Source organism: Drosophila santomea, chromosome 2R (genome assembly GCF_016746245.2).
Source record: "Drosophila santomea strain STO CAGO 1482 chromosome 2R, Prin_Dsan_1.1, whole genome shotgun sequence".
Lineage (NCBI taxonomy): Eukaryota > Metazoa > Arthropoda > Insecta > Diptera > Drosophilidae > Drosophila > Drosophila santomea.
Window position 1 is genome coordinate 1132089 of NC_053017.2, and position 288358 is coordinate 1420446.

General features: G+C 40.7%; 2 protein-coding genes, 1 long non-coding RNA gene and 1 pseudogene across 4 annotated transcripts; 3 read left to right on the forward strand and 1 right to left on the reverse strand.

The window, feature by feature from the left end:
- Nucleotides 1-49171: 49171 nt before the first annotated feature.
- LOC120444438 (scavenger receptor class B member 1) lies at nucleotides 49172-242827 on the forward strand. Of its 2 annotated transcripts, none has more exons than XM_039624096.2 (10): nucleotides 49172-49666; nucleotides 82375-82466; nucleotides 82654-82814; nucleotides 82870-83014; nucleotides 116024-116452; nucleotides 116511-116628; nucleotides 176705-176871; nucleotides 238818-238943; nucleotides 238997-239556; nucleotides 242487-242827. In XM_039624096.2, the coding sequence occupies exons 1-9, from the start codon at nucleotides 49399-49401 to the stop codon at nucleotides 239546-239548; spliced, it is 2058 nt and encodes a 685-aa protein (XP_039480030.1). In that variant the 5' UTR covers nucleotides 49172-49398; the 3' UTR covers nucleotides 239549-239556; nucleotides 242487-242827. The 2 variants fall into 2 exon arrangements, with proteins under 2 accessions (XP_039480030.1, XP_039480031.1); XM_039624097.2 differs by lacking the exon at nucleotides 49172-49666 and adding an exon at nucleotides 62815-62983.
- LOC120444439 lies at nucleotides 58331-59013 on the reverse strand. The gene is made up of 2 exons (XR_005615667.1): nucleotides 58589-59013; nucleotides 58331-58497 (listed from the first exon to the last, which is right to left on the reverse strand). It is a non-coding gene; the product is annotated as an uncharacterized LOC120444439 (long non-coding RNA).
- Nucleotides 242828-246988: 4161 nt separating the features above from the next.
- On the forward strand, nucleotides 246989-248324 carry LOC120446854. The gene is made up of 2 exons (XM_039628046.2): nucleotides 246989-247969; nucleotides 248202-248324. The coding sequence occupies exons 1-2, from the start codon at nucleotides 247562-247564 to the stop codon at nucleotides 248217-248219; spliced, it is 426 nt and encodes a 141-aa protein (XP_039483980.1). The 5' UTR covers nucleotides 246989-247561; the 3' UTR covers nucleotides 248220-248324.
- Nucleotides 248325-264874: 16550 nt separating this feature from the next.
- Nucleotides 264875-270740, forward strand: LOC122756418 (annotated as a pseudogene).
- The last annotated feature ends 17618 nt before the right edge of the window (nucleotides 270741-288358 follow it).

Sequence of the window (288358 nt, forward strand, 5' to 3'; positions counted from 1 at the left end):
ATCAGTATATAATATACCAAAAATATTCCCAAAACATAAATTTTCACCAGGGGATTTCGTAAGAATAAGTAAATACAAGGGAGTATTTATAAAGGGATATGAACCTAATTGGACTACAAAAGTTTTTAAAGTTTTAAAAGTTAAGTCAACAAGGCCTGTAACGTATGAAATAGAAGATTATATGAATAACCCTATTCAAGGTTCGTTTTATGAAGAGGAACTTTAGAAAGTAAAAGATAAAAATGCGTTTCTAATAGAGAAAATAATTAAAAGAAAAAAGAACCAGGTGCTTGTAAAGTGGAGCGGTTTCGACTCCAGCCACAACTCATGGATATATGTAAATGATATGCTTAAGTAATGAAACACAATAAAATAATTTCAAATTCAATTTGGTTTTTGTTTATTTAGATTTCTGTATTGTTTTGTAATTTACAAGGGTATACAATAATTGTTTACTATTGAGTATTAGTAAAGTTACTGCTAATTATATTATCTATATTATAATGAACGTGGGCTAAAGTGTTACAATTATCTGGTGAAATATATCTCTTATCATCCTTATAGTTAAGACTAATTTTATTTACAATTTCGGTATAAAGAATGTGAGACCTACTACGAATTACTCTCTGTGAGCCATAAAATGTCTTTTTATACTTAATACATTCAATATAATCTACATGATTCAGCCTCTTAATAACAGATTTGTTTACACCTTTAATTTTTTTATGCATTCGGGGTCATTTCCTTCTCCATCAACTAAACAAGAGTATGCCTTAGCCTTAAGTCCTGCAAAAGAGGTCATAACCTTACCGGCATGTTCATCTTTCATTTTTCCTGGTTCTTTATTATTAGCCTGTATTATATTAAATTGGTTTTCTTGCTTATAGTTAGAAGTATCAAAGCGTTATGGGTGGGTTGTCTTTTATAGTTTGATAAAAATCTTCTTCTGAAGATAGTATAAATGAATCTGTATCCATATATATTATTTTCGTAGATGGACTTTTAATTAAAAGGAAGTTATAATAAAATTCATACATTAGCCATTTTGAGAGTTCTAAAACTGTTACTCCTATATATATGGAGCAAATAGGGAAAAACAAACTTAATTGGATATCTTACCAATAGCAGAAATTTAAATATAAAAATGAATTATGTAAATGATTTCTTTATTACATTGCTCAGTAATGACTCATTGAATGTATTTCTTGATAATGTAAAGTGTCCATTTACAAACATTGTGAATATCCCCGAAGACATGAATGATGACTGGGAAGTAGTATGTATCTGAATAATTATATTAGCAAAACAGCTGCAAAAGAAACAAATTTATCTGAAGAAGCAGAGTTTGTAAGTTTAGTAAATGCTGAAACATTTAGACAAAAAACGTCGCTGTCGAATCGAAAATATCTGAATAGGGATTGATTTTTATTTAACTGACATAATTAAACCCAGGTCTGTTGGTAGTATGAGACCCCGATGTCTTTGTGTAATGCATTATAACGGAAAAGAAAAAAATATTCAGTTTAAAAATATTGAATATTATCCTTTGGATATATGGTCTCCAAATGAAATCTCAATATTAATTACTGATTACCTTTCGAGACTTCCGCAGTGCCGATTTTTGTTACTCTTCACTTTAGAAAAAGGAGAAGGTCAAACCTATAAATAACACATACCCAAATAATGCTTACTTAGAATACTAATAGTCATCATGGTGAAATCTTATCAGGATTATTATGTTAATCAGTGTGGAGCAGGTTTGTCCAATATAGGAACCCTATATGTAACCCCGCGAATTATTCAACAAGGGCGAGGAATCGGAAACTTTTTTAGTGGACTTTTTAATTTCGGGTTTAAATGCTATAAAAAATCAAGCTGCAGAGACTGGAAAAGCTGTAATTAATGAATTTGGTAGAAAGCCATTAAGAAATATTATTCAAGAACAGAGTAAAATTGCTTTACAAAACCTATCAAATAAAGCAATAAATAAAATGACACGGTTTCAAAATGGCAGTGGAAAAAGAAATAAAAAGCGAGGTGGTAGAAAAAAACGAAATCATTTAACATCTAAACGACAACGTAAACATACCCAACCGTCACATAAAAGAAAAAAATCATCAAGGAAATTAAATATTACGGATATTTTTTCTAACACAAAATGAGTAACCATATAGAATGTATGAAAGGCGAATTAGATTTGTTTGCAGCACACCCCACGCAAAGTGCAATTCTACGAACCGAAGAGGTTTCTTATAATCCAATTGCATCCTTGGATGGTGCCTCCTCAATCGAATTTGTTTGTTTGGGAAATGGTGAAACATATCGAGATCTATCAAGTGTTTATTTACGACTTGTGGTGCAATTGAAAAGAAAATGATAACAGCGTCATTGAAGGAAATGCTGTCGGTGTAGTAAACAATATCTTTCATTCAATATTTAGAAGTTCATCAGTATATTTAAATAACATATTAGTTTCGCAGAGTGATAATAATTATCATTATAGAGCATATCTGCAAACAATTTTAAACTATGGAAGTGACGCCTCGGAAAGCCACTTGGCCTCGCAAGGTTATTTTCCAAATTTCGGACGATTAACATCAGAAAAATACGTTTATCCGAGCTCTAATGAAACTCTGAAAAATATATGTCAAAATAGTAATAAGGTGGAACTATTTGGAAAAATTCATGGTGATAATTTAATCAAACGAAACTTCTTGTCAATAATGTTGACTTAAGAATTTTAATAATTGAATTTTAATATTGAAAAAACTGCATTTTATTTAATGGAAAAGGATAGCGAATCAAATTTAAAGATATTAGAAGCACAACTGTGAACCCAAGCATTTTATTGGCTCATCATCATGTTTTACAAACAAAAAATGCTCTTTACCCATTCAGTAAAGTAGAAGTAAAATCGTTTACAATTTACCCAGGAAACAATACGCTATCAATAGACAATGCTGTAATTGGACAATTACCAAATTTTCTAGCTTTGTATGATTAAAAACTGTTCATACTCAGGCAACAGAGGACTAGATCCATTTAATTTTGAACATTTTAAAATGCAACGCTTTAATCTAATGGTGAATGGAGTTCAAGTTCCTTCGCAAGCTCTGGAATTTGACTACTCGAACTCTGAAAACGTTCAAAGCTCAAGAGGCTATAATATGCTATTCAGATCAAGCGGAATAAAACATTATGATCGGGGTCTTCAAATTACCAAGGAAATGTTTGATACGAACAGTTTTATATTAGCCTTTGATTTAACTGCTGATCAGTCAAATACCACCAATTGTTCAAATTTGATGTCGCAAGGCACAATAAGAATCGAAGGAAGATTTTCAGAACCTTTTAGTGAAGCCGTTACTTTTCTGGTATATTGTGAATACGATTCCATGATTGATATTGATAAGCATAGAAATATTCGAACCCTTTTTTAAAATGAATACTTTACAAATTCACAATTTGCTTACAAAACATATATACACAAAATCAAATTTTAAAGGAGTTTTCCCTTCAGACCAGCTTCCAAAAACTATTTCAAAGTATCCGGATTTAATTATTGCAAACACCGACACTTCAGATCAACCAGGAACTCATTGGATTGCATTCTATTTCGAAAGTCGCAAATCAGCAGAATTTTTTGATTCCTATGGACAATTTCCCCAAAACAAGGAATTCGTGACATTTTTAAAATCTATCGCAAATAAATATTGCTATAACAAGCAACAACTAAAAGGATATTTTTCTAATACGTATGGTCATTATTGCATAATGTATGGTCTTTTTAAATGTAAAAAGAAAACGCTAAAATATTTATTAACAAATTTTAAGAGAAATGACTTTTCATATAACGATAAATTAATACTTAAAATGTTTAAGTCTAATTTTAAAAAATAAAATGCAAGATATTTTAGAAAATCAATGTAGTTTATTTATTAAGTCGTTTGTTTAGCTTATAATATTTTAAAATAAGTCCTCGTCTCTTAAAATTGGAAGCCTATGACACTGGCACGTATCGGGTCCTTCCGAAGCGTCATCATCACTCCAGGGACAAAGCTTGTAGTGGAATCCATATTTAGAATGGATCAGTTCTTTATCCTCTAAGTCCTCCAGAGTGCTCTTCAAATATATAAGCTGCGTTACGTGCTCCTCAAATAACATGTCTTCGAACTGCATCAAGAAGAGCTTAATTTGTTTGGAGTGAATTTTCGTTAAGGTTCTTTCAAGGTTTTTTAAAGACTGATGTTGATTTAGAAAACTCAAACCTTTATATTGGACAATTTCATTTACTTATTTATTTACTGATAAAAATTCAATTCGTGCAGAACTATATCTATTTACATCCTTCCCCTTATATACCATATGGGTAATACCATTCTCATTTAATTTCCTAAAAGGTGTCTTAGTACAGAATTTGTTTACATAACTCTTAGGTAGAAAAATCCAAACATCTTTTTTGTCCTTGTCTGCTAAATAAAGAGCTACCTTAGTTCCCTAAGGTGTCTTTTTCAGCTTACAACCAGTGATCTTATACTCAAATCCAATACATAGATCTTCAGTTTTTGTATAACCAATCACAGGCTTCCATTCATTCAGAGTCTCTAGGAAATCCTAGAAATTCAATAAAATTTGAACAGGATTTATTAATGTCCTATATGCATACCATTTCTGACCAACGTGAGATTTGATTCGTTATGCTCTTGTAACTATTCGTATTATACTAATGCATTTACTTACAATTACGAGTCTTTTATACTGTTCAGCACTACATATATATATATATATATATTACAAGAACAAAATACTACGTGAAAGAGATACCAATATATCTGTTATGCTCTTTATATAAACTCAGTTAAGCCTATGTAGAATATTTTTATATACTTGAGTATATCTATCTCATTTTGTATAAATATTGTGAGGAGTTAAAACTCCGCACAAATGCGAATAGTGATCGCGTAAGGAGGGCCTGCCGTTGCCAGTTACGCAACAAGGCAAAGCGTAGTAACGGCAGTGCGAAGCCCGGAGAAAGAGAGTTTGGAGACTCCGGACTTGTTGAAAAGAGAGTTTGGAGAGTCAGCAGGCTCAGAGGCAAATAACGGGACAAATAACGAACTTTGGACCGGGCCAACGGTAAAATCATGGACTTTGGATCCGTAGACTGGAGACCAAAGGGATAAACCATTAGAGGAGGCCTATATAAACAGGCCGAGCGCTGGAAGCGGGAGAAACAGTCAAGGAAAGCAAGTGTAGGAGTCAACAACGTTAGAACGAAGTCAGCAGAGGAGCTACGACCGTGATAGTCACCAAGGAGCAAGATCGCTACGTCAAGACGTTCGGGACGAGAAGGTCTCCGAACTGAGACGCAGGTAGCTGAGGTCCAAACGACGAAGCACGAGTAGCCAGGAGGCAAACAACAGGAGAGGCCACACCTAAGCGGGCACCCGAGGAAGCGGCAGGGATTGTGGTGTAGACCCGGTGGACTGTGTAGGAGATCGCGTGCTTGAACCAGGCGATAGCCTGGTGTGTCCGTGCAATCCAAGCAGGCGTGGTACCGGCGCCACCAGTCCGAACCAGACGTGGGGTTGACGCGTTGCTGTGTCACAGTACGACAACAATTCTCAGCCCATGCGACGAGCGCGAAGGTCCGCGCCACCCAGGACGACGAAAGAGGTAAGACAGTGGAACAAGGCCGCCGAGCAGGACATCCAGGTCCGACCGCACTGGCAGAAGAGAAAAGGTAGGGTGGAACGTTCGTCTTTCACTGGGCGTCTTGCTACAGGGACTGCGACGTATCCGGGCAATAGCGCGGTGCGTCGGAAGGAACTGAACAAGCGTCTGGCGGGACCGGCCAGGACAGAGCAAGGGACAAGAGGTTGTGGCTAGCGAGGCGTATGCCTTTGAGAGCCCACCAATTGTTCACCCTAGTCGTGGAACGGTGACGCTTCCCTAAGCCCTCGACCTTCCTTCTCGCGCGTCAGCGGCAATACCAGGCGAAGGTCCGACGCTACGACGAGAGAGCAGAGGCGTCCGGACAATTGAAGTACATTGTAAACTGAGCTCAAATAAAGACCCGAGAACGAAACTGCGAGTGTTATTACTGGTAACCGGGTGATCACGTTATTCTATAAATTTGGTGGGACGAACGCACAAACTCTACTGAGCTAGCCGCACGTATTCCGTAGCGAGCAGACAAACAAAAAATCAGTTCGTTACATCTGGCGCCCAAATAACGTGATTATCCCGGCAGTAAACACAAATAAAGCAGTATGGGTAGAAGTTGGATCTACCGTCTCAAAAAGGAAGATTTCGCATATGTCGCACAGAGGTTGCGCATATCGCTGTCCGGAAGGACAGAGGACATGCGGAAAGCCCTAGCGGAGTACTACGCAGAGACAGAGAACGACTCAAAGCTCGCAGCAGTCTGGACAGAATTGGAGGCGGCATATCCGGACAGACCAGGTCCAAGCATAAAGCTTACGGACCCCAAGGGTGAAGACTTAATCGCAAGTCTGAACATAGAGGAGATGTTTCGAGAAGGGCAACGGAGAGAGACAAGCAGGGAAAGGAGGAAAATTCCAGAAAGACCCAGGCCCAGCCCGCCAGACTACGCGAAAGTAGCAAAGCAAGTAAGAGAGTGGTCTTTTCGCTTCGACGGAGAAGAAAAACCCCTCGAATTTCTGGAGCAGGTGGAATGGTCCGCAAACACATACGGTTTGGACCTGAACATGATTCCCCGAGCCATGCCGGAATTAATGCAGGGAAAGGCTCTGAAGTGGTACATAGCCAACAACAAGCACTGGAGGTCTTGGGCCGAGTTCATAGACAGTTTCCAGACGTATTTCCTGCCCAGGGGATATTTCACGAAGCTCGCGGACAAGGCGAGACAAAGAAAGCAAGGGTTCAGGGAGGCATTCAAGGACTACATGGTCGAGATGCAGACCCTGATAAGACCCCTTGGGTATGGGAAGAAAGAAACGCTGGAGCTCATCAAGAAGAACTGCACGCCAGACCTCCGAATAGCGTTGAGATCCTACCACGTGGACGACCTAGAGGCTCTCATGATCCTGGCAGATGAATACGAGGAACTGCACAGGGAACGGGAGGCATTTGCGGAAGAACACAAATACAGCCGCAACAAAGCCCCGGCAGCAACACACGTCACGTGCAGAAGGTGTGAGGACTCAGGAGATTTAGGCACGCATACCCGGGAACAGTGGGCGCAATATACCCCGGTCCAGGCCAGGCGACAAAACACGACCCTATGGAGGCCGCCAGTCACCACACAGAGACACACTGGAACAACGTCAGGGGGCAACCCGGGTCGGAACCCAACCGCAGGTGCGGCGGACACGACCATTGGGCAAGAGGCTGCCGAAAACAGAGGCTGCTGTTCTGCTGAATGTGCGGGAAAATAGGAGTCCGAAGCACAGAATGCTGCCAGAGAGCGGGAAATGGCCAGCGATCCCAGCCTCAGAGAGACGAGCCGGGGTCGCAAGATGCCGCCTCTCCAAACTAACCGGAAAACTAATCGAGGAGGAGCAGCAGTTGTCGGCAGCGGAAACGATCGGAGGGGACACGTACAAGGCCACGATCGACACCGGGGCAACAGCAAGCTTCATAAGTGAAGAGCTGGCGGACAAGCTGGCTGCCCATGGAGCGATTACAAGGATACGACGGCAGGTTAGGTTGGCAGATGGAAGGTGTGGCGAAATCAACGCAAAGCTCGAAATAGGAGTGGAGTTCGGCAACAGGCGACTCGTCATGAGCCTGCTAATATTACCAGGGATAGTGGATGCGTTGGTGCTGGGGTGGAATTTCCTCACGCAAGTCTGGGCCGAGATCAAGTGCGCCGGTCATGAAATCCGAATACCGGCCAGAGGCAGACACAACGGGTGGCTCGAGGAGAAGTTGTCGGTCGCATTAGGACCACGTGAACAAATTCCTGGAAACAGAGCTCGCGAAGTTTCAAGCCATGACCGGAACATCGAGTATAGCCGAGCACACGATAACCATGAAGGACGATAAACCAATTAAGCAGATCCAAAGATTCAAGGGGAGATCAACGCGAAGGTGGACGAACTGCTGGAGATGGGGATGATAGAGCATTCAAGGAGCCCGTACAGCTCACCCATAGTCATGGTGAAAAAGAAAACGGGAAAATGGAGACTATGCGTGGACTTCAGGCAGATAAACGCGAAATCCATAAAGGATGCCTACCCGATGCCACGGATAAACTACATCCTCGATCAACTAAGGGAGGCGCGATTTATAAGCAGCCTGGACCTAAAGGATGGGTATTGGCAAATACCACTGGAAGAATCAAGCCGGGGCTTCACGGCCTTCACGGTCCCAGGAAAAGGGCTATTGCAATGGAAGGTGATGCCATTTGGGTTACACTCCGCGTCGGCCACATTTCAACGGGCCCTGGATCAGGTGATTGGACCGGAAATGTCGCCGCATGCATTTGCGTATCAAGACGACATCATCGTGATTGGCCGCACCCTAGAGGAACACAAGAGAAACCTCAGAGAGGTATTCAGTCGCTTGAAGAAAGCGAACCTGAAAATAAACCCGGAAAAATGCCAGTTCTTCAAACAAGAACTTCTGTACCTAGGGCACCGCGTCACAAGCCAAGGGATAGGCACGGACCCAGAGAAGGTAGCAGCGATAGCCCAGCTAGAACCACCGTCCGAGAACTGAGGCAATACCTTGGAGTCGCATCGTGGTACCGACGTTTCGTGCCTGACTTCGCGCTCATTGTAAGGCCACTCAACGACCTCCTCCACAAGGGTACCAAGTGGACATGGTCACAGGACCACCAGCAAGCCTTCGAGGAGGTAAAAGCCAGATTGGTTACCGACCCAGTGTTGGCGTGCCCCGACTTCGGGAGAACGTTCATCCTGCAAACGGACGCCAGTGACTACGGGATTGGGGCAATCCTCACGCAGGACACAGAAGATGGCGAAAGGGTCATTTCATACTCCAGCCGGACCCTAAACGGAGCCGGGAAGAACTACTCGACAACGGAGAAGGAGTGCTTGGCAATTGTGTGGGCTATTCGGAAGCTAAGGCCGTACATTGAGGGATACCACTTTAAGGTGGTGACGGATCATATGGCGCTGAAGTGGCTGAACAGCATAGAAAGCCCTTCGGGAAGAATTGCCAGATGGGCGTTGGAGCTGCAGCAGTATGACTTCGAGGTAGCATACAGGAAAGGCCGGTTGAACGTGGTAGCAGACGCATTGTCGAGGCAGCCACTGCCAGAGTCGGTCTCAGCCGAACCCGATATGCTGAGAAGAACGCAGGACAAGGGGGCCGAATCAGAGTGCAGCTGGATCAAGGAAATGCGAGAAAAACTAAAAGCACAGCCTCAAAAGTTCCCAGACTACGTGTGGGAGGGTAGCACCCTTTACAGGCAGATTCCGCATAGAGCAGGGAACGAAGATGTAGTGACCTGGAAGCTATGTGTTCCGCGGCAGCTGAGAGAAACGGTCTTGCGTGAAAACCACGACTCCCCAGCAGCCGGTCATGTAGGCAGTCGGAAGACGATTGCACGGCTTGCAGCCCGGTACTACTGGCCAGGAATGCAGAGATACGCAAGGGCCTACGTTCGGAAGTGCGAGGACTGCGCCAGGTTCAAACCGAATCAGCGGCAGGCGGCGGGAAAGATGTTGACACAGATCCCGGAGGAACCCTGGGCGACAGTGTGCGCCGATTTCGTCGGACCACTACCGAGGTCGAAACACGGAAACAGTATGTTGTTGGTAATGATCGACAGGTTTTCGAAGTGGACGGAGTTGGTGCCTTTGCGAACAGCCACGGCGGAAACGTTGCAGAAAGCGTTCAGGGAACGCATAGTCTCATTTGGAGTACCGAAGGTGGTGATCACGGACAACGGCGTGCAGTTCACGAGCCGGGCTTTTAAGAAGTTCCTCAACGACATGGGGATAAAGCAGCAGTTTACGGCACCGTATACCCCACAGGAGAATCCGACAGAGAGAGCAAACCGCACTGTGAAGATAATGATAGCGCAGTTTGCCGGACAGGACCAGAGGAATTGGGATGAAAGGTGGCCCGAAATCATGCTGGCTGTGAATTCCAGTGTTTCAGATTCCACAGGCTAATCACCGGCATTTTTGACACAGGGCCGCGAGCCAAGACTACCGAACACACTCTATGACAGAGAAACGCTAGGTACGGGAAGGCAACCAGAGTCACCGAAAGGAAACGCTGATAAGATGAGAAAGGTCTTCGAGATTGTGCGCAGGAACCTAGAGAGGGTGTCCCAGGACCAAGCAAGGCATTACAACCTACGGAGAAGACAGTGGAAGCCAAGCGTTGGTGAAGTGGTGTGGGCCAAGGAGCACCATTTGTCTAAAGCGGCTGAAGGGTTTGCGGCCAAACTAGCTCCGAGGTTCGATGGACCGTATCAAATTGTGGATTTCATATTGCCAGTGATATGTAAGATTCGCCACCGGACGAACAGAAAGGAACGCACGGTACATGTCAGCGACCTAAAACAGCAGAATCAGGAGGAGAATGGGGACAAGAACGTGGAGTCGGATCCGTCAGAAGGAAGCAGGGAAGGCATGCAGGAGAAGGTGACAACACCTGAGAACGGACGGGCCTCGGCAGCCGTTCTAGCGTCAGGCCGAGGCGAGAGTCAACGGATGCAGACGGCGAGTCCGACAACCATTACGTCGTCAGGCCAAGGCGAGAGTCAACGGCTGCGGACCGCAAGCAGACCAGAGTATTGCCCACACAACCACCACCAGGGAAGAGTAGGGTCAGGAAAAAAAAAAGAAGAAAACAGGAGCGGCAGCCTGAAGATGACAGTACCTGAGAGCGGACGAGGCTCGACAACCGTTCTAGCGTCAGGCCAGGGCGAGAGTCAACGGGTGAAGACTGCGAGGCCAACAACCGTTCTAGCGTCAGGCCAAGGCGAGAGTCAACGAAGGCAGGCCACGAGCGAACCAGAGCACCAATGAACATTCCCGACGAAAGCGGGACAGAGGGGAAGAATGGAATAGAAGGATGGGCCTAGCTGGGTCAACAGCCCACCACCGGAAAGGGGGACCCGATCCGACTCTGAAGAAAAAAAACCCACGAAGGAAGAAACAGACTACAGGTCCAGGACTGAAAGACAAAGAGGCTATGCAACCGGACAATAAGCTCGCAATAAGCCGAAGAAAGAGGAGAGACGGTACGAGAGTCAAGGAAACAGTACCGTAAGAACGAGCGTCTGGAGTCGGAGACCGACAAAGTCAGACTAAAGGCCGGGCCCGAAGCACCAATACCAGAGAGCAGATAGAAGGTGGGAAGAGATCGACGCCGACGTAGGCCGCCGTGGGACATAACGGTAAAGGTCTAAAAGGGAGCGGCGAAACCGAGGTGTAATGGAGAGTCGAGCGAAAGGCTCAAGTCACAAGAAGTTCGACAATTAAGATGAGCGCAACTGCCGAAATGCACCACACGAGGAGGCTGGCCACTATGGGTCAGAGGGTCGAAGGACCCGTCGAGGGGCAAGGGCGGTCGGGGGGTAGGCGTATGCCTAACCCTCGGCCCAACCGAGCTCCGAGGCGTGGTGCCGAGGACGATCGGGGAGAGGACCCGGAGCCAGTAGTCACGTCGGACGAAAGCGAGCTGGAGTGGGAGGAGGACTTGAAGAAAGAGATGAGGACCTGGCGGCTGAAGAGGGCCAGGAGCGGAGCCGATAACCGGATCCTTCCGGGGACCGCGCCTGTGTTCGAGGAGGCGAGGCAGAACCCTAGAGGAAGCGGGGGACGTCAGCAGCTATGGCAAACGCCATCGTGAAAATGCGGAGACTGGAGGCCGACCGAGTGGTGGCCAGGGGAGCCCCGCATCCGGAACGGATGGCAGCGAGGGAGGAGTACGAGGCAGCAGCGGGCAGCCATGGCGGCCATGCACGAAGTCCTGCAGAGGGCGAGGACCAAGGAGGAGGAGGAGAGAAGGTGGCTCCAGGAGCTCGAAAGGGCAGAGGAGGAGGAGTGCGCGGCATGGGAGCTGGTCGCCTGGCACGAGGAGGGAGAAGCCGGTGGCAAAGGGGGAGAGGTACCCGCCACTCCGCGGTACATACACTCGGAGGAAGTGATGAAGGAAGAGACCCCGGAGCCGTCCCCACCCCCGTTACCCATAGCGTCGGCGAGGATCCCACCTACGCCCCGGCCACGGCACTGGCCACCCAGCCCCCCACCCAACCCGGTTCCGACCGCCCGTCCACCCACGGCTCCACCAACCCACCCGGAACCCCAGGACCCCGTGGAAAACAAGGACCCTCCGACCCCGCACGCCAGGATGTCGCACCAAGGGCGGGAGTACACCGAAGGAGGCAGACGATGGCGGCAACAGGTCGTCACGTGGACATGGCCGGTTGGCCCCTAAGTGCCCAAAGAAGAAGAGGCGCCGGTCCATGGCGGTTGGGCTCCGCCAACTCCGGATACTGCGGCCGAGCTGGAGAAGGGGCCATGGGTGTGGCCATCACCCAAGGACACTCCAAGGCCGGACTCCAGCGTCAGTCATCCGCTCCAGCGGTGGGTGTCCTCGCATCCCGGCCGTCCTGGGTGCGGGCGCCGTCTACATCAGAGGTCCAGCGATGGGCTCCGATTCCGGAGGCGGAATGGCCCGCGGAAATCGTGGATGAGCCGGTGATCCGGGACGCCAAGCGCCGAGGTAGCCGCCGGTGCGTGGTCCTGCACCGCGGAAACGAAAGGTTCCGAGTAAGGGTAGCGGCGACTGGGATCCGATTGTTTGGGTTGGTAAACGATGTCCAGGTAGCTGATCCCGCCCGGAGTTAAAAATAATAAAAAAAAAATAATAAGAAACGCAAACACAAAAACACGTAGCACATTATTTAAAAGGACGGATCACACGAACGCGCACAAAACATTGGATATATTCAGGTATATGTAGATTCAGATTCCGAAGAGAGTCCTAAGCTGCCAAGAGAAAGTGGAATGAAGGAAGGGAAAAGGGAAATTTCAAAGAGGAAAACTTACCTAAAATTCCTTCTGTTGTCACACTACGGAAATACCAGGGTCACAAAGTGGCAACGCCGCCCCAACGGGAGTTATCGGGATCTATCGGTAACAATCGATCAACGGCGAATGGTGTGACCAGATGACGAGAAGACGAAAATGTGGAAGGCGGGAAGAAGAGCGTAGAACGAAGAAGCATCACGGAAGTACGAATGAGCGGCAAAGTTTGAAATTAAGAACGAGGAATATACTCAAAGGAGATCGGCGCTGTGGAACTCGAGACGGAGCTGTGAGCGTTGACGGAATCCCAAAAGTGTTCCGCGGTAACCGCAGGGCTGGATTTTAAATTTTCCCGAAGAAAGGGGGAGATGTGAGGAGTTAAAACTCCGCACAAATGCGAATAGTGATCGCGTAAGGAGGGCCTGCCGTTGCCAGTTACGCAACAAGGCAAAGCGTAGTAACGGCAGTGCGAAGCCCGGAGAAAGAGAGTTTGGAGACTCTAGAGGAAGAGAGTTTGAAGACTCTAGAGGAAGAGAGTTTGGAAACTCGGGAAGTGGAGAGAGAGAGGATGGAGACTCCGGACTTGCTGAAAAGAGAGTTTGGAGAGTCAGCAGGCTCAGAGGCAAATAACGGGACAAATCGAACTTTGGACCGGGCCAACGGTAAAATCATGGACTTTGGATCCGTAGACTGGAGACCAAAGGGATAAACCATTAGAGGAGGCCTATATAAGGAGGCAAACAACAGGAGAGGCCACACCTAAGCGGGCACCCGAGGAAGCGGCAGGGATTGTGGTGTAGACCCGGTGGACTGTGTAGGAGATCGCGTGCTTGAACCAGGCGATAGCCTGGTGTGTCCGTGCAATCCAAGCAGGCGTGGTACCGGCGCCACCAGTCCGAACCAGACGTGGGGTTGACGCGTTGCTGTTTCACAGGCGTTTGCCTTGGGGATCACAGCCGTGAGCTTCCGTGAGTCTGCGTACGACAACAATTCTCAGCCCACGCGACGAGCGCCCAACAGCGAAGGTCCGCGCCACCCAGGACGACGAAAGCGGTAAGACAGTGGAACCAGGCCGCCGAGCAGGACATCCAGGTCCGACCGCACTGGCAGAAGAGAAAAGGTAGGGTGGAACGTTCGTCTTTCACTGGGCGTCTTGCTACAGGGACTGCGACGTATCCGGGCAATAGCGCGGTGCGTCGGAAGGAACTGAACAAGCGTCTGGCGGGACCGGCGGGGACAGAGCAAGGGACAAGAGGTTGTGGCTAGCGAGGCGTATGCCTTTGAGAGCCCACCAATTGTTCACCCTAGTCTGGGAACGGTGACGCTTCCCTAAGCCCTCGACCTTCCTTCTCGCGCGTCAGCGGCAATACCAGGCGAAGGTCCGACGCTACGACGAGAGAGCAGAGGCGTCCGGACAATTGAAGTACATTGTAAACTGAGCTCAAATAAAGACCCGAGAACGAAACTGCGAGTGTTATTACTGGTAACCGGGTGATCACGTTATTCCATAAATTTGGTGGGACGAACGCACAAACTCTACTGAGCTAGCCGCACGTATTCCGTAGCGAGCAGACAAACAAAAAATCAGTTCGTTACAATATATAACTTCATATGAAATAAAAAGTTACTACAAACCTTATATAAGACAGCACTTTTCTCGAAAACTCAGATTCAATTTTTACTCTCAGAATGACAAAGTTGTATTGTGAGTTGTGTTCGGAAACAAAATCGTTTGCTTCACGCAGCGGTTTAAAAAAACACACCTTAAAAGTGCATAACTTCAGCTATCAAAATTCTAAATCTTCCTATTATTGTTGCTTTTTCTGTCCCAGTGAACGAAAATTCTGGTTGCGATATAATTACAATGCTCATCTCTTGCTGATGCACGATGCAGAATTAAAGAGTATGCGTAAATCAATGGAAAGTTATCAAATAAAGATAAAACAAGTTTGAAAATTGAATTTTGTAAAATAGTTTTATTTAATAAATTTCTGTATAATATAGACAAATTAAAAACCTAGATCAAATAAAATGTCTAGTAATGAATGGTCATCTTCGTCCTTCATTATTCGTAAATAAATGTTGGGTTGACTTGGCTCGATGAATTGATCAAAGATATGATCATCATCAGGAAACTCATAGATTATAGGATCTGTGTGCAGTATATCCATATCGAATTGCTGTGCACATTGCATTTCTTGGTCGTCTCCATTGCCTCGTATAAGATCATTTAAAACGTCCTGCGTTGTCGCTCCAAAAGGAAAATCGCTCCACTCAAGAGACGCAAATTCACTTCCAATTTTTGTAGTGGGGGTAGATGACATAGAAGGGTCAAATACTCCTCTTAAGAAGCGATCTATCGAATCCTCTGTGTCGATAGCCTCCACATAATCTTCCTTCGAGCCTTCAATTATTTCGACATCAGAGTCTTGAGTTAATGGAACATTTATTCCATTTACTGAGTCGACAAACTCTACAGTAAGGTCCATTGGTATGCAGTGCTGAGGTATTATAAGAACTGATCCTGAGCAATTTAAGGGTTAGAGAGTTTGACATCTACAGGGGTGTCTACTCTTAGAATCCACCTGATTGGTTCTCGATTTAAGGAGCCTTCACAGACTGCAGACTGCACAGACTGCAATGGGGAAGTCAGAAAAGGAGGGCGAGCTATGGGTTTGGATGCAGGTAAATAGCCGCTTGACTTTCTCGATAATAGGTTCAAAGAGTCATAAATATTTGATTTTATGGGGTCTCCTAGCATAATGAAAATGGAGACAGATCACAGATAATCTGAAATACATATCTCTGTAGGGAATTATTTTGGATGACCGCAGTCAAAGATCATAAAATTATTGGTGACTACTTGTCATTGTTACTTTATAAGTAACATTTTGCAATGCATACATTTAATACGTGGGTAGCCTTAAGCTGAAAGTCGCTATGACTTCAGATTGTTTAGGTTTTCTTCTCAACGGCTCCATAGCTTTTAGCTGAAAGTAGCTGGAATATACAGGAACGACGGTTTTTTAACGGTTTTATGATTATATGATTTTTTTATATATACATATACACGACCCTATAACCAGTTTGTTTGATATTTCTAAATATTTCTCAACTAATAATCCAACCACCAGTTACCTTCCCAGAAAATTGAGGACACAGTAAGGTGCATAGCCTTGAACAGAAATCTCACCCCCACCCTTGCGATCATCCTTATGACTGCTTGTGCGCGCAGGTACACCCCCTTCCAAGATTGCTTGTGCGCGAAGAAGTGCAATTGTAATTTTGAGAGTTTTTATGAAAAGTCGTATTTTGAATTTCAGAATCGTGAAAAGCATACCATTGGAAAGGGCTTGAAAAATCCTTTCCAATGACACCCAATTTGCAAAAGTTTTTTTTTTAGAGAGGGATCCCCATAGCATATACCGAATCGGCGGTTTTGGCCTGTTTTCGGGTAGTAGTGGGAATATACGGGAGCGAGCGTCTTCACAGCAGTCTCCCCGCTTGGCACTGAGGAACACAAATGTAAAGTTATCTCTCAAACCTATTTAAAATTATAAGCAACTGTTCTAGACATAAATATCTACTCGACGAAGTACACTCAACCCCAAAAGTGATCTCTCTAGCTCATTTTTCGTATACACCGTTTAGACACAATCCTTCTACCAGGATTTTCCTGAAACCTAATAAGGGTTCTAACAAGAATGTTCCAATAAGAATTGCATTTATCCAACTAAATGCGTCTTGACTAATCACAGGTTAGTGTCTCCGCTAAGTACCGCCGCTCCCGAACCGCCGCTCACGTATATTTTCACTACTACCCGAAAACAGGCCAAAACCGCCGATTCGGTATATGCAATGGGGATCCCTCTCTAAAAAAAACTTTTGCAAATTGGAATGGATTTTTCAAGCCCTTTCCAATGGTATGCTCTTCACGATTCTGAAATTAAAAATACGACTTTTCATAAAAACTCTCAAAATTACAATTGCACTTCTTCGCGCACAAGCAATCTTGGAAGGGGGTGTACCTGCGCGCACAAGCAGTCATAAGGATGATCGCAAGGGTGGGGGTGAGATTTCTGTTCAAGGCTATGCACCTTACTGTGTCCTCAATTTTCTGGGAAGGTAACTGGTGGTTGGATTATTAGTTGAGAAATATTTAGAAATATCAAACAAAATGGTTATAGGGTCGTGTATACGTATATATAAAAAAATCATATAATCATAAAACCGTTAAAAAACAGTCGTTCCCGTATATTCCAGCTACTGCACTCCATATGGAGTTGTTAGTGATCTAAGTACATTGCAGCCTTTCAACTATTCATCGCCCGCCGATCGAAGCCTCCTGAACTTTTCTCAAACAACGGAACCACAAAAGCTATCCCGAATTCTCGCCCCCTGTGTCCAAATGGAGATAATTCTTTGGATTTACTGCCGCCTGTTTTTTCTAGACAGGATCTCCGTACACTGCATTGCCTGAACCCTGTCGTCTGGATATGCATATCAATTGGAGAGGTGGAATCAGCTGCAAGCCATGGTCCACGGATTTTGTAAACAGTGGCATATGGAATACCTGACATCTCTTCATGAGCGCACAAAATGTCATTTGGAAACCGACAATTTGAAGATCGACACACTGGTAGTACTCAAGGTACCTAATCTACCACCCTCTAAATGGATCCTTGGACGGACCACCGAAGTGCACGCAGGATTAGACGGGTAGTAACGGAAAAGACTGCCCACGGCTCATATAAACGTCCGAATGCTTATTCGGTCGCCAATGCCCAAATAACACGCCATCTTTTGTAGTGTTCAGTTCTTATGTGCAAGCTTGCCATTCTTACCTGCTTATATTTAAAATTCGTTAGCAGTGCAATAAATTCTGCATTGTAAGTATATGTGTCTATACTACAATATGTATGCTTGTAAACTACAGTGCACTTCATCTCCCTCCTTGATTATAGTCCTTGTTAACGGTAGCAATACGCAAACGGATTTAAGAATTCAAATGTTTTAACCCATCTTTATGTACTATTTGTCTTTTTTATTCCCGTAACTCGTAAAGTAAAAGGGTATGGTAGATTCGTTGAAAACTATGGAAGCGTTTTCGACCATATAAAGTATATATATTTCTTGTTCAGGATCAATAGCCGAGTCTATCTGGCCATGTCCGTTTGTCCGTCCGTCTGTCTGTCCGTCTATCTGTCCGTCCGTCTGTGCGTCTGTCTGTCCGTCTGTCTGTCCGTCTGTCTGTCCGTCTGTCAACGTTCATACGGACAGACGGATATGACCGGATCGACTCGGCTGTTGATCCTGATCAAGAATATATATACCATATGTACGTCGGAAAAGCTTCCCTCTGCCTGTTACATACTTTCAACGAATCTAGTATACCATTTTACTCTACGAGTAACGGGTATTAAAATGTTTTAATATTATTTCACATTTTTGTTAGTTACACCCCTTCAAAAACTGTCAGTGTTGAAATTTCTACTTCGCACTTCCACTAGCTGAGTAAAATCAAGTCACGCAGTATATATATTAATAGTGGGGAAAAATGACGCCTGCATAGTGGTTGGACTTGTAAGGAACCGCGGCCATAAATAGTTTTCGTTGAGATATCGTTATGAAATTTTTCACAAAAATCTGAAAAAAATATTTAAACGTGTAGTAAACAAACATTTGTGAAAGTGTAACTCATCACTCTCTCCCCCTCCGATAAATATAAACAAATAAAAAATCTCTAGTTCCTTTAATTATATAAAAGAAAAAATGTATTTTTAATAATAAAAGTAAAATTGCAACGAATTTTAATTTGTATGCAAAAACTTAACAAATATCATCTTACAAATCAAATTGCGATGAATAATATTTAGATTTATATCTTTTTGGTAGTTTTCATTGACCTTTTATAAAGGGGTCGGAAAGCAAAAGAAGTGTATTCATCAAATCGGTATTCGTCAATATGAGACCCCATAGCATATACCGAATCGGCGGTTTTGGCCTGTTTTCGGGTAGTAGTGGGAATATACGGGAGCGAGCGTCTTCACAGCAGTCTCCCCGCTTGGCACTGAGGAACACAAATGTAAAGTTATCTCTCAAACCTATTTAAAATTATAAGCAACTCTTCTAGACATAAATATCTACTCGACGAAGTACACTCAACCCCAAAAGTGATCTCTCTAGCTCATTTTTCGTATACACCGTTTAGACACAATCCTTCTACCAGGATTTTCCTGAAACCTAATAAGGGATCTAACAAGAATGTTCCAATAAGAATTGCATTTATCCAACTAAATGCGTCTTGACTAATCACAGGTTAGTGTCTCCGCTAAGTACCGCCGCTCCCGAACCGCCGCTCACGTATATTTTCACTACTACCCGAAAACAGTCCAAAACCGCCGATTTGGTATATGCAATGGGGATCCCTCTCTAAAAAAAAACTTTTGCAAATTGGGTGTCATTGGAATGGATTTTTCAAGCCCTTTCCAATGGTATGCTTTTCACGATTCTGAAATTAAAAATACGACTTTTCATAAAAACTCTCAAAATTACAATTGCACTTCTTCGCGCACAAGCAATCTTTGAAGGGGGTGCGCACAAGCAATCTTGGAAGGGGGTGTACCTGCGCGAGTTACCACATCTACATCTACTTCCCCACCCCCTAAACCTCCACGCCAGAACCATTAGTTCGTTGGCCCACATCTGACCACATCAGCAGTCCACGCCACTACTTCCCCACCCCCCTAAACCTCCACGCTGAGCCGCTAGTTCGTTGTCCCCTCATGTTGCAACAGTGTAGGCGGAAACAGCTCAGCAAAACGGAGGCATTCCCCAAATCCGCTGGGTCAGCAGATTCGCGACAACACAGAGCCATACATAATACTTGATTCTCCTTTGTAATAAGTTAGTCTTAAGCTACACTCGATGAGAGTGAGATCTAAATAAAATCACAACCTTAAAGGGAAATACCTTTTTAATTAAAATCGGGAAGAAACAATAGAGGGAAAAGAAACACAAAGGACCACAGAAGGAAGACACTGGAAGGCTTCACTCGTTAATTGGCGCAGTCGGAAACTGGACCTGATGCAGCTCCTTTTCATCACAATTGTACTTAAGTGAGTAGAGTGAGAGAATAAAAAATAATAAAATGCCAATACACAAAATGAATTGCCACAACACACAAAATACACAACAAATAAATAAGCGAGTTAAAAAGATGCAATCATATTTAATGAAAATTACATAACTAAAGAAATTTTTTTTATAAAAGAAGAAATTAAATATCTAATCATGTAAAAGTTCAAATAGAACAATTATAGTGATTAAACAAAAATATAAAAATCTTGGTAAAATGATTTAGACAAATCAGAAAATATTAAAAATATATTTATGTTGTGAATCAAAATATACAAGTGAGTGATTGAGGCTCGTATGTTGGAGCGTAGTTAGTGGACCGCGTCAAACTTGTGTGAAAGTTGGCCTCAGCGGTTGGGTTGATGTTTGAACAGATCGCTGACAGTTTAATTCAAATTCGAAGGCAACTCAACAGCGACGATACACTGGCGTGTCTAGCGGTTGGGTTGATGTTCGAACAAGTTGCGCTAGTTGTCAATACATGTCGAGACAGCTCAACGGCGACGATACACTGGCGTGTCTAGCGGTTGGGTTGAAACTCGAACAAGTTGCGCTAGTTGTCGATTGCACTTCGAAGACAGTTCAGCAGTGACGATACACTGGCGTGTCTAGTTGTTGGACTGATGTTCGAAGAGGTTGCACTAGTTGTTCATAAGAAACAATTGGTTCGACGGCATTCGTGACGTGGTTGACCCTCAATTATTAGACTGATTCAATCGACATTGGTATTCAGGGCGAATATCCAATGCGGCAACAAAACGATCCATCAAACCTGTATGAGATAAAAACACCTACGGCCTGGTTTAGGCAAACAATCCAACAAATTAAGACAAAAATAATAATACAAGAATATATTTTTCTTCTCTCTCTCTCAATAAATATTGATATAAATATGAAATTATAAACACATACTAATGCATCTGTAATTACAGATTCAACACGAATCCATCGTTCATCATCTGCAAACAAAAATATTCAACACACAATTAATTAAGTATACATAAAAACACACAATTAATTAAGTTCAGGTACACAGATATACACTATTAATTAAATACATACACTTAATTTTTTTTTTTTTTTTACACAATTACACAGAATTAAGAATTAAAGGATTTCTCTAAAAGAGTAAATGTCTAAACTTGCTAAAGTAAAGAAGCTTATTCCGGCGACTAGAAGTAGAACTCGTTTGAGTGCGAGCTTATCAGACGTTAGGGAAGACCAGGTTGCCCTACCACCCAGAATTAGACCTTCTTCGAGTAGTGCACCAAGCACAATGACTAGTTCGTCAGAGACAAGTAACTTTTCTTCCCCACCCCCTCCAATTTCCCCTCAGGACATTTGCCTATCCCTAAAAATTCCGGATGGCATTCGCGACCTTACTCCCTATGATGGAGATCCAACTACCCTAAACGAATTTATAAATAATATCGAGGAAATTCTTCTTCTCATTAGAGGCACGGATAAAACTCCGTATGGTCAGTTCTTGTTAAGAGCAATAAAAAACAAGATAGAAGGTAAAGCAAAGGCGTTATTAATATCATTAGGCATAGGCTTAAACTGGGATGACATCAAAGAAGCATTAATAGGGAAATTCGCTGACAAAAGAAGCGAAGAAACTCTAAACTTTGAACTTCACGGACTTGTTCACAAGAGATTGCCACTGCAGGAATTTTACGAACGAATTTTAGACATCCAAGCAACTTACGGTAGAACCATGGAAAACATGGGAATAGAAACAGCAGCACTAAATCTTAAAAAGGAATCTTTTGAAAAAACATGCTTGTATACGTTTATACACGGCATTAAAGGCCCATTGGGGTCTACTGTCAGAGCATTTAGACCTAGGAGTCTCCAAGAAGCCTATGATGTGGCAATTAAGGAAAGGGATATTTTTATGAGAGAAAATTGGTCTAGACAAACACAGAGTTCGAGATCAAACAATTACAATTATAATGGGAGAGATTATCGTAGAAATGACGAACATCGGGTTGAGAAATATAATAAGAAATCGGAGTTCGACCGAAACATCAGATCTAGGGATCAAAGAGGAAGTTATTCAAAGCCCAGAGACAACGACAGAAATTTTAACAAAATGAGGGCTATTATGCCAAAAGAAGAGGACAGAAAACGCTATGACAGAGACAATAATTACTCACGAAATCACGGAAATCCGGGACAGCAAAGACAGACCCTTAACAATATTGAGACAGCAGGTGTACAGGAATTACATAATATTGATGATGAAAATTTTCAATTAAAAGCCTCGTCGGACAGACGGGATACTTAGAAAAATTTAAAGTTGGAGGTTCCTTATTGTACATTTTAATTAACTTCGGTCCAACCAGTCCACTAAAATTTCTAGTGGACACAGGTGCCACTTCTTCCTTCATTAATCCAGAACTTATTGAGGAACATAACCAACAAACCCTAAATACACCAATCTTAATCACAACAGCACTAGGCTCTCATAAAGTAAACAAGATAGCCAAAATAAAATTATTTACTAAACACAACTGTAACGATACCTTTCCGTTACTTCTCTTCAAATTTCATAATTATTTTGACGGTCTTATAGGCATGAACACGTTGAATAAAATTTTAGGAGTAATAGATATACCAAGTAAAATCTTATCAACACCCAAATTCAATTTTGAATTACTGCAGCAAGTAAAACAAAAAGCTGAATTATTTAACATAGAAGAAGCATCCAAGATATTGGTAATGCTGCCCGTCACAATTAAGGAGGGTACATTTTTATTTGAAGACCAAAAGGTTTCAGGGAATTTGTTTATTACCGGAGGCCTGTACACGGCCCACAACTATTACAGTTGTATGGAGGTGGTAAACTATTCCAAGAAGCAAGAAAAATTATACCTAGAAACACCAATAGAGGTAAATCACTTTAACACGGACGAATTCTATATAGTAAATGATATTAAAGACTATGGTACGATAAACTCCGAAAAGGAAAAAGAAAAGTTCAGTACCCTAAGATTAGAACATTTAAATTCAGAAGAAACAACGGCGTTCAAAAAATTATGCAAACAATTTCCTAATATATTCTACAAAGAAGGAGACAAATTAACATTCACTAATAGAGTCAAACATAGCATTAAAACCACTGACGAAATACCAGTACACAAAAGACCTTTCAGATACAGTCCTGCAGAAAAAACAGAAATAACCGACCAAATTAACAAACTCCTAGAGCAGGACATAATTAGGCACAGCCATTCACCTTGGAGTGCTCCAGTTTTTCTGGTCCCAAAGAAATTGGACGCTTCAAATAAGAAGAAATGGAGACTGGTTGTAGATTTCAGACAATTAAATGACAAGACGATCAAAGATAGATACCCAATGCCCAACATCAATGAAATTCTAGACAAACTAGGGAGAGCTCAGTATTTTTCGGCCCTAGATCTAGCAAGTGGTTACCACCAAATTGAAGTGGAGCCTAAAGATAGATCGAAAACAGCCTTTTCCTCAGTAGGTGGTCATTTCGAATTTATCCGAATGCCATTCGGCTTATCCAATGCACCCGCAACCTTCCAAAGGGTGATGGATAATGTCTTGGCAGAATTCAATGGCAAATTTTGTTTGATTTATCTCGACGATATAATAGTATTCTCGACGTCCTTAGAAGAACATATCAACCACCTAAGCTCGATCTTCAAAAAACTCACTCTGGCAAATTTAAAACTTCAACCAGATAAATCGGAATTCCTCAAGAAGGAATTAGAATATCTTGGCCATATAGTGACCGAAAAAGGCGTTAAGCCGAACCCAAAGAAAATTGAAACTATTAAAGCCTTCCCTATGCCTAAAACCAGAAAAGAAATTAAGTCATTCCTGGGGTTGCTGGGTTACTATAGAAGATTTATCAGAGATTTTGCCAAAATCACTAAACCCCTAACTCAGCAACTTAAAGGAAAGTCAGACGTGACCATCGACGATAACTATATTAAAACATTTGAATTTTGTAAAACACTCTTATGTAATGACCCCATACTACAGTATCCCGACTTCACTAAACCGTTTATTTTAACAACAGATGCTAGTAATGTAGCAATAGGAGCAGTGTTGTCCCAAGGAACTGTAGGAAATGATAGACCTATAGCATATGCAAGTAGGACACTATCGGAGTCCGAAACGCATTATGCCACCATAAAAAAGAATTACTGGCAATAGTGTGGGCAGTGAAATATTTTCGACCATACTTATTTGGAAACAAATTTCTACTGGTCACTGATCACAAGCCTTTAGTTTGGTTAAAAAACCTAAAAGAGCCTAATTCCATGTTAGTGAGATGGAAACTCCAACTCTTAGAATATGACTGTGAAGTCATTTATAAAAAAGGTTCTCAAAACGTGGTGGCAGATGCATTAAGCAGAATTGTTGTCGAACTCAACACTAATGAAGCCAGACCAATAACCTCAGATACAGAAATTTTAACCTCTAACAGACCAATAAATGAAATTGCAATTCAGATCATATTAAAGATTGCAGATTGTGCAAACGACTTATTGGAAACACCTTTTAAAAATAAACTCAGACGAATTATTTCCAGACCTCTGTTCGACGATCAGACAATGATAGACGTATTAAAAACGGCACTAAGATCAAATAAGACGCATGCAATTTATACCACTGATACAATTTTCGAATCAGTGCAAAAAATTTATGCAGCATTTTTCGCTCCAAGTAAATCATATAAAATTATAAGGTGTACAACATATTTAGATGAACTCCGAACACCAGAAGAACAGGTCGAATACATATCTGACTACCATATCAAGAACAACCATAGGGGCATTGACGAAACCGTTAGTCATATTAAACGACAGATTTATTTCCCCTGTTTAAAAGAGAGGGTTTCCCAACTGATAAACAAATGCGACATTTGTCAAACCCTCAAATATGATAGACAACCTCAGAAACCAATATTTCAGCTAACAGAAACACCTAATAAACCACTAGACATTGTACACATAGATCTATACTCAATTAACAATAAAACCATTTTAACAATAATAGACAAATTTTCAAAATTTGCAGAAGGTTACACTATTCCATCTCGAGATTCCATTAACATCACTAAACATATGATGTTCTTCTTCAAGACCCATGGTATTCCCAAAACAATAGTTTGCGATCAAGGCCCCGAATTTGCAGGAATTATTTTCAAAGAATTGTGTAATCAATACAATATAACTTTACATGTAACATCTTTTCAACAATCAAGTAGTAATGCCCCAGTTGAAAGATTACATTCATCGTTGACGGAAATTTATAGGATAATTTTCGAAAAGAAAAAGGCATTAAAACTCAACCTAGACCATGATTGTATCCTAACAGAAACATTTATAACGTACAACAACGCCATACACTCGTCTACAAAATTGACTCCATATGAAGTTTTTACAGGACGAACCCATATTTTCGAACAAAATTATAAGGCAGTCAGTCAACAAGACTACATGAGGGAACTGGAAAGTTATAAGAACAACTTATATGTAGAAGTAAAGGAAGAATTTGAAAGACAAAAACTCAACAAAATTCTAAAACTAAATGAGGACAGAGTATTACCAATAGCGGTACAGGAAGGAGATACTGTTTTTAGAAAGGAAAATAGGAGAAATAAGCTAACACCCAGATTTACCCAACACAAAGTAGCTGATGATAACGGGGTAACCTTTACAACGAACAAAAGACAGAAAATACATAAATCAAAAATTAAAAAAAGAATCAGACAAAATAGTAGATAAATATATAATAATATCATTTCAGGTTATACATGATAGCAGCTCAACTGCTCCATGTTCAACATGTTAAGGAAAATACCCCCCTAGCAGAGATCAAACTGGGAGAAGCAAGGACCATTAAAACATATAGTTCAGTGGCCCATGTAATAGAACTAACGGAGTTAAAAAATAATTTGAATAAATTAGAATCAAGTCTACAAAATTTACAAGATGAAGACTCTAATGATTCAATAACACCCATACAAAGAAAGATAGACCAAGCAAGAGAAAAGATCTATTCCTTGACCCCAAACCGAAGAGAAAAGAGAGGCTTAATAGACGGTCTAGGTAATGTTATAAAGAAAGTAACTGGGAACATGGACGCAGAGGACGCAGCTAAAATCGAGACAAAATTTAAGCAAGTATTTGAAAATGAAGAAAACATTAACAAGAACCTCGGGCAACAAATTTCTTATAACAACGACATAATCGTAAATTTTAATAATATGTCTGATCATTTTTATAAAGAACAGGAGAAAATTGAGAAGTACATTAATAACTTTAAAAATGGCATTTCTAAGGAATTAATAGTAGAAGATAAGAGAATTAGAATTTTACAAATATTGAATATAATAAATAATAATATAGATATTCTCCAAAACCACATACATGATATAGCTGAAAGTATACTATTGGCTAAATTCAAAATAATTCCCAATTTTATTTTACCTATACAAGAATTGAAAGATATTGCACAGATTTTTAAACTTCAAAATTTTTCTATTAATTCAGAAGAGCATATTTACAGACTACTCAACATAGAGATAGAATCCGAAAAAACAAAATAATATTTCATATAAAGATTCCAATATTTGATAAGTACACTTACACACTTTCTCACCTAATTAAGTTACCAATCAATGGCACAAATTTTCTCACTCTACCCAAATATATATTGTACGATGATAAATTTAATTATATGTTAAGTTTTCAAGAAAAATGTTCAAAAATACATGGCACTTACATCTGCGACCCCGGAACTGCGGAAAATAACATGGACAACAAAGAGTGCGTGAAACAAATACTACAAGGAATGAACCCTATTTGCGAGGCCAAAAATATCAACACAGACGAGGCAGTAGTAGAACCGGAACAACAGTGGATTGTCATTATCAGCAAGAATCAACTAAGGGCTGAACCAAGTTGTGCTGAACCGTTCACTATTGAGGGAACGACGATTATCAATCACATAAACTGTTCCATATTTATAGACGGTACCAAATACGACGACAGCGAATTGTTCTACGAAGAAAGGATTAAATTATCACTACCAGTAACGAAGAACATATCTATAAATGCAACATCGGAGGATTTAAGCCTAAGCAAAATAGTACTGCATCTTCAAGAGAATAAAGCTAAAATATTCCAAGTCAAGGAATCTACGATTAACCTTCGATTCCTAACCTACGCATCAAGTATCATCCTGGTCATCTTTATACTGTATGCTTTAGCAGTAAAGAAGAACACTACTTACCTGCCCAACCCTGTTACCTCAGTCAACTACGTTCCGTCTATTCCTTCGTTATGGCCGTCACTTTATTCAAGGGGGGGAGGAGTTACCACATCTACATCTACTTCCCCACCCCCTAAACCTCCACGCCAGAACCATTAGTTCGTTGGCCCACATCTGACCACATCAGCAGTCCACGCCACTACTTCCCCACCCCCCTAAACCTCCACGCTGAGCCGCTAGTTCGTTGTCCCCTCATGTTGCAACAGTGTAGGCGGAAACAGCTCAGCAAAACGGAGGCATTCCCCAAATCCGCTGGGTCAGCAGATTCGCGACAACACAGAGCCATACATAATACTTGATTCTCCTTTGTAATAAGTTAGTCTTAAGCTACACTCGATGAGAGTGAGATCTAAATAAAATCACAACCTTAAAGGGAAATACCTTTTTAATTAAAATCGGGAAGAAACAATAGAGGGAAAAGAAACACAAAGGACCACAGAAGGAAGACACTGGAAGGCTTCACTCGTTAATTCGCGCACAAGCAGTCATAAGGATGATCGCAAGGGTGGGGGTGAGATTTCTGTTCAAGGCTATGCACCTTACTGTGTCCTCAATTTTCTGGGAAGGTAACTGGTGGTTGGATTATTAGTTGAGAAATATTTAGAAATATCAAACAAAATGGTTATAGGGTCGTGTATACGTATATATAAAAAAATCATATAATCATAAAACCGTTAAAAAACAGTCGTTCCCGTATATTCCAGCTACTGCACTCCATATGGAGTTGTTAGTGATCTAAGTACATTGCAGCCTTTCAACTATTCATCGCCCGCCGATCGAAGCCTCCTGAACTTTTCTCAAACAACGGAACCACAAAAGCTATCCCGAATTCTCGCCCCCTGTGTCCAAATGGAGATAATTCTTTGGATTTACTGCCGCCTGTTTTTTCTAGACAGGATCTCCGTACACTGCATTGCCTGAACCCTGTCGTCTGGATATGCATATCAATTGGAGAGGTGGAATCAGCTGCAAGCCATGGTCCACGGATTTTGTAAACAGTGGCATATGGAATACCTGACATCTCTTCATGAGCGCACAAAATGTCATTTGGAAACCGACAATTTGAAGATCGACACACTGGTAGTACTCAAGGTACCTAATCTACCACCCTCTAAATGGATCCTTGGACGGACCACCGAAGTGCACGCAGGATTAGACGGGTAGTAACGGAAAAGACTGCCCACGGCTCATATAAACGTCCGAATGCTTATTCGGTCGCCAATGCCCAAATAACACGCCATCTTTTGTAGTGTTCAGTTCTTATGTGCAAGCTTGCCATTCTTACCTGCTTATATTTAAAATTCGTTAGCAGTGCAATAAATTCTGCATTGTAAGTATATGTGTCTATACTACAATATGTATGCTTGTAAACTACAGTGCACTTCATCTCCCTCCTTGATTATAGTCCTTGTTAACGGTAGCAATACGCAAACGGATTTAAGAATTCAAATGTTTTAACCCATCTTTATGTACTATTTGTCTTTTTTATTCCCGTAACTCGTAAAGTAAAAGGGTATGGTAGATTCGTTGAAAACTATGGAAGCGTTTTCGACCATATAAAGTATATATATTTCTTGTTCAGGATCAATAGCCGAGTCTATCTGGCCATGTCCGTTTGTCCGTCCGTCTGTCTGTCCGTCTATCTGTCCGTCCGTCTGTGCGTCTGTCTGTCCGTCTGTCTGTCCGTCTGTCTGTCCGTCTGTCAACGTTCATACGGACAGACGGATATGACCGGATCGACTCGGCTGTTGATCCTGATCAAGAATATATATACCATATGTACGTCGGAAAAGCTTCCCTCTGCCTGTTACATACTTTCAACGAATCTAGTATACCATTTTACTCTACGAGTAACGGGTATTAAAATGTTTTAATATTATTTCACATTTTTGTTAGTTACACCCCTTCAAAAACTGTCAGTGTTGAAATTTCTACTTCGCACTTCCACTAGCTGAGTAAAATCAAGTCACGCAGTATATATATTAATAGTGGGGAAAAATGACGCCTGCATAGTGGTTGGACTTGTAAGGAACCGCGGCCATAAATAGTTTTCGTTGAGATATCGTTATGAAATTTTTCACAAAAATCTGAAAAAAATATTTAAACGTGTAGTAAACAAACATTTGTGAAAGTGTAACTCATCACTCTCTCCCCCTCCGATAAATATAAACAAATAAAAAATCTCTAGTTCCTTTAATTATATAAAAGAAAAAATGTATTTTTAATAATAAAAGTAAAATTGCAACGAATTTTAATTTGTATGCAAAAACTTAACAAATATCATCTTACAAATCAAATTGCGATGAATAATATTTAGATTTATATCTTTTTGGTAGTTTTCATTGACCTTTTATAAAGGGGTCGGAAAGCAAAAGAAGTGTATTCATCAAATCGGTATTCGTCAATATGAGACCCCATAGCATATACCGAATCGGCGGTTTTGGCCTGTTTTCGGGTAGTAGTGGGAATATACGGGAGCGAGCGTCTTCACAGCAGTCTCCCCGCTTGGCACTGAGGAACACAAATGTAAAGTTATCTCTCAAACCTATTTAAAATTATAAGCAACTCTTCTAGACATAAATATCTACTCGACGAAGTACACTCAACCCCAAAAGTGATCTCTCTAGCTCATTTTTCGTATACACCGTTTAGACACAATCCTTCTACCAGGATTTTCCTGAAACCTAATAAGGGATCTAACAAGAATGTTCCAATAAGAATTGCATTTATCCAACTAAATGCGTCTTGACTAATCACAGGTTAGTGTCTCCGCTAAGTACCGCCGCTCCCGAACCGCCGCTCACGTATATTTTCACTACTACCCGAAAACAGTCCAAAACCGCCGATTTGGTATATGCAATGGGGATCCCTCTCTAAAAAAAAACTTTTGCAAATTGGGTGTCATTGGAATGGATTTTTCAAGCCCTTTCCAATGGTATGCTTTTCACGATTCTGAAATTAAAAATACGACTTTTCATAAAAACTCTCAAAATTACAATTGCACTTCTTCGCGCACAAGCAATCTTTGAAGGGGGTGCGCACAAGCAATCTTGGAAGGGGGTGTACCTGCGCGAGTTACCACATCTACATCTACTTCCCCACCCCCTAAACCTCCACGCCAGAACCATTAGTTCGTTGGCCCACATCTGACCACATCAGCAGTCCACGCCACTACTTCCCCACCCCCCTAAACCTCCACGCTGAGCCGCTAGTTCGTTGTCCCCTCATGTTGCAACAGTGTAGGCGGAAACAGCTCAGCAAAACGGAGGCATTCCCCAAATCCGCTGGGTCAGCAGATTCGCGACAACACAGAGCCATACATAATACTTGATTCTCCTTTGTAATAAGTTAGTCTTAAGCTACACTCGATGAGAGTGAGATCTAAATAAAATCACAACCTTAAAGGGAAATACCTTTTTAATTAAAATCGGGAAGAAACAATAGAGGGAAAAGAAACACAAAGGACCACAGAAGGAAGACACTGGAAGGCTTCACTCGTTAATTCGCGCACAAGCAGTCATAAGGATGATCGCAAGGGTGGGGGTGAGATTTCTGTTCAAGGCTATGCACCTTACTGTGTCCTCAATTTTCTGGGAAGGTAACTGGTGGTTGGATTATTAGTTGAGAAATATTTAGAAATATCAAACAAAATGGTTATAGGGTCGTGTATACGTATATATAAAAAAATCATATAATCATAAAACCGTTAAAAAACAGTCGTTCCCGTATATTCCAGCTACTGCACTCCATATGGAGTTGTTAGTGATCTAAGTACATTGCAGCCTTTCAACTATTCATCGCCCGCCGATCGAAGCCTCCTGAACTTTTCTCAAACAACGGAACCACAAAAGCTATCCCGAATTCTCGCCCCCTGTGTCCAAATGGAGATAATTCTTTGGATTTACTGCCGCCTGTTTTTTCTAGACAGGATCTCCGTACACTGCATTGCCTGAACCCTGTCGTCTGGATATGCATATCAATTGGAGAGGTGGAATCAGCTGCAAGCCATGGTCCACGGATTTTGTAAACAGTGGCATATGGAATACCTGACATCTCTTCATGAGCGCACAAAATGTCATTTGGAAACCGACAATTTGAAGATCGACACACTGGTAGTACTCAAGGTACCTAATCTACCACCCTCTAAATGGATCCTTGGACGGACCACCGAAGTGCACGCAGGATTAGACGGGTAGTAACGGAAAAGACTGCCCACGGCTCATATAAACGTTTTAACCCATCTTTATGTACTATTTGTTTTTTTATTCCCGTAACTCGTAAAGTAAAAGGGTATGGTAGATTCGTTGAAAACTATGGAAGCGTTTCCGACCATATAAAGTATATATATTTCTTGTTCAGGATCAATAGCCGAGTCTATCTGGCCATGTCCGTTTGTCCGTCCGTCTGTCTGTCCGTCTATCTGTCCGTCCGTCTGTGCGTCTGTCTGTCCGTCTGTCTGTCCGTCTGTCAACGTTCATACGGACAGACGGATATGACCGGATCGACTCGGCTGTTGATCCTGATCAAGAATATATATACCATATGTACGTCGGGAAAGCTTCCCTCTGCCTGTTACATACTTTCAACGAATCTAGTATACCATTTTACTCTACGAGTAACGGGTATTAAAATGTTTTAATATTATTTCACATTTTTGTTAGTTACACCCCTTCAAAAACTGTCAGTGTTGAAATTTCTACTTCGCACTTCCACTAGCTGAGTAAAATCAAGTCACGCAGTATATATATTAATAGTGGGGAAAAATGACGCCTGCATAGTGGTTGGACTTGTAAGGAACCGCGGCCATAAATAGTTTTCGTTGAGATATCGTTATGAAATTTTTCACAAAAATCTGAAAAAAATATTTAAACGTGTAGTAAACGAACATTTGTGAAAGTGTAACTCATCACTCTCTCCCCCTCCGATAAATATAAACAAATAAAAAATCTCTAGTTCCTTTAATTAAATAAAAGAAAAAATGTATTTTTAATAATAAAAGTAAAATTGCAACGAATTTTAATTTGTATGCAAAAACTTAACAAATATCATCTTACAAATCAAATTGCGATGAATAATATTTAGATTTATATCTTTTTGGTAGTTTTCATTGACCTTTTATAAAGGGGTCGGAAAGCAAAAGAAGTGTATTCATCAAATCGGTATTCGTCAATATGAGAGAAATTTTCGAGTGTGTTGAAGCCGTCACTTCTTTATTTCCTTTTTTTCTTCAATCGGCAACAACGCATGATCTATTACCTTCGCACCGTGAATTAAAGATGATACCATGAATATTTTGTTACTAGCTGTTTAGCAGTATTCAACGCAGAGCTTTCAAAATGTTGTACATTAATAGAATATCCTTATGATAAGCTTGCAAAATCGTAAAACATTTTATAGAGGGCGTATTGCTTAACGCGTTGCACACTTTACTATATACCATAGTAAGTTCCAAGGTATGGTTGATGAATAACTTTTTATTGGGAATTTTAAATTTATTTTGTAGTGGCAACTAAAGAGCTGCAAAATAAATTTTTTTTTTTGGCCAAGTAGCATTCTACAGACCATAGAAGCTTTGAGCGATCTTTGGGGCATGGAGTAACGTAAACGTATTTCAGTCTAAAAGCCAGCAACATTTTAGGCCGAGGTTTTAATGCATTGGCATAAAATTCGTAAGCTGAATTTTTTTACCAAATGTTTGCCAGAACAGAATTTATGGCAAATATGCTAGATAGCTCATAGCGGCGGGGGAAGATCTGGAAAAACTCGTGTTCTAATTAGGACATTTTTGCTGCTGCTGAGCTTGAACCTAAGTCGCTCTATCCGTTTCGGTACTAAATTTCTTTTTTGATCGAGATCTGGTGGAGTGCAAAAGCATTTGAGATGCTTCCCGCAGTCAAATTGTTAAATAAGTGCTAAGTTCACGCTGACGAGATACTAAGTGGTGTTCGGAAAAGGTTTAGCCAGTGCGTAACCCTTTTGTTGCCCAGGTCACGGAAACAATTATCAGCGAAGGTGGCAAGCCGACCGTCTGGCGTCTACCAGTACCCAAGAGTGAGAGGTTAGACCTGAGTGATCTCCGACATTTTTATCGGAACCAATTATTCAGCGGGTAAATATTATTTTTTTGAAAGAACGTTTTGGTTATTGTTGCTTACTGTGGAAAATTTTAAAATACACAGATTTAACCTAGAAAACAGAAATCGAATTTCAGCCGATAAGCACCCATTGAGCGGGGCATGACGGGCTAAGAAACGCACAGAAGAATGGCCACCAGCGCGACTGCGCAACCTTCTTCAAGGGCCGGCTATGCAGATGCGGAGAATTTTCATAGGAGTTTGACAGTGATCGGCGGTTTAAATTGTTTGACCCTGACATGACCTTAGAGCCCTTTCGAAGTTAACCTATATTCGGTAGTGAACTTAACTAGTCCCGATTCGTCGCCATAGGCAACGTCCGTAGTCCGACACCTGTGAATGCGCGATTAAAATTGTGAATTAAATCAAATTTCGATCCTTAGAAGCTGATGTGCCTCAATTCTGTTTCTCCGAACGGCATTAATCTTCATGGCGTTACATAACTCTTACGCAAGCCTTCTTTGATTTTTATCCCCGTTACTCGTAGAGTAAAAAGGTATACTAAATTCGTTGAAAAGTATGTAGAAGAAGTTTAACATGAATTGAATATCACAAGAAATTAAATTAATAAACTAAAAACTTAATATGATATATATATATATATATAACCATAAGTCCCTAAGACTTAAGCATATGCCTACACACTAATCCACATACAACATGTACACCCAAACACACCCACACACCCTACACAACTCTGGATGTACCCAACAGATACCAGATACCTGATAAGTTACCCACTGGTAGACTAAACATCCGTTGTCTTATTTAAACAATCTATGCTTAAGCCCTCGCATCATCGTTGCGTTCCAACGTTCAAAGCTCGGACTTGCAATTCCGAAAAACAGAAGTATTAGATTTCAATAAACAAAATTATAAGAATCTAACAGCACTTGTATCCAAGAGCGAATGCACTTGAATCCAAGAGAAATGCAAAGACTATTAAAGTCAGCAACTCCAAAGCTTTCTCTCTTCATTTGATCAGAACCCTAAAGTCTAAAGTCCATATTAGAAAAGTTCGAAACCGAGGCTTGAACGTCAATCAAATCAGAGTAATTATCAGAGTTCAGTTTGAGACCTAATTATAATCGGTCGGTGTTCTTCTCAACTAAAAATATTGTAATCATTCAGTAAAATAAATTTATATTTTTTTTACATATGAGTATTGCGATTATTTAATTGGCGCAGTCGGTAGGATCTGTTAATTAAAGAGTCCTTTTAGTACGGTACTGATCAATTGAAGGATACGCTATACAACTAGCTATCCAGGATCGGCGAATTAAAACAGTGATTCTAAAATTATTTTGAGATCCGCAAAAAAATCTACGTGAAAGTAGTATTTAAGAAAAAATCCCGTGTGGTCAGTAACATCTGCAAAACAATTTAAAATCCCGTGCGGTCGGAAACAGAATTAATAAAAATTTTTAATTCCGTAACTTAAAACAAAAAATTAAAATAAACACCGTGTATCCAGAAACTACAAATACACCATGGCAGTTCCGCAACTTTCGGAAACCCACCTAAATCAATTATTAAATCAAATTAAAGAACTGAACTACTACGATGGCACACCTGGCAAGCTGTCTGTGTTTGTTAACCAGGTCGAGCAGCTACTCAACTTATACCCTACCCAAGATGCCAGACAAGCACACGATATCTACGGAGCAGTAAAACGGTTACTAGTGGATGCAGCATTGGAGGTCGTGACCCAAGAAAGAGTAAACACATGGCTGGATACAAAGACGGCCCTGGCGATGGCATTCAAGGATCACAGGCCCTACATAACACTTATAAGACAACTGGAGGATACATCATACCCCGGAAGCATCTGTAAGTTCATCGAGAAGCTCGAATCACAATATTGGATTATGTTTGACAAGTTAGAATTAGAAAGCGACCCTGTAGATAAATCAAATTACACTGAAATGTTAAAAAGAACGGTTAAATCTGTAATAGATCGAAAATTGACGGATAGAATTTATATGTCATTGGCACGCAAAGATATTGATACTATTTATAAATTAAAACAAGCTTCAATGGAGCTAGGCCTCTATGACGCCAGTCCAGAAAATCAGCGTTCTAATAGATCAGAAGGGAATAGACGCAGGAACAGGGGAAATCATTGTCAAAGCAATAATCAAAGATATAACAATAATAGAAATTACAATCACAGCAATTATTATCCTGGAAGGAATCAGAATAACAATACGCAACCTCAAAATTCGAATCAACCTACAATAAATCAAAATCAGTATTCCACTCGTCCCATACCGGTTTATCAAAGGGGAAATTATTACACGTTTAGAAGGGAGTTAACACAAGGCCAACAAAACAATCCTCTTAACAATTCCGGTAAAAAGACAACGCGAGAGTCAAAGTAGCCAAAGCAGAATGGATGTAAATTTTTATCAAACTGCCTCGGACACTCAAGTGACACAGGAGGACGTACCAGTCCCCATGTACGAATAGGTTATCATAACAAACAATGATCATCATAACAAGGGAATGATCGACACAGGTTCATCCATTAATATCATAAGGGAACATTTTGAAAATTTAGAATAAAAAGAAGAAGATCTAACAGTGTATACCATTAAAGGGGCAATAAAATTAAAGAAAAGCATAATAATGAAACCCACTTCAGTATGTCCGTCTGTTCAGAAATTCTATGTCCACAAATTTTCCGACAATTATGATTTCCTGTTAGGTCGAAAGTATCTACAGGATACGAAAGCTAAGATACGAAAGATAAGATAACGAGACGGTAACTCTAGGTTCAAGAACCTTTAAGTTTGTGTATGGAGAAAAGAAGGGCGAGACCGTATCTAAATGCCTCGACCCACAGCAAAAGGATGATTCTTCTCCAGTGGAGGAAATCAATCCAAATATGCAAAAGGTTAAGACCGCACCTAAGTGCCTTAAACCAAAGCATCAACAACAGAAGAAGGAGACCGCATTACCAAAATGCCTCACTTCAAAATTTCTTAGTAACTCAGTGGACAATGATGTAACACATCTCGATCCCATGTCCGTTGACAACGATATAGGTAACTTCGCGATCAACAATGAGTTACGCGAATGTAACGAGTACAGACTCGAACATCTAAATGTAGAGGAAATTGAATGTTTAAAGAAAGTTCTATACGAATATAGAGACATTCAGTACAAGGAAGGCGAAAATTTGACCTTCACCAGTACTATTAACCATGTCATCCAGACTCAGCATGACGATCCAGTTTACCGTAAACCCTATATGTACCCCCAAAGTGTTGACCAAGAAGTCAACAAACAAATCAAAGAAATGATAAAACAAGGAATCGTTCGCAAATCGAAGTCCCCTTATTGTTCTCCTTGGTGGTCCCCAAGAAGGCAGACGCCTCTGGGAAACAAAAATTTAGGTTGGTAGTTGATTACAGGAATCTAAACGAGATAACTGTTAATGACAAATTCCCCATTCCTCGAATGGATGAGGTATTGGATAAATTGGGTAGATGCCAATATTTTACCACCGTTGATCTCGCTAAGGGTTTTCACCAAATCCAGATGGACGAAAATTCTATTGCAAAAACAGCTTTTTCAACTAAGCATGGGCATTACGAATATACACGTATGCCTTTTGGCCTATAGAATGCTCCAGCTACTTTTCAGAGATGTATGAATAATCTTTTGGAAGATTTGATCTACAAAGATTGTTTAGTCTATTTGGACGATATTATTATTTACTCCACTTCATTGGAGGAACATATTTTATCTCTAAAGAAAGTCTTTGAGAAACTGAGAGACGCCAACTTGAAGTTGCAGCTAGACAAATGTGAATTCATGAAAAAAGAAACTGAATTCCTGGGACATATTGTCACAACAAATGGCATTAAACCAAACCCAAACAAAACTAATGCAATCACAAATTTTCCGTTACCTAAGACACCTAAACAGATAAAATCATTTTTGGGATTATGTGGGTTCTATCGCAAGTTCATTCCTAACTTTGCCAAGATGGTTAAACCCATGACCCTCAAACCAAAGAAAGGTGCTGTAATAGATATTAAATGTAAAGACTACATCGAATCATTTGAAAGACTAAAGGTTTTGATAACTTCAGATCCGATATTAATCTACCCCGATTTTTCGAAGCCTTTTTCTCTAACAACTGACGCGAGTAATGTAGATATTGGTGCAGTGCTCTCACAGAACCATAAGCCCGTTTGTTATGCCAGCAGAACGCTGAACGAACACGAAATCAACTATGCTATCATTGAAAAAGAATTGTTAGCTATAGTTTGGGCGACAAAATATTTCAGGTCATACTTATTCGGCAGGCCATTTGAAATAATGAGTGATCACAAGACATTGGTATGGCTGAATAATATCAAAGAGCCGAACATGAAATTACAAAGGTGGAAAATCAAACTTAATGAATTCGATTATAAAATAAAATATCTTCCAGGCAAAGAAAACTATGTCGCGGCTGCTGTTTCCCGCACAAAGATAGAAGAAGTCATGGTTGGCGAAGTCGCAAACAGCGTAGACGCATAGTGCTAATGAAGATAATTTAAATTATATATCCATAACGGAGAGACCAATCAATTTCTTCTCTAGGCAAATAGAGATAGAAAAAGGCGACAGTGACACAACAAGTGTAAGCCACTACTTTCAAAAACTAAAGATTAAAATAATCTATAAAGAAATGACACTTGAGCTCGCCAAAACCATCATTAAGGAATATGTGTGCACCAAGAAAAGCGCAATTTACTTCCCTTAAGATGAGGATTTTCTGATCTTCCAGAGGGCATTTACCGAAATCACAATTTCACAAAACTATTGAGATGTACCACGAAGCTAATTGATATACTAAGTTATGCGGAATTTAAAGATTTAATCCTAAAAAGACATAAGGAAGTTTTACATCCAGGTATAGAAAAAAGCATTAATTGGTTTAAAGAAAAATACTATTACCCAGATAGTCAAAAGCTAATTAAAAATATTATTAATGAATGTGAAATCTGTAATCTGTCAAAAACAGAACATCGATACACAAAATTTGAATTTGACATTTGAAACAACACCAGAAATATTTAACACAAGGGAAAAATACGTGATAGATTTTTATCTCACGGGTAACCAGATCTTCTTATCTTGTATTGATATTTATTCAGAATTTGCCTCACTAGTTGAAGTAAAAAGTAGAGACTGGCTAGAAGCGAAAAGAGCCATTACTAAAATATTCGATGATATGGGAAAACCACAAGAAATTAAAGCAGACAAACATTCAGCTTTTATGTGCATAGCTTTGCAAAATTGGTTAAGATCCAAAGGCGTACAAACAACAAAATATTAATATCAGGAAACAACATCATTAAAATTAAAAACTGTACCATGCAAATAGATGAATTCCTAATTTCTAATAATGTAGCAGATTTTACACAAACGATTTATATCACCAACAACGTTACACGTTTAGAACCAATAAATCACTTAGAAACAAAAGAAATGATAAGATTGCATGTAAAACACTACAACTTTTTCCAAATTATATGCATTACATCATGATAATTAGTTTGACTCTGTATTTAGCATATAAGTTTAAAACAAGAGAGAACGCTATAGTCGAGTTCCCCGACTATCTGATACCCGTTACTCAGCTAGTGTAAGTGCGAAGGACAGTTTTTGGCGGTTTGTGGGCGTTAGAGTGGGCGTGGCCAAAAGTTTTTTGGGAAATAGATAGAAATTTACAAGACTAATACAAAAATGAAAAAATATCAAAACATTTTTCAAAAGTGTGGGCGTGGCAGCTTTGGGCTGTTTGTGGGCGTTAGAGTGGGCGTGGCAAAAAGTTTTTTTGCAAATCGATAGAAATTTACAAGACCAATACAAAAATGAAAAAATATCTAAACATTTTTCAAAAGTGTGGGCGTGGCAGTTTTTGGCGGTTTGTGGGCGTTAGATTGGGCGTGGCAATGTGAATCGACAAACTTGCGCTGCGTCTATGTCCCTGGAGTCTGTATACTTAATCTCAATTTTCTAGCTTTTGTAGTTCCTGAGATCTCGACGTTCATACGGACAGACGGACAGACAGACGGACGGACAGACGGACATGGCCAGATCGACTCGGCTACTGATCCTGATCAAGAATATATATACTTTATATGGTTGGAAACGCTTCCTTCTGCCTGTTACATACTTTTCAACGAATCTAGTATACCCTTTTACTCTACGAGTAACGGGTATAAATATACCTAAGAAAATTATTGTCAAATACTGTAAACAAAAAGAAGAACATCCGCACCTTGAAACTAATGTCAAGGAAAATATTCAACCAGAAAACAATGTTATGATATATCCAAATTTAACGACCTGAGGACAGACCAAATTCAATGATTGGGGGAGTGACATATCCATAAGTCCCTAAGACTTAAGCACATGCCTACACACTAATCCACATACAACATGTACACCCAAACACACCCACACACCCTACACAACTCTGGATGTACCCAACAGATACCAGATACCTGATAAGTCACCCACTGGTAGACTAAACATCCGTTGTCTTATTTAAACAATCTATGCTTAAGCCCTCGCATCATCGTTGCGTTCCAACGTTCAAAGCTCGGACTCGCAATTCCGAAAAACAGAAGTATTAGATTTCAATAAACAAAATTATAAGAATCTAACAGCACTTGTATCCAAGAGCGAATGCACTTGAATCCAAGAGAAATGCAAAGACTATTAAAGTCAGCAACTCCAAAGCTTTCTCTCTTCATTTGATCAGAACCCTAAAGTCTAAAGTCCATATTAGAAAAGCTCGAAACCGAGGCTTGAACGTCAATCAAATCAGAGTAATTATCAGAGTTCAGTTTGAGACCTAATTATAATCGGTCGGTGTTCTTCTCAACTAAAAATATTGTAATCATTCAGTAAAATAAATTTATATTTTTTTTACATATGAGTATTGCGATTATTTAATTATATATAAGTATTAATATGTTAGTATGATGGTATATATATAATCTATTTCCCTATCTATCTCAAGACCAATGAATTTAAACCTAATGTTAGCCTTAATCAGTACATTTACATGACTCCGCGGTCGTAAAGATCAAAAGGGATCACCAGAGCCATGCTCTTGCGGCGGGTGATCGTAGGTAGGGTGGGCATTATGCGAGCACAACAATATCTGTGTCCTCGCAGAAAAAAAATAGTTTTCTATCCTTTCTCCAAGCTTCCGCTTTTCCTTCTTACTTTTCTCCTTCAGTGAATTTTGTTTATCATATCTTCCGGTTTAGATCCAGCTTCTAATTTTGTCGCAGCACGCTCAATTTCTTGACTTGTTTATAATAATGATTATTCCGTGTACGAGGTCTGGGTAAGCAAGACCACCACCCCCAACGCCGGAAACATACAGCGTGCCCCAGCAGCTCAGATCCTTAGTAAATATATGTATTCCTGCCCAGATTTACAAGGTAGCATTTTTTTTTTTGATATATTTTGTTTCAGAAGAGATGACACGGTGTCTAATAAAGATGTGTAAAACAGAAAAAGCAATAAAGCGGTCATCTTCTTTCCCGCTTTATAACACTAAGTCACTGAACTAGACTCAATTCTAAAGTCAACTACACGGAAAATATAGGCATTGCTTCCGAGTCGTGCCATATCCCGGAAGTTTTTTTTTTACTTATACTTTGCTTTTATTTATTGAATCTTCTTGTATAAGAACTAACAATAAGTTTAAAAATCTTATCTACAAAAGTTCTGAACAGTTTTATTATTTTTCCCACTGTTCTATGATAAGACGGCCCTAAAAATGTCTTCGATGGGTTGGTAGGTCTTTTCGCCGGAGACGGGAACGGACGGTGAGCTGGGTTAAACCTCTCGCTAGGTGGTTGGGGTGCGAGTAAAGCTTGCTATGGTATTTTTCCTTCAGTTCCGTAATAGCATTGATAACTAATGGGATATTTAAGTCACTTTGGATGTTTTCATTCCGAACGTACCACGGTGCCCCAGTGATGGTTCTCAGAATCTTTGATTGTGCTCGCTGTATGATGTCAATATTGCTGTTGCTGACATTGCCCCATAACTGTGAGCCATAGGTCCAGATAGGTTTCAGTACAGAATTGTAGAATTGTGATCTAGGCTGAGCGGAGAACCAGAGTTGATAAGCCAGTGTAAGATGTTAGCTTTAAGTTTAAGTTGAGTTTTTTTGGCTTCAATGTGCCTGTGCCATGTAAGTGTTCTGTCAAGGTGGACCTCATCTGCTTTCGGGAGTGGTATGTTGTTCAACAAGAGTGGTGCGCAATCTTGTCTATTTAGCGTAAATGTCACGTACTTGCATTTTTGCTCGTTTACAGTTATTCGCCAGTCAGAGAGCCACTTCTCAATGTCGATGAGGTGCAATGCCAGCTGAGCTGTAGCTTGGATTGGGGACCTTGAACTGCTAAGGATAGCTGTATCGCCTGTAAGATGAAGGGACTGTGTGTTCCTTACTAGGCTTTGGAATCATTAGATAATCGATCTCTTCCATTGTTGTGGAAAGTATCCATGTTTGGTATTAAAGAGCTGGTTTATGTAGCGAACTGCAGAGTGTGGCAGCTCGATGATTATTTCCGGTGTTATAAAGTCGCAGCCGGGTGATTTTTTCGGGCTGAGATTGTCTTTGATTATTTTAATGACTTCTTTTGGACGAAACACAATTGGGGTGAGTTGCTGGTGGCAGTTTACGGGTGAGGATGGTAGCGCGAATGTGCTAGTATCCTGGTTTGACGTGAATACATTTTGTAGGTGTGCGGCAGATGTGGTGGCTCTGTCTGCATCACTACGGGCCCAGCCGCCTGCGGAATTCCTTATAGGCAAAACGGTTTCAGTCGTTGGACGGAGAGTTGAGTTGGCTCTCCACAGTGACTTATGTTTTGTACCTGTTGGTGTGAGTTGCTCTATATATCGGCACTGATCGTCTTCCTCCTGTTGTTTTAGGGCGATGGCCAGTTTCCTTGTGCCTACTTTTAGCTTTTGTTTTGCTGTTGGGGATCTGGTAGATTGCCATTCTCTGCGTAGGCGTCGTTTTACGTGGACGAGTTGCTCGATTTGTACGTTGGTCTTATTCGAGTTAATTGTAATGTTTGTGGTTTTTTGGTGTTGCCGTAAGAGCTGCTACAGTAAGTATGGATTGCAATGTACTCGCGCATCTCCGACATTTTTATCGGAACCAATTATTCAGCGGGTAAATATTTTTTTTTCTGAAAGAACCTTTCGGTTATTGGTTGCTTACTGTGAAAAATTTTAAAATACACAGATTTAACCTAGCAAATAGTAATCGAATTCCAGCCGAGGAGCACCCCCTGAGCGGGGCATGATGGGCTAAGAAACGCACAGAAGAATGGATAAATAACTTCTAGTGCAGTTAAATCGGCCACCAGCGCGACTGCGCAACCTTCTTCAGTGGCCGGCTATGCAGATGCGGAGAATTTTCATAGGAGTTTGACAGTGATCGGCGGTTTAAATTGTTTGACCCTGACATGACCTTAGAGCCCTTTCGAAGTTAACCTATATTCGGTAGTGAACTTAACTAGTCCCGATTCGTCGCCATAGGCAACGTCCGTAGTCCGTAGTTAAATCAAATTTCGATCCTTACAAGCTGATGTGCCTCAATTCTGTTTCTCCGAACGGCATTAAACTTCATGGCGTTACATAACTCTTACGCAAGCCTTCTATGATTTTTATATGTGAACTTTTGCTGAAACTTAAAGCCAAGAATAATGAGAAAAACTGCCCTTGAAATTAGAATTATACTTTCCAACTATTTAAGAAATTCCAAATTAAGTTTAAGTAAATTTTAAAATTTGCTCTTGCTCAATGTGATGAATAGGGTAAAACAACATGTCTCTTTATCGCTTTTGTTTAGCCCAAGAACCGCAAGTAATTTTCAGCCACCTTCGAGGGAGGTCGATCTTTCTACGACGGACATAATGTGTAAGTGTTGATAATAAAACTATTTTTCATTTGTCTTTGGAATAAACAAACGAAAGCCTAAAGAAATTAAATTAATTCTACCCTATACTAAAAGTTAAACCTGAATTAAATATCGCAAGGAATTAAATTAATAATTTATCGCTACCCAAAATTAAACTTAATTTATCGGAATTTTTGAATTAGAACGACATGAAGTCAAGAAACAAAACCAAGCAAGAATAGATTAAACAAAAACAAGAGAAAACGCTATAGTCGAGTTCCCCGACTATCTGAAATCCGTTACTCAGCTAGTGGAAGTGCGAAGGAGTCTTCAACACTGACAGTTTTTGGCGGTTTGTTGTCGTAAGAGTGGGCGTGGCAAAAGTTTTTTGGCAAATCGATAGAAATTTACAAGACCAATACAAAAATGAAAAAATATTAAAAGATTTTTCAAAAGTGTGGGCGTGGCAGTTTTGGGCGGTTTGTGGGCGTTAGAGTGGGCGTGGCAAAAAGTTTATTGGTAAATCGATAGAAAATTACAAGAAAAATACAAAAATGAAAAAATATCAAAACATTTTTCAAAAGTGTGGGCATGGCAGTTTTGGGCGGTTTGTGGGCGTTAGAGTGGGCGTGGCAACATGAATCGACAAGGTGCGTCGATGTCTCTGGAGTCTGTATGCTTAATCTCTTTCTAGCTTTTGTAGTTCCTGAGATCTCGACGTTCATACGGACGGACAGACGGACATGGCCAGATCGACTCGGCTATTGATCCTGATCAAGAATATATATACTTTATATGGTCGGAAACGCTTCCTTCTGCCTGTTACATACTTTTCAACGAATCTAGTATACCCTTTTACTCTACGAGTAATGGGTATAAAAACGATAAAAGATTAAAGCAAACTAAAGTAAACCTCTCCAATTAAACATATTAATTTCTAATTCTATAATTATTATTAAGATGATATACAGCCGTGGACGTATAAATAGCACACATCAGAACAGTAACTTTAGATCGATTATTTCAGAAGTATTTGGCTTTCGAATTAAAAAATTTTGATGTGAATCGATTATTGCTCTCTTCTACATGACGTACAACCCAAAAATTTACCGTTATAATTTTTTTCTTCTGCTTTATGCTTAATTTTCGTTCGCGAGCGACTATTTAGCGTGGTCACAGAAATAGCACACTTTAAAGAACTTACAGCAAATTCCGTGTAAAAAGTGGTTTTCCTAAGTTTTTTTTCATTATTTAAAAAATTTCGTCAACAAATTATTGTAATTTAATACAAAAGTTAAAAAAATGGGTAGAGGAAAGCATTGTTCAGTTGAAGAAAGGAGGATGATATTCAAACTAACTGAATCTGGCAATACACCTGCTGAAATTGCCGAAATATACGTCCACAGCTGTACATATAATCTGTTTCCCGATCTATCTCAAGACCAATGAATTTAAACGTAATGTTTATTATATTAAACTATTAAATATTAACTTTATTGTGTATTAAACTTTATTGTCTAAGGAAATCATTAAATCTTAAATCCCTGTGTTTTTACCGACTCGAATAATGACACCACGGTCGAGTGTTCGTAGGTAGGGTAGGCATTATGCGAGCACAACAACAGCTGTGTATCCGCAAACAAAAAAAAAATAGTTTTCTCTGACCGTCTGTCCTTTCTACAAACCTCCGCTTTTCCATTCAACTTTTCTCCTTCAGTGAATTTTGTTTATCATATCTTCCGGTTTAGTTATAGCTTCCAATTTTGTTGCAGCACGCTCAATTTATAATCAATTTATAATAATGTGTAGTCCGTGTCCGTGGTCTGGGTAAGCAAGACAACCACCCCCAACGTCGACGAGCTAGGGCCGGAACATACAGCGTGCCCAGCAGCTCAGATCCTCCCAAAGCAATCGAACTTATACGTTACACACGAAAATTTGGCATTAGATTCCCTATTTGCTTTTTGAAGAATAGTTGATCATCAACGGATAGTGAGGCAGTTTCCTTCTTAAATTGAATCCGGACTGGCCCACAATAGCGAGTACAAGACGGTCTCGCATTTTTCGATATTATTATTGGAGTTACTTTCAGTTATAAGTTGAAGTGGGACGTACGACGTTGATAAAATACATCTATCGTCGTCATTACAGTTGGAAAACTTTTGTTTGTATTACGCGATTGCAGGTACAAGAAGCGTCTTTAGGAAACGATAAAGAAAGAATGGGGAAAAAAATAATAAGCAAAATTGTCAAAAATCATAAATGGCAAACATAAATGATGATTACAAATAAAACATCAAAAAGAAAGTATAAACCATCAAAAATTCACTAAAAATTATATATCAATTTAATGAATTTCACAATTAAAATTTATTGAAGTAAATACCTAAAACTTTAAAATTCATATTAAATAAATAAAATTCGACCTCTTTATCGCACGTTTGATCACTTTGAAATTCACATTTTTTGTGACAAAGTGCAATCTCTACACACTCTATTGTTAGAATATCCCGCTAGAGTTAAAACAAATCGGTTATAAATATTTGAATATTTTGTCTTCGGTCTGTCTTTATAAATCTTAGTTTGCATCTTATTTATTTATTTTATTAAATATTGTTTAATTATACCCGTTACTCGTAGAGTAAAATGGTATACTAGATTCGTTGAAAAGTATGTAACAGGCAGAAGGAAGCGTTTCTTGATCAGGACCAATAGCCGAGTCGATTTGGCCATGTCCGTCTGTCCGTCTGTCTGTCCGTCCGTATGAACGCTGTGATCTCAGAAACTAAAAAAGCTAGAAAGTTGAGATTAAGCATACAGACTCCAGAGACATAGACGCAGCGCAAGTTTGTCGATTCATGTTGCCACTCTAACGCCCACAAACCGCCCAAAACTGCCATGCCCACACTTTTGAAAAATGTTTTGATATTTTTTCATTTTTGTATTTTTCTTGTAATTTTCTATCGATTTACCAAAAAACGTTTTGCCACGCTCACTCTAACGCCCACAAACCTCCAAAAGCTGCCACGCCCACACTTTTGAAAAATGTTTTTAAATTTTTTATTTTTTGTATAGGTCTTGTAAATTTTTATCGATTTTCCAAAAAAACTTTTTGCCACGCCCACTCTAACGCCCACAAACCGCTAAAAACTGTCAATGTTGAAGACTCTCCTTCGCACTTCCACTAGCTGAGTAACGGGTATCAGATAGTCGGGGAACTCGACTATAGCGTTCTCTCTTGTTTTTTCATTAAAAATAAACAATTACAAGCTACATAAAACGTTTGCCTGCGGTAAATTCGCTGTATATTTATTAGAACTGGTTTTCTCCTTTAAAATAGTTGTGTGTATCGATAAAAACATCTGTCAAAACGAAATAACTCGATCTGATGGATGCATTCTTAGATTTCGAAATAAAACACGTGGTATTGTGACGAGACAATGATACACTGATACAAGCAAGTTTGTTATCTTAAAATTCCACGCCCACAACTATTTTTAAAACCTACAATTTTGTAGTTTTTTGTTGTCTAAATGTAATTATACCGTTACTTATAAGAATACTATAATCGTATAAAATAACATACGAAGCGCGTCCGACGTTAATAAGTATATATTTATGTAAATATGTATTATTGCACAGGATCACTAGCCGAGTCAATATGACTGTGTCCGCCCGTATTACACGCCTACGATGTGTAACTTTGTGTAAGTACGTTGCCGACGCTTACTGAGTACACAAAACTGTTACGCCCACACTTTAAAAATGTTTTGCATTTTTGTCATTTGTTTGCTAATTTAAATCTATATACCAAAAATATTTTGTGCACTCCCATTTCATAGAGTAAAAGAGTATATATAAAAGAGTATATAGTATTAGTTAAAAGTATTTACATAATTGCAATATCCATCGTTTTCAACCTTTTTTTTTATGACATATGTATTGTATGTTCTAAGTCGGGTTTAAAAGCCAAGCCATGTGCCATTGCATTTGTTATACCCGTTACTCGTAGGGTAAAAGGGTATACTAGATTCGTTGAAAAGTATGTAACAGGCAGAAGGAAGCGTTTCCGACCATATAAAGTATATATATTCTTGATCAGGATCAAAAGCCGAGTCGGTATGGCCATGTCCGTCCGTCTGTCCGTATGAACGTCGAGATCTTAGGAACTACAAAAGCTAGAAAGTTGAGATTAGGCGTACAGACTCCAGAGACATAGACGCAGCGCAAGTTTGTTAATTCATGTTGCCACGCCCACAAACCGACCAAAACTGAAATGCCCACAATTTTGAAAAATGTTTTGATGTTTATTCCTTTTTGTTTATTAGACTTATAAATTTCTATCGATCTGCCTAAAAACTTTTTGCGACGCCCACAAACCACCAAAAACTGTCAGTGTGGAAGACTCTCCTTCAAACTTCCATTAGCTGAGTAACGGGTATCTAATAGTCGGGAAACTCGACTATAGCGTTCTCTCTTGTTTTACTTTGTTTTAATATCGGGAACTGTGTACATATAACAAAAAGGGAACTGAAAATGTGCTTGCCGACTATGATATCGTACGCAACGCAATTTAATTTCAAAATTTGACTGTGCCCACCCTAACTCTTTTATCTGTGACGCATACTTAACGATTTCTATACCCGTTACTCGTAGAGTAAAAGGGTATGCTAGATTTGCTAAAAAGTATGTAACAGGCAGAAAAAAGCATTTCTGACCATATAAAGTATATATAGTCTTGATCAGGAATAGCCAAGTCGTTCTGGCCATGTCCGTCCGTCTGTAGAAACTATAAAAGCTAGAAATTTGGGATAAAGCATGCAGATTTCAAAAACATAGACGCGGCGCAAGCTTGTTGCCACGCCCAATCTAGCCACGCCCACACTTTTGAAAACTGGTTTGATATTTTTTCAGTTGTGTAATTTGTTGTGTAAATTTGTTTGCCACGCCCACTCTAACGCCCACAAACCGCCCAGAACGCTACGCCCACACCTTTGCAACATTTTTTAATTTTTTTATTTAGTTCTTGTTATTTTCTATATGTATCAATACGCCAGAAAAATGTTATTATTTTTCTTTTGCACTTCCATTCTATTGCATTCTTTCTTGCTTTTAACTAAAAATAGTTGCATTTGTTAATACCTATTGATATACAAAAATGTTTTAGTAGATTAAGTATTATAATACTAACACTTGATGACATTATCATGTTAATAACACGCCTGATGTTATGAAATGTAATTATATTTGCAAACAAGCAAAGTAATTTTTTAACTGATACCAAAAGGTGGCAAATTTATTTTTACACAACCGGACAAAGAGTAATTTGGGGTATTTATAATTTGATAAATAAAATTACAGAACAATATTTATGTAAATTATAAGTCAAAACCCAGCTGATATCGTATTTTGCCATCGCCATGCCAAGCAGCGAACTTCCAACAGAGTCTTAAACTGGTTTTGCTTTAAGATAACTATTGATTGTTGGCTTTTTCTAGATCAGAAGACCGGCAGAAAACAATGCAACAGCTGAGCCGTCGATCCGCGCGACCCTAGACTGTAAGTACGGGCACTCTCTGATCCTCTCCTTTTGACGCTCTTTTTGATTGTGCTCATTTGATGATAATACTAAACATTTAATGTCGCCCGTGCTTTCATTCATAAGCGGGCAATGCTTGTGAACGGGTGACAACGCGATACGGGATAGAGATACTTTGATAAAAGAATGTATAAGAAGCTCCAGCAGCAAAGGCATATAAAAGTTTATTAAGTGCCGTGGCGGAAGAGCAAATCTAAAGTGTAAAGTGGACCATTATTTTAAACAACATTCTATATATGATTTAAAAAAAGGAAACCAACTGCAAATATGAAGGAGTTTAGCAAAATGTTTGCGCGCCGATATAGTTCAATTTCAAGAGAGCTAGATAACAGCATTCAGGGGCAGTCAGCGGTGGCCCCTGAATCTGGGTTGAGCACTGACGCAGATCCTGTGGTGTCTTGTTCCGCTCAGGTAGCCCTGCAACGCATCCAGCGCCGCAAAAGTCTCAAGGCAAATCGTTCAATGAATCCGATAGACATATTAAGCAGCTTTTTTAACGAGCCAATCCAAGGCAAACGGAATCGAGTTCCTACCCGTAAGTTTTACTGAAAAAATTAGACCCATGCTTTCTCGATGAAATATACACATTTTCGTTATATCGTTCGCATTTGGGACGAACAAAAACCTGATAAAGAGGCACTCTATGCTTGTTTTTGTCTTGATTGTTAAATATCAAAAACAATGTCGACTATGGCATAGTTCGGATTTCAGATTTCCCTGACTATCTTGTCAAACCACAAAATATGGTGAACAAATTATATTAATTACTTTTGAAATCCGTTCGACCCTGAACTTGACTATAATAAAACTCAAATAACCAGAAACTGAAACATTTTAAAACTTTCCTTATATGAGTCGTGAGACAAGTGGATTGTTTAACTGACTTACTGTTGCATAGTATGCTGAAGAGGGCGACAATGATCAAAGGTGACCTTAAATTGCAATGACGAGACAACCTTGCTTATATATACAACACAAAAAATCGTTTGGTAAAATTTTAGGGGATACCCTAACTATTTTTTAAAAAGCGTATTATTATTTCATTATAAATAAATGCAATCTCAAAATTTTAATAATTCTTCGCTAAGATGTTTTAGAATAGAAATGATAATTTATTAAGATTCGATAAAATATTGGGCGTCGGGCTTAAAGAAACGTCATTTCATTTTACTTTTGTATGCTGAAATTGTTTTTATTTAGAGTTATACACATTTTATATTGTCATTTTGAGAACCATTAAAATAAAAATCAACCAAAAGTTTTAAAAACTAGGTTTAAATGATATTCTATATCGCCTGGTATCTGTAATTATGTAGCATTTGGAAGTGAAAACGATTTTTAGTTAAGTAAAAAAAACGAAAAACGAATAATCTATATCAATCTTAAACACTTTGGCACGGGGTATAAGCCAAAGCTTCACTATACAATAGTTTTGATATTATTATTTGTCCATACATTCCCAAATTTACTTAGGCATCCTATTTAATAGAAGTGGATCGAATAAGAAAATACTTTCTTCTTTTCCGTGATATTATGATTCCAGATTTTTTGTTAGTAATAGTTGACACAATCGGTTTTTTTTTCCTATTACTTGCAAATTTAGTTGAAAAGCAACTTGACACAAACATTTGGCATCTGCTGAAGCAATGCATAAGTTTGCTAAATACTATCTTATCATACATGAGGCTCCTATATATTGGTTTTGGGTGTAATAATATGTTACATTAAATATACCCGTTACTCGTAGAGAATAAGGGTATACGAGATTCGTTAATAAGTATGTATTAGGCAGAAGGAACCGGTTTCGACCATGTGAAGTATATATATTCTTGATCAGGATAGCCTAATCGATCTGGGCATGTCCGTATGAACGTCGAGATTTCAGGAACTATAAATGCTGTTAATGCTATTAATGCATGCTGTAAAATTTCTCCTTCGCATTTCCACTAGCTTTCTAGCGGGTATCAAATTGTCGGGGAACTTGACTATAGCGGTTTTATATGATTATATATGGTTTTAATTCTGAAAATGGTTCCAAATAGAACTAGATACAAAATTTGCAAAAATACTCTGCAGCTTAATTTAATATTCTCGACGCTATTTGAACAAACAGTTATTTAAAGAAACACAGATGGAATAGATCTGATAGTCTTATATTACATACAAATTAGATACTAGACAAAAACGCTATAGTCGAGTTCCCCGACTATCTGATACCCGTTACTCAGATAGAAATTTACAAAAATAATACAAAAATTAAAAAATATCAAAACATTTTTCAAAAGTGTGGGCGTTGCAGGTTTGGGGAGGTTTGTAGGCGTTGGAGTGGGCGTGGCAAGGTAAATAGATAAACTTGCGCTGCGTCTAAGTCTGCATGCTGAATATCAAGGCTTTTGTAGTTCCTGAGATCTCGACGTTCATACGGACAGACAGACCGACGGACAGACGGACGGACGAAAAGACGGACATGGGCAGATCGACTCGGCTATTGATCCTAATCAAGAATAAATATACTTTATGTGGTCGGACACGCTTCTTTCTGCCTGTTACATACTTTTTAACGAATCTAGTATACCCTTTTGCTTTACGAATAAAGGGTATAAAAATAATACAAAACAATGTTTGAAATCAATATAATAATAAAAACAAGAGAGAACGCTATAGTCGAGTTCCTCGACTATCTGATACCCGTTACTCAGCTATTGGAAGTGCGAAGGAGAGTCTTCCACACTGACTGTTTTTGGCGGTTTGGGGACGTTAGAGTGGGCGTGGCAAAAAGTTTTTTAACAAATCGATAGAAATTTACAAGACTAATACAAAAATGAAAAAACATTTTTCAAAAGTGTGGGCGTGGCAGCCTTGGGCGGTTTGTGGGCGTTAGAGTGGGCGTGGCAGCATGAATGGACAAACTTGCGCTGCGTCTATGTCCCTGGAGTCCGTATGCTTAATCTCAACTTTCTAGCTTTTGAAGTTCCTGAGATCTCGACGTTCATACGGACAGACAGACGGACAGACGGACGGACAGACGGAAATGGCCAAATCGACTCGGCTATTGATCCTGATCAAGAATATATATATTAGCTATTTATTGTTCAAATTTAATCATAAGCATAGGATAATTAAATTGCAGATAAAGTTGTACGATATGCGCAATATTTAAACGGCATCTGATCAAACATATTTCAAAATGAAATCTCATATTTTAAGCGATACCCGCCATCGTTACAGACTGAGTTAGACAAGTCTGTATGGCAGGCAAGAATAAGAGTGTTTACTTTTTTTTTTAATCGATGTATAGTTTATAGTGCTTATAAAAATACTTAATAAGTAGAGTAAAATACGGTCGCAGTAAAAATGTTTGATACTATTGATGCATAACACGAAAGAAGTAGTTTGTAAGTTCGTTTATAAACCGAACCTGATTAAAACAGTTCCGGTTTTGATTTATATTGCGAATGAAATATATATTATATATTATTGAAGTGTTTGTATGAATGCATAATATGATATGACTTCGGTGTCATTTCATATCGTGGTTTGTAATTGATAACGCCAAACTAAAAAAAACTTGTTTTTGCAGTATGTCTAAAACCTTTGCATATTATCAATGATGTTATAAGTCGATCTGTGTCCGTCTGTCTGTCCGTAAGTATGAGTGCTGTGATCTCGGTAACTAAAAAAGCTTGAAAGTGGAGATTCAGCATGCAGATTTTAGGACATATGTAAAAGCAGCGCAAGTTTGCTTTCAGTTTGACGTTCCATAATGTTCCAGGGAACATTTGCTACCACATGAAGTGTGTATACGAGCCCCAACCACTATTAATTCGAACAGTATGTGTTTTTGGCAGTGTGCAATGTTCAACACACTATATTTTCAATACTATTACAGATAACTTATGCCAATGTATTTTGTCTAAAAGAGAATTTTGTTCTTTTTACACACATTTCTTAGGGATTGGAACCTTAACAATTTTAGCCAGTTCTCTTTTGTCACGGGGTGTTATTGCTGAAGTTCGGCCTCTATTCGCGATATTATTTTCAATACTCCCAGTTTTCTTGAATAATTGGATCACCCCATGCACCGACGATTTTGATAAATTTAATTGTTTGCTCATTTCACTATTTGTCTTCCCAGATTTGAAATAATCTCTAATCAAAACTCTGATTTCGGTGCAAATAGGCTTACCACGTACCATCGTTGCTAAACTTTTACTGATCTGCAGTAATTCTAAATATTTTGCATTGTGTTATTATTCGCAGAAATAATTTTTTTTGCTTTGTTCTTCTTTTAAGATAACGATAAGCTTGCGCAGCGTTCGAATTAATAGTGGTCATTTTTCTCTTATCTACTAAGTCTACCGTTTGAATGAATTAGTCATGTTGTTATTGTTGTTGGAAGTATAAGAAATTTTTTTTTGTCATCGTAAAGAGAACAAAATTCTCTTTTAGACAAAAAACATTGGCATAAGTTATCTGTAATAGTATTGAAAATATAGTGTGTTGAACATTGCACACTGCCAAAAACACAAACTGTTCGAATTAATAGTGGTTGGGGCTCGTATTCTTGATCCCTATCAACAGCTGTGCATCCGATTCTACACAAGCTTGTCTCTCAGTTTTCCAAAAAGTCTTTTATTGTAGGTAGTATAAAGTCGATCCCAAATCGCTTTAATTTGGTACCAGCTTTTTGACAAATTAATATTTGGTTTAAGCTTATCTGGCCTAGGAAATCGTTAGGTTATATTATTCGGTATGCACAATTTGTTCTTTTAAATGTATGTATGTTTCTGCAAGTCCAACCTAGCGTTCTTTCCTTTTTTAATGTCAGCAATATCTTAAAAATAATTTTTTTTTTTGCAGACAAAACATCCTATTAAAACTCCTAAAACATATTGGTCTAGACACATTTTTAGTGGTCTGTCGGGTTTTATGTGTCATTCTATATGTATATTTAGGAAAACCCGCTATTACAACACACCAGCTCGCCCTTTTGTTTTGATTGGTGTATATCTCGTTATGATCAGACAGTCACAGAAGATTTTCATGTTCTCCTGTATATATAGTGTTGATCTTCGCACACTTTTCTTGTGCGCTTCATTATCAGTTACAGATACAACCGGCCAATACTTTGAATGTGGTACCCCTTTAAAATATGTTATATTAAAAACATAATGGAGTCATTCAGACTATTTTTGTGTTTCGGTAAATTCGATAGAATTTTACAGGACAAGAATATAATAAAAGAAAATAAAATTATAAAAAATAAAATCAGTGCGACGGAGATATATGTATATATGCAATTAGAAAAGCGGATGTTATGAAGATCACATAAAATTCGATCGATTTTATCGTAACTGATTAGGCATAGACAATTTTTATTTTAAAGAAATTGGCAACACAATTGTGTAGGCACATTGATAAAAATTGGCAGGACAGCCGACAAATTTGTAAACAGACTGAGTGTGAAATATCTGCCTGATTTGTGGACGTTAGCGTGACGATGACGTCTCTAGAATCTGCATGATAGGTTATAACTTGTTTGCTTTTTAAGAATCCGTTTGATGTTTATACGCACAGCCGGAGGGGCATGTCCTAACCAAAATTCTTTTAGAGCATAGATACAATTTGTGATAAAAAAAATTAAATATAAAATACTAAACCATTTTTAAAAGTGGACAGGACTAATATTAAAATGCCAATATTTCCAAGTTTATTAATGTATAGGCACTGGCATCTATGGCCTTCAGCTCGCAAAATTTAGAACTATCTTACACATGGGTTTGTTTTTCTTATTTATTTAATATATTAATTTAATTTTTCAAGGAATTTAAGGATAATTTCGATGTTTTGTTTGTTAAAAGATTAAGATCATTTTGTGGCATGTCAAGGATAAGTGCATAGCATGTGGAATACGTCTATTGCTGAGGGGGAAAAGTGTTTAAAGTGCGTACTGGTTATTTTGGTGTGCGCTGGTCGAATGCGGATTATAATAAATTCCCGTCTTCTGTAAAACTCGAGCAGTTTAAATGGGGAGTCGGTGCTTGGTGTAGTTTCTTTACTCGTAGAGTAAAAGGGTATACTAGATTCGTTGAAAAGTATGTAACAGGCAGAAGGAAGCGTTTCCGACCATATAAAGTATATATATTCTTGATCAGGATCAATAGCCGAGTCGATCTGGCCATGTCCTTTTGCCACGCCCACCCTAACGCCCACGAATTGCCGAAAACTGTCAGTGTTTAAGACTCTCCTTCGCACTTCCACCAGCTGAGTAACGGGTATCAGATAGTCGGGGAACTCGACTATAGCGTTCTCTCTTGTTTTAAATTTGGTTATGTGAGAGTTCTATTTATATCTTTTATTAATTATAGCACCCAGTATCTGGAGGAGGCTGCAAAATAAGCATACGTCTACATTCGTTGAGTTAATACTTTAAACTGAATTTGTATATCTTTGTCCAAGCTTATATACATAGCTTACATGAAATTCAAATATTCTAAATCTAGACTAACGTAGTAGTTATATGCTCCGCAGCGTGGGAAATGATATTAAGTGCGGGAATTTTCCACTCCACAGCTTTCCTTATCGTCAAGAATATGCTATAAGATCGCATCTTCATTTAAAGCATGAATATTTGTTTATTTTTAAATATATATATATATATTTTTTTTTTTTACGCGCGAGTCCCATTTCTACACCTCCCGCCCAGCCTACCGAGGGGCGCTGCCGTGTATCGTACGGCTCGAATCGCGGGAAGATAGACGCGATACAGAAGACAGTAAAGGACGAGGAAATATATATATACTAGGAAGATCTAAGAATTTGTTAAAAACGTTAATATTAAACGCTTTAAGAATATACTAGATTCGTTGAAAAGAATGTAACAGGCAGAAGGAAGCGTTTCCGACCATATAAAGTATATATATTCTTGATCAGGATCAAAAGCCGAGTCGGTATGGCCATGTCCGTCTGTCCGTCCGTCTGTCTGTCCGTCTGTCTGTCCGTCCGTATGAACGCTGAGATCTCAGGAACTACAAAAGCTAGAAAGTTTAGATTAAGCATACAAACCCAAGAGACATAGAAGCAGCGCAAGTTTGTCGATTCACATTGCCACGCCCAATCTAACGCCCACAAACCGCCAAAAACTGCCACGCCCACACCTTTGAAAAATGTTTAGATATTTTTTCATTTTTGTATTAGTCTTGTAAATTTCTATCGATATGCCAAAAAACTTTTTGCCACGCCCACTCTAACGCCCACAAACCGCCCAAGCTGCCACGCCCACATTTTGGAAAAATGTTTTGATATTTTTTCATTTTTGTATTGGTCTTGTAAATTTCTATCGATTTGCCAACAAACTTTTTGCCACGCCCACTCTAACGCCCACAAACCGCCAAAAACTGTCAGTGTTGAAGAGCCTCTCTCGCACTTTCACTAGCTGAGTAACGGGTATCAGATAGTCGGGGAACTCGACTATAGCGTGCTCTCTTGTTTTTTTTAAATCAAAATAACTTCGTTTGCCCACCCTTTAGAATTTTGAAAAAACTTTTAGTTTAGAAAATATAAGCACTCATACTAAATATTTTCAAACAAAATTTAAAAATGCTTTAAAATTTTTTTTTTTTTTTGTTTGCCCACCCTAAAAAAAATATTTTCGTTTGCCCACCTCTTAAAACTAATTATTTAAAAAAAAAATTCAAATAAATCTTACAATTTAGGCAAAAAACTCTCTCTTTCTCTTTCTTACTACCAAAAAACGATCAAAGACCGGAGTTGTCTTTGCATAGAACCAACACATGCATATAAATAAACAAGAGAGAACGCTATAGTCGAGTTCGCCGCCTATCTGATACCCGTTACTCAGCTAGTGGAAGGGAGGAGAGTCTTAAACACAGTTTTTGGCGGTTTGTAGGCGTTATAGTGGGCGTGGCAGAACGTTTTTTGGCAAATAGATAGAAATTTACAAGACCAATATAAAAATGAAAAAATATCAAAACATTTTTCAAAAGTGTGGGCGTAGCAGCTTTGGGCGGTTTGAGGGCGTTAGAGTTGGCGTGGCAAAAAGTTTTTTGGTAAATCGATAGAAATTACAAGACTAATACAAAAATGAAAAAATATCAAAACATTTTTCAAAAGTGTGGGCGTGGTAGTTTTGGGCGGTTTGTGGGCGTTAGAGTGGGCGTGGCAACATGAATCGACAAACTTGCGCTGCTTCTATGTCTCTGGAGTCTGTATGCTTAATCTCAACTTTCTAGCTTTTGTAGTTCCTGAGATCTCGACGTTCATACGGACGGACAGACGGACAGACGGACGGACAGACGGACGGACAGACGGACATGGCCAGATCGACTCGGCTATTGATCTTGATCAAGAATATATATACTTTATATGGTCGGAAACGCTTCCTTCTGCCTGTTACATACTTTTCAACGAATCTAGTATACCCTTTTACTCTACGAGTAACGGGTATAAAAATTCGATTTTTGCGGACCAGCTTTTTTGAGCTACGAAGTCGGGACTATCAACTTCACCACGAATTAGGTTGAAAATAAAGACTTTTTTAAGCATCGTTCTCTGGTTAGATAAGGAGGGTAAGTTAATTAACATAAGTCTACTAGAACAAGGAGGTAATCTAAGGTTTGCATCGCAATTAAGGCGCCGTAAGGCAAAAAGTAAGAAGTTCTTTTGAACCGATTCAATTCGGTCCGAGTAAACTTCGTATTGTGGACTTAAAACCAGTGATCCATACTCGAGGATCGGACGGACTAGAGATATGAATCGGTCATGTGAGGATCATCAAATTTCTTTGACCACCGTTCTATAAAACCAAGCACACCCCTGGCCTTATTGACAATAGACGAAATATGGTCTGAAAATTTATGTTTATGGTCCAGATAAACACCAAGATCATCAACATGTGTTATTCTGTCCAAAAAGCACACACTTAGAGTGTAAGTCGCTTGTATTGAGTTGGCACGACAAACAGTCATAACTTTACACTTAGAGCCATTTAAGTTTAATACCTTATCACGGCACCAGGTTTAAAAACTAACTAGATCGGATTGTAAGTCCAAATGACTCGGAGAATACAAGGCAGAGAATTTTTAAAGAGGACTCATTGCGTCCTGCCATTCAGATAACTTAGAACCCAATTTAGGAGATCAAAACTAATAAATCAAGTTTTTTTAATAAAAGTGAATGATTAACAGAGTCGAATGCTTTACTAAAATCCGTATAAATGACATATGTTTGAAGATTATTTTTGAAGTCCTATACTAAGAAAGAGGTAAGCTCCAGAAGGTTAGTAGTTGTTGATCTGCGTTTCATGAACCCATGCTGACATGGTGATATAATTGACCTACAAAGGTGCTGCAAATGAGAAGTGATAACGTTTAAAAAAGGTTAGGCATAGCAGAGAATTTGGAGATTCCTCTGTAATTGCTTGCATCCGACTTGCTACCTTTTTTTTTTTTGAGAGAGATAGCACAAAGGACTCCTTCCATATATGGGGAACTGTGAAGATTCAAGAGATAAGTTAAACACTTTCATTAGAAGCTTGCACAAGGCTTTCGCACAGAGGCTAAGCACACAAGCCAGGAATTCCGTCGGGACCTGGCGAATAGACAGGCTTAACTCGCTGAAGATCATAAAGCAGTGAGCTTTCGTTTAGAGTGGGACAGAATATTAAATTCGACTTTGATACCGCGTGAGAGTAAGGCTGTTCGGAATGAAGTAACAATATGCAGACAAATATTTGACAATACAATTGCTGTCGCGGTTCAATCGTTTTACGTACATTATAGATATATATATGTAATCTTAAATTTCCGTGTTCATGTGTGATCATGTATAATCTGCATTGTTAATTTCAATTTTCTAGCATTTCCGTGATACAATATGGTATGTCAATGAATAATTCATTGTTCATGATGTAAAATTGCTTTTATCCTTTCCCATTACAGTTTGTTGTAAACACAGAACCGCTGACAATACGAAATAACTCGGGTCGGGTCAACGTGTGGACGCTAATTATGCTTTTTCTTCGATGTCGATAGAATACCATCAATAATTGGCAGCAACAATTCCTATAGGACCAGTAAATCTTGCCATTGAGCTTAATTCATAGTTTATACTGCTTCAAATATGGACCGGGAATACGACAACTGAAACTACCCAAGCAATTGATCGTGAAGCGCTCGGACCTCCAGAACCAATCAATTTATAAGGCCTAGAAAGTCAATGTCAAATATGTCACTTTAAAAATATTAAAAAGGGTTTAGCTGCAGAAACTTAACACCGTGACAGAAATTAGTTTTGGGCTTTTTACTAACTGGTGCGCAGGTAGCTCAAAATGTACATTTGGTATACCCGTTAATCGTAGTTTCGTTGAAAAGTAGTTAAAAGGAAGGAAGAAGAATTTTCGAAGCAACAGAATAGACAGATCCTCCGAGTCAATTTGACTATACACTAGGGAACCATGAGATCTAGAGAACTATTAAAGCTTAAAAGTGATTAAGCATGCAGGCGAATGTGACGCGCTCGCAACTCATGTATGTCCATATTAAAAAATTGCCATGCCCAAAAGCCACCAAAGACTGTTATGCCCACATGTTTAATTAATGTTTTGATTTCTAACGATATGCCAAAAACATTGTGTGGTCACTTCTTCTCACAAACCGCATAAAACTGTCACGCCCACACATTTGGACACTTTTGGATTTAACCCTCATTCTCCCACTTAACGTGCCTCCGAACTCGGTTAAAGAGCTTGGGTTATATTCTTAGAACATCCAGTGTACTTTATTTTGGAGATTATGAGCTAGTGACAATATTAGTATTGTCAGCGTATATTGGGAAGCTTTATGGTAAAACTTTCTAAGCCAATTTTTCAACTTTTCCGATTAGTGCATATTGATTGATCGATCGAGATAAGATCAAATGCATGTCATATGTCCAGGGAATGGGCCCTGCTATATTCGAAAGTTGGGTAATTTCACATGTCAGGTTTAACTAAAATCAGCTTAATATACTCGTAGTTTTATAGTTTTCAACTATACTGACAGACAGACGGACGGACAAACGGGCGGACGGGTAGATGTCTAATGATTCTGACTTAAAACATACAATATACTGGGGTATTCCACCTGCTATATTCATACTTTACCAGTAACGATTATAAAAACGGATGTGTATCGAATAAGAACACTTTATTATTAAAAACAACAAAATGTATATTCTTGAATATTTTGTTATTTTCCGACTGTTCTCGAGGCAGCGATATCAACATTAAATGGAAACTGTAATTAAATATTTTTAAAATACCCGTGTATACCGAATGAGAACGCTTTTTGATTAAAAACATCAAAGGTACATTTATTGTTCAATTATCTCTATTGTAGCTATATGATGCAGTGGCGGGTCCGACCTGGTCCGACTTATATATATATGTACGTGTATTACCTGCAATTGAAAGACGGTTGTTAGGAGAGTTTCATGCAGCTACATTAATTAATGGAGACTAGTTTACTTAGAAACGGACGGACATACAGATGAACATGTTTATATCGACTAGGTTTTTTATACTGATCCAAAATTTATAACTTTATATGGTCGAAAAACGCTACTATGACTGTGTTGTGTGCTGCTGACTGAAATCATTTTAATCTTTAATGAGTATAGTTAAAGCATTTTTCAAAAGTATGAGACTGGTAGTATTTGTCGAGCTCTCATTGAAGAATTTTATCACCAAATGTTTTTATGTCTATCCCTCAAAACAAAATTTTAAATTATTAAATTATCCCAATAAGTCCCTTCTGAACTATCTAAAAGGTTTCAAAAAGACATAGAAACTGTCAAAGAAAACATAGAACACACTTTAAATTCTGAAACATCAAAAACTTTAATAATATCATAAGATCCCACATTCCACAATGAGCCGTGTCCTTTCTAACTGCGCATGCCTTGCAAAATATTGTGGTAGCCACCACAACAAGCTGTTCTAACAGCAACCAGTTCGGTTTCAAAAGGTAAAAATCTGTCCCAGATAGTTTACTATACGAACATGAACGGTGTACCACAAGATTATATATTTAGTCCAAACAATGCCCTGGCATTTCTCAGAAAAAAAAGGTCCGTGGGAATTAAACTTCCTTTACGTGTTCAGACCATTGCATATAACTAAAATAAATAGTTAAATAAAAACTGTTCAGAAAAATAAAAAAAAATTTTGTAGTGGAAAAATAATATTTGGCATACCAATAGGAATAGTAAAGACAAATAGGAAAATGAAACAGTTTCAACATATTTTTCAAGACGTGGCGTGGCAGTTTAAGACGTTTTGTAGGCGTTAGAGTGGGCGTGGCAAACAAATTTTTTGCATACCGATAGAAATTTCAAGACTAATACTAAAAATGAAAAATTATCAAAACATTTTTCAAGAGTGTGGCCGTAGCAGTTTTGGGCGTGGCAACATGAATTGATAAACTTGCGCTGCGTCTATGTAGTTTAATAGTTCCTGAGATCTCGACGTTCATATTTAATTGTTAGTTTTTGCTCATTAAATGTTCTTATTCGTAAACCAATTTATTATACCAGTTACTCGTAGAAGAGAAACAATTCAACTATGATTTATTTTCAATGCAGACTCCAGTGACATAGACGCAGCGCAAGTTCATCAATTCATGTTGCCACGCCCAAAACTGGTACGTCCATACTTTTAAAAATGTCTTGACAATTTTTCATTTTAGCAAATCGAGAAAATTTTACCAGACTAACAAAAATGTGAAAAAATATCAAAACTTTTTTCAAAAGTGTGGGCGTGGCAGTTTTGGGCGGTTTGTGGGCGTGGCAAGGTAAATTGACACACTTGCGCTGCATCTATGTCTCTGGAGTTCGTATGATAAATCGTAACTTTCTAACTTCGTTGAAAAGTATGTAACAGGCAGAAGGCAGATAAGGCAGATAAGGCCATGCCCGTCTGTCTGTCCGTCCGTATGAACGTTGAGATTTCAAGAACTACAAAAGCTAGAAAGTTGAGACTAAGTATACAGACTCCAGAGACATTTGTTGATTCAGGTTTCCACGCCCACTCTAACGCCCACAAACCGCCCAAAACTGCCACGCCCACACTTTTGAAAAATGTTTTAATATTTTTTCATTTTTGTATTGGTGTTGTAAATTTCTATCGACTTGCCAAAAAACTTTTTGCCACGCCCACTCTAACGTCCACAAACCATCCAAAGCTGCCACTCCCACACTTTTGAAAAATGTTTTGATATTTTTTCATTTTTGTATTAGTCTTGTAAATATCTATCAATTTGCCAAAAAACTTTTTGCCACGCTCACGAACCTGCAAAAACTGTCAGTGTTGAAGACTCTCCTTCGCACTGCCACTAGCTGAGTAACGGGTATCAGATAGTCGGGGAACTCGACTGTAGCGTTCTCCCTTGTTTTTGACTGTTGCTGTGATAGCTTTAGGCTATAGTCTTTCGCTTTAATTACACTAAAAGCAAAAATTTATATTTTAAAAAATTGGTGCATTCCGAATTGGAACACAAAAAGAATGACTGACTATTGATTAATTGATTTTCTTTCCGATTATTCTAATGGCGTGGTCCGACTTGGCAATTCTGAAAATAAAAAAGACTTTTGGGGAAGTTTTTTGTAAGTAGTTATATACATTAAGATACTAGTTTGCATAGAACGGACGTATCGATTCGAACAGTTTATCGATTCGAAAAAGGATCACGAATCGTCTTCATAATTGGTCTTCGGATGGCGTAGCGTGTGGTGAGGACATCTGCCACTCGGATCTTTGCCTGTATACATGTTGGATCCGCTTAAGGCTCAATGGGTGGTAAGTTATGTTCCTTGTTAACCACCATGTCCACCATTTAATTTGCGTAAGAAAGTAATAAAGTGCCATTTTTTCCTTTTACATAACAGATAATTTTCATTCCAGGGCAAGCAAAAGTGTTGATGTAGAGGAGCGGCCAACGGTTAATTGTGGAAATAAAGAGGAAAGGCCCGCCAAATAAGAATTGCTGGGGGGTTTGAACTTTGAGGTCAGCAGGGCCCTAGGACATTGATGAAATTTACCGGCAAAAGGCTTGTGGAAGTACGACGTAAATCTTTTGAGGCTGATGTCAGAGTATACGCGTTGTGGACAACCCCGTCGTGTGAAAGAGTTAGATAAAGCTGCCAGACTTGGGTTCTAGGCAGATTACATCCGCATACAAAAGTACGCTCTTTTTTTTCAAATAGGTGATTAACATACAAAATGTAGATCTTGTCTCCCATCAGTTGAGTGTGCAGGTTTCTATTATAATAGGTTATTTTATTACTGATGCAAAAATAAAAAAAAAAATTGACAATTTTAAAGTTCTAAGACTTTGATTCTATATTATTTTTCGTTGATTGCCGCTATGAAAAATCTGTTATTTGGTATTGCCGTAATATGATAATATATACATATATAGCACACTTTATAGCAATGGCCGATTATTTGTACGTATATACTAAAATAAGTTTCACACATTCTTTTACATTAGAATATTTCCCATTACGGTATTCAATTTGCGATATGTTAATATATTCGATGACATTTTACGATCAAGCTAAAGCTCGGCTTTTGGGACAGTGAGGACTGATGACTGACTAACGGCCACGACCGGAATACGACGACCTTACGCTGGCTACCTGGTGGCTGAACGTAGGTTGCCTCTCCCTCGAATCAAGTTCTTTTCCAGGACATGGGCCCTATTATGACGACGTAACAAAATAATACAATTTATACAAACTCTAAAAGTGTGATCTGGGGGGTTATGGGTGTCTTGTGGGTGTAGGCGTGTTGCGTTAAAATAGGCGTGGCTATATTTGTTTTGCATTTCGATAGATATTTACAAGACTAACAAATAAAATTAAAAACGAGTAACGGGTATAACAAGAGAGACCATCAGATACCCGTTACTCAGGTAGTGAAAGTGCAAAAGAGAAAATTTAAAATTTTTCTGGCATATTGATATACGAAAACATCGCGTCTAGCATGATTCGGTCATTTGAATGATGTGATGCAACAAACCTTTTTTATAATCTCATACGATTTCGCTAGATCTTTCTGCATTTCGTCACTATTTAATTCGCTCAGAAACAGCGCTGCTGTTCAATACCGCCTTGTCCCGACTCGCCCTGAAGTATTTACAGTCGTATACACAGTAAACTTTCTACCAGTTAAATAATGGCGAAAGTGCTTGATGGCAATAAACTCCGCCAATCCAATAAGCTGTCTGATCTGTTTGATTGAAGCTGGTCTCGGAAGTTAATATAATGTTTGGATTATACGGTGGTTGGACTGCAGTTCATCCACCTTTAAGACAAACCCCAAGTATTCTATCTCTGTGCGCAGAAGTCGGTTTTACATTGGACGAAACTTAACAGCGATAAACGCTCAGCACCTTCTCTAATCTCTTGTAAGCTTACTATTCCCCATGGCACTCTGAAAAACAGATGACGCTTTCTTTAATCCAACTGACATTGCTAGAAATTCACAAATGCTGTTCTCTCTCATAAAAACCGCTGGCCATGTTTAAGATGGAAAAATATTTTCCGCTTCGTAATCGATCCATCTGGGCTGATACTTCTTCTACTAGCTACCTACTACATATGTCTTGTTACCTTTGTTTCTAACATTTGATGAATTTTATCCCTTATCGCCTTTGAACAGTTTTATTGTTTTCTAGCAAAGGGATTTCCACAAATTTTTAAAACTGTGGGGGGGGAGCTTTGGGCGATTTGTGGTTATTAGAGTGGGAAAGGCAAACAGTTTTTTTTGGCCAATCGAAAAGTAATACCAAATTGAAGAATATCAAAACATTTTCAAAAGTGAGAGAGTGCAGTCTTTTTTTAACGCCTGGAAGCCGCTGTCTCACCTTCCACCCAACCGACCGAGTGGCGCAGCCGTAGAGCTTTTTCTAAGCTACTCCGGTCTTCTCCATCCATCGGAGTCAATACCCCCTTAACTGTGCCCGTAACTGGAGTAAGTTTTTTTTTCTGCGACCTAGTGCGGCCGCTGAACTGGTCATCAGATTTTCTTTTATTGTCGAATTGCATTTTCTTTGTCGCGTTCCGTCTGTCTCCTTCCCGTGCTTTTTAATTTGGTTGTGAATCTTCAAAGTTTGATGATCTTAAAAAAACGGTGTACGTAACGCTCTGAATACAACTCATAGTTATATTTACAAAGATTTAGTATTAGGGGTACGTAATTTGTAGTGAATCTGCATGGAACATAGAGGTTCAGATTATTAACGAAGTCGGGACTTTTAACTTCAATACGAAAAACATTACAAATATAGACTGTTCCAAGCATCGTTCTACAGTTAGCTCGGCAAGGCAATATTTTGAATTGTTTTAATAATTTACTCCATATTGCGGAATCCAAACAGGTGATCTATACTTAAGAATCGGACGGAATAGCCAATTAAATAAGGTTTAAGTTAAAATATTTTAAAGGTCGTCAAATTTCTTTGACCTTCCTTTAAAACCAAGCCCACCCTAGGCTTTATTGACAAAGGATGAAATATGATTTCAAAAATTTATGTATAAGGTCCAGAAAAAAGGTCATATCCTTACACTTGGAGCCATTTAAGTTTAGTATGTTATCACGGCACCATATTTTTTTGCTCTCCTAATCGGGTTGTAAGTCGGAATGGCAAAAAATATTCTTATACTGCAGGCATAATTTAACATCGTACACGTGAATATAAGTACACGTGAATACTTTATTGTTAAGGGCAAGTCATAATAAATAATGTATAAAGGAAAGGACGATGGAGACTCCCTTGTTGGACGCCAGATGTGACTCCGAGAATACCAGAAAGATAATATTTAAAGACGACCGTCGTTCACATAACCCAAAATCCAATTTAGAGTTTAACAGTGAAACCCAATAAATTAAGTTTATTAGGCAAAATTTAATAATTAACAGAGTCAAATGTGTAGATGAGTGTAGATGACATCTGTTTGAAAATTTTTTTGGAAGCCTTGTATTAGGACGGAAGTTAGTGGTTGTTGATTTGCGTTTAATAAAACCGTACTCATGAGGTGCTATGATTGACCTAAAAAGGTTAAAAAGCTTAGTGATAGCCAACCATTTAGTGATTTATCTGTAGTTGCTTGCATCCAAATTGTCCCTTTTTTTGATGGGATCACAAAAGACTCCTACCATATATGGGGGAACTGTAAAGATTCCAGATATTAGGCATGCAGTTTCAGTAGAGGCTTTCACAAGGCTTCCCCCAGAACGTAGGCACACAGTCAGGAATTCAGTCGATTCTGGCAAATAGAGAGGCTTAACACGCAAGATCGAAAAGTAGTGTGCTTTTGTTTTAAGTGGGAAAAAATATAAAATTTGACTTGGATACCGCGTAAGGCTGTTTGGAATGAGATTATGTAGAATATGTTGTTTGAAGAAAATTGGGAAATATATCGGTTATTGCCTTATCCGAAGTTACCGTAGTGTTTTCAAATTAAGAGAGGAAGAGTAAAAACTTGTTTTGCACTTAGCGTTAACGAAATTAAAAAACTGTTTCGGAACTCGCGAGAACTCGAACTTACAACAGTTTAAATAGTTTTTGTAACACTGAGCATTAGGCACGGTAAAATTTTACCGAGCACATAATTCTTCAGCAAGGATAGACTGAGAACCGGTATTTATACCCGTTACTCGTAGAGTAAAAAGGTATACTAGATTCGTTGAAAAGTATGTAACAGGCAGAAGGAAGCGTTTCCGACCATATAAAGTATATATGTATATTCTTGATCAGGATCAATAGCCTAGTCGATCTGGCCAAGTCCGTCTGTCCGTCCGTTCGTCAGTCCGCCTCTTCGTCTTTCCGTCCGTATGAACGTCGAGATCTCAGGAACTACAAAAGCTAGAAAGTTGGCAAAATCAATCGACAAACTTGCGCTGCGTGTATTTCTCTGGAGTCTGTATGCTTGTAACAAACTAATTTTTTTGGTCTGCTCGCTACAGAATCTACTGAGCTAGCCGCACGTATTCCGTAGCGAGCAGACCAATAAACGTGATCACCCTGTTACCAGTGATGACACTTGCAGTTTTTGTTTCTTGGGTATTTATTCGTACTCAGCTTTACAATGCGATATGATTATCCGGACGTCTCTGCTCTCGCGTCGTAGTGCTGGATGGTCTGTCCAGCGGCCTTGTTCTGCTGTCTCGCAGCTCTCGTAGTCCTGAGTGGCTCGGACCGTCGTTGGGCGCTCGTCACTTGGGCTGAGAATTGTCGTCGTATGCAAGACTGACGGCAGCTAACGTTTGCGATCCCCAAGGCAAACGCCTTGGGGAACAGCAACGCCAACCCTACGTCTGCTCGGACTGGTGGCGCGGTACCACGCCTGCTCGTATCGCACGGACACACCAGGCTATCGCCGGGTTCAAGTACGTGGTCTCCGACACAGTCGACAAGGTCTACACCACAAACTCTCTCGAAATACTCTTTTTTTCAGGCTCAGAGTTTCCAAACTCTCTTTTCTCATGTTCAGAGCCTCCAAACTCTTTCTCCAGTTTCACAGTCTCCAAAATCTCTTTTCCCATGTTCAGAGTCTCCAAACTCTCTTTCTCCTCGGTTTCGCACTGCCGTTACTGCGCGTTGACTTGTTGCATAACTGGCAACGGCAGGCCCTCCTAATGCGATCACCATCTGCATTTGTGCGGAGTTTTAACTCCTCAAATGCTTAATCTCAACTTTTTAGTTTTTGTAGTTTATGAGATCTCGACGTTCATACGGACAGACGGACATGGCCAGATCGACTCGACTATTGATCCTGATCAAGAATATATATACTTTATATGGTCGGAAACGCTTCCTTCTGCCTGTTACATACTTTTCAACAACTCTAGTATACCCTTTTACTCTACGAGTAACGGGTATAAAAATATTAAAACATTTTCCAGAAGTGTCGGCAGTTTTGTGTGGTTTGTGGGCCTGGCAATATCAGGAAACCACATTGCGTCTATGGAATCTGAATGCTTAGTATTTAGTTTTTTGCACGGACAGGAAACGTTTAGACGGACAGAAGACGAACATGGTCAGATCGAATGGGGTATTAATGCTGCTTGAGAATATATAAATATACTGTATATGGGGTCGGAATAGATTTCTTCTACCTGTAACCTTCTACAAGTAATGGGTATAAAAATATATAAAAAATAACTATTCGTTTTCGGAAACAGTTTTTACATATATTTAAGATAGTAAGTAATTTTAAATATAAAACAAGAGAGAACGCTAAAGTCGAGTTCCCCGACTATCTGATACCCGTTACTCAGCTAGTGGAAGGGAGAAGGAGAGTCTTAAACCCAGTTTTTGGCGGTTTGTAGGCGTTATAGTGGGCGTGGCAGAAAGTTTTTTGGCAAATAGATAGAAATTTACAAGACCAATATAAAAATGAAAAAATATCAAAACATTTTTCAAAAGTGTGGGCGTAGCAGCTTTGGGCGGTTTGAGGGCGTTAGAGTTGGCGTGGCAAAAAGTTTTTTGGTAAATCGATAGAAATTACAAGACTAATACAAAAATGAAAAAATATCAAAACATTTTTCAAAAGTGTGGGCGTGGTAGTTTTGGGCGGTTTGTGGGCGTTAGAGTGGGCGTGGCAACATGAATCGACAAACTTGCGCTGCTTCTATGTCTCTGGAGTCTGTATGCTTAATCTCAACTTTCTAGCTTTTGTAGTTCCTGAGATCTCGACGTTCATACGGACGGACAGACGGACAGACGGACGGACAGACGGACGGACAGACGGACATGGCCAGATCGACTCGGCTATTGATCCTGATCAAGAATATATATACTTTATATGGTCGGAAACGCTTCCTTCTGCCTGTTACATACTTTTCAACGAATCTAGTATACCCTTTTACTCTACGAGTAACGGGTATAACTACAAATAAAACCTACTAATAGAATCATAAAATTCTCCCGTTACTCGTAGAGTAAAAAGGTATACTAGATTCGTTGAAAAGTATGTAACAGGCAGAAGGAATCGGTTTTGACCATTTATAAATTTATATATACATTCTTGAGCGAGTCCGTCCGTCCGTCTGTCTGTCTGACTGTCTGTCTGTCTAACTGTCTGTCTGTCCTTATGAACGTCGAGATCTTAAAAACTATAAAAGCTAGTAAGTTGAGATTAAAGTTGCAGACTGCAGAGACATTTCTTGACCCATGCTACGCCCACTCTAACGCCCACAACTGCCACGTCCACACTTTTTAAAAATGTTTTGATTTTTTTCACATTTTTGTTAGTCATGTAAATTTGTCCCGATTTGCTAAAAACTTTTTACCACGCCCACTTTTACGCCCACAATTCGCCAAAAACTGCCACTGTTGAAGTCTCCATTATTTTCGAAATAAAATTGAACTATTTGCAAGCGTTGTTCAGGCGTAATTCTATTCATGATAAATTGACAAACCAAACTGAGAATAAATCACTTGACAGCTGTTAAATCTATCACCATCTTGAACCGTAATGCCAACTTAAAATTCTATACCTCAAAACAAAAAACTCTTTACTAGTGAATACGATACATTGGTATATATGTAAATGTACAAATCATATATATTTAAAAGAATAACCTTTAGACTTACGTCAAATGGGGGTATGAAAGGAAAGGTGCTTTAAAATATTGGATAAAATACATTTTACAATACAATTGATTGTGGATTACAAAATTCGTTTTTCACCTTTAAAAAAACAAGCCGGAAGTGTAAAAAAAATTTTTCAATGCACCATGGTTGCATATTGTTTAAGTCCGCTTGCAAGAGAATGTGGGACTTTGTTAATGGCTAAAAGAAAATCCAAGAATATATTGGAAAAGTTCTGAATTTAAATCAAAAATCTCAGAGAATGATCAATAAGACTATCTACTTGCTCACCTATAAGATTTGAGTCAGGTTATGACATCCAGGAAATGGAAGTTAGGTTGAAGTTACCCAAAACAATTTAAAATCGGGTAGAGGAGAGAAAAGAAGTAATTAGATTACCATGATCTTTAAAGCAGTTAATCTAAAATACAAAGGACTTTGGCTCATAGAGGCCTTCATATAATTATACCCGTTACTCGTAGAGTAAAAGGGTATACTAGATTCGTTGAAAAGTATGTAACAGGCAGAAGGAAGCGTTTCCGACCATATAAAGTATATATATTCTTGATCAGGATCAATAGTCGAGTCGATCTGGCCATGTCCGTCTGTCCGTCCGTCTGTCTGTCTGTCCGTCCGTATGAACGCTGAGATCTCAGGAACTACAAAAGCTAGAAAGTTTAGATTATGCATACAGACTCCAAAGACATAGACGCAGCGCAAGTTTGTCGATTCATGTTGCCACGCCCACTCTAACGCCAACAAACCGCCCGAAGCTGCCACGCCCACACTTTTGAAAAATGTTTAGATATTTTTTCATTTTTGTATTAGTCTTGTAAATTTCTATCGATTTGCCAAAAAACTTTTTGCCACGACCACTCTTACGCCCACAAACCGCCAAAAACTGTCAGTGTTGAAGACTCTCCTTCGCACTTCTACTAGCTGAGAAACGGGTATCAGACAGTCGGGGAACTCGACTATAGCGTTCTCTCTTGTTTTTTCAGAATTTGAAGTAATTAAAAAAAAATATGCTAGTGCCTATGGCGAAACTGTGCCGTTGTATGGAAGCAAGATCTGATGGTTGGCCTTATATGGAACGTCTTCTAATCTTCCTTCGACTCAAGAGAGAACGCTGTAGTCGAGTTCCCCGACTTTCTAATACCCGTTACTCAGCTAGTGGAAGTGCAAAGGAGAGCCTTCAACACTGACAGTTTTAGGCGGTTTGTGGGCGTAAGAGTGGTCGTGGCAAAAAGTTTTTTGGCAAATCGATAGAAATTTACAAGACTAATACGAAAATGAAAAAATATCAAAACATTTTTCAAAAGTGTGGGCGTGGCAGTTTTTGGCGGTTTGTGGGCGTTAGATTGGGCGTGGCAATGTGAATCGACAAACTTGCGCTGCGTCTATGTCTCTGTTGTCTGTATGCCCAATCTAAACTTTCTAGCTTTTGTAGTTCCTGAGATCTCAGCGTTCATACGGACGGACAGACGGACATGGCCAAATCGACTCGGCTATTGATCCTGATCAAGAATATATATACTTTATATGATCGGAAACGCTTCCTTCTGCCTGTTACATACTTTTCAACGAATCTAGTATACCCTTTTACTTTACGAGTAACGGGTATAATGATGCGCGAAGGTTTGCCGAATATGATTTACCACATAAAAATGCAGAGATCCTGGAACACGCTCTAAACCAATTAGAATTCATATCTGCTCTTAACAGCTTAATAGAAAACACACCGGGCTACGACAAAATAAATAACACAATAATAAAGCCCACCTCAAATAATTTCAAAACAAGACTTATCAGCCTCTTCGATAGTATCTTGAGATCTCAAATTCCCCACACTTATAAGATTATCACCATGATCCCAATCCACAAACACGGTCATCTCTTGATTTATGCCGACCCATTCACTTAACCCCTGTATTTTAAATAATAAGATATTGGGTAAAGGACTATGGTGGTTTGTCGCAACAACTCAACTCAACGACCCGCACAACATTATATGATCTACACAACGGCATTCCACAAGAATCACCGTCACCAGTAGTCTTGATCCTGATAGCATTCAACGGAGTAGCGGACATAATTAGAAATCATAAAATGGTCAAATTTACAGAATACACAGACGATCTTAACATAATAATTGACATAAAAAAGGCAAACAAATAACGTCGAACTTAGACTTTTGGTTTGCAGAGATTAGTAACTGGGGCTGCAGATCTGGGACTACTTTATTCTTAAGGAAGTGTAACCAATTGCACATTGGTAGTTTCTACGAAATAAAAAATATAAGAGAAACAAAGCTGCTAGGTCTTTCCATAAATTCCTGACACAATTGGAACTCACATAGAGTCTGAAGTACTCGCTGTCTAAATCATTAAATGTCAGTAAATGTTTGTGAAACTATAAGTATAATTCTCATTCATACACTTTAGTCCAAATTGTAAAAAGTCTTTGCATATCTAAATTATATCTATCTAAATTAGGATATGCTCTACCAATATACGGCCCATAAAAACATATGAAAACTGGGCACTAAGATCCACTAGGATTTATACGTGAAGGAAAATATTTTACCATTGGAAGAACGAATTCAATTGGCAAAAGCCAAAGTTTAGCACACATTAACACAATCTTACGACACCGCACTTGGTCCCATAATAAAACAAGAAGAACGCTATTGTCGAATTCCCCGACTATTTGATACCCGTTACTCAGCTAGTAGAAGTGGGAAGGAGAGTCTTTAACACTGACAGTTTTTGGCTGTTTTTGGGCGTTAGAGTGGGCGTGGCAAAAAGTTTTTTGGCAAATCGATAGAAATTTACAAGACTAATACAAAAATGAAAAAATATCTAAACATTTTTCAAAAGTGTGGGCGTGGCAGCTTCGGGCGGTTTGTGGGCGTTAGAGTGGGCGTGGCAAAAAGTTTTTTGGTAAATCGATAGAAATTTACAAGACCAATACAAAAATGAAAAAATATCAAAACATTTTTCAAAAAAGTGGGCGTGGCAGTTTTGGGCGGTTTGTGGGCGTGGCAACATGAATCGACAAACTTGCGCTGCGTCTATGTCTCTGGAGTCTGTATGCCTAATCTAAACTTTCTAACTTCTGTACAGACGGGCATGGCCAGATCGACTCGACTATTGATCCTGATCAAGAATATATATACTTTATATGGTCGGAAACGCTTCCTTCTGCCTGTTACATACTTTTCACCGAATCTAGTATACCCTTTTACTCTACGAGTAACGGGTATAACAATGAAAATCAACTCAAAATTAAAAAAATCAGGCTTTAAAGAAAGAATCAAACTCTGCGCTAGCTTAGGCTTGACAATAAGCCCCATTAAACAACTACGTATGAGCCGCAATGGAATCTAAAGCCCGAAGAGAAACCCATCTAACCAAATACCAAAAGTCAACAACGCCAAGTGAAATCATCCTAAAAGAATTTCAGGAATTTAAACACAGTCTCAAAAATAATAAAATTCTAGAATATGCCGTAACGAATGAACATTCTGTGCTTAAATTAGGAAACCTTCCAGAGTAATGTCTACACAGCCGAAGCGACAGCCATACTTAATGCCATTGAAATAGGACTAAACCCAGAAGGAAAATTAACTCGCTGTCTGCAATCAATTAAAAATATAGACAGCACGGATCACATAATGTCAAAAATCGGAGAATAATTAACAACAATAGCCGGAAATAAAAATTCTACACAAATACAAATGAGCTTCTCGAATTTACCGCGAATCCAAGAAACTCTAACGAACTGTTTTTCTACGTTACGAATTGCAATGTTCGTCCCAATAAATTTATGATTTGTGTGATTGCCCTACCGAAGAGAAGACAAAGTTTCCGATTAGAATAGCTTTGTTCAATAACGCTGGACTCCTACGGTCCTCGCCTTCGGATGCACGGCGTCCCTTCTTCTTCCCACGTCGTTCCCGACAGAGTACCCGTGCCTGCTCGAATGGGGATTACAATGTTTTGGGGGCAAGGTGTATCGTCCGCGAGTCAACCCAACGCTCTTTCCCGAACCATCTGTGCCGACCAATAACTCCACCGTCCCTTCTGAGCACGCCAGGACCTTGTGAGCGCTTGTCCTTCACTTGCTGCTTTCCTCCTGGGTGTTCTTGCTCACTGTTCACCTATCGTTCACTTATCCCGGGTGTAGCCTTCCGCGTACTCTCACTTACTGCCGGGTATAGCCCTCCGCGAATTCTTACTAAATGTCAGGTATAGCTCTCCCCGTACTCTCATTGACTGCCGGGTATAGCTCCTCGCGTGTTCTCACTGACTGCCTACGTATCGGCGAGGGAGCGTTTATCACTTTGGGTTGAATATTTTGGGCGTTCCTCTTGCTTTGTGACTGTAGCCACGCCATCTGAATCTGCTCCGACTGAACTCTGCGTTTGCATGGATGTCCTACGCGTGTTTTACAGACTGACCGAGATGCGCTTGCGCCGTCCCTTTATAGGCCGCGTGGATTCCGTTATTTCCCGATATGTCCCGTTGGTTTACGGTGCGTCCTCTTTGTGCTCCTTCAAAGTCCACACCGTTACCTCTGTGCCTTTGGCTAGCTCGATTCCAAGGTCCATCGCGGACTCTCTGCTTTGCAAATCATTTTTTTCTACAGAAATGTACGAGCAAACATTCTCGTTAAATATTTCGTGACTGCAATCAATTGCATTAATATTGAAATTTTCATATACTTGCACAAATCATTTATTATCTGATTCTTATACTCCGTTCCCATGTCCGTAATGATTGTTTTCATCGGACCGTACTTAAGTACACATTATTCAAAAATAGCTTAGCAACTGATTTTGTACTCTTGTATGGTATACTTAGTTAAATACAAATACTTAGTTAAATCGCAATTTAAATGATAGTCAAAGCAAATTCATTTCCATCTTCTGATCTAGGAAGTGGACCTATGGTATCTATCAAAACTATGTCAAATGCAGTTGCTGATGTTTTCTGAGTTGAGTGGCCTTCTTTTTTTTTAATTCCTTCTTATTCCTTAGGGCTTCTACGAGAGCCGTCCATCTAACTCTGTTTTGTGCTGTCTGTTTAGCATTTTCCCATGTGATGTTTATTTGGGCAAGTTCTTATTGAGCGGTTCTTCTCCATGTTGCTCTTGGCCTTCCTACCCTCCTACTTCCTTGGGGGTTCCAGTCCAGTGCCATCCTTACTATGCTACTAGGGTTTCTCCTGAGAGCGTGCCCTATCCACATCCATTTCTTCTTCCTTATTTGGGTGTATATCGGGGGTTCGCGCCACAGCTTCGTGTTGGCTATTCTGTTTGGCCAGAATATCCCACATATGATTCTCAGGCATTTGTTGCTGAAAACCTGCAGTTTCTGCGTTACTTTCTTCGTTGCGAGCCATGTCTCACACACGCATTGTAGACCCGGAGCTTTGTTCGCCGGCTTATTAATCTGTTTTTCCAAATGCGGTATAGTCTCCCAAAAGCTGAGCGGGATTTGCCAAGGCGACTCGAGACATCATCATCCACTCCACCATTGTTGGATATTATGGTGCCAAGGTATGGGAAACTGTTGACGAACTCGATTGGGTTCCCATGTATGATGATGTTTCCTTGGGTGGAGTGGTTGAATCTCATAGCTTGTGTTTTTGCTACGTTTATCTCGAGTCCGACGCTGCTGGCTATCCTGACGAGGTCATCACTTTTCCTCTGTATATCGCCGAGTCTATGAGAGATAAGACAGATGTCGTCTGCATAGTCCAAGTCCTCAAGGTGTCTGGTGAGGCTCCACGTAATTCCGCGCTTGGACGGGCATACTTCGCTCATTAACTCGTCAACCACGATGTTGAAGAGTAAAGGTGATAGAGGGCATCCTTACCGAATTCCGATGTTCGTCTGGAAAGGTTACTTGTTTTTCCGTTGTGCAGTACCGCCAAGTTGGCATCGTCATACATCGATGTGATGATAGCGATGAGGTTCGCAGGTACTTTCCTTGCAAGTGTCGCCATATTGCTGCCCTTTCAACTGAGTCGAACGCCTTCTTGAAGTCGATGAACAGGAGGTAAAGCGGGGCTCTCCATTCCAAAGCTTGCTCGGTAATTATGCGTAGTGTGTTTGCCTGATCTACGCAACTCCTGTGTGGTCTGAAGCCTGCCTGTTCGTCTCGGATTGTGGGCTCGATTTTTTCCTGGAGGCGTTCGTTCAGCAGCGTAGCTAGGATTTTATAGCTAGTGTTGAGCAGTGTTATCCCTCTCCAGTTGTTGCAGTCGCTAAGGTCGCCTTTCCTGGGGAGCTTCACGATGATTCCGCTTTTCCAGCAGTAAGGTACAGTCTCGCCTTCCCATATGCGTGCGAAATGTGGATGCAGCGTATCAGCCATCAGCTGAGTGTCAACTTGAAGCAGTTCGGGTGGTATGTTGTCCTCGCCGGCTGCCCTGTTGCGCTTTAGCTTCTTTATTGCATTCACAATCTGTCTTACATGCGGGGGTGTAGAGGGTATCCTGGTATTTCCACTTGGTGGCGCAATGCTTCTATAGTCCGTAGCCACGTTTGGTGATGTGGTGTGGCTAATTCCCATAAAGTATTGGCGCCATCTCCGGATTTCTGCATCATCATTGGATAAGAAGTTGCCTTCTAGGTCTCTGACTGGCTGGTTCCGTCTGTGGTGGGTTCCGGCAATCCGTGCATTTTCTCGGCGTGGACCACTGCTGACATAAGCACGGACCCATGTATGAAGAAATGGCGCGCAAGTTGGGCGAGATGAACGAGGTAGATAGATCTGGTCCCCATGCTGGCCAGCATACTCGGCGTCCCGATACCGTACTCGAACCTGGGCCTACTCATATTTAATATTGTACCCGATTTGCAAGAACCGCATTTGAACAACTTCCAGACCCTTCTGCTCCATTCTTGCCAGAATGCCCAGAACATTTATCGCTACTTCTTCCAGAAAGCATTGGAGAACAAGCGCTCATTTATCGTGGAACAAATGGACCATCTAGAGACTGAATTCATACTCCACTCCCATCGCGTGCAAACAGTTTACAACGAGGTTACTTACAAATCCCTTATACGTGACTTGAATACCAATCTGCGAGACATCCTTGGCACCTGTCGAGAGATCTGGGTCAGGTTGGATCCCACTCAGATGTCGCATGGACTGCTTTTTACCTTCCTGCCGTTGTTCTTTATCTTCTTGGTGGTAAACAACTCTCGGCCTGCTGATTTAGCTATCGATTTATGGAAATGTTCGAAATGGAGGACAACCCCAATGCCCTTTCCAATCCGCCGAAGATACTTTTATTCGACTTTAACGCACAAAACACATTGGAAACACATATTTAGAAATATAACTTTTTTAGATTGTACTTTCTTTTTTACAGGATCACGGGAATCGTATTAATACCATAAGCAGTAGTTAACGCTAGAATGATGGACTATTCTAAGTTCCAATTTATCTCTTTAACGGGCGGAGTTGCTTTGTTGTGGAAACACACGAACTACCTTTGCCATTCAAGCAGACCGACAGAGTTCTTAATTATGATAGGCGAAACATCAAGGTTGTCCGATTTTTTCCACAATTTCACATGCGAAGTTACTAGATACTAACCACATTAGAAATATTTTGTCCATTTTTGTATTTGTATTAAAGATGCACGAACGAATAATGGTACGGTAATGTCGAGATCATTAAAGCAAAAAGAAAAAAGAAAACGCTAAGCCAAAAGTGCAAGCGCGAGAGTACACAAGATAAAAGAGACAGAGAAAGGTGAGCTAAGATGCTCTCGCAGCTTCTCTGCATATTTACGTATACCATCATGACTGAGGCGTGCACTCAGGTGTGCTAGATCAATATTGGGTCTCTAAAGTTGCCACGATTACAACACACACATTTAAGATTTCCTGGGGATTGCGAGACCCACCAATAATATTTAAACATACATTTCTGTATGTTCCTTAATAATTCCTTTAAGTTAGAAAATTTATATATTATTATTTACAATTATATAAAGACTTAATGAATAATTATAATATAATTAAACAGCAACAGTTTACCCTTTTTTTTCTTTGCTTTTGTATGATCTAAAAACCTTGTAGGCTCACTTTCACTACAGTATCTGTGACATGAACCATCGTTGCGATACGATCCGTAGATCGTTCCAATACGATCCAATGGTCGTTCCGATACGATCCAAATATAGCATTGTATGGATCATGCGACAGGACTTCCGATGACGATAACGGACTACCTCTGAAAACAGCTTTAAAGTTAGAGTCGAGAGTCCAAATCAGAAAACATTTTATTGCCGACCATTTCTTCTATTATAGAATCTTACAGGGTATGTGTCTTCAAATATGTCTTCAAATATGTGTGCCCACAATAATATATCTACGAAAGTTGGTTCACACACTACCGTTATGTTGTTTACAAAAATATAGATTGTAGCATAGAGTAAGGACATAAACATAGCAAACTTTGTTGCAATGTTATCGAATCCAAAATATAAGCAGGAAAAAATGGCAAGGTTCTCTCTATTTTTAACATGTTAAGGATGGTACAAACGCACGTTGGGGAATTCGACCTCCTTTGTTGGCAAAAATGTGTTTTAAAAAATGGTGAACATTTTGCTGGTAACGGATTAGGGGGAACGACTTTCAGAAGCTGGAGGAAAATTTATTTTTTGCCGTCGCTTTGTAGTCTTTCCAATCTTATATTTATTAGAGTGATGCAAGAGGTAAATAAAATTTGTTTGCTAAATGAAAATTTAACAAGTTTTTCAGTCACAATGGTGGAAACATTCTTAGTCTGAAACCAGCAAACCAAACATTTTCTTACTCGGGAAGGTTTTTTGTATCGATGAACAAATATGTTTTCGAAATTCGAAAATTAAATCTGTCAAAAAAGGTCCGAAAAGCAAAATTCGGGATTTATAAAAAAAAAGTATTGTAATTGCTGTCAAAAAGGGTCTAAAAATGTTTTGTTTTCAAATTCTTTAGTCAATATAAAACCAATGACTATTCTTTTAAATGAATCCTATATGAAGAAAATGGGTTCAGTAGTTTTTTTATTACTGCGTTCAGAATTTTTTATATTAGAATTCTATTTTCACAGGAAATACTGGTTCGCATGTAACTTCTCGAATGCATCTCTTCCACAATTTCGATCAGATAGACTCGCCTAGTGGTCCCTATCAAGAATGTTTATACGTTATAGGGTCGGAAATGCTTCTATCTAAGTAATATTTAATTTTGAATGAATCTAAAATTAATTAATTAAGTCCAATTCGGATTTAGTTTTGTTTCGCTCTGATATTTATGATTCGTGACCATAAGGTCGACAAAAAGGAAAGTACAGTAAAACAGTTGATACGTCGGGGTATTCGTGCCTGTGTCCTGGGTAAGGACTCGGGCCGAGGGAGGGGCATCCGATGTTCAGGCACCATGATGCCGGCGTAACCTCGTCGATTTTGGGTCGTGGGATCTTGGTAAGCCCCTCACCTCTCCAACATAACGAAAATAAATATTAGTAGTGCCTGAAAAGTTCGTACCGTTCGTCAGTCAGAAGTCCTCAATGCGCCACAAGCTGTAACATGACCGTAAAACGATCGGGCAATGTTTCGGCCACGCTCCCTCCCCTTCATGCGTCCGCATGCCTGATGGATCGTCGCGGGCCGCGCAATACGATCCCTTTTTGTCAAGGTTGTCCGTCAAGCGTTATGTCATCGTTTTTGACCTACTCCACTTCTCGCGTCAGCACCCCTTCTGGAAATGTTTACCTACTCATTTTGTTGTAGTTACAATAATAGCATAATTTTATTGAGTAATAGATTGTTGGCTAGTGACATGTAATACAAAAAAGAATTTAAAAAATGATAGCATACAAAAATTATGATAAGTTCTTGTTTTTGCATAACAAAAACAAGGAGGTTACTCGTTGCTGAAAAGTAATTTTTATTTAAAACAATATCGAACACAAAATATTTAACTTCTATTAATGAAATAAATTGCCTGGAAGAGGCTAACAATAAAATATTTTTCTTTAAACCTGACACTAATGGTGTAGAAATAAAATGGGCACGAGAATATATGTATTAGAGGGCTGCATAACACCATTCTCTTTGTTTGCATTTAGAGTACTCATTCGTTTTAGTATGTATTCAGAATACATACCATTCAGTTGTCGCGATCTCTTTGCGTTCACTTCGTATGCGTTCGGAGTTTTGGGCACCCGAGCGAAATGAAGTCAATGAATGCGCGCGAAAACTACATGAAGACAATGAATTTTCAATAGAAATTCAGAGTACTCTGAATACTTTATGTTGTCATTGTGTAAAATGAGTTCGGACAGCGCGGAGGTAAGTCTAAGTTTTCTGTGTTTGTGTATTATTATGTGCGTGTGCGTCTTATTTAATAATATTGTAGCATTTGTCTAATACGAATATATAAATTGTGTTGTCAAATATAAATATTTAAAAAAGAATAGTAAAAACAAAATAATAAAATCGTTTATATAGCTAACGTCAGGCGACGCATCGTTTATCTGCCATTTCGCTTAACTCGGAAAATATTAATAAAATTATGTTTTTACACAATCACATTGAAAATTAAAGAAAAAATATATATGTATATATTTATAAGATAAGAATATAATGTATTATCAGTAAAGTAATAATAAACAATAATATTAAAACACGAATTTATTGAAACTCACACACACACACACATACGCAGACAAGACATTCGAATCACCCATTCACTTTACTCGGTCTTCACTTCATTCGTTTCAGAATGTGCCGTTTGAATTGAATGAATTGAAGTAGGCGCGCGTTGCCGACTTCACTTCGTTCATTTGCAAACGCGCCGAATTCACTTCGTTCGTTTCAACACGAATGTCTCATTTGCCGGTTTGAATGGTGTTATGCAGCCCTCTAATATGTATATATATATGGATATAGAGAAAACTCGGGAACAGGGTTCCGTCAAACTTACCCCACTTTAATCCGGAGCGATGAGATCTCGACGCGTTGGATCCTGGGTGTTGAAATATATATATATAGTGATGGAGTTATACATACATATACCTTCGTGCACCAATTAATTGTAACCGTACAATAATAAGATATACACCAACATAAAATAAAATAAATTCACTACGTGGAGTATGAATATATATAAATGTATGAAGGAGTTGGGGTTCTTTTCTTTTGTGGCACGCTTTGGCTGCTATCAGGCTCTCTGTTACTTGGAGTGAGCACTTCTTAGGAAAGTCTACGCTGTTGCTTGTTTTCGCTGATGTTCACACTAACGGCCATGCACCGGTTAACTTGTTCTTTTATTTAATTGTTTTGCCGTTAGTATTTTCAATTAAGCACTTTGTATGAAACCGGGTGCAATCCTGTCCAGGTTATGGTGATGGTCCCTCCTCCGCTGTACGGATCTCTTGTACATTTTTACGATCTTTAACAGACCAAGGAAGATCAGTATAGCAGCGATGAATTCCAGGGTATGTTGTACTCCTTCTATTTCCTGTTTGTGGTCGACAACCTCCACGGTGTTTGCTGTGTTGTCGGAGGCTTTTGACTCCTTGCCTCCCATCCTGAGAGTTTCGTGGAACTATGGTCTTCCTTTAAAGTGTGTTCCTTGTTAGTCCTGTTATTTTTTTAAAGGATGATAGCGCCCTTACTCCTTGACATTTTTCTTCTCGACTGGAGTTATCCTTGAGCCTTCCCGGCGATAGACTGACGGATAATTGAACGGGTATTTGACGTACGGATAATTACCTGGGTATTGACTACGGGTGTTTTCCCAGGTACTGACTGGCTACGGGTGTTTACCCGGGTACTGACTGAGTTTTTTATCTCTGGGCCACGGTCTTCTTATACCGGCATAGAGCTTTTTCTGATCTATTGGTCTTTTATGCCAAGTGTTCCCACCTAGGAATCATATTTCTAACTTTCCCCTATTTTGGAAGTCAATACCCCTTCGGTGAAGTGTGCCCGGAACTGGTGTTGATTTCCTTTTCTTTCTGCAATCTTATTGCGGCCGCTGGCCGGTTTATCGGAGACTCGTTTAATGTCGACTTGCATTTTCTTTGTCGCGACCTAACTGAGTCAACGCGGTGATGGTACCCTTTTCCCTGCTTTTAGATTCTGGTTTTGAATCTTCAAAGTCTTAAGATCTCACGAAAAGGGTGTACGCAACACAGTAACCATATATTCAACCATAACCATATGGTGATTCTATTACAGTTACGGTTAGAGGATTCATGCGATTGTATTTGGAAGTGATTATCTTTTACAGAACAAATGTTGTGTCAAAATATTAAATAATATACCTTCATTCAAAGAATTTTATAGGAATTTGTGACATCTCGCAACTAACTCGATTATCAATTTAGACTATCGGAATAGTCTTACTTACTCGTTACTTTGAACAAATAGTCCGCGATTTTGCGTCAGTTAAAAAAAAAGTTAGAATGCAATTGCTGATAATGTCAATCAACTCATTTTATGATTCACATTAACTTTTTATCAATAAGCTTAACCAAGCTTTACAATCATTTTAATTATGTATTTTTGAATTACAGGCTTATTTATACTTTTAGCTATCGGATTTTTAGCTATTATAACAGGCACGCTGATTAAAGTTTTGGAACCATACGATTTGATATTTAAATGGGTAAGAACCATAGATTTTTGAAGCTTTTTAAAATGTGTACGCATGAATAAAATGCTTTTTCACATTAGAAATTATAAAATGTTCCGAAACGAGAATTTTAGCTCGGCAAATGTAAATTATTATTCACAACTTTGGTAGCATACTCCTCCGCAATAAAAACTCATTTACTTTAACGTTATTCTTGCAGAAGTTAATAATGACGGAGGGAGGTGAGATCTTTAATCTGTGGGCCCAGCCTCCAGTCGATCTGTACATTAAGATATATTTATTCAACATAACCAATGCTAAGGCGTTTTTAGCAGGTCGCGAGCAGCTTAAAGTCGAACAAGTTGGTCCATATGTATACAAGTAAGTTAGCCGTAAAGTAAATAACAAAATACAAATGGTTATTTGTGGCATTTAGGGAGATTATGACCCATGAGAATGTAACGTTCAATGTAAACCACACCATGTCCAGCACTCCCAGTCATCCCTTGGTCTGGCAGGAGGAAATGTCAGGGAATCGTCGTGAGGACGATGAGGTTGTAATGCTCAATATTGCCATGCTGGTGAGTATTCTTTGTATAAGTAATATTACAATTAATAACCTTGTGTAAAAAATTAAAGAATTAATTATTAATTAATTAATTTTAACATTATTATTAATTAATTAATAAATTATTTAAAAAAAATGTTAAACCTTTTTAAATGTATATACCGTTTTTATAAAAAAAAATTATATTACAAATTAATTTTAACATGACCTTTAATTTTGACATATCTGTTTTTCGGCAATAAAAAGGTATGGCTGTTATCGGACACCTTCAGTCTAACAAAGAAAATTGAACATTTGACAAACCCATAAATTATCTCTAGATCCAAGCTAGATGGATTAACCAAGCAGGATCTCCTGTTTGACCAACAGCGAATAACATTTATAAAATTTTAAAAATTACAATCTTGAAGTCGGACAGATTGGTAAACAGTCGGACATGGAAAGATTGACTCGTTTAAAGATCCTAATCGAAAATAAATAATATTATTGTGGGACCGCCGTTTAGAATAATCCAAAGCTAATGGAAAACAAATTATGTTTATGGTAAATATCAAAAGCTAGTTACAAATTTCAAGGTTGGGTTTTTTGAGCGTATTCTTGAGCGTAAACCAAATATACTTATAACTTTTTAATAAATAAAGCAAAAAAGCACCAAGTACTCAACATACCCAACATACCCTACATACCGAACATATTTTTTCGTACATATACATACATATCAGAATTCGCAAGTAATTGAAGTCATATATGAATCAGATATTGTGTGTTTTGCTTATCCCCAAAAATCCCTCTTTCGACACTCTTGCATTAAACAATACAGGGACAAAACAATAAACTTACCATATCGTTGTTGAAATTTATTTATTTTCGAAATCTGTTGCACGTTTACTAGATCTGGGCTTTTTAGCTAGTTTTGAAAGTGTGTCCAATGTGTCCAGGTATAACTAATTTAACCTGCAGATCTATAGAATCCTACTTTTATGATGATAATCATAAAAAGGAAAAATACACAAAACGAATACAAAGGCAAAATAACTTTATATCTCTGACATTAATTGTTTAAATTTCTTCTCTTCCCACAATATGACGAATGCTAAAGCTGTTTGCTATGATACAATTAAATTGTTATACCCGTTATTCTAAAGTAAGAGGGTATACTAGATTCGTTGAAAAGTATGTAACAGGCAAAAGGAAGCGTTTCCGACCATATAAAGTATATATATTCTTGATCAGGATCAATAGCCGAGTCGATATGGCCATGTCTGTCTGTCCGTCCGTATGAACGTCGAGATCTCAGGAACTACAAAAGCTAGAAAGAGATTAAGCATACAGACTCCAGAGACATAGACGCAGTGCAAGTTTGTCGATTCATGTTGCCACGCCCACTCTAACGCCCACAAACCGCCAAAAACTGCCACGCCCACACTTTTGAAAAATGTTTTGATATTTTTTCATTTTTGTATTGGTCTTGTAAATTTCTATCGATTTGTCAAAAAACTTTTTGCCACGCCCACTCTAACACCCACAAACCGCCCAAAGCTGCTACGCCCACACTTTTGAAAAATGTTTTGATATTTTTTCATTTTCGTATTGGTCTTGCAAATTTCTATCGATTTGCCAAAAAACTTTCTGCCACGCCCACGATAACGCCTACAAACCGCCAAAAACTGTGTTTAAGACTCTCCTACCTTCCACTAGCTGAGTAACGGGTATCAGATAGTCGGGGAACTCGACTATAGCGTTCTCTCTTGTTTTTTTTAGTGTTGTTGTGTATGGAGGGTATAATTTATATGCCACCCTTAAGGTTATAATTAAAAAGAACTCACGAATGGGTTTTATTAATATATGCTCTATTTAATTGGGCTCCGGTTTAATTGGAGATGCAGACATAAACCTAAGGCATAATCTTACAAAACTAGTTTATCGACGCTACAGCTATAGCGAGGGAAGAAAGAAAAACGAAAGGAGAAGATCGCTGCAGGTGCAGTTTAAATTAATTGTTTAAATTTCTTCTCTTCCCACATTATGACGAATGCTAAAAATGTTTGTTATGAGACAATTAAATTTTTATACCAGTTATTCTAGAGTAAAAGGGTATACTAGATTCGTTGAAAAGTATGTAACAGGCAAAAGGAAGCGTTTCCGACCATATAAAGTATATATATTCTTGATCAGGATCAATAGCCGAGTCGATATGGCCATGTCTGTCTGTCCGTCTGACGTTGAGATTAATCATACAGACTCCAAATATGATTCCAAATGGTTCATGTTGCCACGCCCCCTCTAACGCTCACAAACCGCACAAAATATTCATTCATTTTTGTATTGGTCTTGTAAATTTCTATCGATTTGCCAAAAAACTTTTTGCCACGCCCACTTTAACGTCCACAAACCGCCAAAAACTGTCAGTGTTGAAGACTACTACGCACATCCACTAGCTGAGTAACGGGTATCACATAGTCGGGAAACTCGACTATAGCGTTTTCTCTTACATCTATTTACACGTAATGTGCGCGATACGCGTACGCCCCGCATACTGTGGTCGCCTCCACCAGTTTTGCCCTGGATTGTAACGCTGCTTCTTCGCCGTCTCCTGGAATCGGTCCATCCTGAGTTCTGTAACGAGATGGTTTGTGTCTATGTTTGTGTGGGTTTTTTGATAGCTGTTTAGTGTTTGACTGTGTTTAGCGTGTAGTGTTGGCTTAGTATTTTGTATTGTGGGTAGTACCGATATATTATTAGGGTTTAGTGTAAGGTTATGTTCTCGGTTTCGATTATGATCGGTTGAGTATGTTGTGTATTTGACCCTTGGTGAGGTTTTTTGTCCCCAACGTACTAGCGTTTCGTTTTCTTCGTGTTTGTCCGTAATGATTACCGGTAATGTGAATTTCACTACGTTCCACTGGCCGTCGTACTTTGGTTCCAGCTTCTCATAGAACTTTTCTGCTGCTTTTGACAAATGGTGTTTCTTGCACCATATCAGTTCCTGATCTCCTCTCTCCTTTCCTCAGATCAAAGTGTCTTTTTGCTCCTTCGTCACATTTTCCATTTGCACCGTCGCCTTCTTTCGGATTCCCTGCAACCGTTTCCATCTGGCCTCTACCGTTTCTTCTTTCAGCGTCGAGCCAAAAGTTACCTTATCGAATATCTTGCTTGGTATCTCGCCCGAATATCAACGGTGCCGCGCTAAACCTTGTGGATTCGGATGTGCTCCTGGTTTATGCTAGCATCAGTTCGCGTACGAGCTCATTCCATTTCGTTTGTTCTTTCCACTAAATTTTGCAATCATCGTTTTTTAAGATTCTGTTGATAAGGAACAAGGAACGGATTACTGTTGATTGATGGCCCATCCAATTTGTACGTTTAAACCATCAATTTTGTAAATAAATACTGAAATACGGCACGCTGAAGTCTGCATGATAAAAAAATAAATAAAATATATTTAGAATGAAAGTAGTAATTTATGTTAGCTTTACATTTGTCATAAGTGATAAGTAATAAGTTATCATGGACGACTAGCTCAATAAGTTCACTAGTATGCCCCAAGAAAACAAATGGCAAGCCCATGAAGTAGAGGTTGCTAAAGATGTAGCTTTACCTTTACAGTTCCCCCATATATGCGGCTATCCCTAAGCTTTTTAAAAATATTATTACTCGTCAATTGCAGCACCTTTCTTAGTCAATCATATCACCTCGTGAGTACGGTTTTATAAAACGCGGATCAGTAACCTTTAACTTCCTTCGTAATACAAGTCTTCAAAATAATCTTCAAACCGATGTCATCTACACTAACTTGAGTAAAGCATTTGACTCTGTTAATTATTAGTTTTGGTTAGGAATCTTGATTTATTAGGTTTCACTGTTGATCTTCTAAATTAGATTATAAGATATGTGAAGTGCAGGACGCAACGGGTCGTCTTGAAATATTATCTGTCTGGTATTCTCGGACTCACATCCGGCGTCCAACAAGGGAGTCTCCTTCGTCCGTTCCTTTATACATTATTTGTTATGGCAAAACAACAACAACAAAATGGCGGAAATATGACCGATTCAGTCACGGTGACAAATTCTGCGGGCGTCAGTATACGGTTAAACTTTTCAACTTAAACAAATGAGATGTTATAATGAGAAAGCTTTATTGAAGTGCGTAGTAGAGGGATTTTGATGATTTCAAAAAATTAGACTCATATAACCATGAGTTCCTGATAAGTGCGATTTTTACACGTCTTTTTTTTGATATAATAATACTTAAAAAACTATAAAATATGTTTTTTTTTTAATAAAATTCGGCCATACCGTTGAGAGAACAGTATTTGTGACCCCCATGGGTCAATATGAATTTCTAGCAATGTCGTTAGGATTAAAGAACGCGTCATCTGTTTTTCAGTATGCCATACTCCAAACCTTGGGGAATTTAGGTAATACCTATCCAGTGGTCTACATAGATGATGTTTTAATTTTTTTTAATTCTAGAGAAGATGCTCAGCGTTTATTGTTGCTAGGGTTTTCGTCCAATGTAAAAAATTTTTGATTTCTGCGAAGAGGGATAGAATACTTGGGTTTTGTCCTAGAGAAGGATGAACTGCAGTCCAACCACCGTATAATCCAAGCATTATCTTAACTTCCGAAACCAGCTTCAATCAACGGCTTCAAAACTGACGGACACACGGACATGGCCAAATCGACTCGGCTATTGATCCTGATCAAAAATTTAAATACTTTATATAGGGAAACGCTTCCTTACATTCTTTTCAACGAATCTAGTATACCCTTTTACTCCCAATAAACGAAGCGGCTTGACGAATAGTCAGAACTATAGAGCTTAAAACTCTTTTAATAAAATGGATCGGATGTAAACAATAAAAGCCGAAAGCAAAAGCTTAAAATGTTACTAAAGTGATGGTCTATGTAACGAACCACGATAAGCTGATGGTCTTCCCTGCTTATATACCCGCACGCATTTTAGTCCGGCTCTATTTCTATTTCCGCCTCTATTTCAGCAAATGGCTACTCAGAAATATCTGTACAAATTAAAAGTGTATAAAAGTAGTAATAGTTCTAAATTAAACTGCAATAATATTTGCATGTTTAAATTCTATATCTAGCTTTCTTAACCATATTTATTCTTATAATAATTGAATAGTCTAGTACGATTTCATTTCTTTTTATTTACTGTGTAGGATACGCAATAATATTTGGTAATTCAAAAAAAGACTTTTCAGTTTCATTGCATATATATTCACACAGAGCATTTTATAGTTAGTAATATTGTATTTTTAACTTCATTATGGTTTACGGACTTATGGTTTTTAATTCAAAACAACAAAAAGTGCATATATGTAAATTTCGATAACACGTTTGTTTGGTTATACATTGAACTGCCAGACAGGTAATAAATTGGTTATTCTTGGCTCACCTGGTAAAATCCACTGATGAAAGCGCTTCTAAGGTCGGTGGTGTTGATGACGGGTTGCCGAAAAATAATCGGACTCTTCACCTTATTGGCTTATCTTCTTTCTCGTATGCGAAATAATTTGGCTACAAATTTTAATGTTCACTGATTGTTACACTTCTTGCAGTTGGTTGACTCTGTTCTATTCATTCATGACTCATTTATATATCTACGTTACGCCTATATTTCTTATGTTTTCTACTTAGTTTAGATAACAATTCATGTTTACAGCTCTTAGCGATATTATTTTACTATACTAGCTTTACACCTGTGGCAACATCTTTTAGGCGGCAGACTTCTTCGAGTTCAACGTGTGGGTATGGGTTAGATAATTGAGCTGAACACTTTCTTCTGATAGTTAAATCACATTGCGTAAAAACTTGCAAAGCTTTAGCTCAACGGAATGGGATCTAATCGGAGTCATATCACGGGTTTAGAAAATCTCTTAGCGATAATGGTATATTAAACGAATGCGCTAAAACTTACCAAAACTAATGTCGGGCGCCTGACGATCGGTGACATGTATATTCCGATTAGAGTTGGGGAGTACTATGCCATCTTCCGCCTTGCGCTGGCCCTCGTTTGAAGCGCGGAGTCTAAAGATCTCCTACGGATGGCACTGAGATTTTTACACGTTCTTACCTTGTAATTAATTGACACCAGCAATGCCATGCGGCTGCTCTCGTCGAGCTCGGGTTATAGAAGGAAATAACCTCTTTTTAGACCGCTGTTTATCCATGCGGTATCTCTCTAAAGATGGACTACGGATCGTTTTATAGCGTTAACGCAAATGCAGGCCTGCCTAGAGTCAGTACCGGATACCGCTTCTACATGCCGCTAGGTGACGCTGTCTGCCCCCGCGAATGTATAGCCGTTAACTTGTGGATATTACGATGCTCCCTTAGCAGCTTCTGAAACAGCTCTGCCTTAAACTGGGATCCATTATCCGACACTATAGTTTCAGGAACTCCGCATTAATGAAATTACTCTTTTTTTTAGATATTTTACTATAACAGACGACTCAATTTTTTTAACAGCCTTTATAAAAACAAACTTTGAGCACTAGCACTATAAATATTTAGATGTTACCACTGCGCGATCGAGGTTATGGGCTAAGAAAGTCCATATATAATATATACGTTGAAAGAACCTTTGCGACTCTAGCGCTAGTCCCAAAGGAGGTCTTAAAGGGCTACTTGGTGCTTTGGTGGACTTACAAATATCGCAACTGCCTATATATGATTTAACATCACCAACCAAACCAGGCCAGTAATTGTACCGTCGAATCCGTTTCAGTGTCTTGTGCAAATTAATAAAATTGGGGTGCCGCTGGTGAAGATCCAACGCTGCAGACACTGTCACGATGAGCTTTTGTCCTCACAATAGTGGGGAATGTGATCCAATCAATCAATTGTAGATTTACGAGGCTTCTGGCCTAGGGACTCAGAAGCGGAAACAAATAATAGATATAACGGCGGATGGCCGGAGTTGTTATATTGTGAACATGTGTTCTTTATTTTTTGAATATCTAAAACGAACTGAACTTAAATGCTAACAAAAAATGAGCTTCGCAGCGGCCTCTGCCAACATGCAGAGCTAGCCAGCTGCGCTCGAGCTTCCGGCCAGACGCTGTGTCAGCAATTTGGCCAGAGCTGGTCATCGGACGATCGGTCTCTCCCACCGCCCGGTAAACTTAGTTAACTACTCCACCCTCAGAATTAAGGCTTCCCTTGGCCAACCCTATTTGGGCTATCATCTTCTTTAACTGGGCCGCTGATTTTCTGACCCTTGTGGCTCCCTGGTAAGTTAGGCCGATGCAGATAAAAGCGCAGCAAATTGCTCCCACAATAAGCGCTATCTTACTTACTCGGGAATCGTCAACTTGAATCCTTGAACTTTTTGATCTGTTCCACGTTACGTTCACTCAAGCGGTGAAGGTATGGAAGGGTCAAGATTACATGCTTCTTCTTGATGTTCTAGATGATGAATGTTATAAGGTGCGTGTCTTCAAGGTAGATGGTCGTTCCGTTGTCCACACGCACGAGTGCTGGTCTGTCGTTAATGACGATCATCCCCTCGTCGAGGTAAGTGATTGGATGTAGGTCGCTCTGCTGTGTATCGCAATGCGCCATGACTCCGCCGTGGAGTTCTTGAGCGCACGAAAAAACGCCCTTAACCAAGGGTGGTGCGTCCGTGCAATCTACGTTAGTGAGATTAACATAGATGCAAATTTGAAAATCAATTTATTTTACTTAGAGATGACCGGAAGCTAAGCAAAGCGATATGCCGGCCTGTTTTAATAGGTTTAGTCCAACGATTAATTAAACAGATTAATAATAACGGGTGTTTTTTTTAGAGGTATAGAACTTTAAGTTGGCATTACTGTTCAAGATGGCGACCGATTTAACAGCTGTCAAGTGATTTATTCTCAGTTTGGTTTGGCAATTCGTCATGAATAGACTCACGCCTGAACAACGCTTGCAAATAGTGCAATTTTATTTCGAAAATAATGGTTCTGTGCGGAATACGTATCGCGCACTACGTCCATTTTATCGTCGACAAAATCGTCCATCAGAGCAGTTAATTCGATTAACCATGGACCGTTTTCGCACCGCGTTTACTCTTATTGATAACTCGCATCCCCAGAGACGCCGTACGGTGCGTACAGAAGAAGCTATTGCTGCTGTAGAGCGTAGCATTGAGGAAGACCCGAATGAGTCCATCCGCCATCGAGCACAGGAATTGGATCTGTGTCCATCCACTTTATGGAAGATTTTGCGGAAGGATCTTGGTTTGCGTGCTTACAAAATCCAACTCGTGCAAGAATTGAAACCAAACGATCATCAAGCAAGGCGTAGATTCGTCGAATGGGCCCAAAACGAGATTGCTGTTGTTCCCGATTTTCATAAGCGAATTTTGTTTAGCGATGAAGCGCACTTCTGGTTGAATGGCTACGTCAACAAACAAAACTGCCGCATTTGGAGTGAAGCTAATCCTCAAGTGTATGTCGAAACACCGTTACATCCAGAAAAACTGACTGTTTGGTGCGCTGTATGGGCTGGTGGAATCATTGGTCCGTACTTCTTCAAAAACGATGATGGCCAGAACGTTACAGTCAATGGTGATCGGTATAGAGCCATGATTACTAACTTTTTCATTCCTGAATTGAACGACCATAATGTCCAGGAGCTGTGGTTCCAACAAGACGGCGCAACGTGTCACACAGCTCGTGCCACAATCGATTTATTGAAAGACACGTTTGGTGACCGCCTAATTTCACGTTTTGGACCTGTGAATTGGCCTCCAAGATCTTGTGATTTAACACCGCTAGACTACTTTTTGTGGAGCTATGTAAAGTCATTGGTCTATGCGGATAAGCCACAAACGCTAAACCATTTGGAAGACAACATTCGCCGTGTTATTGCCGATATACGGCCAAATATGTTGGAAAAAGTCATTGCAAATTGGACGTCCAGATTGGACTACATCCGAGCCAGCCGTGGCGGTCATATGCCAGAAATCATATTTAAAATGTAATGCCACAAGATTATCTTTCATGTCAATAAAATTCATGTCAATCGAATAATCCATCGTTGTTTTATTGCAATTTAAAGTTCTATACCTCTAAAAAAAACACCCGTTATAAACCACGGAGTCAATCAGATTTTTATACCCGTTACTCGTAGAGTAAAAGGGTATACTAGATTCGTTGAAAAGTATGTATCAGGCAGAAGGAAGCGTCTCCGACCATATAAAGTATATATATTCTTGATCAGGACCAATAGCCGTCCGTCTGTCCGTCTGTCTGTCCGTCTGTCTGTCCGTCCGTATGAACGCTGTGATCTCAGGAACTACAAAAGCCACGCCCACTCTAACGCCCACAAACCGCCAAAAACTGCCACGCCCACACTTTTGAAAAATGTTTTGATATTTTTTCATTTTCGTATTGGTCTTGTAAATTTCTATCGATTTGCCAAAAAACTTTCTGCCACGCCCACTATAACACCTACAAACCGCCAAAAACTGTGTTTAAGACTCTCCTCCCTTCCAGTAGCTGAGTAACGGGTATCAGATAGTCGGGGAACTCGACTATAGCGTTCTCTCTTGTTTAAATTTGTATTCTTTCATCACATCAGCTGTGATATTTAATTAAAATTTTTATTTTAATAATTTTTTATTATATATATAAACCACACAATTAGAATTTTTATAGCGCGTCGGCTGGGATAATAATAAAACGAGCTTGTTAGTATAGGTTATAAAACATATCTACTATTTAATGCATTATTATAGAAATGCAGAATTTATTCTTGCAGTGTAGGATTCTTTTTATTAAAACCACAAAAATATTTGAATATTTCAGTAAGTGCAGAATCTGAAGAGTTAGTTTGAATATAGTTGCTCACTTACATATTTTTTTGTCGTGAATTCTGTTTTATTTGTGTGCCAATTATTTAAGTCGGGGTGTCGCTGGTGAAGGTCCATCGCTGCGTAGATGTAGATAAGTTTCGAAAAATCGGGACTCCTAAGGACTGGCGCTGAACATAGTTTGCGTTTCAGCTCCAAAAATGCCTGATTTGCTTCTTCACTCATTGTAAACTTTCGTCTTGTCTTTAGCAAGACGGTTAAGGGAGCAGATATTGTCGCAAAATTCTCAATAAATGTGCGATACCAGCTTGCCAATTCCAAAAAGCTTCTCAAACTTTTTAGAGTTTTGGTTAGCGGAAACTTCTTAATTGCCGACACTTTATCTGGGTTTGTGCGTATCACGACCTCATTGATTACGTGGGATAAGTACTTAACTTCTTGCATGCAGAAATTATTTTTTTGGACTTTTATTATCAGTCCCGCTAATCGGATGCAATCAGAGACCGTCTTAAGAACTTTGATATGGGAATCAAAGCTCTCAGACACTAACAGTAGATCTAACAGTAGATCATCAAGGTAAATGAACACTTCATTTCGTAGAGACGCTGGAATTATCCATAAGACGCGACATAGTGTGTCCGGCGTTACACAAGCCGAACGGTATTACCTTGAAACGGTAAAGACAACGCCCTGGGATAGTAAACGCGGTTTTATCTATGAATTCTGGGTCTTATCTATGAATTCAGGGATCTGCCAAAATACGTCCTTTAGATCCAAGCTACTTATGAAGACCGTTTTTGGCAACCGGCTAAGGATACCGTCAATCTGCGAAAGTGGATATGCGACTTTGACAGTAACTGCATTCACTTTTCGGCTGTCGAGGCAGAGCCTCACTTTTCCAGGTTTTTTAACCAGGACAACTGGCGAAGAACACGCGCTGTCTGACTTCTCTATGACCCCGAGCTGCAGCATGCGATCAACTTCACCATATATCAGCCTTTCAACGGCTGGTGACACTGGAAAGTGGCGCTGCTTTGTAGGCTTTGCGTCACCTACATCGATTGGTTGTCTTTCCCAGCCCAGAGAGTGCAATCTACAGGAATTGATCCACAATTTCCATTTCTGTTCTTCAGATTGGTAAAGCTCTGAAATTCCAATCTCTGGAGGCCATAAGTCGAACAGTTTCCAGATATCAACGCCTAGGTACAGGTTCTGATTTAGGTTAGGTTAGGTTAGGTCGGTCCGACGCACTTAGACCATTAGAGGTCTATTGTGATACCGTGTATGTTTTTCCCTTTTGCCCGTCGAGGTTCGTGTGAAGTTACAGTTTCCCCAGCCAGAGGCGCTAGTGAATTTTTGTATCCGATGTGGATCGGTGTCAGACAGGTCGGACGTGTCTATCAGGAATCTGCTTCCTAATTCAGCAAGTCTTTTCGCTTGCAGTTCTGGGCAGTGGCATAGTAGATGCTCTACCCTTTCTTCCACTTCTTCGTCCCTACAGCTACGGCAGAAATCGTTATACGGGGCATTTAGTCTTCTGGCATGGGTGCCTATCAACCAATGCCCTGTGATGACTCTCATAGAGTGCTGAGGTTTGCTCTGGTCAACCTTAAAAGCTTTGGCGTTCTTTTTATGCTTATTTTTGGCCATATTTGGCGTGTTAGGCGACAGTGTGTGGTATTTTTCCATATTGTCTATTTGTTTACAAGTGGCTAAAGGAATACTCATGCCCTCCATCTCTTGTATGAGTGGCGCGGTAGTGCCTTCTCGAGTTTGTTCATCTGCGATGGAGTTACCTTCTATGTCCCTGTGTCCGGGTAGCCATATAAGGCTGATTTCGAATTGTTCTGTCATCTCGTGTAAAGATGAGCGGAAATTCGATACTGTTTTTGAGTGGCTTGAGATTGAGCCAATCGATTTGATAGATGCTTGGCTATCACTGAAAATGTTTACGTGTGAGCTTTCCGGTTTTAGTGCCTCCCTTATTCAGCTTGGAGAACGCTGCAATGATCGGGGAGTCTGAACGAGTTGCGTAGGCCCAGCTGTTCGGAGTAAACTCCTCCTCCTACTCTGTTCTCTAGTTTTGACCCGTCCGTATAGAAGCATATAGCATTCTGGGGGTCAGGTGTTCGTGAGTTCCACTCGTCCCTCTCTGGGATGATTGTGTTGAACGGTGCTTATATGTACTTCGTTGGACTGCAGTAGTCTGTCCTGGAGGGGACTATTTAAATGTGTTTTAGGAGACATGAGTTACCCGCTTCTTGTGTGTTCCACTGTTTGGTATCTTTAAGCCTAATTGCCGCTACTGTAGCCTGTTCCATGCCATATAGGGCTACCTTTGGGGTGGTGCGTAAAGCACTCTAAACGCAGCTCTTTTGCAGCATTTTTGCTAGCATTTTTATGCTGGATTTCTTTTTCAGAGCCGGCCACCATACCACGACCCCGTACAGTAGTATTGGTCTGACGATGGCCGTATATATACAGTTTACTATATAGGGTGTCATGCCCCATTTGAGCCCTATTGCTTTCTTGCACGTGAAGAGTGCTATTGAAACTTTTTTGTATCTGTCTGTGAGATTTCAGTTCCAGTTTAGTTTCCTGTCAAGTATTACGCCCAGGTACCGTGCGCTGCTACTGAAGGAAAGTCTTTGATTGTTGAGGATAGGTGGGACTAAGTCTAGTATATTATACTTCCTAGTGAAGAGAACCAGATCGGTCTTTGAGTAGTTAATTCCTAATCCGTTATTTTTAGTCCAGCTGGACAAAACACTGAGTTTTTCGCTCATGAGATCGCATAGCGTTTGGGGGAATTTGCCTGTGAAGATAATAGCAACGTCATCCGCATAGGCTATTATCCTGCAGCCCTCCCCCTGCTATGTTCCATAGAAGAGGACGCCTCCTTGCGGAGTGCCTCTGCTGACGTGTCTAGTGAGGGTTGACGCGCCTAGTGAAGACATAACCTTCCTGCAGGTGAGCAGTTGGCTTATGAGTCCCACCAAATGGCGGTCCACCCCAAGGTCTGTCAGGTTGAGAGTTAATCTCAGATGCAGGCCGATGATTCTTTCAAGGTTCTTTAGTAGGAAGGCTTAAAGCTGTGTATGGCCCAATGGAGGACCTTTGGGTCTATGCACAGTTCGATACTTGCCAGTGTGGCGTTTGTTTGTTGGGGGGTGAGAGCGTTTTGGCTGTTTCCTGGGAAGTGAGTGTCTAGAAGTATCTCCAGAGATTCCTCACTCGTGCTGGTCCAGGAGCCATCTGCTCTTTTAAGGTAGCCTGGGGTTGTGGCCGACTTGGATAGTATTTTTCTAAGTCTGGCTGCTTCAGTTGTGTTTTTAATTTCTGAGCAGAAGGAATGCCACGAGGATAGCTTTCCTTTCCTGATGGCTTTTTTGTATTTTGCAAGGGCTCTCTTGTAGGCGGTCCACAGGGCCTCCTCATTTCCTTCCTTGGCCCTGTTAAGAAGGGTTCTGCAGTCTATTCGGAGGGGGGACAGTTCTGCTGACCACCAGGGAGGTTTCTTTTTCTTTTGGGCTTGCTGTTGGGGCAGGCCTTTTTTGGTGCATAGTTGCAGGTTTCTGTGAAGATTGAAACTAGTTCGTTTTGACTAGAGATTGTTTGGGGGTATGGAGGGGGATCCGTTGGGATTTTTTCCCGTAAAATATTTTTGTATTTTTGCCAGTCTGTTTTCCTTGGGTTTGTGAAAACTGCTGGTTTTGAGGGATTGATTGTAAGGGTCGTTTCTATATACCTGTCGTCCGAGCAGCGGAAGCTGCCTTACTGTGGTGGAGGTTTATCTGCAGAAGCCTCACGGACATCTGCTGTGGGCCTCTCCACCACGGTTGTATCGGCTCCCTCATCGTCCAATGTGTCCAGGTCTGTCAATTGACCCATGTTCGCAAGGCTGGGGAGGATTGAGGCATCGGTCGAGTAGCCGTCCTCGGTTTCCGATGCCTCGATCTCGGAGGCGATCTCCTCGATCACTCCTCCACTGCCTGGCTGATCCTCCTTGGCGGAGTCCGATTTGTAGACCTTTATGGTCACTGAGCTAAACCCGAAGTTTAGCTCCCCGTAAGCGGCCTCAATGGGAGCTATGGACTACTTGTTTAGGATGAGGATGGCCTGGTTTGTTGGCCCCTCCATTTCGTCGACCTTCACCACTTGCCAGTCCGAGGTGGGAAGGTGCGGGTTGCAACGCTGCAGCATGGTGAGGATCTGGTCCGGCGCCTTGATGGATGCCGGGATCCAGATCCTTGCAAGAGGTCGGGAAGGTACGTCGGACCAGCTCAGCGCAACAAGTCCGGCGCACTCATACACCTCCCCCAACTCTTTTACTAAGGCTTTGTATAGCTCCGCAGAGCGGATTACCTTGGCGATTACCTTGACGCCGCCTTGGAACCATCCCACGTCTTTGCAGACTGGAGGGGGGCCAGGTTCCTTGGCCAGAATCTCAAAGCATTTTATGGCTAGGGCTGCCTCTACCCACTTCCACTTATTACGTGGAATTCTGCCACTCGGGTCGTTTTTGTCGACCACGCCCAGGAGAATGCGGTTTTTCGCGATCTCCGCAAAGGATCGCCCTGGCTGCACGCGTTGCCGCTTTGCGGCATGTCCCATGGCGACAGCTTTGGGCGGCTTGCACTCAGTCGCCTCAGATTTGAGGCGGTGTTCACCCGAACCTTATCCTGCGGTGTTGGCCAGGCAGGTGGGCTCACTCGTCAACTTCGATGCCTTGAAGTTTGTACGGCCAGACTCAATCGTCACTGCCGTTTGGGTAGGCTTTTTGGGAGATCCTGACTCCTTTTTATTTTTTTTTTGTTGACTTCATGTGATTCCCACGAGTTGCGGAGAAAAGGAGGGTTCTCCCGGGCGAAGATCTGCGACGCCCGGGTAAGGCTTCTTAGAACAGGGGGTCGCCAGCTAGCCTGAGCTCTCCGTTTGAGACTGAGCTATTTTGTGACCCGGGCCCTCAGTCAGGCTGACTCTAGGCACGGGTGGAATGACACCTTAGTCCGGCCCGGGACGCCCGACTACCATTTGTCAGCATCCTCTGGCAGGGACATAACCTTGCCAGGGGACATGTTTCCAGCCGCCCTCTCGTGGAGAAAATAGTCACACTACCGGGTCTTCTAGCAAGCTTGAAACTACACGTTATTCCCATTGTCCATCACCCGACTGACGGCCTACTCCACAAGTAACGGGTATAAAAACCAACATGTCTTCATAAAATCCATCAACAAATTTCGAAGCAATTACACAAGAAGACCATTTCAACCTATCTTTTACAAGCATTATATGTCACAAAATAAAACCCGTTCACGAAAACTCAGTATACAAAAGACCCCATTCATATCTCTTCGCTTATGAAGCAAAAGTTAACAAGGAATTTGAAGAAATGCTACATGAAAACGACTCCCCCAATCGCAGTACATTATGGATTGTTCACAAAAAGATGGATGCCTCTGGCAATCAAAAATTCATATTAATGAAATAACCATAAACAATAAATTCTTGATCCTGAATTTGGAATTCAAAAGGGATCCTACGTCCATATATATATAAAACTGTTTTTTCGACCAAACTCGGTCACTACGAATACTCGCACGCCATTTGGTTTGGTTTGCCCCAGCCACTTTCCAACGTTGAATGAAAGTTTCCTAAAAGGCTTCATTAACAAACATTGCCTTCTATATTTAAATGATTTAATGGTCTTCTTAACATCTCTAACTGAATATTTGGACTCACTGAAGATATGACTTTCCTAATAGCAAAAGACTTTTTAATAAAATACTTTCTAAACCACACTAGCGTAATTAACATAGATAATGGCAATGAATTTCCCCAAAAATAAAACTATTACCGTAAATATTATAAAAAGTATAATTAAACTAAAGGATATAACTATTTCGCTGAATTCAAGAAATTCATTATTACTCAACACATAAAGTTAGTGCAGCGAAAAAATGATACGACGGTTTATAGAAGCTCAATATTTTCCCGACTATAAAAAATTAATTCAAAAATGTCATTATTGTGAATTGTAAAGACTGCAATCTTCCAAAAACAAAACATAGGCCAACGAAGCTTTTTTTTTAAATAAGCCCAACAAAAAAATAGCTCAAGAGAATTTTAATTATTTAATTAATTTACTTTTCTGCTAATGAACAATATTTGTCCTGTACTTACGCTTATTCAAAATGTGTACCATTATAAAAACAAACAGTAGAGATTGGCTAGAAGCTAAAATAGCCCTAACTAGAATATTTTTTGACATGAGAAACCCACAGAAAATCGAAGGAGACAAACCCTTAGAGTGTATGAGCCACTTTTTAAAAAAATTATATCAAATTGATATCACCACGAGAAAAACACGAAAAGCAGATGTGGAACGCCTTTACAAAACGATGTTACGTCGGTATATTCGTGCCTGTGTCATGGGAAAGGAATCAGGCCGAGGGAGGGGCATCCGATGTTCAGGCACCAAGATGCCGGCGTAAGCTCGACGATTTTGGGTCGTGGACCCCTCACCTCTCCATCATAACGAGAATAAATATTAGTAGTGCCTGAAAAAGTTCGTACCGTTCGTCAGTCAACAGTCCTCACTGCCCCACAAGCTATAGCTTGATCGTAAAACGATCGGGCAATGTTTTGGCCACGTTCCCTCCCCTTCATGCGTCCGCATGCCTGATGGATCGTCGCGGGCCGCGCAATACGGTCCCCTTTTGTCAAGGTTGTCCGTCAAATGTTATGTCATCGTTTTTGACCTACTCCACTTCTCGCGTCAGCACCCCTTCTGGAAATGTTTACCTACTCATTTTGTTGTAGTTACAATAATAGCATAATTTTATTGAGTAATAGATTGTTGGCTATTGCCATGTAATACAAACAAGAATTAAAAAGCTAGCATACAAAATTTATGAAAAGTTGGCTATAACTGTTGTTAGCGAGGAGTATCAAATTCATCTACAAGCAAAGGTGCGCACGTCAACAAAAATTGTTGGCTATTCACGACTACAAACGTCGCTCTGAGGGCTCTTGTTTTTGCATAACAAAAAACAAGGCGGATACTCGTCGCTGAAAAGTAATTTTTATTTATTTAAAGCAATATTGAACACAAAATATTTAACTTCTATTAATGAAATAAATTGCCTGGAAGAGGCCAACAATAAGATATTTTTCTTTACACCTGACACAAATACTTAGATTTACTAATGGTGTAGAAATAAAATGAGGTCGAGAAAATATGTATATATATATGGATATAGAGAAAACTCGGGAACAGGGTTCCGTCAAACTTACCCCACTTTAATCCGGAGCGTCGAGATCTCATGTGATGATATATATATAGTGATAGAGTTATACATACATATACCTTCGTGCACCAATTAATTGTAACCGAACAATAATAAGATATACACAAACACAAAAAAAAAAAAATACACTAAGTGGAGTATACATATATATGAAAGTATGAATGAGTTCGGGTTCTTTTCTTTTGTAGCACGCTTTGGCTGCTATTCGGCTCTCAGGTTACTTGGAGCGAGCACTTGATGTTGTTTGTTTTTGCTGATATTCACATTAACGGCCATGCACCGGTTCACTTGTTCTTTTAATTGTTTTCCCGTTAGTATTTCTTATTAAGCACTTTGGACACCGGATGCAATCCTGTCCAGGACATGGTGATGGTCCCTCCTCCGCTGTACGGATCTCTTGTACATTTTTACGATCTTTAACAGAGCCAGGAAGATCAGTATAGCAGCGATGAATTCCAGGGTATGTTGGACTCCTTCTATTTCCTATTTGTGGTCGACAACCTCCACGGTGTTTATCACATTTGCTGTGTTGTCGGAGGCTTTAGACTCCTTGCCGCCCATCCTGAGAGTTTTGTGGAACTATGATCTTCCTTCAAAGGGTGGTCCTTGTTAGTCCTGTTATTTCTTTTAAAGGATGCTAGTGTCCTTGCTCCTTGACGTTTTTCTTCGAGACAGGAGTTATCCCTGAGTCTTCCCCTCGATGGGGACGATCCACACGTATAGCAAATTATATTGTGCAAAGAGTTTCCGCACCCAGGCGCTGTTCTGTTGGACTCGCGGTGTAAGTTGTGCATGTCGGCGACATAATCGCTGAAGGACTCGTTATACCCTTGTTTTCTCTCCATTAATTCTTTGTTTTTCATTTCCCTGGTGAGCGAATAGTAATCAAAATCGTAATTCTCGGCTCGATCCTCCATGAGTTGCCAATACCACTTGCTGGCTGCGCCGATCAGCAGACTATGAAATTCTCTGAACACTTGCTGTCGGCTTATTCCATATAGTTCTTGTAGTCTTTCCACACGGAATAAAAATTTTTCAACGGTCATACCGCGGCTTGTTCCGTCAAATTTCAAGTTCCATTTATTTAGCCAAACACTCTTTTGTGCTGGCGCTTGACACGTGAGACTATGATATAACCCGATCGTCTTACTCTCCCGGTGGCGGGTTGAAACAACACTTTCTTTTTTGCCCCCCTCATTTACGTATTTGGATTGTTCTATTTTATCCTTTTTTTTGTGTTCTGCTTGGTATGCAGCTAAATATATTACAAGATCTACCGTGAAAGTTTCTGACTACAACTGTTAAAATCAGATAGGTAAGCTGGGGTGCTGTTACGCCATTAATAAGTCTCTCCTCAGTCAAAAACCTTCCGGTATTTAAGCCCCAAAAATAAAACAAATAACTACCCGGAGATGTTGGTCGTTGCCCTGACATGATTACACCCGGCCAACATGCTTAGGGAACTTTTACTAGGTTTCGTACGTGAACTGGCCCGCCTTTTCCTGGGGAGCTTTTTCTATGGTTCTGTACGAGAACTGGCCCATTTTTTTCCTGGTGAACTTTTACGATGGTTCCATATGTGAACTGGATAAACTGAATACCCCCTCCCGCCAGTCGTCTGAAAATCAGGCTGTTTGACCGATATTTGCGGACTCCACAATCTGCTGCTATTTGACCGTTACGTTCGGACTCCACAACAGTTTTCCTATTTCCCTGGCCACGTACCTCACAAACGACCTGGCTACTTGGCCTAGTACGCCGGCAGCGTGAAACAAAGAAACTAAAATCGTCCCCGCCCATAATTAGTCATGGAAAGCCGCAAAGAGTCGAGCCCCTCAAACGAACTGGCTCCGTAGCCTAGTACGTGGGCAGCGTCGATTTTACGTTTTTCGGTCAGTTCCCCCACCCCCTCTGTACTTGATCGTCAAATAAACGATACACCCGCACCGCACCGCTAAATGCGTTAACATTATATCTGCGCTCCTATCTTCTTTGGACTCAGACTTCTCGAACGACCTGTCTACTTGGCCTAATACGTTGGAAGCGTGAGCCACCCTCAAATTATATTTACGTGATTTACAGAAAAAATAGTCGATCGGCACTTAGTTGTTTGATATTATAACAAGGAAATCTCCCACATTTCTGAATTAAGTAATTTTTTTTTCTTTTTCAAACCGAAAAAGACAAAACAAAGGACTTATGATTTTAAAAGAATAATAAACGAAAGTCATCTTAAAGTCATACCTGTATTCTTAACCATTTACACGTGATTTCGGTTGCAGAAGTTGGGGACTTTAATTATGCTAAATAGTAAAAAAGTTAGTAAGCGCTCACTGATTCTACTTAAGTCCTATAAGTCCTATTCTATACATAGTCAAATTAATTAGGTCATTAAATGATGGAATTTATGCCTACTTTTCGTTGAGACCAATGACACTATTCCTTAACAAATATGACAAATCCTTTCGTTGGGCGCCAATTCTGTTACGTCGGTGTATTCGTCCCTGTGTCCTGTGAAAGGACTCAGGCCGAGGGAGGGGCACCCGATGTTCAGGCACCAGGTTGCCGGCGTAAGCTCGTCGATTTTGGGTCGTGGGATCTTGGTAAGCCCTTCACCTCCCCAACATAACGAGAATAAATATTAGTAGTGCCTGAAAAAGTTCGTACCGTTCGTCAGTCAACAGTCCTCACTGCCCCACAAGCTGCAGCTTGATCGTAAAACGATCGGGCAATGTTTCGGCCACGTTCCCTCCCTTTCATGCTTCCGCATGCCTGATGGATCGTCGCGGGCCGCGCAATACGATCCCCTTTTGTCAAGGTTGTCCGTCAAACGTTATGTCATCGTTTTTTGACCTACTCCACTTCGCGCGTCAGCACCCATTCTGGAAATGTTTACCTACTCATTTTGTTGTTGTTACAATAATAGCATAATTTTATTGAGTAATAGATTGTTGGCTATTGCCATGTAATACAAACAAGAATTAAAAAGCTAGCATACAAAATTTATGAAAAGTTGGCTATAACTGTTGTTAGCGAGGAGTATCAAATTCATCTACAAGCAAAGGTGCGCACGTCAACAAAAATTGTTGGCTATTCACGACTACAAACGTCGCTCTGAGGGCTCTTGTTTTTGCATAACAAAAAACAAGGCGGATACTCGTCGCTGAAAAGTAATTTTTATTAATTTAAAACAATATGGAACACAAAATATTTAACTCCTATTAATGAAATAAATTGCCTGGAAGAGGCTGACAATAAGATATTTTTCTTTAAACCTGACACAAATATATTTATATGTAGTAATGGTGCAAAAATAAAATGAGCACGGGAATATATGTATATATATGAATAAAACACAAGAGAGAACGCTATAGTCGAGTTCCCCGACTATATGATACCCGTTACTCAGCTAGTAAAAGTGCGAAGGAGAGTCTTCAACACTGACAGTTTTCGGCGGTTTGTGGGCGTTAGAGTGGGCGTGGCAAAAAGTTTTTTTGCAAATCGATAGAAATTTACAAGACTAATACAAAAACGAAAAAATATCAAAACATTTTTCAAAAGTGTGGGCGTGGCAGATTTGGGCGGTTTGTGGGCGTTAGAGTGGGCGTGGCAGCATGAATCGACAAACTTGCGCTGCGTCTATGTCTTTGGAGTCTGTATGCTTAATCTCAACTTTCTAGCTTTTGTAGTTCCCGAGATCACAGCGTTCATACGGACGGACAGACAGACGGACAGACGGACAAACGGACGGACAGAAGGACATGGCCAGATCGACTCGGCTATTGATCCTGAATATATATACTTTATATGGTCGGAAACGCTTCCTTCTGCCTGTTACATACTTTTCAACGAATCTAGTATACCCTTTTACCCTACGAGTAACGGGTATAAAAATTTCACAAAATGGCAGCGATTGGAAAAAAAATGGCACTTTTTGATCCTGTTTTCCAATTTAAAAAAGTCTATACATTATTGAAATTTTTTGTGTCATGCCATAGCCAGATGTTTTGTGAATAAGTGACGCTTTACAGATTTAGGATATCTTCTATAGTTTCGAAGAAATCTTGACGTCCGTTTTGAATAACACTACTTTTGGGATATCGCGTTTAAAGATAAATAATACGCTTTCTGAACGATGTAAATAGGCATTGTGCGAGACTTAAATCAGAGGATCAAGCATCGTTTCGGACCGAAATTAACACGTGCTGATGCTCTCAGTCGAGTCTAGTCAGTCGTGCTAGTTTTAAGCAGCAAAAGAATCTCATCGGGAAATCTTACTTCGTTCACAATGTAAATATACAGAGTATACGACTCGGAAACGTACAGGCCTGAAGGTTTCACAAGGTCATGCTTGCAAATGTCACCTATAAAAGCAAATTTAATTGTATAAATACGTGGAAATCATCAGCTTAACAATAAGCAAAGAAAACACGAAGATAAAGCCCTTCATGCTCTTAGCCAGATTTGAATTACGGACTGGCTGTTACGAATTTTAGGTCTTGAAGCAGTAAAAATTATGTATGAAACTCAGTGGCAAGTTTAACTGACCCTATAAGATTGTTGCTTCCAAGATTTAATGATGTTCTATTGACATCGAAGAAAACGCATAATTAGCGTTAACACGTTGACCCGTGTTATTTCGTATTGTCAGCGGTTCTGTGTTTACAAGCAACTGTAATGGGAAAGGATGAAAGCATTCATTTGATCGTCGACGTGTGAAGACGTGTCTTTATCGAGCTCAACACAAATCGGTTGTTTTGAGTGAAGTGAACGACTAATAATATAAACTAAATAAATAATCCGAAAGCGAATGAGCCGCTCTATGCGATGCAAGATCGCTAAAATAAATATAGTGATTCTTTATCTTAAATAATAGAACTATGAGTCAGAACGACACTGGCGCTCAGAGTCAGCGAGAGCAAGACGAACGCCGGCTCTCAATTCAACGCGACAACGCGTACTTCTCATACGTCTCCCCGACAACTGCAACCGCAGACATCGAGCGGTCAATAACCCATAGCCCAAGGAACCTTCTTCTACCAACAAATCAAGAAAGAGCACGCTCTTGCTCTCCCGTTCTTTTAGCTCCGACAGAAGCCCCGCCACCCCCAACAAGAACAGCTGGAGCAATACCAACAGCCCGCTCTATCTCGTCGTCGGCTGCACCCGCTCACGCTCTTACTGAGTCTGCGAAAGCAAAACCGCAAGCAACAAACGGTACTGCTACACTACCAGCAAAACGAAACGAAAACGTAAACAAAAAAGCTGGGTCGACCTGGCAGACTGGAATGGACCGCTACATTACAATAAAGCGAAAGCTTAGCCCGGAAAATTCAGATTCAGAAAACAAGCCGAAAAATACATGCGACAATCTTACCCTGATCAACAATGTAGCCCCTGCAAATACCAACAGATTCGCTATGCTGGCAGATACTGCTGAGCATGCACCGCTGGGACCCGTTGAAACCGAGCCGAAGAAAGCAAAGCCTCCTCCAATATACATCCGCGAGAAGAGCACAAGCGGTCTGGTAAATACTTTGATCGAGCTTATTGAAAAAGATAGCTTTTATATAATTCCCCTTGTAAGAGGTACTATCGAAGAAATCAAACTTCAAATGAAAACGGAGGACAACTACAGAAAAGACACAAAATACCTTACCGCACAAAAAACAGGCTTTTACACCTACCAGCTTAGAAGCAGCAAGGGTCTAAAAGTAGTACTGAAGGGCATTGAGTCTGATGTTACGCCCGAAGAGATAACTGAGACTTAAAGGAAAAGGTGATTTGCGCCAAAAGCGTGTTCAACATCAAAAACAGGAATAGGCAGCCGCAACCACTCTTCAAGATACAGCTTGTACCAGAAAACCATAATCTTAAAAAAAACGAGGTTCACCCAATTTACAAACTCAACCTCCTTCTGCACCGTAGGATCACGGTAGAAGGGTACAAACTGCCAAGAATACGGCCACACGAGATCGTATTGCACACTTCTCCCGGTGTGCGTAGTCTGTGGAGATCTCCACGACTCCACACACTGTCAAACTAATAAAGAAAATGCAAGCGAGAAAAAGTGCAATAACTGTGGGGGCAATCACACAGCAAACTACAGAGGCTGTCCAATCTACAATCTACAAAAGCCGTCTTCACAAAAGAATGAACACGGCGCGGGCACACTAAGATACAGATACGCTGACACCATCAGAAACAAACCCAGAAGTATTTTTTTCGAAAGCAACAAGCTCCGCTCCATGGCCTATTCCCACCACTAACAAGATACCAATAATAACAAGATAACAATTAAAACCGCCTCCAACCCAAAACACACAACAAAACAAGAGAGAACGCTATAGTCGAGTTCCCCGACTATCTGATACCCGTTACTCAGCTAGTGGAAGTGCAAAGGAGAGTCTTTAACACTGACAGTTTTTGGCGGTTTGTGGGCGTAAGAGTGGGCGTGGCAAAAAGTTTTTGGCAAATAAATTTACAAGACTAATACAAAAATGAAAAAATATCAAAACATTTTTCAAAAGTGTGGGCGTAGCAGCTTTGGGCGGTTTGAGGGCGTTAGAGTGGGCGTGGCAAAAAGTTTTTTGGCAAATCGATAGAAATTTACAAGACCAATACAAAAATGAAAAAATATCAAAACATTTTTCAAAAGTGTGGGCGTGGCAGATTTGGGCGGTTTGTGGGCGTTAGAGTGGGCGTGGCAAAAAGTTTTTTTGCAAATCGATAGAAATTTACAAGACTAATACAAAAACGAAAAAATATCAAAACATTTTTCAAAAGTGTGGGCGTGGCAGATTTGGGCGGTTTGTGGGCGTTAGAGTGGGCGTGGCAGCATGATTCGACAAACTTGCGCTGCGTCTATGTCCCTGGAGTCTGTATGCTTAATCTCAACTTTCTAGCTTTTGTAGTTCCTGAGATCTCGACGTTCATACGGACAGACAGACGGACAGACGGACAGACGGACAGACGGACGGACAGACGGACATGGCCAAATCGACTCGGCTATTGATCCTGATCAAGAATATATATACTTTATATGGTCGGAAACGCTTCCTTCTGCCTGTTACATACTTTTCAACGAATCTAGTATACCCTTTTACTCTACGAGTAACGGGTATAACTATAGCACAACTGAACAGCAAGAAACAAAAACTGAAGCCATGATGGAAGCCTTACAACAGAGCATGATGTTTATGATATTCATGAGGACCACCATTCAAGACATGATGCGTAACCAAAACCTTTTGATACAAATGCTTGTAGCCCAACAATCAAAATAAACAATGGCTACCTTACGCATAGCTACTTGGAACGCCAATGGCGTTTCACAGCACAAACTTGAGCTAGTTCAATTCCTACATGAGAAGCATATCGACGAAATGCTTCTTTCGGAAACTCATCTCACAATCAAGTACAATTTTCAAATGAGAGACTACCACTTCTATGGTACAAATCACCCCGACGGAAAAGCACACGGTGGGACCGCCATACTCATAAGGAACCGTATGAAGCACCACTTTTACAAAGAGTATGCTGAAAATCATCTTCAGGTCACATCCATCAACATACAGCTAGAGGACAACACTCACCTCACACTAGCGGACGTATACTGCCCTCCCCGTTTCACAGTATTGAAAGATCCATTCCTGGATTTCTTCCAAGCACTAGGGCCACACTTCATTGCATCAGGCGAATACAATGCTAAACATTCTCACTGGGGATCGCGAATCGTGAATCCAAAAGGAAAACAGCTTTATAACACTATAATAAATGCCACTAATAAACTTAACCATGTTTCTCCTGGGAGTCCTACATACTGGCCATCAGACCTCAATAAGCTGCCTGACCTAACCGACTTCGCAGTTACGAAAAATAATTCCCGCAGTTTGGTTAAAGCTGAATGTCTGCCATATGTCTGCCATACTCGCATGTACTAATTCATCTCCGCCGGTACGCAGGAAACTTGAAACCACCATACAGATTGACCCAAACCTCAATACTGAATCTAATATAGAGAGTTGCGCGAGTACATTTCAATCCATCCTTACTGCAGCGGCTCTTACTGCAACACCAAAAACCACAAACATTACAATCAACTAGAATAAGACCGACGTAGAAATCGAGCAACTCGTCCACTCGTCCAACAGGAGGAAGACGACCACTGACTGAAACCGTTTTGCCGATAAGGAATTCCGCAGGCGGCTGGGCCCGCAGTGATGCAGACAGAGCCACCAAATTTGCCTCACACCTACAAAATGTATTCACGCCAAACAGGCTACTAATACATTTCCGCTACCGTCCTCACCCGTAAACTGCTACCAGCAACACACCTCAATTGTGTTTCGTCCAAAAGAAGTAATTAAAATAATCAAAGACAATCTCAGCCCGAAAAAATCCCCCGGCTGCGGAAATGATCATCGAGCTGCCACAGTCTGCAGTTTGCTACATAACCCAGCTCTTTAGTGCCATCACCAAACATGGTTACTTTCCACAAAGATGGAAGAAATCGATTATTATAATGATTCCAAAGCCTGGTAAGGACCACACAGTCCCTTCATCTTACAGACCAATAGGTCTACTCTCATGTATTTCGAAAAAATGCCTGCTGATCCGACTTAATCTACATCTGAGAACCCACAAAATAATCCCAGCCGATCGGCCTAATGTTTAAAGTTAAAACAGCCCAACCCGAAAGCATACACAAACTGCTAAAGTCTTACTTCTATGACAGAAACTTTCCAGTACGGTGCAACACTGCCACTTCCACTGATCTTGGGCCTACCTTATACCTCATCTATACGACCGACAACCCTACAAATAGTCGCTTAACGGTCTCCACATTTGCCGACGATACAGCTTTCCTTAGCCGTTCAAAGTCCCCAATCCAAGCTACAGCTCATCTGGCATTGCACCTCATCGACATTGAGAAGTGGCTTTCTGACTGGCGAATAAAAATAAACGAGCAAAAATGTAAGCACGTGACGTTTACGCTAAATAGACAAGATTGCCCACCACTCTTGTTGAACAACATACCACTCCCGAAAGCAGATGAGGTAGCGTACCTAGAAGTCCACCTTGACAGAAGACTTGCATGGCGCAGGCGCATTGAAGCCAATACAAACTCCACTTAAACTCAAAGCCAACAGCTTACACTGGCTCATCAACTCTGGTTCTCCGCTCAGCCTAGATCACAAGGTCTAACTCTACAATTCTGTACTGGAACCTATCTGGACCTATGGCTCACAGTTATGGGGCAATGCAAGCAACAGCAATATTGACATCAAACAGCGAGCACAATCAAATATTCTGAGAACCATCACTGGGGCACCGTGGTACGTTCGGAACGAAAACATCCAAAGTGACTTAAATATCCCACCAGTCTTGCAGCGTTTGCAAGATAGGTAACCCAGCCCCACCTAAAGAATTCCAAAGCTGGCCCAAGGCTACATCAGCGTGGGAAAGAATACACATCGATTTTGCCGGTCCAATATTTGACTCAATGGGGATAATATGCGTTGATTCTTATTCCCAGTTCCCGTTTATAACACAGATGTCATCGACTACAACTGCAAATACAATATCTGCACTTACAGCCATATTTGCGATCGAGGGTTACACAAAAACGTTAGTTAGCGATAACGGACCGCAACATACCGCAGAATTATTTAAGGATTTTTGCCTTTTGTACGGAATTAATCACCTAACAACAGCCCCATTCCACCCAGCATCTAATGGACTTGCAGAGCGTTTTGTTCAAACTTTTAAAACCTCAGTTACTAAAAACATAAGAGATGGGTATCCAGTTAAAACAGCCGTTACAAAATACCTAAGCTCATATCGTTTTACGCCTAACCCAGAAGGTAAAACACCAGCAGAACTCCTACACGGTCGCCCAGTTCGTACCATCTTAAGTCAACTTTTTGAGAAACAAACTGAAAAGCAGCAGAATAAACCCTCCAAGTATTCTCCAAATCAAAAAGTATTCGCAAAGAATTATGCAAGGGGAGAAAAGTGGATAAAAGCTGTCATCGATAGGCCCATCGGCCATATGTTATTTATTCTTCAAACATCCACAAGTTTCATCAAGCGCCACATTAAGCAGATCAAACCGAGATCCGACTAAGATGAAATTGAAGACAGCTCCGGAGAACACAAAAGTATGATTTGGTGGATGTCCGAAAATCCAAATCCGCAAAACATAGTCGCAAACTCCAGACATGAAGAAGAACCGTCGGTTATTTCATCACAACCTCTTCAGTCCATACCAGTCTCCGACGAAGTACCAGCAGCATCACAGCAAGAAGTCCTTCAAAAGCCACAGCCACGCCGATCGGGTATCCCCATCCGAAGCAGTACCTGACCTCGCCAAGAAGTCAACAGATTCCAGCCAACAGATTTCAGAAAGCGTAAAACTACTAACAATATGAAATTTTAGGGGAGAGATGTGATATGTATTGTATTGATATGTATTCCTACACGAATTCCCCGAACATAGCCAAATAAAGTCACTCGCATAATTACTCTCAACCCGATCGTGTCGTAGTATTAATTGGAAACACAACACAACACATCGAAGACATTTTTAGGGCCGTCTTATCATAGAACAGTTGGAAAAACAATACAACTGTTCAGAACTTTTAAACTTATTGTTAGTTCACATACAAGAAGATTTAATAAATAAAAGCAATGTATAAGAAAAAAAATTTTACAACATGAACAATGAGTTAATCAATGACGTACCATGTTGTATCACAGAAATGCAAAAAAATTTTAATTAACAATGCAGATTATAAAGACACCAATTGTTCACACAAGAACACGGAGATAAAAGATTATATAGGGTGTTTTTTTTAGAGGTATAGGACTTTAAATTGCAATAAAACAACGATGGATTATTCGATTGACATGAATTTTATTGACATGAAAGATAATCTTGTGGCATTACATTTTAAATATGATTTCTGGCATATGACCGCCACGGCTGGCTCGGATGTAGTCCAATCTGGACGTCCAATTTGCAATGACTTTTTCCAACATTTGGCCGTATATCGGCAATAACACGGCGAATGTTGTCTTCCAAATGGTTTAGCGTTTGTGGCTTATCCGCATAGACCAATGACTTTACATAGCCCCACAAAAAGTAGTCTAGCGGTGTTAAATCACAAGATCTTGGAGGCTTATGAAAAATCGGGAACAACAGCAATCTCGTTTTGGGCCCATTCGACGAATCTACGCCTTGCTTGATGATCGTTTGGTTTCAATTCTTGCACGAGTTGGATTTTGTAAGCACGCATGACGAATTGCCAAACCAAACTGAGAATAAATCACTTGACAGCTGTTAAATCGGTCGCCATCTTGAACAGTAATGCCAACTTAAAGTTCTATACCTCTAAAAAAAACACCCTATATATACATATATGTATATTGTACGTAAAACAATTGAACTGCTGCAGCAATTGTATTGTCAAACATTTGTCTGCCTATATTTAAAAATAAACAACGCTTGGGCGATCTATATCTGGGAACTCCTGCGTGGGTTTATGCTTTAAATAAAGATGTGGTCGTATGATATATATTAAACAAGAGAGAACGCTATAGTCGAGTTCCCCGACTATCTGATACTCGTTACTCAGCTAGGGTAAGTGCGAAGGACAGTTTTTGGCGGTTTGTGGGCGTTAAAAGTTTTTTGGCAAAAGTGTGGGCGTGGCAGCTTTGGGCGGTTTGTGGGCGTTAGAGTGGGCGTTAGAGTAATAGCTAAAGGCTGCTTTATTGTAAGGCATGCTTGTGGCCATTCATCAGCAAGTAAAAAAAAAGGGCTGGCAAATGCAATAAATGAAATTATTTTTGAAATAAGGAAGTTGGAAACAAAGCCAATTTTAAGTGAAAGGGAATTTTTAAAATTAAAGGGCTCCAAAAATATTTCATTGCTAATCATAGAGATCGTTAAATTGTTAAAGATCGGCATTGTCAATCATGAATATTTTAACACCAAGCTGTAATAATGTAACAACGATGACGTTGACACAAATAAAAATGAAATATGAGAAAACCAAAGGTCGTTCCGTAGAGCACCCAGTCCCCAAATCAAACCCTGAGAAAATGGGTAATCAAGGGACAAAGGGTATGCCGCAAAAACAAGAGACAACGCTTCAAGAGTAGAGCAGGCATTCCGTAGTAATGTTGGCCAAGTATTTCTAGAAGAGACGTCGAAACAGATAGATAATAGTCCATGTTTAGACGAACACGAATTTTTAAAGACATACAATTTTGGGCTCCGTTCATATTTGTGTAATGTAAAGAACTGATTTCTTAGTTTCTGCTCTCTACGGATTGCAACGGCTAGCTCAACAAGTTTGTTTGTTTTATGATTTGTGTGATTGCCCGACCAAAGAGAAGACAGGGTTTCAGATTTAAACCACCTTTATTCAGTGACGCTTGACAAAGAGAGTCCTGTGATCCTCGCCTTCAGATGCGCGTCGTCGCCCCTTCGTCGTCCTTCTTCGCTGGACCCGCGTCGCTTCCGATGGCGGATCCGTACCGGCTCGACTGGGGCTTAGGATGTTATGGGGACAGGGAGTACGTCCGTGAGATAAGCTAGCGCTTCTCCCCAAACCACCTTTGCCGACCAAAGACTCCACCGTCCCTTTCTGACCACGCAGGTCCTTCGCTTTTAGAGGTCCTCCTTGGATGCCCGACACTCACTTTTCGTTCATATACCGTTCCGGGTATCTTTCCGCGTACTTTGACTGCTTCACTATTTCGCTGTCGACCTCTACGAACTTTTCCTGATTGACAGTCCTATTCTCCGCGCACTTTTCCTGATTGACTGTCCCGAGCTGCGCCTGCGCCGCTATTTCCCTTTTTGAGCACGGCTCTCTCGGGTACAGGGTCCAACTCATGTCCCGTTAGTTCACGGTCCAAGGCCCATTGTTGTGGGGAGTTTTTAGACTCCTCACAGTAAATGAACCGAAAGTCATAAATTTATATTTTATATTTTGTAATCTAATAGGCGACATGGGTGCAGTCCCGAAAACATGTAATCTAAGTGCACACCACATGAGTCCGACACTTGAGATCATTGCCCGCCTCCTTAACTAGTCCCTTAGTGAGAGACCACAGATAAGGTCCTCGCCGCTCAAGATATGCAGATGCGCCGGAGCGTGGGACCTCGATAAGGCGGGTACTATTTACTAAGGCCTCTACGTAGGCCATTTACTGTAAGATGCGATTGTGCCTATATAAAATTAGTTTCATACTCAACAAATGAAGGTTTTTTATTTCGATCATTCATTTTGGTCTATTGCTCCTTTGATCAACTCAGCAGTTACACGTTTACAAAATTACACTTTGTAACGACCTGTTTTTTTTGGTCTGCTCGCTCCGGAATTTATAGAATAACGTGATCGTTACAAGTAATAACACTGGCAGTTTCGTTCTTGGATCTTTATTCGTGCTTGGACTTACAAAGAAATCTGATTATCCGGCCTTTGTGCTTGATGGATTGTCCACCGGCCTCGTTCCGCTGTCTCGCCGCTCCTGTCGTCCTGAGTGGCGCGTACCTTCGTTGTTGGGCGCTCGTCGCTTGCGCTAAGAGTTGTTGTCTTACGCAGACTCACGGCAGCTAACGGCTGTAATCCCCAAGGCAAACGCCTGTGGAACAGCAACACGTCAACTCCACGTCTGGTTCGGACTGGTGGCGCCGGTATCACGCCCGTTTGGATCGCACGGACACACCTAGCCGATCGCCTGGTTCAAGTTCGCGGTCTCCTACAGAGTTCTCCGGGTCTACACCACAATCCCTGCCGCTTATCCTGTGCCCTTCTTGGTTTGGCTTCGCCTGTTGGGCGCTTCTGGGCTACTCGTGCTTCGTCGTACTGGACCTCAGCTACCTGCGTCTTAATTCAGAGACCTTCTCGTCCCGAACGTCTTGACGTAGCGATCACGCTCCTTGTTGACTACCCCGTGGTGTAGCTCCTCTGCTGACTTCGTTCTAACGTTGTTGACTTGTGCACTGTTTATATAGGCCTCCCCTTGGTCTCCAGTCTCCGGGTCCAATGTCCACGATTTTACCGTTGGCCCGGTCCAAAGTTCGACATGTCCCGTTATTTGCCTTTGAACCTGCTGACTCTCCAAACTCTCTTTTCAATAAGTCCGGTGTCTCCACCCTTTCTCTCTCCATATCCCAAGTCTTCAAAATCTCTTCCTCCATATCCCGAGTCTCCAAACTCTCTTCCTCCAGAGTCTCCGAACTCTCTTTCTCCAGCCCAGAGTCTCCAAACTTTCTTTCTCCGGGCTTTGCACTGCCGTTACTACGCTTTGCCTTGTTGCGTAACTGGCAACGGTAGGCCCTCCTCATGCGATCACCATCCGAATTTGTGCGGAGTTTCAACTCCTCACAACTTGCAGCTAAAGGAAACGAAAATAATTGACTTTTGTTTCCCACTATCAAAGGTAAGGGACAGAGTATAAAATAAGAAGCCAAAGGATAGAAAAAGAGTCCTAATTGTTCAAAGCCAAATTGACCAACTACACAATAGCCTGGTTAAAATAAATTGTGTGACCGAGAAATCGACATATAAATTTAAATGAAATAAATGTGGGCGTTTTTTCTCGAGGTCAAAAAATCGAGAAAGGTGTCGTGAAAAATAAATTAAAACTCCAGCACGTGAAAAAAGAAAATAGCTCCATCTAGTGACTATATATCAAAACAAGAGAGAACGCTATAGTCGAATTCCCCGACTATCTGATACCCGTTACACAGCTACTGGAAGTGCGAAGGAGAGTGACAGTTTTTGGCGGTTTGTGGGCGTTATAGTGGGCGTGGCAAAAAGTTTTTGGCAAATCGAAAGAAATTTACAAGACATACAAAAATTAAAAAATTTCAAAACGTTTTTTCAAAAATGTGGGCGTGTTAGCTTTTGGCGGTTTGTGGGCGTTAGAGTGGGCATGGCAAAAGATTTTGGCAAATCAATAGAAATTTACAAGACTAATACAAAAATGAAAAAATATCAAAACATTTTTCAAAAGTTAGAGTGGGCGTGGCATTATAATTCAACAAACTTGCGCTGCGTCTATATATTCGGAGTCTGTACGCTTAATCTCAACTTTCTAGCTTTTATAGTTCCTGAGATCTCGACGTTCATACGGACGGACAGACGGACATGGCCAGGTCGACTCGGCTATTTATCCTGATCAAGTGATCCATTATGGAAGAAAAACCTTTGGCGACCATAAGTGATAGTTGTAATCATTCCTGACATCAAATCCTGCTAACATACTATCCAGCATGTTGGGCATCACCAGCTATTGATTCATTCCACGTGTGCCAGCTAATTCAATCTGAGTGCTTCATAACTTCTTTAGCTCCAAGATCTATCTGCCCGCTATTGTAGGATGATACCATGAACATCTTCCGGCTTTCGCCGGCAACACCCGAAAGTCAGATCATCACCACAATTTCCGAACACAAAAATTTTGGAGAGGATTAGTGTTTTCCAATGACTTTCCTTCCAGAACTTCGGCAAACAGGCCGAAGCATGATCAGTATGCTCGTTTCTCTTTTTCCGTGCCAAATCGATACTGGACTTCCTGTATTCCTGCTAATGTTCGAGATAATCTAATGGTTTGAAACTTAATCTACTGCTATCGGGTATCAAACTATTTTAAGCGATACTTTTTTTATCGAGCACACGCTGCCTGTTAAATGCTTAATATATATAATTTAAATTTTAAAAAAGTTTTTTAAAGTTTTTAGACCAATGGGGTATAAGTTGCCTTGTTGAAAGATATTTTAATTCATGCCGGATTAATTATAACATTATTTAAAGTGTTTCATTAATTATAGTCAGAGACTATTATTTATATATGATTGTCTTTGTCTTTTTAGGCAATATCACACCTTACTGCCAACCAGCCGTTCTTAGTTAGAATGGCTCTAAAGACTCTGCTAATGAGTACAAAGTCGGAGCCCATAGTTCGAACCACAGCCAAAGAATTCATGTTCGGCTATCCCTCGGCCTTGGCCACTCTCGGCAACACCTTTCTTCCAAATTGGATTTCCTTTGAGAAGGTTGGGCTTATCGATCGCATGTACGACTTTTCAACGGATTTTGAGACATTCTACACAGGTGTGCCCAATCCAGCGCTGTCGGGATTATATGCATCGTATCGGGGCGAGACAATGCTTCCTCAGTGGGACGGTGACCATTGCAGCAACATAGAGTACGCATCTGATGGTACAAAGTTCAAAAGCTTCATTCAGTCAAACGAGACCGTAAAGTTTTTCCGAAAAAGTATGTGTAGACCGATAAATTTGGTAAGTGTTTAAAAAAAAGTGGGGGCTTAGACTTAAACTAAATTATTTTGTCTTTTAGTACCGGGTGGGCAAAGAGAAAACCTATGGCAGCCTTAAAGGATATAATTATGTATTTGAGGATAATGCCTTTGATAATGGGGCAACTAATGAGGCAAACAAATGTTTTTGTAGAAAAGGTAAGTATATAAGGAGCTCTTCATAATACTAACACTTAAGTTCTTTAACAACGTTTGGTGTTAGGACCAAGTGGTCAGGTATTCGCAGATTATGAAGCATATTGTACATTGCCACACAATATTATGTGCCATGCATATATTTCTTACTGATTCAAACTAAGATATTAAGAACATTAAAATATTATGTGAACGTCGAGATCTCGGAAACTATAGAAGCCAGTAAATTGCGATAGTGGATTCTATATTAAATAGTTCACATTTTTATGATTTTTGAAAAATGATTTAATTTTTGTAATGATATTATTTGTCTTGCCAATTTGTATTACTAATTTTTTTAACCAACTTTTAATCTGAACAAGAATAATTAGTACTGCGAAACACCTACCGATCGTTTTATGATCAAGTGACAGATAAGCTTTTGTGTGGAATATGCCGACTAAAACCGAGGAACTTTACGATTCCTTTCCACTTTTGAGATGTGATTAATTTTATTCTTATTAAAAAAGGAATTTTTAGGTATACATACATATCAGTCGTTGTCATTATTTTTGTCTGTTACCTTAGTAAGTTAGCATTTACATAAATAATTTCAATTTGAATTTCTTTTGTTTTTGCTGCTACGCTATACGACAGATGTGTGCCACAAGCGTGCGTACTCATTTGTAGTGGTTATGAAATTTATAGTCGGTGAGATATTAAAGACTAGATGGAATAACTAGGGATAATAAGTTACTATAAGCCAACCACGAGTTCACTAGCTCGAGGAGTCATTAAAATAGAAAAATTACCCGGGAAAATAAGCATTAATAACTAGAACTACCGATCAGCTGCTCAGCGGAAAGACTGACCAGAAAAAGCACGATAATTAAAGACCAAACAAGCACCAGCTTATTGTTTACAGCACAGACATAATCAAATCATAGGGAGCTTCAGGTGAAGTATTCTGCACTTTAGTTTTTCCGCAAGGAAGGTTCAATGTTGTACCAACAACCAGTGCCACGTCGGGGCTTTTAAACACCGCAAGCACTATTAAGAGAAAAATATCTGTAATTATCATGCAAGGCACCCTTGGCGAAAACAACAGTCCCGAAAACCCAGGAAAAGGATCTGCCCCACTACTACCTACGAGACTCCTAATCATCTGATCCTCCGAATTCAAATAGGCAGGATATACTGCAGGTACGCTGCCAGACTAGATTAATGGAATCTTAAAAACTTTCAAGGGAATGTCGGTTACGGCATACTAGAGCCCTTGTCCTGAAAATGGACTTTAGCCGAGGCAGATGCACCCGATGTTCAGGTACTAGCTTGCCAGCATAAGCTTACCGTATTTTGGTCGTAAAATCTTGGTAATCCTGTCCCTTCCAACATTATGGTAACGGTTACATAACGGTAACATATAAAAACTTGGCTGAAGACGAAAAAATACATACTACTTTCTGTTTCAGCCGTCAATGTTTTCATAAATCTTTTGTGTCTTACAAGTGTTAAGTTATCTTCTTCGCCGTTGAAAAGGCGCTCTCGGGCTAATGCATATTCCCGCTCTAGTGCCTTGACCTTAAAGGCATTTACGGGAATGACGAGGTCCCAGTCCGCCTGGTTTCCCCCGTCTTGTCTTTGGTTAAACTCAACGCTAATAAATTGGGCGTTATTAACGTCCATGTTTCGTGTTACCACTTTAATTATACTACCAATACTCTTTGTTCTTCTTCGGAGTATTAATGCATACATTTTTATTTTCAATTGGTCTAGCTTTGTTCTTAAGCCATCTATAAATTCTTGTGAAAGTAACTTGTTTAAGGTTGTTAGGTGCTGTCTCGAAATGTTTCTGTATTTTCCCAACGTTTTGCATGACCCAGATAAATTTTTGCAATCTTGTCGTGCTCCTCCAGTTGTTTGATTTTGATAAATTGCGCAGTTGCACAGAAAAAGTAAATATAACTGTTAATTTTACTCTAGTGATTCTTTTGATTCATGTGTGAAATAAATGTTAGGCCTTTGTATTGATTAGCAATATTTTTGAGAATTGGGCCGTTACTTTATTCCTTCTATTATTTTTCCTAAAAACTGTTGTGACTACTACGAGGGTTTTGGGTGGGACTCTATTTTCGATACTTTTTGCTATTCTGTCTTTCATCTTATTTTTTTTTTTCATTGAGTCTATCAAGTTACGAAATTTTGCGGAGTACTAAGCCGTTGACGCGTTCTTAAAGCGATGGCTAGAAAACTATGACAATGTGAAAATGTTGTCTATCACTCCTTGGAAGATGCCTGGAGTGTTAGTAAAGGCGAAAGAAATTCGCACGAACTCGAAATGTTCCTTTAATGCCGAGGCTATTTTGCTAGAATCTTTGGGGTTCATTTCTACTTCTAATCGCTTGCTTTCCTTTCTAGAACGTCTATAATATTCGGCATGGTTAACAGGTTTTTCGTTTAGTTTTCTGTAGTCTATGACCAATCTCAATTTCTTATAATTTAAAGCGTATGGCTTCTTTGATACGAGGAAAATTGGTGCACCTCAAGAGGAGTGGAATGCCTTTGTCTTTGTATTTCCTGTCTTTCTACAGGGCTGTACCGGAACGGCTCTGAATGTACTGGAACTTTGTCTTTGGCTTGTATTCTATGTTTCACAAACGTAGCGAAGGTCAGATAAACCCACTCTTGGTAAAAGAGTTGTGGTAGTTCGTTACAAAGGTCATTTAATGGTGTAAGCTCTTCATCATTTAAATGGTCTGTTCGTAGTTGGTTTAAAATATCGGTCTTGCCTCCTGATATGTTGTCCCTGTCCTGTGTGTGAATTCCGATGTCAAAAAACTGAGTCCCCTGTCTTTATTCTGCGCTTAAGACTACTGCATTTAATTTATAAAAAACGTCTATTCCGATCAACCCATCAAAGCATGGGACGAATCTGAACAGAATTAGTTGATAATGTGTGTTTTCTAAAAAATCTTTAAGTATGGGTACTGTGGTCTTTTGATAAACTTTATGTACGTTAAGTGCGGCTTGAATTAAAATTGGGTCCGTATGGTTAAATAAATCTGAGCTGAGAAACCTGTCTCTCGTCTTTAAAAATAAATTTTTCTTGGTTTAAATAAGAATTGGCTTGAGTTTTTTTTTTAAAAAAGGGTCGTTCTAATTTGGGAGTTGAAAATAATAAAAAGATTATGAAGTTCTTAGAAAACAGATTCCTCGTCTCGCTTGTCGGAGAAATATAATTAATGCGCAACCAATTTTGTCCCAATTATCGCCTTTGCATTACTCATTGAAGCATTTGTACATACGTTGTCTTATCTGTTGGCCAGCTGGGACAAGTGGGGGAAAGTTCGATGCTTTATTCATTGATGAAGTTGAGTCTTGTCACTGTCTGGAATTCTTGTTCAGTTACTTCTCTAATGTCGGTTAAGCTCTTGCTGGCTCTGATCGTACTCCTAGTGCTTAGAATAATTTTGTTCACTTTCCTAATAGTAGACATCAAACAATTGTGAATTTCTGAATACGAGGTGTTCGGTTAATTTGGTCTTGTGGTTTTATAAAGTATTGAAATTGTTGCATTCTGACGGTGATCGATAGCCGCGGGCGAAAGAAATATCGTCTGGAATGAGCACCTAAGGCGAGGTTGGCAGTCCCAAGAGAAGAAGGGGAAAGTGGGATGGATGTAGAGCGCCCCCTACCGTCCACACCCCAAGAAAGGGGAAGTGTGGATGGTATGTGGAGAGAGGAGAACACCGACGAAGTGCATCCACACACACTAAGACGGGAAATGATCACTGGCATTGGCCTTGAAGTCGGTTCTCGACCTATGTGAAGGGAAAGGAGAAAACAAAAGAATAGGAAAGGGAACCGGCAGAGCTGAGCCCATAAATAGGGCGAGGTGACCGCCATGTGGGCCAGAGAAAATTTGGGAATCAGACGACCCGCTGCCGCGAACTAAATCTAACGGCCGTGTTTTAAAATCGGTGGCGCACATAAACGTGTGAGTGCGGTCGGTCTACCGGAGGTGAAAGCTCCGAGGAAACGTTAGTGAGGTTTTTTTTTATTGTTGTTATAGGGAAATTAAGATAATTTAACCCGATCCGGAGATCGACGGGAGCAGGACAGAAGCAGAACAGGAAGACCCGGCAGCCGGAAGTGGAAAATAAATGTGAGTCCGTTCCGAGAGGGCATAGACATAATGTTTATATATCTGGGTTGCAGAGGGTATACATGCATTTTCTTGACCCCGAGATATCCACAGTTTGGACCCGGGGAGACCTTTTCTGGAACCCGTGGTGGATTCCAACCTCAAATCCCGCCGAGAACCAAGCCAAACCGCCCGGGAGAAGCTCGGCCAGAAAAAAATTAAAATAATTATTTATTTATAATTATTTATTTATTTATTTAATCCGCCTTATTTATTCGCATTTATTTATTTATTTCTATTTATTTATTAATCGTTATTTATTTATTTATTTAACTTATTTATGTGCCCGTGTTAAAATTATGTAATATATTCGTCTGTGTGTAATTATTTATTTATTTATTTTAGTGGCGTTTAACATGCCATAAACAAACACACGAATATTTGTTTGAAAGACGATAAAACCTAAAGCACGTAAACACGGAGTAAAACCTAAAACACGTAAAACGATGATCAAAAAATTATAAATATGATATAAATAACCAGTAACTTATGTACAATTAAATCGCGCCGAGTCCAAGCAAAATTAAATCTAAATCTTGGAATACGACCTCCGAGAAGACCAGGCCGATCCTGTGTAGGAGTATGGACCTTTCGTAAATAACCACCTGACCCGTCTCAGCCCCTGATCCTCCTTGGAGCTCCATGTAGGCAGGAATTCTGAAGTGAAATGAGGGTTTATTAATTTTATTAATTTATATATATTTATATGTCAATACCCGTGCAGTAGTTTCGCGTCTTTGTTGTCCTCTCCAGCTCTTTCGTCGTCTTTTTTTTTGTATCGTCTTTGCTTTGGCCCAGGGCGATGGAAGCCTAAAATTTTGGAAAAATGGAAAATGTTATTTAGTATAATTCTATATTTAAATAAGTAAAGATTATAACGATGAATTGCTAGTGTATTAATTAGGGGGGGGGAAGACGAACGGATGAGCCGATAACCTGGAGGAAGCCGATGAGGGAGATCCTCAAATGGGAAATAGACGGATCCTTGGTAGGGAGGGTGCGTCAGGGTCCTTTCCATCGAAGACCCAAATCTGCGTCGTGTCGTCCTTCACTTGTAGTTTCTGTTGATGTTTCTTTGTTGTTTTTGTGGATTCCATGCCGAGTGGAATTTATGGTGCGACCTGTGGGCACAGGGGAAGAATCCGCCCTGTTGATGACTGGCTAGCCGGCCTTGCCCCATCGAAATCAGCAGGCCGTAACATTAATGGCGCCCAATTTTAAACCAGGAATGGGGTGGCGAAGGTCCTCTAAAATGGACATTCGAGCCCATACGCGGAAAAGTAGATACAAATAAAAATCCAGTGGGGGAATGGAATCCACGTGGTGCCGGCAGACCAGGTTGGAACGCGTGCGATGGCTTATGTCGGCTATCCAAAAAGCCGATCATAATTGCTCGACGCGGAAAGACCTGGGATGTTGGAAAAAAATAAACCACAAAGTAATTGTTCATATTTGTAGTAATTTTGTCGTTGTACTCACCTAAAGTGTAGAGATCCTCCAAGCGAAGGGTATGTCGCTAGCGGCGGATACCGCCAGCTAGTTTTGCGACCCGTTCGGTGCCTGGTGGCGAACGGAGGACTCGCAATGGGATGGGTTGCGGCGCGAATGTGCGCGGGGGAATGGCTGGTCTCCGGGTGGCCCATGGGAACACAGGGTTCACCATGCGATGCACCCGGGACGGCCAAAGAACTGGCAAGCGCATCCGCGGCGCAACTGGACATGAAGCAGAGTAGATATGTGAGCGCCCTCGATGCCCTATCTTCCAGGAAGAAGATAGAGGATCCGATGGAGCTCGCCATGGCATAAAACTCGATCGCAGAGGTAGATGAAAGACGCAGGAAAGCTCCGGTTAGGCATCACTCCTTTTTTTTCCCCCTTTGTTGTCCAATTGAGTTTCCGTTTTTTGGCTTTGTTGTTTTCGTCTAGAAAAGGAAAAGAAAGCGTGTTTAGTGTAAGGAACAGAAATTAGCAGGTAGAGTAGGTTCATGGTTAGGAGATATAACTTGCGGTCCGGAGCTGATAAGATGACAACTAGAACTCCCCCGCCGGAAGGGCAGCAACTCAGAGCGGAAGATGGCACGGCAGGCGGCGCAGCCGGTGCAGCCGGCTATAGCTGGGAAATCTCTCCCCCACGGGGAATCCCGAGCGATATCGCGTCGACGGTAAACGCTGCGGTGGCTCAGGCGTACGACACGCACAGGGCGGCGATGTCCGACAACGTCAGTCGGACGTTGCAACAGGAGATTCGCCAAGGCTTCCTCGAGATGATGGCGATGATCAACGAGGTGGTCCAGCCGCTGAAGCAAACGGCAGCAGCCGTGCAGTCGATGCAGCAGCAGGCGATGCAAGGCGACCCCTGTGGTGGTCACGAGCATGCAGGAGCACGAGGATGCCAGGAGGCGACGGGCGCATATCCCAAGACCCGGCCAGAGGGACAGAATCCTTGGAGGGCTCCACCCAAACCTCCAAGAGCAAGCGAAGTACTCGCGGAGAGGAATGTCGGCGCCGGTGGATATCCGGGAGAGCAGCAGCGTTTCCAGACGGAGTGTGAGGCTCGAAGGGGTAGCTCGGAGGGTCTCCGAGGTCCTGAAAGGAGAAGAGATTCGGTTAGAGGCGTCAGGATCGAGAAGTGGGAGATTTTCTTCGACGGCGACCAAAATAAGCTCGCCGTGGAAGACTTTGTGTTCCGCGTGGAATACCTGCAGCGGCAGTCTCGGTGTTCCTGGGACCAGGTGCTGGGTAGCTTCTACCAGCTGATGCGAGGCCAGGCTGCCGAGTGGTACTGGCAATATGTCAAAGAGAGCCCTCCGCAGACATGGGAGGACCTCAAGGAGAACCTGGTGGCGAGGTTCCGGGGCATCGGAGGCGAGTTCGAGCGCAGACGAGCACTCCAAGATCGACGGCAACAGCCAGGCGAGTCCGTCGAGGATTATTTCCGAGCGATGCGGCGGCTGGGAAACAGACTGCTGGCACCGATACCGGAGGTGAAAATGATCCGCATAGTTAAAAAGGGACTTACCGCCGAGGTCGCCCGGTTTGTTTATGCCCTGAGAGTGTACAGCGTGGACCAGCTGCGAGAGGAGTGCCTCGAAGTGGAGGAGGCCTTCATGAGGCGGGAGCGGGACAGCCGAGCCTCATACCGCGCGCCGGCCAAGTTTCCGTCGAGCGGACGACAGGTGGAGGAAGTGGCGATGGAGTCATCCGACGGCGAAGCGGGAGAGCCGGAGCCGTACATCGAGGAAGTTTCCAGGCAGCGAATTAGTTGCTGGAACTGCGGGCAGCCGGACCACGGACACCGTGACTGCGCATCGTCGGAGCGGAAGATCTTCTGCTACCGCTGCGGGAAGCCCGAGGTGATCACACCGAACTGCCCGGTATGTGCGGGAATCGGGAGGACGAGCGCCGGAAAGGTGGGAGACCCGCGCTCGAAGTACAGGTCCAACCGACAGTAAACCTTCCACCGAAGCCACCAACAATTAAACCTATAGTAGAGAGTAATAAAATCGTCATTAAGAATAGCAATAAGCTGAGATACTTACCAGCGGAGGAACGGATGCAGAAGTACCTTGAGGTTCGGAACCGAATATTTGCCAACCACCAGATAGACGGGATGCGGAGCGTCAGCCGGAGGCTTTTAAAGACCAGATCACGATTCCGGCAGAGGCATCAGACGCGACGTGCCGTGGTTGAAGCCGTTCGTCGGGGCATGGGAGGTGATCCCAGGGTGTTTGCCGAGGTCCGGATACATGGCAAGCCCATTTCCGGTTTGCTGGACACAGGCGCGTCCATTAATGTCCTGGGAAAAGGCAGCCGTGAAATGCTGGAGGAGCTCGGGGTCCGCATGGACAAGTACACGTCGATCGTGAGGAAGCGGTAAAGAAAGAGTTCCTAGCGTTCGAGGACGTCGGTCTGGGTAAGACATCGGTGGAGACACATCGGATCCAGCTCGTGGAAGGCGCTGAGCCGTTTAAGGATCGGCATTATCCACAATCGCCAGCGATGCAGGAGATTGTGTGGGCCGAAGACGACAAAATGCTGGAGCTGGGCGTGATCGAGGTCAGCGAGAGTCCGTGGAGTAACCGCACGACAGTGGTGCGAAGGCCGGACAAAAATAGGTTCTGCTTAGACGCACGGAAACTGAACAACCTCACCGTGAAGGATGCTTATCCGCTGCCGTGCATCGAGGGAATCCTGTCCAGAATCGAGCAGACCTACTATATTTCAAGCGTCGACTTGAAATTCGCATTCTGGCAGGTGGAGTTGGATCCTGAAAGCCGTCCATATACAGCGTTTACGGTTGCGGGGAGGCCCTTGTACCAGTTCGCCATGATGCCGTTTGGCCTGTGCAATGCGGCGCAGCGGCTATGTCGACTGATGGACAAGGTGATTCCAGCGCGGTTGAGATCGAACGTCTTTGTGTACCTGTACCAGACTTCGAGACCCATCTAGAGTATCTCCGGTTGGTAGCGGAATGCCTGAAAAAAGCGAATTTGACGATAGGTTTAAAAAAATCAAAATTTTGCTACAGGGCGTTGAAATACCTCGGGTTCATAATCGGTGGAGGGACACTTCGGATGGATGGGGACAGGATCGTCGCAATCCAAAAGATTCCGGAGCCGAAATCGGTGAAGGAGTTACGAAGCTTCCTGGGAACAGCGGGATGGTACCGCCGGTTCATCAAGGACTTCGCGACCATGGCGGCCCCGCTCACCGACGCACTGAAAAAAGGAAAGAACACCCGATTAGTGCTGAACGACGAGGCCAAGGACGCGATACAGGCTCTAAAGACGGCACTTACCTCGGCTCCTGTCTTGGTTCACGCCGATTTTAGAAGGCCGTTCGTTGTCCAGTGCGACGCGTCGCACCATGGAGTTGGAGCAGTCCTGTTCCAATACGATGAGGAAAAGAACGAACGTCCGATTGCCTTCTTCTCCGCAAAGCTAAACAAACATCAGATAAATTATTCTGTGACGGAGAAGGAGTGCTTGGCTGCCGTACTTGCCATCGAAAAGTTCCGGCCCTACGTGGAACTGATGCAGTTCACGGTCATCACCGACCACGCCAGTCTGAAGTGGCTGATGACCATGAAAGACCTTAGTGGGCGCCTGGCACGATGGTCACTCAGGTTGCAGAGCTTCGACTTCCAGATAGCGCACCGGAAGAGATCCGAAAACGTTGTGGCCGACACGCTGTCCAGATGCGTAGAGGAGCTGATGCCGACGATGCTCTCGGGTTCGCCACGACGGAGTTCGAATCTGAGGAGTACAAAGAGATTCGGGATGAGATTCTGGAGAATCAGGATCGATTGCCGGATGTCCGAGTGGAAGGGAACCTCGTCTTCAAACGCAGCGGATTCGACAGATTGGAGGAGGAAGTCGAAGGAGGGTCTTGGAAGCTGTGGATCACAGCCTCGCTCACAGCTGGCCTGATCGCGACGGCCCACGACGAACCGACGTCAGGACACGGAGGCGTAAGGAAGACGCTGCCGCGACTCCAGCGGCAATATTACTGGCCGAAGATGACGACTCAAGTCCGAGACTTTGTGGGGCAATGCATCCAATGCAAGGAGTCGAAGGCTCCAAATTACCGCACACAGGTCGGGATAGGGCAGGAAGTGGTGACTGAGAGGCCATTCCAGAAACTCTGCATAGATTTCCTAGGCAAATATCCAAGATCCAAGCGAGGAAAGGCCTGGATATTTGTAGTAGCAGACCACTTCTCCAAATTCACATTCCTGAAGGCCATGAACGAAGCCACAACGTCCAACGTCATCGAGTTCCTGGTGAAGGAGGTGTTTTTCAAGTTTGGAGTGCCGGAGGTAATCCACTCCGACAATGGGAAGCAGTTCACTGCCAAAGCTTTTCAGGAGATGATGGAGGCGTACGGGGTCCAGCATATGCGGACGGCAGTGTACTCGCCGCAAAGCAACGCTGCAGAGCGGGTAAACCGGACAGTACTGGCCGCAATCCGGACATATTTGGAGCAGGACCACCGAGACTGGGACGCATATCTGCCGGAAATCGAAGTCGCGATAAGGAACTCTGTCCACGAAGCGACAGACGTCACGCCGTTCTTCGCGGTATTCGGGAAGCAGATGTACCTCCACGGCAGCTGCTACAAACTGGCCAGGAAACTGCGGTCAATGACGGATCATGAGGTAGTTGCGTTGAACTCGCAGAACAAGAGAGACATCATCCGCGAACGTATCAGCCAACACTTGCATCAGGCCTACGAGCGGAGCAGCCGGCAATACAACAAGCGCGCCCGTGAGTTCCACGTGAAACCAGGCCAAGAAGTGTTCCGGCGTAACTTCACCCTTAGCGATTTCGGGAAGAATTACAACGCCAAGTTCGCCCGGAAGTTCGCGAGATGCCGAATCAGGAGGCCGGTCGGGAACAACATGTTCGAGTTGGAGGACCTGGCGGGGAAACCTATTGGCATCTACCATGCGAAAGACCTGCGGCTGTAAGGGAAGAACGACACGCTCAAGATAGGGACAAAACAGGATGCTTACCGTGGGTGTGGCCTACGTTGGGGTAACCCAGGAGCAAAGGGGCAAGGGCCGATCGCCGGGTGAACACCGCGGAGCGTGTCCGAGTTTTTTGTTTCCAAAATTTGTTTGTTTACGTGTTGGTGTGGAATGCTCGCGAATATTCCCCTCCCTATTCGATTGGCGAATTTTCGCGTGGTGTTGCATTCTGACGGTGATCGATAGCCGCGGGCGAAAGAAATATCGTCTGGAATGAGCACCTAAGGCGAGGTTGGCAGTCCCAAGAGAAGAAGGGGAAAGTGGGATGGATGTAGAGCGCCCCCTACCGTCCACACCCCAAGAAAGGGGAAGTGTGGATGGTATGTGGAGAGAGGAGAACACCGACGAAGTGCATCTACACACACTAAGACGGGAAATGAGCACTGGCATTGGCCTTGAAGTCGGTTCTCGACCTATGTGAAGGGAAAGGAGAAAACAAAAGAATAGGAAAGGGAACCGGCAGAGCTGAGCCCATAAATAGGACGAGGTGACCGCCATGTGGGCCAGAGAAAATTTGGGAATCAGACGACCCGCTGCCGCGAACTAAATCTAACGGCCGTGTTTTAAAATCGGTGGCGCACATAAACGTGTGAGTGCGGTCGGTCTACCGGAGGTGAAAGCTCCGAGGAAACGTTAGTGATGTTTTTTTTTATTGTTGTTATAGGGAAATTAAGATAATTTAACCCGATCCGGAGATCGACGGGAGCAGGACAGAAGCAGAACAGGAAGACCCGGCAGCCGGAAGTGGAAAATAAATGTGAGTCCGTTCCGAGAGGGCATAGACATATCTGGGTTGCAGAGGGTATACATGCATTTTCTTGACCCCGAGATATCCACAGTTTGGACCCGGGGAGACCTTTTCTGGAACGCGTGGTGGATTCCAACCTCAAATCCCGCCGAGGACCAAGCCAAACCGCCCGGGAGAAGCTCGGCCAGAAAAAAATTTGAATAATTATTTATTTATAATTATTTATTTATTTATTTAATCCGCCTTATTTATTCGCATTTATTTATTTATTTCTATTTATTTATTAATCGTTATTTATTTATTTATTTAACTTATTTATTTAACTTATTTATGTGCCCGTGTTAAAATTATGTAAAATATTCGTCTGTGTGTAATTATTTATTTATTTATTTTAGTGGCGTTTAACATGCCATAAACAAACACACGAATATTTGTTTGAAAGACGATAAAACCTAAAGCACGTAAACACGGAGTAAAACCTAAAACACGTAAAACGATGATCAAAAAATTATAAATATGATATAAATAACCAGTAACTTATGTACAATTAAATCGCGCCGAGTCCAAGCAAAATTAAATCTAAATCTTGGAATACGACCTCCGAGAAGACCAGGCCGATCCTGTGTAGGAGTATGGACCTTTCGTAAATAACCACCTGACCCGTCTCAGCCCCTGATCCTCCTTGGAGCTCCATGTAGGCAGGAATTCTGAAGTGAAATGAGGGTTTATTAATTTTATTAATTTATATATATTTATATGTCAATACCCGTGCAGTAGTTTCGCGTCTTTGTTGTCCTCTCCAGCTCTTTCGTCGTCTTTTTTTTTGTATCGTCTTTGCTTTGGCCCAGGGCGATGGAAGCCTAAAATTTTGGAAAAATTGAAAATGTTATTTAGTATAATTCTATATTTAAATAAGTAAAGATTATAACGATGAATTGCTAGTGTATTAATTAGGGGGGGGAAGACGAACGGATGAGCCGATAACCTGGAGGAAGCCGATGAGGGAGATCCTCAAATGGGAAATAGACGGATCCTTGGTAGGGAGGGTGCGTCAGGGTCCTTTCCATCGAAGACCCAAATCTGCGTCGTGTCGTCCGGTATTAGTCCTTCACTTGTAGTTTCTGTTGATGTTTCTTTGTTGTTTTTGTGGATTCCATGCCGAGTGGAATTTATGGTGCGACCTGTGGGCACAGGGGAAGAATCCGCCCTGTTGATGACTGGCTAGCCGGCCTTGACCCATCGAAATCAGCAGGCCGTAACAAAATGTTGAATTTATCGCTGTTCAATATAATATATCGGATCTTAAAAATATGCGCATTATTTATCGAGTGTTTGACGTGTGTGAGTTTACTCTCCTTAGTAATTGTGCGTTTAATATTTGTAATTGTTTTAGATAGTGTTATTATTAAGAAATTTTTATTTTCTTATTGTATTTCCATCAGAAATAAATAGCTATGTTATCGTTGTACAAGAGGTTTAATAAGTTAACACGCGTAAGTCGGATGGGTACAATGACTCACCGAAAAGCCACCCGAAAGCGGATGCAGCACCGTCAACAGTAACATCGACGTTACGACACCGAGTAATGCACTCCGCTCCAACTTGCAAATGACGGCACGAGACGCTGAGTAAGTGCTGTTCTGCACAGCATCAGTAAATTACAATAGACAATAACAATACATACAGATATACAAAATCGGTGCATATCAGCAGCCAAAACCAAAAAAGGAGTATTTGCAATTATAAATTCAAGTGTAATATATTTTTACATATATTTTTAAAATTTTAAATTAAAACACAAAGATAATTTTACCACAGTTATCATTAGTAATAAAAATGTAATTTAACTCATGGAAGCGGCTGTAACTGCTAGCGCGCCAACAAAAATATTCTTAGATAACCTTAAGAAGATCGGAAATAGGCAGAGAATAAATGGGGGTCAACCCATGTTGCAACTCAAACAAATACCGCATACATATTCCTTGTAATAAACCACTAGACTTGTTAAAGTCCATACCAGTTTTTGACGACAAAGAAGTTGAGTATGTGGCGAACTGCAGAAGTTAACTCCTATGAAATCTACAAGCCATTGTTCAAGAACCTACCAGGCTGTAGAAATCATACGTAACATACAGTAATAAACTTCAATGCTAAAATAGCTAGAATGGACTGCGCTTATGCGAAGCAAGCAGCAAACTGGATACGCCAGGGAGAAAAAACTATCTCTCATTATTAGTAAGACTTTGTTGCCTTAACACAAATACTGCCGCTATTCTAAATAATAGATCTCTGCAGGATGCATTAAATTTCTTTTTGACCGGCTTATAAAAATGAGACCGACATGTAGTTGTCTCTCAGCCGAGCCCAGAGATGTTCCATCCGCATTGGCTGTGATTTAACTAGCGTAGTTGTGCAATGAACGAGCCTCGTTCTTTGCAAACTTTTATTACAAATTTAAAAGAGAAATCTCGCTATTCAGAAAACCATCGACAAGTTCACTGTTTTCACAACACCCCACGAGGTAATTGGTGCATACAAAAAAACCCACACAATAATACACCGGGCACCGGGCAGCTAGGAGCTTTCAATTTTTTAAAACCAAAAAAATAAAGACCATAAAAAACAGAACAATGAGGCTAACAATCATCGAAAAGGCTATGCTCAATATAGGCCCTGAAGCAATAGACGTCGAGCCTACATCACGCTCTAAATTCACGGGCGAACAGACAGCTCGTAGTCGTCAACTATTGAACAGCAGTCATATGATCAAGACTATAGGGTAAAGTCATCCACTGAAGCGAAAATCGATGCAGATATCATGTCCGATATCGAAGTATGTAAATTTTTAGGGAAACGTCCCTGCTCCCGTACATAATATATCGGATATCGCAGGAAAGCGGCCGGGAAACCACCTTTCAAGCACTACTGTTAAATACAGGAGCCTCCAAAAATTGCATTAAATCTCTAAAAGAATTAAAACACTTCAAAGCGGTGGAAACACATGTGCTGATGAGTGTCTGTAGAAATTTCTAAGTTTTTTAATTTGTTTTTTAGTAGTGATTCCCAAGGCGAATTTCCTAAAAAAAATCCTTTTTTAATCAAAACACGACATATGGAGCGACTTGCAAATTGTCACCCATTGCCTCGCTTACTTAAAGATTTAGCCAAACGACCATTGCCGGTTACTTGTAAACCTGCAAAAACAAGTGCAGTGACCTCGCTAGCAACTGTCACTGCGACCACAACAAAAACTTCGTCAGCTGACCAACTGATTATCGCTGTGCGAGCTGAAAAAAATATAGCAACACCGACCATTGGGAGCAACATAATGCACGCAAAGAAAAACCAAAGCAGAAAACGATTTCGACTGTGCAGACTGACATGGATTGCTACATCCAAATCAAAAAAAAAACTCAGCCCGCAAAGCAATAAGGCGGGTAGTCAACCCAAAATCAATCGAACCAACAACGGCAATGAAAACTCTGCACACCAAGGCATTTAACCCTTAAGTGTTGACTGTAGCGAGCCTCATATTACCACAAACCGCCCCAAAAATAAGGAAGATACGTCTGTGAAGAAATGCAGTAACTGCTGGGAAAAACATACTGCAAACTACAGAGGCTGTGTGGTGTACAAGAATTAAAGATCCGCCTAAACAAACGTATTGCAATAAAGTCACTTCCTACTCTCCGCAACTGATGTTTCAACCGCCATTCAACCACCTTTCAAGCACTACTCCTAGAATTTCTTTCGCTAGCGCCTTAAAATCCGGACTCGAAGTCCCCGCCCCACCGATAAGAACTGCTCATTCCGAACATACATTGACAAATATCCAACAGACTCAGCAAAGTGGCATCGAAGCTATGATGCTACCCGTACAGCAAAGCATGAAAGACTTCATGACGTTCATGCCAAATACTTTGCAAGTTAGTGCTCATAAAAAACCAAAATATCCTGATACAACTTCTTGTATCTACAAAAACCACATTAATGGCTTTCCTACGGATATCTCTGTGGGACGCAAATGGCGTCTTACGGCATACACAAGAACTCACACAGTTCATTAATGAAAAAACGTCGACGAAATGCTACTATTAGAAATGCACCTTACAAATAAACACAGATGCAGATGGTAAAGCTCATGGAAGCACTGAATACTAATCAGAAGTCGCATAAAACACCACCAATTAAACATTTTGACAAAGCACTTGCAACCTTCGTCCATAGCCTTGCAACTCACAATGGTTCAATGACTTAGCTGCAGTCTACTGCCAACCACCTCGCTTTCTATCTCAGAGGATCAATTCATGGAAATCTTTATGAAGCCCTAAAACAAGCTAGACTATGTATCCCCGGGAAGGCCGACATTCTGGCCAGCAGACCCAAGAAAAATCCCACCTTATCGATTTTGCAATTTACTAAACAAGTCTCCCGCAATATGGTCGCCGCCGAAGCTCTAGCATATTTATTATCAGATCACTCACCTGTTCTTCTAAATATGCTAAATCGCCCCCATATAGTCGACTCACAAATTTTAGAACAAACTGCCGGCAATATCTACTAAGAAGGATATAGAAAAGTCAACGGACACTCTTGAACATGTTCTAGTTTCGGCTGCAAAGGCTTCAACCCTGCTAGTGACGTATGCAAAACTAAACTACATTAGAACTAACCGATAAATCGGATAAACGACGCCTCGAATGGATAGGCAGTCCAATAGATCACCAACTACAAGGCACATGCTTAAAGTAGGCACACGCAGGCTTACCAATGCTCTCAATCAAGAGGAAGAAAAAAGCCAACGTTCATATATCGATCAACTCTCTCCCAGGAAAGAGCCAGTGCCTTGGCTGACCATTTTCAATATGTATTCCGACCAAATCCCGCTACCAACTCATTTCTTCTTCCTCCTTTAATAGCAGCAAAAATAGAACCTCACGAACCCATTGAATTCCGACCATGTGAATTATCAAAGTTTATCAAAGAGCAACTGAAGCCAAGAAAATCGCCTGGCCCTGACAAAGGTTAGGTTAGGTTCTACCGGCCGTCGTCCGACGCATTAAGACCATTAGAGGTCCATTGTGATACCGTGTATGTTTTCCCCTTTGCCCGTCGAGGTTCGTGTGAAGTTAGCAGTTTCCCCAGCTAGAGGCGCTTCCTAATTGAGCAAGTCTTTCGCTTGCAGTGCTGGGCAGTGGCATAGTAGATGCTCTACCGTTTCTTCCACTTCTTCGTCCCTACAGCTACGGCGGAAATCATTATACGGGGCATTTAGTCCTGTGATGACTCTCATAGAGTGCTGAGGCTTGCTCTGGTCAATCTTAAAGTTTTTGTCTGTTTGTTACGGTTTATGTTTTCCCTAAGTAGTAGTTTACAAGTGGCTAAAGGCATACTCATGCCTCCATCTCTTGTATGAGTGGCGCGGTAGTGCCTTCTCGAGCTAGATAATCTGCGATGCAGTTGCCTTCTATGTTTCTGTGTCCGGGTACCCATATACGGCTGATTACGAATTGTTGTGCCATCTCGTGTAAAGATGATCGGCAATTCGATACCGTTTTCGAGTGACTTGAGATTGAGCAATCGATTTGATAGCTGCTTGGCTGTCACTGAAAATGTTTACATGTGAGCTTTCCGGTTTTAGTGATTTTAAGTGTTTTAGGGCGTCCCTTATTGCTGCTACCTTAGCTTGGAAACGCTGCAATGATCGAGGAGTCTGAACGAGATGCGTAGGCCTAGCTGTTCGGAGTAAACTCCTCCTCCTACTCTGTTCTCTAGTTTTGACCCGTCCGTATAGAAGCATATAGCATTCTGGGGGTCAGGTGTTCGTGAGTTCCACTCGTCCCTCTCTGGGATGATTGTGTTGAACGGTGCTTATATGAGTTAAAAGATATTTTAATTTTCTTTTAAAAAAAAGAACACGTCAGATTTTATTGGTGTTAATTTTGGAATGACTGGACTTTGTTTTACAATTAATAATTAAACCTATTCTCTACCGACGTCGCTGATGTCGTCGAAGCCGTCGCTGCCGCTGTAGCTTTGCCGCTGCCGTTGTGGCTGCGCCGTTGTCGCTGATGGTGTCCGATGTCGTTGGCGTTCCCACGACTTGGCCGTTGCAGACATTCTGCCGATGCAGCGCACGTGGCGGATGCACTGCCGTCGTAGCTGGAGTCATGTGCCTGTTCTTGCTGAGCTGTTGTTGTTGTGCAATTTCTTGGTTTATGTTGGGCTGCATTGGGCTTGTTGTTGTTATTGGGACTTCGCTGACTGTCTGCTCGTGGCGGATGTACTGCATGTGGTGGAGTCGTGATCGAGATTTGGGTTCTTGTGTGTTCTTATCATATTTGGTCTTAACTCCTCCCCCTTTAGACGCAGACGTCCTCGGATGCGATGCAGAGGCGTTTCCGGGTTGGTCCAGTAGGTGTCTTTGGTTTTGTTCCTGGTGTTTCGACTTCCTTATTTAGCTGGTGGCCCCTATGAGATAGCTTTTGTTTTGCTATCCAGCGATTGCCGCGATGAGTGCCAAAGCAGAGTCCCTGTCATCGAGACGTTGATTGTGCTGTCTTGGTGCTGTCGTCTCTTATCATCTCAAGCTGATATTGATTTCCTTTAGCATTTGTAGCGAAAGAACTTCTTCCACCTTGCTCTCTCGTGCTTGGAGTTGAAGAACTGGGGGTGCAGCCTCGGCGTACGTCATCATCTTTGTCTCATACACGACATTTGCTATGACGATTGTAGAGTTCTGGGATTGGACTAGGACGTTCCTTCCAAGGTTGTCTCCTCCTGTCGATGAGTACGGTGCCTCTGAAGTCATTCAGGAGAATGGTGCCGGTCAGGATTTCCTCGTGGTCCGCTACGTGTTGGCTATTGATGATCTTGCAGTTAGGTGTTCGACTTCTTAGTAGCGGTGTTATACACGTGTCGTTGCTTAGGTCTACTAGGTTTATTTTATTACAAATCGACTTATCGTTATGGGTTTCACAATTTCCTTTAAGGCCGTAATTTATTTGGTTACATTGGATGATTTTAGTGTATTTTATCTCGTAAATTATTTTACCCTTTTTATTGGTTTTAAAATTGTATGTGTACAGGTTTCGTTAGAAATTAAGGTATGCTAATAATGTACAATAGGTTTTGCCGTTGGTGGCTATTTTTATTTTGGAAAATTCTAGCAGTTCTTCTAGGTTCATGAAAACAGTCTCTTATTGAATAGGTTTTCGATTTGTTCAGTTTCATATTCTGATAATATAATGGAATTTATGGTATCTGTTTTGCCCAATCTATTGCATGGACTAGGTTATTAAGTTCTTCTTTAAGTATGTGTAATTTAATTGCAACAGAGAGATTTTTTCGTCTATAAAATTTTATTTTCTGACGTGGCCTTAATTATATTGTTGGCTATTAAGCTTAACTGTTTAATTCTATCATTTAGTACTTTATTTATTATTAACTGTTTATATTGTTCTCGAGCTGTTCGTTTATTTTATTGATTATTATTCTTTGTCATGGTGGTCCGGTGAACCGGCCAACCATTTCCATGCCGTTCCCAAAGCATTTATTGCCTTTTTTGTTTTTTAAAGGTTTAAGTTTTCTTAAGTCTGATTCCGACTTCATAAGTTCGAATTTTAAGAAAGGGAGAAGTGGGTGCGTTTTATTAATTTCATTTAATCTGTTCGATATGTCACCGAGCGCGGATTCGTATTCTTCAATGTTGAACACGTGGATAATTTTAAATGTCCCGTTTTGCAGAACAGCGGTTCCCGTTTTTATGGGAATGAGTTGGGAGTGGGTGTAGTCTAGTATGGTAACCCGTCCGAAACATGTTGGCAATAAGAGTAACTGTGAATGAATGTTATTCTTAATATTATTTTGTGTACTATTCTCCCTGAATGTGTTTTTATGGTGGTGTTCCTATCTCTTGGACTATTTCTTTTCTGTATCTCGGTGTTAGTTTTGACCCTAACCTTTTATCTATTTTCAAATAAACTGTTCCCCTACCTCGTATTTCTTTATTGGGTTCTTTCTTTGATTGTGGTATTCTAAGTCGGTATTCTGTTTTTTTTCTATTTTTCGCTGATCTTTTTCCTAACATCTTAAAGTTCTTGGGGTTTGTGCTTAATTGGTTTCCGAAAAATAAGTCTATTGGTTTTTTCTGTGTGTTGAATGAACTGCTTTAAAGAGTAGTTCTTCAAATTCAAGTGTGCTTTTGTCTAGCTTAGGCATCTCATTATCTCTGTTAGAGTTGAATGAAATCTTTCGACTTGCCATTGCTAGTCGTAGTATAGGGCGGTGTCGTGTAGACTTTTGCCTGCAGCTGCTCTTGCAGCAGAAACTTGATAGCTGCTGAATTTAGAGCCTTTTCGTTGTCTGTTACAATCTGCTTGGGCATACCGAATGCTATCATAATTTCTCTTAGTGGATGTTTTATATCTTCTGATGCTTTTGATCTTAATAGTTTTATCTGGGCATATTTTGAAAATTTATCTATGGCCGTTAGTACTAGCTGGTTTCGGGTCGTGTAGATGTCTACATGAATGATTTGTCCGGGGTACGTTGGTATGGGGGTTGGTTGAATCTCCCCATGATGCGGATGTCTATCATATTTGGCTATTTTGCAAGTCCCGCATGCTTTTGCCGTGGCTTCTGTTTTTTTTCGAAGGCCATGAAAGAAAAACTTGCTTAGTATCTGGATTTTATTTTCAACGGCGTTTCTATGCGCCCTCATGTGTTCGGAAGCTACGATATTATCCTGTTCGCTCTCTGAACTCACGTCCGTGACTTGTTTCTGCGTGTACCTAGTTTTGTAATTGTTTAAGTGCTGTGGGTAAATATTCTGGATTTTGCGTGTTCGGTGTGAAGATCTCGTTCACGATTTTTGGGCTTAGGTGTTTTTTTAGAATATCCACCAGATCTTCCTCGGAATATGATTTCTTTTTTATTATGTGCCTATGAAAAGTAGGAAAGGGAATTTCGAACGACTCTTCCTCTTCTTCTGATATCAGGAGAAATAGTTGGTTTTCGAATACATTAATGGGGACATTTTCGACTGGTATCAAATTATGCGAGGAACTTTCGTCGCTATGAGCCGTCGCCGTTGTACTATTTATTTGGGGGTTTGTTGGGATTCTCGAAAGTGCGTCGGCTACTACGTTAGAGGTACCCGGCTTGTATCTTAGCTCGTGGTTGTATTCCTCTAAGTAGCTTTTCCATCTTTTAAGCTTTTCATTATGGTTCTTTGAACTAAGAGCGAAGGTCAACGGTTGGTGGTCAGTGTATATTATCACCTTGGCTGTACCGTAAAGGTACATCGTAGGCTCTGAAGTGCCCAAACTATTGCTAGCATTTCTTTCTCATTTGCTGCGTAGTTTTCTTCGGTCTTCGAGAGCGTACGGGAAATGAAAGTGATCGGTCGGGATTCTTGTTCTAAGACGGCGCCTATAGCGAAGTTTGAGGCGTCCGTTGTTAACTTGAATTCCTTACTAAAGTCTGGGTACGCCAGTATGACGTCTTGTGAGGCTAAAGTTCTTCTTATCTTATCAAATGCGCTTATCGCGTCGTTGTTCAGATCTATCTTTGTTTTATTTGAAATAAGTTAGTCAGTGGTTTTGCAAGTTTAGCATAGTCGCGAATAAAACGCCTATAGTAACTTGCCAGACCTAGGAAAGATCTAAGTTCTTTTAGTGTTGTGGGGATCGGAAATTTTTCTATTGCTTTTACTTTATCCGCGTTTGTTTTGACGCCTTTTGTGAGATAGTGATCCCAAGAAATGTACCTCCTCTTTGAAGAATTCACATTTGTCCATCTGCACTTTCATATTGGCTTTTTCTAATGTGGCAAATATCTTATCTAAGTGCGTGGCATGTTCATTTTCGGACCGACTAAAGACGATAATATCGTCGATATACACGTAGCATAGTTTTCCTACGTGTTCCCTTAGAATATCGTCTAATGCTCTCTGGAAAATAGACGGTGAGTTCTTTAAACCGAAAGGTAATCGAGTGAATTCGAATTTTCCGCCGTTGATTGCGAACGCAGTTTTTTCTATGTCCTTTTCTTTAAGCGGTATCTGGTGGAATCCGCTTTTGAGATCTAGAACGGAGAAATATTTATTGTCACCCAATTATGCGATTATTTCTCCAATCTCAGGGATAGGGTACCTATCCGAAATAGTTACGGAGTTAAGTTTTCGATAGTCAATGACTATCCTATACTTCTTTTCTCCGGACGCGTCGCTTTTTTTGGGGACTATCCATACGGGTGCGTTGTATGGTGACCGTGAAGGTCGTATTATGCCGTCTTGTAGCAATTGTCCCATCTGCTTGTCTACCTAGGGCCTTAAAGAAGTTGGGTACGGGTAGTGTTTGCTATACACCGGTGCATCCGATGATGTCCTTATTTCACCTATTACTCTGGTAGTGTAAGTTAGTCTTTCATCTGGGTCCGCAAATAAGTTCGAATGTTTCTGAGTGAGTGAATTTATAAGATTCTTCTGACTGTTCGACATATGCTCCATTCTGAGCTTTATGTTGTTTACTGATTGAGTCACTAGTTGTTTCACTCGGATATTATAGTTTCCATTTAATGTTAATATATCGTTTTTAACGTTAATAACCGCGTTTAGTTGTTTTAGTGTGTCGTTCCCTAGGATGCCGTGGAAAGTTTTGAGTGTAGGCAGTAAGAAGAATTTGATGGGTCTATCTCTGTTATTGAACAGAGTGAGAAAAGTATGGTGAGTTATTGGGGTTTGTCCTCCCACTGAATTTGCGAAAATTTCCCTTCGTTCTTTTTTGGGTGTGGCACCAGATTTGGTTGGATGTAGTTCTGGTTCGATCCGGTGTCTATGAGAAAATTTAGTTTGGTGCCATCTTCCATGATGCATTGGAAGTATGGCAGAGATGACCCGTTTAACCTAAAAATGAACATCCGAAGCGTCGACGGGGGTTGATTCGCTTTCCGGTTCGTTTTCCTCAGATTGCTGGTCATACAAGCCCGTAATTCCCTCGGAATCGGCGCTAGCGAAATAGGTCTGTTCCTCGGGGTCAAGGTAGTAAAAGTCGCCCTCTACTCCCTCGGATGCCTCTTCTGGAACCCACGTGGCAATGTGAAACTGCCTAAGGAATTTAGGTGGAGGTCCGTTTAATGGGGCAGGTCGTTTCCCAGAGAAGTCGTTAACATTGGGTCTATTCATGTAATTGACGTTGCCTGAACGAATGGAGCCGTCGATGTCCATTGGTAAGGGTTTCGGTTGCGGTTTAGGGCCGTTGGACGCGGAGGCGGATAGAATTGCCGTGCTGGCTGATAATTTTGATTTGTGGGATACTGGGGTCGTTGACCGCGTTTCTGTTGGTCAGCTGCTCCCGTTTGCCAGATCTGAGGATTTCCGATAGTGCGTGGGTCTGTCGTATGTTGGGGAGCTGGACTATAATATAGTCTAGGGTTGAAACCTCTCCAATTTCCCGCAGAGTCTGCTGTAAGCAATCTCCTTGGTATGGACCTGTTAAAGGCAGGCGGCTGCGCTTGCCTAGGAGGTACAAGAGGTGCATGCTGCCTGAATTTGGGCGTGAACGCGTTCCTTTGTTCCTGATTGTCGACCAATTCACACAAGTGTAAGGCGTGACCGAGATCTCTGGGTTCTTTGAAGGCCAAGAGTCTGGGCAAGTCTCCATTTAATCCCCGTATGAAAGTATCTAAGGCCTTTTCTCGATAATTTTGTTTCAGGGCATGGACACTATCAGGTTTTAATTCTTGCACGCTGATTTGATTAAGGATCAGCGATAATTGGTAGTAAACGGCCTGATAGAATTCGGCAATGGTCAGTCGTCCTTGAGTCATCGAGAACAATTGGAACTCTAGGGTCTTGAGGTCGCGTTTGTCAGCGAACTGATCCGTTAGGCATTTTGCAATCGCCTTCCAGTTCAGAGGGGTGTTATAGGATTCTAACACGGCATCGGCCGTGTTCCTAATCGCCAACGTTATCAAAAAATATGCGTTGGTGTTTTCCCTACCCTCGTACAAACTCATTATTCTAGATACATTCTTCTTCCAAGAACCAAATTCTGTGCGGTTTCCTGAAAATTCTCTGATTAGTTTTGTAAGGCCAGGTAGTTTTTCGGACTCGCCTGGTAGTGGGCCGATAAAGGGGACATCTTCTAACATTTCTGATGATCTGCCTTTATTCAAAAGTTCCCCAATAAACTCGGTTCCGCCTAATGTCTCTTTGATGAGAGACATAATTACCTGTTTTAGCTCTGGGCTAGCTACCGGTGTACTGGTGGCCGTAGGCCTGCTTCCCCCGGGTTGTTCCCCGCTATCGGTACCTATATTAAGTGCAGCTAATGCACTTGCCAATTCTCTATCTTTTGACATGTTAAAGTCTTAAGGATTTGTTTATTTCGGACAACAACTAATAGGTGTTTTGAGTTTTCGGGTGTTTTTTCTTTTTGAATTTTTAGTTTGAGTTATATATCGATGTATTTTTTTCTAAAATTATTTAAGCTTATTGTATATTTCTTTTAAGTATTGTTGCTTAAATTCTATTTTGACTTATTTTCAATAGATTATTATTCTCATAAGATTCTTATCTTTCTTGTTTTAAAAATTTTTTCTTGTTTTTAAATTGACCTTTCTTTCCCTTTTTTTAATTCTTCTTTTTAGTATAGTAGTGTTTGTTTTTAAACTTATTTTTCTAGCTTACGCGATAAATAACATTTTCGGGGACGTTCCCTCGATGACCCCTTGGGTTTGATCCTTTTTGTACCACGTTGGGCAGCGACGTAGCGGTGTTCGGGTGTGGGTAACTCGGGACCCTTGGTGGCACTGAGTTCCTTCGCAGGCTCCTGCGGACGGACACTACAGGAGAGTCGGCGATAGTTCTTAGACCGGTTAAACTGAACCTTAGAATCTTTCGCACTTGTTCACTGGACGCACTTGATGTTGTGGCTTCTTTTTTTAAGGCACTTTTACACTGTGCGATTTTTTGTCACTTCTACTTATTTTTTGTAGTTGTTGATTAGTCAGTGTTCACTGTGGCTATATTTTAGGCACTGCGACGCGAACTTGTAGCTGCTTTAGGTACTTTAACGTTACGCGTGATCCTTTTGACGAAGGCTCTGTTTACCGGTCCCTGTTCGGTCGCCAGTTAAAATTTATTTTTAATTTTCTTTTAAAAAAAAGAACACGTCAGATTTTATTGGTGTTAATTTTGGAACTGACTGGACTTAGTTTTACAATTAATAATTAAACCTATTCTCTGCCGACGTCGCTGATGTCGTCGAAGCCGTCGCTGCCGCTGTAGCTGCGCCGTTGTCGCTGATGGTGTCCGATGTCGTTGGCGTTCCCACGACTTGGCCGGTGCAGACATTCTGCCGATGCAGCGCACGTGGCGGATGCACTGCCGTCGTAGCTGGAGTCAATGTGCCTGTTCTTGCTGAGCTGTTCTTTGTTGTGCCATTTCTTGGTTTATGTTGGGCTGCATTGGGCTTGTTGTTGTTATTGGGACTTCGCTGACTGTCTGCTCGTATCGGATGTACTGCATGTGGTGGAGTCGTGATCGAGATTTGGGTTCTTGTGTGTTCTTATCATATTTGGTCTTAACTTATGTACTCCGTTGGAGTGCAGTAGTCTGTCCTGTAGGGGACTATTTGTATGTGTTTTAGGAGACATGAGTTACCCGCTTCTTGTGTGTTCCACTGTTTGGTAAGCCTAATTAAGCCTAGTTGCCGCTACTGTAGCCTGTTCCATGCCATATAGGGCTACCTTTGGAGTGGTGCGTAAAGCACTCTAAACGCAGCTCTTTTGCAGCATTTTTGCTAGCATTTTTATGCTGTATTTCTTTTTCAGAGCCGGCCACCATACCACGACCCCGTACAGTAGTATTGGTCTGACGATGGCCGTATATATCCAGTTTACTATATAGGGTGTCATGCCCCATTTGAGCCCTATTGCTTTCGTGCACGTGAAAAGTGCAATTGAAGCTTTTTTATATCTGTCTGTGAGGTTCAAGTTCCAGTTTAGTTTCTTGTCAAGTATTACGCCCAGGTACCGTGCGCTGCTACTGAAGGAAAGTCTTTGATTGTTGAGGATAGGTGGGACTAAGTCTAGTATATTATACTTTCTAGTGAAGAGAACCAGATCGGTCTTTGAGTAGTTAATTCCTAATCCGTTATTTTTAGTCCAGCTGGACAAAACACTGAGTTTTTCGCTCATGAGATCGGATAGCGTTTGGGGGATGATAGCAACGTCATCCGCAAAGGCTATTATCATAGAAGTGGGGAGAGGACGCCTCCTTGGTTGGGTTGACGCGCCTAGTAAAGACATAACCTTCCTGCAGGTGAGCAGTTTATGAGTCCCACCAAGTGGCGGTCCACCCCAAGGTCTGTCGGGGCTCCGGTAATCGCCGTTGGGATGACGTTGTTAAAAGCTCCTTCTATGTCCAGGAAAGCTACCAGTGCATATTCCTTTTGGGACATTGGTTTTTCTATCTTGGAGACGAGGGAGTGTAGTGCTGTCTCTGTTTCTTCTGATTTCCCTTTCTTGTAGGCGTGTCTGTGATGAGAGTTGATCTCAGATGCAGGCCGATGATTCTTTCAAGGGTCTTTAGTAGGAAGGATGACAGACTAATTGGTGTAAAATCCTTGGGGGTCGTGTGTGATGGTTTCCCTGCTTTGGGGATAAGGACAATTCGGGACTTTAGCCACGATTGCATTAGGTGTCCAAGAAGTAGGGACCTTTTAAAAATGTTATGGCTATATTTCCCGCATGTTGGATTGGTCTGGACCTGCAGATTTGTATGGTTTAAAACTGTGTATGGCCCAATGGAGGACCTTTGGGTCTATGTACAGTTCGATACTTGCCAGTGTGGCAAGTGTGTCTAGAGTGTCTAGAAGTATCTCCAGATTTTCCTCACTTGTGCTGGTCCAGGAGCCGTCTGCTCTTTTCAGGTAGCCTAAGGTTGGGGCCGATTGGGAGATGATTTTTCTAAATCTGGCTGCTTCAGTTGTATTTTCAATTTCTGAGCAGAAGAAATGCCACGAGGATCGCTTTGCTTTCTTAATGGCTTTTTTGTAGTTTGCAAGGGCTTTCTTGTAGGCGGTCCACAGGGCCTCCTCATTTCCTGCCTTGGCCCTGTTAAAAAGGGTTCTGCAGTCTATTCGGAGGGGGGACAGTTCTGCTGACCACCAGGGAGGTTTTCTTTTTCTTTTGGGCTTGCTGTTGGGGCAGGCCTTTTTTAGTGCATAGTTGCAGGTTTCTGTGAAGATTGAACTAGTTTGTTTAGACTAGAGATTATTTGGTGGTATAGAGGGGGATCCGTTGGGATTTTTTCCCGTAAAATATTTTTGTATTTTTGCCAGTCTGTTTTCCTTGGGTTTGTGAAAACTGCTGGTTTTGAGGGATTGATTGTAAGGGTCGTTTCTATGTACCTGTGGTCCGAGAAAGAGTGCTTATCTAGCACCCTCCAGTAAGTTACTGTCTCTAATAGTGGTTTAGAGACGAGAGTTAGGTCTATTACCTCTTTTAGGTTCTTAATGATAAAGGTGGGGTCATTACCTTTATTACATATGAAGAGATTTGAACTAAAGATAAAGTTAAAAAGAGACTCACCGCGGTCGTTTGTGTCTGTACTTTCTCATTGTGTATGGTGGGCGTTAGCATCACAGGCTATTAGTAGGCTGTCTCCTAACCAGTTCATCCCGCGGTTCTTGCCTTTCGTAGGCCATGTATGATGACAGCACTCGGAACGGAGATGGCTGACTCTGTAATTATGGATCAGAAAAATGCTAAGGTGCTTTTTGGCTAGAATGCAAGCTCTTAATTTACCTTCGCTGGGAGCTGTTAGAAGCTGATATTCCTTAGTCCCTAATCCTGAAACCTTTCCTCCCACTATCCAAGGTCCCTGGATCAGGACTATGTCGACTCTATCTTCATCTGCTTGGATTACATATTTGTTTTTTGTTGTTTTATGTAATTAAAATAAAATCAATTATCGTGTTACGTGTGTTCGGCTTCAATCAACTTTTACGTCCTTTTAAGATTCTATTGTTCTTTTAAATGCGTGTGTTCTTATGGCATGTTAGGTTAGGTTTTACCGGCCGTCGGTTATCCGACGCACTTAGACCATTAGAGGTCCATTGTGATACCGTGTATGTTTTTTCCTTTTGCCCGTCGAGGCTCGTGTGAAGTTAGCAGTTTCCCCAGCCAGAGGCGCTGGTGAATTTTTGGATCCGATGTGGATCGGTGTCAGACAGGTCGGACGTGTCTATCAGGAATCTGCTTCCTAATTCAGCAAGTCTTTTCGCTTGCAGTGCTGGACAGTGGCATAGTAGATGCTCTACCGTCTCTTCGATTTCTTCGTCCCTACAGCTACGGCAGAAATCATTATACGGGGCATTTAGTCTTCTGGCATGGGTGCCCATCAACCAAAGCCCTGTGACTCTCATAGAGTGCTGAGGCTTGCTCTGGTCAATCTTAAAAGTTTTGACGTTCTTTTTGAGCTTATTTTTGGCCATATTTGGCGTGTTAAGCGACAGTGTGTGGTGTTTTCCCATATTGTCTGTTTGTTACGGTTTATGTTTTCCCTAAGTAGTAGTTTACAAGTGGCTAAAGGCATACTCATGCCCTCCATCTCTTGTATGAGTGGCGCGGTAAGGCCTTTGCCAGCTAGCTCATCTGCGATGCAGTTGCCTTTTATGTCCCTGTGTCCGGGTACCCATACGAATTGTTGTGTCATCTTGTGTAAAGATGAGCGGCAATTCGATACTGTTTTTGAGGGGCTTGAGATTGAGCCAATCGATTTGATAGCTGCTTGGCAGTCACTAAAAATGTTTACGTGTGAGCTTTCCGGTTTTAGTGCTTTCAAGTGTTTTAGGACCTCCCTTATTGCTGCTGCTTCAGGATTACTATTTTGTGGGCTAGTGACATGTGTAAAACAAAATAAATTAAAGGCTAGTAAACATTTAATTTCTATCAATGAAATACATTACTTGGAAGAGACTAAAAATAAAATATCTTGTATACCTGATATCCTTCGGTTACCATTATTACATAAAAAAAACATATTATATATTTACTGATCGTATGAAAACAAAACTGGCACAAGAATGTGTGGTGTACAACAAGGGAGAACGCTATAGTCGAGCTCCCCGACTATCTCATACCCGTTACTCAGATATTGGAAGTGCGCAGGAGAGTCTTCAACACTGACAGTTTTTGGCGGTTTGTGGGCGTTAGAGTGGGCGTGGCAAAAAGTTTTTTGGCAAATCGATAAAAATTTACAAAACCAATACAAAAATGAAAAAATATTAAAACATTTTTGAAAAGTGTGGGCGTGGCAGTTTTGGGCGGTTTGTGGGCGTTAGAGTGGGCGTGGAACCATGAATCGACAAACTTGCGCTGCGTCTATGTCTATGTGTGTAGTTCCTGAGATCTTGACGTTCATACGGACAGACGAACGGACAGACGGAGATGGCCAGATCGACTTGGCTATTGATCCTGATAAAGAATATATTATATATACTTTATATGGTCGGAAACGTTTCCTTCTGCCTGTTATATACTCTGTAACGAATCTAGTATACCCTTTTACTCTACTATTAACGGGTATAAATATAGAGAAAATACGAGAACGGTGTTCCGTCAAACTTACTCGACTTTAATCCTGAGCGATGAGATATCGACGCGTTGGACCAAACAATCACATTATATACAAAAAAATAAAAAAAAATACACAAAGTAAAGATAGTCTATCTTGACATACATATATGTATATATATACATATGTGTATCTGGGTATGTATGTTTTTCTGCGGTACGCTTCGGCCGGTCGCCGATTCGCAGATTGCTTGAATTCACTGCCGTTACTTTGTCTTAGCTGCTATTCACCAAAAGAATTGCCCCAGTTCACTATTTGTTTTATTTGTTTTGCCGCCTTTATTTTTATGCTCGGCTGTGGTCATGCGAGTTTTAATTAGAGGATTGCTATTGCTCATATCTGCTGAGCGGACTTCGTTTCCCGCGCTATGCTCTATTAGAGCTGCGGGATGCTGGATGCGATGGTCCCGACGCCGCTGCACTGATCGTTTGTATGTCCTTACTAATATCATTATTGCCAGCGATACTAACAACACTGCGATAAGATCAAGTGTATGTTGTACGCCCAGGGTCTGTGTGGTCAATGATTTCCACGGTATTAATTACATTGTCTATATTGTCGGATGCCTCCTTACAGAAGTCTTAAGACTTCTTTTATATCCCTTGGCGCAGCCGATAGGATTGTTGTTCTTCTTTCAGGAGTATTTGTTTTGCCGGCCCTTGATCCTTCCAGTCTAAGTCGTGGTATCCTGGGATTTTGTGCATTTTTGGATCTACGCTCCTCTCGACACCTTACTTTGGACCGAAGTCCTTGGCTCTTAACAGAATTTTCACTCGAGTGATACCGCCCGAGAATATACTTCAGAGAATTGCTTCTCGAGAATTGAACTCCCGAATATACACCACCTAGAACTGAACTCCCGAGAATAGACCTTCCGAGAATTGAATACTTTATAGGTAGGCTGAGGCCTACCCCTATTTTGGGAGACAATACCCCTTTGGTGAACTGTGCCCGTAGCTGGCGTCATCAGACACGCGTTTATTGTCGAACTGCTTTTTCTTTGTTGCGTTCCGTCTGACTCAATGAGAGGTTGTACGCCTTCCCGTGCTTTAGATTCTTGTTGGTTTTTTATGTGAAAAGGGTGTACGTGACACTTGAGCTTTTTATTGTATGAAACTTCAAAACGAACTGAACATAATATTGATTATTGCTTGCTTAAAGCTAAAATAAGTTTGGGCAAGCGCAAAACTTGTGTGATTGCCGGCTATGCACGAGCATCTGGTCAAATTCTGTGTCAGCGAGTTAACCGTTGCCGGCCTCGGGTAATCGGTCATTACCCGTCTGGTAGACACTAGCTAACAACCCCCTTTCCCCCCTTAACTAATTCGGCGATTACTCGTCATAGCTGGACCGCAGATCTTCTGGTCTTGATAAGTCGCTAATAGGTGAGAGCGATGCAAGTCAATCATGCAAATATTGCTTCTGCACCACCATTCGTGTTATATCGGATATATTCTAGTTTACGTACATTTAAACGATGGAAGCGAATTTGATACTCCCTCAGCCTTCTTTGGGGTTGTATCGTTATGCGTGAACAGTGTTCTCGCTGCCAATTGACAATGTGGCTCCTGGTGTCGTTAAACAGTCCCTTATTAAATGGATTTCTCCATTACATTTTGCTACTACGTTACTGGTAAGCCGCAAAATTGCATGACGATGTGCTACGGGGAAGATTAGGATTTTCTTACACGCTAATTTTACTTTAGGAAATTTGATAACAAATTGTAAAATGTTATTGGATTGGAGGACTTTTATGGACGCAACGGACTAAATATCCCTTATGAGGGTATGGTGGGCTCCTTAACCCAAACATTTTCCAAAACTGCGTGGTCCAGGATATTTGGAATACCTATGTTGACTTTTGCAAGTCTTATTGCGAGCGTTAAGTTTTGCAATTCCATCATGATAATCCTATTCCGAGCGAGCAATAACTCGTATTGGTAACCAGTATCGATTTGTGAATGTATGCCTAATTTAAAAATTTGATTGATTGTTGTGAGTTTAAGTTTAAGTTAAGTTTATTAATCCGATCCTGCGATTACGCGCCTATACTCGGAAACATTTAATGAATGTGTTATAAACGAAACAAAATCTTCCCAAATCAGGATATTCGACCATCTATAATGGGAATGTATTTCGCTTGGGAGTAGTCGGTAATGTGTGTTAATACCATGGATAAGGAGGATGAATTAGAACCTGTATAGTGAATTTAAAACTATATTTCTGTTCATGACGAGGTTGCCCACCACCTAGAAATATTAACTAAATCTCATTAATTCTTTTAAAGGGCTTAGCTAATAACTACAAAAACTTTGCCAAGTGTCTAAAAAAATAAAGAAGGGAACGAAGTGATTGGTTTCATTGTTTATATAATTTAAGGTCGTCTCTGTGGACCACCCACCCTGTAATAGGGACCGTGGTTCCAGGTCCGCGTGTATGGCTTTTTCTTCACACAGATGTGTGAGTTTATTGCCGAGCCTTCTGTTGGACTTTAACAACACCTCTTCGCCCACTGTTCTGCTGGGAGACGTAGAGGATCACCTCTATCGTGTATTTAATTTCGTAATTCCATAATCGATTTTAAGGCATCTAGCGATTTCTGGCAGTAGTTTACTTTGACATTTAGAGGACATATGTAGAAGAGTAAAGCCTCGATAGTTCTTGAGGATACGTACTGTACGATAGTTTTGCTATGTTCCCGTTCTTTTCTCATCGGAAAAGCGCCGCGCCAATGCCGTCCGCGAATATGTTGCGCAGTTCCTGGAATGCGTGTCGCTGTTTTTCGAAAAGTTGCACTTGGATATTTTTGGACCATTGTCTGCTGACAATTCCGTTTTACCCTTTGCGTATGTTCGATATGAGTTTGGCTATGGATGCGAAATCTTTAATAAAGCATCTGTAGTAGCTGGCAAGGCCAAGAAATGACCTTACCTCAATCACATTTTTGGGTTCAAAGAAATTTTTTATGGCTTGGTTCCATTTTCGGTAACTATGAACCCTAGAACCCTTACGCTGACACGTCTAAATTGACACCCTCATGTTTTCGTTTTTTAAGAAGATGATTACACCATCCACGTAGACGTAACACAACTTAAAGAACTTCGTCAATAGCCCTTTAAAAAATGCTGGATGCGTTTTTGAGGCCGATCGGAATTCTACAAAACTCGCATTTTCCCCCATTTACCAAAAACGATGATTTTTCACGGTCGCACTCTAGATCTGAAGTCGAAAAAAATGTTGCTTATCCTTCGTTTTCTAATATTATTTTGATATTTATCATGGGATATTTGAGACCTAAATTCGAATAATCCACTTCGTCGACGCCTTTCTTGTGTATACCCATTGGTTATTGTATGGTTAGACTGATTGTTGAATTAAGCTTCCTTCCGCACCTAATATCTGCATTGTAAGGAGTTTTAAAACCTCATTTCCCCCACATTCTTCGGGAGACCGATTTCTTACCTCCGCTTTTCTCCTGCATTCCGTATTATCCGTTCTTTCGTCTTATTATTTTTGGCCGCCATTTGCCAATAATTCCTGTATTTATACCCATCGTTCGACCCTATCGTCCAGTGACAATAGATCGCCTTGTGATCGAGGCGCCCCTTCCAGTATTCCGGCTAGCTCGCTGAATGCCCCTTTTGACACCGGCTTTAGCCCAACGGTGAAACGGTCGACCTGCTCCGCCAGTTCTCGGTCCCTGTTGATTCCTTCCTTCCCGTTCCTTGTCCTCACATCGGACCCGTATCGCTGTTGCTTCAGATCGCTAGTGTGTACCGTGTGTTCCGTTCTTTCTTTTCGGTGGCGGATCTTACAGATCACAAATTCATAATTTGGTACGGCCCATCGAACCATGGGGCCAGTTTGCCAGCAAATCCCTCGATCGCTTTCAACCAATGGTGCTTTTTGGTCCAAAAAACGTCACCAATCCCTGGCTTCCATTACCTTCTTCGCAGATTGAAATGTCTCGCCTGGTCTTGGGAAACTTTCTCCAGGTTTCTTCGCAAGATTTCAAAAATACCCTTAATCTTCTCAGCGTTTCCTTCCGGAGACTCTGGTTGCCTTCCTGTTTCTGTGTCATATAGCGCGTTCGGTAGCCTTAGCTTACGGCCTTGAGTCAAAAGCGTCGGTGAGTAGCCCATAGACTCTGATACACTGGAATTTACAGCCAGCATAATTTCGGGCCATCTTTCATCCCAATTTCGCTGGTTCTGTCCGGCGAACTGTACTCTCATTGTCTTTACTGTGCGGTTCGCTCTCTACGGGACTCTCCTGCGGGGTGTATGGTGCCGTAAATTACTGATTTATTCCCATGTCGTTGAGAAACTTTTAGAACGCCCGGCACGTCCCGACTATGCGTTCGCTAAATGCTTTCTGCAAGGTTTCCACCGTAGCTGTTCGCAAAGGTTTATTTAGAAAACCATTCCAGGCCAGTAGTACAGTACTGCTAGTCGAGTAATTCTCTTTCGACTGCCCACATGGCTGGCTGACGGGGAGTAGTGAGTCTTTCGCAGGAATGTTCCCTTAGTTGCCACCAAATCTTCGTAGCGTGCTCCATGCGGAATCTCCGCATTGCCTTCGTATCTCCGCAACTCCCAGGTATGGTCCTAGCTCACGGACTGGCAAGGGTGGTTCTAACTGCGCTATGGCTTCTACCATGCCTGGGTCCGTACCTATCCCTTGGCTTGTGACTCGGTATTATATGTACAACAGTTCTTACTTAGATAATTGACATTTTTCTTGGATTATACTTGTAATGGCTTTCTTCATCTAGGTGGCGCCCAATTACGATTATATCTTCTAGGTACGCAAAGGCATGTAGCGTCATTTCCGGTTCAATCATCCGGTCCATTGCCCGTTGATATATGGCTGTTGATGAGTGTAATCCTAATCACGTCAACGGCCACTGGCATAACAATTTTCCTAGAACCGTGAATGCCATGAACCCTTAACTTACTTTTTCCAGAGGTATTTGCCAGCACCTAAGTATGTCGAGGCTAAATTTAGCCTCCATAGGCTTGTGGTTTTTCGACTGGCCTGGTATCGACTGGTCCTGGGCCTGCTTCCTCACACCTTCAAATATCCCAGAGGAATCTCGACCACTTAGTCTAAATGCTCCCCCTTCATGCGTCCGCATGCCTGATGGATCGTCGCGGGCCGCGCAATACGATCTCCTTTTGTCAAGGTTGTCCGTCAAACGTTATGTCATCGTTTTTGACCTACTCTACTTCTCGCGTCAGCACCGCTTCGGGAAATGTTTACCTACTCATTTTGTTGTAGTTACAATAATAGCATAATTTTATTGAGTTGGCTAGTGCCATGTAATACAAAAAAACAAGAGAGAACGCTATAGTCGAGTTCCCCGACTATCTGATACCCGTTACTCAGCTGGTGGAAGGGAGGAGGAGAGTCTTAAACACTGACAGTTTTTGGCAATTGGTGGGCGTTAGGGTGGGCGTGGCAAAAAGTTTTTTGGCAAATCGATAGAAATTTACAAGACTAATACAAAAATGAAAAAATATCAAAACATTTTTCAAAAGTGTGGGCGTGGCAGCTTTGGGCGGTTTGTGGGCGTTAGAGTGGGCGTGGCAACATGAATCGACAAACTTGCGCTGCTTCTATGTCTTGGGAGTCTGTATGCTTAATCTCAACTTTCTAGCTTTTGTAGTTCCTGAGATCTCGACGTTCATACGGACAGACAGACGGACAGACGGACAGACGGACAGACGGACGGACGGACGGACATGGCCAGATCGACTCGGCTATTGATTCTGATCAAGAATATATATACTTTATATGGTCGCAAACGCTTCCTTCTGCCTGTTACATACTTTTCAACGAATCTAGTATACCCTTTTACTCTACGAGTATCAGGTATAATAATTAAAGGGCTAGCATACAAAAATTATGATAAGTTGGCTAAAGTTGTGTTTTCTATTTCCTTTCCTTTTCTATTTCCTGCTTGTGTTCGACAACCTCCACGGTGTTTATCACATTTGCCGCCCATCCTGAGAGTTTCGTGGAACTATAGTCTTCCTTCAAAGTGTGTTCCTTGTTAGTCCTGTTATTTTTTATTGACTGACTTTTCATCTGTGAGCCATGGTCTTTTTATACCGGCATAGAGCTTTTTCTGATCTATTGGTCTTCTATACCAAGTGTTCCCACCTTGGAATCATATTTCTAACTTTCCCCTATTTTGGGAGTCAGTACCCCTTCGGTGAAGTGTGCCCAGAACTGGTGTTGATTTTCTTTACTTTCTGCAATCTATTGGGGCCGCTGGCCGGGTCATCGGAGACTCGTTTATTGTCGACTTGCATTTTCTTCGTCGCAATCCAACTGAGTCAATGTTGTACCATCAATGATGGCACCTTTTAGACTCTGGTTCTGAATCTTCAAAGTCTTACGATCTCACGAAAAGGGTGTACGCAACAAACCCTTCCTGGCTGATTCTCTAAACTTTCCAGACTCTCACTATAAAGAGTACCGTACAATCTGGGTGTGTCTCCCGTGCTCGCACTTTATACGGCTCTCCCCAGTGTCCGTGATCGGGTGACTCTCCCTGTGGTTGGATGGAATAACACCTACTTTTTAGCCTCCCTCATTAAGATGTTGGAGTTTTCTTTCTTCCGAAATTTTTAAACATTCTGCACTTTATGTTGATATATATGACACGGTCAACAACGAATGTGGCTGATTATTACTCGTAATTATGAGATGATAAAGTTGAGGGTGCTGTTACTCGATCAATAGGTCTCTTTTCAGTCAGTCTTTTCGTCTGGTAAAATGAAACATTTATCCGAAAGTGTTGGTGGTTACACGGTAATCCACCACCAGCTTGACCAATACGCACGGGCTCCACAGCAGCCCGTCCTATTTCCCCTGACTCAAGCCACACAAATTACCTGGCTACTTGGTCTAGTACATTAACAGCGTCGGCCAAGGAAACAAAAATCGTCCCCCGCCCAAAATAGTCACTGAAGCCATAAAGACTGGAATACCTCAAACGTCCTTGGTATGGATCTAGTACGTCAGCAGCGTCAGCCAAAAAGCGGATACGAATTATATTTTAGTTAACTAAAAAATAGTTGTATTGCACTCAGCTTGTTGGATCTATAACAAGAAAATCTCACATTTTTAACAAATGAATATAACAAATATAACAAAACATTGGTCATAAGATTTTAAAATATCACAAACAGAAGTAATTTAGTAAACAAAAAAAAACAGGAGAGAACGGCAGGAGAGGATCCTCGACTACCAGATACCCGTTACTCAGCTAGTGGAAGTGCAAAGAGAAAGTTTAACAATCTTTTTGGCATACCGTGTAACGAACTGATTTTCTTATTTCTGCTCGCTACGAAATGCAACGGCTAGCTCAGAGAGTTTGTTTGTTCGTCCCACCAAATTTATGATTTATGTGATCGCCCGACCAAGAGAAGACAGAGTTTTAGATTTAAACCTCCTTTATTCAGTGACTTGATACAGAGAATCCTGTGATCCTCGCCTTCGGACGCGCGTCGTCTCTCCTTCGTCGTCCTTCTTAGCTGGTCCCGCGTCGCCCTCGACGGCGTATCCGTGCCGGCTCGACTGGACTTAGGATGTTATGGGGCAGGATGTATCGTCCGAAAGATCAGCTAGAGCTTCTCCCCGAACCACCTTTGCGACCACTGACTCCACCGTCCCTTTCTGACCACGCCAGGTCCTGGTGTTTGCTTCTCCTTCGCTGGTCCTTCCTTGCGGGGATCCTTTTTGGATGCTCGCTTCGACGCAATTGTACTTTCACTTGTAAGCGTCACTGTGTAGCTCTCCACGCACTGTTTCGGATCAGCTGTCTGCCCGTGTGGTACTCCGCGTACTTTCTTATTGAATGTCTGTGTACTCCGCGTACTTTTCCCGATCGACTGTGTGGCTGTATGGCTCTCCGCGCACTTCTCATTGACTGTCCGTCTGTATGGCACTTTCTTCACTGACTGTGTGCCCGTATGGCACTCCACGTACTCTCCTGATCGACCGTGTTCGCACCTTCTGCGTCTGCTCCGACTGTCCGGCAGCACGCCTGTGTCCTGACTGCGCGACTCGCGCTCGCACTCTCCGCTTGCTCGTATGACCTACGCGTGTTAGTCTGACCGACTGCCTCGAGCTGCGCCTGCGTCGCCTTTTATAGGCCGCGGGGATCCCGCTATTTCCCCTTTGCGCACGGCTCACTCAGGTCCAAGGTCCAGCGCGGTACCGTTAGTTCACGGTGCGTCCTCTTTGTGCTTCTCCAAAGTCCGCACCGTTACCGTATGACCTCTATGCCCTTGGCGGGTTTGAGTCCAAGGTCCAGCGCGGTACCGTTAATTCACGGTCTCTCCGCTTTGCCGGGGTCCAAGGTCCATTATTTCCCGTTTGACCTGACCGCCCTTGACTCCTCTCGCATTTCAGCCGACTTCGCTGTTGCTACGCCGATCTCCTGCACCCGGATTTGTGGGGAGTTTTAAGACTCCTCACAACCGATAGAAAAACAATAATTAAACTAAGAATAAATCAAACAAAATTTAAAATTGTGGGCGTGGGTAGGCCTGGCCAACATTCTTTTTAGCATATCGATATAAATTAAAAATAGATTGATAATAATATGAAAACATTTCAACACACTTTCAACACTGTGGTCGTGTTAGTCTTGGACGGTTTAAGGGCATTAGATTGACTCCGCTATTGATCCTGATCAAAAATATATATACTTACAAACTTTTTAACGAATCTAGTACACACCTTTTAGAACAAGCTCGTCGTATTTAGGTCGTGGTATCTTTTGGAAAGCCTTCAGCTCTCTAACATAACGAGAATAATTATAAGAAGTGCCTAGAAGATGGAAATTGCTAGTTTATCAAACAGAACATATCGATTCCAGGAAGGACACCTTCGCTTCGATACTGAATGAAATTCTTGGATTCAAGTATCCTAGACTGGGATGGCAGGGTGAATGCAAAAGGGCACATCGTGAAGGAAGACCCGCCATGTGAACCAGTAGACAGGAAGCTCCGAGATGGGCGGCAGGGAAACTAAAGCCTCCGACAACACTGCCAACGCGATCAACCCTCTGGAGGTGACGACTAGAGCGGCAAAACAGAAAAAACGTTACAGATGAGCAGACCCATCCAAGTCCGTCCACACCAACTTGAGGAAATCGTTATGTTGAAACGCTCGTCTTTAACTGGACGTCATGCTACAGGGAATGCGGCGTAAACTGAGCGAACTGAAAAGGTGTCTGGAGGATTCGACCGGGACAGATCAAGGGACAGGAGAATGCGGCTAGCAAGGCGTTCGCCTTGAGAGCCCACCACCTTTTTATCCTAGTCTGAGAACAGTGACGCTTCCCTAAGCTCACAGCCGGCCTCCTCGCCACAGATCACGCGTGGCCGCGGTAGCACCGATTACGTTCACGACGTGCTTTTACTGGTAAACGGGGGATGAAGTTTAATATAAATTTGGTGGGTCGAACACACGAAATCTTCTGAGCCGCACATATACCGTAGCGAGCATGCTAAAATAATCAGTTCGTTACAAGCTCCAAAATGGAAAATTTTAAGAAAGTTTAGGGAAAGCTGACAATATAGAGATGATGTTTAGGGAAAGCTGACAATATAGAGATGATATACCTCTCTAATAGCTTGAATCCAATTTCTTACTGTTTTTATGGAGAGAAACTACAAACGACTCCTTTTATATATGGAGAAATTATGAAGTTTTCTTGTTTTCAAAATTGTAGATACTTTTGTTGTTTAATTTATATATTTTTATGGGAAAAAAGTCAAACCTTTATAACGTAATTAAGCGTAGTTTAACTGAGTTGGCTGATGTGAGTATGTTGCCGTATACTGAAAAATAGTTTTTAAAAACAATTTTTTTTTCAAATGTTGCCACGCCATTCTTACCGCCCACAAACCGCTCCAAACATTCACCCCCCTTTGAAAACATTTTTTAATTTTTTGTTAATTATTTTAATTTTTGCCACAAATATATTAAAATTTTTCGTTAGAGCTTCCAATAGCTGAGTAACGAGTCTTTGTTATAGAAATATATCGACAAGAATCGGTGAAATGGTTGGCAGTTTTTCTATTACTTCTCCATTTGACATGAAATTTTTTATGAAGCTATAATTATTTATACGTGGCCCTACTTTTTAGTTGGTGTATTACTTAATGAATGCAAAATTGACCAAAAGCCTTTTCAAATCAAGTGAAATAATTGATACGTATTTACTGCGAGCAATAGCTCGAGGACTGTCTAGAACAGATTTGCCTCTTTTGAAGCCGTATTAGCTGTTGTGAATAAAATAATATTAGCACATCCTTTTTGCTATTATTTTGTCTAGAGCTCGTAATCATAACGACAGGATGGAGCGCGCAAGACAGATGGATTTCAAAAACACAATGTAATGAAAAATTACGAAACTTTTTATTTTTTCCTTACATGTTAGTATTGGAAATTAAAATTTAAACGGTTTTGAAAAGCGTATCTAGCAGATGAGAGCCCTCACTCTGAATTCACTGAACAAGACATTTACTGAAGTTTTCGTGAACTTTTTGGAGCATTTCAATGGGTAGTCTGGCGATGTTGGCTCTGATTTTGTTCTTTAGGGCTTTAAGGGTCCTGGGACGATCACTGTAAACCTTGGATTTGAGGTAGCTCCACAGGAAAAAAATCACATGGAGCTAAATCTGGTGACCGCGCTGGCCAGTTAAAATCATCTCGCAAGGAGATGAGGCGCCCAGGAGATGATTGCTTCGTAATTACGTGGCTGTAATTCCTGGACGACTACCATTTTGTAGGGATGCATATGAAGATGTTTTCTTATTATTCGATGCATAGAACGCCTTAAAAAGCCAAGAACTTGTGACTGTTTCCGAATCGACCGCCTGGGAGGCTAATAAATGGCGGATCGAACCCTCTAGATGTTTTCTGAAGAAAAGACTGGGTTCTGACGCTCCCTTCTGATCGTAGACACATTACCACACGTCTCAAACGTTTTTACCCACGAAAAAATGCGATTTTGATCCGGGACACGGCCGCGAAGGGTGACACTAAACGTCAAACGGAAGGCACGTTGCACGCGGTCGACCGAGCGGGCGTCCTCGAACCACAACATGTTGGAAATGGAATGACCGTGTTGATGCAAACTTCCCGATCACCTCTTTCAAATGAATCCCACCCTAGATACCTGCGACGTTCAGTCGGGTAGGGCGCCCTATACATATCCATCTGCCTTGCGCGCTCCACCCTGTATGTCGGTATGGACATATTTATATGCATGTTGTCAGCACCAAAACTAATATTTTTTCCGAGATATTTGCGATTTAGTGTGATACCACTCTAGGGGAGTGCTTTAAACTGGCGAAGAAGAACACATTATAGCAGTGCACACAAAAGGTTAAGAATATTCAAGGGTTCGCAGGTTACTTAGGATCCAAGTGAACGCTAATTGAGAGTCAGCAGAAGAGCAAAAACGAAAGACTCATCGTAAACGGCCTTTAGTCGTCAGTTCCTTTTAAACAAATCTTAGCAACAATTTTAACATATTTATACCCGTTACTCGTAGAGTAAAGGGGTATACTAGATTCGTTGAAAAGTATGTAACAGGCAGAAGGAAGCGTTTCCGACCATATAAAGTATATATATTCTTGATCAGGATCAATAGCCGAGTCGATCTGGCTATGTCCATTTGTCCGTCCGTCTGTCCGTCCGTCTGTCCGTCCGTATGAACGCTGAGATCTCGGAAACTACAAAAGCTAGAAAGTTGAGATTAAGCATACAGACTCCAGAGACATAGAAGCAGCGCAAGTTTGTCGATTCATGTTGCCACGCCCACTCTAACGCCCACAAACCGCCCAAAACTTCCATGCCCACACTTTTGAAAAATGTTTTGATTTTTTTTCATTTTTGTATTAGTTTTGTAAATTTCTATCGATTTGCCAAAAAACTTTTTGCCACGCCCACTCTAACGCCCACAAACAGCCCAAAGCTGCCACGCCCACACTTTTGAAAAATGTTTTGATATTCCTTAATTTTTGTATTAGTCTTGTAAATTTCTATCAATTTGCCAAAAAACTTTTTGCCACGCCCACTCTAACGCCCACAAACCGAAAAAAACTATCAGTGTTGAAATTTCTTCTTCGCACATCCACTAGCTAAGTAACGGCTATCAGATGGTCGGGAACTCGACTATAGCGTTCTCTCTTGTTATTAGATGTAAACATTAGATTTAATAGTTACTCAGTATTAAGCTTTACAACTAGTAGCGAATTTACATTTTCTGCACTTAAAGAGCTTCGTCGCTCGCTTAAAATGTAATGAAGCGCTAAAAAGCGCACTTTCAACAGACACCTGAGAGTCGCCGGTGTAAAACGTGTGCGAGCGCATTCAGGAGTGGCGACTGCAGCTTAATATCGACCCATTTTAGGCACAAAAATTAAAACACTCCAAACGCACCGAATTCACAAAAGCAGGTGCGATTTGTGTAGACTTATCATTCTCATGCAATTCATCATGATCAACACCCAAAAAAATGCAAAACGGTCAGCGAATAAGCAGAGCAAAAGGGAAACACGAAATTGGTTTTTGGTTGAGCACAGACCGTTCGTTCAAGAGACACTGGTGAAACACACTTGTGCAAAAAACATTTATTTGGTGACTGCAAGAAACGGTCAACTGTTATTTGCGAGTTCTGCTAGTAAGCCTGCGACAGTTCTATAACTCGGCCGACATGAAAGTTAGCACAGTATGAAACAATAAAGAACTGCGAAGTATGCAAAGTCAGCAAGTCCTTTAACAAAACCGACAGACTAATGGTGAAACACGTAACATAATTGTCTGGAAAAATACCGACTTAATGGGTCCGTACCCACGTCGAAAGCTGAGTCGGCACTAAGATGCGGACGCACTAGAATATGCTCTTGAGCGCCGAAGAAAGCATGTTAAGAGCATGGTTCCCTACTGTAATTAAATATTAATAATATGAAAATATAAATAAATAATAAATAATAATGAAGAACAAAATGATAACAAAAAAAAACAAGAGGTAACGCTTTAGCCAAATTCCTTGTATATCACATCAAAATGTTTTTGGCATAACTATATAAATTGTCAAGATTTAGCTATATAATAGAATCGTTTACGATTCTTCTGATCGTTTTACGATCAAGTTGAAGCTAAGCTTGCCGGTTAATGTTGCAAACTTTCGATCTTACGATTCCAATATATCTTGAATTTATGTATGTACATATGTCCCAATGAAAACGGCACTTTTTAACATTTCGACGGCGACAGGACAACCCGATAATGGTAGCTCCAACAGAAATTCAGTCGGATCAAGTTTAAATCTGTCTGAAAAATAGCTGAATATAAGGCACTTTAGATTTACCACCTTTAGAAAAGTCAGCTTTATGTAGTTGAAGAGGGAATTCGAAATTATACGTACTTTTCAAACGTGGTTATGTTAAAATGCCATAAAAACGTGACCAAAAAAACTTGTTTCCTGAAGCTGGAGTCTTGCAATATTTCCAATTGCCGTTCGTATTTTCAAATTATTCTGCTGGTATTTTATGATCTTTTCCCAGCTTCAATGCGATTATAATTGTAATTGAGATGATTTTCAATTTTTTGGAAAGTTGCATATGATCAATGTTCAATGTGGGAACTTACCAACTTTTTATATTTAAGCCAGTTGGTTCGATGCGACGTTAGCCTGTTAGGGTACTAGATTATTTCTGGACTTTGATGAACTCAGCCTGGTGTGTGGCTCTGTGATATGTTCAAAGCGATTTTTTAGTTAGTAGATTGGGAAAGATTTTTCAGCCTATTATGTAGGACTGCCTGGTGAATCCGTAGCCATTTAACGAGTTCGATGACCAAATTAGCCTTTTGATTGTTAACGCGAATTCGCCGCAACAAAGTGAATCGGTAGCTTGTACACTTATAGTGGCTCAATCGGTATCCGCCCAAGAACCTGTGTCCTTATTATTTTAAAATTCCTTATTTATTCGTTTACTATGCATAGGGAGATCGCGCCAAAGGTATAAAATAATATATCAAAAAGCACACACATACTGTAGCAGTTTGTGAACAAGAACATTAGCCAGCTAAAAAGAAAATCCCCATTTTTGTAAATAAATACTAAAATGTTGATAATAGAGGTGGTTAATCTAAACCAACTTCTTCGATAAATACACCAAGTGCCCCTGGTTTCTGGAGAGCCATGCAGTCTCAGTTCGTTCATCAGACGAATTGAATACACCTGCTCAATTTATACCGAACAATAGATGTTCGACAAAACGCCGTACCTTTTGGAGACATTGAACTACAAGTAGGAATTCACAACGAGTAGATAGCCTTATCGTCGAGATTGAAACTCAAACCCCCTGGAGAAACTTTTCTAAACAAGCTTTTTGTTTTAGACAACAACAATTCGTATAAAGAATTTAGATCAGACTTAAGTATTGACCGACAGAATGACACCCAACATTTTTATCAACCTCTCAAAAAATAAGAGTATTAAATAATCGTTTTGAGAAGGCAGCGGACAAAACACGTATGCAAACAGATGAAAGTCACCATCAATACGATTTAAATTACAATAACATAGCTGATCAAGATAATAACAACGATAAACAGTTCCAAGAAGATCTATTGCATTTTATACAATAGAAGACGTATTGAAATCAGCGAATTAATCAAACCGAAAACTTTCCAATACCAGCCTGGGAACCCACCAGTACGTAGAGATCATATTCAACAATCACAAATACCGATGTACATATGAATAGTCCGACGCTGGCTCATCAAATGAACCATGAAGAACTCAAACTTTTTCAATCTTCAAGTTCACGATAATCAAATAGTTGACCGAAAGAAATCATTTTATAATTTTCTATTCGGAAGCAATGTATTAAATAACGGTAGTTAAGACTATTTTAGAAAAAAGCTAGAGAGAACGCTATAGTCGAGTTCCCCGACTATCATATACCCGTTACTTAGCTAGTGGAAGTGCGAAGGAGAGTCTTCAACACTGACAGTTTTTGGGGGTTTGTGGGCGTTAGAGTGGGCGTGGCAACATGAGCTTTGTAGTTCCGTAGATCTCGACGTTCGTACGGACGGACAGACGTACGGACAGACTTTATATGGTCGAAAACGCTTCCTTCTGCCTGTTACATACTTTTCAACGAATCTACTATACCCTTTTACTCCACGAGTAGGTTAGGTTAGGTTTTACCGGCCGTCGGTTATCCGAGGCACTTAGATCATTAGAGGTCCGTTGTGATACCGTGTATGTTTTCCCCTTTAGCCCGCAGAGGTTCATGTGAAGTTAGCAGTTTCCCCAGCCAGAGGCGCTAGTGAATTTTTGTATCCGATGTGGATCAGTGTCTGCTTCCTAATTGAGCAAGTATTTTCGCTTGCAGTGCTGGACAGTGGCATAGTAGATGCTCTACTGTTTCTTCCATTTCTTCGTCCCTACAGCTACGGCAGAAATAATTTTACGGGGCATATAGTCTTCTGGCATGGGTGCCTATCAACCAATGCCCTGTGATGACTCTCATTGCAGTGCTGAGGTTTGCTCTGGTCAATCTTAAAAGTTTTGACGTTCTCTTTGAGCTTATTTTTGGCCATATTTGGCGTGTAAGGCGACAGGTGGTGTTTTCCCATATTGTCTGTTTGTTACGGTTTAGGTTTTCCCTAAGTAGTAGTTTACAAGTGGCTAAAGGCATACTCATGCCCTCCATCTCTTGTATGAGTGGCGCGGTAGTGCCCTTGCCAGCTAGCTCATCTGCGATGCAGTTGCCTTCTATGTCCTTGTGTCCGGGTACCCATATAAGGCTGATTACAAATTGTTGTGTGATCTCGTGTAAAGATGATCGGCAATTCGATACTGTTTTCGAGTGACTAGAGATTGAGCCAATCGATTTGATAGCTGCTTTGCTGTCACTGAAAATGTTTACATGTGAGCCTTCCGCTTTAGTGATTTTAAGTGTTTTAGGGCCTCCCTTATTGCTGCCACTTCAGCCTGGAAGACGCTGCAATGATCGGGGAGTCTGAACGAGGTGCGTAGGCCTAGCTGTTAGGAGTAAACTCCTCCTCCCACTCTGTTCTGTAGTTTTGATCCATCCGTATAGAAGCATATAGCATTCTGGGGGGCAGGTATTTGTGAGTTCCAATCGTCCCTCTCTGGGATGATTGTGTTGAAAGGTGTTTGTATGTACTCCGAACGAGTGCAGTAGTCTGCCCTGGAGGGGACTATTTGAATGTTTTTTAGGATACATGAGTGACCCGCTTCTTGTGGGTTCCACTGTTTGGTATCTCTAAGCCTGATTGCCGCTACTGTGGCCTGTTCCATGCCAGCTAGTTCTATGCTTGGGAGGTTGAGTATGGCATTTAGGGCTTCGTTTGGGGTGGTGCGTAAAGCACTGCTGATGCAGAGTGCCGCAGCTCTTTGCATTTTTGCTAGCATTTTTATGCTGGATTTCTTTTCAGAGCCGGCCACAATACCACGACTCCGTACAGTAGTATTGGTCTGACAATGGCCGTATATATCCAGTTTACTATATAGGGTGTCATGCCCATTTGAGCCCTATTGCTTTCGTGCACGTGAAAAGTGCAATTGAAGCTTTTTTATATCTGTCTGTGAGGTTCAAGTTCCAGTTTAGTTTCTTGTCAAGTATTACGCCCAGGTATCTGGCGCTGTTACTGAAGGAAAGTCTTTGATTGTTGAGGATGGGTGGTCCGGTATGTTATACTTCCTAGTGAAGAGAACCAGCTCGGTCTTTGAGGGGTTAATTCCTAATTCGTTATTTTTGGTCCAGCTGGACAAAACACTGAGTGTTTCGCTCATGAGATCGCATAGCGTTTGGTGCTATTTACCTGTGAGATAATAGCAACGTCGTCCGCATAGTCTATTATCATAGAAGTGGGGAGAGGACGCCTCCTTGGTAGGGTTGACGCGCCTAGTGAAGACATAACCTTCCTGCAGGTGAGCAGTTTATGAGTCCCACCAAGTGGCGGTCCACCCCAATGTCTGTCGGGGCTCCGGTAATCGCCGTTGGGATGACGTTGTTAAAAGCTCCTTCTATGTCCAGGAAGCTACCAGTGCATATTCCTTTTGGGACATTGATTTTTCTATCTTGGAGACGAGGGAGTGTAGTGCTGTCTCTGTTTCTTCTGATTTCCCTTTCTTGTAGGCGTGTCTGTGATGAGAGTTGATCTCAGATGCAGGCGATGATTCTTTCAAGGTCTTTAGTAGGAAGGATGACAGACTGATTGGTCTGAAATCCTTGGGGTCGTGTGTGATGGTTTCCCAGCTTTGGGGATGAAGACTATACGGGACTCTAGCCACGATTGTGGTAGGTGTCCCAGAAGTAGGGACCGTTTAAAAATGTCAAGAAGCCAGTTTATGGCTATATTTCCCGCGTGCTGGATTTGTGCGGGTATGCTTTGTCTGTATCTGCAGATTTGTATGGCTTAAAGCTGTGTATGGTGCAATGGAGGACCTTTGGGTCTATGCACAGCTCGATACTTGCCAGTGTGGCGTTTGTTTGTAGCGGGGTGAGAGCGTTTTGGCTGTTTCCTGGGAAGTTAGTGTCTAGAAGTATTTCCAGAGATTCCTCACTCATGCTGGTCCAAAAGCCATCTGCTCTTTAAGGTAGCCTAGGGTTGGGGCCGATTTGGATAGTATTTTTTCTAAGTCTGGCTGCTTGAGTTGTGTTTTCAATTTCTGAGCAGAAGGAATGCCACGAGAATTGCTTTGCTTCCTGATGGCTTTTTTGTAGTTGCAAGGGCTTTCTTGTAGGCGGTCCACAGGGCCTCCTCATTTCCTGCCTTGGCCTGTTAAAAGGGTTCTGCAGTCTATTCGGAGGGGGGACAGTTCTGCTGACCACCAGTGATGTTTTCTTTTTCTTTTGGCTTGCTGTTGGGCAGGCCTTTTTGGTGCATAGTTGCAGTTTCTGTGAAGATTGAAACTAGTTCGTTTAGACTAGAGATTGTTTGGGGGTATGGAGGGGATTTTTTCTCTTAAAATAGTTTTGTATTTTGCCAGTCTGTTTTCCTTGGGTTGTGAAAACTGCTGGTTTGAGGGATTGATTGTAAGGGTCGTTTCTATGTACCTGTGGTCCGAGAAAGAGTGCTTATCTAGCACCCTCCAGTGAGTTACTGTCTCTAATAGTGGTTTAGAGACGAGAGTTAGGTCTATTACCTCTTTTCGTTTCTTAATGATAAAGGTGGTGTCATTACCTTTATTACATATGAAGAGATTTGAACTAAAGATAAAGTTAAAAAGAGACTCACCGCGGTCGTTTGTGTCTGTACTTTCTCATTGTGTGTGGTGGGCGTTTGCATCACAGTCTACTAGGAGGCCTATGTTTTGCTTTTCGCTGTCTTCTACCAGTCTCCATACTAGCTCATCCTGCGGTTCTTGCCTTTCGTAGCCATGTACGATCACAGCACCCGGAACGGAGATGGCTGACTCTCCACGGTGGCTGCCGCGTTATCTGCATCGCTGTAATTATGGAGCAGAAAAATGCTAAGGTGTTTTTGGCTAGAACGCAGGCTCTTATTTTACCTTCGCTGGAGCTGTTAGAAGCTTATATTCCTTAGTCCTAATCCTAAAACCTTTCCTCCCACTATCCAAGGTTCCTGGATTAGGACTATGTCGACTCCATCTTCAGCCAGATGAAGTTGAAAAGCAGCGGAAGCTGCCTTACTGTGGTGGAGGTTTATCTGCAGAAGCCTCACGGACATCTGGTGGGCCTCTCCACCACGGTTGTATCGGCTCCCTCATCGTCCAATGTGTCCAGGTCTGTCAATTGACCCATGTTCGCAAGGCTGGGGAGGATTGAGGCATCGGTCGAGTAGCCGTCCTCGGTTTCCGATGCCTTGATCTCGGAGGCGATCTCCTCGATCACTCCTCCACTGCCTGGCTGATCCTCCTTGGCGGAGTCCGATTTGTAGACCTTTATGTCACTGAGCTAAACCCGAGTTAGCTCCCCGTAAGCGGCCTCAATGGAGCTATGGACTACTTGTTTAGAATGAGGGTGGCCTCGTTTGTTGGTCCCTCCATTTCGTCGACCTTCACCACTCGCCAGTCCGGTGGGAAGGTGCGGGTTGCAGCGCTGCAGCATGGTGAGGATCTGGTCCGGCGCCTTGATGGATGCCGGGATCCAGATCTTTGCCGGGGTCGGGAAGGTACGTCGGACCAGCTCAGCGCAACATGTCCGGCGCCCTCATACACCTCCCCCAACTCTTTTACTGGGCTTTGTATAGCTCCGCAGAGCGGATTACCTTGGCGATTACCTTGACGCCGCCTTGGACCATCCCACGTCTTTGGCAGACTGGAGGGGGGCCAGGTTCCTTGGCCAGAATCTAACAGCATTTTATGGTTAGGGCTGCCTCTACCCACTTCCACTTATTACGTGGAATTCTGTCACTCGGGTCGTTTTTGTCGACCACGCCCAGGAGAATACGGTTTTTCGCGATCTCCGCAAAGGATCGCCCGGCTGCACGCGTTGCCGTTTTGCCGAGGGGTCTGTGGGAACGTCCTGGGAGCGCTCCGTCTTAGGTGGAGGTCGCTTTTTGACCTCTGTGGGCTTGGGTGGTTTTGGGGGCTTCCTTGCCGAAGTTTGGCAATCGGATTTAGCCCATTCCACCTTCTTCATCCACTCAGCCGAAGGAGCCGTTTTTTATCTCTCCTGGCTGCGTAGGATTTGACCTGCAGATTGTTTCTCTGCGTAGGTGTGTTTGCCTTTACCAGTTGCCACTGAGTGCTTGCCGTCCTTAGCTGCGCCTCATCATGGCACTAGGGCCTGGAGATGTTCCCGTGGCGACGGCTTTGGGCGGCTTGCACGCAGTCGCCTCAGATTTGAGGCGGTGTTCACCGAACCTTATCCTGCGGTGTTGGCCAACTTCGATGCCTTGAAGTTTGTACGGCCAGACTCAATCGTCACTGCCGTTTGGGTAGGCTTTTTGGGAGATCCTGACTCCTTTTTATTTTTTTTTGTTGACTTCATGTGATTCCCACGAGTTGCGGAGAAAAGGAGGGTCCACCCGGGCGAAGATCTGCGACGCCCGGGTAAGGCTTCTTAGAACAGGGGTCGCCAGCTAGCCTGAGCTCTCCGTTTGAGACTGAGCTATTTTGTGACCCGGGCCCTCAGTCAGGCTGACTCTAGGCACGGGTCGAATGACACTACCATTTGCCAGCATCCTCTGGCAGGGACATAAACTTGCCAGGGGACATGTTTCCAGCCGCCCTCTCGTGGAGAAAATAGTCACACTACCGGGTGTATGGACAATTACGGCGCGTTCTTCTAGCAAGCTTGAAACTACACGTTATTCCCATTGTCCATCACCCGACTGACGGCCTACTCCACAAGTAACGGGTATAAAAATCAACATGTCTTCATAAAATCCATCAACAAATTTCGAAGCAATTACACAAGAAGACCATTTCAACCTATCTTTTACAAGCATTATATGTCACAAAATAAAACCCGTTCACGAAAACTCAGTATACAAAAGACCCCATTCATATCCCTTCGCTTATGAAGCAAAAGTTAAAAAGGAATTTGAAGAAATGCTACATGAAAACGACTCCCCAATCGCAGTACATTATGGATTGTTCCCAAAAAGATGGATGCCTCTGGCAATCAAAAATTCATATTAATGAAATAACCATAAACAATAAATTCTTGATTCTGAATATGGATAAAACTTTAGGTAAGTTAAGAAAATGCTAATATTTTACAACAATCGATTTATGGAAAATTTTTCAACAATTCAAAATGGATCCTACGTCCATATAAAAAACTGTTTTTTCGACCAAACTCGGTCACTACGAATACTCGCACGCCATTTGGTTTGGAAAATGCCCCAGCCACTTTCCAATGTTGAATGAAAGTTTCCTAAAAGGCTTCATTAACAAACATCGCCTTCTATATTTAGATGATTTAATGGTCTACTTAACATCTCTACCTGAATATTTGGACTCACTGAAGATATAACTTTCCTAATAGCAAAAGACTTTTTAACAAAATACTTTCTAAACCACACTAGCGTAATTAACATAGATAATGGCAATGAATTTCTCCAAAAATAAAACTATTACCATAAATATTATAAAAAGTATAATTAAACTAAAGGATATAACTATTTCGCTGAATTCAAGAAATTCATTATTACTCAACACATAAAGTTAGTGCAGCGAAAAAATGATACGACGGTTTATAGAAGCTCAATATTTCCCGACTATTAAAAATTAATTCAAAAATGAATTGTAAAGACTGCAATCTTCCAAAAACAAAACATAGACCAACGAAACTTATTTTTGAAATTAGCCCAAAAAAAGAAAGCCCAAGAGAATTTTAATTATTTAATTAATTTACTTTTCTGCTAATGAACAATATATCAAATTGATATCACCACGAGCAAAACAGGAAAAGCAGATGTGGAACGCCTTCACAAAACGATGTTACGTCGGTATATTCGTGCCTGTGTCATGGGAAAGGAATCAGGCCGAGGGAGGGGCATCCGATGTTCAGGCACCAAGATGCCGGCGTAAGCTCGACGATTTTGGTCGTGGACCCCCCACCTCTCCATCATAACGAGAATAAATATTAGTAGTGCCTGAAAAAGTTCGTACCGTTCGTCAGTCAACAGTCCTCACTGCCCCACAAGCTGTAGCTTGATCGTAAAACGACCGGGCAATGTTTCAGCCACCTTCCCTCTCCTTCATGCGCCCGCGTACCTGGTGGATCGTTGCGGGCTCAATCAATACGATCCCCTCCTGTCAAGGTTGTCCGTCAAATGTTATGTCATTATTTCTGACCTGCTTCCCTTCTCGCGTTAGCACCCCTTTTGAAATGTTTACCTACTCATTATGATGTAGTTACAATAATAGCATAATTTTATTGAGTAATAGATTGTTGGCCAGTGCCATGTAATACAAAATAAGAATTAAAAAGCTAGCATACAAAAATTATGATAAGTTGGCTGTAACTGTTTTTAGCGAGCAGTATCGAATTCATCACCAAGCAAAGGTGCGCACGTCAACAAAAATTGTTGGCTTTTCACGACTTCAAACGTCGCTCTGAGGGCTCTTGTTTTTGAATAACAAAAACAAGGCGGATACTCGTCGCTGAAAAGTAATTTTTATTTATTTAAAGCAATATTGAACACAAAATATTTAACTTCTATTAATGAAATAAATTGCCTGGAAGAGGCCAACAATAAGATATTTTTCTTTACACCTGACACAAATACTTAGATTTACTAATGGTGTAGAAATAAATGAGGTCGAGAAAATATGTATATATATGGATATAGAGAAAACTCGGGAACAGGGTTCCGTCAAACATACCCCACTTTAATCCGGAGCGTCGAGATCTCAGGTGATGATATATATATAGTGATAGAGTTATACATACATATACCTTCGTGCACCAATTAATTGTAACCGAACAATAATAAGATATACACAAACACAAAAAAAAAAAATACACTAAGTGGAGTATACATATATATGAAAGTATGATGAGTTCGGGTTCTTTTCTTTTGTAGCACGCTTTGGCTGCTATTCGCTCTCAGGTTACTTGGAGCGAGCACTTGATGTTGTTTGTTTTTGCTGATATTCACATTAACGGCCATGCACCGGTTCACTTGTTCTTTTAATTGTTTTCCCGTTAGTATTTCTTATTAAGCACTTTGGACACCGGATGCAATCCTGTCCAGGACATGGTGATGGTCCCTCCTCCGCTGTACGGATCCCCCTCGATGGACAGAAGGATAATTGCCCGGGTATTTGATGTACGGATAACTACCTCTGGGTGTTGACTACGGATGTTTTCCCGGGTACCGACCGACTACGGGAGTTTACCCGGGTACTGACTGACTATTCATCGGTGAGCCATGGTCTTTTTATAGCAGCATAGAGCTTTTTCTGATCTATTGGTCTTCTATGCCAAGTGTTCCCACCTAGGAACTGTTACCACTGTTTAGGTTTAAGATGTATTTTAATTCTTTTGATTTTTAATTGTGTTTTTATTCTGTTTATATGTTATCTCTCGATTTCAATTATTTACAATATTTACATTGTTGATTTTAATTATTTACATGTCTTGAAGTTTTGGCTACCTAAATATTAAAGTTTAGTTAAATATATATTAAAATTTGAATAGAATATAAGTAAAAGAGAAATAATAATTTAAAAAATGAAAATATGTACAGTATAAGGTATATAAAGAGAGAAAATAAGTTAAGATATTATTCTACAAATTAGGAGATATTTCCGCACTGGTTACGCCAATCTGCCCATTTTCTTAACCGACATGCCTCTACTATTCCTTCATACGGAATTTGACTAATTTGGCAATTTTCTATGTCTGTTAAAACGTATCTATCATTTGGTAAAATTCGTTTAATGACATATGGGCCCTTATATTTAGGTACAAATTTCTTATTTGTGCCGATTGTGGTGTCAATATTTCTCATCACAACAAAATCGCCTTCTAAAAATTCTACGTGGCTCTTATGATTTTCTGAAAATGTTCTTCGCTTCTTCGCTGACACTGTTCTTTTTTATTTAAGGAGTTCTTACGAACGTTTTCTAAATCGCATTGTGCCATATCAGTTCTATCATCTAAATATTCCGTTAATGCATCAATATTACAACCTCTCTGTTGAACTCCAAATAATAATACTGAAGGTAATTCTTTCGTTGTTGAATGTACTGAATTATTGATGGCATATTCGGCCTTTACAAGAAGCTTACTCCAATCTTCATGCTTAATTGGTTCAGTTATCTTAGGTAACATCGCTTTCACTGTTCTATTAACCCTCTCACCTGACCGTTTGCTTGAGGTGATGCAGTTGCTACTTTCACGTGTTCAATATTATTTTCTAACAAATATTTTGCAAACTCCAAGGACGTAAAACATGTCCCTCTATCACTAATAATTCTACGTGGGCGACTATAATATTGAAAATATTTTGAAAAACAAGTGTTGACTTCTTTTGTACTCGTTGTGTTCACAGGGAACAATTTAACAAATTTAGTAAATCCGTCAATGATAACTAATAGATGTTTCTTTTTCGAAATCACGGAGGGCAGTGATCCAAAGTGATCCACATGTAATGTGTCAAAAGGAATTGGTCGTTTTGGTATATTGTGCAATGTTCGATTATTAGCATGTGTGGGTACTGTAAACATAATACACTTTAAACAATTTCCAATAAACGATTCTATCTTAGACTTCATATCCGGAAACCAATAGTGTCTCATTATTTCTTTTATACATTTCTCTGTACCTAAATGACATAAATTCTCGTGAACTCTCCTGATTACATGGTTTTCCATTTCAGCTGGTACATATAATAATTCTATATCATTTTCACCTAATCTATAAACAATTCCATCGCTTAAAACGAACTTCTTTACATCTCCATGTTCTAATTTTTCTTTTAATTTTACTATAAGACTATCTCTATTTTGCGTTATCTGAAGCTGAAGGTTTATGTCATCACTGTCAATTACTGAAACTATTTTATCCTTATTTTCACTTTCTTGTATTGTCACTACTGGTTCATATTCAAAATCTTGATTAAAGGCTGAAGGATATCTACTAAACGTATCCACATGGGTCATGTATTTTCCACTGCGATGTTTAAGGGTATAATTATAGTTAGCTAATTCTAAGGCCCATCTGGCAATATTAGAATTAAGGCGTCCTTTTCCTAGGCATAAAACTACTGCATTACAATCGGTTACTATATTAAACGGAATTCCTTCTAGATATATTCTGAATTTTCGTAATGAATAAACTACTGCTAATGTTTCCAATTTAAAACTTTCATACCTCGCCTCTAATTTTGTTGCTCTTTGTGAAAATAAGCTATTGGATGAAACTTATTATCATCTTGTTTTTGTAATAAAATTCCTCCAAATCCTTCACTACTGGCGTCACAATGCAATTCTGTTTCTCTGTTGGGATTATAAAGAGCTAATATCGGAAAAGAAATTAATTTCTCGCGAAGATATTCAAAAATATTGATGCAATTCTCGTCGAGTTCATACTTAGAGCCAGCTTTTGTGAGTTCTTGCAATGGTTTTGCTATTTTCGAGTATGCCGGAATAAATCGCCTAAAATAAGAAAATAATCCTAAACACTTTTGCATACCATGGCGATCCTTTGGAATCGGAAGATGTTTAATAGTCGATGTGTGTTCGTGATTCGGACTTATCCCTTTTCCACTAAGTGTGTATCCTAAAAATTCGATGCTTTTATAAGCAAACTGACATTTACTTATTTTAATTTCTAATCTATGTGCTGCCAGAATTCTTAATACTCTTCCTACAGTTACAAAATGTTCACTCAATGTCTTAGAACCGATAGCAATATCGTCTATATAAACTACTACATTTCCTTCACGTATCAATGGTTGCAGAATAAAATTTATAAATCTCATAAATACCGCTGGTGCATTCATAAGTCCAAAAGGCATTCTTGTATATTCGTATTGACCAGAGGGTGTTACAAACGCTGTGTACTGAACTGAACTCTCTGCTACTTTCACCTGATGATATCCGCTCTTCAAATCTAAAAGTGTAAAATATTGATTCCCTTCTAATCTTTCTAAACAGTCATCTATGAGCGGCAATGGATATCCATCGCGGATTGTTATCTTATTGAGTTGTCTATAATCCACACACATCCGTTTTTCTCCAGATTTCTTCTTAACCAGTACAATAGCTGAACTATAAGGTGAATTACTTTCTCGTATAAATCCTTTTCTTAACAATTCATCAATTTTGCAATCTACTTCCTTTTTCTCCTGATATGAAAGTCTTCTCGGAACAGAGCGAACAGGTTCTTCTGACTTAAGTCTTAGCCTCATTTCATAACTATGTTGAATCGCTGGAATGTTGTGTAAATCTAAATAATTTATTCTTATTATTTCAATGAGTTCACTGCGATTACTATTATTTAACTTCGGGTCAATGTTAAAATCTTCATCATCCTTAAATATATCAATATTATATATATATGGTAAGCTCTTATATTCTCTATCTATTTCAATATCCTTATCAAAATCACATTTCTGAAATCTCTGTCTAGTTTCTAATTTATTTATTGGTTTACAATGTTTTGATCTACTCGCTGGATCACTATCAATATCAAATATATTCACCGGTTCCCTATCAATATGGAATCTATTTACTGGCTCACTATCCAAATTCGATCTATTCAATTCAATTTTCAATCTATGCAAAGGGTCACTATCATTGTTCAATAAGGCACTATCAATATTCAATAAGTCACTGTCAATATTCAATAAGTCACTGTCAATATTGAATGGGTCACTATCATATTCAATGGGTCACTATCAATATTCAATGGGTCACTATCAATATTCAATAAGTCAATTTCTCTTCTTCCTCTTATCTTGTCTTTAAAAATTAATTTTATTCCAAATTTGTTCAAGAACTTACGACCTAAAAGAACATGAGTTGCTACATAATTGTCGGGTACAACAAAAATGATATTTCTTCTTCTATTTTTGAAAATTAAGTTTAACAAAAATTTTTCCAAATGTATTTATTCGAGATCCATTAACCCGCAATTCTGTTGGGCTCAATACGTCATTAAACTTTTTAAATGGTATCGCTGTGCGCTGGATTAAATTAATGGCGCTGCCGGTATCAAACATGGCAGAAAGGAACGTCATATTACTATTTTGTCTTTTATCAGTGCAAAAATATACTCCTACCTGGTTAAATATAGGAATAAACGTATTGTTCTCCTCCTCATCTTGTATCAACTGGTTGTTGGTTGCTCCCACGACTCTCGGATTAGTTTTCGGCTGCTGTTGACAATCCTTGATCCTATGCTGAAGGGATCCACAACGGAAACAGGATCCTTTCTCGCGCTTTGGTGCAGTACAAGATGAAGCGTAGTGTCCATGTGCCGAACAATTAAAGCAGCGTATTTGACCTCTTTCTCCAGCGAAAGCGATTCCCGTGCGAATGGTCGACGTTTTGGGAACCTTCCGTAGTTTTCATATTTCCGAGCCATCTCCTTCAATTGTCCAATTGTGGTTGCTGAGTACAATAGCGCGATATTGGATGACCGATCTCGAAAACATATTTCCGAGCCATCTCCTTCAATTGTCCAATTGTGGTTGCTGAGTACAATAGCGCGATATTGGATGACCGATCTCGAAAACCGTCAATTATGAATTGTACTGTTAACTTTTCATCAATATCTGCACGCATAGCAATTTCCTCCATTTGAAGTATGTAGCCCATGACGGTGTTCTTGCTAGGATTAAAGATGGTATCCTTCAGAAGCAATACGATATCGGCTGTTGAATTTCCATGGCCAAATGTCTTGAGAAAACTTTCTTTAAATGTATCGTAAGAATTCGAACGGTCAACACGCAAGAACAGGTCGGCATCTGTTCCTGGTTTCATCAGCATTCGGACACAGCGAAGTTGAAAAATTTCACTATCATTTACTCCTCTGCAAACTCTTTCGAAGTCCGAAATCCATTGGAATGCTTCTTCATTTTTAGTGGCGGAGAACGGAACCATGAGTTGCTTAGCCATTTGGAAGTCATCCGTCATCTTGCTGTCGTTCTGCATCAACTTGGCCAGTATCTTCTTCTTCTCGGCCACCCTTATTGCAGCGTCGAGTGCTTCCTCTTCTTCTTCCAATGTACTATTGATCTGGGCGCTCGCGATCCCTGGCATATTTCCTCCAGTTTGGTGTCTTCTTCTTCTGATATGGTTTCAGAAATCTCGCTAGCGTTTTGGCAACCGGCGTCCAATGCAAGCTTACGCAGTTGTCGAAGCGTTGCGCTTGTTGGGAACTCAATTTCATTGGCCTTCAGCCAATCCGAAATCTCCGATTTATTCATGGCCAATTGGTAGGCACGCTATTTTAACTTTGAGAAAAAAAAACGTGTGTATTGTCGGGTACGTCGAAATATTGATGTAGGCGGGTGCATAAAAGGTTGCTATCCCACTTCTGAAGTTGTTACCACTGTTTAGGTTTAAGATGTATTTTAATTCTTTTGATTTTTAATTGTGTTTTTATTCTGTTTATATGTTTTCTCTCTCGTGTCCAATAATCAAGTGTGTCCGTAGACCTCTTCTTTACATAATCTCTACTTCTCTGATCTAATGCTAAAATACTAAATGCTGAATACACACTACTAAATACTAAATGGTAAATGGGATGGTACTTATACCATCCCTGCTAACAGAACCATATTTCTCGCTTTCCCCTATTTTGGGGAGTCAATACCCTCTTCGGTGAAGTGTGCCCGGAACTGTTGTTGATTTTCTTTACTTTCTGCAATCTATTGGGGCCGCTGGCCGGGTCATCGGAGACTCGTTTATTGTCGACTTGATTTTCTTTGTCGCAATCCAACTGAGTCAACGAGGTGATGGTACCCCTTCCCCTGCTTTTAGATTCTGGTTTTTGAATCTTCAAAGTCTTACGATCGCCCGAAAAGGATGTACGCAACAGGCTCGAAGTGATCGATGCGGTTACGCATGAAATGACTTTGCAAAAGAAAGACCGTACTCCATTTTCTTGTATTTTTGTTGTTTCTTTTTTTTTTCTTTTTTTTAGCTGGTTCTCATTATGCGCCATAAACGTGGCTTCGACCCACCACACTATGCTGACTGCGCTAGCCGGCCTATTATGTAAAGTTAGATGTTATCGGTAGTGATCGTTTTTTTTTTTTTCTCCAAGAATGCTTCGCTATTTTTCAAATACAACTCGTACTAGCGACTTGTTGTTCTAGGTCTTATGTGTTTGATAATTCTGCGTGAACTTAAGGTAATTTATGGGTATGCCGAATTTCCCGGCTTATCGTCCTTACCGGACTTCTGGCAAACGACAAGTGGACTCATGGAATCGGGGTGTGGCGGTAGAAATCCACCCGTATCCACACGTATAGCAAATTATATTGTGCAAAGAGTTTCCGCACCAAGGCGCTGTTCGTGGACTCGCGGTGTAAGTTGTGCATGTCGGCGACTAATCGCTGAAGGACTCGTTATACCCTTGTTTCCCTCCATTATTCTTGATCTTGATTAGGTCACCTCCAGTTGTAGAAAAAGCGCTTTTCATTTCCCATTAATCAAAATCGTAATCCTCGGCTCGATCCTCCATGAGTTGCCAATACCACTTGCTGGCTGCGCCGATCAGCAGACTATGAAATTTCTTTCAGTCAAAACCTTCCGGTATTTAGCCCCAAAAAACAAAAAACAAATAACTACCCGGAGATGTTGGTCGTTGCCCTGACATGGTTACACCCGGCCAACATGCCTCCGTCTTCCACTGCTTAGGGAATTTTACTAGTTTCGTACGTGAACTGGCCCGCTTTTTCCTGGGGAGCTTTTACTATGGTTCTGTACGAGAACTGGCCCTCTTTTTCCTGGTGAACTTTTACGATGGTTTCATATGTGAACCGGCCCACCTTTTCCTGGGAGCTTTACTATGGTTCCATATGTGAAGTGGCCCATCTTTCCAGGGGAGCATTTACTTGTTCCATATGTGAGCTGGCCCACCTTCTCCTGGAGAGCTTTTACAATGGCTCCATATGTGAACTGGTCCACCTAAGACAGTGTATGTCCGAATACCCACCCGCCAGTCGTCGGAAAATCAGGCTGTTTGACCGATATTTGCGGACTCCACAACCTGCTGCTATTTGACCGATATCTTCGGACTCCACAACAGTTTTCCTATTTCCCTGGCCACGTGCCTCACAAGCGACCTGGCTACTTGGCCTAGTACGCCGGCAGCGTGAAACAAAGAAACTAAACGTCGGGCAGCGTCGATTTTACGTTTTCCGGTCAGATTCTTTGGACTCATCCTTCTCGAACGACCTGGCTACTTGGCCTAATATCACCCTCAATTATGTTTACGTTAATAACAAAAAAAAAGTCGATCGGCACTTAGTTGTTTGATATTATAACTAGGAAATCTCCCACATTTTGAAGAAGTTGGGGACTTTAAGCTAGACTAAATGGTAAAAGAATTATTAAGCGCGCGCTAACTTTACTTAAGTCCAATATTCTATACATAGTCAAATTAGTTAGGACATTGAAAGCTGGAATTCATGCCTATTTTCATTGAAACTAATGACACTATTCCCTAACAAATATGACAAATCCTTACGTTGGGCGGCAATTCTGTTACGTCGGTATATTCGTGCCTGTGTCCTGGGAAAGGACTCAGTGGCGTTGCATGAGCCTATAAACTTGCGCTGCTTTTTATCTCTGCAGTCTGTATGCTTAATCTCAACTTTCTAGCTTTTGTAGTTCCTGAGATCCCGAAGTTCATACGGACGGACAGAAGGACATGCCCAGATGGACTAGGCTATTAATCCTGATCAAGAATATATATACTATGGTCAGAAAGGCTTCCTTCTGCCTGTCACATACTGTTCAACGAATCTAGTAAAGCCTTTTACTCTACGAGTAATGATTATAAACACAGAAATAAAAGCTTGTGGACAAGTAAAAATCTCTATACAAATATACAAAAACTCTTAGACCGATCTTATTAGCCTTTAAAGTGTTTAGTTTATTAGTCTCGTAAATTTCTATTGATTTGATAATAATCTACCTCTAACTCATGCAAACCGTCCAAACCCGTCCATTTCCAAGGCCCAAAAACGGCAACACTTTTAAAAAAATGTTAGTCTATTCACTCATTTGATAGGTTAAAATAGTAAATAGCTTTTACTAAAATATTTAATTTCATAAATCGGTATTAAGGTACGATGTTTTATAAGGATGTTATCAATGGACACATATGGTTTGGAGATAAATTAAACATTGTTTATCTGTATTAACAAATAATACTAAATTTACAACCCACTTATAATTTTTATTTTTTTTTATGCCAAATTTGTTTGATTTTTTCTCTTATACTTCACTGTACTCCATAGGTGATTGCCAGCCGGTTGGACTTATTGACGTTACTGACTGCTACTATGGATTCCCAATCTCCTTGAGTTTCCCACACTTCATGAACGGTGATTTGGGGCTCCAAAAAAACATCACCGGCATAAGTCCAGATCCGCAAAAACACTCTTCAACTTTTGTTATTCAACCAGTAAGTGCATCTCACTACAACATTTTATTTATTTACATATATATGCTTACAACAAATTAAAGACAAAAACAAGAGAGAACTCTATAGTCGAGTTCCCCGACTATCTGATACCCGTTACTCAGCTAGTGGAAGGGAGAAGAAGAGTCTTTAAAACTGACAGTTTTTGCGGTTTGTAGGCGTTACAGTGGGCTTGGCAGAAAGTTTTTTGGCAAATCGATAGAAATTTACAGAACTAATACAAGAATGAAAAAATATCAAAACATTTTTCAAAAGTGTGGGAGTGGGAGTTTTGGGCGGTTTGTGGGCGTTAGAGTGGGCGTGGCAACATGAATCAACAAACTTGCGCTGCGTTTATGTCTCTGGAGTTTGTATGCTTAGTCTTAACTTTCTAGCTTTTGTAGTTCCTGAGATCTCAGCGTTCATACGAACGGACAGACAGACGGACGGATGGACGGACATACGGACATGGTCATATTGACTCGGCTATTGATCCTGATCAAGAATATATATACTTTATATGGTCGGAAATGATTCCTTCTGCCTGTTACATACTTTTCAACGAATCTAGTATACCATATTTCTCTACGAGTAACGGGTATAATAAATAATACAGTCGAGTTCCACGTCTATCAGATACCCTTTACTCAGCTAGTGGAATGGCGAACGAGAAAATTCTGGAATATCGGTAGAAATTGGGGGGAAAAAAAATAAAAACATTTAATTATTTTTCAAAAGTGTGGGCCTGACAGTTTTGGCCGGGCTTTGGGACGTTAGAAGGGGCGCCACAACATTTGAAAACAAACTTGGTATGCGTCTATGTCTCCGGAATGTTTTATCTGAATTTTGTAGCCCTTATAATTCGTGACATCTCGACGTTCATACGGACGGAAAGAAATACGGACATGGCCAGATTGACTTCGCCATTGATCATGAGATCAAGAATATATATTTTGATATGGTCGGATACACTTCCCTCTTCCTGTTACATACTTTTAACGAATCCAGCATGTCCGTTTACTTTATAAGTAACGCATATAACGAAGTAATTGCTGAATAATACGTTCTGCCGGCGAGCCCGCCGTCAATACCGTCATTACAATAAAGTAATATTGTGATATGAAGGATATTTGATTTTTCTTCTGTGGGCAACGTAGTATCGGTTTGGATAGCGGTAGACCTAACTGCAATAAGGACCTCTCCGCAATTCCCCACCTGAAGGGACGGTCGTGCCTGTATTTCTTGTACGTACCTAGATCTCCGACTTTAGCCAAGTGCTCTGTAAACACAACTAATGGAATGCTACGAAAGCATGGTTACGTTCACCCTCTTTTAAGATACTACGACTTTGAAGATTCACTAATAAAACGTACAGAATCTAAAGCAGAGGAAGATGTACAACTACCTCGTTAAGTCAGACTGAATGCAACAAAGAAAATGCAGTTCAACAATACACGAGTGGCAAATAACCAGTTCCGCTGCCACCTTCGTTAATTGGCAAAGTTCATCAGTTAGGCGTTGACTCACAAAATAGGGAAAAAGTGAAATATTGGTGGGAACACGTAGCCAATAAAACGGAGTAGTAAGATGTTTGAGATCGCATTGATATCAAAACTAGAATCGCCAAGCGCATAGTCTAGCATGGCAAACTCCATATTCTCCAGCGTCCTGCATCGCTGCTCCAGAAACGATAGCATGGATTCCCCCGTTGTAACTTAATTTTTTAGGAATGCACCTCCCATCGTATCGCAACGCATCTACCCAGCGATTTGCTTCATTGAGCCCATTCCACTTAGAGCGCGAGTATGAGCGTTACATTTATCCGACAGTTCTCGAAGCCTTGAAACTAAACTACTCTGCACTGCTCTTAGCCCCAGAATCTCAGTTGCCATAGTTGCCATACGATATTTCTAGTGAGCGAATGGTTTCCAGCGCAGTGTATCTCAGGCATGATCAAAAGATGCTTTAGGATTTTTTATTTTGTGAGGTTAGGAGGTCAGAAAACTCACTAAGCAGCAACAGCGATTTTGTGAAAATTAATGCTTTAAACAGCTTTGTAGGATTTGCACAAAACATAATCTTTTATGCACAAATCACGCCGGGGTCACCACATGTTGGGGGTATATGCTTTTTTATTGTCTATTTACCGAAGATGAAATACTTTAGTTAATGTGTATCGATTTCGAATTATTACAGTTTATTTATTTATTCGAACGAGGTTTTGCATTAATGTGCATTTGCATATGTTACAAAAGCAATTGATTTGAGCGACTTAAATGCAGAGCGAACAGCATAATACCAAACAGCTAAGTGTAGACCGTTTTTTTAATTACTAGGCCAAGAAGCCAGGTCGTTTGTGGAGCTCGAGCTCACGGAATTAAAAAAAAACTGTTGTGGAGTCCGATCCAGTTAGCTTCCGCGATACCAGACAAGTTCGGAAGACCGGTCAGATACAACCGACACACGGGAAAAAATATTAATATATTTGGTGAGACAAAGTAGAAAGACACAGTAATAAATGATTTCAAATATTATTAACGCCGTGAAAAAAAGGTGACTGAGTAACAAGCTTAACAGACTTGGCCACCACCACCTGGACCACCATAAAACTCTACCGAGTGCTTTAATAGCCAGATGCACCGATTAGAAGAGCGCAGATGAACGGCGACACCACAACAGATACCTCCACAATGCTTTACAGCAGAATGCAGTCACCAGTTTCACCCCGAATTGGACCGGAGTTTAACATTTTAAGCTCGAGTGCCAATGGGAGTTCGTCTGGACAAATGGAACTTACAATTCTTCGGAACCGGCCGCGGTATGACTGTTGAAAGTTTTCAATTCTGCTCGAAAAGGTTGCAAGAATTATATGGAATAAGTCAACAGCATGTTTTTAGGGAATTCCGTAGTCTGCTTGTAGGTGTAACTAGAAAATGGTATTGCCAACTTATGGACAATAGCGTGAAGGATTATGATATTGACTTCTATTCGCTCGCCAGAGAAATGAAACGGACATTTTCCAAGACTGAAAGTGACTGGACGAAGGTGAAAAAGATGATGGAAAGGAATTAAAGGTAGACAAATTTACAGTTTAAATTGAACACAAGATCGCTGAAGATGAATTCGTTGAGCTTTTATAAGATAACATTAACTCCCAAATGGGCGGTTTACTGTTGACTTCCCCAATAAGATCCATGGCAGAGTTTAAAAAGGAAGGCCTCAGAGTGGACCGATGGTTGAAAAACCAAAAGAAACGGATGCAAAGAAGACCCATAAATGAAATTCAAAGCTCTGCCGTGCAAGAAAGTATTCCCGATGGGATTTCAACGGAAGCAAGAAAATAACAGTAAGTCTAACCGAACTGGTTTTCTATGACATCGTTTGTGGTGCTAAGTGTGGATACGGAGTGGATTTCTACCGCCTCTCGCATTTTGATAAGAGTTAGTGACCCCAGATGATATTTTTTGTTTGAAGAAGAAAAGAAAGAAGTAGAAGTGGAAGATGGTGCAGTGGTCCTGGCAAGTTATTTTCTATTTTTGACAAAACGAATTCTATAGCAGTCCCAAGCTGGACACCCTCCACCGCGAATGGATCGGCTTGCTCCAAATCATTTTTAGCTGCCGAACTTAGTTAATTTGAGGGTTTTCTGGGATCGAGAACTAATCAGCTGTGGGGTCCTGTTAATCACTTGCCGTAGGCTGCGGTTCATTTTCTTAAGGCATCCTACCACCAGCTGCTTTCTTGCTCTTTGTAGATTCTTCTAATAGCTTAAGGCTATTAAACTTTAAACTTCTCTAACTACGTCAAAACTGCTGATCAGTTTTATCAAGCCACTTTTAGTTTGGCGCATAAACGATTTTATCTCATTTTCAACCCCTAGGCAAGCATCACAAAAGTATTTTAGATGGTGGCCCTTAGCTAGGGCATCACTTGTTTGGCCGCTAAAACCTGCACAATTAGTGTGCACCATTTTATCACACACCCAACAAGTCATTTTTGGCTGCTCAGGCTTTTTAACCTGGCATTAGTTTTTAAAGCAGACAAAACCCTCAATTTATGGCACCTCGGCCTGCTATTCAAGCTAAAGCAACAGTTGCCGGCCCCATACTACGTGTTCCTTAAGGCATACGTCAAAAAGAGGATGTTCTACGTGAGAAGCAGTAACTCCGAGAGAGTGGTGAGAGCTGGAGTACCCCCTCTGTCCTGTGCTGTACAGCATATTCACTTCAGATATGCCAGTATCTGAAGACAACAGAATACTGACATGCACTTACGCGGACGAAAGGCTCCTGTGCTCTGATGCAACTCCTGCTTTTGCAACGCAAGGGCTGCAACACGAGCTGGGCACGATTCAGCCATGGCTAAAAAGGTGGAACATCAACATAAACGCTGACAAATCCAACTATGTCACGTTTACGCTCAGACCAGGCAACCCGTCCACATCAACGGCCCCAATATACCGTCCAATGCGAAGGCCAAGTACCTGGGACTAACCATGTACAAGCGTCTCACGTAGAATGAGCACATAGGGGAAAAAGTAAAGCTCATGAGACACAAATGCCGCTCAATGACCTGGCTCCTAGGCAGACGAAGCACACTACCCATTAGACACAAGTTAGTGCTCTATAAAGCCGGCTTGGACATACGGTATAGAGCTGTGGGGCTCTGCCTTCTCTACAAACATTAAAAAACTACAGAGAGCAGAATGCCGTATTCTAAGATTTATCCTTAAGTTCCTTAAGATTTATCCATTAAGAGGGAAATGCAATCCATTAATTAACCTCCTTGACAACAGCCTACAGCGCAGAAGGCTCCAAAGACATCACCCACTTCACCTGGCTTTTCGGATTCCCTGATGACCCTAGATATCAAATATAAGATTCCCTAGGGAATCTACATAACCGCCCATGTATCACAAAATTTAATTGATTGCCCTCTTGGGCAAATGTAAATAAAGAATCTGTTATACTAAAATAAAAAAAAAATCTGTTGGAGAACGTATATACCTATGTATGCTTAATTTCAACTTTATATCTAGTAATATCTATCTCATTGCACATGATTAAATTCCCTGATTAGTTTCCTGATTTTTTTATTAACTATTTACAAACATAAATTCTCGTGTCAAGTTAATTTCCTATTACGTAGAACATACCTTTGTAAGAGCATTTAGAAAAGAGTAAAAGGCATTAAAAAGTCTAACGAACGGCTACACTGACAAATCTATAACTGGCAAGATGTTGACTCGAAATCTGAGTGCACGCAAGATAGTGATCCGGCTTCGGCTCGTCGTCTACGCGGGTGATGATCTTGCTCAGATTTATACATTATTTTAACTAAAGATAATTGCGTGCAACAACAAGCTTTAACCGGGATAGAAAAACACACACACAAATTAACAAATGCTCCAGGAAAAATATTTTTATCTTTGGCTGAGCCCTTCTCTCACCTCCTCTGATGTTCTGGAGGCTCGTCTCTTGCCCACCCTACCAATGGTTGATCCTACCCTCAGCGTTTAATAGCCTGAGCGACCTTTTGCAAGTGCTACCCTACATCACAAGGCACAGCTTGCTGCGGCCACTTTCAAACTTCTTAAAAACATTATAAAGTTTTATTAAAAGCTAAAAGGAAATATATCTCCTAAACTAAGCAATGGGCACATAATATAAATATAAATAGTATAGAATTAAATATGCGATTAAAATCGAGAATAATTTTGAATTTTTTTTGATCAATTTAATTACTGTATAAAATGGAATGGGACGGCAACTCAAAGTAGGACCAAGATTCATTGGTCAATTTACAGAATTTTCCAGAGGAATATTGCAGCTGAAAGGGTATTCCTTTCAGCAAAAATAAAATGATTGCAAAACATTATAGCTCTTAGCTCGAATGCTTATTTATGCTGTCTTATCACTGTTTCTTCTTCCCTTTATTTATGCTAAAATTTTTGTTTTTTCTTCTCAGAAAATCAATTCTTTTTTTTTAGATTTATTAAATCTTGTGATGTTTTATGTTTAACACTCACCGCACTATCCACATCCACCGTTGAAAGCGCTTACTTCGAGGAAGTGCTACCTAGAATAGGAAGAAAAGAAAATTCAGTTTGTCTTTAATATAGTTTATATTTCTGCTTTTCCTCTAAGTTTGCTTAATTTTGTTCTATTGAGAGATCCTCTTTAAAGTGGCTGCATTTTTTTTATTAGTTTTAAAATCTGTGTTTTTTTTTATCGATGTATAGTTTATAGTGCATATAAAAATACTTAATATGTAGAGTAAAATACGGTCGCAGTAAAAATGTTTTATACTTGTCTATTGATGCAAAACACGAAAGAAGTAGTTTGTAAGTTCGTCTTTAAACCGAACCTGATTAAAACATTTCCGGTTTTGATTCATATTGCGAAAGAAATATATATTATATATTATTGAAGTGCTTGTATGATTGTATAATATGATATGATTTCGGTGTCATTTCATATCGTGGTTCGTAATTGATAACGCCAAACTAAAAAAAAACTGGATTTTGCAGTATGTCTAAAACTTTTGAATATTATCAATGATGTTATAAGTCGATATAAGTTATTCCGTTTTCCCTCAAATAAAAAGCGGGTTTTCAATCTTAAAATGAATTCTTAAGTTTCGTTTGATTAAATATATCACAGTGAATTTTTTCCAAATACCGTATTATGATTTTGGAATATATTTTTAACAACTTAAATAGAGCTCGGATAAAAGTATTTTCCTGATGTTTATCTCTTGAAATTAGGAAGATAACCTTGGGGGGCCAAGTGGCTTATAATTATGCTTTATTTGTATGCTTTGTTTTTTTCGAAAATGTAGACTGACTAAGCAAGAGCTTGGCTTCAAAATATAAACCTATAGTCATAAGATTATAAAGTAGCTTAGCTAAATCGATAACCCGACAGCTTTAGCGCGAGAAGATATAAGGGCGAAAAGGGAGACTCGAACAGAGCTGCATGTACAGTGGTACACCTATGAGCGCATGGCTAGGCAATGTGCTCCCAACATACTCCCCCGTTAGAAGAGGTACGGTTCCACTTATATCACAATCGATGGGCAGAACGGATAGTTTGGCGACTTCTCTTATTTGCTCCTTTTTTGCAGTAGGGACCAATACTCGCAGCTCTTTTTTTCCAGTTGCTCAACAGTTGCCGCCTGCTGAGGCGGCCTTCGCGAAGATAAGTGATGTCAGGCTCAGGAGATGTTGTGTAGTTGTCCAGCCCTTTAGGAAATTGGATCCGAGAGTTCTTAATTCTTCGATGGCTTAGATGAAATCTCCAAAAGCTCTGTAAAACTAAAATTTAGCCTAGTCAACAGCAGCCACATAATAGCTTTTGTAGTTCGGCAAGCTCGCTCTTTGCACCGACAAAGCTTGTAGCATTGTCACTCCAAATGGTACGCGGATTGCGTCGAAGGCTGATGAGTCTTCTCATCGCTGCGATAAAAAATCCGTCGTGAGATCCTGGACAAATTCCAAATGAGCTGCCTTCGTGGAAAAGCAAACGAAGACGGCGAGATAGCACTTATGGGGTCTTGACAAGGTGCGCGCTGCAACTTATCGAAAAAGTTGAGGAATTGGAAGTTCAATGAATTGTCAATGCAACGCTTCCAATTAGGTGCAACTAATCGAAAAAGTTGAGGAATTGGAAGTTCAATGAATTGTCAATGCAACGCTTCCAACAAGGTGCGCGCTGCAACTTATCGAAAAAGTTGAGGAATTGGAAGTTCAATGAATTGTCAATGAAACGCTTCCAATTAGAGCCGCAAAACGGCGCTCTGGCAATTCCTTTACTGCATGCAACAGGGAAGAGCTTTGCAAAAAGAATGGAGGCCTGCTAGTCCAAAGGGAATGCTCCAGACTTTCGGTACAAATCGTGTAAATTGTAAGTTTTGTTTTGTACTGTGAGGTCAACTTTCCCTATGACGAAAGAACTGGCTCTGGCAATGCGTCATCCCAATCCACGTTAGCAAGTTGTCTATTCTGACAGTATAATCCGCATGGTGGCTCGATAATTGGACGGTATTTAAGAAAAATTAAACAGAAGCTGATCTGAAGCTGGATCCCAGACTATCCCAATCCATTGGCAATATCCATCGTGAAATTTGATTGAGTGCTTCTCGTCGCAGTCGGACAGAGTCAGCTGACTAGCTAAGGTTTTGGTAGAGGGCTTGCTACCTGATAATCAGGTTAAGATGATGAATGAAAACATGATAATAATGTTGAATAAGAAGATGGCAATGGGTCACATGACGGAGTTGAATATGAGGTGGATGGTGCGGATAAGGCATGATTCTCGATGCATTCCCGGTGAAATTCATGCTGGCATGTAGTTATGTACGAGTGTGGTGTAATGATCTCTGCTGCACATATTGCGCAAACAGAGTTTGAGACACTAGTTTGTGATCTGTGAAACATCATAATGCTTAAGAAAAATCCCACATTTCAATATGGAGAAAAAACAAAAAAAATATATAAAACTGGCAACAATAATGTGCGAGAACTCTTTGCTTGATATTCTACTGTTATAGGGCTTGTTTGTTATTTTCTGCTTAAAATTCTCATGAAATACGTAAAAGGTTTTTTAAAAGCAGATATTCCATTTCTAAGACCAATTAAAAAAAAAACCAATCGAAGTCTTCGACTGTTTACTCTTCCTCTGCACGAGTATTCTAACCTTAAGGAAAATCTATCTTCTTTTTGAGGAATAGTAAAGAAGAAAAAAATTGTCCACTAGCTTTGAGGATATGACATCCCTCACGAGTAATACCAGTATTTTCCGTCATGTTAAATTGATGATCTTTATTTTTTTCAGGATAGCGTTTAAGCAGAAGTAGCTTAAACTGGGACAGAAACCAAACCGAAGTTATGTGCTGTTTCTCCGTTTTTCTCAGAAAAATCCACCAATCCGTTTGTTACACTTAGGAAAATCTTTGGGATAAGACTTAGCTACGGCCAGTCAGCAATACTTAAAGTTACTTGACGTGCCCTTCACAACTAATTCTGAACACAACAGTTTTGAAAGTAAGAAACTGACACGGAAAATTTAATTGAAAGTACTTATTCGCGAGTCTTAATGAATCGAAAAACTCACTAAGGCCCCACAATGAGCGCCACCGTATCTAATTAATTATTATGTTTAACTAAACTGTAAGGTGTAACTTTACTTGCGGGTGCGCCCTTTAGTTACATTTTCGCTACAGACATTATTGAATAGGATCAAGAATTGAGAGTGCTTGCGACAAAATAATATCGGAGCTAGTATACAAAATCGGAGGAATCAAATAAACATATTCAGTAAAGGATAGTTTTAGAAAAGGAGGAAACGGAGGAGAAAATTATTGCTAGCGAAATTATTGCTACCCTACCAATGACCTTTTTCTTAAGAGCATTGCTCTTCTGTGCCCTTTGTCCAGAGAAACATAAGGCGAGTCTAGTATTTAAATTTTTAAATATTCATTTCTATTTTCGCTCTTGTGACTAATAACTAATAACAAGGTTCATAAGAACTAATAAGATCATAATGAAGTTTAATATTTTTTTTTCAGTGTAAGGTAATAGATCCAGATTTATGTAAGTTTAATTACATTTCGGTAGGTTTGTTATAATTAAAGTTATTTAAGTTATTTTTGTTTATTATTATTATTATTATTATTAACTATTTTATATACAGTTTCCTTGATCAAAATAATAGAAACAAGAAACTTTATGATCTTCAACGAGTTAAGCCTGTTTATTCGCCAGGTCCCGACGGAATTCCTGGCTGTGTGCTTAGATTCTGTGCGGAAGCCTTGTGCAAACCTCTACTGAAATTGTTCAACTTATCTCTGGAATCTTCACAGTTCCCCCATATATGGAAGGAGTCCTTTGTAATCCCTCTCGATAAAAAAGGTAGCAAATTGGATGCAAGCAATTACAGAGGAATCTCCAAATTGTCTGCTATCCCTAAGCTTTTTGAAAACGTTATTACTCCTCATTTACAGCACCTTTGTAGGTCAATTATATCACCATGTCAGCATGGGTTCATGAAACGCAGACCAACACTTACTAACCTTCTGGAGCTAACCTCCTTCGTAGTACAGGGCTTTAAAAATAATCTTCAAACAGATGTCATTTATACGGATTTTTGTGAAGCATTCGACTCTGTTAATCATTCACTCTTATTAAAAAAAAAAATAGATTTATTAGGTTTCCCTGTTGATCTCCTAAATTGCATTCTAAGTTATCTGAATGGCAGGACGCAACGGGTCCTCTTTAAAAATTATCTTTCTTGTATTCACCGAGTCACATCCGGTGTCTTAGGGGAGCCACCTAGGTCCGCTCCTTTTTACCCTTTTTGTTAACGATCTTCCCTTAATAATAAACCAGTCGCGTGTACTCATGTACGCTGATGATGTAAAATTTTGTCTCCAGTATAAGGACACTTCTCGCCATTTGGACTTACAATCCGATCTAGATAGCTTTCAAACCTGGTGCCGTGATAGCGTATTAAACTTAAATGGCTCTAAGTGTAAAGTTATGACCTTTTGTCGTGCCAACTCAATACACGCGACTTACACTCTAAGTGGGTACTCTTTGGACAGAATTACACATGTTGATGATCTTGGTGTTCTTCTGGACCATAAACTTACATTTTTAGACCATATTTCGTCTATTGTCAATAAGGCCAGAGGTGTGCTTGGTTTTATAAAATGGTGGTCAAAGGAATTTGATGATCCTTACATGACCAAAACCTTATTCATGTCTCCAGTCCGTCCGATCCTCGAGTATGGATCACCTGATTGAAGTCCACAATACGAAGTTTACTCGAACCGCATTGAATCGGTTCAAAAGAACTTCTTACTTTTTGCCTAACGCCTTATTTGCGATGCAAACCGTAGACTAATGTTAATTAACTTACCTTCCTTAGCTACCCGAAGAACGATGCTTGGAACAGTCCTTATTTTTAACCTTATTCGTGGTGAAGTTGATAGTCCCGACTTGGTTAGTCGGCTAAACTTCACCGCTCCAAGCAGATTTACTAGAGATTACGTACCGTTAATTTTAAATCAATGTATATCTAATTATGAGTTGCATGATCCCTACTGAGTATTATGGTCTCACTATAATAGATTCTATCCTATTATATCTAATTCTGACTCTCTGCCGTTCTCAAAGCGATCAATACTAACGTATTTAACAAATTCTAAAATCTTACTAGTATACATATATTTCCTCGTCCTTTACTGTCTTCTATATCGCGATTCGAGCCGTACGATACACGGCAGCGCCCCTCGGTCGGTTGGGCGGGAGGTGTAGCCGTAAACGAAAAAAAAAAAGAGGGAACCCTAAAATCAAGTTCCCCGACTATCTGATACCCGTTACTCAGCTTGTGGAAGTGCAAAGGAGAAATTTCGACACTAACCGTTTTTGGCGGTTTGTAGGCGTGAGAGTAAGCGTAGCAAAAAGATTTTTGGCAAATCTAGAAAAATTTACAAGACTTACAAAAATGTGAAATAATATCAAAACATTTTTTCTAAGTACGGGCGTGGCAGCTTTGGGCGGTTTGTGGGCTTAGAGTGGGCGTGCCAACATGGGTCATTAAACTTGCGCAGCATCTATGTCCCTGGAGTCTGCATGCTTTATCCTGAGATACGGACGTACAGACGGACGAACAGACGACCATGGCCAGGTCGAGTCGGTCGAGGCCACTTTTGCTCAAAATTGACGGGATTATGCGAAATGAACACTATTTGAGCACTTTGCAAACCCATCTTCCCAATGGAATAATAATCCGAAAGGAATATTCGAAAAATTAGTTGAAAGTATGCCAAAGCGAATAAAAAGCGTCATTAGAAATAAGGGTCTTTGGACTAAGTACTAAAAGATAAGCTTTAGTTAAATAAAATAATTGAGTAAATAATTGAGTAATCTTGATTTCTATATTTTTGCACTTTTTGCACTTTGCACGCGCCGCAGGTTATAAATTTAAAAATAACAAGAGAGAACGCTATAGTCGAGTTCCCCGACTATCTGATACCCGTTACTCAGCTAGTGGATGTGCGAAGAAGAAATTTCAACACTGACAATTTATGGCGGTTTGAGGGCGTTAGAGTGGGCGTGGCAAAAAGTTTTTTAGCAAATCGATAAAAATTTACAAGACTAATACAAAAATGAAAAAATATCAAATCATTTTTCAAAAGTGTGGACGTGGCAGTTTTGGGCGGTTTGTGGGCGTTAGAGTGGGCGCTGCGTTTATGTCTCTGGAGTTTGTATGCTTAGTCTTAACTTTCTAGCTTTTGTAGTTCCTGAGATCTCAGCGTTCATACGAACGGACAGACAGACAGACAGACGGACGGATGGACGGACATACGGACAGACGGACATGGTCATATTGACTCGGCTATTGATCCTGATCAAGAATATATATACTTTATATGGTCGGAAACGCTTCCTTCTGCCTGTTACATACTTTTCAACGAATCTAGTATACCCTTTTACTCTACGAGTAACGGGTATAAAAATTAAAATTGGATAACAAAATAGAAAGGAGACTCAAGCCTGGGTCTAGCCCATCATCGGAAATTATGGTCAGTTGAAAATCATTCCTGACTTACTAGCGTCGCAGTGTTTTGCAAAAGGCTTTGAGAAATCTGGACTACACAAGACAGGAGCTTTACTCAAACACTCTTTGAGTTTGCCGAACGCTTCTATTGCCTGCTCTGTTAAGCCAAACATCTGTTCCGTTGTCATAAAAAAGTCAACGGCGCAGGAAGAGTTGCAAAATTCGCAACGAATTTCAGGTGTCATCCACACAATCCCATGAAACTCCGCAAACTTTTCAAACTCATCGGTAAAGGAAAATCGGTGATTGCGGCTACCTTCTCAGCCGTCCGCCCACCGTCATCGAAAATGTGGCCACCGTACTTGTCACATACAAAAATGACTTTTAGAGATGTTTAACGTTAGGTCAGCGCGCTTTATGTGAAGGACTAACTTCGTAAGTACATCTTGTAACGAACTGATTTTATTATTCTGCTCGCTACGAAATACGTGCTGCAAGCTCGGTATATTTCGTGTGTTTGTCCCACCAAATTTATATTAAAATGTGATCACCCGGTTACCAGTAATAACACTTGCAGTTTTCGTTTCTGGGATATTTATTTTTGCCTAGAATTTAATGTGATTTGATTATCGGGACGTCTCCGCTCTTCCGTCGTAAAACTGAACCCTAGCCTGGTACTGCCGGGGCCACACGTGGTTGGTAGTGAGAAGAACGGTTGTGGGCTGAGGGAAGCGTCACCGTTCTCAGACTAGGGTGAACAAGTGCATGTCTCCTTGACTGTCAAGCTTCCAGCGTTCGGCTGCTGATATAAAGGGGTACCATGGACTGTAAAAGCCATTTTATCTCGAGATTGAGGTTCCAAAGGGACCTGCCAATATGCATCCTTTAGGTCCACACTTGATATATACTCTTCTTTTGATAAAGGCAAATTTTAACTTTCCTTGGCTTAGTGACCATTACAATTGGAGAATACCAAGCACTCTCAGACACTACTATTACCACTTATCGCAACATTCTGTCAATTTCAGCGGGAGCGGGAGAGACTGGGAAATGACACAACAATCGAGTACAAAACTAAGTTAGTTTTGGCGAATCTTTCCTGACTAAATGAGGGAAAACAATTGATCACCTTTGCAAATTTAACCCTTTGGGATATTTGTGCTGATCCGCCACAGCCTGATGGCTGAGTTCATGCCGCAACATTTCAGCTATTCTTAAGTTAGAAATATAATTTCCAAAATGTAAAATCTTTATTTTCTTTTATTTTCTGATCTTCACACTTCTGTTCGTCTGGCGCCTTCTCGAGAGAGTGCCCGTACTCCTTCGATCGTGCACCGTTGATTATAATATATCGAGTGCCCTTCTTATCGATAGTTACAGTGTTACCTTATTTTTAACTTATAATATTTACATTATTTACATTATTTACATTCGGCCGACCTGACTACAGATCGACCACGATCTTTATAAACAAAGGGCAACAAGTTCGTTAACATTACTTATCCAAGGCTTAAGTCTAGCAGGTTCTAACACGCCTCTAAATGGCAGTTGAGTTGTTAACTGGCAATCATCAATATCAACTACTTTGTATCGATCATTATCAAACACACGACTTATCCTATAAGGCCCACGGTACTTAGGGGCAAACTTCTTATTAATTCCTGCAGTAGTATCAACATTTCTGATGGCCACATAATCACCTACTTGATATTCACGAGGAGCTTTATGTTTTCTACTGTATGACTCTTCATTTCTTATCTGTGAATTCTGGATATTAACAGATGCGTTCTCACGGATGCTTACAAGATCTCTAGGTTCATCATTGAATTTATTCTCTAAATACTCAGAAAGCTCATCAACTACAGGTCTCTTTTGTACTACTCCAAACAATAAAACACTAGGCGCTACTTGAGTGCTACTATGTACTGCGTTATTGATGGCATATTCCACTAAGTAATTTGTACCAATCGGACTGACTAAGAGGTTCTGCTAATTTCCCTAGCATTGGTGTTAACACCCGGTTTACACCCTCCACCTGGCCATTAGCCTGAGGCGCTCCTGTGGCCACTTTTATGTGCTCAATGTCTCGCTCTTGGCAAAAGGTGGTGAACTCAAGTGAAGTAAAACAAGTACCGCGATCCGATATAATCCTATGGGGTCGACTATAAAAACAAGAGAGAACGCTATAGTCGAGTTCCCCGACTATCTGATACCCGTTACTCAGCTAGTAGAAGTGCAGGTTTGTGGGCGTTAGAGTGGGCGTGGCAAAAAGTTTTTTGGCAAATCGATAGAAATTTAGACGACTAATACAAAAATGAAAAAATATCTAAACATTTTTCAAAAGTGTGGGCGTGGCAGCTTTGGGCGGTTTGTGGGCGTTAGAGTGGGCGTGGCAAAACGGTTTTTGGCAAATTGATAGAAATTTACAAGACCAATACAAAAATGAAAAAATATCAAAACATTTTTCAAAAGTGTGGGCGTGGCAGTATTGGGCGGTTTGTGGGCGTTAGAGTGGGCGTGGCAACATGAATCGACAAACTTGCGCTGCGTCTATGTCTCTGGAGTCTGTATGCCCAATCTAAACTTTCTAGCTTTTGTAGTTCCTGAGATCTCAGCGTTCATACGGACGGACAGACAGACAGACGGACAGACGGACAGACAGACGGACGGACAGACGGACATGGCCAGATCGACTCGACTATTGATCCTGATCAAGAATATATATACTTTATATGGTCGGAAACGCTTCCTTCTGCCTGTTACATACTTTTCAACGAATCTAGTATACCCTTTTACTCTACGAGTAACGGGTATAACAAAGTATTTACTCAACGCATCTCTCGCTTCTCTTGTACTAGTCGTATTAACGGGAAAAAGTTTGACAAACTTGGTAAAAGCATCAATAACAACCAGGAGATGCTTTCCCTTTGAAATGATACTCGGTAAGGGACCTAAATGGTCTATATGGAGTGTATGAAACGGAATACAAGGTTTGGGGATACTATGCAAGGTTCTGTTATGAATAGATCTCGGCACCGAATGCAAAATGCACGAAAGGCAATTTCTAATAAAATGCTCAACTTTAGTTCTCATTTCTGGAAACCAATAGGTCCTTCTTAAATCCTTAACATACTTATCGTGAGATTTTCTAATTACAAACAATAAGAATCGTCCACGTTCTTTAGACATACTAGTCCATCCCTTAACTCAAAGTTACGCACGTTTCCTCTCTCTAGTTTCTCTCTCAAATGAACTATATTTTTATCCCTCATTTGCTCCGTTTGTAGAATAAGGTCTACGTCATCAGGTGTGGCTCCTACAACTCCAACTAACGGTATTGATTTTAGAAAAGCGTCCTCACGAAACTCCAATTTATCATCTCCCCAGGCCTTTTTACTACCGTTCATGTAGTTACTGGCCGCTTTCTCAAAATTTATTCCACCAATCTCTTCCTCTTCTTCTTCACGAAGGTTTTCTTCCAAAATAACACGAAGTCTCTCTACGACATCTTCACAAAGGTCATCAAGTGGCACCCTGTCAACAAGGTTGTCTCTACGGATTTCTAAAAGGCTTTGAATTATGCTATCTCTACTGTTGTCTCTAAGGTTGGTCTCTACGGATGTCTCTACGGTCTCAACAAGTTGGTCTCTACGGTTCTCTAGAAGTTGGTCTCTACGGCTGTCTCTACGGGTTTCCTCAAGGTTTTTTAACAAGTCTTCATTATCGCCAAACTCACTATCTTTTAACAACTTGACAACTTCTATCTGTCTGCTTAAAGCGTCCACATGGGCCATATTTACACCCGGTCTATGCATAATCGAATAATCGTAATTCTCTAACTCAAGGGACCATCTGGCAATCCTAGGATTAATAGCTTTCTCTTAGTATTGCACTAACGAATTGCAATCCGTAATTATCTTAAACGGTCTATGCTCAAGGTATACTCTAAACCGACGCAACGCATTTATTATCGCTAGTGTTTCCAGCTCAAAACTATGGTACCGGGATTCTGCCGCAGTGGTTTTACCGGAATAAAATTAAATACAATGCATTTTTCCATCATCTTGTCGCTTCAATAGTATAGCTCCAAATCCATGGGCACTGGCATCCGTATGGAGCTTGGTTTCTCGACCAGGACTGAAAATGGCTAAAACTGGGGGATTAGCTAAAGCGTTCTTTAAATCTTTAAACGCTTTTAATTGCTCATCATTCAGTGGAAAAGGACCCCCTTTCTTCAACAACTCTGTCAAGGGTTTAGCTATACGCGCAAATGACAGGACGAAACGTCTAAAATACGAAAAGAATCCTAAACAGGAGTGAAGACTATGAACATTCTGCGGCACAGGGAAATTTCTCAAGGCTTCCAAATGCGATTCACTAGGCTTTATCCCGTATTTACTGACACTGTATCCCAGGAATTCGCATTCCTTCTTCAAAAATACGCATTTCTTCTTGTTTATCTCCAAATTATATTCGCTAATACGATTCAAAAGTTTTCCCAAAATCTCTAGGTGCTCATCTACTGTCTTAGTCGCAATAACAATATCGTCCATATAAATTACTAGGCTCTTCTTTCTTATAAAATCTGAAAACGTTTCTGAAATAAATCGTTGAAACACTGCCGGGCCATTTTTTAATCCAAAAGGCATCCTCAAATACTCATATTGTCCTTGAGGGATAACAAATGCTGTATACGGCACGGATTTTCCTGCGACCTCTATTTGATGAAACCCGCTCTTAAAGTCAATCACAGAAAAACAACATTTCCCTTCCAAATACTCTAGGCAATCTTCAATAAGGGGCAAAGGAAAATTATCTTTAACGATACGCTTGTTCAAACCACGGTAGTCAACTCACATTCGAATATCACCAGACTTTTTTTCACAAGGACCAAAGGTCCTTTCTTATTGCTTTCTTATTGTCCATAATGGTTTTCGCCGCTGCACGGAGTTGATATATGGTGGCGTCTTCTTGGAAAAACACGTTCTCTCGATCTAGAATAACTTTCAGCTCAGGTCTCGTTCTTTTTAAAATTTCACTATATCTCATAACAAAGGCGTTCTATTTTATACGGGCCTTGACCCCACACCTGGTATGTAAAATCTTTATTTTCTTTTATTTTCTGATCTTCACACTTCTGTTCGTCTGGCGCCTTCTCGAGAGAGTGCCCGTACTCCTTCGATCGTGCACCGTCGATTATAATATATCGAGTGCCCTTCTTATCGATAGTTAAAGTGTTACCTTATTTTTAACTTATAATATTTACATTATTTACAAAAAAAAATATTTTTTTTTTTTCATTTAATCAAAAAATAAAATGTTTAAAAATATTTTCCCAAAATTTCGTTAAGCTGCGATAAATATTTTTCGAGATAATCGACCCGAGAGAAGTAAAGTCCGGTTCCGCCCCCACGGTGGCTTAACGGCCGTGTTCTCGTTTTCTTAAACTATGTTTTACAATACGGGCGTCGCGATTACGAGAGAACTATTCAATCAATTCACGTAAGCTAAACGGCATTTTATAAAGAATTCGATGTTCAAGTGCGTGATAGAGCGATATTAAAAAAAAAACATATTTTATAGTTTTTTAAGTATTATTATATCAAAAAACACGGGTAAAAATCTAACTTTTCAGGAACTCATGGTTACTTATGTTTAATTTTTCGAAATCATCAAAATCCCTCTACTACGCACTTCATTACAGCTTTCTGATTAAAGCAAAATTTTTTTTTGTTTAGGATAGAAAGTTTATCCAGCAATTGACGCCCGCAGAATTTGTCACCGTGACTGGATCGGTCATATTTCCGCCATTTTGTTTTCTTTTTTACAAAAATTTTTTTTTTGTTAAGCTTGGTTAGGTTAGGTCGGAAGGCCCTGACGGCGCTGCGCATAGGCCAATATGGCCCGTAGCTGTCCGAATGTTTCTTTATGGACATAGAGAATTTTTACGCGGTTTTCGAAATCTTTTAGGATCCTGGCTTGTCTTCTTCCTGCAGGCAACTTCTAGCGATGTCAGAACCGGAACGCCTAGGTAGTTTATTCTTGCCCTTGTTAGGGCCGGACATTTGCAAATGAGATGCTCCAAGGTTTCGATTGCCTCGAATTCATCACATTGCCGGCATTTGGCGTTGTCTGTAATGCCCAGTTTGATTGCGTGTGCCGCAGGTAGGCAGTGACCTGTAAGAATTCCCACTAACAATCTGCAGTCTTTCCTTGGAAGATGCAGCACGTAGTGACTGAGTTTTGCGTTGCGCTCTTTGCACATGATTTTTGAAATTTTTCAGGTGGTGGAAGTTCTCCTCCTTCTGCTTTTGGCTTGTGTGTCGGCCCGTCTTTCCATTTCGCTTTGGAGCGTTCTAAGGGAGACAGGAACGTTTTCTGATCTTTCATTCGCCAGTCCGACGCCTTTCTTTGCAAGTTCGTCTGCCGTCTCATTACCATCGATGCCCTGGTGGCTGGGAACCCAGTAGAACCGCACTGACGTGGTTGTGGTAAGGATATATAGTGCCTCCCTGCTTGCCAGTACACTTTTGGAACTGACCGCTGACGGTTGCATGGATCTTATCGCCGCTTGACTGTCTACAAACAAGTTGACCGCTTCATGTGGGTGGTCAATGCTCTGCGCAAGCTCTGCCGCTTTCCCTATGGCGAATACTTCCGCCTGGAATATGCTGCAGTGGTAGCTTATACGACAGCCTCATTTCAGGGTCTGTACAGTATATGCCCGCTGCAACTCCTCCATCCATCTTGGAGCCGTCGGTGTATATGTTGAGGTGTTGAGTATGGTCCTGACCTGTTTTCCAGTCGTCTGGTCCCATGAATGTTGTTGTTCTTACATCCGGGCACGTTCTGGTGACCATATAGTCAGATATACTACTCATGTCTCGACCAATTGAACAATGCCCGAATCCTTGTAGAGACATATTCCCTGATGCAACTAGGCGATGTGCAGCCTTTCCTGCAATCAGTTGCGCGTGGATGTCTAGGGGATCAACTCCAATTATAGTTTCGAGTGCTTTTGTGGGGGTTGACCTCAGCGCCCCTGTTATGCAGAGCAGTGGCTGCCGCTGAGTTCTCTCCATGAGCTTGTTGTAAGTCGTCTTTCCATGGCCTGCCACCACACTAAGACTCCATACATCAGTGTTGGACGCACCACCGAGATGTATACCCAGTGCATTAGAGCGGGTAAGAGGCCCCATGTGCTGCTAAGCATCTTTTAGGATGCATATAGCGCTATGCTGGCCTTTTTCACTCTCTCTAATACATTGGGCTTACATGTCAGCTTGCTGTCTAAAACAATTCCGAGGTACTTGACCTGTGTCTTCGGGGTTAGCCTGGTTGAGTTTATCTTCGGTGGGACCTACAGCGGTACCTTGTATCTCTTGGTGAAGAGAATGAGGTCCGTCTTGTCCGCGTTGTCTTCACCCACTCACATATCTCCCTGAGCGTTGATTCCATAATCGAGCTGAGCGTCGATGGACAGACTGCTTTTGTCGTCAGCATAGGCTGTTATTTTTGGTGCCTTCCTCTCGAATCTCTTGATCAGGTCATCTACCACCAGATTCCACTGGAGCGGCGACAGGCGGTGCCCCCAATCGGATTGTACCAGTCTACAGCTTAGAAGATTTCTTATCCACAAACTGATGTTGAATGCTCCGAATATATCCACAAACACTCCGAGAGCATATTCTTGGTTATGCAGGGCTTTCTTAATGGTGGCTACTAATGAGTATAGTGCCGTCTCCACTGATTAGCCTTTCGTTTAAGCGTGCTGGTTGGATGACAGTAGTCGTCCCACATCTGATGTATATGTCGAGCAGCTTTTCTAGCGTCTTGAGTAAGAAAGAGGTGAGACTGTTAGGAGCTGTTAGGGCCTCTTCGCTGCCCTCAGTACACTGTCCGTCATCGCGTTTGAGCTGACTCTGTATGGTTGGCTGCTTCGATAGCAGCTTCCGGAGTCTAGTCGTTTCTGGGGCAGTCTCGATATTGGAGCAGAAGTTTCTCCACGAGCTTCTTTTTGCCCTGCGTATTTCCTTCTTTTAATCCCTGAGTAGAATCTTGTATTTCCCTTTGATTATTGTTGGGTCAAAACCCAATTAGAATAATCTTGTATATTAGAATTCCGCGCTTTTTGAATGATGTTAACATAACAGCTGTTGCGCTAGGCTGCCAACTCGTACTAGCGAACGAGTGGAAGATAGGAATTAGAAAAAAGAGAGTATAGAACAAATATAGATGAAAAATTGAAGTTGAAGATATAGCCACGAGGAGTTTAAGTGAGGAGAAATAATCAAGAATTGTCATTAAAATTTAACTATTAAACTAGCACCATCCGACATCATTTATACTCAAGAAAAAGCTCTTGTTTTTACAATTATATCATTATTCGCGTCTTTGGCGATTTTGAAAAAATTCTCGAAGGTTGTTGCGTAGAAGCGAAAGATTACCGTTCCACCAGGGTGGCCTCGTCTTCTTCCTGTCTCTAGATGTCGGGCATGCTGCGCGTTGCGCATCTAATAATTCCCTGGAGAGGGTCTCTAGGGACTTTTCTATGTCTCTAGCGGATTTTTCTAGGCCCGGGCTAGACGCGAGTCGTGTCTAGATTGTCTTCTTGAACTTTTCCCAGTTAGTGTTCCGGGGGTTTCTGAAAGAGGATGGTTTGGAAGAGTTGTCGAATTCGTATATGAATTGTATGTACTTATGATCTGAGAAGAATGGTCTCTCAAGGACTCTCCATTCTGAAACCATAGTACATTGTCCCCTTACTAGTGTAAGGTCTAGCACGTTCGAGGAGGTGGAAGCTACAAAGGTATGCTCGTCCCCCACGTTAGCTATGCATAGGTTAGTTGATAGTAAAAAGTTAAAGAGTGACTCACCTCTGTCGTTGATGTCGGGGCTCCCCCACACGTAGTGATGCTGGGGCTGGCTTCCACCATGCTCCTGAGTTCCTCCGGTGGGGCCGTCCTATCATGTGCCATGTAGCAGGAAGCTATCAGAAGGCGCTTCCTCTCGCTCTCCAGCATCACAACAGTCAGGTCATCCGTGCTGTAGTGAGACATAAGGTTAGCAAGCAGGCTGCTTACCGATGGTGTATAGAACAGGTTGTGATTAGAGGACTTTAGTCCGGCGACGGCATTGCCCGAGGCAATCCATGGCTCTTGGACCAAAGTTATGTCGGCGGACCCTAGGTCCAGGGCGATGAGGAGTTCCGCCGACGCGATCTTGCTTTTATGAAGATTGAGCTGCAGCACCCTCAGTGGCATGGGTACTGGGCTCATCTCCATTCGATGGGTTGACTGTCAACGTCAGGTCACCGTCCTCCTCGTCCACCTCGTCCAGGGAAAGTCCCTGGGCGGCTTCCGCGATGGTTTCCAGACCTAGGTCCTTCTCCACCTGCCTTCAGGGTGTGAGCATCCTTATCCCCGGGATGGCGTTTTTTGAGGCGCAGGTACACGCTCCCCATGCCCCACGCCTCGACCATGGAATGTCCGGATTCTGTCGCTGCAGCAGCTACAGCGCCCGGACCCCTTGGATTGCGATGGGAAAGAGAACCTTCGCCTTAGGAATGGACGGGATTAGCTCCCTGTCCACCACCTCCAGCTGGGCCCCCTCCCACAACGCCTCCAATTGGCAGACCGTTTACGTCAGCCACTTTCTCGTCGGGTCATCCATGCACTTCAGGATTTTGACCCCGTTCAGCCACCCGGCACCATCAAATGTGGGCATGTTGGCCTCAGGATCTTTCTCCATCCGTGCAACAATGACTCAACGAGTCGCGCAAGTTATCCAACCCGTAAACATAGCACTCTATCCCAGTTTATAAACAAATTTTAAATTTCAATCTAGGCGGCATTTCCTTTGTCTTTGTTTTTGCCATTGCCTTTGCCAGCACTTAGCTACCCGCTAAGATAAACAATCAAACTCCAAAAAAACACAGCTTTCGCTTGGAAACCAAACCATGGTCAACTTATTGCGCTTCAATCAAACTGCATCGGTCAGCATAATTGAATTTCACAATGCAGAGAAATAATTTCAGCATCAAGCTTTTATTCTAAACATAATTGAAAGTTCAAGAAGTTTCCAAAGAAAAGCTTCTGGCCGAGGTTGAATGGATCAGGATTTAGAATCTAAGAGTCAGTCTGTTTCGGGATCGGATCGAGAACGATCGAAAATAAAATCAGATAATAGTGTCTTGTAATATTGTTTAAGTGAAAAATAAAAATAATCAATAAAAACATAACTCTACAAAACCAGAACTCAACAACAAAAAGAAATGAAACCAAACCAAAAAATATAACAGAAATATTCAAAACAAGAGAGAACGCTATAGTCGAGTTCCCCGACTATCTGATAACCGTTACTCAGCTAGTGGAAGGGAGGAGAGTCTTAAACACAGTTTTTGGCGGTTTGTAGGCGTTATAGTGGGCGTGGCAGAAAGTTTTACAAGACCAATACGAAAATAAAAAAATATTAAAACATTTTTCAAAAGTGTGGGCGTGGCAGTTTCTGGCGGTTTGTGGGCGTTAGAGTGGGCGTGGCAACATGAATCGACAAACTTGCGCTGCGTCTATGTCTCTGGAGTCTGTATGCTTAATCTGAACTTTCTAGCTCTTGTAGTTACTGAGATCACAGCGTTCATACGGACGGACAGACAGACGGACATGGTCATAGCGACTCGGCTATTGGTCCTGATCAAGAATATATATACTTTATATGGTCGGAGACGCTTCCTTCTGCCTGTTACATACTTTTCAACGAATCTAGTATACCCTTTTACTCTACGAGTAGCGGGTATAAAAATATAATAATAAATCAACACCAAGAAGGAAGGAAGAGCAGAGAGCCATCCCCCGCCACTGCTGAATACAAAAAATTTTTGAAGGAAGACCCCAACAGAAAATAATCAGGACAACTAAACTGAAGGAAGAATACAACGGAAAGTATCGTGAGCAGAATAAAATAATATTAAATCTTTAAACAATTTAATAAAACAAGATCAGGATATACAAAATACTATAAAGTGTAAAAAAAAAAAAAAAAAAATTTTGAAATCTATTTAAACCATTAATATAGGAAAACAATCTGGAAAATTTAATAAAAAGTTTTGAAGATTTAAATTTAACAATGACAACCGGAGGTTCAGCACCAATCCTCTCTGCGAGCGGGATATCCAACGCCAGCAATCTGACGATGGAATTAATTAACCGATTAATAATTGTACAATTGAGTGAAGTAACCAGAAAAATTGAAGGGATAGAAGGGCAGATAATCGCTAGCAAAAATGTAGTGGAAGATTATAAAATCCAAACAATCGACCCAACTATAAAATGTGAAACTACCCTAGAGGTTGTTAAATCTTTACCAAAATTCACAGGAGAAATAACCCAATATGTAGGCTGGAGAGAAGCGGCAGAAACTGCCATGAGTCTATACAAAATTCTAAGCGAACAATATTTTTTCACTTTAACAATTCTACGTAATAAAATCATGGGAGCAGCACATGATGCTCTAACTAACCATGGTACAGTTTTAAACTTTCAAGCAATTCTTTCCAGATTGGATTTTATTTATAACGATAAAAGACCAATCCATATTCTCGAATCAGAATTAAGCATCCTTAGGCAGGGACATATGACCATTACAGAATTCTACAACGAGGTAAACAAGAAAATGACATTACTGATAAATAAAACCATAATGACATATGGAAAAGACAGCGAAATAACCAAAGAAACAAATAAAACAATTAGGAGCAACGCTCTTAGAATTTTTATTTCTGGATTGAACGGTTCAATCTCAGAAACACTATTTTCTCTAAACCCACCAGACTTGCCAAATGCTTTGGAAAAGTGTCAAGAATTAGAGTCTAACAACTTTCGAGCCCAATTTGCAAATAGGTATTATGGATTTAGGAATGAAAATAAAAATCAGGGAAACAACTTAAGATTTAATTCAGTTAATTCCATACAGAATAATAATAATAACAACAATAATAATATTAATTATAATAATAATAATAACAGAATGAATAATAATTGGAATAACAACCTGAATAATAATTGGCCGCAAAACGGGAACTTTGGGCAAAATAATAATTGGACAGTCACCGACTATCTCTCTTCGAGGGCGGACGTCTGTGTCTTTCCAATTGCAAGTGCTTTGCTTATCGCGAAATTACCATCGCCCAGCTTATCGCCTTTCCATTGATCTTTTCACCGCGCACGTGCAAATCCAAAAAAACACATTTTCTTTTTTTCAATAAATTTTTTAACCATGGCCCCCGGGCCACCCAATTTAGGGGATAATCGCTTTGCCAGCCTCAGCGTTAGCCCCAAAGCTAAGAAAAAAATACCATTTCAGAAATTACCAGTTGACTTCCCAGACCTCCCTGAAACACAGTGCAAGAATCCGAGATTCTTAATAGTCTCATCAATAAACTCTCCGAAAACCATATCCGAGTATAACTGCTTTGCCGTCCATAGAGCCCTTAAGTATATCAGCAAAGACATCATATCCATCTCTAATCTTCGCGATGGTAGCCTTCTCCTGCTGGTCAACTCCAGGGAAATTAGTGACAAATTCACCAAAGTGACCTCTTTACCCGGCTTATGCGAAATCGAGTGCAAACTCCACAACACTCTTAACTTTGTCAAAGGCACCATTTATGCACCCTGCCTTATTAACATTCCAGAAAACGAAATTGTTGAGGAACTAAAATCTCAAAATGTACACAGCGTCTTTAAGTTCACCAAAATGATCGACGGCACTCCCAAACCATTTGGAAAAATCCTCGTAACGTTTGACCGTTTTACTCTTCCCAGTAAACTAACCGTTTCCTGGCACACAGTTAAGGTTTCGGAATATATACGCAACCCGATGAGATGTAAGTCTTGTCAATTATTGGGCCACACATCAAAGCACTGCAAGAACTCAGCCGCCTGTGTATCATGCAATCTCACCCCCACCTTCCCGTGCCCTGCACTCGCATTTTCTGTGCAAACTGCGCCGGCGAACACCCAGCTTCCTCACCCGAATGTCCACAATATCAAACACAAAAACAACTTCTTCACATCAAAACAAGCAAAAAATTCAGTTTCCGTGAAGCTCGTACGATCCTAAATCAACAGCAAAACACAACAATTAACTCCAAGCCTACCTACTTGACCGTCGCAAGCCAGAACCCAGCACCCGCTGTTCCTATCACAAAAACCCGAAACCCAGACGCGATTACAAACACCGACTTGCCCACCAGCTCGGCAAAAGTACCAACTCCTCTCTCACCAACATATCCCACTTCTCGTGCCAACTCGTTGAATCTCGAAGAGAATCTTACTTCCTCACCAAGCAACTCTGCCAAAACTGATTTCTCTTACTCTAGCCCAACTAGTAAACTAAAAATATGTATGGAACGATCTCGCGCCCTTAGGGAGGAAGCAAATGCTCTAATCGGACAAACCTACAACGACGACAACAATATATCAATGACCTCAAGATCCAACTCAAACGAATCAATTGCTTCACACACCTCAAACCTACAAACAATAATCAACACAAGAGACTCAGACGACACTATGGATGATCCCGACTCTTAGTCTCGATCCTCTCACCCTTACTATCATATACACATACTCATACACACCACAAATAAACAACAATATAATCCAATAAAATTTAATCATGACAATTACTATATTACAATGGAACATGAACGGTATTTTCAATAATTACAACGAACTAACACTACTTATAAAAGACCATGCTCCCGACATTGTATTTTTGCAGGAAACCAACCTTCCATGTAATTTTACAAATTTTATTTTCACCAAAGAATATACTGGTTATTTTTTCTTATAACACCTCAGCCAAACAAGGCATAGGTGTTCTTATTAAAAAGAACGTCCCACATACTCGTACATACCGTAACATTAACTCCAGCGTACTCTGCTCCGCATTGCAGCTTAATTTTGAACAAGTTATTACTATTGTTAATGCGTACATCCCGCCAAGTCAAACCTTTTCATCCTCTGAGTTATCAGAAATTCTACAAAATCTGAATGGATCCACCATACTCCTTGGTGACCTAAACTCATGGAGTCCTCTATGGGGCTCGCCGCGCACAAACTCAAGAGGTAAAAAAATCGAAAGCGTAATTCTAGAAAACAGCCTAATTGTCCTTAACGACGGGTCCCCGACTCACCTTTCAACTCACAACACTTTCACCCACATCGATATCTCACTAATATCTCCACAGATAGCCCATAGGTGCAGCTGGTCTATATCAGATAACCTCCATGGAAGTGACCACTTTCCCATAACCATCCACATAAACACACCTACCCGCCCCGATAATACTCTACCCCTGCCTAAATACAAGACAGACCTAGCAAACTGGGAATGCTTTAATAAAAATTGCGAAAAATCAGCAGCACATTGGACTGAGGGCTGCCTAAATCAGCAAGTAGCACAATTGACGAAAGTCATACGAGCAGCTGCAAACTGCAGCATTCCTCAAACGAAAAGGGTGATCCACAAAGCCAAAGTGCCATGGTGGAACGCTAAGCTTCAACAGCTTCGCGACCAAAAGCAATGCTTGTTCTCGTCCTACAAAGCCAATATGAATGATATAAACCTCATCAGATACAAAAAAGAAAACGCCCTTTTTAAAAAAGCCGCACTTTCGGCCAAGCGTACCTACCTTGAAAAATTTACTTCCAAAATCTCCCCAGTATCCTCCACAAAAAAAGTCTGGTCCGATATAAAACGCCTAGCCGGCATCCCTCCCACACCGTTTAAATATATAAAATCCAACTCAGGTACTCTAACTGGATCATTTAACATCGCCGAAGAGTTTGCCTTATCTTGGTCTGAATACTCTTCTGACCAAAGTTTTTCAACTGAGTATATACGAGAAAAAAATCGGTATGTTTCAGAGCCCTATCTCATCGGTTCACTTTCCCCGTCGGCCACATGCTTAGATTCCATTTTCACATTGCTTGAAATAGGAAATTCAGTATCAAAAGCAAAAGGAAAAAGCCCTGGGGCCGACAGAATATCATACCCTATGCTCAAAAACCTATCTCCCCACCTAAAAACAAAACTTCTGGATATATTTAATGAAATGCTAAACACTGGAAAATACCCACATACATGGAGATCAGCTACCATTATTTCTATCCCAAAACCAAACAAAGCTCCTTCCGATATTAACAGCTACCGTCCAATTTCCCTGTTATCCTGTCTAGGTAAAACCCTAGAGAAAATAATAGCACAAAGACTTATCTGGTTCATTAAACGCCACAGCCTTATTTCCCATAATCAAGTTGCTTTCAAAAGAAATCATAGCACGATGGACGCGTTATTGCGTATCCAACACTTCGCGTCGAACGCTCTTTCGACCAAAAATCACGTCTCTATCTTGGCGACGGATTTTGAAAGAGCCTTCGATCGCGTGGGGATTCATGCCGTACTTTGTAGACTCGAGCGCTGGGGCATTGGTCCAAGGCTTTTTAACCTAATTAAAGCCTTCATGACCAATCGGTCCTTCAGGGTTCGAATAAACAATGTCACATCGAGCTCCCACATTTTACACAATGGAATTCCGCAAGGTTCGCCACTCTCTGTGGTTTTATTTATGATAGCAATTGAGGAAATAAATAACATTGTAACACGGCACAAAGATATTTACATCTCACTATACGCAGACGACGCCATCATCTTTACAAAAATAAAAAATATTAATGCAGTCAGAACAAAATTTTTAGAAATATTGCAAGAAATTAACTTGTGGGGAGCAACCTCTGGAGCCTCTCTTGCCATTGAAAAATGCCAAACATTACATATTTGTCGGAAACAACGTTGTAACCTTTCTGACATTAACTTTAATAGCCGCACAATAATAAATGTAAACTTTTTAAAAATTTTGGGGATAACCTTCGACTCCAAACTACTTTTCCAACAGCACTGTCAGATTTTAAGAAAACAATTGGAAACTAGATTTAACATTATTAAATTTATATCATCTAAATATTCTTTCATACACATTAAAACTCTCATAGATATTACGCGCTCATTAATGTTATCTAAAATTGACTACGGTCTGCCAATCTTCGGTTGGTGTGCTAAATCGCACTTAAAAAAGCTACAAGCATATCACGGAGCGGTCCGTCGCGCCATTCACGCATTTCCCACATCGCCAGTAGCGTGCACATTGGCAGAATCCGGTCTTCCGAGTATCCAATCACGCGTAGAAGAAACTACATTGATGCTTATTCCGAAGCTGTACACCACGTCCAACTGCCTGCTAACCAAAGACTTCGGAGCCATTTTCAAACAAAAGGAAATTGACCTCCCCTTGCCTAAGCCCAGGAGGTCCTTCAAATCGCCGGCACATTGGGGTTCAAAACAGCCTAACATAAACCTTCAAATCTGCAATGCTGCTAAAAAGGATACATGCCGCTTAGAATACCAACAACGTTTTTGGAGTGCTCAACAAGATCTTGGTGAGAAAAACTGGATTTACACGGATGGCTCTAAAGTCACCGCCTCAACCACCTTTGCGGTTGTCGACTGCAACCGTAAAATAATTGCAGGAGGTAGGCTCCCGTCATACAACTCGATATTCACAGCCGAAGCCTTCGCCATTCTCAAAGCATGCCAATTCGCCTCCAAAAACGCTGGTAAATCTGTTATCTGCACAGACAGCCTCTCCTCTCTTTCCGCTATACGCAACAGGAATCACAATGACCTCACAATACAAGAAGTCAGGCACATTCTAAGTTCTCATCCAACAAAAATCACCTTACTCTGGGTTCCCAGTCATCAAGGAATCCATGGAAATGAACTCGCTGACAAAGCCGCCCAAGAGATGAGACTTACACCGTCAATTCTCTTCACCCCTTTCAACTGCAAGGATATCCAAAGTCGAATACAGCTATACCTCAAAGAAAAAAAACTCTCCGAATGGGCGCTCTTCATGCACAGGTACCAGGTTATTAACCCAAATTGCATCATGTTTAAGCCACCACCGAACGTACATATACGGGAATGCGCGACCTTTATCCGCCTACGCATCGGGCACACACAATCCACACATCAACACATACTGACGAGAACGGCGCAACCAACATGCCAACTTTGCGGGGACTATCTCTCCGTTGACCATATTCTCGACGCCTGCAGTCGATTGCACTCAATTATATCTGTATTATTTGGTACACACAGTCTTTCAAATTGTTTAAGTAACCCCTCTTGTGAAAATATCTCAAAAATTAACAAATTTGTCCAAAAAGCTCAGTTTATTATATAAAGAAATAAACCATAAGTTTCGAGTCGAAGGCCCCCGTAGCTAGTACTCATTAAATTTATTATGTTTAGTATTGTATACTAGATTTAATTTTGTTAAAATAAAATAAAAATAATTGGAATTCAAATAACAATTCTAAGGTACAACTCCCACCAGAACCAATGGAAGTCGAAAGTTCCATAAAGTATCAAAATCGTCCGAATAATAACTACAATCGTCCGAATAATAACTACAATCGTCCGAATAATAACTACAATCGTCCGAATAACAATTATAACAGGTACAATAATAACAGGCAGAATTATAATAATTTTTCGTAAAGAAATAATTATAATCAAACCCAAACACAAAAAACTGAACCGCAAGTCCCATTAAAAAGGGAATCAACTGGGTCAGTTATTCAACCAGCTCAAAAAACGATGAGGGTAAACAACATTAACGAGGACCATTTTTTAGATCAGCAACCAACAGAGGAATGCCTTATATAACAAGAATAGACAGAAAAACAATTAAAAATATTAATTGACACAGGAGCCTCTTTTTGCTATATCAAAAAAGGAATTTATAAAAATAAAAAAGAATTACCAATTTACAAGAGAGTATCAACAGTTCATGGATACTCAATTATAAAATATTACCATATACTAACAATATTTGAAGCGAAACATATATTTTATAAAATAGAAGGTTTAGAATCCGACTTATTAATTGGGTACAATCTATTAAGGAAAATTGGAGCTAAAATAGATGTAGAAAAAGGTATTCTTGAATATAATGGAAAAAAGGAAAAACTAGAATGTTATGACAATGAAGAGAAAAACGATTTGTGTTTAATTGGAGAAAATAATACTCTTCCATTTATAGAATATATTATAAAAAAATACTTTAGCAATCAAACATAATATTATATAAAACTTAATCAGTTATTGTAGAAAGAAGTAGTTATAGCTGGAGATCTTATAATCTCGAGCACGCCGACGATGGTAATTCCGTCAAATTACAATTGAAAATTTTGGGATCAAAAAATCCTGAACATGCCGACGATGCTTATTCCGTCAAATTACAATTGAAAAGTTTGGGATCAAAAAATCCTGAACAAGCCGACGATGTTAATTCCGTCAAATTACAATTGAAAGGTTTTGGATTAAAAAATTCTGAACACGCCGACGATGTTATTTCCGTCAAATTACAATCAAAAAGCTTGGGATCAAAAAATCCTGATCACTCCGACGTTGAATTATCCGTCAACAATAAAACTAATAGTTTGGGATCCACAAATCCTGAACACGCCGTCGTTGAATTTTCCGACAAAGAAAAAATTCATAATCTAATAATAAATTCAAATCAACTGAAAGATTTCGAAAATAAAATTATGAATAAAATTGAAAAGGAGCATTCTAAAATAAATATGCAAATCCCTTTTCGAACCGATATTCGAGGAGAAATAAATACTGTCAATGACAGGGCAATTTATAGCAAACAATATCCGTATGCTATGTCAGTCTCAGATTTCGTTAATAATGAAATCGATAGAATGTTAAAAGAACGAATAATAAGACCTAGTAGAAGCCCCTATAATTCACCAGTCTTAGTAGTACCCAAAAAGGGTCAAAATGAAGATGGAACTCTAAAACACCGACTAGTTATCGACTATAAAAATTAAACGAAAGCACAATACCGGAGAGATACCCGATGCAAGACCCGTCTGTAATAATATCTAACTTAGGAAAGTCAAAATATTTCTCAACAATTGATTTGGAATCAGGATTCCACCAAATTTTAATGAAAGAGTCAGATATTGAAAAAACAGCCTTTTCTATTAATAACGGGAAATTTGAATTCTTACGTATGCCATTTGGGTTAACAAACGCCCCCAGAATATTTCAAAGAGCAATGGACGATATATTAAGAGAACAAGTCGGAAAAACTTGTCATGTTTATATGGATAACATAATAATCTTTTCAAATACAATTGAACAATATTATACTGATCTAATTCAAATAATTAATATTTTACAACAAGCTAATATGAAAATTTCTCTTGAAAAATCGAAATTCTTTAAATTAGAAACAGCATTTCTTGGTTATATCGTTTCTCACAATGTAATTAAAACGGATCCTGAAAAAATTTCTACAATTATGAAGTATCCGATTCCAAAAAACATTAGAGAACTTCGAAGTTTCCTAGGACTCACTGGATATTACCGAAAATTTGTCCGAAACTATGCAAAAATTGCCAAGCCCTTAACCAAATACTTAGTAGGAGATAATGGTAAAATTTCTAGAAGAATGTCTACAAAAATTACAATAGAGTTAGATGATCCATCTGTAAATGCTTTTAACGAACTAAAAGATAATTTAATAGCACAAGTGTAATTAGTCCAACCAGATTACAACAAAAAATTCACTTTGACAACAGACGCATCAGATGTAGCTATCGGAGCGGTATTATCACAGGATAATAAACCAATTACTTTCAAATCCAAAACTTTAAATAAAACCGAACAACTTTACGCCTAAAATAAAAAAGAATTGTTAGCCATAGTTTGGGCTCTTAAAAATCTTAGAAATTATTTATATGGAGTAATCGGTATAGAAATACAAACAGACCATCAATCTTTATCTTTTACAATCTCGGATAAAAACCCGAACAGAGAAATGAAAAGATGGTATTATTTTATAGAAAGTTTCACCCCAAAAATAGTATATAAGCCCGGAACAACAAATGTCGTCGCTGACGCATTATCTCGAATAAAATTAAATAACCTTACAGACAGCGATATAGAACAATCAAGCTCAGATCAAAATACACAGCATTCTTCCGAAAGTAGTTTTGAAAATGTAATACAAGAGACCCGTAAACCGTTAATTCAGTTTCAACAACAACTGTTATTAACAACGGGAAGGTATACAATACATGAGTCATTGAAAGTTTTTGACAAGACACGACATATAATCGAATATGATACGCCAGAAAATTTAATAACAATATTAAGGGAATATCTACCACCAAACATAACGGTAGGAATTCATTGCACTTTAGAAGATCTTTATCATATTCAATTACCTTTAAAAAATAACTTTACTAACAAATTTCTTTTTACTAAAATATTTCTACAAGACGTGGAAAAAAATGAAGATAGGGCGATTATAATAGAAGAAACACATTGTCGAGCTCATAGAGGACTAGACGAAAACTACAAACAAATCAATAGATTATATTATTGGCCAAATTTACTTACCAAATTAAGGGAATATATAAAAAATTGTACAATTTGCAACGAAAATAAATATAACAGGCATCCAATTAAAATTCCTATTGGGGAAGCTCCTTGTTAGTGATTTACCGTACGATCAGGACAACCGTTATGTGCTTCTAGACCGACCGACCAAATAAACACAAGAACGTAGTGGTGTAGTTGACGGTTTAATTGAAACTGAGTAATGGGAATTTCACAATGACTTCTTAAGCTATAATTGAGCGTTGCCAGATCAAAAACATATAAAGCTTATTTAAATTATAACGTAATTTCAACACTTCCTCTTAAGCTATATATATGTGATGTAAAACGAAAATTAATTTAATCCAAGCAACTTAGCAAAATTCTGTTGCTTTTGCTTACACAAGCCTTTCGTTAGTACATCTGCAACATTTTTATCAGTGGGTACATATTCAAGAATTATTTCATTACATTCTACTTTTTCACGAACAAAATGATACTTAATATCTATGTATGTGCTTAGTGCGTTTATGGTGTACTGGATTCTTCGCAATATGATGAGAACTTATGTTGTCGCCACATATGGTTATTGGTCCATCTAATGACCATCCAATCTCTAAAAGCAAACGGCGAAGATACACCGCTTCTTTTGCAGCCGTGGATAAAGCAACGTACTCTGCTTCTGTACTGCTCATGGCGACGACGCTCTGCTTAGCTGAAGTCCATGAAAACGCACTGCCTCCAAGGAAGAATGCATACCCACTGTATGATTTGCGATCTGACAGGTCGTTTGCCCAGTCTGCGTCGGCGAAGCCCATTACCTGTTCGCCGGACTTGCTGTATGTGATTTTGAGATCAACCGTGGCTGAGAGGTATCTCAAAACATGTTTCGCTGCAGTCTCGTCTTCACTGTGTGGATCATTATTTCTTTGCGACAGTTTGCTCACTGTATGCAAAATGTCTGGTCGGCTCAAGACTGCTAAATACATAAGGGAACCGATTAATGATTGAAATTGTGTTATATTTACCTTGACACAATTCTCATTTCTACAACCCATCTTATAACCAGGGTCTAGCGGCGTAGCTGCGGGACGACAATTTTGCATGCCATATTCATCCAATAGGTTTATGATGAACTGCTTCTGGCATAGCGAAATCGACCCTCTTGTACTTTCTCGTTGGATTTCCATGCCAAGGAAATAATTTAGTTGGCCGCCATCATGTATGTCGAATTTATTTGCGATCTTCCTCTTAATCGCGCTGATCTCGTTCTCGTCGTAGCTGATGATGATTAGATCGTCGACATATACTGCAATGTAACTGTGTTGTTGCTGCTGCTGCTTTACGTACAGGCACGCCTCATTTTTGCTGCGCTTGAAACCAATGCTCTTTAAAACTTCGTCCAATGTGTCATTCCAGACACGCCCTGACTGTTTAAGTCCGTAGATCGCCTTTTGAAGCTTTAATACTTTGTTTGGATGCTTCTCATCAATGAAGTTTTGTGGTTGCCTCATATACACTTCTTCTTGAAGTCTGCCGTTTAAATATGCGTTTGATATGTCAACCTGGTGCATGCATAGCTGTTTTTCTGCTGCTATAGCGAATAGCATTCTGATGGTTTCGTAGCGGATTACTGGAGAAAACGTTTCCGAATAGTTGACGCCCATCTTTTGCCCACAACCTTGAGCAACAAGTCTTGATTTAAACTTTTGTATATTTCCCTCTTTATCCTTTTTGACGCGAAAGACCCACTTGGATCCTATGGCCTTCTGTCCTGGAGGTAAATCACACAATGTCCATGTGTTATTTGAAATGAGAGCATCATATTCTTTCTGCATTGACGTCTTCCAGTCTTGGGCATGCTCGCCTCGTAAAGCGTCTCCAACGCACTGTGGCGTCTCAATGTCTTCAATGTAATTGAGGCTGTTGTATTGTTTTCTGGGTCTACCGGACTTACCACTGCGAATAATTTTTGGTCTGCCGGGTCCACGTCGAGGTGCGTTGCTTTCTTGCTCTTGTACGTCTGGTACGATCTCCTCCTCAGTGAGAATTTGTTTTTCATCGCTTGCGCTTACAAACTCCTCCTCCTCTTCACCGGAGTCATAGCTGTCGTAAGAATTACTGCTCTGCTCGACCACCATGGGCATAGCCTGCCGCTGCTGCTCTGGTACTTGGATGTTTGACTCAAGGTGAATGATGTTTGTAGCGAAGTCATTATTTTGTTCCGAAATAGTGCATTTTTCAGATTCAGGGTTATCAAACTCACCCTCTACAAATTTGACATCACGATGTGCAACAATGATACGTTTTTCACGATCGTATAAACGGTAAGCTTTAGCTGTTGAAGAGTATCCTACAAATATATACTCTTTTCCTTTTGCCTGGAACTTGCTTTTTCTTGTCTTATCCAGTGCAAACGCGCGAGATCCGAACACTCGTAAATGTTTAACGGATGGCTTCCTATTTTGCCATATTTCGAAGGGTGTAGCGCCCATGAGTGCTTTGGAAGGGCACCTGTTACGCAAATATGAAGCTGTGGACACGGCCTCGGCCCACAAAAACTCCTCTAATTTCGCATGAATCAGCATACTTTTGGCCATCTCGACGATCGTTCGATTAGCGCGTTCCGCGACGCCGTTTTGTTGTGGTGTATACGGAACCGTTAATTGCCTTTTTATGCCGCAGGTGTTCAAATACTCTGTAAACTGCCGGTTTACATATTCTGTCCCGTTGTCACTTCGCAAAGCTTTTATTTTCTTGCCCGTTTGGCACTCGACATATGATTTGAACAATTTGAATTTATCAAACACTTCGTTCTTCGCATGCATAAAATATATAAATATTTTCCTTGAATAGTCGTCTATGAACGTGACGAAATACTTGTTGCCGCCTAAAGAACTAACATTCACTGGCCCGCACACGTCACTGTGAACTAGTTCCAGTACACTTTGCGTAGCTCTCTCGCTATTCTGTGGGAATGGCAATACGTGTATTTTTGCCATATTGCATGTGTCGCAATTAATATTCACCGACATATTTTTAACGTCCATGCCAATTACTAGCTCTTTTTCTTTGATTTCTTTTAAACATTGAAAATTTAAATGACCAAACCGATTGTGCCATGTTGCCATGCGAGAAGAATCATTCAACAAATGAACCGCACCGTTTTTAGAGCTACTTGTAAATAAATACAAATTGTCTTCTTGCATTGCTCTCATCATCACTTCACCTTGTTTATTTTTTATCACCGCCGCCTTTTTATCAAAAGTAGTTATGTTTTCGTACTCCGCGGACTTGCTCACTGATAAAAAATTCATATGCAATGATGGAACGTAAATTACATCTCGTAATTCAATTTTTACATTTTGTGATTTAAGCATGACAGTCCCGATGCCGCTCGATTTCACGAACTTATCAGCTGCTAGCATAATCGATGTTTCCTTATTCATGAAAGATGTAAACAATCCCTTGTCACAACACATATGCGACGTGGCACCACTATCAACACACCATATGTTCTTCCTTTGAGTGGTAGCACTAATATGCATCAAGCAGTTTGATTTCTCCTTGCTTTCCCCTAGTTTTTTATGCCTCTCTTTGCTTGGGCATTCTCGTGCTCGGTGTCCGAATTTCTCGCAAATGTAGCATTTGCCCTTGAAACTATGTTTTTCAAGGTTATTTTCTTCGCGTTGTTTTTGCTTTGCAGTTCCATGTAATTTTGTATGTACATACACGGCTTGGACAGAACCTTCGCGATCGTCCCTCTCTTGCTTGCGCGCTCCTTCTTCCAGAAGCTTCACTTTTACCGTTTCGAACGTCGGCAGCGTGTCGCGTGTTTCGATCGCTACGACGAAATTTTCCCACGAATTTGGTAAACTGGATAACAACATGATGCTTTTTAATTCATCATTAATTGTTATGTCCATCTCAGCTAATTTGTCGACTGTTTCAGCAAATTTATTGACATATTGAACAACGTTATCCCCTTCAAGCATTCTCAGCCTTGATAGTTTTTGATATAACTGCACTTTTCTGATCGGGCCACCTGGCAAATGTACATCACACAATTTTTTCCATGCGTCTGCTGCTGTTGTGCATGCCTTTATATGCATTAACTGCGTTGCTTTTAAATTTAAAAACAAACTTGCCAGGGCCTTTTGATCGAGCATATTCCATCTTTCGGAATCTTCAGAGCCATCTTCTGGCTTTACATATTGGCCACAAACGACTTTCCATAGATCTGCTGTTATAAGCACACTACGCATTAAAATGCTCCATACGTCGTAATTGTCGTCGCCTAATTTTTCTATTTGAATTGACACACTCATTTTGTCGAATTCCGCAAATTAGTTTTTATTTATTTCGAGTTTCAACCGGACGCGTGTTAGTCCATTTAATTACTTTGAATTATTCAAACCGAAAACTTAGCTTGCTGAAGGCCCATAACCAACTGTTAGTGATTTACCGTACGATCAGGACAACCGTTATGTGCTTCTAGACCGACCGACCAAATAAACACAAGGACGTAGTGGTGTAGTTGACGGTTTAATTGAAACTGAGTAATGGGAATTTCACAATGACTTCTTAAGCTATAATTGAGCGTTGCCAGATCAAAAACATATAAAGCTTATTTAAATTATAACGTAATTTCAACACTCCTATTCCAACTAAAGAGGAAGAAAATTTACACATCGATATTTATTACGCGCAGAATCTTATTTTCTTAACTTGTATTGACGCATATTCAAAATTCCTAGTAGTAAAAGAAATTCAAAATAAACTAAACATCGAGAATAAAGTAATGGAGTTACTTCAACAATTTCCACACGCCAAAGTAATCATGACCGATAATGAACCGAGCTTTACCTCTGCTCAATTTAAATCCTTTGCACAAAGATGTGGTTTAACTCTACATTTCGCAGACCCCAGACACAGTACCTCGAACGGACAAATTGAAAGGGCACATTGGACATTAACAGAATTAGCTCGTTGCATAAAAGAAGAATTAAATCTCATTGACTATTCTGAAATAATTATTAGAGCCGCAAAAGAATTCAATCAGAGTATTCATTCTACAACAAACCAAAAACCTTTTGATATTCTCTATAATAAAATTGAAACTAAAAACTAATAGTTTGGGATCCACAAATCCTGAACACGCCGTCGTTGAATTTTCCGACAAAGAAAAAATTCATAATCTAATAATAAATTCAAATCAACTGAAAGATTTCGAAAATAAAATTATGAATAAAATTGAAAAGGAGCATTCTAAAATAAATATGCAAATCCCTTTTCGAACCGATATTCGAGGAGAAATAAATACTGTCAATGACAGGGCAATTTATAGCAAACAATATCCGTATGCTATGTCAGTCTCAGATTTCGTTAATAATGAAATCGATAGAATGTTAAAAGAACGAATAATAAGACCTAGTAGAAGCCCCTATAATTCACCAGTCTTAGTAGTACCCAAAAAGGGTCAAAATGAAGATGGAACTCTAAAACACCGACTAGTTATCGACTATAAAAATTAAACGAAAGCACAATACCGGAGAGATACCCGATGCAAGACCCGTCTGTAATAATATCTAACTTAGGAAAGTCAAAATATTTCTCAACAATTGATTTGGAATCAGGATTCCACCAAATTTTAATGAAAGAGTCAGATATTGAAAAACAGCCTTTTCTATTAATAACGGGAAATTTGAATTCTTACGTATGCCATTTGGGTTAACAAACGCCCCCAGAATATTTCAAAGAGCAATGGACGATATATTAAGAGAACAAGTCGGAAAAACTTGTCATGTTTATATGGATAACATAATAATCTTTTCAAATACAATTGAACAATATTATACTGATCTAATTCAAATAATTAATATTTACAACAAGCTAATATGAAAATTTCTCTTGAAAAATCGAAATTCTTTAAATTAGAAACAGCATTTCTTGGTTATATCGTTTCTCACAATGTAATTAAAACGGATCCTGAAAAAATTTCTACAATTATGAAGTATCCGATTCTAAAAAACATTAGAGAACTTCGAAGTTTCCTAGGACTCACTGGATATTACCGAAAATTTGTCCGAAACTATGCAAAAATTGCCAAGCCCTTAACCAAATACTTAGTAGGAGATAATGGTAAAATTTCTAGAAGAATGTCTACAAAAATTACAATAGAGTTAGATGATCCATCTGTAAATGCTTTTAACGAACTAAAAGATAATTTAATAGCACAAGTGTAATTAGTTCAACCAGATTACAACAAAAAATTCACTTTGACAACAGACGCATCAGATGTAGCTATCGGAGCGGTATTATCACAGGATAATAAACCAATTACTTTCAAATCCAAAACTTTAAATAAAACCGAACAACTTTACGCCTAAAATAAAAAAGAATTGTTAGCCATAGTTTGGGCTCTTAAAAATCTTAGAAATTATTTATATGGAGTAATCGGTATAGAAATACAAACAGACCATCAATCTTTATCTTTTACAATCTCGGATAAAAACCCGAACAGAGAAATGAAAAGATGGTATTCTTTTATAGAAAGTTTCACCCCAAAAATAGTATATAAGCCCGGAACAACAAATGTCGTCGCTGACGCATTATCTCGAATAAAATTAAATAACCTTACAGACAGCGATATAGAACAATCAAGCTCATATCAAAATATACAGCATTCTTCCGAAAGTAGTTTTGAAAATGTAATACAAGAGACCCGTAAACCGTTAATTCAGTTTCAACAACAACTGTTATTAACAACGGGAAGGTATACAATACATGAGTCATTGAAAGTTTTTGACAAGACACGACATATAATCGAATATGATACGCCAGAAAATTTAATAACAATATTAAGGGAATATCTACCACCAAACATAACGGTAGGAATTCATTGCACTTTAGAAGATCTTTATCATATTCAATTACCTTTAAAAAATAACTTTACTAACAAATTTCTTTTTACTAAAATATTTCTACAAGACGTGGAAAAAAATGAAGATAGGGCGATTATAATAGAAGAAACACATTGTCGAGCTCATAGAGGACTAGACGAAAACTACAAACAAATCAATAGATTATATTATTGGCCAAATTTACTTACCAAATTAAGGGAATATATAAAAAATTGTACAATTTGCAACGAAAATAAATATAACAGGCATCCAATTAAAATTCCTATTGGGGAAGCTCCTATTCCAACTAAAGAGGAAGAAAATTTACACATCGATATTTATTACGCGCAGAATCTTATTTTCTTAACTTGTATTGACGCATATTCAAAATTCCTAGTAGTAAAAGAAATTCAAAATAAACTAAACATCGAGAATAAAGTAATGGAGTTACTTCAACAATTTCCACACGCCAAAGTAATCATGACCGATAATGAACCGAGCTTTACCTCTGCTCAATTTAAATCCTTTGCACAAAGATGTGGTTTAACTCTACATTTCGCAGACCCCAGACACAGTACCTCGAACGGACAAATTGAAAGGGCACATTGGACATTAACAGAATTAGCTCGTTGCATAAAAGAAGAATTAAATCTCATTGACTATTCTGAAATAATTATTAGAGCCGCAAAAGAATTCAATCAGAGTATTCATTCTACAACAAACCAAAAACCTTTTGATATTCTCTATAATAAAATTGAACACAAAAACATTCCAAACATTCTAAAGAACACTCAGGAAAAAATGTTAGAAACACATAATGAAGGTCGTAAAGAAAAAGAATATCATGTAGGACAGGTTGTTTATGAAAAGAAACATGGGGAAAGAAATAAGCTAAAAACAAGATATAAAAAACAGATTGTTAAGGAAAACCTACCTAACAAAATAGTAATCAATAGTAGAAACAGAACTATCCACAAAGACAATATTAAGTTTTAACAAATATTATATTTCTTTTAAATTTACAGACAATGCATTTCTTGTTACTTCTAATACCATTCGTAATGATAGCCACTTCAGAAATAATTGATTACTCCAATCACGAATTTTTCCTGTTCAAAGACAAAAAGGATGTTCTTACTTACGAATCCTATAGCGATTCATTCCACGTAACCAATTTAAGTTTTTATAAAGAAATAATCAATGTTGAATCAGAAAACATAAAGAGAGACACCAACAAAAGATCACAATGGGAAATCGCATACAACTTAGAAGTTATCGAACTAATTTTATCACAGTTAATATCATCTAGATCCAAAAGGGGACTTAATGAATTTGGCACCGTGTGGAAGTGGTTAGCTGGAACTCCGGATCATGACGACTTCGTCAAAATTCAAAATACAATCAATGACTTAATAGAAAATAATAAGAAACAATTTATTATCAATTCCAAATTGTTTAAAGAAATAGAATCTCTTTCTGATGATTTTAAACATGTATTTATGGACCAAGATTTACCATTAAGAAAACATCGCCTACAACTTTTAACATTTGTCTTGCAAAATTTAATCGATACTATCACATTAGCTAAAATTGATGTCTTTAATACTAAAATTTTAAACCATGAAGAAATAAAAGAAATATTAAGTCACGAATTAAGACCAGTAATCATTGCAGACCTAATGGATATCTCTGTGTTCAAAATCGTATTACATAAAGAACTCTTAATAATTTATATAAAATACCCTATAGTTTATAACAGATGCGAAATATACTATGCTAGAGCGATTTCAAAAGGCGATGGAAAACAAGTAATAAGCAATCATCAAGTCGCAAAATGCGACAATACATATTATGAAATGTCTACATTTAAGACCGAAATTTTTAACAATTACTGTACTATAAGTAAGGAAAAAACCTGTTTTACCAAATTATTAAATGGAGAAAAATCCACTTGTAAGAAAATAAGGGAAAAAAAATAAGGAAATAGATATCATCCAAGATGGTGCCATTTTTATAAATGGTTACAATACTGTTAACAACTCCCAATTAAATGGGTCATTTCTAATAACATTTAACGGAACAACCACAATAAACAACATTTCATATACCAATTTAGAAAGTAAAATTCTTGAATACATAACCACAAACCATTTTACAGATTATGAAATATCTGATTACATATTGTCCAATAACTCGGAACTCTCTCTAGATAATATAAACATTTTAAATCCCTTCATTAAAATAAGTAATACCAAGATATCACTTTCTTTTATATTATTAATTTTATTCATTTTGTATTTGATTACTACATTAATAGTAAAATTCAGATATTTTTTATTTGTAACCAAACAAAAACGGCCAGCAGAACTAGAAAAACCAAATAATGAGGAAGTATTTTTAACAGAATTAAATGAACGTTTAAACGAAATTCGTAATGAAGCGGGACGCGTCATTTTAGAAGGGGGAGAGTTATCCAACCCGTAAACATAGCACTCTATCCCAGTTTATAAACAAATTTTAAATTTCAATCTAGGCGGCATTTCCTTTGTCTTTGTTTTTGCCATTGCCTTTGCCAGCATTAGCTACCCGCTAAGATAAACAATCAAACTCCAAAAAAACACAGCTTCCGCTTGGAAACCAAACCATGGTCAACTTATTGCGCTTCAATCAAACTGCATCGGTCAGCATAATTGAATTTCACAATGCAGAGAAATAATTTCAGCATCAAGCTTTTATTCTAAACATAATTGAAAGTTTAAGAAGTTTCCAAAGAAAAGCTTCTGGCCGAGGTTGAATGGATCAGGATTTAGAATCTAAGAGTCAGTCTGTTTCGGGATCGGATCGAGAACGATCGAAAATAAAATCAGATAATAGTGTCTTGTAATATTGTTTAAGTAAAAAAGTTTATCACCAATAAATTTATTAAAATATAAAAATAAAATATTTTTTTAAATAATTTTTTATCGCTTCTGTCAATGAGTGCCACGATCAAGTGTCGTTTGGTAGCCTCACTGACTTTGAGCTTCTTCTTCTCGGGCTTCTTCGCTTTCTGGGGGGGAGGGCCTGCCTCCTTCGGCCCGCGTCGCCGCTTGCTTCCCGGTGCGTCCTTATTGGCGCTCTCGGTTGAGCGTTGCCTCTTGTTGGCCAGCGACTCATCCACCTTGTTGGCGAATCCGCCCGGGGATGCCATGTTAGGGAGGTTGGTGAAGTGCAGACTGCCCTCTTCGACATTTTGCTCGGCCAAGGTAAGCTTTGCCTTCTCCTGTGGGGATAGAGCGACTTTTCCCTTGGGCCGGCTCAGGATGCGAAGGGCGGCTTTGTACTGCGCCCTAGCCTTCATCCCCTCCCTTAAACGCTTCGTCACGTCCCTGCGCGGGGAGCTGGTGCTTGGTTTCGGCGAGCAGAGAAGGCTTTCCTCCCCTTCTTTAAAGAGCTGCACGCTCTCTAGGTCCGAGTTTTTATGGACTATGGCACCTGAGCGGCTTATCTTCCCTTGCGTCGTTGTTGTGGCAGTAGCATTGGAACTGTCATGACCTGCTCCCGTCAAATCAGAGGTGTGACCGCTGGCGACACGCAGAGGGGATTTCTCCCCTCCGTGCCCGCCGGTGGTAACAGTCACGCCTTCCACCGACGTTTGAGCTGACATCTCAGCCCGAGTTCAGTTAGTTTTGGTGTCCATTCCACAAAACACACTGGTTAGTTTTCCGGGGAACCACCCACTTGCATTTTATTCCTAACCGCCAGGCACTTCCACCCATGGCAAATGGTTCATTTCCTCCTGCTTTTTAAGCGGAAGGAATGAAACCGTTGCCTTAGCTAGACACTGCATTACCGCGGACGGAGCAAGCAGCAATGCATTACCCGTTGTCCGGGATAATGTTTATAAAATGGGATAGAGTGCTATGTTTACGGGTTGGATAACTCTCCCCCTTCTAAAATAACGTGTCCCACTTCATTACGAATTTCGTTTAAACGCTCATTTAATTCCTCATTACTTGGTTTTTCTAGTTCTGTATCGTTTTTGTTTGGTTACAAATATAAAATAACTGAATTTTATTATTAATGAAGTATAATAATAGTAATGCATTTTAATGTTGTATTAATATAATATTTTATTCAAGGAGAGATTCAGTATATTTCCTGTTAAGACTGATCAAGACTGATTTGTACTTGGTCTTGAAGAGTCCAAGCAGAGACGTTGCTTTGTTCTTATGTACTTAACTTAGGCAGCGAGAGCGCCGCTGTTTGAGAGAGTCATGTGCACATAAAGATCGAGCAGTCGCGCATGTTAATTATGCCGACTCTGTACTTCTGGTCTTCATAGCATTCTTGTGTGGTCAGATTACTGAGCACTCGAGATATGCTTGGGAATTAAAAAGTCTTACATAAACATTGTTGCAAAAGTGCTACAATGTGATTGTTCTCAAGGTTCTAATTTGATATAGTGCTTATTCGATATGTATGCAATCACATCTCCCTCCTTTTGGAAAATACCGTAATATTATGAAGTTATTTTATATGTTTTTTAATTAAAAAATATATATATATATTAATTTTTTTTTGATAATTTACTTTTAATTTTAAGGCAATTTAAAGAAACATTGTGTACAAACATACATGCTCTTAGGTTTTTAAGTTAAAATTTGTATATATATACATTTTTTTTTAATAATCGTTCAACTGAACAAAGATGATAAAAGAAAAATGTTTTCTTACATTCAATGCACTTATGTATATGGGGTTAACTCTTTCTCCATATATATATTTTTTTTTTGCTGGTGGCCACCATATTTCTTTTAAGAACTAAACGTTTTTAACCTATCCTTATGTACCGTTTGTTGTTTTTTCTTATCATTTGAGATTACTACCGTATATGGTCCAGTATATTTGAAATCTAACTTATGTCCGGCTTCGTTTTTTAATAACACCTTATCTCCTATTGATATACTTATATCGTTTAATTTTAAGTCATAGAATTCCTTATTCTTTTTCTTCTGTTTTTCGAGCATATTCCTTGCTCTGTTATATGCCACTTCTAACCTATTTACTATCTTTAGCATAGTCTTCCATATTATAAATGGTTTCTGTTCTATCTGTGCTATTAAAATGCTTTGGTAAATTTCATGTTTTATCAAAAATCAACTCATATGGACAATAATTATGTGCCATAGAGGGTGTAGTATTAAAACAAAATTCGAAATATTTTATCCATACGGTTTATCAACCGATATGTATGACCGGATGTATTCATTAAAAGTTCTATGACTTATTTCCACTGTTCCTACTGTCTGATTATGGTGTGCTGAAGAAGTTATATTTTCTACTTTCAGGTATTTGCATAAATCTTTGATTATTGAATTTCTGTATTAAGTTCCCATGAAACGGAACTTCCGAAATGAACGTCTTCCGAAATGAACGTCTTCATTGGACTGAACTTTAGTACAAAAGATTCAAATATTGCTTTCCCTACTGTTTTTGCACTTGTATTTGCGATTGGAATGGTTACCAAATATTTTGTCATTTATTTTGTATTTATTTCTGACTTTGGTAGTGGACCTATCGTGTCCACTATGACTCTGTCAAATGCGCTTATTGGTGTCTCTGTAATTGATAACGGAGTTTTTGTGTGTTTTATTATTTTTGCTTTTTGGCATTTTTGACATTTCCGTATGTACTCTGTTATATCCCGAGTCATACCTTTCCAAAAGTAACGTCTTTTAATTCTGGCCAGGTTTTTTGTAATGCCTCCGTGTCCTCCTTGTGTTGGATCGTCATGGTGTGTAGACTGGATTGCTTCATTTTCTTTCTTTGTATTCACTAAGGTCATCGTGTTGAGAAGCGCTACTCTTAATAGTATTAATGTTTCATTGCCCATTTTCTTAAATGTATCTATTGAAATGTTATCAAAGATATTTTCCCACGGTCCATACCGGCCTGCTTTTCAAGCCTTTGGAAAAATTGACCTATGTCGAGAGTTCCATTAATATACAAATCTTCAACATTGTATCTTGCAGTATTTTTCTTCCATGTTTAAAAAAACATATCATATTATTTACATGTAATGTCACTACTTTGCGTACTTCGTCATTATTAATGACTCCGTATACTTTGGGCTTAGAAGCTTCTTGAGTAGTTTGCTTAGGCAATTCTACTTTATCATGTTTTTTCCTTTTCCTGCGCAGGATTTCTGTCTACTTTGATTTCTTGTAGTGACTTTAAGTACTTGCTTGGATATATTTTTTAGTTGGTCGATGGTTATTCTTGATAACGCATCTGCTACATAATTGTCTTTTCCCTTAAGATATTCCACAGTAAATTCATATTCTTCTAAATCAAGCCTCATACTGGCACAATGTATTGCTGACAACTCTTGCTCTGTTGTTGACTTGTTGCTCTCACCCTTAGTGAAGCTGCAGGATGCATAAGCTACTGGCAAGCGGAGACCATTATAGTTCTGGGTGAATATCGCTCCACATGCCTCTTTGCTAGCATCAGTTATGATACAAAACTCATTGCTGAAATCAGGGTATTTCAGCAAAGTTGGATTCATTAGTTCTTTTTTAAGGTGTTCGAAGGCATGCGGTCAATCAGCTGTCCATTCGAACTTTACATCTTTCTTACATAATTTTGTTATGTGACGGGAATATGTGTTTAGTATTCGGATGTATTTGTTTTTTGAATCTGATATCGAGTTTCCCACAAATACACCATCTTCTATTTCCTGATTAGGTATTAGAATTTGGTTATCCACCGAACTTACGTTAATTTGCCTGATATCCTCACAACGAGATGGTATGGTTATCTCAGTGTTATCAATATTATGAAAAATTGGTATTTGTATTGATTGTTTAATATTATTAGGTCCTAGAATGAAAAAATCACTTTCTGTAGTAAAATCTAATTGGCAATTGATTTTTTTTATGAAGTCGATTCCAACTATTCCGTCACTAGGGATCGGAAAATTTTCGTCCACAACATGAAAATTGTGCGGTACTATATAGTTACCGATTCTCATCTCGAGAAATGTTAAGCCTATTGAATTTATTGAACCCTTTCCAATTCCTGAAATTTGTGTTATATTATTGTGATCAACATTCAAAAGTTTTTCTGAATTTTCTTAAAGACCGATATATCAGCGCCTGTGTCTACTAGAAATGTAAGTATCCTACCTGTGTGTTCATTTTGTACTTTAATAAAAATATTTAGATTGAGATTGATGGTATGAACCTTTTGTTTCACTGTTCTTGATTTCCTTAGGGAGCCTGCTGGTTTTCCGACGTGCCATGTGCATGTCTGACATTACCATTTTGGCTATAATTTGAGGAATTGCGGTTTTGGTTGTTATAGTTACCACCGCCTCTGTTCTGGTAGTTATTTCCTCTATATCCTCCACGTCCTCTGCCATTGCCATTGTTATTATTATTATAGTTGTTGTATTGGCCATTATTGTGGGTATAATTATTTCTATAATTACCACCTCGACCATTTCCTCGTCCTCGGTATTTAGCTCTGTTGTAACTTCCTTGTCCTCTCTTGGAAAACAAAACGGAACTTGCACTTCCTGTCATCTCAGTGCTGCAATGGATGTATTTACTTATAGCTTCGTCCATTGTCTTAAATGCTCCTGCCTCTAGAATTGTTTTTAGTTTTCCGTGATCGCAATTTTTTGTCATTGTATTGATTGCTTCCTTTGTGCTAAATTTGATAGCATGTTCTGGTTGCAATCCTTCATCTGTATATGAAGATTCAAGAGACTTTTTTAGTAAACATTTGCCATTTTTTCTTTTACTTCGTCCGTTGTTTCTCCTACAACCACTTCATCTAGTTTCCTGATAATGGCATCAATTGTAACTTCATTTTGGATCCTATAGAGTGTCGTTCCAATAATTTATGATTTTATCACTTTAATGGCAATAGCTTCATGTGGTCCTTTAGTCAGGTTAACCAACTTGATTGCCGTGATAAATCTACGCAAATGGACTGTTCACACTATAAACTAATGCGTACACTTAATGAGCTCAATTCGGGTGTTTGAATCTTTGAATGTACGGCCAGTAGTCGTCTCTCATTTATGCGTTCCCTCCGGATATAAATGACCAATATAATTATGATAATCGTTGTCAACCCTAGAGCCGAGTGTCCGCTTGCCGTGTGGAAAATCAAGTCGTCAATGTGTACTTTGTTATTTTTCAGAGTCTTGATGCGGATTTGAAGATTTTGCAGTTCATTAGTGTTGTTGACAATCAAGTGCTTCAGCGGGACCACGTTCCATGTCTCCTTGTCATCTTTAATTCGTAAACTTTTTGAGGAGTAATTATAGTTGTATCCCCTAATATTGCTGTGCTCCTGCAAGTAGTTGTAACGGGTGTTTTTTTTAGAGGTATAGAACTTTAAATTGCAATAAAACAACGATGGATTATTCGATTGACATGAATTTTATTGACATGAAAGATAATCTTGTGGCATTACATTTTAAATATGATTTCTGGCATATGACCGCCACGGCTGGCTCGGATGTAGTCCAATCTGGACGTCCAATTTGCAATGACTTTTTCCAACATATTTGGCCGTATATCGGCAATAACACGGCGAATGTTGTCTTCCAAATGGTTTAGCGTTTGTGGCTTATCCGCATAGACCAATGACTTTACATAGCCCCACAAAAAGTAGTCTAGCGGTGTTAAATCACAAGATCTTGGAGGCCAATTCACAGGTCCAAAACGTGAAATTAGGCGGTCACCAAACGTGTCTTTCAATAAATCGATTGTGGCACGAGCTGTGTGACACGTTGCGCCGTCTTGTTGGAACCACAGCTCCTGGACATTATGGTCGTTCAATTCAGGAATGAAAAAGTTAGTAATCATGGCTCTATACCGATCACCATTGACTGTAACGTTCTGGCCATCATCGTTTTTGAAGAAGTACGGACCAATGATTCCACCAGCCCATACAGCGCACCAAACAGTCAGTTTTTCTGGATGTAACGGTGTTTCGACATACACTTGAGGATTAGCTTCACTCCAAATGCGGCAGTTTTGTTTGTTGACGTAGCCATTCAACCAGAAGTGCGCTTCATCGCTAAACAAAATTCGCTTATGAAAATCGGGAACAACAGCAATCTCGTTTTGGGCCCATTCGACGAATCTACGCCTTGCTTGATGATCGTTTGGTTTCAATTCTTGCACGAGTTGGATTTTGTAAGCACGCAAACCAAGATCCTTCCGCAAAATCTTCCATAAAGTGGATGGACACAGATCCAATTCCTGTGCTCGATGGCGGATGGACTCATTCGGGTCTTCCTCAATGCTACGCTCTACAGCAGCAATAGCTTCTTCTGTACGCACCGTACGGCGTCTCTGGGGATGCGAGTTATCAATAAGAGTAAACGCGGTGCGAAAACGGTCCATGGTTAATCGAATTAACTGCTCTGATGGACGATTTTGTCGACGATAAAATGGACGTAGTGCGCGATACGTATTCCGCACAGAACCATTATTTTCGAAATAAAATTGCACTATTTGCAAGCGTTGTTCAGGCGTGAGTCTATTCATGACGAATTGCCAAACCAAACTGAGAATAAATCACTTGACAGCTGTTAAATCGGTCGCCATCTTGAACAGTAATGCCAACTTAAAGTTCTATACCTCTAAAAAAAACACCCGTTATAATGCCTTGATTGGGCTGTCTTATAACTTAATGCTGTTCGTTGTATCTATACATATATTAGCTGTTGTATTCCGAAACAGTCTAAATAGCCAACGGTTGGATCCACTTATCTCTTTGATGAACGAATTCCCTTGGAATTCCATCATTTCGCATGAGTGTGCCTTGCTTGGTTTCAATGGTGATATTTCGCAAGAGTGATCATCCGCGTTTTTCCATGACCAATTACTTTCGCATAGCCATGTTGTCGAATCCTCTTGTCTGCATTGGTTAATTTCCATTTCAGACATTAGGTGATATGCGTTTATTGGTGTATTGAACGCAAAAAATTTAGAATTCAATTTCGGAATAAGCTTCGTTCCGTTTGTCCACAGTGGTATTGGGATTACTTCAAAGAGATCCGTTTCCTGATTGTTGTTTATCGGCAATTTTGCTTCAATGAAGCACATATTACATATGACATTATCCTTCAACATAGCTTGTGCCTTCATCAGTTTATAGATCAGTGGTAATTGTATAACTGAATTTTCACCCGGTAGCATTTGTTTTCGTCCTAATTTTTGCTTAACTTTTTTGAGCTCCTCCAGCATTTTGTTAGCCGCAATTAGTGTAGGATGAATTCTTCCTTCACAAATGTCCGTTATCATTGAGATCGCTGTTGCTTGTAGGCTTTCTGCCTCTTCAATCCAGTTTCGCACTTGATTTGATAACATAAGGAATTTAATGTTCTCCTTATATACCATACAGTGCTCCTTCATGGTTTCTGCAATAATATTGACTTGTTGGGTCAGTTTTCCCAAATTCCGGTTTGCTTCTATAGTAGTTGCTCTTACTAATTCTTCCGTGGCATTGATGACCGAGGTCTGATTGTCAACATATTCCATTAGATGTTTTTCGTTTTTTATGATCGCTTACATATTTTCCTGTATTCTGTTTGCATTTCCGATATCAAAGAACGACCGTTCATATTGCCACTTGCGCCATTTAATTAGAATATCGAATATATCCTTTTGAATCTTAGGACCAGCTATAATAACGTCATTTAGGATTAGTCCATTTATCGTCTTTGCGGATGCGTCAAAAACTACTCGTACCTTCGTAGTTAAGCTTCCAGGCCCGATGATTGCTTGATGGGGTAAATAGTATTTACCTTGACCCGTTGTCTTTACAGATTCCATATGTCCCATCTTAAAGTATTCTTTCATGAATTCGTTGTATGCAGCCCAGTTCTTTGGAATTTTTTGAAACTTCTTTTCCATTTACATAAGCCTTGCCATTGCCTGTTTGCGAGAGTCTCCCAGCTTTGCCTCTTGGTGGAATGGAATTGAAACCACAAATCTGCCTTTCTCGTTGATGACAGTTGTTTCTTGGAATTTTCTTTTGCATTCTGCATTGTCTGTAATCGTCTATTCGGCTTCATCTTCCAATTCCCAAAAGCGTTCCAGGTCCTTTAGATTTATTGTTGTAGTGGCACTTATAATTTTTTGCTTTGCTGCTCGAGTTATATTTCCGGACACAATCCATCCAAATCAGATTTTTTGTCCCAAGATTCCATTCACGGTTTTTATTTTTTCCATCATAGTCAGGGGAAATAGATCCACACCTATCACCATGTCAATTCTGCTTGGCTCGTTAAATCGTTGATCTGCTCAATCAATATCAAACTTTTTGTTGGTAAAACCAATGCTTCCGTTGATGTTTTGAAGCTGCTTGGAATTTTTGGTTTGATCGTCAGGTGGACGCTATTTTTTGATAATTGAGTAGTCTGGGAGATACCTTCGACCTCTATAGTAATCCTCACTATGGAAATCCTTAATATTTGTTCTACTTCCTCTGAAATCAGCGTCTTCTGGGATCCACCGTCAATAAGCGCCCTCATCTTGTTGTAACCTCCAGCTTTGTTTTTTACTAAAACAACAGCTGTAGCCTTGCTTAAGGCTATTGCTGTTGATACTGCGTTTTGTGTCTTTATGAAGAAGGCTGTTGTGTCTTTTGGAGCATCGATTGCATGTAATTTCCTTTCTGCAGTCGATAGCATTATACTTTCCAAAGCATCAAAAGCACATGCTATTCTTTTGAACGAATTCTTTTCTTTTATCGATTGATTATGCTCCTTAGAACAAAAGGCACACGATCTAACTTGCACTTTTCTTGTAGCGGTATTTTTGGTAATGGCATTTACTGAGTTGTATTGTTGCTCAATAAACTCCAGTACATCTTGTAGTACATCAGTACCAGAAGCAAGGCTTCTGGCGAAAATTTCCGCAGCAGAATTTCTGCTAAAATTACGCCAGCAGAGCTTCCTATTGTTACTTTTTGCTTTATGATGAATATGCTCTCGGTCGCAGTATCCAAAAACTTCCCTAAATTTTTCTCATCATGTGGCAGCAAGCACTCCAGTTCCATTAATTTGTTGAAGTGTTGGGAGAATATTTTTCTGCTATTCTCATAGCGATTGCATATAAGCTCCCATGCTGCTGCATAGCTAGCCGCTGATCCCGTTATCAAATGGCTAACCACCATTTGAGCTTCTCCTTTTAAGCAGGCTCTTAAATATCCCAGCTTCCTTGTGTTGCTGAGATCCTTCCTGCTGTCTATTAGCTCAGAGAACAGCTCGTAAAATTCGGCCATTTCTTCGCATTTCCATTGAACGTTGGAAGGTCCACTTTTGGGAGTTCTGGCACTTCGTAGTACCATCTCTAGTGCGGCAACTTCAGATTGCAGAATGTCTGCCTCATCTTGATCAAAGGCAGTTCTGTCATACTTGTTTTCATTGCCAGCTGCTTGACTAGTTCAATCACACTTGAACTATCTAGGGTTTCGTAGTTTAGGCTCATCTGTTGCCTCACCCTGTCCGCTCATCTGTCCACCAGTTGAACCAGATTATCAACTGGACTGGAGCTCCGAGCTGATGCGGTATCAAATAATTTTGATCCACTTGGTATATTTAACTTTTCAAGTGTTTCTACCATTTATTGCGACTCCTTGTAGGCCTTGACAGCATCCATAGTTTTAATAAATATTTTATCATTAAAATATTGATGATCGCCAACTCCCAATTTTACCAGCGCATTGTTGTTAGTAGTAAATCGGACTACCAATGCTTCTATTGCTGGTATACATGCCTATTCCTTGATGGCTTGCAGTATTTTGTTCTGCAGCTCTCCTTTGTCTTGCAACAATTTCACAGATCTTTCCGACAACATCTTGGGAAAACAATCACTTTGACTTTTTTGTGCTTTCTGCTTGTATTTTTTAGCGTGATCCGTTGGATTTTTTGATTGGTCGCCCAGTTGACCTAGGTGTGCCTCGACTCACAGCTTATTGATTAGCCAAAGAAAAGCAAGAACACAATGTTTCACCTTATCGTCCTAGTACTTTAAGGCGTGGTGTTTTATTCTGTGTTTCTTTCCACTGGTGGCGGAAACAACAGAATCACTCGAATAACCTTGCTCTTTTTACTTTGAAGCGCTGGTTTTTTCTTCTGTTTCTTACCAGTGGTGGGGGAAAACAACAGAATTTCTCGAAGGACCAAAATGTTCACACTATAAACTAATGCGTACACTTAATGAGAGTCATCACAGGGCATTGGTTGATAGGCAAATGCCCCGTATAACGATTTCTGCCGTAGCTGTAGGGACGAAGAAGTGGAAGAAAGGGTAGAGCATCTACTATGCCACTGCCCAGCACTGCAAGCGAAAAGACTTGCTCAATTAGGTAGCAGATTCCTGATAAAGACGTCCGACCTGTCCGACACCGATCCACATCGGATACAAAAAACAAGAGAGAACGCTCGATAAAAATTTAAAAGACTAATAAAAATATTAAAAAATATTACAACAATTCTTAAAAGTGTAGCTTTGGGCGGTTAGTGGACGTTAGAGTGGGCGTGGCAACATGGGGCAATAAACTTGCGCTGCATCTATGTATGTCCCTGGAGTCTGCATGCTTTGTCCTGAGATCGGACGTACAGACCGAGGAACAGACGGTCATGGCCAGATCGACATGGCATCCCAAGATACTGATAATTTACAAGGTGCAACCAATAAATTTTTGACAAATTTTCTTAAAATTAAAAAAAAAAATTAAGTTATATTAAGTATGTCTACATAAAAATTTGCCATAAGGCGTTGCGTAATCCCTATTACTATCACAATTAAAACATTCCCAAATCATTTATGAATATTCGAATCAAAATTTTGCAAATTTTTCTACTCCCTTCCTACGCATTTTCTTAAATGTTTCTCCTTAAAACTACGTACAAAGAATTTGAGATCTTTATCTTCCACATACATAGCTGAACAATTTTGTTATGGCTTTAGTTTAAAAATCTTATTGAATCTATATTTCATATTTTATATAAATTTAATTTATTAGTTTTAATTGTTTAAGTAAGTGCTATAAAAACCTGGTTATTACATCGTATTTGACCCAAGTCCCCTTCTAATTCAGTAATCAATAAAATAATGTCATATCTAGATAAATTATAAAAAACTAGTGAAAAAAAAATTTATTTCCATAGAATTAATCGAAGTGTGTTTCCCGGTAGCCTGCATCGATTTCCTTCTCACAAGAATAACAATTTCCAATTTTATAAACGGTTGTTCAGAAGTTTACCAATTCTTGTAAATAATAGCGTTTTGTATTTATTACCTTCATATGTCCACATTTCGTTAAGACTTTGATAAACAATATTTATGAGCAATATACATTGATAATGCACATGCTGTGTGTTATTGTACTTTTGTAGTGAATGAAGTAGATGGGGAGTTAATACATGTACTATAGTTTTCAAGCTTAAATTTCCGGCATAAATATTATATTGTTTGTAAAAAGCCTTGATTAAATGTATTCGATTAAAAAAATGATGTGGTTGGAATAAATTAACTTGGTTCTTACTTTATGTCAAACTATATATTGAGCATCGAAATCATACATATATGAATGTACATATGTTAAAAAAAGTTAAAATAATTTTTCGTAATTGCCTCCTCTATTTGAAAATGGAGAACAATTTATGGGAGTGACAATTTATCACGTGACGGTCAGGGGGGGTTGCGGTGAGAGTCACGGTATACCACATAGGGGGGGAGGGGTCAAAATGGCCCAAAATTAGCGTCACGAGGTTTATGGACGGCCCCCAAAGACAAGAACTAGAAATACCCGTAACAGAAAGGGAAGGAGAAATATATATAAAAACTAATAGTATTAGTAATTCAAGTAATACAACAGGGAATATATATTAACGAGGGCATTTACAGAACAAAAAATTACACAGACAAAGCAGAAATAATAAACGAAACCGATCAAGACAGAATGATAAATACTAATTATCCGATACATGTAGAAATATATAATTCAGAGAGTTTTACAGAAGTAGACACCGCGAAACATACAAATATTGAAAACAATGCCTGTAAAAACAAGATCTTTTTCTTGAGTATAAATGATAAGTCGGAAGGTACTAGTTTTAATAGTATAAATTTTAATGACAATTCTCCTCACTTAAACTTCTCGTGGTTTTTTTCAACTTTAGTCTTCTTCTTCAATATGTTCTATTCACTCTTTATACCCGTTACTCGTAGAGTAAAAGGGTATACTAGATTCGTTGAAAAGTATGTAACAGGCAGAAGGAAGCGTTTCCGACCATATAAAGTATATATATTCTTGATCAGGATCAAAAGCCGAGTCGATTTGGCCATGTCCGTCTGTCCGTCCGTCTGTCCGTCTGTCCGTCCGTCTGTCCGTCTGTCTGTCCGTATGAACGTCGAGATCTCAGGAACTACAAAAGCTAGAAAGTTGAGATTAAGCATACAGACTCCAGGGACATAGACGCAGCGCAAGTTTGTCGAATCATGCTGCCACGCCCACTCTAACGCCCACAAACCGCCCAATACTGCCACGCCCACACTTTTGAAAAATGTTTTGATATTTTTTCATTTTTGTATTGGTCTTGTAAATTTCTATCAATTTGCCAAAAACCGTTTTGCCACGCCCACTCTAACGCCCACAAACCGCCCAAAGCTGCCACGCCCACACTTTTGAAAAATGTTTAGATATTTTTTCATTTTTGTATTAGTCGTCTAAATTTCTATCGATTTGCCAAAAAACTTTTTGCCACGCCCACTCTAACGCCCACAAACCTGCACTTCTACTAGCTGAGTAACGGGTATCAGATAGTCGGGGAACTCGACTATAGCGTTCTCTCTTGTTTTATAATATTCTTCTTCCTATCTGCCACTCACTCGCTAGTACGAGTTGGTCGCAAAACACAACATATGTTATGTTAACAACATTCAAAAGGCGCGGAATTTAAATATAAACAAAATTATTCTAATTGGGGTTTAACCCAACAAACCCTTGAAAGTATGCGATTGACTTTGAAGAGACAGGTAATAAGGCGAGTTTCCGTATAGGGCCGCGGATGATTCCCTTGGCAGTGCATACGTTGGCTACACGCATGATGTTGTCCGCTCCTGCGATGGTGCTGACTATGCGCCCAAGAAGCCACCGTTGTGGGGAAAAATTATCCTCCTGAACGATAACCATGTCGTTGACAGCTAGATTTGGTTAAGTCTTCGTCCAGGTTGTGCGAACTTAGTGCTCGTATATAGTGCGCTGACCCGTTTCCATCGATCCAACTTATCCAGATTGTCGTCGATTGGTGGAAATTCAGATAGTGCTCGGAGTGAGTCACCCACTTAGAAGTGGCCAGGCGTGAGAGCGGTCAGGACGTTTGGGTCTGATGATAGCGGCGTTAACGGACGAAAGTTCAGGAACGCCTCGACGTCAAATGCTTCAAAAATTCTAGTTTGTTGTTAGCTCCTGCGAAATTTGAACCGCTGTCACAAAATATGTCCAAGGGAAGTCCGCGTCGGGCAATGAAAAGCTTGAGTGATGCAATGAAGCTTAGTGTAATCCAGCGACTCAGCTTCCTCTTAGATTCCTGGTTCACTTTGCCCATAACTATGGAGATGAGCATGGCCTCGCAGAGCGAGGCTTAACGAACGCAACGAGTTGTATAATGCGGATGCATTATCGATTAGGCTGCGCAACTGCTGACCATTTGAGTCGGCGACAGTTGGAAATGCGAAGAGTGTAGATATGTTATTCAAGAATACGAGAGTTGGTTTGTCATAGCGCTGATTTAAGCGGTCCAAAGCCTTTGTTGTCTGCGGCCACCTGGAAAGCTCGAACCGTTTCAAGAGCGGGTCCTCGAAGACAGTTTAACAACTGGTTGAACTTCTCGATCTTAGACATTGATGGCTGGTGGCTAACGACTTCGTTAAACGACAAGATGAAGCTTTGGTACTCGCAGTGTTTGCCATCAAATGCCGGCAATATTAGCGCGGGAGCTTAACTGCAGATGTGTGCCCAAAACTGTGGCGTCCCGAGAGGATAAAGTAAGTTTAAAATACGATTCCAAACGTATCGACAAACGGCAAGATAATTCCGACGGAGATAAATTCAAACTAGGTTCCACTGATTTGCTCATACGTGTAAGGTTTTTCCGAACACTCATTCGTTGAGCTTTAAGTTGCTCCAGCGAAGACATTTTGCAGTTTATTTGCTTTATTTATTTTCGATCTGGCAGTGCCTTGCTTGAACAGGTTTGTAAGAGCGATCGAGCCTGGCCAAGAGTGCAACCGATGTGTTGCGGCAGAATAAGGTTATGTATGGGTGTATAAGCCAAAGCCACCACCAATATTTGTACGTGAGAAATGCTCAAGTACATTTGTAAGCAATTAAGCTCATAGGTGACGCAAATTTCCACATAATTTCCTTAGTTAGGGGCAACATTCATGAAACTAAAGTTCAGACCAAGTCTGAACAACACTTTAGAGCCTTAACAAAGTATTTGGACGAAGGAGAAAAAAGCTATTACATATACCAGTTAAAAAGCTGCAAGGGTCTGCAAGTAGTACTAAAGGGCATAGAGCCTGATGTAACACCAGACGAAATAAAACTGGCGCTACAGGATAAAGGATTTACCGCAAAATCAGTCTTCAACATCTTAAACAAAAATAGACAGCCGCAACCACTCTTCAAGGTGGAACTTGCACCAGAAGCAAAGATGCCGAAAAGAAACGATGTGCATCCAATCTACAAACTCCAATTTTTACTACATCGTAGAATCACTGTAGAAGAACCTCACAAACGTAACAATCTGTATGAACTGCCAAGAATACGGCCATACAAAGTCTTACTGTAAGCTGCGCCCAGTGTGCGTAGTCTGTGGCGAGCTCCACGACAAAGCCAGCTGCAGTGCGCCCAAGAAAGACTCAAGCAGAAAAAAGTGTGGCAACTGTGGAGGCAATCACACAGCCAACTACAGAGGCTGCCCAGTATACAAAGATCTCAAAAGCCGCATTAACCAGCGCGTAGCCACTGTACGCATACAAAACGCACCGATCACAAAAATACCCCCCAAAAACAACCCAGAAGTTTTCTTCTCTACCGCAGCCAGATCCTCACTTGGTAGAGGATTCGTTACCAAAAACGAGTCATATGCAAGCGCTCTAGAGCCCCCAGCCTCCAATGCGCCATGTTCATAAGCCAAATATGTGGACTTCAGTTCGGTACAAGACAAAAAGCCAATGGAACAACAACAAAACAATTTCTAAGCAATGATACTTACCTTGCAGCAGAGCATGGCGGAGTTTATGGCGTTTATGCGGACCACCATGCAAGATCTAATGCGCAATCAAAACATGTTGATACAACTGCTTGTATCACAACAATCAAATTAATCATCTTCATGGCCTCGCTAAGAATCTCTACGTGGAACGCCAATGGCGTTTCACAGCACAAACTTGAGCTAGCTCAATTCCTACTCGAAAAACACATCGACGTAATGCTACTTTCGGAAACACACCTCACAAACAAATATAACTTCAACATAGGAGGATATATTTTCTACGGAACCAATCACCCTGATGGTAAGGCCCACGGCGGGACCGGGATTTTGTTAAGAAGCCGTCTCAAGCACCACTGTCATATAGAGACTATCTACAAAAACTATCTACAAGCAACATCATTAAAAATTCATTTGGATAATGGTAACCAGCTTATTTTAGCCGCTGTTTACTGCCCACCTAGTTTCGCTTTATCTGAAGACCAATTTATGGAATTCTTCAACTCACTTGGAGAACATTTTATAGCAGCTGGGGACTATAATGTCAAGCACACACACTGGGGGTCTCGACTCGTGAATCCAAAAAGAAAACAGCTCTACAACGCCATTATAAAAGCAGACAACAAGCTCGACCACGTTTCTACTGGCACACCTACATACTGGCCTACTGACCCCAAAAAACTACCTGATCTAATTGATTTCGCAGTCACCAAAAACATTCCCCGTAATTTGATAAGCGCCGAGTGCCTCTCAGATCTATCATCTGACCACTCGCACCTCCTAATAAATCTGCTCCGACACCCAGAACCAGCAAACCTCTCTTATAAGTTGACTTCAGTAAAAACCAACTGGCTCAAATACAAAAAATACATAAGCTCACACATTGAGCTTAACCCACCTCTTGAAGCTGAAGCTGACATTGATAGTTTTGTTAACTCACTGAAGTCAATCATCGTTGCTGCAGCTGCTCAACGCCGCAAACAGTAAGTAAAATTACAAATCACAAAAAGACCAACCTGCAAATCGAACAACTTGTTCTCGAAAAACAGCGCCTACGGCGAGAATGGCAGTCCTCCAGATCACCGTCGGCAAAACAAAAGTTAAAAGACGCCACACGCAAACTTACAAAAGCTTTAAAGCAAGAAGAAGAGCTTGCCCAACGAACTTATAATGAAAAATTATCAACATCCAGTACAAAAAACTCACTGTGGAAAGCTCACCCACAGTACCAGTGGTCCCAATTAGAAACCACACAGGTGGTTGGGCCCGTAGCGACAGAAATAGAGCCAGCACATTTGCCACTCATCTACAAAAAGTCTTCCAACCGAATTCTGCAACAAACACGTTCGAAATTCCGCCCGCAACAGACGACTCCCAGCATCATCATGCTCCAGTTGTGTTTCGCTCAAACGAAATCTCAAAAATCATTAAAGAACATCTGAACCCAAAAAAAATCTGCAGGGTGCGACCTAATTACCCCTAAGATGATTATCGAGCTGCCTTACTGTGCCGTATGCAGCATTACCCAGCTCTTCAACGCCATCAACAAACTTGGCTACTTTCTAGGAAGATGGAAAAAGTCAACAATAATAATGATACCAAAGCCGGGAAAAGATCACACTGTTCCATCGTCGTACAGACCCATAAGCCTTCTATCCTGCTTATCGAAACTTTTCGAAAAATGCCTACTGTCTCTGACTATTACTCCATTCCTGAACACGCACAACACAATACCAGCACACCAATTTGACTTTCGTGGAAAACACGGAACTATTGAGCAAGTTAACCGCATAACATCAGAAATACGAAACGCATTCGAAAAACGGGAATACTGCTCTGCGATATTTCTTCTTTACAATAAAAGTCACGCGACGTACTGATTTTTTTTATAAGAAAGCAGCTATAAGGTAAGTTTTTACGTACTCAAAATTTGACTACGTGAAATTCTTGAATTTAGTCTCGCGCCACATTTTGTCACTAGTGCCATCTTTGAACGCACGATAATCAGCTGGACATGTGCTCGAGAAAATTTGGAGTGACAATTTATCACGTGACGGTCAGGGGGGGTTGCGGTGAGAGTCACGGTATATCACATAGGGGGGGAGGGGTCAAAATGGCCCAAAATTAGCGTCACGAGGTTTATGGACGGCCCCCAAAGACAAGAACTAGAAATACCAGTAACAGAAAGGGAAGGAGAAATATATATAAAAACTAATACTATTAGTAATTCAAGTAATACAACAGGGAATATATATTAACGAGGGCATTTACAGAACAAAAAATTACACAGACAAAGCAGAAATAATAAACGAAACCGATCAAGACAGAATGATAAATACTAATTATCGGAATACTATTCTGTGACATTATAAGAACTGATCCTAAGCAATTTAAGGGTATCCATTCTTATACATCTACAGGGGTTGCCAACTCTTAGAATCCACTTAATTGGGTTTTCAAATTAAAGAGCCATCACAGAATGCAGTCGGAAATAATAAATAAATGTTTTTTTATGAGGTCGAGCGTTATCTGAAAATGGTGACAGATCACAGATCACCTGAATTAATTTCTCTTATTTCGGATGACCTCATGCAGCGCTCAGGAAAATATTGATGACGTTGTTTGTTAATTTATGATTGCTAAGATTTTGCAATGCATAGATTCAAAATTTGGCCAGCCTTGTGCTGAAAGTCGCTATGGCTTAAGGTTGTTGCGGCTATCTTTCCGACGGTTCCATAGCTATAAGCTTAAAATGTCTTAATATACGCGTACTGTCGTTTATAATGGTTTTTTGATTAGTTGACTTATTTATATATATGTATACAAGCCCATACCCTATAATTAGTTTGAATGATATTTCTAAATATTTTTCTTCAAATGATCCGACCACCCGTTATCTTTAGGGAAAATTGAGGATATCGTGAATGTGCGTGAACTGAAATCACCCCAACCCTTACGTCCATCCTTATCACTTCTTGTGCGCACAGGAGCATCCCCGACTGTGTCGTCTTTTTCTAAGAATTCTTTTGCGCGAATGTACAATTGTAACTTTGAGAGTGTTTATCAGAAGTCGTACTTTTTAGGGCTTAGAAAGGCACCCAAATTGTTGCATGTACACGCCCATTAACCGCCCAAAACTGCCACACCCACTGTTTTGAAAAATGTTCATATATTTTGTATTTTTCAAGTTTTATATGCCTTGTAATTTTTATCGATTTGCTGAAAAATGGTTTGCATCGCCCCTTCCAACCGCTGAAATTTCGCGTTGCTGAGTAACGGGTATCTGATAGACGGGGAACTTGACTATACTGTTCCCTCTTTTTATTTTTACAAACCTATCTTAATACCCTTCCTGAAAGTATATTGATTCCAGTCAGGTTTTTTTAAACGTAGTAAAAAAGACATTTGTGTATTTTCACACATTTCAACCTCAATAGCTTATTACTGTATGTGTTTCCTATATCGTAACCACGAGAAAAAATATCAGAAGCTTTAAACAATAAAACTCAGCATCCTATCTATTTAAGATATGTAATGCCACTTTGTACAGTTACAAGAAATTTTTGTGCTATTGCGCTTCTTTATAACCACTTCGGCTAATAATCAGTAAAGAAAAACCAATCGGTCGTACTTAAAAATATATGTGTATTTATTATTTTTTAGGAATCCGGCCTGCCGCTATCCCTCTCTGTAAAAGTGCAAATTAACATGCACTTTAAGGACCTAAGCAATTTTCCAATAGTGTCAGTGTTTAATTATCTTACAGTGCCAATGCTGTGGTTTGAAATCGTAAGTACCTACACTACCACTCCGATGAAATCTTTGTGAATTGTTCATTTTAGATGATGTCAAATCTGCCTGACAGCTTGGATTCGCGGTTCAACTTTTACCTGAATATTTTGCCGTTAGTTAATCCCCTAGGCTTTTGGTGCGGCATACTGTTGGGAATAAGTCTCTTAAGCTATGCAATTACCAAAGCTACGATTCATATGTCTAGTTTCGCCCGTCGAACTGCCAATATAACAGATGTTAAATATGTACGAGCAAATTTAATTCAAAACCTCGCAGGTGAAGCCGCGAATCATGCTTACAGTCCTTGCGATATTAAGTTACTAGATGATCTTTCGGTTGTCAGGCATCCTCCTAAAAATCGAACAGTCCGGGATTCGGCATTCAGCACAAAAACCACGTATGCCTTGGATATGGAGCCTGCTTTGTTGGACACGGGCGAAAGCAGCGACGAGGGACGCGACTGCGACATTGTAACTATATCCCGAAATTCTTCCAGCACCCTCTATAGCGCAGATAAAACAAACCGCCGGCTCGGCGACGAGTCCTTCGCCGAGAGCCAGACTCCACAAACGATTTTTTTAAGAGAAGAACAGCTGCATTAAGCCAACAGGTGAGTGTAGTTCAAAAAAGTTTAGTTCTTATAATACCCGTTACTTGTAGAGTAAAAGGGTATACTAGATTTGTTCAAAAGTTTGTAACATGCAGAAGGAATCGTTTCCAACCATATTAAGTAAATATATTCTTTATCGAAATCAATAGCCGAGTCGATCTGACCATGTCCGTCTGTCAGTCCGTATGAATGTCAAGATCTCAGAAACTATAAATGCTAGAAAGTAGACATTTATCATGTTGACTCCATAGATTCTAGGTCATGCAGTGCAAGTTGGTTGACACATGTTGCCACTCCCACTCTATCGCTTACAAACCGCTCAAAACTGTCCAAACTTTTAAAAAATGTGTTAATATTTTTCACATTTTCTTTAAAATTTCTCTGGATTAGCCAATAAATTAACGCCCACAAACCACCAAAAACTGTCTCTCTTTCGCACTTCCACTAGCTGGGTAACGGCTATCAGATAGTCTCAACTGTAGCGTTTTCTTTTTATACCCGTTACTCGTAGAGTAAAAGGGTATACTAGATTCGTTGAAAAGTATGTAACAGGCAGAAGGAAGCGTTTCCGACCATATAAAGTATATATATTCTTGATCAGGATCAATAGCCGAGTCGATCTGACCATGTCTGTCTGTCCGTCCGTCTGTCCGTCCGTATGAACGTCGAGATCTCAGGAACTACAAAAGCTAGAAAGTTGAGATTAAGCATACAAACTCCAGAGACGTAGAAGCAGCGCAAGTTTGTCGATTCATGTTTCCACGCCCACTCTAACGCCCACAAACCGAACAAGACTACCACGCCCATACTTTAAAAAAATGTTTTGATATTTTTTCATTTTTGTATTGGTCCTGTAAATTTCTATCGATTTGCCAAAAAACTTTTTGCCACGCCCACTCTTACGCCCACAAACCGCCCAAAGCTGCCACGCCCACTCTTTTGAAAAATGTTTTGATATTTTTTCATTTTTGTATTAGTCTTGTTAATTTCTATCAATTTGCCAAAAAAAATTTTGCCACGCCCACTCCAACGCCCACAAACCGTCAAAAACTGTCAGAGTTGAAGACACTCCTTCGCACTTCCACTAGCTGAGTAACGAGTATCAGATAGTCGGGGTACTCGACTATAGCGTTCTCTCTTGTTTATAATCAAGTTAAGTGCTAATTTTATAAGAATTGTAGATTTTCGTCAAATAAAATTAATATTTCTTAATATTTTGCACAAGATCTTGAAAGAGTGCGCTTGATTGCAGCAGTCTTAAGGTACGCGTTGTAACGAACTGATTTTTTAGTTTCTGCTCCCTACGAATTGCAACGTCTAACTCAAAGAGTTTGTTTGTTCTTCCCACCAAATTTATGATTTGTTTGATTGCCCGACCAAAGAGAAGACAGGGTTTCAGATTTAAACCACCTTTATTCAGTGACTTGATAAAGAGAATCCTGTGATCCTCTCCTTCGGACGCGCGTCATCGCTTCTTTGTCGTCCTTCTTCCCTGGTCCCGCGTCGCTCTCGACGGCGTATCCGTGCCGGCTCGACTGGACTTAGGATGTTATGGGGCAGGGTGTATCGTCCGTAAGATCAGCTAGAGCTTCTCCCCGAACCACCTTTGCGACCACTGATTCCATTGTCCCTTTCTGACCACGCCAGGTCCTGGTGTTTTCTTGTCCTTCACTGGTCCTTCCTTGCGGAGATCCTCTTTGGATGCTCGCTTCGACGCACTTGTACTTTCACTTGTTCGCGTCACTGTATAACTCTCCACGCACTGTTCCGAATCGGCTGTCTGCCCGTATGGCACTCCGCGTACTCTTCTGATCGACCGTGTCCGCACCTTCTGCGTCTGCTCCAACTGTCCGGCCGCACGCCTCTTTCCTGATTGCGCGAATCGCGCTCTCTGCTTGCTCGTATGACCTACACGTGTTAGTTTGACCGACTGCCACGAGCCGCGCCTGCGTCGCCTTGTTATAAGCCGCGGGAGTCACGCTATTTCCCTTTTGCGCACGGCTCGCTTGGGTCCAAGGTCCAACTCGTGTCCCGTTAGTTCACGGTGTGTCCTCTTTGCGCTTGTCCAAAGTCCACACAGTTACCGTTCGACTTCTGTGCCCTTGGCCGGTTCGATAATTCACAGTCTCTCCGCATTGCCGGCGTCCAAGGTCCTTTATTTACCGTCTGACCTGACCGCCCTTGACTCCTCTGGCATCCCAGCCGTCTTCTCGGTTGCTAGGCCGATCTCCTGCACCCGAATTTGTGGGGAGTTTTAAGACTCCTCACAGCGTATATATGAATATTCCAACACCTGTTTTCTTCAGTCTTAGATCGTTCTTTCTTTAATTGTACAGAGATTCTGTTCCACTCCTGTCTAGATGGAATCAAGCTTCTAAATTTCGTAGCAATTTATTTTTGGTGTTCTCCGCTTCCCACCAGACAAGCGGACCATTTCTTAGAATCGGCCAAAAGAAAGCTTTGTGCAACCAGTTAATAATGTACGGTTGTAAAACAGTCTAACTATTTTTGTATACCTCAGTTACGTTGTGGTTCTTCTTTTATTTTACTTAAAAATCAGACTACATAAAACATCTCAAAGAAAATATTTTTTTTTTTTTTTACACCAAAATTGCTAAACAAATATGTAAAATTCATTTTAAGATTCTTAGATTACTAAAAAAATTATTTTTTTTTTTCGCTCATAATAAAAATTAGAAATTTAACTTTGAAAAGTGGGCACATATACGAAAAATTATAATTATAATTACACTACATATTGTTACAATGCAGTTGCCTATGAATATAGGAATGGAGTAAAAATAAAGTGATTCTAAATCACCTGGTGATTTTTTTTCCGTGGTTGTACACAAGTGGTAACATGGGAATGATAGTAAATAATAATTCTTTAACAGATAGTAAAAATTGACCAAACTACAAATTTTTTTCAGATGTCGTATAACTCAGGGAGTCTAAAGTTTATCAGCTCACTTTTGGCCATTGAGAGTTTAAGTTCACACATGAACTAAACGAAGGAATGAATACCATTTACTGGTTTTGGATGCTTAAATGAACTGGAACATAAGGTTTTGGCTAATTAAACTAAGTTATTAGAATACAGTCCTGGTAAAAGCAAATTAAAGCTAATTAAATCGATTTGGTTATATTTATTTTAATACACAAGCTAATTGCTACTTATTAACTGTGATAGGTTTAAACAATAAATTGTAGTTCATAAGTTGTTTAAAAGAATTACATTTTACCCCTGTATATATCGCACAATTTACTTTTTATTAAATAAATATAAAATTAAATATGGCAATAAATTGCTATTGAATTTTGTATGTGCTTATACTCGCGACCAGGTGCCCAAAAATTCATAGAACTGTAGCTTATACCCTAGCAGCAAGGACCTTATTTTGACCTAAAAACTCAGTAAAAGCAATAAAAATGATCAATAACAATAATACAAACAACAAAAAATGATTTGTTAGTTTTTAGAAGAGAGAAGTTGCCACATATGCTTCTCAGATAATAAAATCTCCTACAATTCTACTTATTGAGCTAAAAAGCCTTTTTAATAACTTTTTTTTTACGAAAAAAAAGTTTATTTATGTTTGCGATTTTGAGCGAATAGATGCATCGATGCGCCCATGCATTGGTTACGATAGCGAATGTAATGAGCGGCTTAATTTGTGCTTGGATGCTCACGCACATTCTCTGCGTAGATAACGAAAGAGGTGCATAGCTGAAGTGCCGAAAAGCTTAGTTGTGCCTCTAAAGGTGGTAATAAATATATTTAAGAACTACAAACGGCTGCGAGACCCAACATATTCCCCCCGTTGAAGGCGTGACTTTCAACAGCATCCTTAATGTCAGCAGACTCATATACATAACTGGGCGATCGTTTAATACGATGATTGGGTGACGACAGTTGAGATCCAACGAAGACTTCTTCAGCCGATCATCTACTCGAAGAAGTCTATGGGGGGCTAGTATGGGGCTAGAAACAAAATGGCGACGGTCCATGCTGCGATACTAACTCCATGCCATTGGAGCGACTGCAATAGTCTCCAGAAGAAGCACACCCTAACCCAGGCATTTAAATCGTCTTCTAAAGTTGAATCTGATCTGCAAGTTGAGATGCAATTAAGGTGCAGTTGAGAGCCAGAGCCGATAAGAGTTGTTTCGAAAGAAAACAAAAATTACTGAGAATACTGAGAATCTGTGCAAGAAGAGCAGCAAAAGTCCCAGGCAATGGAGAGGGTTCTATGGCATGAAATGAATCGGAGGCAAGCGTTTTCCTAAGCTTTGATCTTATCTGAGGTGAAGCGAGGCCAAGTGAAGCAGAGTGTGTTGCTTAGATCCGCATGAATGGCAATTGCCGGAGTTGCACTGACCCATTTAATGACCAGTTTTAGCATTTTATCTTTTTTATAGCCGTTACTTGTAGAATAAAAGATTCTTTCCTAGATTCGTTGAAAAGTATGTAACAAGCAGAATGAAGCATTTAAGATCATTTTAAGTATATATATTCTTGCTCAGGTTCAATAGCCGAGTCGATTTGGTCATGTCCGTAGGCACGCCGATATCTCAGAAACTATAAAAGCTAGAAGGTTGAGATTAATTATGCAGCTTCGATAGACATAGACGCAGCGCAAGTATGTGGACCCGGTTTGCAACGCCCACAAACAGCGCAAAGCTGCCACACCCACACATTTAAAAAATGTTTTTATATTTATACCCGTTACTCGTAGAGTAAAAGGGTATACTAGATTCGTAGAAAAGTAGGACCATATAAAGTATATATATTCTTGATCAGGATCAATAGCCGAGTCGATCTGGCCTTGTTTGTCTGTCCGTCCATCTGTCTGTCCGTATGAACGTTGAGATCTCAGGACCTATAAAAGCTAGAAAGTTGAGATTCAGCATGCAGACTCGAGATAGACGAAGCGCAAGTTTGTTGAGCCATGTTGCCACGCCCACAAACCACCCAAAGCTGCCACGCACACAATTTAAAAAAATGTTTTGATATTTTTTCACAGTTTTGTTAGTTGTTCAAATATCTCTCGATTTGCCAAAAAACTTTTTTCCCCGCCCACTCTAATGCCCACAAACCGCCAAAAACTGTCAGTGTTGAAGTCTCCTTCGCACTTCCAATAGCCGAGTAACGGGTATCAGATAGTCGGGGAACTCGACTATAGTTTTCTCTTTTGTTTTACATAAGTATTTTTAATTTTTTTAAAAAACTTTTGCCACGCCCACTCTAACACCCACAAACCGCCCAAAACCGCCACGCCCACATTATTGAAAATGTTATGATATTTTTTCACATTTTTGTTAGTCCTGTAATTATACCCGTTACTTGTAGAGTAATAGGGTATACTAGATTCGTTGAAAAGTATGTAACAGGCAGAAGGAATCATTTCCGACCATATAAAGGATATATATTCTTGACCGAGTCGATATGACCATGTCCGTCTGTCTGTCCGTCCGTATGAACGCTGAGATCTCAGGAATTACAAATTACAAAAGAAAGTTGAGATTAAGCATACAGACTCCAGAGATAAAAAGCAGCGCAAGTTTATAGGCTCATGAAACGCCCACTCTAACGCCCACAAACCACCCAAAACTGCCACACCCACACTTTTGAAAAATATTAATATATTTTTTCACATTCTAAGTCTTATAAATATCTCTTAATTTTACCAAAAACCTTTTTGGCACGTCCACTCTAAAGCCCACAAACCGCCAAAAACGGTCAGTGTTGAAATTTCTCCTTCGCACTTCCACTAGCTGAGTAACGGGTATCAGATAGTCGGGGAACTCGAGTAAAGCGTTCTCTCTTGATTTTTCTTCAGTTGCCAAAAATCTTTTATGTTTTATAAAACTATGCTTGGAAGGATAAAATCCTTTGGATGGATGCCAAAGCCCCAGTAAATATTTTACCGTTGACCAAGCTTTTAGAATTGGCCGAAAGACAGCTGTATAAAATCAGTAAATGATATACGGTTGTAAACCAGTATAATTATGCCTATGTCGTTGGTTTCCCAATGGATATTGGCTGCCAAAAAGAAATTCGAAAGATCTGGAAATATACAAGGAGCAAAGTAGCTTCTGCATCCATCAGAAATCAAATTCTTTAAATATAATTGTAAATATCTTATTTTAGAGATTGCACACAAGGCAATTCCACTTGCCAATTTTCTATCGATATCAAAGAAATAGCAGAAAGGGTGTTAAGACCACTGTTCAAAAATGAACAACAAATCACCTAATGACTATCTATTTATTGGGTTAGGGATTGATAACATATTTTGATATTTTTTTCTGTTATAATAAAAATATGAAATTTAACTTTGAAAAGTTGACAAGTATAGGAAAATGTCGTGAGGAATTACCAATATCTTGATACCGATAAATAATTACGTTTTTTACCTTCTACATATTAGTAAACTACTCTACAAGTAACTGGTATAATAAGTGCAAGATTCAAGTAAAGTTTAAGTCGAAGGGTGTTTTTTTTTCTTTCTTATAGTTTCCATACATATTGTTATAATGCAGTGGCCTATTAATATAGAAATAGAGTAAAAATAAAGTGATTCTAAATCACCTGGTGAGTTTTTTCCCTGGTTGTACGGTTGTAACCTGGGAATGATAGTAAATAATAATTCCTTTTTCTCAGATGTCGTATAACTCAGGGAGATTTTAGTCAAATCAATAGAAATTCAAAAAGCTAACAAAAAAATGATATAATGTCAAAACATTTTTAAAAAGTGTGGGTTTGTGGGCATGGCAACATGGCTCTATATGCTGAATCTTAACGTTCATACGGACATGGCCAGATCGACTCGGTTATTGATTCCCGATCAGGAATATATATACTTTATATGATCGGAAGCTGGAGCCGGCAAAAATCCTCTATTGCTGCTTGCCCCGTCCGCGGTAATGCAGTGTATAGCTAAGGCAACGGTTCAATTCCTTCCGCTCAAAAAGCAGAAGAAAATTAATGATTTGCCATGGGTGGAGGTGCCTGGCGGTTAGTTATAAAACGCAAGTGGGTGGTTCCCCGGAAACTAACCAGTGTTCTTTGTGGAATGTACACCATAATTAACTCAACTTGGGCTGGGATGTCAGCCCAAACGTCGGTGGAAAACGTGACTGCTACCACCGGCGGGCACGGAGCAGAGCCTTCTCCGCTCGCCGAAACCAGGCACCAGCTCCCCGCGCAGGGACGTGCCGAGGGGATGTGCAGGGAGGGGATGAAGGCTAGGGCGCAGTACAAAGCCGCCCTTCGCATCCTGAGCCGGCCCAAGGGAAAAGTCGCTCTATCCCCACAGGAGAAGGCAAAGCTTACCTTGGCCGAGCAAAATGTCGAAGAGGGCAGTCTGCACTTCACCAACCTCCCTAACATGGCATCCCCGGGCGGATTCGCCAACAAGGTGGATGAGTCGCTTGCCAACAAGAGGCAACGCTCAACCGAGAGCGCCAATAAAGACGCACCGGGAAGCAAGCGGCGACGCGGGCCGAAGGAGGCAGGCCCCGTGCATTGTTGCACGGATGGAGAAAGATCCTGAGGCCAACATGCCCACATTTGATGGTGCCGGGTGGCTGAACGGGGTCAAAATCCTGAAGTGCATGGATGACCCGACGAGAAAGTGGCTGACGCAAACGGTCTGCCAATTGGAGGCGTTGTGGGAGGGGGCCCAGCTGGAGGTGGTGGACAGGGAGCTAATCCCGTCCATTCCTAAGGCGAAGGTTCTCTTTCCCATCGCAATCCAAGGGGTCCGGGAGCTGTAGCTGCTGCAGCGACAGAATCCGGACATTCCATGGTCGAGGCGTGGGGCATGGGGAGCGTGTACCTGCGCCTCAAAAAACGCCATCCCGGGGATAAGGATGCTCACACCCTGAAGGCAGGTGGAGAAGGACCTAGGTCTGGAAACCATCGCGGAAGCCGCCCAGGGACTTTCCCTGGACGAGGTGGACGAGGAGGACGGTGACCTGACGTTGACAGTCAACCCATCGAATGGAGATGAGCCCAGTACCCATGCCACTGAGGGTGCTGCAGCTCAATCTTCATAAAAGCAAGATCGCGTCGGCGGAACTCCTCATCGCCCTGGACCTAGGGTCCGCCGACATAACTTTGGTCCAAGAGCCATGGATTGCCTCGGGCAATGCCGTCGCCGGACTAAAGTCCTCTAATCACAACCTGTTCTATACACCATCGGTAAGCAGCCTGTTTGCTAACCTTATGTCTCACTACAGCACGGATGACCTCACTGTTGTGATGCTGGAGAGCGAGAGGAAGCGCCTTCTGATAGCTTCCTGCTACATGGCACATGATAGGACGGCCCCACCGGAGGAACTCAGGAGCATGGTGGAAGCCAGCCCCAGCATCACTACGTGTGGGGGAGCCCCGACATCAACGACAGAGGTGAGTCACTCTTTAACTTTTTACTATCAACTAACCTATGCATAGCTAACGTGGGGGACTAGCATACCTTTGTAGCTTCCACCTCCTCGAACGTGCTAGACCTTACACTCGTAAGGGGACAATGTACTATGGTTTCAGAATGGAGAGTCCTTGAGAGACCATTCTTCTCAGATCATAAGTACATACAATTCATATACGAATTCGACAACTCTTCCAAACCATCCTCTTTCAGAAACCCCCGGAACACTAACCGGGAAAAAAGTTCAAGAAGACAATCTAGACACGACTCGCGTCTAGCCCGGGCCTAGAAAAATCCGCTAGAGACATAGAAAAGTCCCTAGAGACCCTCTCCAGGGAATTATTAGATGCGCAACGCGCAGCATGCCCGACATCTAGAGACAGGAAGAAGACGAGGCCACCCTGGTGGAACGGTAATCTTTCGCTTCTACGCAACAACCTTATCTATATTTGTTCTATTCTCTCTTTTTTCTAATTCCTATCTGCCACTCGTTCGCTAGTACGAGTTGGCAGCCTAGCGCAACAGCTGTTATGTTAACATCATTCAAAAAGCGCGGAATTCTAATATACAAGATTATTCTAATTGGGTTATGACCCAACAATAATCAAAGGGAAATACAAGATTCTACTCAGGGATTAAAAGAAGGAAATACGCAGGGCAAAAAGAAGCTCGTGGAGAAACTTCTGCTCCAATATCGAGACTGCCCCAGAAACGGCTAGACTCCGGAAGCTTCTATCGAAGCAGCCAACCATACAGAGTCAGCTCAAACGCGATGACGGACAGTGTACTGAGGGCAGCGAAGAGGCCCTAACAGCACTAATTCATGCTCAAAAGCAGGAAAGTGCAGCCCGATGGATTACAGGCCGATTAGTCTCACCTCTTTCTTACTCAAGACGCTAGAAAAGCTGCTCGACATATACATCAGAAACGATGTGGGACGACTACTGTCATCCAACCAGCACGCTTAAACGAAAGGTTAATCAGTGGAGACGGCACTATACTCATTAGTAGCCACCATTAAGAAAGCCCTGCATAACCAAGAATATGCTCTCGGAGTGTTTGTGGATATATCTTCTAAGCTGTAGACGGGTACAATCCGATTGGGGCACCGCCTCCATGGTGAAAGGAGCACACAGAGCACGTCGCAAGGCGGGGTCCTGTCGCCGCTCCAGTGGAATCTGGTGGTAGATGACCTGATCAAGAGATTCGAGAGGAAGGCACCAAAAATAACAGCCTATGCTGACGACATAAGCAGTCTGTCCATCGACGCTCAGCTCGATTATGGAATCAACGCTCAGGGAGATATGTGAGTGGGCGAAGACAACGCGGACAAGACGGACCTCATTCTCTTCACCAAGAGATACAAGGTACCGCTGTGGGTCCCACCGAAGATAAACTCAACCAGGCTAACCCCGAAGACACAGGTCAAGTACCTCGGAATTGTTTTAGACAGCAAGCTGACATGTAAGCCCAATGTATTAGAGAGAGTGAAAAAGGCCAGCATAGCGCTATATGCATCCCAAAAGATGCTTAGCAGCACATGGGGCCTCTTACCCGCTCTAATGCACTGGGTATACATCTCGGTGGTGCGTCCAACACTGATGTATGGAGTCTTAGTGTGGTGGCAGGCCATGGAAAGACGACTTACAACAAGCTCATGGAGAGAACTCAGCGTCAGCCACTGCTCTGCATAACAGGGGCGCTGAGGTCAACCCCCACAAAAGCACTCGAAACTATAATTGGAGTTGATCCCCTAGACATCCACGTGCAACTGATTGCAGGAAAGGCTGCACATCGCCTAGTTGCATCAGGGAATATGTCTCTACAAGGATTCGGGCATTGTTCAATTGGTCGAGACATGAGCAGTATATCTGACTATATGGTCACCAGAACGTGCCCGGATGTAAGAACAACAACATTCATGGGACCAGACGACTGGAAAACAGGTCAGGACCATACTCAACACCTCAACATATACACCGACGGCTCCAAGATGGATGGAGGAGTTGCAGCGGGCATATACTGTACAGACCCTGAAATGAGGCTGTCGTATAAGCTACCACTGCAGCATATTCCAGGCGGAAGTATTCGCCATAGGGAAAGCGGCAGAGCTTGCGCAGAGCATTGACCGCCCACATGAAGCGGTCAACTTGTTTGTAGACAGTCAAGCGGCGATAAGATCCATGCAACCGTCAGCGGTCAGTTCCAAAAGTGTACTGGCAAGCAGGGAGGCACTATATATCCTTACCACAACCACGTCAGTGCGGTTCTACTGGGTTCCCAGCCACCAGGGCATCGATGGTAATGAGACGGCAGACGAACTTGCAAAGAAAGGCGTCGGACTGGCGAATGAAAGATCAGAAAACGTTCCTGTCTCCCTTAGAACGCTCCAAAGCGAAATGGAAAGACGGGCCGACACACAAGCCAAAAGCAGAAGGAGGAGAACTTCCACCACCTGAAAAATTTCAAAAATCATGTGCAAAGAGCGCAACGCAAAACCCAAGGAAAGACTGCAGATTGTTAGTGGGAATTCTTAAAGGTCACTGCCTAGCTGCGGCACACGCAATCAAACTGGGCATTACAGACAACGCCAAATGCCGGCAATGTGATGAATTCGAGGCAATCGAAACCTTGGAGCATCTCATTTGCAAATGTCCGGCCCTAACAAGGGCAAGAATAAACTACCTAGGCGTTCCGGTTCTGGCATCGCTAGAAGTTGCCTCCAGGAAGAAGACAAGCCAGGATCCTAAAAGATTTCGAAAACCGCGTTAACATTCTCTAGGTCCATAAAGAAACATTCGGACAGCTACGGGCCATATTGGCCTATGCGCGGCCCCGTGAGGGCCTTCCTCACCTAACCTATGGTCGGAAACGCTTTCATCTGCCTGTTACTTATTTTTCAACGAATCTAGTATACCTTTTTACTCTACTAATCTATAAGTTTTTTGAAGCGAAGAGTTGCCACAGAAGTAAGGGCACAAATAATAAAACAAAATTATTGAACTAATAAGCTTTTTTATACGCAACTCTTTTTTAATAAAGAAAAGTTGATTTATATATAGCGATTTTAAACGAATAGCGAATGTAAGCGAATGTAATAAGCGACTTAAGGGCACCTTGGATGCTAACGCACATTCTCTGCATAGATAACGAAAGAGCTGCACAGCTAAGGTTGGTAAAAAAATAAATAAAAGACCTATCGAACAATGCTTGGAACTGTCTTTATTTGCAATATTTTTCGTGACAAAATGGATAGTCCCGACATGGTTAGTCGGCTAAAGTTTTCAGTCTCAAGTATATTCACTAGAATTTATTTACCCCTAATTGTAGATCTAACTATGATCTGCTTGTCCTAAAGAATATCATGTTCTGACTACTCTGACCTTTACCCTATTATCTCAAATTTCAGCCGCACTTTAAGCGATCATTACACGGCAGCGCCTGGTCTGGAGGTAACGCAGTGAAAAATGGCGCTCAAAAAAATAATAATATAAATTTCTTCAATTCCTTAATTAGTCAAAGGTGATAACGAAGCTTTGGACTGTAGCGCATGTGGCAATAAAACTAGTCGGCAGGCAAGAAAGGCGGTTGTAGATGGCGATCTACATGTCGTTCCCGTGACGAGAACAGGGGGCAGACGGGGAAAGTCGGGAGTGTTGGGATAGATAGAGGCAACATAGGCATCTGTCAGGTCTCGGCAGATACCGTAGGCTCGGCGGTTGAGAGCAGGGATAGCTTCCCAGTAACTTCAACTCAACGCCAACTTTCTTTTCTGATTGGGCTGTTCACGAGAAGAGTTAGGCGCTGAAAAAAATTGGAGACGTTACCAAGTGGCAGTGAAACTCTTAGAAAGTATTCTTCCACATCAAAAAAATGCCTATTACAACAATTTTCGGCAACTTCCACTTACCCCAACGCCCCACCCCCCCCTCCTCACTACATGGGAGAAAAAACGGGGGCACCCACATAGTACCAAGCGCACTCTGTGTTTTTCTGCGAACAGCAACAACACCCAGCAGGGTAAGCGCGTTACCAGACTGTTCGCTTTTCTACGAATGACAACACAACACCGTAGACGCCAATCCCCGATGGCGACAGGTGGCAGCCCCAGCCGAAAAACTTACAACGATTACTGAAACTAATACGAGAAATTCAGCTCTCGTAGAAGCCCCAAGTTCCCGAGAGGAATAGAAGGAATTAAAAAAAAAAGGCACAGTGGGTCAAAGACCAAAAATATATTAGCGAAAAGGATTATTAAGGTTTTCAACAGGTGCGGAAACCAACGGAAGCGCTTTCGTCGGTGGAACCTCGGATCTCTGTTGAGTGTACAAATCTCTAAAATTTTAGTGGCGATCATTAAAGAAAGAATGCAAAGAGATTAAGCCCACGATATTTTTCGCTCCTTGTCCCACTGTATGCGCGATTAAAAGTAGGGCAAAGTTTTAGAGCCTCTGAACGAAGGGAAGAGGAGAAACGAAATTTCAAGTTCAAGGTTAGAAGATTGGGATAGAATCTGACTTGTTTTTGCTTTGACTCTCTTTAACTTTTTCTGCATTTTTTTGATCGTGCCACCACGGCAGCAGTTTACTTTAAATATTTATATTTTGTCGATGCGTTCACAATTCGCTATTATATGCCTTCGTCTCGTTCGCATCCGCATAGTTTAGATGAGATCTAATTTGTAAAGTTTACTTTTAAGTTATGTTTACACAAGAATCTTTGTAGTTGTTTAAGGCATACTTTTATATCGCATGCGATTTCTGCATATTGTATACATTGGTTTCGGGCGTAGATATTAGTCGTTGGCCCGTGTTCATTTTTCTTCAAGTTGTTAGTTGTAAGGAATTTCATTTAGTATGCTAAGAATAAATTTTATAATGTGGTAGAAAACCTTTTGTTTGCCTATGGCTAGGATAACTCCCTCGTGAACATGTGTTAGTAATCTAAAAAGGGGCCGTTAAAGTATAGTGTGCAATGCATTTTTTTTTTGAGAAAGGCGGCCAAGGCAGGGCGGGCATTAGCGAGCCTCGAGGCCATCAGAGGATCGCAAGGAAGATGAGGAAAGGTAGTTGTCGTCCGATTTTCTGTGTTATGTTAAACTCTTTCAGCCCTTAACCAATTCTTGTCGCTACACGCGAATTTATTTGAATATTTAGAGGAAGATCAGGCTGAGGTATAGGGACAAGACCACCACCCCAAATAGCCGACAAGGAGCAGCTGGACAATTGCGCGTGCGTCCCAAATACCTCCCACCACCACCCAAGCCGAGTAGCAATCCGTTACAGGACCTTGCCTCACCGCTGATATTACAGTTGAGGTGGATATAGAATGCGTAGAAAAGGTCTCATAACATCGACCAATAATTATAGTTGACACCTAAAATTGTACAGTGTATTAGAAGTACGCGGCACCCACTAAGAAAAGGTCCCGGTTTGAAGCTTGTTAAACGCCAGCGGTTGTTTAATACAAAAAAACAGCAGATAAGTGAATTTTTTACTTTGTCCCAGAGAGCCTGTAATTGCCCAACCCGGACGTTGTTAGAGTGAACAGACGGTTCTTGGTGTGCTGGGGAACGTACTTTGGCTGGCAAGATAACTCATTTAAGCTCAACGAATATTTTAAATTCCAAAGACCAGCCTATTTTGCAGCAAATGAATTCGATGGACTTTTATTTAAACGCTGATTCGGTTAATCAGTTTAATGAAGCGGTTTTAATAGCGCGAGTGGAATGGATCAATTCCCTATCCCTAGCTATTTACATTACTAATATTGTGGATCTTTATTTTCGATCTAGGAAGCCATGGTTGCAAAATCTGGAAACAAAATCTACGATGCCATTTAAGCATGGTGGAACTGGGACCCATACACTCGTTGGAACCCTTGAATGCGAATAATAAAAAGATTATGAATTTACTGATTAATCGATTTGATAATAAAGTTTTAAACTTTCAGGCAACTTTCACGTGTAGGCAATATTTGGTTTAAACAGTGTCGAGAAGGAATCATCAAACGGTCTTGGGAAGCTCAGTGATTGCATAAATTGTCAGCTGCAGTCAATTTGAAATCTGCCATTAAGCAACCAATTTAGGATGTACTTCTGATTCACATCGTCGCTAAAAAACTAGATCAGAGGACGCGGGAAAATGCGACAAGGATTTATCAATCAATGAGCTTTCTGCCTAGGTGCAGGATGATGGAAAACTTGAATCAAGCCTTGGTAACTATAACACCAGGCCAGCAGGTGGGAAAAAACTTGAATAAATATAACCAAAATACATTTATTGCTTCTGCTACTAACTCAAATAAACCGTTATGCTTATTTTGTAAGGCGAGGGATCATTATTTATTATCATTACAAAGAATGGAAATATATAAGGAAATATATAGGTTCCACCTTTGCCTTAGCTGTTTGCGCAGGGGATATAGTTTGCAGCACGGCATATCGACTTATTGCATATATTGTCGCATAAAGCACCACTCATTATTGTATATACATCATGACCCACCCGCAACATCCACCTAATTTTCAACTCCGTCATGTGACACAACGTTGAAAAATACAACTTAGAACGCTTAATTATTATCTAAAATTAAAACAATGCTATAGTAGAGTTCCCCGACTATCAGATACCGGTTACTCAGCTAGTTAAAGTACGAACAAGAAATTTATAGAAATAGAAAAAATCACAAATTAAAAGAAAACAAGAGAGAACGCTATAGTCGAGTTCCCCGACTATCTGATACCCGTTAATCAGCTAGTGGAAGTGCGAAGGAGTCTTCGACACTGACAGTTTTTGGCGGCTTGTGGCCGTTAGAGTGGGCGTGGCAAAAAGTTTTTTGACAAATTGATAGAAATTTACTTGAACGAAATGAAAAATGAAATGAAATGAAAAAATATCAAAACATTTTTCAAAAGTATGTGCGTCGCTGTTTGTGGGCGTGGCAACATGAATCGACAAATCTGCGCTGCGTCCATGTCCCTGAAGTCTAATACAAAAATAAAAAAATATCAAAACATTTTTCAAAAGTATGTGCGTCGCTGTTTGTGGGCGTGGCAACATGAATCGACAAATCTGCGTTGCGTCCATGTCCCTGAAGTCTAATCTTAACTTTCTAGCTTTTGTAGTTCCTGAGATCTCTGCGTTCATACGGACGGACAGACAGACGGTCGGACGGACAGACAGGCAGACGTACAGACGGACATGGCCAAATCGATTCTATTGATCCTGATCAAGAATATATATACTTTATATGATCGGAAACGCTTCCTTCTGCCTGTTACATACTTTTCAACGAATCTAGTATACCCATTTACTTTACGAGTTTTTTTATTCCTCCCGGGAACTTAGGGCTTCTACGAGAGCCTTCCATCTAACTCTGTTTTGTGCTGTCTGTTTAGCATTTCTCATGTTATGTTTATTTGGGCAAGTTCTTGTTGACCGGTTCTTCTCCATGTTGCTCTTGGCCTTCCTACCCTCCTGCTTCCTACTATGCTACTAGGGTTTCTCCTGAAAGCGTGACTATCCACATCCATTTCTTCTTCCTTATTTGGGTGTGTATCGGGGGCTCGATTGTAACGCGCCACAGCTCTGTGTTGGCTATTCTGTTTGGCCAGAAAATCGCACATATGATTCTCAGGCATTTTTTGTTGCGAGCCATGTCTCACTTCCGTATAGCAGTATGGATTTCACACACGCATTGTAGATCCGGAGCTTTGTTCGTCGGCTTATTTGTCTGTTTTTCCATATGCAGTATAGTCTCCCAAATGCTGAGCGGGCTTTGCCAAGACGACTCTAAACATCATCATCCAAGGTATGGGAAGCTGTTGACGAACTCGATTGGGTTCCCATGTATGATGATGTTTCCTTGGCTGGAGTGAATGAATCGCATAGCTTTTGTTTTTGCTACGTTTATCTCGAGTCCGACGCTGCTGTCTATCCTGACGAGGTTATCACATTTCCTCTGTCTGTCGCCGAGTCTGTGAAAGATAACGCAGATGTCGTCTGCATAGTCGCGCCTGGACGAGCATGCTTCGCTCAATAACTCGTCGACCATGATGTTGAAGAGTAGAGGTGATAGCGGCGATCTTGCTGATCTCCGGTGTTCGTCTGGAAAGGTTCACTTGTGTTCCCGTTGTGCAGTACCGCCAAGTTGGTATCGTCATACATCGATTTGATGATACCAATGAGGTTTGCAGGTTCTCCTTTTCTTGCAAGTGATCGCCATATAGCTATCCTTTTCAACTGAGTCGAACGCCTTCTTGAAGTCGATGAACAGGAGGTAACAGCTTGCTCGGTAATTATGCGTAGTGTGTTTGCCTGATCTACGAAACTCCTGTGTGGTCTGAGCCTGTTCGTCTCGGATTGTTGGCTCGATTTTTTTCTGGAATCAGTGTTCCTTGAGTAGTTGCGGTTCAACTTTATTTCAAGTTCTCCAATGATCACTGTCTATAGATGCTCCCCTTTTGTTCCGTACGTCCAGTAGTGAGTGTCTCCATTTCCTGCTAATGCAAATGCGGTCGATCTGGTTGCCCGTGTTACCACTAGGAGATGTCCAGGAGTATTTGTACACATCTTTGTGTGGGAATATTGTGACGCCGATGACCAGTTGGAATAGCTGGCAGAGTTCCCCTAATCTCTCTCCGTTGTCATTGCGAGTCCCAGTTCAATGACAGGTCTTAGTCCGGTGTTGTTGGGGCCTACTTTCGCATTAAAGTCACCCATAAGGATGTTAATGTCAACTTGCCGTGTCTTGTTGAGCGTTGCTATGAGGGCAGTGTAGAAGTCGTCCTTGGTGTCATCTTTGGCGTCTTCCGTCGGGGCATAGCATTGTATGATGTTTATATGTCCAGCTCTACATCTGAATCTGGCTGTCATGATTCTATCAGAAATGGGTTCCCAGGAGTGCAGTGTCTTTTTTATGCGCTTGGACACGTAAATCCCCACTTCGTATCTGCTGCCGCCACTGTTGCCATTGTGTAGGACTAGATTGATATTTGATGTTGTTGTTTCCCCACTGCCAGACCACCTCATCTCACTGATTCCAGCTATTGCAATATGGAGTCTCTATTTCTCCGTCTCGAAGTGTGCTAATCTAGATGGTTCTCTCAGAGTTCTAACGTTCCATTGTCCAATTCGTGTCCGTTTTGATAGGACTATGGTCGTCATCGAATTTGGGAAGCCGTTTATGTTTAATCTTCTCGTTTCTGTTTCGGTAATCGGTTTAAGTTTTTCGACCGAACTGGTGATTGGCCAGATGCGGCTTATCCCAGTGGTGGAGCTGCCACCTAACGACATCGGGGAGTGGCGTCTACGGTGATATTGCTAGTCGCAGAAAACCGAACAGTCTTGTAATGCGCGTCAGGCTCTGCTGGGTGTTGTTGCTGTTCGCAGAACACAGGGTGCACCTGGTAACTATGTGGGGGACCCCGTTTTTACTCCGTATTTTTGTTATTTTGTTTTTCGCTCGAGTCCCACGGCCACACCTCCCGCCCAACCGACCGAGGGGCGCTGCCGTGTATCGTACGGCTCGAATCGCGGGAAGATAGACGCGATATAGAAGACAGTAAAGAACGAGGAAATATATATATATATTTACGAATTCAGTCCGAGAGTTTAATAAAAAAATAACACGGTTGGTTTGTGATATTTTATTAAACGTTTTATTTATTCCAATAGAGGAAGAACTAGAGCCTTTGAATTATCACTTAGTTGGACAATGGATTTCGAAGTTGAAATGGGCTGATAGCGTACTCAGAACTGAACTGCCTTATGGGGACATGTTTGCGTTTATATAGGCAGATTGGGATAGCTTAAGAGTGAAGTTTAAGAGAATTAAGTTATAATTGTTTATTAAGAGAGAAACTCTCGAAAAATATGAGAGAGAAAATCCCGAAAAATAGGAGTAATTGGAGAATCCTGAGACCATTGCGTGGGCGGAAGTATTTGTTATTTCAGTTGGCCTCGCCAAGTGGTCAAATGTTTACGATTTGTTATTTCAGTTGGCTTCGCCAAGTTATCGAATGTTTAGGGGACGACGTTGGCTCGCCACAGAGTCTAGACTTTGGAATATGATGCTGTGCGTAAATGACAGCTAGGCTTAATCGAAGGGCTCTCGATCTTTGATTACATTTTGTTCTTAGACATTAATGTGTGCGTGTGAGTTGTTACAATAATTTGTGTGGTTGTGTACTTAGACATTAATGTGAAAGTGTGAGTTGGGGAGTTGTGGGTGTAGAATGGATATGTTACTATATACTAGTAAGATCAAAGAATTTTTTAAATCAGAGTCAGAGTAATAGGATAGAATCTATTATAGTCAAAACATAATACTCTGTAGGAATCATGCAACTCATAATAAGATCTACATTGATTTAAAATTAGCGGTACGTAATCTCTAGTAAGTCTGCTTGGAACAGTGAAGATTAGCCGACTAACCAAGTCGGGACTATCAACTTCACCATGAATAAGGTTAAAAATAAAGCATCGTTCTACGGTTAGCTAAGGAGGGTAAGTTAATTAACATTAGTCTACATTAATGAGGTAATCTAAGGTTTGCATCCCAATTAAGGCACCGTAAGGCAAAAAGTAAGAAGTTCTTTTGAACCGATTCAATTCGGACCGAGTAAACTTCATATTGTGGACTCCAAACAGGTGATCCATACTCGAGGATCGGACGGACTAGAGATGTAAATAAGGTTTTGGCCATGTAAGGATCATCGAATTCTTTTGACCACCGTTTTATAAAGTCAAGCACACCCCACTTAGAGTGTAAGCCCCACTTTACACTTAGTGCCATTTAAGTTTAATACGTTATCACGTCACCAGGTTTGAAAGCTATATAGATCGGATTGTAAGTCCAAATGGCGAGAAATGTCCTTATACTGGAGACATAATATTATATCATCAGCGTACATAAGTACACGCGAATGCTTTATTATTAAGGGAAGGTCGTTAATAAATAAGGTAACCTACGAAGGAGATTAGGTCCAGGAAGATAGTAGTTGTTGATCTGCGTTTCATGAACCCATGCTGACATGGTGATATTATTGACCTACGAAGGTGCTGCAAATGAGGAGTGATAACGTTTTCAAAAAGCTTAGAATAGCAGAAAATTTGGAGATTCCTCCGTTATTGCTTGCATTTTTCTACCTTTTTATGGAGAGGGATCACAAAGGACTCCCTCCATATATGGGGAACTGTGAAGATTCCGGAAATAAGTTAAATAGTTTCTGTAGAGATTTGCACAAGGCTTCCGCACAGAATCTAAGCACACAGCCAGGAATTCCGTCGGGACCTGGCAAATAGACAGGCTTAACTTGCTGAACATCATAAGTGTGCTTTCGTTTGGAGTGGAACAGAATATTCAATTCGACTTTGATACCGCGTAAGAGTAAGGCTGTTCGGAATGAGGTAACGTAGAATATGTGGTTTGAAAATAATTTGGCAAATAGATCGGCTATTGCCTGATCCGATGTTACCGTAGTATTTTCAAAAAATAATGAGGAAGGGTAACTGGTTGTTCTGCGCTTAGTGTTAACGAAATTATAAAACTGTTTGGGATCCTGTGCGAACTGGAACTTACAACGGTTTAAATAATTCCTATAACACTGAACTATGTTGCAAGAATAATGATCGGACCAATTAAAGCCAGATATAAAATGATTTTGACTCCGAAAGTTTGCCTTACGAAAACAATGAATTCGTTTGGCTGACTTATATGGCCTCTCTTTTATTACGGTACCTGTGTCGATTGTCACCTCGAAAGTTGGATGTTATGGAGCTTCTGGTTGACTAAGAGGTGCTACCCTAGTCAGAAACACACTTTCATGACTTGTAACAAAGCATAATTAACTTGCGACAACAATATGTCGAGCAAGCCGTCAATAAAGTCATGCTGTGCTATGAGAAAAGGGTATTCGACTATTCTTCTATGGACCACTTAGTGCCTGGTATATTAAAGTCAACTAGAACAACCAGTTGGTCCCTATCGGACAGTCTATATAAAACGGATTGGATATCGGACAAATGGTTTATATATTCAGGAAATTCAGAAGACGGCGGAATGTAAGAGCACGTAATATTAAGAATTCTATGTTACGGAACTCGTCAAAAAGTACCTCCTCTGACCTGAGACCTAACGGCAATTAGGACTCCGCCTCCCCGCCTGGAGGGACGATCATACCTGTATACTGTGTACATACCTGGGAAAATTTCAGAGTTAAGTATCTCCGGTTTTAACAAAGTCTCTGTAAACACAATAATATGGGATGCAAAGGAAAGACGATCTGTATACAAATTAGTTAGCTTACTAAACAAGCCTCTTACATTTTGATAGCAGATAGTTAGACTAGTTTTGAAGATAAAGAAGTAGAAGTAGAAGAAGAGGATGGGGCAGTAATCTGGCCACGTGTAAGAAGTTTAATTCCCACGGGCCCTTTTTTTCTATTTCTTATCTTAGCTTTGAACTCTTTCACAACCATACTATCGGGCCAAAAGTCACCAGAACATATGGTCGAGAATGGCTCATTAGGGAAAGTAATCTTGAAAGATGAGATGTCCCTTTTATGTTGTGGGCTTTTGTTTTGTATTTTTTTTAAAGACAATACATAAAATGATGTATGATCAGGGACAGCCGAAAAACGAAAATTTGTTTCTTTAGTGGAAACACCGAGTGGGGTTTTGGCACTGCAGGTTGTATTTCTGAAGTGCCAGCTTGTGCCGGTAGTGGTAAACTATTCGGGACAGGTGGATTCACCGGCTGAGAAACCAGTTTATACAAAACGGAATCTGTAGCAATCCCAGGCTGGACTCCCTCCACAACGAATTGATCGGATTACTCCGAATCTTTTTTAGCTGCCGATCTAATTAACATTTGAGGGTTTGCTGCGATCGTCAACTGATCAGCTGTTGAGTCCTGTTGATCACTTGCCGGAGGTTGCTGTGCATTCCCCTTAGGCAGCCTACCACCGGCTGCTTTCTTGCGCTTTGGAGATTCCTCCAATAGCTTGGGGGTATTAAATTGTGAAACTAGCGCTGAAAGAAGATCATCAGCTCGACGAAAATTATCTCTAGCCACGCCAAAACTGCTGATCAGTCCTTTCAAGCCACCTTAAGTCTGCACCATAAAGAGATTCATTTCATTCGCAACTCCTAGGCAAGTATCCCAACAGTATTTTAGATTAGGGCCTTTAGCTGGGTCATCACTTGTTCTACCGTTAAAATCAGCGCACTTAGTGTGCACCATTCTATCACATAGCCAACAGGTCATTTTTGATTGCTCAGGCTTTATTTGACGGCATTTGTTTTGGATGCAGACATTTAAGTGGATTTTGACCACCGTACCAAAACAAAAAAGCCAACAAAAGAAACCGCTATAGTCGAGTTCCCCGACTATCTGATACCCGTTACTCAGCTAGTGGAAGGGAGAAGGAGAGTCTTAAACACAGTTTTTGGCGGTTTGTAGGCGTTAGAGTGGGCGTGGCAGAAAGTTTTTTTTGGCAAATCGATAGAAATTTACAAGACTAATACAAAAATGAACAAATATCAAAACATTTTTCAAAAGTGTGGGAGTAGCAGCTTTGGGCGGTTTGTGGGCGTTAGAGTGGGCGTGGCAAAAAGTTTTTTGGCAAATCGATAGAAATTTACAAGATCAATACAAAAATGAAAAAATATCAAAACATTTTTCAAAAGTGTGGGCGTTAGAGTGGGCGTGGCAACATGAATCGACAAACTTGCGCTGCGTCTATGTCTCTGGAGTCTGTATACTTAATCTCAACTTTCTAGCTTTTGTAGTTCCTGAGATCACAGCGTTCATACGGACGGACAGACAGACGGACAGACGGACAGGTCATATCGACTCGGCTATTGGTCCTTATCAAGAATATATATACTTTATATGGTCGGAAACCCTTCCTTCTGCCTGTTACATACTTTTCAACGAATCTAGTATACCCTTTTACTCTACGAGTAACGGGTATAAAAATGTACCGCAAGAGCGCAGTCTGCATGCCTAGAACTTTAGGATTTGTGACCATCTGTCAGTGCTCGGTTGGCTCAAGGATGTCCAGGATTCGTCGCAGATATTTGATTTGGTTCAGGTGTAAGTAATGTGTTTACAGTCGCTTCAGTGCGCTGCAGTCCTCGTGGCGAGATCGGCGGCTGGTTGGCTCGGGGCGTCTTGTTTCGTTCCTAGGGCCGTACATCTTCACGATGGGTACGGATTGACGCCAGACTCCCGAGATGGCAGCTCAATAGTCGTCCAGTCACGCGGCCGCGAGTTCCTCTACTGCCTGTGAACGGAAAATAATGGGGCAGAGACCGTTCGGGTCTACCAATTTAGGGGAAAATTTGAGAGGCCGGTTAGGTCTACTAATTATGAGAACAGTTTTAGAGGCCGGTTAGGTGTACTTAGTGTGGGGAAAATTTGAGAGGCTGGTCAGGTCTACTAATTATGAGAACAGTTTTAGAGGCCGGTTAGGTCTACTTAGTGTGACAACAGTTTTAAAGGCCGGTTAGGTCTACTAAGTATGAGAACAGTTTTAGAGGCCGGTTAGGTCTACTAATTATGAGAACCGTTTTTAGAGGCCGATCAGGTCTACTAATTACGAGAAGAGTTTTAGAGGCCGGTTAGGTCTGCTAATGGTGAGAAGAGTTTAGAGGCCGGTCAGGTCTATTAATTATGCGAAGCGATTTAGAGGCCGGTTAGGTCTGCTAATGATGGGAAGGGTTTTAGAGGCCGATCAGGTCTACTAAGAGGAGTTTTAGACGCCGGTCAGGTCTACTATAGCTTAAACACGCGGTCGGTGAACCGAGCCGGAGAATGAGACGCAATACGAAAAGACTACTATGATTAGTTAGTTACCACGTCGTTACTCGCCTCCTATGGCTCTGTTGAACTCCTTACCGCTGATCCTTGGCTGTTGGTCCGTTTCTGCTAGCTCCTCCTGGAGGTCTTGTCGCCGATCGCCGGGTGAACTGAATGCCTAACGGAGGGTGTGGTGCGCCTTATTTTTGGGCCAGTGTGACCCGTCGCGCACGATCCTTGGCGTGCGCGCGCATTGGGTTTGAATTAAAATGCGGGTTATGTGTGTGTTTCTTTCCTCCTTTTTCTTTCTCCTTTATTCATTATTTCATTTATATCCTTATGTCTTATAATATACATGTTTTTCCCCATGTTTCTATGACTTCATATTTTCCACTTAGACTATGTGCGCGTTCGGCGCGTCACAGATTTTGTATGAAAGAGCGAGAGAGCGGGTACACCGTGAATTTATTAAAATCCACCGCCGGATTTGGGAAAAACAAAAATAAATTCGGAGCGCGGAAAAAAAAAAACGACCGTTCGCTTGGAAGCTAGAAGACGATTTTTTCCTCCTGCACATCCAGCTATCTGCGCAGTTTCCCCTGCAGATCCTTTGAAAGAACTTTCCGACAACTTACGTTCGCTCATGCAAGATGTCACGGCATTGAAAAAGGATGACAAGCGCATCCAATCCCGCAACCGATCACGGAGTTCATCTCGTGGCGCCGGACCAGCGGACAATTCCTGTTAACAGACATCACAAGCACGGGAAAATCTTTGATTCTACCACGACGCAAATAAATGCCGACCAGCCTGCGCACGCTTAACGTCGTTAAGCTAGAGGAGCTGCCGTCTGTCGCACTGGTCAGCGGCAGCCAGGACAGCAGCAGCGATCCATCAGTATAGTCAGCTGTTCCAAGAGAGCAGCGTTTGCACGTCACCGATCGTACCTCCAACATCAGATATATAACTAAACTGGACTTGGATCTCAGACGCAATTTTACCTGGCCAATCATCATTGACGTACACACACCTATAATTGACTCGATCACAGAACAGTCAACAACCACGTGCCTAGCGTGCCAGGCGAATCAAATCCACTGTGCAGGATATTTCTACATTTCGAGAGCTTCTGCAAGAGTTTGTGGAAGTCCATCATCGAAGTATACAAAGAAACATGATGTACAACACCACATCGAAACATATGGGACACCCTTTTCTGACCGACAACGACGCTTATCTGGAGATAAACTTGCCACTGCAAAGGAAATGAACTTTCTGATCGAGCAAGGCATATGTCGTCCCTGCAAAAGTCCTTGGTCCAGCCCACTCCACATGGTCAACAAAAAAGACGGTAGCTGGGGAGCATGCGGCGATTACCGAAAGCTCAACTCGATTACGATAACAGATCGCTATCCGATTGCAGACATTCACGACCGAACAGCTGCATGGTGGGAAAGTCTTCTCAACGCTTGATTTGGTAAAGGCGTAAAGACGAGCTAAGCATCAATCTCAGCAAATGTCAATAAGCGCAAAAGGTAGTTAATTTTATCAGCTTTAGCCATTTTCAATTATGCTTGTACTGAAACTATCAGCCAACTAGGCTGCTTCTTGGGCGTTATAAACTACTATCGCAGATGCCTACCCCGGTCTTCGCACACTCAGGCACCGCTGTCCGAGCTGCTAAGGAATGTAAAGAAGAACGACAAACGACATCCTCAGGACTACAGAACTCATATCAGCCTTTGAGAATTGCAAGCAGAGAATAGCAGACGCAGCTCTCTTATCCTTTCCTGCATCGAAACCTGAACTGCAACTGGCTTGTGACGCATCGGACCTCGCAATCGGAGCAGTTCTGGAACAACGCACTAGTCATGACTGGCAACCTCTAGGATATTTCTCCAAGAAGCTCAGCAACACTAAGAGAAATTACTCCACGTACGACCGGGAGCTTCTTGCCATATACGAGTTAGACACCTCGTCGATGCACGCATTTTTGTGATCAAGACTAATCACAAGCCATTTGTATACGCATTCCAACAGCGGCCTTCACATAAAAGGAACTGGAAAAATGCACTAACACGATGCCCACCGCGGCGCAGCTCGAGGAGAAGCACGCCTCGGATGCTGAATTGGCACGCATCTTGCAAGGAACTACTTCCCTAAAGCTCAAGAAAGTTTGTTTCGGTGGAGAATTTTCGATATACTGTGACGTATCCACACCAAATCTCCGTCCTTTTGTACCGCAATCACTTCGCAAACAGGCTTATTCATATATCCACAATCTATCTCATCCCAGTGGGCGAGCAATTGCCCGTCAAATCTAATAGAAATTTGTCTGGCTTTCGATGTCCTCAAATTTTGTAGATTTTGTCTCCAATGCCACCGCTTTTCAAATCGTCCTTGAAGTGCAGCAATGGCACGCCGTGGCCTCAACTATTGCCATCTGTGCTACTTGGACTTCGTACATAAAAAAAAGACGAAAAAAAATTTGCAGCTGAGATGTTGTATCGAGTACCAATTCACTGCCAAACGAATTCTTCGCCAACATGGATAAAACTGTATCCCACTCCTCAAAGGACTTACGACTTACTTAGGACTTACAAAGGACAACACCTAATAATTAAGTGTCATTCTCTCGATACTGACTTGTAGTACGCGCTTTTCACCTCTTTCCCTAGACCTAGGTTACAGCCAAGCCGGAAACGGTCTTTTCCGTTTTGGCCGATCAACTGTAAGCTTGTACCAGTATCAAGTATCAAGTGTTTTATAAAGTGTCGCAGGAATGATAAAGTTATTTCACTTCATATAATCATCGAAGGCAACGGAGAAGGTTGTTTTTTTCTGAGCGGAGTGGCAGGAGGTAGCATAGGTAAGTCTGAGAGTTATAGTATCCCGGGGGGCCAGAATCTAATTCCCAGGATATTCTTTTATTGGGCAAAAATAGAAGAGACCTATTTCGCCAAAATTCAGCAAAAGCCAGGATTGGAACAAAAGATAAGCGAATTCAGATTAAGCTTGCGGCTTCATTTTGAAGCGCAGCGTTTTCTACGTGTGCACCGGGACCAAGAGTGAGTGGAGAAGGGGCTAGAAGGATAATAAAAAAATTTTTAATCTGTCCCTAACCCCGATCGCGGGGTGGTCGAGCAGAGGGTGAAGAAAAGTCAGAAAAAAAGACAAAATGAGATTGAGAAACGATTGCATATTATTTTGTTCATTGTTTTTTTGTTTAAAGTTTATTTTTGTTTTGTTTTAAATTTATTTTATTTTAAGTTTAGCCATGAGTGAAAAGTGATATTACCATTTCTTTACGTCACACCAAAATCTTTTGTCTGAAAATCTTTTCGCTGGTCACTCCAAGTCAGCTGTCCAATTTGTCTAAGCTACGGCGTTTCCACTTCGTAAATTTTACACCACTTTCACACCCGTTACATCCTATACGGTCTTTTTCCGCTGCTTTCTACCGTTCACGGCAGCAATCTTAAACTTAAGTGCAGTCTCCAAAACCGCTTCCTTTCCATTTCGCCTTTCTTCGATTATGCCCATCGGGACTATAAAAAGAAATTGTCCGCTGACAAACCCAGGTCTATTTTTTCACCACAAGGGCCGAAGAGTCCAAGAATTTCAAGCATTTCGCCTGCGCAGATTTCCGACGACTGTGCTACTCCATCCAAAGCCACAGTACAGCGCATAGCTAAAAATATGGCTGCTTCCGATCTAGCGCTAGCCAAATTTATTTCGGTTTCTGACCGCACAATCAAATTTGAGGCTCAGATCAACACTCCAGAATCTGCTGCTCCAACCGTCACTATGCTTAGCGTCCGTCGCGACCAAGTCTGAATCCTATGGGACAAGGTGTTGGCCAGCTCGTTGATAAAATCGAACAGGGCGCGTCTCAGTCCATCCCAGCCGCGAACGCTGCGCCCCAGGCCTGCATGCGATACAGAAGTTTTCGCAGGCGATTATCTTCGCTGGCCGACTTTCCGGGATCTTTTCACTGCTATTTATATAAATAATCCACAGCTGACTGCGGTGGAAAAGTTAATCCATTTAAATGCCAAAACAAGTGGCGACGCGCATGCCATCGTTTCGATTTCGCCTCTCACCAACGAGGGTTTTCGCTCTGCGTCGGAGAACATAACAGAGCGTTTCGAAAATAAACTATTGTTGGTAAACAGTCAATTGAAAATCCTTTTAATGTGCAGTCGATACCACAGGAATCTGGGGCGGCCTTGAAGGTACTGCAAAGTACTGTTCAAGGTTGCTTGACTGCCTTAGAAATGTCAGGCATCAACATTGAGAACTGGGACTGCCTGCTGGTATATCTGTGTTCATCCAAGCTCCCGAAGATAACTCTCTCCTAATGGGTAAAGCTGAACACCTTCCTCACAGAACGCCATCGAACCCTAGAGGCCATCGATGATGTGAGACCGCCCGTACCAAGTCAGTCACACTCCAAAGCAATGAATTCAAGTGGGCCTTCTACGAGACGAAAGTGGCTCCAAAAACTAAATGTTGCGACTTGTGCAACAAGGAAAACCATCCTGTCCGTGTATGTCCGCGTTTTCTCCAAATGTCGGTTGACTACCGGTCAGCCTACATTAAACGGAAGCAGTTATGCTTAAACTGCTTTGCAAAGGGACATCAGCTCCGTGAGTGCAAAAGCACGCACAATTGTTTTACCTGCCGTAGTCGGCATCACACGTTGTTGCACCGATACAACCACTTTTTAAGCAATTCAATTCCTTCGAATCTTGCTAGGCCAATTTCTGCTAATCAAGCCAATTTCGTTCCTAATGAGCAAGCCGGTGTTCATAATTATTTCGCCACGGGCTCAAGAGCTATCCTTCTTGGCACTGCCGTGATCAATATTTCCCATCTGGGCACTAAATTTAAGGCACGTGCCCTGATCGACTCCGGATCAGAGGCAACATTCATAACCGAGCGACTGTTCAATCTAATTAGATTGCCATTCCAGGTGGTTCAAGCCCAAGTCTCAGGCTTAAACCAAACAGTAGCAGCTCAGTCCAAGGAGCTCTGCAGTTTCACCATCCGATCTCCGACTAGGCCCGCGTTGCAGTTGGAGACGACGGCCTATGTCCTCCCTCAACTAGCCGGAAATCTGCCTTCCTACCCAGTTCCGCAAAATTTCCTTCGGGATCTTCTTTATGAGAGCGCACAAATAGATGTCCTTATCGGAGCCGACATTCTGCCTTCGGTGCTTCTGAGTGGAGCAAAAACCAACATCTGTGGCTTTCTCTTGGGGCAAGAGACCATTTTCGGCTGGGTATTAACCGGGCCAGTGTCAGCCTCAGCACAAAGCTGAATTTCCTCCTTTTCGACGCAGATCTCCCACGCGTACGATAATTCACTGGATGAACTACTCACAAAATTTTGGGAGGTGTAGAATATACCAATAAAGTTGGTAAAGGAATCCGATTCCATGTGCGAGAAGAATTTCCTTCAAACGACCACGAGAGACGAGTGTGCCACATCACGCCGTCTTAAAACCGGAGAGCGTAACTACTAAACTCCGTGTAGTATTCAATGCCTCCATCCCTTCATCGAATGTTACCAATTTAAACGATATCCTTCATGTCGGCCCTGTCTTACAGTCCGACTTGACCATTCAAATTCTGAAGTGGCGCTATTTCCGATACGTGTTTAGCGCCGATATCGAAAAAATGTATCGGTAGATCCGAAGCCCACTCCATTTTAACGAATACTTTTCCGAAACAATAGAGGGAAAATAAGAGATTTCGAATTGAAAACAGTAACCTTTGGAGTCGATTGCGCGCCTTTCCTAGCCATCCGAGTACTGCAGCAGCTAGCAGCTGACGTAGAACTCAGCCATCCAAAAGCTAGCATTATCATTCGAAATTTCGTGTATGTGGATGATGTTCTAGCCATAGCGGACTCCACGGATGCAGCTCAGCTCATGACGCTCTGAATTCCGCCTGATTTCCATTGAGGAAATGGACCTCCAACCAAAGGAAGTTTTATCGGCCATTCAGAGCGACCATCTCTTAAATACTGATTTTTTCGAGATCGATGCAAAAAGCACTGCCAAAACCCTCGGTATTCGCTGGAAGGCAACTTCCGACGAATTCTTCTTCGTTCGTTCCTTCACAAAACGCCAAGTCCTGTCCCAAATTGCCAAATTGTTCGACCCTGCAGGCTGGTTAGCGCCGTTTATCGTTCGAGCTAAAATTTTCATGCAGGAGATTGGCTACAGTTGCTTGGGTGGGACGAAGACATTCCAAATGAGTTTTTTCAGCGATGGCTAAATTTTCTGCAAAGTTATTCGGTTTTAGAGCAGATACGCATTCCACGCTGGCTCTCGTTTCATCCTGATTTCAAGGTCGAGCATCATGGCTTTTGCGATGCATCGCAAAAGGCTTATGGGGCGGCAATATATGTCCGCGTAGAAGTGGGCAGCACCATTATGGTGCAACTACCACTAAACGCGAAGACCCGGGTAGCACCAGTCAAAACGGTTTCGCTCCCAAGACTGGAGCTGTGCGGAGCGTTATTGCCGTCCGAAATGGCTGCAGCCATCATTCCACAGATGCCTACGATCAATTCCGAACTTTACTGCTGGACGGACTCCACAATAGTGCTTCCATGGTTAAGCAAGCCAGGGTGCCAGTGGACCACATTTGTAGCCAATAGGGTGACGAAAATCGCCCAGGCCCCAAAAACAGAAAATTGATCTCATGTTCAATCTGAGCATAATCCAGCAGACCTGGCAAGTAGAGGAGTTTCCCTCCAAGATCTAGCCAATAGCCAGTTATGGTGGCACAGACCGACTTGGTTGCAAAATCCAGGCAGCCAATGGCCAACTCAGGTCGACAACGCTCCGGTGACCGATCTGGAGAAGCGTGCTCTGAAAGTCCATCTCGCAAAAGCTTATTCTGAAGAGTGTTTGGAATGTTTTTCCAAGCTTGAGAAAGCACTACGGGTCCTCGCTTATGTTCATCGCTTCATACAGCGATGCAGGAAGCGGACATCTCCATCTGATGTGCACCTGCTGGCCACTAATATCGCCGCCGCCGAGCGGTTCCTAATTTCGAACACTTAGCGCAGAGAATTACCTGTGGAATATCACTGCCTAAGTGAAAAGCGCACAGTGCCAAGTTCCAGTTCCATCCTAAGCATGAACCCTTTTCTAGATCCGCAAGGACTGATCAGGGCGTGCCGTCGTGTGGCGGCTTCCGAAAGCCTTCAATACAATGAAAGGCATCGAGTGATTCTTCCGTATAACTGCCTGCTTTCTCGCCTCCTTGCGAATTTCACACATCGCAAACCTCTCCATGGTGGTAACCAGCTAATGGTGCGCCTCTTCCGGTCAAAATACTGGATTCCGAGAATTAAGAACCTGATGAAAGCAGTAGTTAATTCGTGCAAGGTATGTATGATCCACAAAAAGCGGTTGCAAAGCCAACTGATGGGTGTCCTGCCCAGAGAAAGAGCATCGTTCTCCCGACCATTCACGTATACTGGCATGGATTACGCCGGTCCGTTCGATATAAATAACTATACGGGAAGAGCACGTCTTATCACAAAGGGGTATGTGTTAGTTTTTGTTTGTTTCTCCAATAAGGCCATCCATTTAGAGCCTACATCTGACTTTACGACCGAAAAGTTTCTTGCCGCTTTCGCTCGTTTTGTATCCAGAAGAGGGTGTCCACGTCAAGTCCAGTCAGACAATGGCAAAACCTTTGTTGGCGCTGCCACCCTGCTTTTCCGCGATTTCCTTCAAGCCGTAAAAGAGTCGGTGACGGATGCCTTAGTCATCAAGAGATGCAATGGCAATTTATTCCTCCGGGGGCACACCATATGGGAGGCCTTAAGGAGTTTTAAGACGCTATTTTACAAATGCACTGCCACACGAAAATACACGTTCGAAGAGCTCTCCACGCTCTTGGCAAAAATAGAAGCGTGCCTTAACTCCAGGCCACTCTCTCCTATGTCTGAGGATCCGACAGATTTGCTGGCCCTGACGCCAGGTCATTTCCTTGTCGGGGGATCCCTTATTTCCACGGTGGAACCCGAAGTAAAGGCAAAAACGAAATCCATTCTAAATCGGTGGCAGCATTTGAAGACTTCCCATCAGCAGTTCCGTGTGCGATGGAAAGAAGAGTACTTCAAAGAACTCCATAAGCGCACTAAATGGCAGGCCCCAACCAAAAATCTTCGCATCGATGACATGGTCGTCATCAAAGACGACAACTTACCCTCTAATAAGTTGAGGCTCGGCAGAATTGAGTCTGTCTTTCCAGGAGACGACGGCAACGTTCGTGTAGTAAATATCCGTACTGCACGTGGAGTTGCTAAACGTCCAGTAGCAAAAGTGGTGCTTTTGCCGACAGAGTCTTCCGAATCTTCACAATAAATAGGTGCGTTTCTCGTCCTTAATTGTAGTTCACTAGCACTAATGATCCATTCGTTTTCATTTCGATTTCGATCTCCTTTCGCACATCAACTACCCGCAGCATGGCCCCTCGTCAACAAAACACACGCAGTGCTCGTGCCTTGGAGAGCAGACGTACCCGAGGTATTCAATTCTACCGTTGCCGAGTCTGCCGCGGTATCCATCTTCTTCGGAAGTGCGCGAGGTTCCTAAAGCTCAGCGCTGAAAAGCGTCTGCGAGCAGTCCTCATTAACAAATACTGCGCCAATTGCCTCGCTCACGAGTATTCCACTTATTAGAGGGTAAGTTGTCGTCTTTGATGACGACCATGTCATCGATGCGTAGATGACAGATGATCCTCAGACATAGGAGAGAGCGGCCTGGAGTTAAGGCACGCTTCTATTTTTGCCAAGAGCGTGGAGAGCTCTTCGAACGTGTATTTTCGTGTGGCAGTGCATTTGTAAAATAGCGTCTTAAAACTTTTTACGCCTCTTCCCAAAGGCCTCCCATATGGTGTGCCCCCGGAGGAATAAATTGCCATTGCATCTCTTGATGACTATAGGCATCCGTCACCGACTCTTTTACGGCTTGAAAGAAATCGCGGGAAAGCAGGGTGGCAGCGCCAACAAAGGTTTTGCCATTGTCTGACTGGACTTGACGTGGACACCCTCTTCTGGATACAAAACGAGCGAAAGCGGCAAGAAACTTTTCGGTCGTTAAGTCAGATGTAGACTCTAAATGGATGGCCTTGGTGGAGAAACAAACAAAAACTAACACATACCCCTTTATATCGAATGGACCGTCGTAATCCATGCCAGTATACGTGAATGGTCGGGAGAACGATGCTCTTTCTGTGGGCAGGACTCGGCGTTTTGTGAAGGACGTTTCAATAGCCAACTCTGGCGGAACGAAGAAGAATTCGTCGGATGTTGCCTTCCAGCGAATACCGATGGTTTTGGCAGTGCTTTCTGCATCGATCTCGAGAAAATCAGTATTTAAGAGATGGTCGCTCTGAATGGCCGCTAAAACTTCCTTTTGGTTGGAGGTCCATTTCCTCAATGGAAATCAGGCGGAATTCAGAGCGTCTTGGAGCTTTTGCACCATGAGCTGAGCTTCCGTGGAGTACGCTCCGGCTAGAAAATCATCCACATACATGAGTTTTCGAATGATATTGCTAGCTTTTGGATGGCTGAGTTCTACGTCAGCTGCTAGCTGCTGCAGTACTCGGATGGCCAGGAAAGGCGCGCAATTGACTCCAAAGGTTACTGTTTCAATTCGAAATCTCGGATTTCCCCTCTAGTATTTCGGAAAAGTATTCGTTGGAATGGAGTTTAGTAGTTACGCTCTCCGGTTTTAAGACGGCGCGATGTGGCACACTCGTCTCTCGTGGTCGTTTGAAGGAAATTCTTCTCGCACATGGAATCGGATTCCTTTACCAACTTTATTGCTATATTCTACACCTCCCAAAATTTTGTGAGTAGTTCATCCAGTGAATTATCGTACGCGTGGGAGATCTGCGTCGAAAAGGAGGAAATTCAGCTTTGTGCTGAGGCTGACACTGGCCCGGTTAATACCCAGCCGAAAATGGTCTCTTGCCCCAAGAAAAAGCCACAGATGTTGGTTTTTGCTCCACTCAGAAGCACCGAAGGCAGAATGTCGGCTCCGATAAGGACATCTATTTGTGCGCTCTCATAAAGAAGATCCCGAAGGAAATTTTGCGGAACTGGGTAGGAAGGCAGATTTCCGGCTAGTTGAGGGAGGACATAGGCCGTCGTCTCCAACTGCAACGCGGGCCTAGTCGGAGATCGGATGGTGAAACTGCAGAGCTCCTTGGACTGAGCTGCTACTGTTTGGTTTAAGCCTGAGACTTGGGCTTGAACCACCTGGAATGGCAATCTAATTAGATTGAACAGTCGCTCGGCTATGAATGTTGCCTCTGATCCGGAGTCGATCAGGGCACGTGCCTTAAAGTTAGTGATCACGGCAGTGCCAAGAAGGATAGCTCTTGAGCCCGTGGCGAAATAATTATGAACACCGGCTTGCTCATTAGGAACGAAATGGGCTTGATTAGCAGAAATTGGCCTAGCAAGATTCGAAGGAATTGAATTGCTGAAAAAGTGGTTGTATCGGTGCAACAACGTGTGATGCCGACTACGGCAGGTAAAACAATTGTGCGTGCTTTTGCACTCACGGAGCTGATGTCCCTTTGCAAAGCAGTTTAAGCATAACTGCTTCCGTTTAATGTAGGCTGACCGGTAGTCAACCGACATTTGGAGAAAACGCGGACATACACGGACAGGATGGTTTTCCTTGTTGCACAAGTCGCAACATTTAGTTTTTGGAGCCACTTTCGTCTCGTAGAAGGCCCACTTGAATTCATTGCTTTGGAGTGTGACTGACTTGGTACGGGCGGTCTCACATCATCGATGGCCTCTAGGGTTCGATGGCGTTCTGTGAGGAAGGTGTTCAGCTCTACCCATAAGGAGAGAGTTATCTTCGGGAGCTTGGATGAACCCAGATATACCTGCAGGCAGTCCCAGTTCTCAATGTTGATGCCTGACATTTCTAAGGCAGTTAAGCAACCTTGAACAGTACTTTTGCAGTACCTTCAAGGCCGCCCCAGATTCCTGTGGTATCGACTGCACATTAAAAGGATTTTCAATTGACTGTTTACCAACAATCGTTTATTTTCGAAACGCTCTGTTATGATCTCCCACACAGAGCGGAAACCCTCGTTGGTGAGAGGCGAAATCGAAACGATGGCATGCGCGTCGCCACTTGTTTTGGCATTTAAATGGATTAACTTTTCCACCGCAGTCAGCTGTGGATTATTTATATAAAGGGCTGTGAAAAGATCCCGGAAAGTCGGCCAGCGATGATAATAAATTTGGCTAGCGCTAGATCGGAAGCAGTCATAGCATCATTCTGTGGCTTTGGATGGAGTAGCACAGTTGTCGGAAATCTGCGCAGGCGTTTTCACCGAAATGCTTGGAATTCTTGGACTCTTCGGCCCTTGTGGTGGAAAAATAGACCTGGGTTTGTCAGGGGACAATTTCTTCTTATAGTCCCCTATGGGCATAATCGAAGAAATGCGAAATGGAAAGAAAGCGGTTTTGAAGCACGGTCACACTTTTTCAAATGTGGACAGATTCGTTAGACTGCACTTTAGTTTAATATCGCTGCCGTGAACGGTAGAAAGCAGCGGAAAAAGACCGTATAGAATGTAACGGGTGTGAAAGTGGTGTAAAATTTACGAAGTGGAAACGTCGTAGTTTAGACTAATTGGACAACTGACTTGGAGTGACCAGCGAATTGTATAAATGACCGGTGATTTATGGTAATCAGGTCCACCTGATTTACGGTTAGAACACTTGGAATGTGGAACACGGTCGAAACAATGTTTATTAGAACGTAGAAAATTATATTTTTTATTTACAACTGGAAAAGAAGAAAATTGGAATGGTGGAATTGGAATCTTTTCACCGCGTTGTAAGTACTTCTAAAAACAAACACAAATTAATATCCAAGCAATACAGGAAAAACAAGAGAGAACGCTATAGTCGAGTTCCCCGACTATCTGATACCCGTTACTCAGCTAGTGGAAGGGAGAAGGAGAGTCTTAAACGCAGTTTTTGGCGGTTTGTAGGCGTTATAGTGGGCGTGGCAGAAAGTTTTTTGGCAAATCGATAGAAATTTACAAGACCAATATAAAAATGACAAAATATGAAAACATTTTTCAAAAGTGTGGGCGTAGCAGCTTTGGGCGGTTTGAGGGCGTTAGAGTGGGCGTGGCAAAAAGTTTTTTGGTAAATCGATAGAAAATTACAAGACTAATACAAAAATGAAAAAATTTCAAAACATTTTTCAAAAGTGTGGGCGTGGCAGCTTTGGGCGGTTTGTGGGCGCTAGAGTGGGCGTGGCAACATGAATCGACAAACTTGCGCTGCTTCTATGTCCCTGGAGTCTGTATGCTTTTGTAGTTCCTGAGATCTCGACGTTCATACGGACGGACAGACGGAGATGGCCAGATCGACTCGGCTATTGATCCTGATCAAGAATATATATACTTTATATAGTCGGAAACGCTTCCTTCTGCCTGTTACATACTTTTCAACGAATCTAGTATACCCTTTTACTCTACGAGTAACGGGTATAAATATTTGTCGGGTGTACGACTTATATTTGGCGGTCGTCTCTGGATGAAAGAATTATTGTGGGTCTTATAGTTTTTATGAAAATTTAAAAAAATAATTAAATAAATATTGAAAAATTTATTTGTTAAAGAAGAAAACCCGCTTATAATTTATTGCTCGGAAATTGATTTGGAAATTTATGGAAAAAATTGATGGAAAACAAAACGTCTTCTCCGCGTCGGCACTTGGAAAACATTTTATTTGTGGTTTGGACTTGCCGACGGGAACCAATTTACACCTTGTTATATGTTTATAAGGAATGCAGATAATATGCGCAATGTATGTCGGTAATATATATGTAGATAATATACATATGTGGGTGTAATATATGTAATGTATGTTGATGTTTATGTTATGTACATATATGTTTATGTAATATATGGAACTGGCGTGTAAATGTTTAATTAATATTTTATTTGGAATGGCCAGAGGGTATGTGTTGTTTGTTTTGTTATTGTATTCTTCGATAGCAAATTGTATTAGGTGGACTGCGGAATTTAAGCTAAAAAGTGTTGCGAAAAGAATTTGGCTTGCGTTGGACACAGTGAAACGAGAACAGAATGGTTGCCACTTTTGGCAGAGCTTTGGACTTAGAAATTTTCACTGAACTTGGCACAAATTATTTTCACTTTTTCACATTTGGAATTTTGCACTTTTTTGAACTTTTTATACCCGTTACTCGTAGAGTAAAAGGGTATACTAGATTCGTTGAAAAGTATGTAACAGGCAGAAGGAAGCGTTTCCGACCATATAAAGTATATATATTCTTGATCAGGATCAATAGCCGAGTCGATCTGGCCATGTCCGTCTGTCCGTCCGTCTGTCCGTCTGTCTGTCCGTATGAACGTCGAGATCTCAGGAACTACAAAAGCTAGAAAGTTGAGATTAAGCATACAGACTCCCAAGACATAGAAGCAGCGCAAGTTTGTCGATTCATGTTGCCACGCCCACTCTAACGCCCACAAACCGCCTTAAACTGCCACGCCCACACTTTTGAAAAATGTTTTAATATTTTTTAATTTTAGTATTGGTCTTCTAAATTTCTATCGATTTGCAAAAAAACTTTTTGCCACGCCCACTCTAACGCCCACAAACCGCCCAAAGCTGCCACGTCCACATTTTGAAAAATGTTTTGATATTTTTTCATTTTTGTATTGATCTTTTAAATTTCTATCGATTTGCCAAAAAACTTTTTGCCACGCCCACTCTAACGCCCACAAACCGCCTTAAACTGCCACGCCCACACTTTTGAAAAATGTTTTAATATTTTTTAATTTTAGTATTGGTCTTCTAAATTTCTATCGATTTGCAAAAAAACTTTTTGCCACGCCCACTCTAACGCCCTCAAACCGCCCAAAGCTGCCACGTCCACATTTTGAAAAATGTTTTGATATTTTTTCATTTTTGTATTGATCTTTTAAATTTCTATCGATTTGCCAAAAAACTTTTTGCCACGCCCACCCTAACGCCCACAAATTGCCAAAAACTGTCAGTGTTTAAGACTCTCCTTCGCACTTCCACCAGCTGAGTAACGGGTATCAGATAGTCGGGGAACTCGACTATAGCGTTCTCTCTTGTTATTCTTTGAATTCTTGAAATTTCAGGATGAATACTTAAATATATTCGGAAATTTGGACTTTGACTTTCACGAATGTGGTCGAAAGAGAACGGGGGGTAATATGGCGGCGCACGTAGAAATGAATAAGTACTTTTCTTTAATTGCCTTTTGTCGGAGAAATCCGTTAGATTTGCCAATAAATCTTACAGCAAATTGAACGAAATGGGATTTTCAAACCTTTTGCTGCAGACCGGCGATTAGAAGGAATGGAAATTTCGTACCTATCTTGTAATTTGTTCGCTGATGGACAAAATTGAAAATCCAGGTTTTCCGGCTCGACCAAAATGTTGGGGTGATGGGGGTTGCTGTCCTGGAATTTTCCTAATATGCTGACATAGAACCACTCGAAAAAAAGCGAATACTAGACTTTACGTAATTGCGCGGGCGTGACCGGGCGTATGTTTATTCGGCGAAAATCAGTTTTACACTCAAGCTTATTCTAATTAGCTACGCTCTCCCGAGCGCAGCGGAGACTCCAATTTGAGCTGCCACGGGGAGAGTACTCTGTGGTAAAGAGCGAGAGAGAGAGAGGGAGCGGAGAGCGGGTGAGAGTCCAAACAACGTAACTTGGACAGAGAATATTATAGCTTATTCTAGTAGAATGTCCTATTTAAAGTTCGCTGATGCTATAGTGTTTCGGAGAATAAGAGGTTATACTAGATTTGTTGAAAAGTATAAACATGCTAAAGGAAGCGTTTCCGACCATAGAAAGTACATATATTCTTGATCAGCATCAACAGCGGAATCGATCTGGCCATGTCCGTCCGTATGAACTCCGAAACATCCGGAACTATAAAAGCTAGAAAGTTGAGATTAAGCCTACAGTTTCTAGAGACATAGACGCAGCCCATATGGCCAAGCCCACCGTAACGCCCACATACCGCCAAACTGCCTAACCCAAACGTTTAGAAAAAATTATATATTTGTCCAGTTGTTTATTAATGCTGTAAATGTCTACCGATTCGCCAAGCAACTTCTTTCCACGCCCACTCTAACGCCTACAAGTCGCCGAATACTGTCACGCCCACACTTTTAAAATTTTTAAAACTTTTATCCCCCTTACTCGTAGAGGGTAGTGTAGTGGATAGCGCAACTACCTGTTAGACACGAGGTAGTGGGTTCAAAAACCATCCATAACGAGAGCTTGGCCACATAAACTTTCCTCTCAAAAGATACTTTTCTAGCTTTTAGCACAAAACAGTTGGGCAGCTTACTCTTGCCCAACCGCCTCACCCCCTCTCCACGCTATCCCATCGTTGTAATTTCGTTAACACTAAGCGCAAAACAACCAGCTTCCCTTCCTCGCTATTTTTTGAAAATTCTACGGTAACATCGAATCAGGCAATAGCCGATCTATTTGACAAGTTTTCTTAAACCACATATTCTACGTTACCTCATTCCGAACGGCCTTACTCTTACGCGGTATCAAAGTCGAATTTAATATTCTGTTCGACTCTAAACGAGAGCTCACTGCTTTATGATCTTCAGCGAGTTAAGCCTGTTGACTCGCCAGGTCCCGACGGAATTCCTGGCTGTGTGCTTAGATTCTGTGCGGAAGCCTTGTGCAAACCTTGACTGAAATTGTTCAATATATATCTGGACTCTTCACAGTTTCCCCATATATGGAAGGAGTCCTTTGTGATTCCTCTCCATAAAAAAAGGTAGCAAATCGGATGCAAGCAATTAAAGAGGAATCTCCAAATTGTCTGCTATTCCTAAGATTTTTGAAAACGTTATCACTCCTCATTTGCAGCACCTTTGTAGGTCTATTATATCACCATGTCAGCATGGGTTCATGAAACGCAGATCAACACTTACTAACCTTCTGGAGCTGAACTCCTTCGTAGTACAGGGCTTTAAAAATAATCTTCAAACAGATGTAATTTATACGGATTTTTGTAAAGCATTCGACTCTGTTGATCATTCACTCTTATTAAAAAAAAAATAGATTTTTTAGGTTTGATCTCCTAAATTGGGTTCTAAGTTATCTGAATGGCAGGACGCAATGGGTCCTCTTTAAAAATGCTCTGCCTTGTATTCTCCGAGTCACATCCGGTGTCTTAGGGGGGCCACCTAGGTCCGCTCCTTTTTACCTTATTTATTAACGACCTTCCCTTAATAATAAAGCATTCGCGTGTACTTATGTACGCTGATGATATAATATTATGTCTCCAGTATAAGGACATTTCTCGCCATTTGGACTTACAATCCGATCTAGATAGCTTTCAAACCTGGTGACGTGATAACGTATTAAACTTAAATGGCACTAAGTGTAAAGTGGGGCTTACACTCTAAGTGGGGTGTGCTTGACTTTATAAAACGGTGGTCAAAAGAATTCGATGATCCTTACATGGCCAAAACCTTATTTACATCTCTAGTCCGTCCGATCCTCGAGTATGGATCACCTGTTTGGAGTCCACAATATGAAGTTTACTCGGTCCGAATTGAATCGGTTCAAATGAACTTCTTACTTTTTGCCTTACGGTGCCTTAATTGGGATGCAAACCTTAGATTACCTCCTTATTAATGTAGACTAATGTTAATTAACTTACCCTCCTTAGCTAACCGTAGAACGATGCTTTATTTTTAACCTTATTCATGGTGAAGTTGATAGTGACTTGGTTAGTCGGCTAATCTTCACTGTTCCAAGCAGACTTACTAGAGATTACGTACCGCTAATTTTAAATCAATGTAGATCTTATTATGAGTTGCATGATTCCTACAGAGTATTATGTTTTGACTATAATAGATTCTATCCTATTACTCTGACTCTGATTTAAAAAATTCTTTGATCTTACTAGTATATAGTAACATATCCATTCTACACCCACAACTCCCCAACTCACACTTTCACATTAATGTCTAAGTACAAAACCACACAAACTATTGAAACAACTCACACGCACACATTAATGTCTAAGAACAAAATGTAATCAAAGATCGAGAGCCCTTCGATTAAGCCTAGCTGTCATTTACGCACAGCATCATATTCCAAAGTCTAGACTCTGTGGCGAGCCAACGTCGTCCCCTAAACATTCGATAACTTGGCGAAGCCAACTGAAATAACAAATCGTAAACATTTGACCACTTGGCGAGGCCAACTGAAATAACAAATCGTAAACATTTGACCACTTGGCGAGGCCAACTGAAATAACAAATACTTCCGCCCACGCAATGGTCTCAGGATTCTCCTATTACTCCTATTTTTCGGGAGCTTCTCTCTCATATTTTTCGAGATCTTCTCTCTTAATAAACATTTATAACTTAATTCTCTTAAACTTCACTCTTAAGCTATCCCAATCTGCCTATATAAACGCAAACATGTCCCCATAAGGCAGTTCAGTTCTGAGTACGCTATCAGCCCATTTCAACTTCGAAATCCATTGTCCAACTAAGTGATAATCCAAAGGCTCTAGTTCTTCCTCTATTGGAATAAATAAAACGTTTAATAAAATATCACAAACCAACCGTGTTATATTTTTATTAAACTCTCTGAATTCGTAAATGGCGCAGTCGGTAGGATACTGAAAAAAAGTCCTAGTAAACTCGTTATCCTTTGACAATCTAGTGAAAAGAGGAAACTTGTACGACCAAGAAACCTTTTCTGATTGTACCCGCGAATCGGCCGCAACAAAGTGATTTCGGTTCGTTTAAAGTGACTAAAATCGGCATCCGCACAAGAACCTGTGTGATCGGAGTTAATTTAAAGACCTAATTTTGTGGACCGCTTCGTGAAGTGAGACCTCCACTAAGGTGTAATACAATTAAAAGGCGCACAGTGCAGTTCACTAAGACATAAGTCTCAACATACTGTAGCAGTCTGTGAACAAGAACAGAAAGTAACCTATAAATAAAACTAAAATGGCGTTACCAGCAGAAAATCTTTCTTAATTACTTCGGCAAATACGCCAAGTACCACCATTCACTGGAAATCCATCAAAACTCAGCTCGTTCATCAGACGAATGGAATACCTGTTGAACCTATACCCTGCAAACGACGCTCGACAGAAGGCGATCATATTTGGAGCCATCGAACTTCAAATCACTGGAGATGCAGAAAAAGTTTCCCTATTCGGAATGCATAATGATTGGTCAACTCTAAGGGACGCCTTAATCACAGAATTTGATACCCAGGCACCCCTGGAGGAACTACTAGGAAGATTGTACCGAACAATTGGAAGATAAATCAAATGTAATCATAAATAAGTTAGCATTAGAAAATGACAGAACTAATATTACAGTTTATACACAAGCAATGGGCAACCACTATAAAGAATACAATTCAAAGATCACTCCCCGACAGACTGTTCATGACCCTAGCGAGGCATGACATTTCAACTATCCAAAAATTAAGAAAAACGCCCAACAAGAAGGTCTCTACGAAGACCCAGTCTCAAAAACATCCGATAGTCAGCCAAGATTTAACCCAAGTTCACATAAACATACACACATTAACCAAACTAAAAACACCCATCCCAACCAAAGATTCGTTCCCACTTTTATTCCATTAACAAACCCTACACAGATCCAAAATACCAACTCAAGACCAGCTGAAATAAATCCAAGGTTAGCAAGGGAATTCACACAAAGGCTAAATACAGGTAGAATTCAAAATCATTTAAATTTTCAACAACAAAATACTAGTGCACCAAACCCTCCTACCAAAAGGCAGAGAGAAAACGCTAGTGCTCAATTCAGAATGGACACAGGATGCGATCATTTTCTTCAACCAGCCTCGAAATCAGAAAGCGATTCAGAGGAAGTGGAAACCCATTCCTAAAAATGAAAATGAATAATATCACTCTCAAATGCTTAGTAGACACTGGTTCGTCTATTAACATTATGAAACAAAATTTCTTTATTTATCCAATCAAACCTTCTAAAGTAAATGTCCACACTATTAATGGCGTTATAACATTGAACCAAAGTGTTTCATTGAAGTCAAGCAAACTTTGTCCCACTAATCAAATATTTTATATTCACAATTTCTTACCCCTTACAGAGAAGAAGCCCTTCTAGTGACGAGTTAAGAGAATCCAACGTATTCAGATTAGAACATTTGAATACAGAAGAAAGGGAACAAATTTCCCGCGTTCTGCTTGAATATAATGACATTCAGTACAAAGAAGGTGAAAATTTGACTTTTACAAGTACGATCAAACATTCTATTCATACAAAACACGAAGACCCGATCTAAAAAAAACCATATAAGTACCCCCAAGCTTCTGGGAAACCAAAATTTCGATTAGTCATAGACTATCGTAGTCTCAACGAGATAACCATTGACGACAAATTCCCTATTCCTGTAATGGATGAAATATTAGACAAGCTTGGACGCTGTCAATACTTCACAACCATTGATCTAGCTAAAGGTTTCCATCAAATCCAAATGGACCAACAATCAATACCCAAAACAGCATTCTCAACAAAACATGGACATTATGAATATATTCGTATGCCCTTTGGTCTGAAAAATGCACCAGCAACATTTCAACGTTTTATGAACAATCTTTTAGAAGATTTAATTTATAAACATTGTTAAGTTTACTTAGATGACATTATCATCTATTCCACTTCATTGGAGGAACATATAATGTCATTAAAAAGGGTATTTAATAAGCTACGATCAGCTAATCTCAAATTGCAACTTGACAAATGTGAATTTCTGAAGAAAGAAACAGAATTTCTCGGTCACATTATCTCGACAGAAGGTATAAAACCAAACCCTAACAAAATAAATGCAATTGTTAATTTCCCTATTCCTTAAACCACAAAAGGAATAAAATCATTCCTTGGACTATGCGGATTTTACCGTAAATTCATTCCCAATTTTGCAAAAATAGCAAAACCTATGACTCTCAAACTAAAAAAAGGAGCAGTAATTAACACAAAAGATAATGATTAGATGTCCGCTTTCGAAAAACTAAAAGTACTCGTCACGTCCGATCCAATCATAATATATCCCAACTTCGAAAAGAAATTTTCACTGACAACAGATGCGAGTAATATAGCCATAGGTGCTGTATTATCCCAAGAACATAAACCCATCTGTTATGCAAGCAGAACTTTAAATGAACATGAACTTAACTATTCGGCCATAGAAAAAGAGCTATTAGCTACAGTATGGGCAACAAAATATTTCAGGTCCTACCTATTCGGGAGAAAGTTCGACATATTAAGCGATCATAAGCCACTTGTATGGTTAAGTAACATAAAAGACCCCAATATGAAATTACAGAGATGGAAGATAAATCTTAACGAATACGATTATAAGATTCAGTATCTACCCGGTAAAGAAAACCACGGCGCTGACGCTCTATCTAGAGTCCAAATACAAGAAAACTTCCTAGGAGAAGATGACCCAGTTTCCGTTCCCACAGCAGCTACTGTGCATAGTGCACCAGAAGACAACCAAAGTCACATCGCAATAACAGAAAGACCTCTTAACTATTATAACAGACAATTCGAATTCATAAAAGACAATTTTGACGACGTCCAGATAATAAAATATTTCCATAAAATCAGAATAAAAATCAGTTATAAAGAAATGACTGATACCCTTGCCAAAGATTTAATTAAAGAATACTTCTGCACTAAAAAAAGTGTTATTTACTTCCCTAACGAAGTTGACTTTCAAATCTTTCAAAATGCGTATATTCAAATCATAAGCCCCGACAGTTTCACTAAAACTATGAAAACCAGTAATAAACTAATAGACATTCAAACATACGCCCAATTCAAAGAAATCATTCTCAAAACACACAAAGAACTATTACACCCTGGTATAGAGAAACTCACGCTTCAGTTCAAAGAACTCTATTAAGAGACAAAGACTCCGCTTTCATGTGCGCTGCACTTAAACTCTGGTTAGAATCAGAAGGAGTGACCCTCAATATACCAACAAGCAAAAATGGAATTTCTGACATTGAGCGATTTCATAATACTGTTAATGAAAAATTAAGAATAATAACAAGCGAAAATGAACCCGAAAACCAATTCACGAAGTTCGAAAAAATTCTTTACGTATACAATCACAAAACAAAGCATAATACAACCGGCCGAACTCCAGCTGACATCTTAGTTTTTGCAGGAACCCCTGCTTATGACACTCAACAAAATAAAGTAAACAAAATTGACAAACTCAACGAGAATAGACATGACTTCAGTATAGATACCAACTTTAGAGAATCCCCTCTAGTAAGATCAAAAACAACTAACCCATTCAATAAGACAGGAAATTTAAGACAAATAGATGATAAACATTTCGAAGAAACAAATAGAGGTAGAAAGATAATACACTATAAATCCAAGTTTAAAAAGAAAATTAATAAGAGTAAATATAATAACGATAATTCCAGGCCTACTCCTGAGCATGATAATCATGTTATGCCTCCCATCGACAATTAACACACAATATCTAGAAGTAACCCCCATCCAGGCAAAAAACGGTTACCTAATCTTTCAAACCGGATCAATAGACTTACCAATAAACCATGAATATCATTACTTATCCATTAACTTAACTAAAACCGAAAATACTTATGAAGAACTTATTAAACAAACTCAACCTCTTAATAATAAACCACAAATTCAGTATCTAGTAGAAAAACTAAACAGAGAAATGAACGGTATAAGAATTGTAAATCGCAGTAAACGCGGTCTTGTTAACTTCATAGGAACAATTTACAAATACTTATTCGGTACTTTAGATCAAGAAGATAAAGAAGAATTACAACAACAAATAGCCGACATCTCTAAAAAAAATGTACAAATAAGCAAACTAAACCATGTAATAGAAGTCATTAATCAAGGAATCGAACTGACTAATCAATTAAATCATAATTTTGAAGGAGAACAAATGATAGCTTTAATAATTTTCAACTTACAACAATTCACTGAATATATTGAAGACATAGAGCTTGGTTTGCAATTGACACGCTTAGGTATCTTTAACCCAAAACTTTTAAAACACGATTCGCTAATCCACGTCAATTCTGAAAAACTTCTTAATATCAAAACTTCAGCCTGGCTTAAATCTGATACAAACGAAATCCTGATAATATCCCACATTCCAAGAGACATAATCAAAACACCAGTTTTTGAAATAATCCCATACCCAGATGAAAAAAGTTACATACTAACCGAACCAATACATGACAAATATTTTTTACACAATAATCAAACTTACACAGCAAGTTCTCAAAGCTTAGTTATAAATAAATGTATAACTGGTATACTAAACCAGGTCCCAACACAATGTAGATACAGTAAAACACATTCTGATTTCGAAATAAAATATGTAGAGCCTAATATAATTACAACTTGGAACCTTCCCAAGACTATCCTAAGCCAAAATTGTATCAATAGAGAAACTATAATAGAAGGCAATAACATGATAAAAGCATTCAATTGTTCTGTTCAACTAGAAGAAATATTAATTACCAACACAATGTTAGACTATACTCAAACTATCTATGTAAATAATAATGTAACAAAACTCGAACCACTCGAATACATTCAAACAAAAGAAATAATCAAACAACACAATCAGACGAATAATATATTTCAAGTAATAACACTTACAACATTAATCATAATTGTTATAATTGCATTATTGTACACTATCTATAAATATAAGACTATACTCCAAAAATTAATTGTAAAATTCAAAAATCAAAGTCTAAAAAACGAAAATATTACAAGTTCTGAATCAAACAATATTGTACCCCCCAATACCCCTGTATTGTACCCTAATCTTAACGCCTGAGGACAGGCTTTTTTCTTAAGGATGGGGAAGTAACATATCCATTCTACACCCACAACTCCCCAACTCACACACTCACATTAATGTCTAAGTACAAAACCACACACACTATTGTAACAACTCACACGCACACAATAATGTCTAAGAACAAAATGTAATCAAAGATCGAGAGCCCTTCGATTAAGCCTAGCTGTCATTTACGCACAGCATCATATTCCAAAGTCTAGACTCTGTGGCGAGCCAACGTCGTCCCCTAAACATTCGATAACTTGGCGAAGCCAACTGAAATAACAAATCGTAAACATTTGACCACTTGGCGAGGCCAACTGAAATAACAAATACTTCCGCCCACGCAATGGTCTCAGGATTCTCCTATTACTCCTATTTTTCGGGAGCTTCTCTCTCATATTTTTCGAGATCTTCTCTCTTAATAAACATTTATAACTTAATTCTCTTAAACTTCACTCTTAAGCTATCCCAATCTGCCTATATAAACGCAAACATGTCCCCATAAGGCAGTTCAGTTCTGAGTACGCTATCAGCCCATTTCAACTTCGAAATCCATTGTCCAACTAAGTGATAATTCAAAGGCTCTAGTTCTTCCTCTATTGGAATAAATAAAACGTTTAATAAAATATCACAAACCAACCGTGTTATTTTTTTATTAAACTCTCGGACTGAATTCGTAAATATATATATATATTTCCTCGTTCTTTACTGTCTTCTATATCGCGTCTATCTTCCCGCGATTCGAGCCGTACGATACACGGCAGCGCCCCTCGGTCGGTTGGGCGGGAGGTGTGGCCGTGGGACTCGAGCGAAAAACAAAATAACAAAAATACGGAGTAAAAACGGGGTCCCCCACATAGTTACCAGGTGCACCCTGTGTTCTGCGAACAGCAACAACACCCAGCAGAGCCTGACGCGCATTACAAGACTGTTCGGTTTTCTGCGACTAGCAATATCACCGTAGACGCCACTCCCCGATGTCGTTAGGTGGCAGCTCCACCACTGGGATAAGCCGCATCTGGCCAATCACCAGTTCGGTCGAAAAACTTAAACCGATTACCGAAACAGAAACGAGAAGATTAAACATAAACGGCTTCCCAAATTCGATGACGACCATAGTCCTATCAAAACGGACACGAATTGGACAATGGAACGTTAGAACTCTGAGAGAACCATCTAGATTAGCACACTTCGAGACGGAGAAATAGAGACTCCATATTGCAATAGCTGGAATCAGTGAGATGAGGTGGTCTGGCAGTGGGGAAACAACAACATCAAATATCAATCTAGTCCTACACAATGGCAACAGTGGCGGCAGCAGATACGAAGTGGGGATTTACGTGTCCAAACGCATAAAAAAGACACTGCACTCCTGGGAACCCATTTCTGATAGAATCATGACAGCCAGATTCAGATGTAGAGCTGGACATATAAACATCATACAATGCTATGCCCCGACGGAAGACGCCAAAGATGACACCAAGGACGACTTCTACACTGCCCTCATAGCAACGCTCAACAAGACACGGCAAGTTGACATTAACATCCTTATGGGTGACTTTAATGCGAAAGTAGGCCCCAACAACACCGGACTAGGGGAACTCTGCCAGCTATTCCAACTGGTCATCGGCGTCACAATATTCCCACACAAAGATGTGTACAAATACTCCTGGACATCTCCTAGTGGTAACACGGGCAACCAGATCGACCACATTTGCATTAGCAGGAAATGGAGACACTCACTACTGGGCGTACGGAACAAAAGGGGAGCATCTATAGACAGTGATCATTGGAGAACTTGAAATAAAGTTGAACCGCAACTACTCAAGGAACACTGATTCCAGAAAAAAATCGAGCCAACAATCCGAGACGAACAGGCAGGGTTCAGACCACACAGGAGTTTCGTAGATCAGGCAAACACACTACGCATAATTACCGAGCAAGCTGTTACCTCCTGTTCATCGACTTCAAGAAGGCGTTCGACTCAGTTGAAAAGGATAGCTATATGGCGATCACTTGCAAGAAAAGGAGTACCTGCAAACCTCATCGCTATCATCAAATCGCTGAATGACGATGCCAACTTGGCGGTACTGCACAACGGAAAAACAAGTGAACCTTTCCAGACGAATACCGGAGATCGGCAAGATTGCCCGCTATCACCTCTACTCTTCAACATCGTGGTCGACGAGTTAATGAGCGAAGCATGCTTGTCCAGGCGCCAAATTACGTGGAGCCTCACCAGACACCTTGAGGACTTGGACTATGCAGACGACATCTGCGTTATCTTTCACAGACTCGGCGACTCACGACAAAGCTCCGGATCTACAATGCGTGTGTAAAATCCATACTGCTATACGGAAGTGAGACATGGCTCGCAACAAAAAATGCCTGAGAGTCATATGTGCGATTTTCTAGCCAAACAGAATAGCCAACACAGAGCTGTGGCGCGTTACAAGCGAGCCCCCGATACACACCCAAATAAGGAAGAAGAAATGGATGTGGATAGTCACGCTCTCAGGAGAAACCCTAGTAGCATAGTAGGAAGCAGGAGGGTAGGAAGGCCAAGAGCAA

Coding starts and splice junctions, on each gene's coding strand:
- LOC120444438 (XM_039624096.2), top strand. CDS start 49,399: ATGAAGGAGTTTAGCAAAATGTTTGCGCGCCGATATAGTTCAATTTCA. Junction 82,815..82,869: donor GTTGGTCCATATGTATACAA/GTAAGTTAGCCG, acceptor TGTGGCATTTAG/GGAGATTATGACCCATGAGA. Junction 238,944..238,996: donor CAATGCTGTGGTTTGAAATC/GTAAGTACCTAC, acceptor TGTTCATTTTAG/ATGATGTCAAATCTGCCTGA.
- LOC120446854 (XM_039628046.2), top strand. CDS start 247,562: ATGGAGATGAGCCCAGTACCCATGCCACTGAGGGTGCTGCAGCTCAAT.